This window comes from Schistocerca serialis, chromosome 5 (assembly GCF_023864345.2).
Source record: "Schistocerca serialis cubense isolate TAMUIC-IGC-003099 chromosome 5, iqSchSeri2.2, whole genome shotgun sequence".
NCBI lineage: Eukaryota > Metazoa > Arthropoda > Insecta > Orthoptera > Acrididae > Schistocerca > Schistocerca serialis.
The window spans coordinates 491835864-492079656 of record NC_064642.1 but is presented as its reverse complement, the minus strand read 5'-3'; the positions used below and the strand labels follow the sequence as shown (position 1 = coordinate 492079656).

Sequence of the window (243793 nt, the reverse complement as noted above, 5' to 3'; positions counted from 1 at the left end):
GATATCCAATTTACAGCCCACGATTATTAGACTTTTTGCTTCGAATGACAATTCCTCCTGGGACAACATATAGATTTTCGTCTCATATGGACAGTGCGAAATCAGAGAATATACATCCCTTGTTAAAATGAGCTAGTATTCTTTCATTAATATCAATGATGATGAAAACCGTCAATGCACAGGAAGGTTACACAAAAAAGTGAACTGTATGATTTCGTCCATTCAACATATTTACTTTTAGTTCAATTACAATCACAACATTCTGAAATCCATTGAAATAAAGAACAGACTGCTGTGCATAGACCTGATGAGCTTCTAAATTAATTTTTGTACATTAAATTTGGCAAGTTACATTTCTCCAAATACCTACCTCTCACACACACAGCCATCACACATTAAATACCTGTTCAGTGATGTGTGTTTCAGATTTTTCTCTCCCAACAAAGGGAATTTGCAAATATCCACTGTTAAGAAAGGAAGCAGAAAATCTACTGTTGGCATTTTGCTTTAAAACCACTTTTCATAATGTCTATTATGTTATGTGAATATAATGCAACAACAGAAGTAATTTAAAACATAATACAAGACATTCTACAAAATATGCCTTCTTCTCAATGCTTATTACTTGGCACGTCACAACAAATTTCTCACACTAGCAGGTATGCAAGAAAACAAGTAGCCTTCAAAACACCTGAAATCTGTACAAATAGATCTGAACATTCTCAAACAGAATGAACAAGCGGTGTATATTTAATATTGCTACTAACCTATGTATAATCAATCGAGTTCAAAAATTACAGCATTCTACTATAGCAGTCAGTCATTCAGTATAAACAATAATAAAATTTGCATCCTGTCCCTTATGTCAACACTCTTCCTACAAAAATAATCGAAGGTACAAAATATTGAGTGGTTAACAACTAATAAGCAATGTGCTTTTTGGAAGTTGTACCTTCAACACAATGAGACTCGGAATCACCGTCATCATTCATCTTCCCAGTTATCCTCATGCACACAACTACTTTTTAAATACACTGTCTTCATTAACTGTTTAATTACAGCTTAATACACTTTTAACAAAAGAAGGACTACTAAGCATTATTAACAAAGTTCATTTGGAATGAAAATTATGATTTACTGAAGCATCCAAAAATGGTGAAAATCATTAGTTTCTTCCATAAATTTCTGCGACAGTTGTGATTCATGTAAATAAACCACCAAATTCCTCAATTATACTGGAACTTTTGTCTCCCTACCACATGCTTTTAAAAGCTAGAACTGTTACCCAGGATAGTTTGTAAGCTAACACTTTCAAGGAAGGTAAGCACCCACGTAGAACTGTATATACCAATGTGGTTCAGTGAAGTGAGAGATCAAAATTCCTCAGAACTGTCTTAGATTACAAATATTCATGTTTAAAACAAGAAAATCAATTCATATTAAACAACAGCTAATATTTTTCAATTGGATGGGCCGAAAGTACTACTAGGAAAACAGATGGCAGAAGGGAAATTACAAGGATATAATATAAATTAGTGATTAGAATGCACCATGTGCAATGCAGTCCTTCAACTGTATTGAAATGCTTGTGAAAAAACAAAAACTTTCCTACTACCTTACAGCTAAATCCAGCAAATAAAACATTGTCATGAAAGTCACCACAATCAGAAAAAACATAAAAGATATCGCAGCAAAAAAATCTGAAGCTAGGAATAATTTTTTTAAACTACCATAAAAAAAATAGAGAACAAATGAGTCAAAGAAGCATCAGCCAAGAGGCGCACCACAATTTCTCCTCTTTTACAGCTGTAGTGATGGAAAATACTTTGGTGAAATAGGGAACACATCCATATACATATATATAACAAATTATACTATCCAAAAACATACCTCAATTTATCAGACTCTGGTCACAATGCTAATGGAAATTTATAAAGGTCTAAAGCGAAAAGATGGTAGTAATTTTAATCGCGTGCTCGCGATTAAAACACACACACACACACACACACACACACACACACACACACACACACACACACACAGAGAGAGAGAGAGAGAGAGAGAGAGAGAGAGAGAGAGAGAGAGAGAGAGAGAGAGACCCCTAATGCTGAATGTGATCTGGTGACATAGATCACTTGACTAACATACAAGCACACATACGATCAAACTTGCAATTATTTATGTCATCTCTTGTCAACAAATTTTCTACATTCTTGTTTACAAAACGGATATGGATATTTCTCCCTTTGAGCTTCAGCAAGCATTCATTAGCTTCTTATAGTTAGTACATGGCTTGTTATTCCATACATTTTACCTCATCTCTGACATACATTTTTCTTTTACCAGAATTTTAAGAAAATATAGATTCAACACTTTTAAGACAAATTACACATCTCTTGAAAGGAACATAATGTACAGTATGGACTAGTCAGGACTGGAGTGTATACAAATAATAAGACGAGATGTAAATTGCACTCTTTGATCTGACACACGCATCTAATGTAAACAGATACCACTGTACCATGAATATTTCATTTAAAAAGAAAAAAATATGTATATATATATATATATTTTATAAAATGTGCTAGTCAATTGGACCAAGTCACAAAGCACCTTGAGTAAAAATTTATCATCATATGGACAGTAGCTTACCCACAATTTCCAATATGTCAACATTGACCAACAGCCTTCTCACATCTGATAAATTCGTGGGTGATTTCCATAAAATAAACTGAAGGCACACTTAAGCAAGCCCACACATCTGTGATTTATTTAGGAGACATGTATATTCTATCTCAGAGTCTGAGACAATTTCCTTTGGCTCCAAAGGTGTAATAAACGATTCAGAAATTCTGAATATCAGTAACATAATATGATCACCTTCTACAGTCCGAATATGAACTGCGTGACGGAGCTCAACCTAAGCAATATATGAAGTTTTCAATAAATACTAATAAATATGTTCATGTTCCCAAACTTCTGAAATACTGCTCCTAATATTTACAAGAAATAAGAGCTTGTAAATTGAGTATTTTAAAAATGCCCCACGCACAAGATTCACAAGTGATGCACAGACAATTGCTACATATAACTGATGTCCCTGAATAACACAGTAAATGTTATTTACAGATCGTTAACACTTATTTCCTCAAATGTCATTAGTTCACCTCGAATAATAAATTTTGTAACAAGTCAAATATAACTTTTAAGCAGTTGAATTCAGTCTTTCACATTACAACAAGTAAAATTCACACTGGCAATATCAGACATCCGAATGTGTGCACAAGAAGTAACATACACAACTGGGTGTTATTTTTTTCACATGCAAGACACCTGTGCTGCCACAGAGAGGCTTATCGTCCAAGAGGGGAGCCACCAAAGTTGAAAGATGTAGGGACTGTCTGTTGATTAAAAACATAACCTAGAAAAATAATAAAAAACAATTAGCATCAATAAAATAAACATTCAAAATATTTTGCAGTAACGACAAATACAAGTCACAAGCAACCAGATACGTACAGAAATTCTGCTAAAAAGGCAGCATCAATTACATACACATACAAGTTTACAGAGACATTACCTTTAGGAAGAGTGAGCGAGTGAGTGAGAGAGAGAGAGAGAGAGAGAGAGAGAGAGAGAGAGAGAGTGTGTGTGTGTGTGTGTGTGTGTGTGTGTGTGTATTTATATATTAACATACGGATATCCAAGTGAGTGAAGCATAATGACCCCCATCTTGTTCCATGACTTAGTTACAAGAGCAGTTTTATGATCCATTTGTCATATGATAGAATAGACAAGACTATAGTAGTACATGCAGAGATACAACAACACTGAATCAATAGCATACATTGTTTCTCTAATGAAGGCTACCTACAACGGAGGTAAAAATGATGGAATAATATACAACTTGATCTAACTAACATCTAGAAAGCTGCTATTGAAAGAAGTGAACTTCATTTATGGCAAAAAAAGCTGCAGTCACAGTGGCAGCATGAGGATAACACTGTATTTTACGCGAAACAGTGAGTTACACTCTTGATTCTTCTAAATGATGAAAGATCATCATGACACTTACTAGACACTAATATTAGTAGTTAACTTTCCGACAGCATATTGTCGGAGAAATGGTTTACTATTACGTGCGGGTAATACATAGTACACTGGCATAGCATGTTAGGCAACGAGACAGAGAAACTAAAAAAATAAATAAATTATACACTACATTTTGCCTCAGTTGTGCGATACGACTGAGCGACCGAATATGCTTCATTATTGTGACCGTGAAAGGACTGACTTAAAAGGAAACCCTAGTGAAAGATGCAAATATAGTGGTGCCTAAGAATAATAGTAAGACAATTTTTAAGAAATTTATCAAGACGAAAACTGAGCAATACACTGTTGTCCTTGACAGTGGGTGTCAACAGCTGCCAATAATTTGCAGTGATCAGTCCATCAGTTCAGAGGAACAACACCGGCAGTCTGTACAATCTCCGACTTATGACAGCTTCCCTACGAGACAGCAGCAGTGGCCAAATGTGCCGCCTCGCCACAACCTGCACCTGTTCCAGCTTTGACGGTGCCTTCTAGTTGGTTGACAAAGTGTAAACAGCAATAAGTTATCTCCACATCAGCAGTTCACCACGACAAGATGTGCATCTATATAGCTTGGACGAGCTGTATGTTCGACAAATGACTTGTTTTTCTATTATTTAGAGTGCAGTTGTGTGACAGGAACTCAACACTGAGCAGTTTAACAACAAGTGATTCTTTTAATTTCAAATTACTAGAACAAGTTAGTGATTTGATACTGCAAAAAAACTCAACTAATTTTTGTTACAAGTATATTGTTGAATCTACTGTATGCCTGTACTTCCCAGCAGCTTGGAAGAATTTTCTAACAGAAATATTAAAAAAATGGAAGAGTTATCTAATAGTATTAAAGCCACCAAAGAAGAGGTGCATAATTGCATGAAGCCCAAGGGAAGAGTTGTCTAATGGTATTAAAGCCCAAGGGGAAGCACGGTCTAAAAGTATTAAAACCCAAGGGAAAGAGAGAAAAAGTTTACAAGCAATCATAGCACCTCTACCCATGGAGCTACAAACGGAGAAAATTAAACAATGTAATCTAGTGTGACATGCAGTAAATGTGCAATTTATAGATGTCATTAGGAACCTGAAACAATTAAAAGAATTAACTGAGCAGCAGTTTAACAATATTAATGAGCAAATCTTAGGCACCAAGGTAAAACTGAACACATTAAACGTAATGATTAGCACTCAACCTACTTTTACCAGTTTGGAGGAATAAATAAACAAATCAGTGAAAACACTGATAGGTTAGTCCAGTCAGACTCCAATGCTTGTATTCATATTAGACCTGTATTTAAGAAACAGCCAGTGAATAACAATGAGAGGTGTCCAAATGAATGTACCCAAGTGTGTGGCTATTGTAAATTAGAATATGAAAAGTATTTATTTTATAAGGAAACTTCTCACAAAGACGTAACCTTGGAATGGTGTGTATGTCAAGGAAGGGTGATTAGGAAGGAAGATACTACCAAAGCTATGTTATTTTATGCTGAGGGCACATCATCATAATCATAGCTGACGTGATGTTCCTCACATTATCAGTGGCAGAGCTCGAAAGATAATTTAGTTCACAAGCTGTTATTAACGTCAGTCCCGAGTCCTGGATAAACCATGAAAATCGACTGCATTATGCCACACACAATCAGATTTGGCTGTGGGCAGACAGATGAGACTAAATGTGATCGGCAGACCCTGCACATTAGTGGGAAACGAAGCACTTCAGATTGGGAGGCCAAATCTGTTAGAGATACCTGCAGTTTTGGCCTGTTGTGGAAATCCACTAGTGTAGCCAGCTATTCAGGAGTGACAGACTGCATGTTGATGAAATCAGACTGCAGTGATCAATCCATGCGGCAGGTAATTTGTGCAAATACTGAGAATCAATACTAATGAGAATAGGTAGCAACTCTCCTTAAAGATTATCGCTGAGCCTGAGGCAGGCGCATATAAAAGACAGACAATCATTTTCTCACAACTAAATTTTTTGCATAGCCTTTGTCAGAAAATGAAAGCACGTGCATAGTTTTAGAAGAGCTTTGGTTTTACAAGCCTAATGTGGAACAATTAATTAATCAGTTCAGAGAAGCGTATAGGGAATTCGCATTTACGCCAAACGGTGTTAGGTGTGCTCACCGTTATTTTGATTTTAGGGAGGGAAGGTACTGACCTCTGTGGTACAATTATTAGAGCCTCAATAGTTATCACACAGTCCTTCTCAGACACACAGCCGTAGGCCATCCTAGGAAATGGCCTCACGGGTAGTGAGGTCTCCCTACCAGGGTAAACAAAAGTTTAGGCTTGTTCACAAGTTGGATATTGAGAAGAAGAAATGGCATTGCACATGTAGCTACGAACTATGTTTACATTACCGTTCACAGTGGCTCTCTAGGTTATTTTATGTGTTGGACATTGCAGGATGGCGTACCACCTGCGTCCCGCTGTGGGATATAGAAGAGGAATGTATGAAGATGGTTCCCGTGGTGTACAACAAACCGAAACCCATGAGCATAACACAAATACTAATTCAGAGGCAGATGGGTTCGAAGAAGAAACTTCACAACACGGATCTGACGACGGATGGGACCTGCCGATGTCGCGCCTGCCAGCGTACCTATTCGGAGATGGAGAGTCATCCGCTGCGGTGGCCCCAGTGGGGGCCTCTTTAGAAAGCGACTCCGGGCCACCTAGTATTACCAGTGGCCCGAGTACGCGTTTTCGCGCGCGTGCGCGCACACACACACACACACACACACACACACACACACACACAAAAAAATCACTCAGACACAACCCATGCACTTATGAGCACTGTCCCTGGATGCTGCATCCAGTTTCTCAGAATCAGATCCAAACAAACCACTCCTCACATCTCCTGCCTCTCACCTACAGCTGCTAGGATAGTGGTGACAAGTGGTGGCAGCACTGTCTGCAAACTGAGGTGAGTAATAGGAAGGGGTGAAGCAGTAGTAATGAGGGAGTAGGGAAGCAGTGCACGTGCTCAACTGCACTCAGCCAGCAACAATGCATGACACCTCAGTAAACAAACCATTTCATCTACTGAGACAAAAATGAGATTTATCCAGTGTTTTCTTGATTTTCCCTGATTTTCAGAACCTGTGACAACCCTTACAGCATTGTAGAGAAACTTTAATTGCAGATGTAATAAATGTGGATTGGGGGGGGGGGGGGGGGGGGGGGGGGGGGCAAGCATATGAACTAAATTTTTCGATGACGTAACATCTTACAAGAGGTTTTGCCAAATCAAAAGTAGTCATAATTTTTCTGATAACGAAGTGTGTGTTGCTGCAAATCGTCCAAATTCTAAGCTGGACAAAATTTTCTCAATCTAACAACATCTTGAAAATAAATTTGAAACTTCTTATGTTTTGAACATGACATTATGGTGGACGAAAGTGTACTTTTGTTCAAGGGCCAACTGGGTTGCTACAGCATGCCCTAAGGAAAGGGCAAGGTTTTGAATAAAATTCTACATGCTGTGTGAATTATCTACCAGATACGAGTCTTCTCTGAATATTTACACAGTGAAAGGGACAAAGCTGGATGCAGACTTTACAGATTTCCAGATGTTGTTTTGATACTTGTTAAACCATGCAAAACCACTCCTGAGGCAAGGTTACTGTCTTAATAACATATAGCTTTCACACATCCCCATAGTTGGCAGATTTCCTAATTTTGAAATCCATTGATAGTTATGGAACACTAAAAATGACCCATAAGGAGATGCCACAATCTCTCCAACATAAAAAAATTACGAAAGGGGGAAATTGCAGGTGAAAGATGAGGAAATGTTCTAGCAATGTTTTAAAATATATTAAAGACCACACTATGGATATGGTGGAAACTGAGAAAAAGTCAAAGAAAATAATGAAGCCACAGCTTCTGCTTGACTACAATAAAACACTGGCAGTAAAAGATCGAGCTAAACAGAAAATGGCATTGTATCCAATATCCATAAACCACCGCAAAAACTATTACAAGAAAATCTTTGTCCATTTGCTGGAAATTTTTGTGTGGAATTCCTTCATTTTGGACAGCAAATCCGGAGGAAATAAAGACTCACTGAATTGATGTTGACCTTCTCAGAGAAAATAGTTAGTACAAAGGGAGCATCATTTCTCCTAAGCCAGGCTGACCGGAATGAAAGCCCTACCTTCTTTGGTTGACAGAAAGAAATTTCCCAGAGCTCATCAAGACAATAGCAAAGATGTTTCCAGAATGAGATTTTCACTCTGCAGCGGAGTGTGCGCTGATATGAGACGAGGTACTGGCAGAAGTAAAGCTGTGAGTACCGGGCGTGAGTCGTGCTTCGGTAGCTCAGATGGTAGAGCACTTGCCCGCGAAAGGCAAAGGTCCCGAGTTCGAGTCTCGGTCGGGCACACAGTTTCAATAGCAAGGAACCGCAATCCGACAAAAGTGTGCACAGATTGCTCCAAGAAGTGGAATGTATGTCGGAAACTTGTCAGTAGAGAAACATGATTCTATTGCCCCAGTGCCAGGTCCCCTTATGTGTCACACCATGCTTCAGAATGTATCACACAAAAACGGATTTCTAATACCATTATTGTGTGTTATTGGTGTATGTATGTCTCATCTAATTTGTACTTTTAAATAAAAAAATTTCATCTTTGTAATAAACAATCTGGTGTAGCTAGTATTCACAGAGGTTTTTGATGAGGCCGAGTTATCCCTGGATTCAACTCCACCTACAATATCTCCTTACATTTTCATGATAAACATAGGAATGAGTTGCCAAAGCACTATATTTTCAAGAATATGTAAAATTACGTATGAAAAAATAGGTAAGGTTTTGAAACTTTTGTAGTCAGAACAGGTACATTAGGAGGATAAATACTGTGATTAGGTAATCTCAATCCACTAGATGATCTAACCTTTCTAAAATATTTACTCCGGTAAGCATACAATTACACAGGCCATATTCTATTACCAAAACAAATATTTTTAATGTGCTATTACTATCTCTTCACAGGTTCCCAATGGGGTGTGTTAAGATCACATTTTGGGGCCTGTATGGATGAAACTGGGTTAAGTCCCACACTATGACATCCTAACGTAGTCACCAACATCGTGCTGACTGGGAGCAACTAAGGGAATTGCACTCATTCCTCAAATACATTCAGGCTCAATGCTTGCATTTTGCCTAGGTGTACAATGAGAGGGTGACAGCAAATCAGGCGATAAACATATAATGATATGCCCACAGCTTGTGGTCTAGTTACTAGCGTTGCTACCTCTGGATCATGGGGTCCCGGGTTCGATTCCTGGCTGGGTTAGGGATGTTCTCTGCCCAGGGACTGGGTGTTGTGTTGTCCTTATCACTCCATCATCATCCATGAAAGTGGCTAGACTGGATAGTGTACAGATTGGAAATGCGTACAGGCACTGAGGACCGCGCAGTTGAGTGCCCACAACCCAAATCATCATCATCATCATCATCATCATAATATAATGGTACGGCTATCCACTCAGAAGAACATAGGTGGGAGCTTTCCTAGTAAAAAAAGGAGAGATTACCCTGTCATTTGTAAATAGGTCTAATGGATCAGGTGAAATCAAACCTACAAGGAGAAATTTCTTCAAACTAAGTACGTAGGGAAGGAGGAGGGTACATCGTTTTTTATTGGTGTAGTGTACCTTACAGAAATTGCATGTTAGAGGAAAAGGTTAGATGGACTCAGTAAAGACTATACCGAGGTTAGGTGGACCCACAAAAGGGATGACCTGTACCATGTTAGGGAGATATATTTTTAGAAAAACACTAGCACTGTTAAGATTGTAAATGGCTGAGAAGTATCGTTCCACAGATGGATGCGTCTAAACAGTTCTTGCAGAAGTAAGGAACGGTAGTGATTTATTTCCCATTTGTGAGCAGTTTTCTAAACTAGTAAAGAGTGCAAGACAAATATCAATTTTAAAATAAGATAGTCTACACATTAAGTACTGGAAAGTGGGAACCACATTTCCAAATCACTTCGTACAAAGAATAACAAAATCACTAATCTACTGACATAAAAACCACCAGTACGTAGTAGTAATAATTCGTAGACATATGATGTCCACCTCCCATAACCAAAACTGATCCACTACAATGATTTTTTAAGCATCAAAATAGACAAATGCCACCTTTCTCATTTGAACACACAATTTCTTGTAGTTAAAATCTAGGTCTAAAATTTCTGATGCACATTTTGGCTGTGTTGCAGATGGTATGCTGCATTTTAAGTATAGACATGTGGCTGAAATGGTCAGGCAGCCCAGAACATGCACAACATAATATATGGTTACATTCAATTAATTATTAATAAATTTTTAAGTTGTTCGAAATTTGTGGTTTCCAAGAAAGTAGCAATTCCAGACTGCAGATTCAGAGACATGTCCCTGTCCCAGTTGCCCCTCTCATACTATGCTCAAAAATTTCTCACAATCCATGTTTTGAATGTGGAAACATTGGCACTTTTGACAAAAAACCACCCAATTTGAATACTGCCACTGTTGTCAGAAGTCTGCATATTCAGCGTTGAGATCAGATGCAGTGACAACTTGCACATACTGGTATAGTGATTTGGAAAGAATGACTGTCTTCAGCAGATGTAGATTGTTGGCAGAATCCCCCCACAGTGTCAATGTGACTGTGGCTGCAGCTTAAGTTGTTCAAAATTCAGCCTGATAACAGGATCAAGGCGATATGGAAATCACTGATTACTTTAACCTAATGTCAGACTGGTTAAGTAATACAACAAAAGATTGACATGAAGGAAGCCATTCTAGTACACAGTGCTCATAATTACAACAAGGACACAGGAGGTCAGGTTCACCCTCAGGTAGGCATTATTTGAGAGTAAAGTTTAGCTGCACACAAGGCTAAGTACAAAGGAAGTGCAGAAAGATTGCAGCAATTCTAAAAGGCACCACATGTAGAACATTAGATTGCAAATTTCACCTATTAACAGCAACAGTGTTTGGAGGTAGTTATATTTGGGACAAAAATTCTGCGCTGTGCATCAGAAAGCTCACTCCATTGCAATGTAGTGTTTCTAAATCTACATCTATACCTACATCTACATGCTGCAAACCACTCTAAGGTGCATGGTGGAGGGTACATCCCATGGTACCATTTATAAGGATTTCTTCCTGTTCCATTCATGTCTGAAGTGCAGGAAGAATGATTGATTTAATGCCTCTGTGTGTGCAGTAATTATTCTAATCTTATCCTCATGATCCCTAATGTGAGTGATACATAGGGAGTTGTTGTGTATCTCTAGAATAATCATTTAAAGCCATTTCTTGAAACTTTGTTAACAGGCTTTATCGACATGGATGTAAACTATTTTCAAGTGTCTTCCAGTTCAGTTCTTTCAGTATCTCTGTGACACTCTTCCATGGATTAAACAAACCTGTGACCATTTGTGCTGACCACCTCTGTATACGTTCAACATCCCCTGTTGATCCTATCTGGTATGGGTCCTACACACTAGAGCAATATTCTAGAACTAGTCACATGAGTGATGCGTAAGCAATCTCCTTTGTACACTGATTGCACTTTCCCAGTATTCTACCAATAAACTGAAGTCTTCCACCTGCTTTACCCACAACCGCTTGCTTTTAGTATTTGTATATAGGTGTCTACAGATTTTTAGAGGATCAAATTCGTGACCTTTTCATGACTTTTTCATTACCTCTTTAATTATATTCATGACCTCTCAAAATTATGCTTGGTACAATGACAAAAACACATTTTATAAATGTGAAAGCTGGTTGAAATGAAAGCTGAATGTAATAATTCTTCTATCGCTTAAACTGTGTCAGCATGAATAATGTAATTATGAATGACTGGTAGTATACTATTCGTCAAATGCTATAAAACTCTCACATAGGATGGGGTATGACTATTTTCAGATATACTTACCATTACATCAATTAAAATACAAATTGCTTTAACATTGTAATGTACTGGAAATGTACAATTTTCCTTTAGACAATATAACAGCTTTGAAGAGAAGAAGTTTATGTCACACACTAAACTTCACAGTAAAAGTTTCTTAGCTAAACTTGGAATTTCAACATCCAAAACTTCAGGTGCTTCTTTTGCCTTTTTTATAATCATCCATTTCTTATTTTTGAGCTTTTATTTCTTGAACTGTTCTTTTAAGATTGGCCACTTCATTTTCATTGGATTCCTTTTTTATGGCTTCTACTCTTCTGAATGAAGCATTCTTCACAGCTAGCATTACTGATTTCATTATGTCCACATTCAGTTATTTCTCACTATAACTAATGAGCAGGTATTGAATAGAATTGGGGAGAAGAGGAGCTTGTGGCACAACTTGACTAGAAGAAGGGATCGGTTGGTAGGACATGTTCTAAGACATCGAGGGATCACCAATTTAGTATTGGAGGGCAGCATGGAGGGTAAAAATCGTAGAGGGAGACCAAGATATGAATACACTAAGCAGATTCAGAAGGATGTAGACTGCAGTAGGTACTGGGAGATGAAGAAGCTTGCACAGGATAGAGTGGCATGGAGGGCTGCATCAAACCAGTATCAGGACTGAAGACCACAACAACAACAAGGAAACCACCTAATGAATGTATTACATTGTAAACACTTCTTTCAGCAATGATTAATCTTCTTTTAAGTTTTCAACTGTAGCATTTCCATGAAATTTACGACGTCATGGTTTGCACTCTGCAGTAAGTTCATCAGAAAGTGATCAAGCTTGTCCTCCTATGGATTGAATTGTTTTTCAGAATATTCTCAAAATTTAAAGTGTTCTCTCCTCACTACATCAGATGTTGGTGGACTCTCATGTTTTTTTGACACAAATTCTTCCAACACAATTGTCACTTGAAAATTTCTCAAAGTGGAGCTCTGCATAACTCGGGGTGATAGACATGAGCCACTTCTGACTGTCTTTAATTTCAAAGGACTCTTCTCAGCAATTTTTTGATACAGACTTTGCGAACACTTGTGCACTCATGTTTGAAAATAAGGATATCCTTTCGTGCGTAGTTCTTGCTAGCAGCCGCACTGATTTGCCGATCTTTGTTGCCATCTGTGCAGTGTACTATTAACCAGTGTTGACAGAATAGTAGTCTGCTTTGTCACTGAACTGTACTGTCACTATGTTTTTTGTGCTATTTCCATTGTTTTTCATTATTTAACATGTCACTGCAAACAATGATCTTAATTTCAATACTAAAAAATATTTAACTGACGAGTACATTTACTGCACACATTGCTGCTTTCACGGAAGCTCAAAGCACAAGTGTGTCTTGCCTGCACTGTGTACTTACGGTAAATGTAGGCGGAGCATGTTCGTCCCCCCGCTCCTACACTCTACACCTCTTCCCCCCAGAAAACACTGTGCACTCTACCCCCCCCCCCCCCCCCAACAAATGCCAAATTATAGTATGCACACAGTACTAATATAGTATCGGAAACATTTTGGCTAGTGTAAAATCAATTTCACTCTGATCATCCTTAACACCTTTAAAAGAGATTAAAATTATAACTGTCTTATATGAATTATTAAAAACCTTTAAGGAAATGTCCTGCCAAAAAAGATGCGGATTAAAGGGATTTAAACAGAAGTGGGAGTGGACACAAATAAATGAACAGCTGTTCAAACAAACTCCTCCAGCAACATACAAAATGGCAGCATGGCAGCACAGTGAAGGGCAGAGCTACAATTTACCCTGTTTTAAAGACTATGAAACACTTTTTCCTTCAAAATATTGTCTCCAAAATTCAGGAGCGTCTTGTACTCTAAATTAATATAAAAATGTACAGTATGTGATTTTAAATTCCCACCAGTCTTAAAAATGGTCATATATTCGCTACTGCAGGAAACCTGTGTCTATCTGGCAAAAGTACACCAATGCAACGGACATGAGTTGCAGGGATTAACAACCTTGCTAACACTGTCTGCCTCCCACCCTGCCACCACAAACCCAGAACACTGTCTAACGTACGATGCCTCATTGCCAGTGAACTTGAACTGAAAGCGATTTGTCTTATTGGTAACAGTAGAATAGTTCTGTTAGTAGCTATTTTCGTAATGGGGGGAAAAAAAAGGTATTCAAATGATACAGGCTATAGAATGAGAGAAGATGATATTGTTAAATCTTTCCAGAAATGCGGCATAAATAGTGCTCTCGATGGCAGTGAAGATCATCCTACATAGGGAGAGGACAATGACAACAATGAAGAAGAAGGAGAAAGAGAAGATGAAGATTTTATATGTCAGCTCAGTTTTATAAACTGAAGATTATTATATTTTTTTTTAGTCTGGCATTGCAATCTAATAATAAAAATGGTAAAATGTTATTTTCTTTAAAAAATACTTAATAATTAAGGCGCATAGTCTGTAAAATATGGTATACATCATTTCCATTAGGTGTATACACCACATATGGCTCAATGAAGCCACATCTCCAAATTTCTCACTCTACCCCTGCCACTCAAGGTTGCAAACCTACAGCAGCAGAGGCTCCACTACTCCCTCCTAGAACTGCACCTGACTGATACATAAAACAAAATTCGTGACCATCCACTCAATTTTATTATCGTTTCATTATTTTCATTACCAACTGTTTCATTTTCAATACTTTTTCATGACTTTCATGATCTGTAGACACCCTGGTACAGTACGGAAATGGTATGCTACTTTCTCCACTAGTCTGTGTATCTGCTGTTAGAATTTGCAGCAATCTATGGTGTCCCATCATCAACACACTCTTGCACATGGTGACTGATTGATGATGGGTGCTTTTTGTTACCCAAGATACTCATAATCACCACTAATAAGGTCCCATATGGAAAGATTAAATGTCCCATGTGTCAAGCACAAACAATATGGCCACTATATAATGGGCTGAAATCTTACATCTTGCCCATCCTCTGCTCAACAGTCTCACAAACTGCCAGCAGAAAGTCTGACATCATCTTAGACATGTGAAATGATGAACTATTCCATCCGCAATGGTGACAGGGCTGTTTTCACTCCGGCACAGCAGATTTCTCAAAATTTTAATTTCTCATCGGTGTGAACAGTACAGGTAACTGTAAAATTTACTACTGCGAATTTGCTTTGCAGATGATTAGAAGCATAAAAATTTCACATACCTATGTTCCTATCGGTGGTATCTTTCAAACAAAATCTCTAGTGTAACATTAAAACAAACAACAATGGGTAGTGCTTCAATTTCAACCCTAGTTCTTTCACAGGACACATCACTTGAAATACGATATTAAGTAGATTTCCTCTAGCTACCTGAACTAAAATTAAATTTATTATTTTTTTCAGGGAAAATAATATTTAATAAGTATTTAATCCTCACCTCCACTCTGCTCTATCCTCTTACTCTCGGCTGCTGCCTTCCTCTGGTCTGCTAGAACCATTATTTCCTGGAGAGCCTTCTGTTGTTCAGTTGTCAAATCAGTAGTAAGAATTTGATACCATGTTGGATCACTGGCTTGAATACCTGAAACATTATGAATATAATTTAAAGTAACTGTGCAAAACAGTGGCGAAGGGAAACAACAATGGAAGGCTAGGGTTTAACAACCTGACGACAACATCTTTAGAGTTGGACAAAAGGTCAAATTGCATAATGAAGACAGCAGTGTCCTTTTCAAAATAACCATACTGGCATTTCTGTTAACCAGTGTTAGGAGAAGGAGAGAGACCAGGCAGGGGGGAGGGGGGGTGATTGGGGGGGAATCTCTCAGTGAACTGTTCACATTGACTTGGAAACAACAAGATAAAAATGAACAAATGTGCTACAATTATCTTAATCCAAATCAATGAACCAGTTTTTTCCTTTTATTCTGGTACAGTTTACAGCAAAATTAAATTCTCCTGCCTGGGGTGAGAGATAGTGACATGTTTGTGTAGAACAAAGTAGATCATCACTGCTGATCTCTTATCAGTACCCCTTGTATCTTTGAGTTTCAAATATTTGTAACAAATCTCTTATATATAACAATGAAATTTCCATAAAGAAATACACTCAATCTTTATAGATTTTGATACGCTGAATTCAAATATGACAATTTTTTATCTTTAGCTTCTATTTTCATACTCTATGAGGTTTGTTACATCCTTATTTCTGTTTTTTAAGCTCACGTTTTCCTGTTATATCAGGAATGCCACCGAAGACACACACGAATGCTGTGTTTTATGTAGCTACAAGATACATACACTGTAATGTGATGCAATGACCTTTACCACACCTTCAGGTATTTCAAGAGATGAGTATGTGCTCTGCATGACATTATGTCAGTATTTTGTTTGTAGCTAACACAATTGAGATTGCTTGCTTTCCTGATTTACTGCATACAATCAAAACTGGAGTTATGTCCCACAGATGTGGTAATAACCCCCAACAATTTTTGTTACAAACAATATTGAGATAGGGGGCCAATGGTCGGAAATGCACATTTATCGTGTTAGGGACATACATAATGTGCACAGCGTAACAACAATGTAGCACATAGCAATCATTCAAAGCGATGACCACCAGTCTCAAAGCATGTATTGCAACGACGCACCCATTTCTGCCGCACTCTCTCAAAATATCCTGGGTGTCTGCTGTACACTGGAAAAGGCAGTAGGTGATGAACAGTATACACCCTGACCACCAAACAGTCATACTGTACCCAACCTAGCTCATAACGTGTGTTATGCATCACACTGGTGCAGGATATAGTGGCCGTGAAGCAGCAGAAATGTACAGAGGACACTTTCCCAACAGGCATTATCCTAATTGGAAGAGGTTTATCACTGTGGATACTAACTTACAAGAGACGGGGTCATTCACGCCACAGAGAGCAGGCCAAGGTTCCCGTCAGAGCCATTCCGAACACCAGATTTTGAGAAGACGATGTCAGACGTGTGGCAATAAGCACCTGTCAACTTACCTGTGAACCACACACTTTGAAGGATAAAGTGGAAAGAGTACTAGTGGAGCAGGTATTACACACCATGTGCAGTAGAGATGTGTGCATTGTTGCGATACATGCACTGAACTGGCAGTCATCGCTTTGAACCATAACAAAGTGTGCAAGCACTAGGACCGACAGATTTTGGGATTTTGAGCCCTGTATTCACTTCTGTCAATAGATTATCTATAACAGTGCTATCGTGCTGAACTTCTTACAGTTGGTGTTGTTCACAGATGAGGCCTCATTCACCTGTGATGATGTTTTCAGTGGCTGCAACAGCCATGTCTGGATTGAGGACAATCCTCATGCCACCCATACTGCTGGTCACCAGTCAAAATACGGACACACATTTTCCAAGATCACCAAATATGCCACCTTATTTGCTGCCTCCCAGTTTGTCTGGTCCACGTTACCTAGTGTTCCTGCGAGATGTGCTTCCATAATTATTGGAGACTGTTCTCTGTGAAAGATGTGGTTTCATCATGATAGTGCACCAGCCCACTTTGATTTTAATGTCTGCAGGTACCTGATCAACTCCTACGTACTGTCATGACTAGATTGGAAGGTGAGGTCCTGTCCCATGGTCTGTGCAATCACTGGATCTCACAATTCATTCTCTGGGATTACGTTACGATGTTGGCATACGAAACCCCACAGAAATGGATGAGGACCAACCTGTTAGGTTCCAAGCTGCCTGTCTCCCGCTACAACAGACACCAGAGATTCTCGCGTGTGGCATGTCCCTTTGCCACGCATGCACTGAGACTAGTGGTCGTAACTTTAAGCAATTACCAGGATCTATGTTGTTGTTGTTGTTATGCAGTGTATGCTTGTTATAGATTACTACGTCTGCTTGGTGCCTCTGCTCAAAGGATTTAACAAGAAAAAGAAGAGCACCATACAATACCCTAATATACTAAGTGTGATGCAACCAGTACCTCATGGAGTGGGTCTTCCAGCATCAGATCATCCAGTAGCTTCATGGGAGCCACTTGTAAATCTCAGTTCAATACTGTTATCACCAATATATGAGAAGCTTGGATTGATAAAGCCATCTGTAAATCAGTGAATATGAGCAACTTGCAAGCATTTGAATACTTTCATGGAAAATTCGCTGGATTGGGCACTTAAAACATCAAGCTGGGGTTATTAATTGGTCCATAAATATGTATAAGGCCCCTGGAGACAAGCAGTTTGAGTGTATTCTCAGTCCTGATGAGCTGAACGTGTGGCAATGCCTTCAGAAAGTTACAACATTATTGGTGAGCAATAGAAGGGCTGAAAATTAAGTTGAACTTGTGAATCACTATCTATGCCTAAGATTAACTGAAATGCAAAATGTCACTCAAAATGAACTTCCTTCACATATCAACATTTTTCAGGCAGATTATGGGGCATTTAGTGATGATCACGGTGAGAGGTTTTACCAAAAAATCTCTGTAATGGAACACTGATACAAAGGACGATTCAATGCTTCAATGTTTGCAGACTTCTGCTGGATTTTGTAGAAAGATTCGCAACTTCCCTGTAAGCACAATGTAAAGAGAAAGTGTGTGCTGTACACAAGGTAGCTAAGATTCTGTATGTATGTATGTATACAGTGAAATAGGCAAAACTACAGGGCATGGATCCTAAGGGACACCTTCAGCTATCAGCTGGAACCATCACTATCACAATTAACATTACCATCAAGATGAATTAGATAAAAACTTAATTTCTACAGAGGACCATATAACTCGTAGAAAATAACTTTCCAAGGCTGCTATCCAAAACACACTCCCGTGATGGTGAAAAAATAATTAATTTGCCGAAGACTGAGGGCTCTCATGGATGCGATGGGCTATCTAGCACAATACTAAAGCACAGTGCTGCCTCTTAGCCCAACAATTAATCAAATTTGTAATTTTTGCTTACAGAAGGGTGAGTTTCCTTAATTATGTAAGTATTCAACAGTGAAACCCGCTTTACAAAAAAAGGAGAAAAGGATGACGTTGATAATTTTAGATTTATTTCTATGGAAATGGTGAGGGTAATCTACCATTTTAGTTCACATAATTTGCTGTCAAACATTCAGCTTCTTTTTGGAAGTGGTTTAACAGCTGAAACTTCTATATTCTCCTTTCTCTGGGAGATGCTGGATGGATTAAACAAAAAGGAGCAAACACATTGTGTGTTCTTTGATTTAAGTAAGGCATTTGATTGTTTTGGTCACAAAACACTGCAGAAGTTGGACCATTATGGAATAAGAACAGCAGCTCACAATTGGTTTGTTTCATACTTTAGGAACAGACAACTAAAGGTCATTCCACACAGTAATGAGAACAGGCGTGATACAGAGTATGATTGGGGTAAGGTTATGGGACGGTGCCTCAGGAGTCAGTGTTGAGACCACAAATGTTTACATAGGCAATGTATCGAACAGTGCAATTCAAGACATAAATTTGTGACTTGTAGAGAGAGAGAGAGAGAGAGAGAGAGAGAGAGAGAGAGAGAGAAACTGATGCTAACACACAGCCAGACTCAGTTTTCACAGTTTATTGCACACAGTTCAACTAAAATTGAAATATTGATTTCAAAACTGGGCATGCGATTAGTAAGTCTGAACAATCCAAATACCTGTGTGTTCAAATAGAGAATAAGCTGTCATGGAAAGCCTATATTCAGGGTCTTGTTCAAAAACTGAATGCTGCTATATTTACCATTGGAACAGTATCTGGAATAAGTGATAGTCCAACACAAAAATCAAACTATATAGTTTATTTCATTTGATTATGACGAGTCTTGGAATTTTGACACTGGCCTCTCAGAATAGAAGGAGCAAGCCTTCCTCCGTTTAGACCTGAAATGCAAGGGTAACTGCTAAGAGTCACAGGAAAAAAATAAGCAAATTCCTTTGTTACACTGTTGAATATGCTAGTATATACTCAGCAGCTTATCTGCATAAAACTCTTGTAAATTTTGTTCCGTGACCATGGAGATTTGCTCCTCAATTTAATCCTACACAACTAGACATGTAAAATAAAACAAGGCAGCTATTAACATCCTTATAGATCGTGTGTGGGAGTGGGAGCAACTGCAGCTCAGACAGATGTCAGCGCACATGTGCATCGTTATGGGCACTCAATGGTGAGGTTATCAGCAATCCTACAAATATTAAAAGAAATGAATGTGCACGAAATGACAATTGTCATCACACAGTAAGGAGGAAACCTATAAAATGATGCTCATTCACTCACACCCAATTCACTTGGGTTGACCCACACAATCACTATTCTCATACTTAAAGGCAATGAAGAGATGTTGAAAGGTGCTGGAAGCTGGGACTAATACAGAAGTAAAACAACAGAGAACCTAGAATATAGGCACAGTAGAATGTGACTAGCTGACCGCTTACAAAAAACCTAGGAAAGCTAGTCACTATGCTAACACATTAAGAACATCTGCCTAAAATTTTAGGAAACAAGTTGGACATATCACAAAACCTTTCAACTCTCACCACATAAGTTTGAATGTTACTTAATATAGAGGACACGTCTGTCGGCATATCTGCAGCTGCTCTCTGGTCCATAAATATGAGGTATGTCCACAAAGTAATTTCCATTTGTTTGTATATATATAAAATTTACAGATACAGAAAAAAATATTTATTGTACCAAAATCTACAACTGTTAAACTACTTTTTTACATGAAACTTCCTGAGAGATTAAAACTCAGGACCTTTGCCTTTCATGGGCAAGGGCTCTACCAACTGAGCTACCAAAGCACAACTCACGCCCCGTCCTCACTACTTTTCTTCTGCCAGTACCTTGTATCCTACGTTCCAAATAGCACTCCACAGTCAAGTAGCTTTTCTAGAAAATTAAGTATTTAAAAATTTGTGATTTATAAAACAATAAAATTAAATTTCAGTGCAAGGAGAAAAATGCAAAATTCCCTGAGATTTTATGAAATTCCCAGAGATTTCCCCGATTTTTTTCCAGGTAAAATGTAATTCCCTGAGAATTCCAGAAGAATCACACCCTGATCAAGAAGTCTGAACAGATGAATTCTGCAAGCATTGTTCATCTCACCTGCTACATCGCCGTCGAGATTGTGGATAATTTGGCATCTCATACAGTGAACTCTGGAGGCAACTGAAAATTGAGGACACGAGCCGGGAAAACGACAGAGAATCAATGGAGTCTCCCTGATCCATGGGTAGAACTACATAGTTTTGGTGCTCATTTAAAACGTTGGAAAATATACTAAAAACAGAAGCAGGTGTGCAGATTCACCTGCACTGCACAAAATCTAAAATTATTCTGGGCATCTACGATAATCAGGTTGGCACTCAGTTAAAACCTCAGATTTCAGCCTGTCCTTGCTCCACACCACTCTAACACACACTGCCTTGTTGCCCATGAATAATTGGTAAAGAGGCGTTCCATAGCTGGACAAACAACAGTATGGTATGCTGGTGAATTGGGAGTAGCGAGGAATGCACACAGCTGACACACAATGAGAAGCTGCCGCTGGATGGTAAGTGGCGGATTGGGGTTCATCAGCCTCCGCGCATGGACTGGGGGCTGGTCCTGTAAACACCTGTTGCCCGATGTCCTCATTGCATACAGAATCAGTTATCTTCAGATAAGGAGGCCTCTCTGACCCCCGCTGCAATCACACAAAGGCCCTATAAGCAGATATGCCCTGTCTGTTCCCCAAGACCTGTGGCTAACACACTTCAATATGTTCAGTACATTTAGGGTCTTTGCCTTCAGGTACTTGAAGTGTGTAACCATGACAATTTTGAGACAAAAATACGGCCCAGAAACTTAGGGGTCTTAAAAAAAAAAAGGAGTGGTGTCCGAGATACACAAGTCAGATGAATTAACCTACAACCTCTCCATTTTAAGTTCCAGCTGACAACTCACTGTTGAAATATTGGTGGAAGAGGAGCAGAAGACTGTACAATTGTCCACAAAAAAGGAGCGTTGCTGTGGACATGATACTGTTAATGTCTATAGCTATGGCAAAGAGAGTAATGCTTAAAATGCTGATCTGGGGATCACCATTCTCCTGCACAAAACTATCCAATAGCAAATCACTGACTTTGTACCGAATAATGTGTCTTGAGAGGAAGGACCCAATGAACATGGGGAGATGTTGACGAAAACCCCAATGGTGTAGCTGACTGAGAATATTGTGCCTTCAAGCAGAGTTGTATGCCTCAGTGAAGTAAAAAATTATCCCTACTCAATGCTTGATATGTAGGAAAGTCTGCTGAATATTTGCCTCTAACGGGGTCAGGTTGTCGAATATCCTGAATCCACACTGAGAGCGTCTAAGGAGCCATCTGTCCTCTAATATCCAAACCAGATGATGGTCAACCTTGTGCTCTAGGATCTTTCCTAAACAGCTCATTAAGATGATGTTTTGATAACTACTATGACACATTCAATCCTTTACTGGGTTGAGGGGAGGGGGGATAAAATTGCCATCCACCACAAATCGGAGAATTGGCCTGTCAGCCATATTGAATTAAGACATTGTAAGAGGATTTCCTTGGATACCGTTTGCAAGTGCTGCAGCAAGTTGTAGCATATTTGGTAGCAACTGGACACCATATCAAGAGTGTCAGACAGCACCGAATACAGCTCCCACAAGGAGAATGGGCAGTTATAAGACTCAGAATTGTTGGACCTTAAGTCCACCTAGCCCCTCTCTACAATAACACAGTAGCAGTGGAACACCAGATCATGGCTAGCATTGGCAGTAGTCATTGCAAAATGCTCGGCCGTCATCTGAGCCATGTCTCTGAGCATTCTTTGGAGTCACCCATTTCAATGATGCTGCAATAGGTAACCAACTGTCTTTACCAGAACTCCTCCTGATGGCTTCCCATACTATTGTAGAACAAGTGGAACGGTTGATGGAGTCCAACAATGCTTGCCATAACTTTTCTTGTTCTCTCTCTCCTATGATGTGATGAGTCTAATCAAAAGGCTGCGAGGTTTCCCACTGTTGGGAGGCACTTAAAACGGTTGCAGAGCCGCCAAGGGGCATGTCACCTCTTAAGACAACCAGAGGACTTTGAGATGGAGACGTCAGTGACACTGTAGATAACTGTATGATGTGATCCACCCAAACCTGGATACTGTTGCAGCAGTCGAACACAGTTGGCTGAACAGTGTCTTGTTGACTCTGTTGATCATCATCATGGCTACATCTTTTCAGGGAGAGCTCTATTCAGTAGGGGAATGCAGTCACTGGAATGAAGGTCATCAATGTCTTTCCACTGAACAGTGTGTGCAAGGGCTAGTGAGCAGAAAGGCGGTTAATGGCTGATAAATCACTCAATAGCTGCACAGAAAGGAGTGGAAATAAGCGAGTGTGCCTGTGTTGAGGATGCACAACTTGTGAGAGGTCATGAAGGCCTCCAAAACCTGACCCCCGGGGGCAAGTAGGGGTCAAGTCCCACAATACATGATGGGCACAAGCACAGAGGCATTTCTGTGCTAGGAGTTTCTGTTCCTCCACATGTGTGTGGAACCCATTAATGTACCACTGTACTATGGGAGCCATTTATGAAGGGGGCTGCACTTTCACCCTGTCTTTCTGAAGATGCACAGTCTTGAGGTGAGTTGAGTGCCCTAGGTCACCATTAAGCTCCACAGACCAATCATGAGAGATGTTTCGGGGAGTGATATCAACACTGTGATGCTGCTTATTTCCTGCCTCCACCAGCAGCTGATTTGTTTCCACCTGGGGAGGCTTAAGAGCCACAACCACATAGGTGATAGGGGCAGCACTTGATGGTGGACCAGACTGAACCTTTGGAGGAACAGGGAGTTCCACAATGGAGGCTACTACAGCCTCGGCTGATGTTCTGGAAGGAGTTATGAGCTTTGAAGTAACTCAACTTTCAGGTCTGCTTTGGAGGTGTCCACTAGCTCCCTGCACTTCACAACACCTTTGCTGTTTTTCAGCATGGTGTGGAGTTCAGTTTGAACGGCATATTCCCCGAGGCTTTTGGCTTTCAGTAGGTTTGTCAATTGTCGGGAACTTGAGGTTCCAACCAACAGAGTCCCATTTCGCAATTGCTTAACAGATTTTAATGTACCTGCAATTATTTCTAAACCCTTTTAAATGTAGAAGGTGAGACTTTTTGCAAAGCTTCCCCCTTTCCTTTTACTAATAAAAACACATTCTAACCAGCAGTACGCATTCCGTTACTATAGGTACTAGAATTCTGAAATATTCCTGAGTCTGGAGGACTGGCTACATGAGCCCTCTTGTTTAATTGGGTGTTGGTACCTACCAGCGGCAGCAGCCCATCCATTTGCTGGAAGGAGAAAGAGAGAATTTTAAAGGTTCCATCTCGGTCCCATGAGCAGCTGGGGAAATAAAACTCCACTTAAGAGCCCCGCATGCCTAGATACGCCTTATGCAACTGATGTGTGACAAAATGGCTCTGAGCACTATGCAACTTAACTTCTGAGGTCATCAGTCGCCCAGAACTTAGAACTAATTAAACCTAACTAACCTAAGGACATCACACACATCCATGCCCGAGGCAGGATTCGAACCTGCAACCATAGCAGTCCCGCGGTTCCGGACTGAGCGCCTAGAACCGCTAGAACACCGCGGCCGGCGATGTGTGACAGGTTCCCCAGATGTTACCAGATAATGGCTGTTCCACCTCAATAGCCATGCATCTCATTAGCATGTAGCACGTCTTTATCTGTGTAGTCAAGCTGAGATACCCTCTCCCTATGACACACAACGTTCCTCCACCGTGCAATACAGTGGTCACTGAAGCATCCACATAGTTTACAGTGTCAGAGGTCTGGCAGCGATTACAAGTCCCCAGCTCAGGAATTCCACAGTCACCAAGTAAATGCTGACCACAACACGTTTGTGAATGCTTTGAATCAAAGTTGCAGGAACTTACATATTTATCTGTGCCTTAAACTTTTATAATGTGGTTCAATAAAAGTGCTCTGCAAAACTCTGAAACAAGAGTTAAGACATTAATGCAGTCACCTGACAGAAAACACATCATACAACAAACGTCAAGCTACTGCTGGATAACCAATACGTAGATCACTGAAGACAAAGTCTACAATGTCATGGAACAGTAACGGAGCCTCACATATCAAAACAAACTCTCTCAGCCACTGATTGAATTTATTTAGTATTTAGTTATTCCTTGTCAGACACAATCACATTTTCATCGTATTAGCAGTGTCAACAAAATATAAATGCCTCAGGATTTGCAACTAACAACAATACTAGGAAAAAGACAGATTGATAGTCATTGTAAAGATGAACCATTGCATTGCAGACAGACACAATGAAAAGACCTTTACACATTATAGCTTTTGGCCAAAGCCTTCTTCTAAGTAAAGACACACACACACACACACACACACACACACACACACACACACACACAAAAACACACACACAAAGCAAGCACACTTCATTCGCACATGACAGGACAGGGTTGACAGGTACACCATTGCAAGGCTGTTTGGGAGGGAGAGGAGGAAAAATGAGGAGTGTAAAAGAGAGGAGCAGAGAAGGGGAAAATACCAGTATGTGTGCCAGCAGAGAGCAGCCCACAATAAGGGTGAGGGGTGGCAAACTGTGAGGAGGTGACAGGACAGAGAGGGTGGAAACAGAAGTATGTTACCATAGTTTGTGGCCAGGATGGTTTCAGGAGTGCGGAATGTGTTTTAAGGATAACGCCCATCTGCTCATTTTAGAAAAGCTGGTGGAGGTGGGGAGGATTCAGATGTCTCAGGGTGCGAAGCAGTCATTGAAATCAAGCACTTTATGTTCAGCTACATGTTGTGCCACACGGTGGTTTACATTCCTCTTAGCCACAGCTAGGCACTGGCCATTCATCCTGGTGGACAGCTGGGTGGTAGTCATACCAACATGGACCACAGCTGTCCACCAGGATGAATGGCCACCAAGAAACTGTGACCAAGAGCAAAGAAGACCACCCTGTGGTACAACATGTGGCTGAACGTAACATGCTCAATTCAATAGCTGCTTCTCAACCTGTGCCATCTGGATCCTCCACGCCATCGCCAGCATTTCTAAACTGCGTGGATAGGAGTTACCCTTACAACACATTCTCCTTTCCCAAAATTATTCCAGACTCAACCTACAGTAATGTACTGTCGACACACACTCCACCCAACAGTTTATGGCCCCTCTGTCCTACCACTTCCTTCATTTTCACGTCCCCCGCCCCTACTGTTTGCCACCCTCTGCCTACATACTCTACCATTCTTTCCCCTTCCCTGTTCGTCTCATTTTCCACCCACTGTTCTTTCCCCCACACTGCACCTCCCAACGCCGTGCCTGTCAGTCTTATCAGGACAGCACTCTTCTCTCCCTCCACCCTTATATTGCTATCCCTTCGCCACCCAACACCAGACTGCTACTCACGTAACACTCGTTTTGTCGTCGGAGCTGCTGTTGGTAGCGGTCATGTTTGCATGGGGGTGTGCTTGGTTGTGTGAAAAATATTTCCTTTGCTGAAGAAGGCTTTGGCCAAAAGCTGCAATGTTTAACAGTCTTTTCATTCTGACTGTCTGCAACTTGACGCGTCATCTTTACAGTGAGTAGCAATCTATCCTTTTCCTAATATGGTTTAATGTTCCAACCTGAAGTTTCCAATGTTCAACATGCAACCAAATATTACACAAAAATATGTAACTATTACATTATGAAAAGTAAAGGTGCTACTCACCATATAGCGAAGATGATGAGCTGCAGATAGGCACAACAAAAAGACTGTTGCAAATAAAGCATTGAAGCCTTCACACACCTTTATTATCTTCCCAACCTCGTACAACAACAAATCCCCCATGCTTTATCTTTCCAGTCTCCCACACCTCCCAAGTCCCACCATCTGGCCACAGAGGAGCATTCCCCTTGTAACTCAGTAACACCCGCGACTGGAGCAACTGAATTCTCCACCAGGGTTTCGACTACCATCCTCGTTGTGCTGTGAAATGAGAAACATCCTGCCCACTATCCTTCCCACCCCTCCCACAACGGTATTCTGCCGTCCACCAAACCTACAAAATATACTTGTGTATCCTTACACAACCCCTGCTCTCAACCCCTTACCTCCTCATGGCTCATACCCCTGTAACAGACGTAGATGCAAGACCCTTCCCATACATCCTCCGACCACCACTTACTCCAGTTTGGTCATAAACATCGCCTATCCCATAAAAGGCAGGGCTACCCGTGAACCAGTCATGTGATCTACAAGCTAAGCTACAACCACGGTGCTCCAGCTAAGGTACAACCACTGTGCTGCATTCTATATGGGCATGACAACCAACAAGCTGTTTGCCCGCTTGAACGGCCACTGACAAACTGTGGCCAAAAAACAAGTGGACCACCCTGTAGCTGAACACGCTGCCAAACATGATACCCCTCATCTCAATGACTGTTTCACAGCCTGTGCCATATGGATCCTTCCTACCAACACCTGCTTTTCTGAATTGCACAGGTGGGAACTTTCCCTGCAATACATCCTACGTTCCCATAACCCTCCTGGCCTCAACCTTCATTAGTCACTGTCCTCACTTGTTCAGCCCCTTCCCCCTTCCCATTCCAGCACTACACAGCCATCATTCCGCCATCACACTCAGTTGTTTTACTTCTCTCCTTTTCTGCTACTTCCCCTCCCCTCTGTCTAACCTACAGAACTACACTGGCCGCCATCCCTACCCTACTATCCCTCCCCCTCCCTGCCCCAGCCTCCTCATTACCTCCACCCATCATGCACTGTTACTGTTTCTCACAGTGTGGTTTCAATTGCTTGAGACTGCAGTCTCGCGTGCGTGCGCATGTGTAATTATGACCAAGGCCTTACTCGCCAAAAGCTTTAATTGTGACAGCCTTTTTGTTGTGCCTACCTGTGACTCAGCATCTCCACTATATGATGAGTAGCAATTTTTCTTTTCATAATATTGTTACCTTTCATCTTGGATTTTCCACCATTTGATTTAACAATTAAATTAATCATATTTTTACAGAATCGTTACAATGAAACATGCACTACTAATTTGAGAACAGAGAGGTACCATATTCCTAGATTTATTTGTTACAGTGCCACACAGCACAGTTAACTACATACAGGATGTATACATGGACAAGGAAAAATTCCCGATTTTCCCAGATGTCCCGGTTAAAAACACACTTTTTTTCTATGTCAAGTGACAGAATACTTTCTCTCCTAACTATGAAACTTATCAATTCTTGAAATGATTAACGTTTTATACATCGGCATAGAACTTCCAGGCACAACAATCATTAGTGTCGACACTGGAAAAGTATTAAGACTTAGAGGTGATGTCTAAATATTGTTCTGCATGTTCCTTGCACAAGAAATATATTGCTGCAGGTAAAGGAACAGAACGGCAAGAAGCTATAAAGCTGTTTGTAGCAGAAATTATGCAGGCTCCAGTGGTGGGATGGAAGCTGCAAGTATGAAATTCATTTTCCATAGATCTTTGCAAAAGTATGGAGTAAGATACGTACAGTATTTAGGAGATGGAGACTCTAGTGCTTTCAAGAAAGCCCTATGGAAAAGACTGCACTGTTGAGAAACTGGAGTGCTTAGGCCATATTCAGAAGAGGATGGGTGGACGACTCCGAAGACTTGTTGCAGACAGTAAAGGCAAGCTACCAGAGGATGGGAAGCCACTGGGAGGTAAAAACAGACTAACAAAGAAGAGAATTGACAGCCTACAAGTCTATTATGGTGCTGCAATCAGAAGTAGCCTCACAAGCTTGGACAGTATGAGGAAAGCAGTATGGGCCATTTGGTTCCATTACTTGTTGACAGACACTACACCTCAACATGGCCTCTGTTCTAATGAATGGTGCAAATTTTTGAAAAGTACGGAAAGTGGGGAAGCTTATAACCCATACAAATAACCTTCCTTATGAGGTTTCAATGGCCATTAAACCAAGTTTTAGAGCACTTGCTTCACTAGAACTGCTACAAAAATGTCTGCATGGGAAATCACACAACCCAAATGAAAGTTTCAATGCTCTTATTTGGAAAATATGTCCAAAGACTGTGTTTGTTTCCAATTTGGTGGTGAAGATTTCTGTTTTGGAAGCTGCAGCAGTGTTTAATGATGGGAATGTGGCAAGACTTCACATCCTCAGCAAGCTGGGCTTTACACCTGGAGTCTTCACTGAGCAGATACTGCAGATCATTGATAAGCAAAGAATCGCGAAGGCGGAGACTACAGTCCAGAACAAACACAAAATTGCTAGGCAAAGGAGCAGAGAAGTTTAAAGAGCTGTAGAGGATGATGATGAAGAAATGGAATATGGAAAATGATTTTTCTGCAACTTAAGGTTTTCTGCTTTCAGGAACACATATATCAGAAACTGCCAGAAGGATTGCAATGAAATTTGGCACACCTATTATTTTACTTGGAAGCAATATTTAAGTGGAATACAATTTTAATCAAGATATTATACACAGTTTTGTGGTTGATAATACATTGAAAAGCTTACTTGTAAAAAATGTTCGAAACCAAAATATCACAGAAAATAATAGCATTAATTTACCAAAAAGTTACTGCACTTAATTGTACACCTATTAGTGTAGATTATTTTACCATTAAAAAAATTTGCCAAATTTGCCTCAAAATTATGAAAAAGTGTACCTTAAAATAATAATGCAATGACACACAACATTATAGAATTTATAAAGGGAAACCAGCAGCGAGAATAATGGAAAACATGCTGATGTTTGGAACAGCATTTTATGCAAACAAAAAAATTGTAGATAGTTTAACAGAATTTAGATCTAATTCAGAAAGGATGTCCATGTTAACAGTGAAGTGCAAGAATAAAAGTTACACCCTCATAAACTGTCATGCACCTATAAATGCTGACAACAGAAGAAATCTGGAAGAAGTAAATAAATTCTGAGATCTTTTAGAATCTGAAATTTCTATCATACCTAAAAAGAACGTTAAAATACTTCTTGGTGACTTCAATGCGCAAATTGGGAGGGAAAAGAAATTTAGAACTATAGTAGGTGAATATCCAGCACACTCAAGAACAAACAGAAATGGTGAAAGACTGATCAACATGTGTAAAATGTTCCAGTTAAAACTCATGTCCACAAATTTCAGCAAACTGCCAAGAAAAGCCAAAACCTGGAGACATCCACATCCAAACCTAGGTGAATTTCAACTGGATCACGTAGCCATATCTAAATGGTACATCACGGAAATTATGAATGTTAAAATAGTCAGAAATGGGGAATTCGATTCAGATCATTTTCTCTCTACGATTAAAATAAAATTTCTCCCATCCAAACCAAAAAAGGGGACCAAGAAAGTGATCAGATACAACACCACTACAGCTAATATTACAAAAGAAAATATAGAAAAATTTAGAGAAGAAATTGAGACAAGTAAAGAAGGTGATTGGTGTGAACTCCACATGAAAATAACTCAAGCAGTAGAGAAAACTTTAGCATTAGCCAAGAATAAAAAGACTACCGTATTTACTCCAATCTAAGCCGCACTTTTTTTCCGGTTTTTGAAATCCAAAAAACCACCTGCGGCTTAGAATCGAGTGCAAACTAAGCGGAAGTTCTGAAAAATGTTGGTAGGTGCTGCCACAACTAAGTTCTGTCGTCGAATATATGTAGCGCTACACAGGCATGCTTTGCAGGCACAAAGATAAATACTGGCACCAAAACCTCTGCGTCAGTAAATAAATTTAAAAAAAAGGGTGGAAGATGAGCTTTTTTTCTCCACCCCGAGTTTCGACCACCGCATTTTCATACATTATCCAACAAAGTAAATACAAATTCCGTATTTTTCATCTTCGAATGTAGCAGCATTTCAATGTACTACGAAAATCCGACTGGCAAGACTGTTTGGGATGTTTGTCAATATGGCCAACTCTATGTTCTGAATTTTTTCCTACCTGTGAGAAGAGATGGTTGCTAATAGGAACTTTTCTGTATTGTGAATCACATGCAGTATTCTCTTCACCATAAAAATAATACGAATATAAACATTTTGCCATGTATTGTTTCGTGTTTGCTGCTATCTCATTTAAATCCTGTCTGCCTAATAAACTACGAAGCTTGAGTGAGACAACAGCAAACGCGGAAGAATATACATATCATGCCATGTTTATATTCGTATTATTCTTATGCCTAATAGTGGTACAGTCAGAAATGAAGCACGGCAATTGACTAGATTTTTAGATCAAATCTGACTAATTTCTGTGCAGAATGTAATGTACTTAAGAGGCATCTGCAAAGATTTTCAAACGGAGAAAAATTTTCGCCAAACTCTCGTTCAGAACATCTATCATACGCAGTCTATTATTTGGTTCTTGTTGATCATTATCGAAGAAAGCAGCAGTGTAAGTAACAACAAATAGCAGTCTCTTGCCATTGTTTCGCTAATGAGACTATTCCTCTCTTTTGTTTTTTAATAGTAGGCGGCGGTAGTGTGCACAAAAGCAAGCCATGCCGCGAGCGGCGACAGGTCGTAAACACAAATTATCAGAAGGCGACAAACAATGCATGACACAGTACAGTAATGCATTTTCAGCTTAGAGTGACTTAAAACACCTAAAACAAAGGGAACGGCACTTATCAGATCAAAGAAAAATAAGCAATCTATTCAAACCAGACGGAGCATGTGAAAAAGGAAGGGTACCTGTATAAATACAGACGGAGCGCCTGACGCATAGCAATGGCTACCTGGTACAGCTTAACTGCTAAGCTTACGACTCGAACCAAACTACTGTAGCTGTATCGTCATTCATTCGACCTAAATTGTGTCTCATATTACAATGGACCAACTTTGTTTCGATTTATAGGTGCAGCCTAAAACTTTTCTCTCCCCCTTGAATTTTGAGTCTCAAGTGTGGCTTAGATTCGGGAAATTTTTTTTCTCTTGATTTCGAGTCTCATTTTCCAGGTGCGTCTAAGATTAGAGTGCGGCTTAGATTCGAGTAAATACGGTACATGGTGGAATGAGGAGTGTGAAGAAGCACTAATACAAAGAGCTCAAAAATGGAGATGTTAGAAAAAAAGAGGAAGACCTTTAACAATTCAGACAACAAAGAAAAGAAACATAAAAAATAATCCACAAAATCAAAAGGAACTTTGAAAATCATCAGCTTATTGAAATAGAAGAAAATTTCACCAAAAATAATTCTAGAAATTTTTACCAAACCTTTAAACACACACTTAAAGGATATCAGGCACCAAGTATTTGTTTCAAAGATGAAAATGGCAAAATAGGATTAAATAATAAAGAAAATCGAGAAATTTTAGCAAATTTATTGAAAAGTTGTTAAACTGTCTAGTTCCAACAGATAAATTAGAATTTCCAGTGACATCTCAAAATATAGAGGAAGATTTCCCACCAACAGAGCTAGAAATTCATGAAGCCATCAAAACACTCAAAAAACACTCAAAAACTATAAAGCAAGTGGTGAAGACTCCATTACAACAGAATTATTGAAGTAATCAGAACCAAAAATCATAAAGGATCTACAGCTGCTTTTTGAGAACATTTGGAAAACTGAAAAGATTCCAGTTGAATGGAAAACTGTAATAATCCACCCGCTACATAAAAAGGGAGACAAACAAAATGTCAGTCATTACAGAGGAGTGTCACTTCTGCCAGTGGCATACAAAATATTATCAAAAATTCTCCTCAACAGAGTGGTAGATACTTTGGACAAACAACTAGGAGAATATCAGGGTGGTTTTCGAAAGGGAAGACCCTGTGCAGAACAAATTTTTAACTTAAAGTCAATAATTCGTCATAGAATGTTAACCAGCAAACCGATACTAGTGTCATTTATAGATTTCAAGAAAGCATTTGATTGTAAAGACAGAGAAACAATAGATAAGGTCATTAGAGAATTTGGTGTTAAATCAAAACTAGCAAACATAATTCGTGAAACACTAACAGGTACAGTATCTAAAGTCAAATTTATGGGAGAAGTATCTCAGCCTTTTGAAACAAAAACTGGTGTTAGACAAGGTGATGGTTTATCACCTTTACTGTTTAATTGTGTTCTAGAAAAAATTGTAAGGATCTGGAATTCGGAGCTAAAAAATCACAAAATTGAACCAATAACTCTTGGAAGGAAAACAAATGGAATTAAGGTAAACTGCTTGGCTTTTGTGGATGATTTTGCTATACTTTCAGAAAACCCAACAGAAGCAGTTACTCAAATAAACATTCTGGAAAAATTATTAAACAGAACTGGTCTCAAAATTTCAGCCGAAAAAAAATTCATGACAAATATAAAAAATACATAGAAACACAAATAGGCAAAATAGAGCGAGTAAGTAAATTTAAATATCTTGGAGAAACTATACAACCGAATGGACTAGAAAAATCTGCAATAGATGTAAGAATTAACAAAATGGAAGGAGCATATGGTTTGTCCAAAAATATTTACAACAAGAAATGTATATCTAGAAAAACAAAACTAAAACACTACACCACAGTGGTACGATCAGAATGTTTATATGGATCTGAATGCCTAACTATGAGCTATAAGGTGGACAAACTAGAGGTACTGGAAAGAAGGATTATTGGAAAAATAATAGGTGCAATGAAAACTGCAGATGGTTGGAAAATAAGAAGTAATGAGGAGATCTACAAAAATATAGAGAAAATATCTGAAGTAATGGCCAAATGAAGATTAACCTTTTTTGGACATCTCTACCGAATGGATGGAAATAGACTAACAAAACAAATACTCCTATATTTCTGGAAGAAGAAATCGACAATAGCAATGATTACAGAAGTAAGAAAAGGTCTTGAAAGAAACAATATCAAAGAATCAGAAATAACAGAAAGAAACTGTTTTAAAAACAAAATACTAAATTTGGAATGCTTTCAAAGCAGAAGAAATAAAAAAAATCGGTAAAAACATGGACAGAAGAAAGGAAGATATTTCATGGGGGAGAAAATGAGGAAATACTGGAAAAATAGGAAACAACAACAAAGGAAGAAGAGGAACTGAAGTTGTTAACGTGATCCTAGTTGGTCAATACGATTGTAAAAAAAAATTCAAAATTATCTCACTGCATTAGATAGTTATTAAAAATTCTGATTTTTTTTTTAAAAAAACAGATCTCTATACATAACTGTGCAAAATTTCAATGAGATTGAACAAAAAATGGCAAAGATATGGAATTAGAAAAATATCAGTACAAGACTGCCACCGTCTCCTCTTAATCCTATTTGATACTGACACCATACCGCACAGCAGTACTCTAGCAGAGGATGGAATAGATGGAGAGGCTGTCGAATACAGGAATGTATGTTCTGTGGTCCCCCCTGTCTCCAAAGGCACAAACAGTCTTCTAACCGAGGTTTACATGCAGCATATGCTTGCAATGAAGCTACAGTGAGAATCAAACACTCTGTGATTTAAGAAATTCAACGCGCATTCACACACGTAACATAATTCGTCTTTCACGCAATGAAATTTACTTTGAAAACAACATTTATCAACCACCATTCGCAATATTTTCCCACGACCTGTTAGAATTTGTTTCAGCAGTTGTCAGAGAGCGCCAGAAAACTGTTACTGCACGTGCACTGCTACAATGACGTAGGAAGCCCACATGTTCCTAACTATACAGCATTAAGAGATCTTACATTACGTCGTAAATGGAACAAAACATCAGAGGACACTCCAAGAGCATCAGAATTTTGTAAACCAGACTAAAATGCATAATTTGGCTAAAAGTGCACATTCATATGTCCAGATTCACAAAAAAGTAGGCCCCGACCTGATATTAAGCTTTTCAGTGTGGTTTTCGGGCTGAAAATTTTCTTGGAGTACCAGTACTATATTGTCTCATGTTTGTTTCTTTATTATTGAATAGCACCACACACAGAGATAAAAATGGACACTTGCAATTCAGCAAACAGTTGACACTAGCCACTACTGTGGAATGAAACACTTCGTTTCAAATAAATTGACTGCCTCTGCGGAAAAGATTAATAAAATCCAAATTTCTTTAGCAAATCGACAAAAGTAACTTCAGTGTTCTGCAAGGCTTTACTGACAAAAACCTGGAAGTAAGATAAAATCGGGAAACTAGACCTAGTAAAATATTTTAGCCTTCTATAAGCATGTCAATATTTTTAATTCACTTTCTAGCTCTCAGCCACAGAAATCCGTTTTGTTTTCATTTGATGTGAGAGTTGTAAATGAAGAAGAAACAGGGATCACATGGAGATTACCATCATCTCCAATGCAACAGACTGCTCTGTGCATGCGCAAATCTGGCAGCTGGGTCTTGCCAGAAGAATTTTTCCGACTACTGTCTGGCTGCTTGTTGCTACTGCTGATACAGCTAACAGCCGTACTTCAAGTAATCGCAAGTGGGAGCAGGTACTGCTCATACATGACTTACTGCGTATGCGCAAGAGCCCGTTGGCAACTGCTCAAATGAACCTAATGTAAACCATGTCACGGTCATCGGAAGAAGTTTGTTGTTATGAAGTATTGCATAGTCTTCGTCCTAAAGCCTTTGACACATTTGGGTGTTGGCAAACATTTCTGTGAGCACTGTGTTTTGTTGTTGGAAATGGTGCATTTCCTTTGCAACTTAAGTTTATGTTCATTTTCTTTCTCTTGTTTATGTTTCATTGCTGCAGTATTATTCTGCAGCAGTGGGCTAAAGTAAAACTCTTTGTTAGAGTATCAGTTCTTACCAGTCAAAATTATAAAAATTTAACTGAAAACTAAAACAATGAAAAATACCCAGGTTTTTCCTGAATAAAGACATTCGAGTTTACCTAGGGCATATACACACTGAACTATTATCAGGAGTGTCTCGTAGGAAAGTGAGATGGGTCTCTCTCGGCAGCATGTTCTAAATAATAATAATAATAATAATAATAATAATAAAGAAGTTCACCTCAACACATTCACATCTAACTAAATTGTTTAACAGTTACATTGCAGACCCATACACATTCCCTGATACACTTACACACGGAATAACATATCTGAAACCTAAAGATCAAGCAGACACAGCGAACCCAGCTAAATATCGCCCCATAACATGCCTACCAACAATATACAAAATATTAACTTCAGTCATTAAACAGAAATTAATGACACATACAACACAGAACAAAATTATAAATGAAGAACAAAAAGGCTGTTGCCTATTATTATTATTATTATTATTATAAAGTAAGTTACTGTAGATGAATAGGAAAAAAAAAATCCTGTAATGCTTGAATATAGTATCATTGGTAACACAATAATGTCAAATATGTAGATGCAATGTTGCAAAGAGACATGAAATGGAACAAGCATGTAAAGCCTGTGGTAGGAAGGGGAATGGACACAGTTTATTGGGGGGATTATAGGAAAATGTAGCTGACCTGTAAGAGACTCCTCATAAACGAAATTTGTGTGGCCCCTTCTTGAACACTGCTTGAGTGTTTGGGATCTCCTCCAGCTCACATTCAAAGAAAACAATGAAGCAACTGAAATGAATGCTACATTGATGGTAAGGTTCAATCAACATGTGAGTATTATGAAAAGGCTCTGTGAACTCCAATGTGAATCCCTCGAGGGAAGGTGTTCTTTTCACGAAACATTACTGAGAAAATTTAGGGAACTAGCAACTGTGACTCACTATCCAACAATTCTACTGACACCAATACACATCTCCCATTAGGGCTGCGAAGACGACAAGGGAAATCAGGGCTCATATGGTAGCAAACAGATAGTCATTTTTCCCCTCACAGAAAATGTAATGGGTAGCAGTGGTACAGCATATCCTCCACCCTGCACCCTATAGTATCTTGTAGAATATGCATTTAGATGCAAATGTGTGTGTCTCATGAAGAATAGCCAAGGAAACCAGCATAAAAAAAGTTAGGGATTTATTTCATTTGGAGGTAAACATATACATGCACCCACAATGATAGCTTTCAGAATGAAACTACGGGAAGATGGACAGAATCCCTATTGTGAAAGAATGTTCAAGTGTTCTTAAGAAGGCCTTTTGAATTTTTAAGCGACAAAAGTGAAGACTGATGAACCCGTGATGCATTTGGCCGTAAGAAATTAGTTAATGTTATCAAGCAACAACCTAACACTGCACTCCGAAAAGAAAGGTGTCCTTAATTAAAGAGATATTTGTGTCTACTAAACATTCGCTAATAAGCTTCCATCTAGATAATTTTCTCAATGAATATACTCCACCAACATTGTTATTCAATGTCTGAGCTCATTACTCTATTATCAGTCTACACTAGTTGGACAGAAATAACTCTGCACTAATGCGGTGTGGCTTTTCTCATGGCTGAGAAAGATATAATTTGACATCTAATATTAACAGGCCGCACAGAGTAAGTCTTACTAAAACTGCTTGATAAATGTCAAGTGGCACTAAAGCACTGCCACAATATTGCCATCTACCTCTTGTTAAAGCTTATCTACAGAGAAAGTGGAGTACTCAAAGACAGAATACATCTTTACCTGCAGTGGTCAGCAATAGTGAAACATAACTTGCTGAGCTCAGCAGTTCAATTAACAACTGATGTTTTTCTCAATTATGTCATTACTGCAAACTTCCTTAATACAACAATTTAACTGACACTTTGTAGTGGACCACTGGTAACAGTGTGCATATGATGTTAAGAAACTGGATTGGTGAAACTTAATTACAAAGTCTTGACATCTCAACTAACATGTAATTTAATTAAACTATACCATTTTCTACTAATGGATATACTACTTCATTAAGATAATACGCTATTTTCAAATGTTAAAAATATGATTCAGATTGGTGTTATTCGGATTGACCGCAACATTCAAATCACACTTATGGCCAATATTTTCGCAAAATATCTCTTATTATTATGTAACTGAAGATTAAAAATCATTAAATATCAAGATTTGGTCCTGTAATCAAAAACGCTCTGATGTTGGCTGAAGCTCTGGTAATGTCACAGACTAGGAGTAAGAGAAAAGTATACATGATTTACTGGAGCATTAGCTGAAGTTACTAGGTTTTTACATACTTTTTCTGCAAATAGTTTAGCTATTTAGTGATAGAAAATGCATTTACAACTTTTAAGAACCAATAGAAAATTTTTGTAAATGCTGAAAGTGGAAACCCCACAAAAATTGTTGCATTTATGCTCCACTCACTTAGAGCAGCGATATGGGCAAGGACAAGTAAATGAGTCTGTACCTTATATCTAGATTCTTTATTATCAGTCATGAAATACGACCCAAAGCACAATAAAATTGTTCTTACGTGGTACACAGCAGAAGTGCAACAGGAAGCAGGCGCTCTGTGGCGGAACGGATAGTGTGTGTTACTACGGATACTAAGTTAATGGGTTCGAATCCTGGAGGGGGTCATAAATTTTAAAAAGTTTTACACGAAACATGAAAACAGTGTTGGTAAGAACTCATTGTAGCAGTTGTTTCGATGGTGGGACGTTTTGTATGTAGTTTCACATTAATCTTAGTCTGAGAAATGGACAACTGAGGGTAAATGCAACTACCATGTTTACAAACAATTACCTTTCTTTCGAAACCTTTGCTGGTAGTGAAGCTATCACACACCATACTCCCACAGTACAAAGACGTGTAGGACAATGAGGTCTTTTATGCAGAGAAATATAAAGTATGTACAACATGCAGGTAATACAAACGTAAGGCTTGTGCTGTTTATTAGTATAAGCTAACATGACTCTAATGAAGTGTTATAGCAGGCTTTCAATTTATTCTGTTTTTATAAAAGAACACTGAAATTCGAGAAGAAAAAAAGAGACATGTTATGAGCATAAAATGATATAATTAACCATTTAAGACAACTTACTCTGCATTACTTCCTTAAAAACAATGTACTCGTCTACTTCACAGCTCTCTTCATCAAGTGGAGTAGTGTAGCTTTCAAGTGCAGTCTCTTCATTTGCTTCAAATTCATCATCACTATCAGAGTCATCATCCTGAAAATAAAAAGAACAATGTGCATACGATTAAAATAGAGATTATTCCATACAAGAACAAAGTCTCGGGTAGAATAATCATCCACTGGATGACAAGTCTCTCTCTCTCTCTCTCTCTCTCTCTCTCTCTCTCTCTCTCACACACACACACACACACACACACACACATTTTCAAAATAAGAATTGTAAGGTAATATGGTAAGTTTTCCAGGTTATGTGCAACTGCTTCTACACTGTCATTGATCACTCCTAAAATTTATTTGTTTCTTTCAAATTTAAGTTCGCACTGCAGTACCAGACAGTGTTTGTGCTATCATTGAGATATCAAACAATATGTTTGTTATTACTGTGCAGCATTGCAGAACATACAGATGCACAAAGTGTTTCCAGATTAATGTTTACATTTGACAACGAGATGGTAGTACTTTGTGACCTGTAAATCTAGGGACTGGAAACTTCTTCAAAACAATGCATCTTTTTGTCTGCTTGTCTGCATCACAGCCACTTAGAAAATATTATTAATAATCTCATTTCTTCATGATGTGCCCATATCCCCACTGATGTGTTCAGGTACAACTGACTCCTCACCATTTGCAACTATAAAGAAAAGATAAAACTCTGGAATCTTCTTCATTGGGTTTAGAATTTGGTTGGCACAAAGCTGTATATTCATGTCACCACTCTTTCCAGTATTTGGTAATATTAAAAAGGTTCTTTGAGTGGCTTTAGATCTTTAGTAGAAATGTGTTCTTGTTGGACTCAGTATTCGTAAGAATTTGCAGCTCGAAAGCTTTTCTTCCGAGATCATATTCCATGTCAAAACAAACTAATTTGGGACCAATTTTCTGCTCAACCACAAAGGATTTCAATGAAATTTTATGTGAATTTTCACACATGTCAGTTCTTCACAGCAATACTGGTAAAGATAAAGTCACTTGTTTGACTCCATGCACAACTTTGCACAGAGCAAACATGAATTTCTGGTGACTAAGCCATCATATCTCAGGCAACATTTTGTTGAAAGAAATGAAATTTGACCTCCAAATTTAGCTGATCTCTTAAGAATAATACTGACAAAATTTCGCGAGTCATATTGAGCCAGAAAATTTTATACTAAAACACCGAAAGAGTTGCCAGAAAAAATATCAAACTTTTGTTTCTTATATCTTCAGGACTAACAGTGAAGATGAACATGAAACTTGGCATATAGTAAGCTAACAATCCAAAAGTTCTCAGCTATAAAGTGTTAACGTACCTATTTCCACTACTGAATAAATGAAGTACAAAGTTGATGATTTTGTAAAAAGATAAAAATTTTCAAACTGGGTAAACGCATGCTGAACATGAAACTTAAAAAGCAATAGGTCGGTAGCACAAAGATGTGGAATGCAAAATTCCATTGACTTACTACTTTCCAATGCTCTATAAACTCATCAAACAGGTGACAGTTTTCATGAAAAGGTGAAAATAGGGTATATTTAACACTACTTTTACAAGTACTGTTTTCTATTAAAGTTCATCCAAAACAACATGTTTTAACCCCACCCTCTGAACAGTGGGTTTAATTTCCAACAAGTGCTATTAATGCTACGTAAATTGAAGCAAACTAGCCAGAAAAATCACACTGTGAATAAAACTTTAACATTGGCTTCTTATATCTTGTTGATTAAATGTATAATAAATGTGAAACTGTGGACAACAACACCTTAGTACAATAAGGTTTTCCAATACACAATCTCATTCATGTTCTGTTTTCTAAATTTCTACAAAATCACTTAAAACTTGATTTTCGTAAAAGCTACAAAAATAGATGACATTCAATTTGCTTTTAGAAAATGTGTTTTCCATAACTGATTTCAAACTAATCACAATTGGAAAGAGCATGTTTTCAAGCATTCAGAAAACCAAGTTTGATTTGCAATGTGCACTAACATTACTTGAAAATGATGGCAAACTTGGAGGGGAATGAACTAACAGGATATGTTGTGGCAACCTGTTGCCCTTTTTTTTTTGTTGAAAGTGGTTTTTATTTTTAAATTGACAAGTAATATCACACTATATTGCATTGGTCAATGGTGTCATTGTCACAAACCATTGAAGAACATGAATCATCAACCCCATCACCATAGGGAGCATGACCAGTAGCTGTGCAATATCAGCAACAGGGTGGGTTTCTTCGTCCAGGTCCCCAAGCCTGTAATTTGGTTTCTTAACGTAAGTTCCGTAAGTTCCAAAGTCTTGTCGTGATACCCGTCTACTTACAAAGCCATTTGTTAAATACATTATTTCCAATTCTCAAATTTGTGAGAGTGTCCCACACAGGCAGCAAACAAAAAGTAATATCAATTTCCATTTTAAACTTAACATTGCAACATTACTGACATATCAACAAACACAATGATACACTAATAAAATTTATGCATCCTCAAGGCCAGGGTCTTTCATTTCATTGGTCCCAAAAGTCATGATGCTAGCTGGTTAGCAGAACAACATTTCATTTCCAAGTTCTTTGTTTGTTTAATATTGAGATGTGGCTGAGAGTATTAATTTAGAGAAAATTAGCTGCAGAGAGCAACTAAAAAACGCCGAAAAATGTGAACTGTAGTGTTGGTAAGTTTAAAATCATAACTGATATTACTGGTTGCTTGCTGCCTACATGAGATATTCCCAAAGGTTTAAGAATCTGAGATAAGGTACTTAGCAAATAGCTTTGTAAGCAGACAGTCACCACAACAAAGCTTTGGAACCTAAATTAAGAAATCAAATTACGGGCTTGGGAACCTGGATGAAAAAATCCACCCTGTGGCTGGTATTGCACAGTTATTTAGTGTGGCCTCTATGGCAATGGGGTTGACAATTCATGTTATTGGACTGATAGTGACAATGTCACCATAGACAAATGCAGTACAGTGAGATATTACTTTTCAATTTGACAAAAATCACACGCATCGAAACATGGACAACAAGGTGTTACAATGTAGCCTGTTAGCGCATTCCCCCAAATCTGTCTGTCACTTTCCGTCTTTGATGGTGCACACTGGATATCTAATGTGATTTTCTGATGTCTGTAGACATGCTCTTTCCAAGTGTGATTAGTTTGAAATCAATTATGGAAAACAGATTTCCTAAAAGGAAATTGAATGTGGTCCGTTATTGTAACGTTTATGAAAGTCATGTTTGAATTGATTTTGTAGAAATTTAGAAACTGGCATGTGAACGAGATTCTATACTGGAAAATCTTATGTTACTAAGTTGTTGTGTCCATAGTTTCACACACTCCTGGAAATTGAAATAAGAACACCGTGAATTCATTGTCCCAGGAAGGGGAAACTTTATTGACACATTCCTGGGGTCAGATACATCACATGATCACACTGACAGACCCACAGGCACATAGACACAGGCAACAGAGCATGCACAATGTTGGCACTAGTACAGTGTATATCCACCTTTCGCAGCAATGCAGGCTGCTATTCTCCCATGGAGACGATCGTAGAGAAGCTGGATGTAGTCCTGTGGAACGGCTTGCCATGCCATTTCCACCTGGCGCCTCAGTTGGACCAGCGTTCGTGCTGGACGTGCAGACCGCGTGAGACGACGCTTCATCCAGTCCCAAACATGCTCAATGGGGGACAGATCCGGAGATCTTGCTGGCCAGGATAGTTGACTTACACCTTCTAGAGCATGTTGGGTGGCACGGGATACATGCGGACGTGCATTGTCCTGTTGGAACAGCAAGTTTCCTTGCCGGTCTAGGAATGGTAGAACGATGGGTTCGATGACGGTTTGGATGTACCGTGCACTATTCAGTGTCCCCTTGACGATCACCAGTGGTGTACGGCCAGTGTAGGAGATCGCTCCCCACACCATGATGCCGGGTGTTGGCCCTGTGTGCCTCGGTCGTATGCAGTCCTGATTGTGGCGCTCACCTGCACGGCGCCAAACACGCATACGACCATCATTGGCACCAAGGCAGAAGCGACTCTCATCGCTGAAGATGACACGTCTCCATTCGTCCCTCCATTCACGCCTGTCACGACACCACTGGAGGCGGGCTGCATGATGTTGGGGCGTGAGCGGAAGACGGCCTAACGGTGTGCGGGACCGTAGCCCAGCTTCATGGAGACGGTTGCGAATGGTCCTCGCCGATACCCCAGGAGCAACAGTGTCCCTAATTTGCTGGGAAGTGGCGGTGCGGTCCCCTACGGCACTGCGTAGGATCCTACGGTCTTGGCGTGCATCCGTGCGTCGCTTCGGTTCGGTCCCAGGTCGACGGGCACGTGCACCTTCTGCCGACCACTGGCGACAACATCGATGTACTGTGGAGACCTCACGCCCCATGTGTTGAGCAATTCGGCGGTACGTCCACCCGGCCTCCCGCATGCCCAATATACGCCCTCGCTCAAAGTCCGTCAACTGCACATACGGTTCACGTCCACGCTGTCGCGGCATGCTACCAGTGTTAAAGACTGCGATGGAGCTCCGTATGCCACGGCAAACTGGCTGACACTGACGGCGGCGGTGCACAAATGCTGCGCAGCTAGCGCCATTCGACGGCCAACACCGCGGTTCCTGGTGTGTCCGCTGTGCCGTGCATGTGATCATTGCTTGTACAGCCCTCTCGCAGTGTCTGGAGCAAGTATGGTGGGTCTGACACACCGGTGTCAATGTGTTCTTTTTTCCATTTCCAGGAGTGTATTTATCATGCCTTTAATCAATGACATATAAGAAACCGAAGTTAAAACTTTACTTGCAGTGTGATTTTTCTGGCTGGTTTGCTTCAATTTAACCAGCAACATCAGCCCATGTTGGAAATTAAACCCACTGTTCTGGAGGAGGAGGAGGAGGAGGAGGAGGAGGAGGAGGAGGAGGAGGAGGAGGAGCACTTAAAACACCTTGCTTCAAATGAAACTGGGTTAGAAGCTCTAATAGAAAGCATAATTTGAAAAATAAGTGTCAAATATCCCCTATTTTCACATTTTCATGAAAATCACAATTTTTTCAATGAATTTTTTAATTATTGGAAAATAGCAGTTGAATGAAATTTTGTATACCACATTCTTCTGCTACCGACTTATCGTGTGTTAAGTTTTACGTTCAGCATGCATTTACTCTACGAGATACAAGGGTTCAAAGTTCACATTTGTTTCGTGCTGTGATTTTCACGCCCAACTTTGTTTCAAAGTATCTAGCTCTGTGGGCCGGCATTGGACAATCAAATACACTTTTTTTGGTAGTTAAAACCACGGTCTTTCTAACTAGCGCAGTTCGGAAAGTTTTAAAGAACAGTTTCTGCAAAATCAGGTTGTTGGTACAGTTGCGGTACCTATGTTCACTGGGGAAAAGTGCGAATGTTCATATAAAATTTTAACAAAATCTTATGGTCGAGCTGATGTGGAATGACTTAATAGGAGATGGTCTCACAATGCCGGTAATGACTATCATGGCTTCATTCACACATGTGTCTATCTTCTGTGTATGTGTAAGAAAAGTTAAAGCAGAATGTGTATATGTATACGAGTATGACCACAGAACATCTGTCCACCAGAAAGAATAGTCACCACCAAACTGTAGTCCAGTGCAGAGTTGACCACCCAGTAGCAGAACATACTGCTAACCACAAGATGCTAAATATCAATGGTATCCTTGCAACCCATCCATCAATCCTGTAATTCTTCTGGCCTCACTCTCTACTAAACCATTGCACTCACACCCTCTACCCAACAGTTTCTCTTTCCTCTGTTACTTTGCCAGTTCCCATAACCACATCTTTATCATCATCATCATCATCATCATCTGCTGCTGCACAAACTCACGGACTCTGGTGCTCATGCGTGGCATTGAGATCTCAAGCACCTGCTGCCTCCCTCGGACATGTCAGCCACCGTTCCCCTAACCTCCATCCTGGCTCTTTTTTCTCTCCACCCAACCCACCTAACAACCTCTTACCGCGGCCTACCTACTGAACTGCAGTCCTAGCAACGTGTGTCCAATTGGCACTTGCATATGCACTGTAACTCCAATAGATTTGTACAAAAAGTAGCACAGTTTTCATTCTTTTTTGTGCCAGTCAACAACGCATCACTTCTACTGATGTTTGTGTGTGCTCTTTTCTCCTGCAAGGGCAATATACTCAGCAGCTTAATAAGTGAATTTACAGCAGCATTGCTTAGATTATCAGCTTTTGCATTGCAGTTATTTGGATATATTTTGTGGAAGAGGCTTACTTATGATACAATACATCTCCGTGTAGATAACACTGAACATCATGGCAGAAGTACTTTCCACTGTACCAGTTATTAAGCCTTTTTCCTGTACCATTCATGTGTGAAGTGTGTGTGAACAATAACTCATTAAATGCCTCTGCGCTCAAAGTAAGTAGGTTAATTCTGTCTTTGTGATCCCTATGGAAGTGATACGTAAGGGGCTGTAGTATATTCCTAGATTCTTCAAGTGTTTGACATGCAAATAATATTCTGCATGAGTTTTTTTGTACCCAATCTCCTTTGTAGACTCATTGCATTTCCCAAATACTCTACTAATAAAATTAAATCTGCCATCTGCTTTATGAATGAACCTATGTGGTCATTCCATTTCTTATTCTTGTAAATTTTTATACACAGGTACCTATACGAGTTGACGGATTCCAAGTATACAATGGCCTCTTTTCCTCTTTCCTTTTTTGTGGAGAGTATAATTCTTAACATTCAAAGAAAGTGGTCAATCTCTGCACCAGTTTGAATTCTTACCAATATCTGACTGAACATTCTGTAATAACTCTCCATCTAAGATAAAATGCTCTTCCTTCCTGTCAATACATGCTCAATCCAGTTGGAATTTGCTTTGTATGACTGTACTTTCAATAATAAGCGTATGTGTGGTACTGTGCCAAATCTTTTACAAAGGCAAGAAATACTTGATATTCCTGACTGCCTTGATCCATGGTTTACAGGTGGTCTTCTGAGAAGAGCACGAGTTGGGTTTCACATAACTGTTCAATTGTACTTGAGTTCAGTTATATTTTACGAGGGCAGTTCAATAAGTAATGCAACACATTTTTTTTCTGAAACAGGGGTTGTTTTATTCAGCATTGAAATACCCCAGGTTATACCCCAATCTTTTAGATACACAACACTATTTTTCAACGTAATCTCCATTCAATGCTACGGCCTTACGCCACCTTGAAATGAGGGCCTGTATGCCTGCACGGTACCATTCCACTGGTCGATGTCGGAGCCAACGTCGTACTGCATCAATAACTTCTTCATCATCCGCGTAGTGCCTTCCACGGATTGCGTCCTTCATTGGGCCAAACATATGGAAATCCGACGGTGCGAGATCGGGGCTGTAGGGTGTGCATGAGGAAGAACAGTCCACTGAAGTTTTGTGAGCTCCTCTCGGGTGCGAAGACTTGTGTGAGGTCTTGCGTTGTCATGAAGATGGAGAAGTTCGTTCAGATTTTTGTGCCTACAAACACACTGAAGTCGTTTCTTCAATTTCTGAAGAGTAGCACAATACACTTCAGAGTTGATCGTTTGACCATGGGGAAGGACATCGAGCAGAATAACCCCTTCAGCGTCCCAGAAGACTGTAACCATGACTTTACCGGCTCAGGGTATGGCTTTAAACTTTTTCTTGGTAGGGGAGTGGGTGTGGCGCCACTCCATTGATTGCCGTTTTGTTTCAGGTTCGAAGTGATGAACCCATGTTTCATCGCCTGTAACAATCTTTGACAAGAAATTGTCACCCTCAGCCACATGACGAGCAAGCAATTCCGCACAGATGGTTCTCCTTTGCTCTTTATGGTGTTCGGTTAGACAACGAGGGACCCAGCGGGAACATACCTTTGAATATCCCAACTGGTGTACAATTGTGACAGCACTACCAACAGAGATGTCAAGTTGGGCACTGAGTTGTTTGATGGTGATCCGTCGATCATCTCGAACGAGTGTGTTCGCACGCTCCGCCATTGCAGGAGTCACAGCTGTGCACGGCCGGCCCGCACGCGGGAGATCAGACAGTCTTGCTTGACCTTGCGGCGATGATGACACACGCTTTGCCCAACGACTCACCGTGCTTTTGTCCACTGCCAGATCACCGTAGACATTCTGCAAGCGCCTATGAATATCTGAGATGCCCTGGTTTTCCGCCAAAAGAAACTCGATCACTGCCCGTTGTTTGCAACGCACATCCGTTACAGACGCCATTTTAACAGCTCCGTACAGCGCTGCCACCTGTCGGAAGTCAATGAAACTATACGAGACGAAGCGGGAATGTTTGAAATTATTCCACAAGAAATTTCCGGTTTTTTCAACCAAAATTGGCCGAGAAAAAAAATGTGTTGCATTACTTATTGAACTGCCCTCGTAGTTCAGAATATGACTAGGATTCTACAACAAAAGACATCAAGGATATTGTATGGAAGTTTTGTGGATCACTTCTCCTACCTTTCTCGTATACATGTGTGACCAGTAGGCTATTTTCTTCTAATTGCTGAGGATGTTTTTCTGTCCAAGGAATCTACAGCTATGGTATATTATGGTTAAAGGGAGGATGAACATTGCCACAAATTTGGCATAGAATATGATAGGAATTCCCCAGGGCCCTAGAGCTTTTGCCAATTCTAACAATTTCATCTGGTTTCCAACATCACTGACACTAATTCTATTTCTTCTTTGCAGTACACAAGTTAAATTGAGGCAATATTCCAGGATTTTCCTTTGTAAAGGAACATTTGAAAAGTGAGTTCATTATTTTGGCTATTGTGTTGCTACCCACAGTTTTTAGTTCTTGTCTCGTCCATGACTGCCTGAAAACTTAACTTTTGTGCTACTAGTCACTGCCATGAGCAGAATACCTTCTGATTCCGAGACAGATCTTTTGATAAAACTCTGCTGTAGTAATCACTGAAAGGTTCACATATTGCCCTCTTGACAGCCAAAACTGTTTAATTTAGCACTATACACTTTGTTTAACATCTAATATGCTGTAGTCTCTGTTTTCTCGGAAGTTTCTTTATACTGACTGTACTGTGGATGATCCCTCCATCATGAACTGTTCTGCTAAGCATGTATCTATCTAGTGCATGATCAACTGTTCTTTTAAACTTGAGCTGAAGTACTTCTACATGTTCCTGCCCAGAAATCAATGTTTTAAATTCTTCACTAAGATATAATTATTCCCTTTTATACAGTTTGCTGAAAATATACGTCTTTCTGTTTAGTTTAGTTGAGTGGTACTGAGAGACAGATCAGGACCTTGGCCTTTCAGCACCAGGTGCTGTACCTGAAAATCGTTATTATCGCGACTGACTGCTGGATAATTTTAGTCCCCTTCGATGATTACAGTATGACTGGAGAACTTATGTACAAGAAAACTGAGAGTTAATCCACAGTTTTCGGTCACACCAGGGGCAAGGATCCAACAATAAGTTAATGTCCACATCCAATACAGAGTCTTGCCCAAAAATTTTTGCATCAAGTTCCAATTTCTACTCTGTGGTTGTAAGTTATTCTGCTGCAAAAAATATACCATTCCATTTGCCATTAGTTTATCCTTTCAATATACACTTAAACCTTTCTCAAAAAATCTCACTGTTATCAATTTCAGGTTTCACTCAGATTTCTATACCTTATATTATACAAGCTTACTTTATATTATACAAGCTCCACTTCTTTTTAGGAATGCAACAAACTGTGGTCACATTGCAAATGCTTTGACAGTTAATCATCATGATTTTAATATTCTCACATGTGGGAGGCATTTGCACTGACACTTCCGGGTCCCCCAAGATATTTAGTATCACAGTTATCAACGACTTCTATCCCATCAAATGATAAATGCAATCTCCTGTATGCTTCTTTATTATGAAGTTGCAGTGCTGCTGTTTGTTTTTTCATTAGCGAAATTATTCATGCTATATAGTAACACCATTTGAGAGTGTACGGTGACAATGATATCTTTGTTCTGACAGATTAAAGCAATGTCATCTGCATGCTGTATTTTCTTGGCGTTAGTAGCTGACATTTTGAATAGAATGGGAGACAGGAACGATCTTCGAAGAATACAATCATACAGGGTTGAGTAAACTGGCTAGCTTCTGACACAGACTTACATCACAAATTTCAACATAAAGGCCTTCTCTTCATTATGTATTGTTAGCTCCCATCAGATATGTAAGATGCAGCTGGTTCGATCCATCTCTCAAATCTGAATTCCATAAATGCTTTATTAGTGCTTTCTTTTGTCTTTCTAAATCATACTTCTCAACTGGGGTATTTTATATGTCATATCATCGACAAGATTGAGAATTAACCCTTTCAGTAATTTGTATGTGATTTTGAGTAGGCAGCTATGCGTATATCAAATAACGAAATGACAGTACCTAAGTAAAATGCCAAAGATTACTGTCAGTTAGTAATTCTTAAGACTTGGGTAAATGGACTGACGAAATACCAATCATTCATGATGTTACAAAACTACACACCAATACGCTCAAAATTATTGAAAGGAATCATGTGAAATTACACCAAGATGTAGGAATAATTATACGTTCTAGAGCCACACCACATGTTAGTCTTAGCTACCATATCCCATCTGTGCATTCACAACCACATATGCTATTTCAAGATCAGCGAAAAAACTCCAACACAAAATACACACGGTAACTAAACAGGGTATGACCCATATATTACTGTAAAGAAATCAAGCAGCCAAATGATTAATATATTTTAGCTTATGTGAAGTTAGAAATTTCATGCAAAAATTTCAGTTACTTTGTAACCAAGCTTTTGCAGTTAAATGTGAAAAATAATTTATAAGAACATGAACACAGGTATTATATGAACACAGCAATAAGAGGATTTAGGTCAAAATAAACACATCAAAAAAAGTTTTGCATCACCCCAGTTCCCAGAACTCCTGAAGAAAGACATTGACTGTGGATATTGTACCACAGACACAGTCCCTTTGACTGTTCAGAGATGTCACTAAACCCGTCCAAAAAATGTAAACAACCATACATGAGCAGCCTGTATAGACAGAGGGGGTCCGACAGCCAATCAGTTCCAGTCATTCCACCAGGAAGGAGGTATACGGCTCGTGTTGTTACTTTGTGCTATGAAGGGCTATCAACAATGGAAGTGTCCAGGCATCTCGGAGTGAACCAAAGTGATGTTGTTCGGACATGGAGGAGATACAGACAGGCAGGAACTGTCGACGACATGTCTCGTTCAGGCCACCCAAGGGCTACTGCTGCAGTGGATGACCGCTACCTACGGGTTATGGCTTGCAGGAACCCTGACAGCAACACCACCATGTTGAATAATGCTTTTTGTGCAGCCACAGGACGTTGCGTTACAACTCAAATTGTGCGCAACAAATTGCAAGATGCAAAATTTCACTCCCAACGTAGATGGCGAGGTCCATCTTTGCAACCACGACACCATGCAGTGCGGTACAGATGGGCCCTACAACATGCCAAATGGACTGCTCAGGACTCGCATCACATTCTCTTCACCGATGAGTGTCGCATATGCTTTCAACCAGACAATAATCGTTGACATATTTGGAGGCTAAAGATCAGGCTGAATGCCTTAGACACACTGTCCAGCAAGTGCAGCAAGGTGGAGGATCCCTAATGTTTTGGGGATGGTGTTATATGGGGCCGACGTACAGCGCTGGTGGTCACGGAAGGCGACATAATGGCTGTAAGATTCGTGAATGCCATCCTTCGATCGATAATGCAACCATATCGGCAGAATATTTGAGAGGCATTCGTCTTAATGAGAGGCATTCGTCTTAATGAATGACAATTCGTGCCCCCATCGTACACATCTTGTGAATGACTTCATTCAGGATAACGACATCGCTCAAGTACAGTGGTCAGCAAATTCTCCAGACATGAACCCTATCGAACATGTCTGGGATTGATTGAAAAGAGCTGTTTATGGACAACATGACCCACCAACCACTCTGAGGGATCTATGCCAAATCGCCATTGAGGAGTGGGACAATCTTGACCAACAGTGCTTGTGGATAGTATGCCACAACGAATACAGGCCTGCATCAATGCAAGACGACATGTTACTGGATATTAGAGGTATCTGTGTGTACAGCAATCTGGACCACCAACTCTGAAGGTCTCGATATATGGCGGTACAACATGCAATGTATGGTTTTCACGAGCAATAAAAGGGGGCGGAAATAATGTTTATGTTGATCTCTATTCCAATTTTCTGTACAGGTTCTGGAACTCTCAGAACCGATGTGATGCATTTTTTAAAATTTATTTGATGTGATTATAAGTAATATTATGAACTTATAAACCAACCTTCTCAACAGGCAAGTAGTGAATTCAATTTAGGTGCAAGTTTTCTTATGCAAAATGCACACAGACAAACCAACCACATAACTTGTTAGGATGATCACTTTTTTAACAAAAACATTTGTACTTATTAAAACATGCATTTTAGTGCTAATAATTTTGAAGTGGTCAATATTTTACAAGTAAAAACAATAAAACTATAACTAGGCTTCAGCTTTGAAATTTTAAATATTAGTAAAAGCATCATCATGGCTACCTGAATACTAGTAGTAATAGTGAATGGTGAATTAGCTTTATGTACTTTATCTTCGATGTTTTCCAGATATTCTTGATGAGCTTCATCTATATCATCCTCATCACTTGATAAAATTTCTGAAAACAAAAAAATGCCATGAATGAAATATATAAAACAGGGAATGCACCGCAACATTTCTGTGTTTGTTGCATTTGGAATCTACATGAATCTCACTTATGTGCTTTCATACGCCCTGTGCTCACATTTAAAGGATTGTGACACCCCTAATTTCTGAAACACATTAAATGAGAGCTAATCAAAAACACTGAAACCAACTTTTATTGAAGGGTATGTGAATGGAGCCTGCAACATGTTGTGTCTCCATGCAAGTCAGGGACCTCCTCAGTAAGAGAGAGTGCAATGCCATGTACACAATGAAGGAAATAGCAAAGAAGCTACACAACAATGTGGTACAAAAAGAAGAATTAAGTTCGCAGAATGTAACTCAAGAGATGATAAATGGTAACATCAAAATTGGCAATGAAAAATGTTAAAATCTGCCATCAAATAAAGTGGAGGCACTAACAGCATATACTACATAGTTTCCATTGCAGATGTCTGGAATTCAATTTTGCAACAAAACTTGTGTACGACTCTTGCATTGGATTTCAAATGGTCATCGACAAACATATGTTATATTATGTGTGTGGAGAGTATGTAATCTTCTGTGGTAGAAATACACATAAAGAGTGAGTACCTACTGAATGGTGCTTTGAAACTTGGTCTTACTTTGTGGAAGAAATTTCTGAGAATGTACATCTGAAAGGCAGCACTGTATGGAATTAACTCAGGGCCTTAGGAAAATCTAGGAAGAAAAGCCAGATGTGGACTGGCAAACACACACACACACACACACACACACACACACACACACACACACAGAGAGAGAGAGAGAGAGAGAGAGAGAGAGAGAGAGAGAGAGAGAGAGAGAGAGAGAGAGAGAGAGAGAGGGGGGGGGGGAGAGGGAGGGGGGGGGGGGGGGGGGAAGAGAGAGAGAGAGAGAGAGAGAGAGAGAGAGAGAGAGAGAGAGTGTTACAATTGGGGGCAACTCTACTTTCTCTCAATTTTCATGGGTAGGAGGTATGTGAGGAATACATGATTATCATCTTATAGTACAACACTGTGTGTGATCTATAATACTTTTGGTATTTATTCAACAAGACATGATAATCTACTCTATAGCAATTCATACAAATATAATAAGAACACTATAAAAGTAAATTTCTTGGTACAGCACAGAATATGAACAGTTTTTCCTGTGTATCCTCTAAAAAACACAAATTTCAACTCAAAAGGTTGCAACATCAGACACTGAAATTGTTAGGGAGGAACAATTTACCACATAGGAATTATTTATTCACATATGAAGAAGGTATCTACACACCTACAGAGCCGCTGTAAACGAACAACAACTTCTCAGTAGTAGCAAGAGGAAGGGATCATACATAGCAGATTAAATGACATCCATTCCATCTCTTCAGTTACTCATTCAGGTATGATTCTTTTGTTTATATTCTATTAGAATACTTTCTAGTAATTTTCACACTTTTGGACACATTATCACAAGATTTTCAGATGACATTACTATCCTCACTGGAACTTAGAAAGAACTGCAGGATGTGCTGAATAAAATTAACAGTCTATTAAGCACAGAATATGAACTTGAGAGTAAGTCGGAGTAGACAAAAGTGATGAGTAGCAGAAATGAAATTAGTGATAAAATTAACATCACAATTGGAGAATGAAGTAGATGAAGTGAAGAAACTCTGCTACCTCTGAAGCAAGATAACATATGATAGACAAGGACAACATAAAAGAGCTGACACACACAGGCAAAGAGGGCATTCCTGGCCAAAAGAAGTCTCCTAGTATGAAACATTGGTCTTAATTTGTGGAAGAAATTTCTGAGAATGAACATCTGAAAGGCAGCACTGTATGGAATTGACTCAGGGCCTTAGGAAAAGCTAGGAAGAAAAGCATCTAAGCACTTGAGACGCAATGCTGTAGAAGAATGCTGAAAATTAGGTGGACTGGTAAGAATTAAGGTGGTTATCTGCAGATTCAGGGTGAATAGAAATATGTGGAGAACGTTCTCAAGAACAATGGTTAGCATGACAGAAGATGTGCTTGTATCAGGGAATAATTTTCATCATGATAGAGGGACCTGTAGAGAGTAAAAACTGTAGGGGAAGACCAACACTGAAAAATATCCAACAACTAATGGAGGTGTAAGTGCTACTAGTTAGTGGAAGAGGATGAAACAGGAGGGGATGGAGGCGGTGGAAACCATTCTGATTTTTGATTGATACTCTTCAGCTTTAAAAAATGGACCTGTAACAGACTGACTGCGTAGTTTAAAGATCAAGTCCCGTGACTCACGTGCAAGAGGTTGAGGGTTCGTACCTTGTCAGATTCTTTGAAATATATATTTTTTAAAATCTTCATTGAAATGACTAATCATTATTTTTATTCAACTGATTGGGTTAGACTTATATTTAATATATATTCTTTTGTCACATCATTTTAAATTTCTTCAAATGACTCATTTCTTCTTCCAACTGTGCTTTCTCCACTTGGAAACTTTGTGCAAGCGATTTTAATTATTTTTATGTATTAACTTCGGTTTAATGCTTTCTGTTTCAACATCCCACATTTTTTCCCATGTTACTGACATCATTATTTCCATTCCTCATTTTCATTCACTTCATGTACAATCACTTCTTTTGTTGAAATCGTCGTCTGCTTTACTTGACCAAAGTGAAATAATTATTGGAGATTTGAATGTTTTTATGATGTTAACCACCCAAAAAATGTACATCTTGTAACGAAAAACAAAAACTGTACATCTTGAAACAAAAAATATAACAAAAAAGACATTTTTGACAATTGCACAGTCAATGTAAACAGATTATTTTTCTTTCATTTTTTAACCAATACATTGGCTTTTTACATTGTTTAAATATTACAATAAATAAATAAAAATAATTAAATTCACATGCACAGAGATCAAGTGGAAAAAGCATGGCAGGAAGGAAAAAAGGACAGCAAATTGAAGAAATTAATATGTTTATTAAAATAACATAAATAAATAGAAATAGACATTTAACCCAGTTAGTTGAATAAAGGTAAGGATTAAAATCTTTTTGATAAAGATTTGAAAAGTTTCAAAACACCTGATGAGATTCAAACCCACAACCATTACAATGCAGAAACAGTCAATTAAATTTCCCTTTTATAAAGCTAAAGAGCTGCATGAGAAATTTTGAAACACTCTCTGTCTATTACTTGGAAACAAGTGCCCACCACACTCAATGGTAGCAGAGTTTGATACCTGGGACCTTAACCTATATCACTGTATAGATGACCTTAACCTATATCACTGTATAGATGATTTCAAGAAGTCAATCCCACTGCTGAGGATCTCTCCTTTTAAGCAATGTATGAGGTTTTTGTGACACTGGACAAACTGGAGATCTTCAAATTATGCCACAAATTGAGTGAAGCCTCCAAATAAAATGGAAAATATTGTGGGAAATCCCTAATTAAAAATGTATCTGAAATTGAACAACTCTTCCTCCGCAATACAGAAATGATGCTGAATTGTGGCAACTGATTTCACAAATAAACATCAGTTCATACACACATGGACAGGAAAATTTTGGATAAATGATAACACAAAGTTGGTGGCTTTTAGCAAAATAAAGCAAAATTGGTGATTTTTAAGAAAAACTGCATTAAAAATAGATAACAAGCCTGAGGATGACAGTTCACAAATATTCGTAAATGATAGTTATTGAATGATGTAGAAATCTCTTTTGCCTTCCGGCTGAGGGTCACATATTCCTGTAATCTTAAAATCACAATTCATTTCCTGCATAACCAGCTATGAAATGACGTCAAAAATAGCACCGAACATGGGGTGGGGTGCAAGAAAAGGGGCAACTCAAAATCTGTCAAAAATTTACATCGAATATTGCAAAAAAATAACACCCAACTTGGCAAAATTAACTCATAATTTTTTGGGGGGGTGGGGGTGCAGATGGAAAGTGAAAAAACCATCACCAACATTTTAGAAAATTAACACTGAAAAATGAAAAATATAATACCAAAATCAGCAAAAAACATAGAAAAGTTCGCAGATAAAAAATCACTAAAATTGACAAAAAGAACAGAAATTGCAAAAAATAACACCAGATTTGGCATAAATATAACACCAAATCTAAAAGAAGATAAAAAGTAACACCGAAATGACCAGAAAATAATACCGAAATGGCCAGAAAATAACACTGAATGTGGTCATAAAATAAAACGACTTTCCTGCCCCTGCATACACATAATTGTATCAAAGGAAAATTCAATTGATAAAACTAAAATTACGAGACAATTGCTGGCCATTGCTTTTCTCAAGGAAGTGATATTTATAGCACTGCTGACAGAAAAAAAAAAAGGCATATTACCAAGCTTTCAGAACTAATAGTTCCTTCATTCCACACAGCTCTCTGATCAAGGAACTATTAATTCCACAAGCTAGGTAGTGTATCCCTTTTTATATTACACATTTTGCCTCTTTAAGGTAATAAATGGAAATAAATTTTGTCTAACAACTTATGAATTCATATAAATATAAATAAAGTGGAGTATATTGTCTCATAAATTATCAATTCATATAAATAAATTGTAGTCTAAATAAGTGGTTCATTCAAACTTAAGATGGTAAACAATTACTGAAAAAGACATAATATTTCAATGTAATGAAAAGGAAAATGTTCATGTTAGCACAAAAAGTAATCACCTTGATCAATGTCAGTTTCATCCTCTTCATCTTCTGCTTCCTCTTCACCTTCTTGAGCCTTTGCTGGAACATGGGATGTTTCATTAAACACACAAGCAAAAGTTATGTTTCAAACCTCATTATCTCTCAAGTAGACATTATTGCTTCGTATTACACTAAATATGTGTTTCAGTGTGTGTTTAAAATCCGATACTTTTTTGTTTTTTGCACTTCACAATGTGATTGTGAGTAAGGAGCACATTCAGCCCACAGTAACATTTTCCAGTTTTTTTCTTTAATCATAATTGTGCATCCTGTACATTCCAAACTTCACGTTTTTAATCAATATCACATTGGCAGATAAGCATGCCATCTGCCATATGACGAAACATCTTCCTTGGGGGTAATAGAACAATATGCACACAGCATTACGCAGACTACTTAGACGGAACGTCCAATTAATATTAGCAGCTCTGGTTTCAAATGCTGAGTTTAGCATCTATGAAACCACTGTGGTGATCATATGCCATCCACTTAACATAACTGCAAAGACTGGAGCGGCAGCTGCAGGCGTGAATTCTATACAAACTCTAATGCCAAGGAGCTCAGTTACTAAAAAGGTGATTGAACTAAGATAACAATAGTCACTGATCTGTTGACAACAGAAATTTGCAATTACTTGTTTTTCCACTTCCATCAATGGTCCCAACGGTAAAGAGATCAGACCTAGCTGCTCAACTCTCTAATCAGAATACGCATTCAGGCAAAGTTTTCATTCCCCACGTCAGAACCTGATTTTTCTACACTGCAAACCAAAATGTAGCTCTCTCAGCAACAAATATTTTTATGTACAAGAAAACGTACATTTACAGACAAAGAAAACACAATCATGCCTATCATCATCGGCTAACATGCTACCATCATCCTGAGGATCTTGGAAACTCCAACCAAAGGTAACCTTCAACACAACCACAACCACCACCAGTGGTAAGTAGTCAAACACAGAAAAGGAAGAAATATTATGAAAGTTGCATGTTTTGTCAACTTTGTTTAAATTGTAGAGCAGCACACCTCAGGCAGACATGGCGTTCACAGGAAATCGCTTGTAGTCTCATTATGAAAAAAAAGGTTGCAGTTTATTTAATAACTTGCCTGATCAAGATAAGATAGAGACTGAGCAGTAATGTGGGACCAGCACACTACATCGTTGCTACTCCTGGCGCGAAAGTCAACACGCCATGCTGCCTGGTGCTCGCTAATCTACCCAGAGGCACAATGTGGGACTGGTCGCCAAGAGCAGCACCGCACATGTTGACAAATGTATTAGCACCAGGCTAATTCTCCAAACTACAACTCATATTAAAAGCTGATGCAGCAGCTCAGATACATACTTTATTGCTTCCACTGCTTACTGTCATTCTACCGTACTATGCTATGGTAGTTTGATTGGCTATAACTTTGTTACACTGTTAGTCTGCCCTCTAATATGACTATTATGCTCGTGAATGTTTAGTACTGCACTTGTACTTTTCCAAATATAACTGTTTATTGTTTTACAATATTGAGAGTCAAAACATAATTGGCACCGAAGTCGATCCGACCAGTGTTTGCCGTTAGTGGTTGTCTCAGTAACATTTGCACTGCAACAGCAGACAATGATTCAGACAGCCTCAGCCATGGAGGCATTTACTGCATCAGATCCTGCAGTATCAACTCTAGAGGCAAATGTGCCAGCAGGCTTTGCTCACAAAGCAGCTATCCAAGTGGCAATCCACTTAACCATGACTGTTTCTGCCTTCTGAGGATGGGACACTTATGGACAGCGATTACATCAGCATTTCACCGCCTTTCAGGTGAGTGATACTACTGTCTTTGGCAAAGCTGCATACTTATCACTTATTATGCAAATGCTCTGAAGTCAAATTCTACCAATTCCACAAACAGCCAAGCCGAACCTACCACGCCTGTGGCCGGAACTGCAATGGTAATGCAGGAAATGTTGCTTCACAATTTCTAAAACTAAAAACTGACATACTTATGTTATGACCTGTGATCCAATTATTAGAGCAGCACCCCAATAACAAAGTCAGGCAGAGCACCTAGCAATTTGACAATTCTATTCTGAAAGAAGTGGTTAACCTCAGTCATTCAAAGTTGAGCAAGCAGCAGGCCAACATTCAGACACTTAGGCTGATGGGGGCAGCAGTAACTACAGTACCAGGTAGTCGTTATGGCAGATCAGATGAGGTTGTTGCAGCAGCAGCAGTTCAGCATTGACAATGGTGAGCAGCGTCTAAGCACCAGAGGACGACATGCATTGTGTCTTGACTCAGGAACTGGTGTGCATTCCCATCTTGCACGAACTGTTTTTTCAAACATTCTTGTTATGACTGCCCGGATGGACCGTCACAATGCAGTAGACATGGGTATCTCATTAAATGTATGCAACACATGCACCTTCCATAATCTCTTCGATACGAGCAACCAATAGATATTAACTCAGTGATTTCAGATGTTCAAGCTATAGATGCAGCACCAAGCAAACTTTTCGTAACTCAGCAACAAGCAAATTCCGTAATTGGTATATAAGGGAGCAGCAGCCTCCGCCCTAAATTACCACACTTATTTTCAGCTAGATGCACTGCCCTTAACTCCTACATCAGGCTGGCTCGTCAGCTACAGCAAACAACATATCCCAAATAAAATATCAATTCATAGTGGATAGATATACACAAACATGTTGCAGGTTTACTGATTGGGCATCAATCAGCAAACAGAGCAACAATGTGCAACACAACAAGCTTCATCTAAACACTATTTTTCACAATGCAACACCCACACAGCCGCAGGAACAAATCGATTTGGATTTTGAAGGCCCCTTTTTAGACACCAGGCAACGGCCTTGCCGCAGTGGATACACCAGTTCCCATGAGATCACCGAAGTTAAGCGCTGTCGGGCGTGGCCGGCACTTGGGTGGGTGACCATCCAGCCACCATGCGCTGTTGCCATTTTTTGGGGTGCACTCAGCCTCGTGATGCCAATTGAGGAGCTACTCAACCGAACAGTAGCGGCTCCGGTCAAAGAAAACCATCATAACGACTGGGAGAGTGGTGTGCTGACCACATGCCCCTTCTATCCGCACCCTCAACTGAGGATGACACGGCGGTCGGATGGTCCCGATGGGCCACTTGTGGCCTGAAGATGGAGTGTTTTTTAGACACCAACTGGCTGTGTCTCATTGATGCATATTCAAAATCCACTTACATCACAAACGGCTACTCTACGAACACAGAGACTACAGTAAAGGCACTCTCAATAATCTTCCAAATTGAAGGCCTCCCACACACATTTGTAACAGAAAATGGATCTCACTTCCGAACCTCAAGGTTTGAAAATATTTGTCAGCTGAGTGATGTCCAGCATATCAAATCTCTGCTGTTCCACCCTAAGTCACACTGTAAAGCAGGGTGGCTAATATGCACATTAATGTCAAACAAAAAATACAGTGAATAATTTCCTGTAGAAGAATCTTTGACATTTCTTCTCAGTTCCTACAGGGCCACACCATTCGAGGACAAGAGTCTGACAGAGCTGCCACATAGCTGCATCCCTGCACCCTGCTGATTGTCCTCCTGAAGCATGACCTGTACTGCTCTCGCCAAGCCTCTAGCTGCAGACACATGCAGCTTTGGACAACACGAAAAATGGATCCCAGCTGTCATTACTGAGAAGAAAGGTCACTGAGTCTTCACATTGGATGAAGGCAACAGAATGGTTGCCCATCATCAGAATCGGCTCCACCTCCATAGCATCAGCTGGTGGCTGCCTCCACTTGCTACAACCCATATCTTACACTGTTCTGATTTTCCAATTTCTTCATTGGAATGCCAGTCACAGCTCTTCTTACCTGACCCCCAACATCTTTGTCTTTCACCACAATCTGCAACTCACTCCCAGCTGAAAACTTGTCAGTCCTGTTACTGAACTCTGCCGCAGGTCTACCAGCTGTAGTGCCTCTAGCTGCAGTCCGCTTCATCATTCAACGAAGCCACTGGCCCCACCGATGTTGCCACTACGTAAGTCCCTACAGGTCCATTGCTACAAGTGGCAACCACACTCTCTTGAGCCCGATGTGGACACGGTGCCCGCACCGGCTCCACCGACTTTCACCCAGCCACTGCCCGGGTCACAATGTGGCCGTCACCATTCCGGCCAATTCTGGTCTTAGGCACCAGCATCTGCACACAGTGAGCTCGTCACCTCACCGAGTCAGTCTGCCAACATGGTTATCTTGTACCTGTCAGAGTCCCCCCCCCACCAATCTCCTGACATTCCGCATGGCGCGAGGCCATGCTTCACTGGACAGCTTCCTGCCTCCGTAAGAGGGAAGGACTCCTGTAACCCACTGGGTTACTGCACTTTTTGGCTGGCATTTCCAAGGCATTACCCAGCTGTAGATACCACTGAATCTTCCAGCCACAACTAGACCATAGTTGCTTTACACCTCAGCGATCACAATCTGCGCAACATACGACACTACTGCTCCCACTGATGAAGAGCTCAGCATGGCACAGTGTGCTGAGCCTTGTCAATCCAGCCGGATGCACATTATGTGGCCAGCCTCCAAGAGTGGCACCAGAGACATCAACATGAGTGTACAGTCTCAGGTGCGTGTCCTGGTGCCATGCTAGTGCCACTGCTAATTCTGTGAATTATGGCTCCCATCGAAAGCCAACACAGCAGCTCATAAACAAACTTCATCGCTCAAACTGTTTACAGTCATTCTATTGTACTGCACTTTTATACTCTGATTTGCCATTAATTTGGTTATGCTGTTGTTTGTTACTTAACTATTACACTTATGAACATTTTGTACTGTACTTGAGCTGTTCCAACTACAGTTGTTTATCGTTGTGCAGTGTTATGTTGTATTGAGAGCACCTTGAACAAGCTTATATTGAACAAATTAATCACTGCATTCAACAATGACTTAACCACAAAATTATGCAAATTGCTTCAGTAATATTATATATGAGTCTAGCTTGAGAGTTCTGTCCTGACTATGTTCATAGATCTGACATGGATAAATTCTTACTGGGTATGTTATACAGAAGTTTTGTCACAGTCTCTCTCTATTTGCTTTCTCACCTTGATCAATTACTGAAAATAAGACTCAAAAATCTCAAAAACTTCACTGCTCGTCAGTCGTTCACTTTTGTACAACTTATTGCAAGAACATTATATCATAACTATTCATCTTACAATGTAGAACCCTTTCTACGCATCATGATCATAATTTAACATTTGACACTTAGGAAAGCACAACACATTAATAATACAGTACACGCAGTACAAAAAAATTGATAAGCAATTGGGCAATAGTTGTATTTTTCTGTTTTTTTTTTTCCTTTCTTTTTTCCTGCATGAAAACTTAATAATTGGACCTGCATATATGTATTACATTTTGAAACACCATACCACAGACAAAGCTTTTCTTGTGTTTTGAACTCACCAACATATGCTCTCCTCAGCCCATCAAATAGAAGAATAAGTGAAGGAATTATCTGTGATGCACATTCATTTGGTAATGCTACAGAACGAGCAGCACCTGTCGTGCTCAATAGAGTGCACAATCCCAGAACACACAGCTTCCGGTCATGTAATCTGCAGAAGCAAAAGAAAAGTGTGTTATAATATGTGGGGTACAGGCAAGCTAGAGCAAAGAGAGGTTATCACGACGTATTGAAGATGCACTTTAAATTCCTCATTCGAATAAGACATACATATTTTCAGCATGCCCTACACACATTGTGTATAAAAGCAGACAACTTCAACATCCATCTACATCTATTACTTATAAGACCCCCCACCGCAACTTTTCACTTAATTTAATAGGCAATACTTATCTATTTAATATTATACAAACAAATAAGAAAATTTACCCTAAAAAGCAATCTGTATCGTGTATCCACTGCTTCACAAAGTGGGATGTAATTGATTCAGTTGGTGAAACGACCATTTGAAGTTTCTCCAAAGTTTCAAAAAGAAGTTGTGGATTGTAGTACAGTGCTGCTATCACAACTTGCAAACACATAGTTCGTAATTCAGATGTTTTAACTTCACGAGTCAGCCGCTGAAGCACAAGCTCTACAAAGGATGGTATGCACTGGAGGAAAACAGATAAATAAATTAGTGAAAATAATATTTTTCCATAAGAAATGATTTAAAAATACTACTGCAAGATAGGTAGCAATTCTGTGCGTTTATTCAAAAGAGCACAACTGCTACCTTCATAAATACTCTACATACAAAAAAATAAATTTCAGTTACCAATATTTTTTAAGTCACACATTAAATAAAATTGTGCCCAGCTGGTATTCCTGTGACAGAACTGGTAAATTTCAATTTCAAGGTGGAAATAAAGCACCTACAAAATTTAATACTAATTGCTGTGAGTTGTTATGAACACAAATCTGATCAGAAAAAAAGGTTGTGCTGAAAGAAATTATCAAATAATAAAATATGTGTATCATATTTATCAGTAACATATATTTCTAAACAAGACCTGCAGCTTGTTCATGTGGCTTTGTATATAAGTTTATCCACAAATCACATACAGTGGATGACACAAAACAATTTAGTACATCTATGTCCAATCACATCATTCTCATGGTGCTGTTTTTGATATATGTTATGGATATGGAAATATGGTGAGATTGTATAGGTACAGTGATTACAAATGAACTGCCTTGTTCACCTGACTGCACTTCCACGTCAACTCAGCATACAATGTGTTTACATTGAAATCTAACAGATACTGCCACTTTTTGTTTTCCTCTCATAATTAGTATGAGCCCACTTTAAAAGCGGAAATTGTTTTGTTTTACCAGAAATCAATCGTGCGAACTACATACGTGGAAGCATTTCTACATTAAAAATCTATAACTATTTTATAACTCTCTCTTTAAATGTAGAAGTATACACTCTTTCCTCCAGAAGAAAAAAGTGAGCAGACAATTAATAAGAATGAAAAATTCAAATGAATTCAGACACTGAATACATAAACACCTTCAATGTTTAACAGAAATTCTGATAACAAGAACAATAACCAAAAGGTGCAAGGTAGAAAAGAAGTCAATGCATACCTGATCTATGCGTCCTTTGCACTGCAGAATGATAACTTCAAGCAATTTTGCTGCATGGCATTCAGGATCCTCTCCTGAATCACCTGTCAGAACCTAGAGTCAATGCACACATCAATATCTCATAAACACAGGAAGCAATCTACATGAAAATACGCTAAGTTTCTAAAAGCCTTTTTGTAATTGCAGTGACATATGCAAGATTTTCTAAAGGCACATACAGCAGTGCTATGTCGTCAAATATGAAACATTGAAATTCTGCCCCAAAATGCGAAATTACTTAATCGATGCTATTTCAGAGCAGAATGTATCCAGATGAACTATTTTATCGTAGACAGTTTGAAATAGCTTTATTTTCTGCATATAAATATTGAAAACTTAACCGATTTTCAGTTACTGGTATCGTACATCACCTGGTAAAGCCCAGTTTGGAAAGATAAACTGCCTAAGAACCAGTTTGGAAAATAAAAAGTGTATGAATGCAACGCTGCACCAATGCACTCAGTGATCTGATGCCATGATAAACGTGGGTGGTTGAATGGTCAATTTAAAATACACACTGTGTAATGCAATGCAGTACTCAACTGTGGGACCCAAGATTTCCAAAGAAACATCTATGCTTGTTTGTTAGCTAAAGCTGAAAAAATGGTATAATGCAGACACTTAAGGTGGAAATTTAGGTGCAGATATTTTGAACTGTGGTTGCATTGAATATCACTAGAGGTCGGGCCTGAACTATGTCATTAACAATACCCTGCTTGCCTTTGGCCTATGGCTTTGTTTGTTCTCACATAGGTTGCATGAAAAAAAAAAAAAAGGAGAGAGAGAGAGAGAGAGAGAGATACGAATTTCGCAAAAACTAGATCCTACACTTTCCGGTCCCTACTCATAGATATCCCAATGGCTCTCTGAGTAGGCTATGGCTTATGCCTAATAACTGATGACTCCTGCTCAAACTACGTACTCTCAGATAGAAAAGAAAGCGTCGACTATTGTATATGCTATGAAGAAATTCCATCTTTTTCTCTACAGTACCAAATTCTACCTGGTCACCAATCACGAATCATTGGTTTTCTTATTCAGTCCTACTGCATCATTACCAGATAAAGCATCACATCACATTCAATGTTAGGCTCTTTTCCTTTCGCATTACAACTACGAGATTCATTTCTGCCCTATGAATCAATGTGCAAATGCCGATGCTTTGTCTCGCCTGCTGGCTGGTCACGACCCAGGATCTGATCAGGAGGAATTGCTTTGTTTTGAAATTGATGTCGCGGCACAGCACAAAGTTGATGGTTTTCCTGCGACCAACACAGGGATCGCGAAGGACATAGCTTTGAATCTCGTTTTGCTGAAGGTTGTAACATTCGTACAACATGGTTGGCCAGACTCACCACCTTCTTGTGTCTCTGATCCCCTCCATAATTGTCACATCTTTTGACATATTCTCTTTTTTGGCTAGTGTTCTGCTTTTAGACACGGACCATGCTGCCCCTTGGATAGTGATCTCAGTGCTTCATTCAAAGGTTCTCCGTACATTACATGCAAATCATTGGGGTGTATCACGCACAAAAGTGTTGGCCCGTTGACATGTTTTGGCCCAGTTTGGACAGTGATGGTACATGCCCCGTTGCCTCCTGTTCACACTGTGTGATGCACCAAGCAGCTCCCCGGGCTTCACTGTCTTCTTGGTCGCCACCATTGCATAAATAGGACTGTATGCAAGTGGATTTTGTTGGCCCCTTTCTCAACGCATATTGGCCGTTGGTCACTGACACATATTCTAGTTTCCTGTACATCGTTCATTGAATTTCCACATCCATAACTGCCACCATCTAAAACTTTTCACTCTAAGGCTTGCCCATGATGTTAGTGTCCAATAATTGTCCACAATTTTCGTCGCAAGAGTTTTTGGCATTTTGCGATTTCTGTGGTATCCATCACATCCTTGTCCCACCATTCCATTCACAATCTAACGGTGAGGCGGAATGCCTAGTGCAAATGTTCAAAAGTCAGATTAAAAAGTACATGCTGCCTTAGATCAGTTGCTCTCCTTGTATTGTCTCAAGTCATTTGGCGAGGAGGCTGGTGGAGCTACTCCATGAGCGCCAGTCAACGACACTGCTACACCTCATCAGCATTTCCGATGTTGCCATATGGTTTGACATGGGAAGTCCATGCCCGAAGCACTTCAGACTGTACGCTCCCACTGCAGCATACCAGCTTAGCAAGAGCCCAACAGATGAGTAGGACAGCAAGGGCCTCTCAAGAGTCTGATCTCCCTAAGAGAGAAGGAATGCAGTGATGTGTGTGCGTACTTTCAAAAGGCCATGCGTGCTGCAGTGCTGTCATCCACAGAGGGGCCTCGGGTAGGTGTGTGTGTGTGTGTGTGTGTGTGTGTGTGTGTGTGTGTGTGTGTGTGTGTGTGTGTGTGTGAGAGAGAGAGAGAGAGAGAGAGAGAGAGAGAGAGAGACTGTCAGGGCCCACCATGGGCCCCAGTCTACTTTAGACTAGCTGAGCTACACTCAGCCTCAGTTCTCTATATGTCTTGCTGCAGAATCTTTCTTACATACTGTGTTCCAGATGTTAATGGTACCGTGAAATAAAGTTGCGTTCAGTCTATTTGTCGTGTTGCACTTATATCTAATTACAACAGCAATCAATGACAAGAAATGAAGAGGCTATTTCTGAAACTTCTTATTAGTATTTTAAGTATTCATGTCCTCGAAAATCGAGATTGCATTAACACTTTGCATGCAGCCGATTACGGCGATTGCAAGAATGGGAATAGGCAGTGGATGTAATGTTACATCATGCCAGTTACGACAATTTTCTGAGGTGCTGAAAGTATATTTATAGCTCCCACAAATGTACGAAGTCTGCAAACACCATAAATCCTACTGTGACCCCTAGAGGGCAGTACTGACATCACTGGAAAAATCAAGGTTTCTGAAGCCTCTGTTATTGTTGCTTGCTTTGTAGGTGTTTGCTGGCATTCAAATTGTTTTATGAGTTTTATGTGCAGTGAAGAGGAAGAATGTTTGGTGGAAATGATTTACAAAGTCCTTGCCAAGTCTGTAGATGATGAAAACTAATTACTTGACGATGACTCAAATTACATGTCATCTGCAAATAGTGGTGAGACTATAGACTGTTTTAAGAGTTGAGTTCCGGCATATGTTCATCATATTTTCATGGATTGTGTTGTTACTAATTAATGAAAAGTTGCTCCAGTTTCTTTTTTAGAACTTGATTAAGTTCACATGACCATTTTCAGCCTCTGTATTAGACCATAATCAGGTGTATCAAAATGCAAAATATTGATACAATCGCAAGTTAACTGTGTGTGTCATAATTATAAAAACCGTAAAAGCCAGTATTTAAAAACTGTTAATATGGTTTAGGTTAGAAAGAGTTTTCTGATGTGTTTCACAATTACACTGAATGTTTTTCAGATAAAACAGAAATAGTAAGTTATCAAACAGTAAAAAAGTCAAATAGATTTAAGAAACATTTTGCACCCAATGACAACGAGAAAAATGGGCATGTTATAAAAATGAAAAATATGAAAACTTAATTCAGTATAGTCCCGTTAACACAAACTCGCTTAAGATGAACTCATGGATAAAGGGGAAAAAAAATTAATAATATTGATCCCAGCAGGAATACATTACTTCTTATGGGAAGTTTTATCGGTTAACATAAATTTCAGGTAATGCAAATTACGAGCTCTTTTTCAGTCCCTAGCGTAATTAAATTTCATTGTAACACAAACTTCGAAAGTTACAATTTTTCAAGAGTTAATTTTTTTCCAAAATGATTGCAAGGAAAAAAAGCTAACTACCCATTGCGGACACATTTTTAACGTACTGTACATCAGCGGCCATGATTATCACCTCAATAAGTAGCATGTACAGTACATTTAAATAAATTCAGTAACATTTAGAAAAATTGGCAAAGAGGAAACAGACAGCTTTTATTATACAGGTAAAGCTTAAGATTCTAGATGAAGTGGACCACGGTACAAAGAAAACAGCAACTGTAGAGCAACTGGGAATTCCCAAATCTACATTATCTACGATAATTGAGAGAGAGAAAAACCATCAATGCTGCTGTATCAGGTTCAAGAAACAAGTCTAAACGACTTTGTAGCGCTAAGTATGAAGACACTGCGACATTACGGCTAGAAATGGTTCAATCACGTATGTGCATCCAACATACCTTTAAGTGCCAGAATGATTCAGTCAAAAACAAATGATACTGTCAAAAACACAGGCATTGAAGACTTCAGATGTTCTGCTGGTTGGCTGTATTGGCTCCAAAAGGGACATTCAATTTCATCTATACAAATTTGTGGTGAAGCAAATAAACCTGATAAAGAAAGTGCGAACAGTCGATTGCATGAATACGATCGAATGAGGGAAAAGTACACTTCATGTGATGTGTTCGATATGGCTGAAACTGGGCTTTTCTACAAATTTTTTCCAAGTTCCATCCTGAAGATAAAATGTGATAATTTGTACAGTGGAGCAGACAGCAAACAATGTGTAATTGCTGCCCTTGTATGTAATGCGAATGGCAGCAAGAAGTTTCGTCCTTGGGTCATTAATATACCCGAGAAAGTGTTGTTTTACAAACATAAATGTGGACACCTTACCTTGAATTTACTCTCATCATAAGCAAGGTCTAACTGACTACACATGACTTTACAAGTGCTTAATCCGAACAGTCAAATGGTTGCTCAAGACAGACATGTTCGTCTTCCAGTGGACATATGTACTGCCCATAACATACAGGATATGAATCTAAGCAACATAAAGATCCAGTTATTACCAAATTCAACAAGCTGCCTTCTTCCCTTGGAGCAAGGCATCACTTCTCTCATGAAGAGAGCTTATTGTAAGTGATTTGTAGATGCTGCAATTCGAGCTGCTGAAAACAATACTGCAACCTCAATTTGGAATCTGCTCGACAATAAAAGACATCGCAGCAGCCTGGCACTCTGTGTCGCTACATCATATATAGAAGTGCTTTAACAACAGGGTCTGGAAACGCAGAAACACTGAAGATATCCAATAGTTAGCCTATGCCACTTCACCTGATGAACCGACAGTTCTGCAAGACACTGAACCCTAGGATTGGCTTTTAGCAATTCATTAGTGCATGTGACAGTGTTGCTGTATATGCTTATGCAGAATCTGACATGCCAAAAGCTGTGACCAAGGTGCAAGGAGGGTCATTAGAAAGAAGTGAGGAGGAGGATACAAACAAAATTCCACCAACCTATCAGATGTTTACAGCCTTGGACAGTTCAGAACGATTTACTTCAACATCCCACATCACTGCTGGGTTCATTGTTGTGAAATAACAAGATATTTTTGTTCCCACGAATATCAGTGAACCAGGCTTGAATTTTTTCCAAAAAAGTAATGTAATTTGTGAGTACTTGCACTTTTACACTCACTTTATAGTGTTATAAGTCTTCAGTAATGCAAAGTGATTGATACTGTAATATATTACAAGATACTGTGAAATTTTTAATTTTGTCATATTAAAATTTCATAAATCTGAGGATGGCAGTTCACTAATAAACCAATAGTTATTGAATGTTAAAACTGCAGTTTGACTTCTTATCTCCCCCCATGCCTGAGGTCTATGTACAATCTTGAACTGATGGTTCACTTCCCGTACAACGAACTTTGTGACAACAAAAATATCACTGAAATTTGGTGTAAAAACACCAAATTTGGGAAATAAAAAACACAGAATTTGGCAAAACAACATCAGATCTGATTAAAATGCAACACTGAGTTTGGAAAATAAAATAAAAACCAAAGTTGGCATGGAAATGCCAAACCTGGCAAAAACAACACCACCTTTGATAGAAAACGACACCTAAGAGTGGTAAAACAAGACACCGAATTTAGGAAAAAAAATAACAAATTTGGCAAAAGTATTAACTAATCCGCAAAAAGTAACATTGTATCTGACACAAAATAATATCGATTTTGGTCATAAAACAAACAACTTTTTCTTGTCCTTAACTTTTGATGTGTTTCAGAATTACAACTGCACATTTTTAAAATAAAAGCTGAAGTAATTATTTGGAATTATTAAAAGTGTAAAATACTTGCAAGGTATGACCTTCAACAAGTGAAATTTGAATCATTAGGAACTACTGAGACTAGTACAGTTCGGACCCATCATCAACTGCTTAGAAAAGTTTGTAAACAAACAACTAGCTACAGCTGCGAACTTGCAGAAAATCTTTAAAGGACGTTGTCAATAACTAGGCAGTAGATATCAAATAAACTGGTGCTCCTTAAAATGCATTGCTCATTTAGTGCCTTTCCCTTTACTTTTTTCACGGGAGTACAAGTTTTTTCTCTTCATAAATATCCATAAAGTAGCTCGCTCTTCTTCATTGCATGAAGGATTACAGGATTGTTTTCAATACTGTGCCTTGTGACTATCTTGTGAAATGTGAACTGTGAATGTGGCTTTGTTATTTATGCTGTTTTCTTTTCAATTCCGTGTGTTCCTTATACCACATTTTAAAATTTCTTCCAGTTTGCCTAATGTAACTCACATAACAGGCAGGCAATGAATTTTATACATGCGATCGTTTTAGCGTATGTCACATGCAGTATTAATGTAATGTATCAACCTGTAGCTTCCCAGATGATTTTTTTTGCCACACACTGAGCACACACATTGCATCCAGCAATTTCAGTGAAACAATTCAGTTTTTTATGTAAAAGGTTTCACTTATATTGCACAATAAACATATGCAAATAAATTAAAAAGCTTATTTTTATGGGATGGGGGAATGCCTTTAAATAGGGAACTGCATAAAATGCAACAAAAGCAAAATACCCTGCACTCTAAATTTTACTTTTTGCTAATTTTTTGTTTGTTATATGTGTAGTAACAAAAATGCAAGAAACTAAAAAAATTACACTAGAACTTTTCAGGTTTTTAGATTCCTTTGGAGAAGTTATCTTTGGACTCATTGCAAATTTTTGTAGAGCATTCAAAGCATATTGGCTTCTTGCAATAAAGGCAAACACAAGGCACATTCCTTTTGTTTTCTGGGTTAAAGGTGAAGATGTTTTCAAGTTTTATAATCTTTCTACAATGACTTCTGCTCTTGATTAAACTACACCTAAAACATGGCAAATGGATGCATGATGTTTGCAGTGTACGTCAGTGTTGTTGACTCGCTTTTCCATCTGTGGTGTCACCTATGAGTTTACAAGCTCCTTCCAAAAGTTAAAGAAGCAGAGTCAATGCTGCCTGTGGAGGAGTTGTGAAGGACAAACAAATTCACCCCAATTATGTCCAACATGCAGAAAAACAATGCAACTGGCCACCACTGAGTACATCGCGCAGTTGAATACTTGCACACTTCTCATCTAGGGCATCAACACTACCTTTAGTGCGATTAGATTACGGAATTATTTTTGGCTTATCTGTATCACCAGCTTTACATTCATCATGATGCATAGCTGAAATTAGAATCACAACCCCACCCTTCTTTGGCACAAGTGAAACTTGTCTTAGATCATGCTTGAATGCATACATAGGAGAACCACCTTCCTTGCATCTTACAGGTAAGAAGTCTTTTGGAATTTCTATCTTTTTCCCTAACAAACCTATGTACATTGGTTCTCTTGATTTGAGACTTGTTGCTAACTTGACTGAGCTAAACTAGTTGTCTGCAGTAATATTGTGGTTAGTCTGTTCAGTTGGTTTAGGTAGATCACAACCTGAACTGGTATTTGGAACGGTTTTCCACTGAACTTATATTTTATCCATCTACATCAATTCCTGTGTAAACACATGCATTAAACAGATAAACATATAAACAGTGTAAGCATCAGTAAGACACTCTTTAAGACGTATTTGCCTGGTTTGTACATTTTGAATCTTCATTTACCACAAAATGATATAATATTTATAATAAGAAACTGAAATGTGTTATGCTATTTCTTAAGGCCAATGAGTCCTTTTACAGACACACCTTTATCTAAAAGTAAATATTAGAGAACAAAATTGTGGTGTTTTTAATGAGTACTGCAAAATTCTTAATTTTTTTGGCTCTGGTTCTTCCTCATATTTGAAGCCTATTTTTGAGATATAGAAAGTCTGTCTAGTTTCTTCTTATACCAAGATGCTAGCTTGATTTGCTGTCAATTTTACTTAATCGTACAGCTGATAAAATTTTAGCAAAGTCAAAAAATTACGTACCATTAAATGAACGCTGTACAAACTTAAATTTAAGAGCTCTTTTTCCTTATAAAAATCCATGATTTCACTTCTTATCCAAAGTATTTCATGTTTTCACTCTGTTAAGTGAGCTGCACTTGAGCTTTGTTTTATCCTAACTATGACTTAATTGGCAGTATGAAAAGGGAAGTTGCCACTCACCATATAGCGGAGTTGCTGAGTCGCCGTTAGGCATAACAAAAAGTGTGGCTCCAGTTGCCTGAGACTGCAGTCGTGTGTGTGTGTGTGTGTGTGTGTGTGTGTGTGTGTGTGTGTGTCTTGATGGTGAGTACAGCTTGTCTTGCTCAGTTAGGCTTTCTAATTATTAGTTTTCTGCTTCTGGATAATGCTAATTCCACAACTGCTGTTCAATTAATGAAAAGCCACTCCAGTTGCTGTTTTAGATCTTTAACAAGTTCATACAACCAATTTCTGGATTACCTATGGGATCTCCAGTGGCAAGGGCACAGGCAGATATTTTTGCCAATCACTTGGAAAACAAATTCTTCAGACATCGCCTTTGGGCTTGTACAGTGTACTGCAAACATTATGTTGACAACATTCTCATTTTACTCCGTGGCTCACAACAAGAAGTGATCATTTCGCAAATGTATAAGGGGCATTCAAATGAAACCCGTTCACTAGTAATGGTGACCATTTTACTAACTCAAAAATGCAGTTATACACAGTAAACATACTCAAAAATAGTCACCACAACTGTTTGCACATTTATCCCATTTTGACACTAGCCTGTCGATTCCATCCTTGAAGAAGCTAGTAGGCTGCCGTCTGATCCAGGCCTGGACCCAGTCTCACACTTCATCATCAGTTGTGAATTGATGCCCGCGAATAGCTTGTTTTAGAGGTCCAAATACGTGAAACTAACTTGGTGATAGGTCAGGTCTGTATGATCGATGTTCCAGCATTTCCCACCAGAACTGCTGCAATGTCGTCTTCAGCGCATTGACCGTGCGTAGGCGGGCATTATCATGCAGGAGGATAATGCCACTGGACAACATGCCTTGGTGTTTCAACTTGATGGCTTGTCTAAGGTTCTGTGAAGAGGCTTGATAACGCTGGTCATCATGACCTTACCAGAACTGGTTTGCATGGCCTTTGATTTCTTTGGAGGTGGTGAAACTGCATGTTTCCACTGCCTACTCTGACGCCTGCTTTCAATAAGCGACAGAAAGCTGTATTCCTCCACATGATAACATTGCAGTTGACTCAAAGACAGTGCCATTCACGTATTGCGCTGTTCGGCGGTCGGTTGGTAGGGAACGCACTATGCACAGATTTTTTAAAAGTTCAAGTGTTGATGCATTATGGACTGGGCGATGCCCATGCTAATACCCAGTAAACAACGCATCTTGTCCACAGTGATTCTGCGGTTGTCTAAGACTGAAACATTCACTTTCGCAACCATCTCCGGTGTGATGATGACACGACGAGCCTGTCCCGGATGAGCATCACCTTCCAGTGACTCGCAACCCTCAAAGTATCATTTGTGCCATTCCACAACACTTAGACTGTTCTCACCATACACAGCCTCCATCTGTCGATGAATTTCATAACCTCCAACTCCCTCCACTGCCAAAAATTGAATCACTCCTCCTGCTTACTCGCCTGCATGTACGGTAGTGGACGATAACTTGTGTGACCACCTTCTGTTTGGGATGAAACCACACTGACACTATGCAACACCACACAGTGCGCACACATCTGTCTCTCTACCAATAGATGGCTCCACCATACTCGCAGTTACGTGGTGCCACCTTACGTGTAAGGCAAAGGTAGCTGCACTGACAAAGTTTTTACAGTTGAGCACCAGCAGGACACACAGTAACAATTCCTTAGATCTTTTAATCACCATGAATGAAAACGGACAGGTTTTTGGCATTTATCATAAGCCTCAATCTTCCGTCATTATTCCAGCCATATCATACCATAATGCTCCTTATAAAAAGGCCTTCAGCAATGAACAGACTGCTCAGACTGCCATTACCAGCTACAAAATTTGCGTAGGAATTCGGCAGTGAAATTAGCTAGTCATCTGTTTAAATACTTTAGCACGTAGTCAATGATGCGCCAAGCTATGCTAGAGCCTAAAAAGCTTCTGATGGTTCAAATTTTTTTCAGTGGAGGTCATACCTTTATGCTCGACTGACACCTTGTTCATTGCAAGTGTTTAACAAATTTATTAATCCCAAATAATTCATTTCACCTTTTATTTAAAAATTATAGAATCATAATTTTGAAACATGCAGAATATAATTCTTAAACTAAAGTATGTTAACATTTTTTTATTGTATGTTTTTATAATTACAGCACATCCATTTTTCTCTGGATTTCACTGGGCTCTTTTAAATCCACTTGACCAGTACTGTTATCATTAGACATTGCTTTCAGACAGCAAAACGAAAATTATGTATTATTTCTGCACTTTCACTGTACAAACATAAGCGTTGTGTCTCATCTTCTACTACAAAAAACAAATCTATCTATATGCCCATCATATTATGTATTAACATTTGGCTGTTTCCAATACACTTGATAATGGCCTAATATGAAGGCCAAAATCAGTCATGCGAGTTTAATAAATTTCTAAAAATGCACCTGGAATGGCTTTTCATTAAATGAACAACAGCATCAGCATCATCCAGACATGGATAAACTAATAATTCTTATGAATCATTCCACAGCAGGTAGATCATGAAATGAGCCCGACCATATGACTGCTGTTAATGTAATGTTGGACTCTGCACCTGCCCTGTTTCAAGTTGTGGCACCGCACTATTAGGAATGAAATTTGATTATGTGCATTTGTGGTGTAAACTGGCTATAAAAGATATTTAAACAGAGAACTACACATTTCTACACACTAGTCATACCTTAAAAAAGGAAATAATACACGAGTGTTGAGGAAAAACTATCGATAAAAGGAGGCAGTTAAAACATCTTTCATGAAACAAATAATGGTGACAGATCTTTCACATTTTGTCTGAATAAAGACTATAAATGCAATGAACATCCCTTTCTCTGAGCACTAACCAGCAATTTGTTACATAAATTTATGTAAGTCATATAAAATGAGTGATACGTTAAGGCTATTCAATTCCTTGTCTTCTGTTAATAAAATTTCCAAAATTACTACTGTAAATTGTATCCAAATGCACATGCTATACGGATTTATAACCGTAGAATTACTTACAGCCTTGCACATGTTGTACATTGCAAGCACATAATTTTCATTGGAGAGGAAAGTAGCTGTGTCTACAGTTACGTAATTATGCAGAGCTGGCATCATATCAGTAAAGTAATCAAATCCATCCTTCTGGAAAACCTGAAAAGTACAATACAGCTTGTAAAAAGATAACCAACAATGTCTGTAGGCACCTTGCTACACGTAACATCCAAAAGCTAGTAACATTTTTATGGCAAATATAAAGATTTAAAAAACAGTCAAATCTTGTTTGTTGTAGTAGAAGTGAACAGTTCAAAAGAATTACATATTTCCAACTTCAATTTACCTTAAAGCTCACTGCGACCATAAATTTCAGAAGTACACTAAACAAATTCAATAGAATTACTCATCAGTAGAAAGAATAAATCTACAAGTCTCATCATTTGAGAGTTACTCTTCCAGAAGGTAATACTAACACTAGCAAGCAGAGATATGCAACTCCTAGGGGAGAGGGGGGCAGAGGGGGGAGAGGGGGGATTCAGTTGGACGTGTTACCAAGTCAAGAGGGAAATCTTACTTCTTGGTCAGACGGTGGGACTCCGTCAGGTGGTGGGTGACAGGAGAGGTAAGGCATGGGAGACAGGTTCAGAGGGTAATTTCGGTCTGTGATGGCCTTAGTGATACTCCTGGCATATTTTGAGGGGGACTGCTTGTCACTAACAATGCAAGAACCATAGATGGCTAGGCTGTATGGAAAGTACTTCGTGATATGGAATAGGTGGCAGTTGTCGAAGTGGAGGTTTTGCTGAAGGTGGGTAGGTTTCATATGGATGGAGGTACTGATGTAGTCATCACTGAGGTGGAGGTCGACACTGAGGAAGGTGGCTTTTTGGGTTGAGGAGGGCCAGGTGAAGCAAATGAGGGAGGCATCAAAGTTCTGGACAAATGTGGATAGGGTGTCCTGATCCTTGATCCAGATCAAGAAAATGTCATCAATGAATCTAAACCAGATGTGGGATTTGCGATTCTGGGTGGTTAGAAAGGATTCCATGAGACGGCCCAAGAATAAGTTGGCAGAGGATGGTGCTGTGTAGGTGTCAATTGCCATACTGTGTGTTTGTATGCGATGCCTTCAAAGCCAAAGTAATTGTGAGTGAGGATGTAGTTAGTAGTGACCAGGAAGGAGGTCGTAGGTCTGGAACCCACTGGGCATTGCAAAACAGAGTTCAATAGTGGCAAGGCCATGGACATTAGGGATATTAGTGGAAAGTGAAGAGGCATCAACAGTGACAAGCAGGATACTGTGTGATAAAGGAGTAAGGACCGTGGAGGTAATGGTTGGTGTCTTTAGATGAAAAATGTTGCGGGTAATTGGCTGAAGGTATTGGCCCACAAGAGCACATATTCTCTCAGTGGGGGCACAGTAACTGGTCAAAATGGGACATGCTGGGTCGTTGGGTTTATGAATTTTAGGAGGCATGTAGAAATGCAGGGCAAGGTAGGAGTAATGGGAGGGGGAGTCAGGAGACAGGTTCTGGGATAGGCCTAAGGATCTGAGGAGAGACTGAAGATCCTGTTGGATTTCTGGAATGGGGTCACTGTGGCAGGATTTGTAAGTGGACAAAGTTGGTGGAGTTCTTCCACCAGATAACCCCTGCAGTTCAAAACCACAGTGATGGAGCCTTTGTCAGCAGGTAGGATTATGAGGTCAGGTTCCATTTTTAAAAGTGGATTGCGGTTCTTTCTGTAGATTTAAGGTCAGCTTGCAGGTTGAGAGATTTGGGGAATGATGGTGACATAAGGTTCAAACTTAAATTTTGGTTAAGTTAAAATGGGTAATTTGGGGGCATTGAGAATGAATCACAGTTGGATGGAGAACTGCGTCAGGCAGGGTTCAACATTTGTTATGGGTTGAGTCTGTTAGGGTTGGTAGCAGAAAAGTGTTTCCACTGCAGGGACTGACAGGAGGAGAGAAGGTCTTGAAGTCTGGCACGATTAAATTTGGAAAGGGGCAAAAGGTAAGACCTTGGGAAAGGACTGATACTTCTGTGAGACTAAGGTTTTTGGAGAGGCAATTCAATTCATGACAGTGTTTCGGGTCTGTTTAGGTTCTGGATTCTGTACGGTGGTGGGAGTGAGTTTGTAAGGGTGTGGTAAATGTAGTACGGCTATAAGGTGGAGTTTGACAGCTATGAGGGGATGTGGGAGAGTTTGGAGACTGTTGTAGAGGTGGATAGTGGTAGTGCAAGGTAGGAGGACAGGAACGTTTTTTTTTTTTTTTTTTTTTTTTTTTGAGGTGGCATTGTGCATGCTGCTCTAGTTCCTGGAGAGCAAGAGTTTCAATGTAAGAGAGGGACTAAAGGAACTAGGAACAGCAGGGCAGGAGAATTTTAGCAATAGCCAGTCTAACTGTCCCTGTTTTGGCAAACAGTAAGTTGTTACACTACTAATTCAAATACTGCAAACATTCATTTATCATTTATATGATGTCTGTTCAAAAAATTCTGGAACAATCTTAATTTAATGCCAATAGCGTGTTGGAGCAAAATGCGGTTGGCATCCCTATACATGACGGTGTTTGATGTGTAACTGCTAAAAGTTCATTGTTGTATGTCTGTTAGTTATTGTTTAGTTCTACACTGTGTAGAACATTGTGTCACACAGTTTGCAAATTTCAAGATGGCAGATTTAGAGGAGCAATACATGTGCATTAAATTTTGCATCAAACTCAGGAAAATCTTTACAGACCCCCCACCAAATTATGCAGGAAGGCAACAGTGATGAGTGCTTAATCCATACTCGGTGTTACGAATGGTTCATACAGTTTCAAAAAATTGCCATACAGAAGTTAAACATAACCCTAGTTCAGGACACTCTTCGGTGCCTATCATCATATTCAGGTACAAGATGATCTTAGTGGGGTTGAGAAAAGCCAGCAGCGGCAAGATGATGATGTGATGTGGTGTGAGGTACCGATGATAGGTGGTGTGTTCAGTATGGGTATAATGATAAAGACTGCCTAAATTGTGGTCCTCCCCCACAATTGGCTGCTGCATTCAGAAGTTACGTGCCACAATGACGATCATCTGTTATTAATATGAGACAAACTAAACAGCATACTTACTTGAATTTCAAATTAAAGCACTTCTCAATAGGAAGCTATCATTCCATTATTTCACAAGTGTTAATAACCAGCAGAATAATAAACAACTGCTAAATGAAAAAGCTGACGAAGCACTTCAATGATCTTTGGATAGATAGGTGACCTGTGGATTGCACCTAACTTGAATGGCCGGCGAAGTGGTTTGGCGGTAAGATTAGAGCTGGTTGGGCAGCCTTGGAGGACAGACATGTTGATGGTGTAGCGGGACTTTTAATTTCGCCGCGCTACACACGTTCCCTCAGATATAAATTATACCGTCGCAGCTGTATGAGCGCTCGACAGCAGAGAAAATATATAAGAAAAGGAAAGTACTAAAAATGTAACTCTTTTTGTTTTCCATCCATCTTTTGTCTCTCGAGAGCGGAAGCTTAATGCAGACGTAAAAAATTATTAGCTAGTCTTGGTCTGATAAAGTCGAAAAACCACTTATTGATGTGCAGGCATATTGTGGAAATTTTGTATGAAATTCAGAGGATGGAAGCAGCAACATAAAATACATTGCATTTATTATCAAGACTTTTTGATTTGTATACATTAGCGATTCCTGGACGATTGCAAGATTTCGGAGCAGCTATTACTTTTCACGCAGAAATGAAGTAGGAGATTTTTGAAGACCTGGACACTGCACAAAAGAAGACATGTTAACATGGTAAAGGATGAACTCTTATCTACGCCCTTTCCCCCTGTTAATCACGTTTTGTTATTCTCTGTTTTTTTTCTATTTTTTTCCTCTTCCAAATAATTTTTGTACTGGAAATTGGTTTGACTTTTGCTCAGAAACGCCACAAGGACCACCCCAACAACAGCTTTTCCAAATCAAGAAGTCCGATAACTTTTCTGTAATACAAAGTCCGACTTGCATTTCGTTCTTTCCCTTTTTCACGGTCATTAACGGTCTCTTTTTCTTTTTTTATTAATCACTACACTTGTCGCAGTCTGTGTCAAGACTTTATTAGCAATGTATGGTTATTTGGACATGTAGCCGAGAACAGCATGATAGAAATTATGGAAATATACAGTCCATTATTTTGTTGAAGAGTGGAAATTATTTGTGACTATAAAGTGGAATGTAATTTGTGCAGTTTCTCGTGTTCTGCTAATAAAAAGCGAGTGGCATCCCATATAAAGAAAATAATTGAAAATTTAAATATATTATGTGAATAAGTTCCTCGCTAAGGGTTTCTTACAGCCTCAAGATAATGGATTCATGAACTATGTGCTGTTTTTTGCACAGGGGAAAACACATACAGAAGACTGAAGGTTGGTGAACATTAGTTAGAACGTATGTATTCCACTCAGTGTGGTGGAAGCAAATAGGCACCTCACGTGTAATGCAATCCTAGTACAAATGAGATCCGTGACCTGTCATCTGTGGTAACACAGGGGAGGTATGAAGGAGAGAACTTTTTGAGGGAAAGAGTTTATCACATGCACGTATATATCAACTTCTCCTCCTCTCTTTTTCAACTTGCCTTACAAGGCATCCCAAATGGGGATAAATCTTTGAAGTCAAAGTGCTTTGGAATTGTGAGGCTAGATTTTATCAGCGAGAAAGGTGAACTGTAACCGACCAGTGAAATGTATAAGGATTGTGATATGTGTGAACTGTGAACGGCCAGGGAACTGCAAAACAACTGTGCTAAGTAGGCTTTGTACAGTGTTTGAACTGTTGTTGAATTTTAGTGTAACTATAGTATCTGATGCTGCAAAATCCAATTATCTGTCACGATGAAAGTAGTATCGGGATGAATCAGAAATAGTAAATGCTACAAGAATAAAAGTTAATGTTGCGTGCGCAGCCCATGATTTAATCATCACTTCAACATCCTTAGTTCTATGAGACGGTGCAGCATGCAGAGCAGCTTGAGGCAGCCACAGACAACAGGTGTGGCAGCAGCTGGTGCACTTTACACTACATGGTGTGTTTGCAGTGTCAGCTTGAGCACACCACAATAGCGAAGTTCCAGCCAGCGGTGCAGCCAACAGCTGTGACCATCAGCGGCAGTACGTCGAGGAAGAAAAATAGTGTAAGTGTTGTGCTTGTATACAGCAGTCTAGGATTTGTAATTCGAACATTAGTATTAATGAAATGTATGGCGGAAAGGAAGTAAGATACACTCTCAGAAGTATGGAAGTTCAATCTCACATTAGTAGTGATGATCCAGTGGATCAGATACCAATGTATGTTAGCGCCATCAGACACGAGTTTAACGACTGGCAAATTAAGTCACAAATAACACAAGTATAAACGTAAATTCAAACCTTAGTGACGAATCTGAAATAGTAAATTCAGTAACCAATAATCTCATTGAGAATTCTGAAGTAGCCATGAATGATTTCACTGGGAATGTAAAATTACCTATTAATGGAAGACAATGAAAAGATACATTTTGTGCAAAAAAAAATGACAATGTAAACCAAGAATATGTGGTACCTAATCAAAATGAAACAATTAATTTGAATGACAATAGCAGAGAAAATTACTGATGCTGATGTTACTTATGAGCCAATGTATGAGCTATATATATATATATTAAGTCATGGTATAGCATCAGCCGACACTTCCCCAACTAAGGATGATCAGAATCCGGCATCTATACTAAATTTAATTTTGCAAGAACAAAAGGTTGCTGGAAAGAAAATAGACAAGGGATTAAAAGATAAGGAGGAATTAAGCTAAGCAAGAAAATGAGGAGGAGTTAAAAGAAGTTAAAATGGGAACAGCTCAAATTAACGGTAAGCTCAATGCTTTGGAACAAAAGGTCATGCATCTTGAAGCTAAAACTGAAGGATGTTGCACGAAAATAGATTATGAAACAGAAGAATGGGATAAAAAATTAGAAGTTTGTAAGTCAGAAATAAACCAAACGGTTAACAATGAAATCAAAACATTAAACAAGAATTTGCAGGATCAAAATGGGGTGATAGAAACAACAATTAATGACATTGGCAATGTAAGACAAGAGGAAAGCAAAGCTACCAGAGAATGTCAGGATGAGCATACAATACACTGGAATAATCTACGAAGTATCAAAAAAGACCATGAAATACTTATCATAATATTTCACATGTAGAATCCTCTTGTAAAGGCAACAAAACTGCGGTTCAAGGCAAATTAAGATAAACAGAGCAAAAAGTGCTTCCTGAGACGAAGGACAAAATTGAAAATTAAGTTAAACAAACAGTAGAAATTTGGTTTGAACAAAAAGGTGTTGTAAATGAAAATGACATAGCAAATTACCCTAATGCATATAAAGTCCTTCACTTCTCTAGTAAGGGAACTATACACCCAGTAGCCTTCATTGGACAGTTTGATGGTATCATTCCCGAAAACATGACAGAACAGCAAAAAATCAAATTCGTTGTCAGTAAGTTAGAACGAGAAGCAATATCGTGGGGAACTGGGGTCAGTTACAAATGTAAAACACTATAAAGAATTAGTGCGAGCGTTTTTGAATCAATACTGTTCTACTAGCACACCAAAGTGGTAGAAATGAAATTTTTGAAGGCAGAAGCTTTGCAAATAGTGGTTGTAGAACTATAAAGAATTTTTCCAACATTACTGGGAAAAGACCCAATACTTAACCAGCCCATGAAGAGACTCTAACCTAGTAGGAAATGTTATACTTAAATTCCCAGTATCAGTATAAGACAAGTTAATTGATGTAAATAAAAGTAAAGTTAGTCACCTGGAGCAATCAGACGTGTTGTCCAGCAGCAAACAACTACCGGAGGGCTGGAGAAAGAACATGTGGCGGACAGACCACCTTAATGACAGAGGGCAAACCCAAAACAGAGGTACGAATCGAAATGACGAACGGTGTGACTGGGAGGAAAACGGACAGCCACGTCATAGTCGCAGCCTGGCCAGAAGAGGGGGAGGCACTTTTAAAATAGATTCATATAGAGGAGGTTATTATGGCTAAAACAAAGAATATTATAATAAACAAAATAGGGAACATACTCTGGTAAAAGGAATGACCAAATGAAATGGACCAGAAGTAACATTCTTAGGATATGACAAACAGGATTGAGTAAGCAATGCACTTACAGATGAAGATAAGACAGAAATCAAAGGAAATGTACCAACCAGCAATTGAAATTGAAATACAAAATATGAAAATAATTGTGATCCTAGATTCAGGTACTCTAGTAATTTATACGAAGAAATAAAGAAGGATACAGATGTTCCCAAGTTATCCGTACAAGGATTTAAAGTGGATACAGTGTGTGGCTCTACAAGTAAAATGATAAAGAATCAGTTTCTAATGGCATTTAAAATGCAAAACAGATGATTATGAGTAGATGCCATCACGGTTTCCGGACTGTGCATCAATTTGATTTTGGGGAAAGATTGATTAATTGCTAACAGGCCAATGCTAGATTTTACAGAGGCTGTTATGAGGATACGAGATGAACAGGAGCAACACGTATTTAAATTTAATGAAAATGAGGTTACACAAAATATAGGTAGTGATGTGAGAAGACAGATCATAAGGGAATGATGTACTGGAACTACGAACCAGAAGATAGCATATGTTTGTACGAAGAGGTGGGCCCCGATGAAGATTTAAGTACAGAGGCTACAATGAAGGAAAAAGTCGCAAATAAAGGAAGAAAATGATTCAATGGCGAACTATTGAGTGATCTCCAAGTAATTATTGTGGTTCCCTATAATAGCACCAAGGAAAGATAGCTCAGTATGCATAACTTTGGATGCTAGAGCCTTAAAGTCATCTTGTCACAGATGGATATGGATAGGCCTGGGGCACTAGAGGAGCTTGTATGGAAGTTCAATAGTGGCAAGATACAGTAAAACTTGCTCAAATTGGCACGTGTATAATTCAGAAATCTGCCCAAACCATATAAGTATTTCGGCCCCAATGCGTTAAGTGCACTTTTACATGGTGATTTTTTTTGTATAAAGCGGAACGTGCCAAATGCGGAAACGGAAAGCAAATCTTAGAACATACTTAACAATTCATTGTATAATGCAGAAAACACAGCCTGTACAGTACTATTGTATTACAGTTCATTAGTTATTCACGACTCTACAAGAACGTTACTTTTAACATCTCTGGTAAGCGACGCAAAACCAAGAAAAGAGGTCCAGTGCAGTGCGGTGTTGCTAGCATAGATCTACTACCGTGCTGCTCTGCGCAACAACGAATAATTTATGCTCAGTGTCGGTACAGTGCATCAAAGGAAACTGTTCATTTGTAAGCACTGTGTTTGTCAGCTTTCTCATTTTCCTCGTTATTGATGCACGCTGGCACATACAAGAACATTGTTGCACATCTAGCAGCACACTGCTGCAATGTGCGCAGTGAAAGAGGTGGGTACTGTTACATTAAACGACTGTTTTACACGGCAAGAACATTATTTTCTGCCCGTTTCAGTTGACTAGTAGCATTTTAAGAGATACAGTAACATGACGTCGAACGAACAGTATATGTCATTAACACTTAATGAAAAGATTAATGTAATCGAGGCAAGTGAGAAAGACAAACTCTCTGTGCGTGAAATTATGTTGCGTTTCAAATGCGGTAAAACACAACTTTATGAGACTTTAAGAAACAAGCATAAGATTCAGGATGAAAGGAAACGGGCAGATGTAAAGAAAGGTGAAGAAGACTGGAAATGAAGAAATTAACGAAATAGTGTGGGAATGGTTCGTAAGTGTGTGGGCAAGAATCTTTCCTTTATCTGGACTCATGTTGCAGAGTGAGACTCTGAAAGTCTCTAAAGAGTTTGGAATTATGGAGTTTAAGGCACCCAAAGACTGGCTGGACAGTTTCAAAGCTAGGCACAACATCGTGTGGAATGAAGTGTGTGGAGAAGCTAAGGATGTGCAAGAAAGTGTAGCAACAGAATGGAAGACAATACTGTCCAACTTAATAGTGAATTATGACCTGAAAGACATGTTCAATGTAGATGAAACAGGAATATTTTATTACGCACTGCCTTCAAAATCTCTACCAATTTGAGGTGAAACGTGCAACGGTGGAAAAATGTCCAAGAAAAGATTCACTGAACTGCTGTGTGGAAACATGTTAGGTGAAATGGAGAAGCTACTGGTGATTGTAAAGGCGGCAAAACCACATTGTTTTCAAAATGAGACGTCAGTAAGCTTCCAGTCACTGTAAGCTTCCAGTCACATAGCGAAGCAATAAAAGGTGTGGATGGTGAGTGGTCTTATGGAAGAATGGCTGGGCTCTTTCAATACTAAAATGGAAAAAGGAAATTGCCAAGTTCTCCTTTTCCTAGACAATGTAACCTGCCACCCAATAGTAATGTTATCAAATGTGGAATTGGATTGGTTCCCTCAAAATTCAACCAGCCTCACACAACCCAAGGACCAGGGGGTATATTCAAGTGTCATTATAGGCAATTACTGATGCAGTCTCTTAGTGTTGAAGAAGCAGAAAGTGCAATTGCTCTTGCACAGTCAGTTTCTGTCCTGGATGCAGTAAATTGGATGGCTTGGCAGTAAAGGAAATAAAACCCGAAACTGTCACCAAGTGATTCTTCAACAGAGCGGTTTTTTTTTTTTTTTTTTTTTTTTGGGGGGGGGGGGCGGAAGGTGTCTCAAGGACAAAATGCTTCAGTGGCTGAATTAATGAAAATGTGAAACATTTCATTTAGTGCAGATGATTACAAGTGAGGACTTTCTGTCAACTCGCTCCACTTTCACTTCAGCAACAGGTTTAATAGAAATCCTCAACACAGAGGATGAAGAAGAAGAAACAAAGGAAGAAGAGGAGCAAATTTGTGTCCCTGGAAAAATTAATACGCCTGAAGAAGCCATTGCATGCATAAACAATGTTACGCAATTTGCAGCATACACAAATTCTCCGAACTTGTTGGAACTATTGTACGGTACAAAAAATTGACTAGAAAAAACAATTTTGAACACGAAATTAAAACAAGTTTCCCTCCTTGATATATGGTGAAAAAAGTGAAATAAAGCGAATAAACTTGGGAATAATATGTATGTACACACAATAATAAACAAATTTAAAGTTCGAGTAAAAACATAGAAATGCCTTTTTGTTTATCAATTAGTATAATAGTACAGTGTTCTATTATCCAATATACAGTAAATGAACATTTACTGTGATGGAATGAAGGTGCACTAATACAGTATGTGCATAATTTAAAAAATTTACTGTATTTCATACATGATACCTGACAAAATTTAGGTAGTACAGTGAGTTTTATGTAATCTGGACACTTGTCAAATTTCGAAAATTATTTTAGTCCCAGGCGATTCCGTTATGAGCAAGTTTTACTGTATTAAAAAGTATAGACTTGACCACCTATTAACGAGTATAGACTTGACCACCACTTTCTGGCAGGTTCCATTATTAGAAAACTGTAGATAGTTTACTACGTTTGTTTATGAAGGATGGAGTTACCAATTCAGAATATTGACATTTGGCCTGATCTCGACAGCTGCGTTTATATGTTTCTTAATAAGGTGTTGGGAGAGCAGCTATTGCACTATTACAGTATATATTTATGATATTTTGATTGCTGCCAAAATATGGAAGGAACACAATGACATATTGAGTCAAGTGGTATGTAGCTTTGAGAATAATAATAATAATAATAATATCAGTGTAAATCTGGACAAATCCAAATTTAGGAAAGGGGAAATTAAATTCCTAGGGCATATTACACTGGCTGAAGGTATTAAGCCAGACTCAGAAAAGTTAAATGCTGGAAGAAACTTTCCAAGACCTAAGAACAAAAAGCAGTTGGACACCACCTTCAGTTAAACCGGACTCTATTGCAAATTCACAAACAATCAGGCACTTAATGCGAAAGCCATACTTTAATTAATGAAGAATGTCACGTGGATGTGGACCGAGGAATGCGAACAAGAATTTCAAAAAATAAAAGATGAATTATGTAACAGTATTGTTCTGACACATCCAGACTTAAATGTAGCTTTTTGCATTTTCACTGACAGTTCACAATACGAATTAGGAGCTCATCTTCATCAATTCATAGAAAATGGGGATACAGTGGAAATAGAATCCATTGCTTTTGCCAGTCAAATACCAAACAAATGGGAGATAAAATATTCAGTAACAGAAAAGGAAATGTTAGTACTGGTGTGTGCAATTAAGAGGAGGAAAGTATAAGTGTTTACAGACCACAAGGCACTACTATTCCTGATGGATCGTAGGCTAAGTCATAACAGATGGGCTTTAGTGTTTCTGGAGTATGATTTCACAACAGAATACTTGCCAGGGAAAGCAATACATTGACTGATGCATTATCCAGATTGCCTGTAGGTATGGATAAAGCAGAATAAAGGTCTGTCTAAGAATAAGGTAATTAGCTCCTACATATTACAAAGTCACAGAATATGCTTATACAAAAATCAGTAGAAAATGAACAGTCATTCCATGAATACTGTTCCACTAGTACTTTTTGTAGCAACAATGAAGGAACTATACCTCATCCTGTGGAATGAAGGAACGATTTGGTAAACGAGTGTGCGCATTTTGACTGAACCAAGATTCTCTTAATATATCTGTGAACTGCAATTGTAAGTCTCCTTAGGTAAGATTTAAGGAGCACAGCAGGTGATGCCAGTTAGTGGTGTGATTGTTACCAAACTGGGTCTGTAGTAACAAAGGGTGCAATCAAGCGCAAAGCTCTTCAAGAGTGCGAAGGGTAGTGCCCCAGCTGTATGTAGCTACTGCTGTGACCAAAACAATAACATTGATGAATCACTGTCTTTGTACGATGTAAACATTGACTTTGTTTATTAACACCCTAAATCAAACCAAAACATTATACAAAAGTATTTACATTGCAATAGTATATGAAAACACATTCATTTAAAATTTATTTAAAATTATTAGAAAAGTAATTTAACGCATTTTGGATTGTTTCATGGAACTGTATTGGAGCTGTATGCTGAAGTTGGAAATGGGAGAATGCACTGACAATTGTTGAACTCAACACCATTTGGGGAAGTCTGGAGTTTCACAATGCAAGACCACATCATGGACAACTGAATCACCTGCATGGGTTACTGTTGTGGGCTGCTTTGATATGTTAAAGTAAGAGGTGTGCGTGTAAAGTTCTTCCATCTCCACATATATTTGTAACCATGTGACGTAAACGTCATTACGACGCATTCAAATACAAATAAGTGCAGAACCGCATGGTGCCGATGTAATAGTACGAAGAGTGTAAAGAAGATTTCACTGAACTTAAAGTACTGCAATGCGCCAATAGTAGTGGTATAGCAACTTCTTATTAGACATACTTTATGAATTTAATGAACGGCAATTCTCCAATAATAGTTTAACAGCAGTACAAGAGTTCTTGACTGATACTTGAGTAGGAGACAGTCGACTGCTATAGAGTATTCTAGTAAATGACAGACTGTAAGTTAAAAAAAGACTATCAACAACGTAAAGGTGCAGAATAATGCTACTTTGAAAATCTTTTCTATTAAAGAATTATGCAGTAAGTACAGAGTGTGTAACTAAAAATTAATGATTTTGGGATATAAGGTTAGTGACAAATTTATTGAAGGTAACAATTAGTTTTTCTAATCAGAAAATAATAAAGTCTGTGATTATATAAGTAAATTAATAACCTGAAAAGGAAAAAAGATGAAGTAGATTCAACATTTGAAAAACAACAAGAATTTACCAGTATGGTGGAACGGTATGACCCTTGAGAGATGATAGCTTAAAAATTCATAAAAATTTGAATTGAAATTTGTTTATTTACAAAATTGTTTGGTGTCTGTGAAAACCTCCCAATTGTTGGAAATATCAGGAGGAGGGGGACGTGTAACATTTTTGGCATTGCAGCCACCACATTCAGGTACAAGAAGCTCTTCTTAGAGCAGTTGAGAAGGCAGCAGTGGCGAGATGACAATGTGGTCACAAACTAAACAGCATATTTAATTGCATATCAAAGTATGTAATGTCTGCAGTTTCTCGTGTTCTGCTAATAAAAGGCAAGTGGCATCCCATATAAACAAAGTAACTGAAAATTTAATTATTCACATATATCAGTTCCTCGCTAAGGGTTTCTTACAGCCTTAATACAATGGATTCACGACCTACATGCTGTTTTCTGCGAAGGGGACAACAACTACAGCAGGCAGTAGGTTGGTGAACATTAATTAGAAATTACGCATTCCACTCAGAGCAGTGGAAGCAAATAGGTACCTCACATGTACTACAATCTTAGTATAAATGATACCAGTGACAAGTCACCTGCAGTACCACAGAGGAGGTATGAAAGAGAAGTTTTCAACTTGCCATACATTTCATGAAATCCTGACACAGCATCTCAGAATGCATCGTGTTGCCACCAAGTTCATCCCATGGCTCATGAGTCACGACCAGAAAGACTTTCCCCTAGGAATCTGTAAAGAGCTTTTGGATTGCACAAATGAAAATGAGTCGTTCCTTAAGAGAATCATAACTGGTGATGAGATGTGGGGGTCTATATTTATAATGCTGAGACCATGTTTCAATATCCAAAATGGGTCAGGAAAGGTTTTCCAAATGCAGGAAGGGGGGGGGGGGGGGGGTGAGCCTCATCAGGTCAGGTGAAATGTCAAAGCCTTTTGACAGTTTTCTTTGACTCTGAAGGATTAGTATATCTTGAATTGTGCCACAGGGACAAACTCTTCATTGATGGTACTGTCGGGAAATGTTGCGATTCATGCGAGAATGGCATGAAATGTGGCGAGACATTTCATGGCTCTTTCATCACAATAATGCACCTGCACATTCATTCCTTTGGAGCATGACTATTGGATAAAAAACGAAACCATTATGCTGCCTCATCTGTAATATCTAAGCCTGGCCCACGCAGACATTTTTTTTAATTTCCAAAGTTGAGAACCCCTTTGAAAGGACAAAGATTTGCAACAATAGACGAGATGAAACAAAAATTTCCTGATGGCACTTCATGCGATCCAGCAAGAGATATAACAAGACTGCTTCTGGAAGTGGAAACAGAGCTGGGAGCAGTGTATCAATTGTGGAGGAGAGTATTTGAAAGGAGACCATGGACAATAAGTAGAAGTGTACAAAAATGTTGTGCACAAAGTTCCTGAATTGTGTTTTAAATTATTAATTATAGACTTTTGATTTTCAATGAAGCATTTATAGAACAGCGAATGTTAGTAATTTAGTTACCTGATACATAAGTTCCAACACCTTCCACATGTCTGGTGATATATTCTTGCTTGTGAGATCATAAACCAAAGAAAGAGCTTCTTCATAAAATTCTGCAAGAAATAAAGGAAATTAGTACTAATCACACTGAGTTATGATTAAATAGTACAACATACATTACTGTGACATAGGCATGCAGTGCCTATGAGGACACACGTGCTGCCACTTGAGAGGGGGAGGGAGGGGGTGGAGCGAGAGGGGGAGGGAGGGGGTGGAGCAAGAGGGGGAGGGAGGGGGTGGAGCAAGAGGGGGAGGGAGGGGGTGGAGCAAGAGGGGGAGGGAGGGGGTGGAGCAAGAGGGGGAGGGAGGGGGTGGAGCAAGAGGGGGAGGGAGGGGGTGGAGCAAGAGGGGGAGGGAGGGGGTGGAGCAAGAGGGGGAGGGAGGGGGTGGAGCAAGAGGGGGAGGGAGGGGGTGGAGCAAGAGGGGGAGGGAGGGGGTGGAGCAAGAGGGGGAGGGAGGGGGTGGAGCAAGAGGGGGAGGGAGGGGGTGGAGCAAGAGGGGGAGGGAGGGGGTGGAGCAAGAGGGGGAGGGAGGGGGTGGAGCAAGAGGGGGAGGGAGGGGGTGGAGCAAGAGGGGGAGGGAGGGGGTGGAGCAAGAGGGGGAGGGAGGGGGTGGAGCAAGAGGGGGAGGGAGGGGGCGAGGTGAGATAAGGGGAGGGAGGGTGAGAGGCGAGGGAGGGAGGGGGCCAGGTGAGATAAGGGGAGGGAGTGGATGGGGAGAGGCGAGGGAGTGGATGGGGAGAGGCGAGGGAGTGGATGGGGAGAGGCGAGGGAGGGAGGGGGAGAGGCGAGGGAGGGGGATTGGAGAGGCGAGGGAGGGAGGGAGAGAGGAGAGGGAGGGGGATTGGAGAGGGAGGGGGAGAGGAGACGGAGGGGGAGAGGAGACGGAGGGGGAGAGGAGACGGAGGGGGAGAGGAGACGGAGGGGGAGAGGAGACGGAGGGGGAGAGGAGACGGAGGGGGAGAGGAGACGGAGGGGGAGAGGAGACGGAGGGGGAGAGGAGACGGAGGGGGAGAGGAGACGGGGGGAGGGGGAGAGGAGACGGGGGGAGGGGGAGAGGAGACGGGGGGAGGGGGAGAGGAGACGGGGGGAGGGGGAGAGGAGACGGGGGGAGGGGGAGAGGAGACGGGGGGAGGGGGAGAGGAGACGGGGGGAGGGGGAGAGGAGACGGGGGGAGGGGGAGAGGAGACGGGGGGAGGGGGAGAGGAGACGGGGGGAGGGGGAGAGGAGACGGGGGGAGGGGGAGAGGAGACGGGGGGAGGGGGAGAGGAGACGGGGGGAGGGGGAGAGGAGACGGGGGGAGGGGGAGAGGAGACGGGGGGAGGGGGAGAGGAGACGGGGGGAGGGGGAGAGGAGACGGGGGGAGGGGGAGAGGAGACGGGGGGAGGGGGAGAGGAGACGGGGGGAGGGGGAGAGGAGACGGAGGGAGGGGGAGAGGAGACGGAGGGAGGGGGAGAGGAGACGGAGGGAGGGGGAGAGGAGACGGAGGGAGGGGGAGAGGAGACGGAGGGAGGGGGAGAGGAGAGGGAGGGAGGGGGACAGGAGAGGGAGGGAGGGGGACAGGAGATGGAGGGAGGGGGACAGGAGATGGAGGGAGGGGGACAGGAGATGGAGGGAGGGGGACAGGAGATGGAGGGAGGGGGACAGGAGATGGAGGGAGGGGGACAGGAGATGGAGGGAGGGGGACAGGAGATGGAGGGAGGGGGACAGGAGATGGAGGGAGGGGGACAGGAGATGGAGGGAGGGGGACAGGAGATGGAGGGAGGGGGACAGGAGAGGGAGGGAGGGGGACAGGAGAGGGAGGGAGGGGGACAGGAGAGGGAGGGAGGGGGACAGGAGAGGGAGGGAGGGGGACAGGAGAGGGAGGGATGGAGGGAGGGAGGGGGACAGGAGAGGGAGGGATGGAGGGAGGGAGGGAGGGGGACAGGAGAGGGAGGGATGGAGGGAGGGAGGGGGACAGGAGAGGGAGAGAGTGAGGGGGACAGGAGAGGGAGAGAGTGAGGGGGACAGGAGAGGGAGAGAGTGAGGGGGACAGGAGAGGGAGAGAGTGAGGGGGACGGGGGACAGGAGAGGGAGAGAGTGAGGGGGACAGGAGAGGGAGAGAGTGAGGGGGACAGGAGAGGGAGAGAGGGAGAGAGGGGGACAGGAGAGGGAGGGATGGAGGGAGGGAGGGAGGGAGGGAGGGAGGGAGGCGGACAGGAGAGGGAGGGGGACAGGAGAGCGAGGGGGACAGGATAGGGAGGGAGGGAGGGGGACAGGAGAGGGAGGGAGGGGGGACAGGAGAGAGAGGGAGGGAGGGAGGGGGGAGAGGGACGGGGTCAGCATGCTGTTTTTGTAATAGAGTACTATATACATTATAATTAACAGGTTTAAAAATTTGTCTGTCAATAAAGAAAACTCATCACAATTGTTAATCCCTATACAGAAAACCTCTGATAAAACAGTCTGCTGTTGCCACACAACATCAATAGTTCAAATAACTGAGCACAAGATCAGATTGTACAAAGAAAAGTAATGATACCACGAAACATCATTGCACTCACATCAAGTGGTTTATAGATAGTTACAATGGAAATCGTATACCTGGATAGCTAGAAACAGGTCTGAAACTTGAGCTTGCAAAATATTCCACATTACTTGTAAAAATTGCAAGATATTCGATTTTGGTGAAAGTTATAGTTCAGGTAGCTTGCCATGAACCACATACATGAATATGTCAGTATACAAAGGTTTTCAAACACTGGAAGAAGTTAAACAACATTTTTCTTCAACAAATATAGTGCCAACACACTAGCCGCAGATACTGATATATTACTATGATGCCTCAGCATCACCCACAGCTACAGAAATTTACCGAACACGTATTTAAACATCCACTGTTTAGGGTGAACTGTAGAGCTGTCATACAAAGAAGAACAACAATACTTGAAGGAAGTTGCACTGCATCACAGTGAAATGAAACAACTCTTTAATTTCAACAAGTTGCGTGTCACATCCAAAAAAATGTTTCCAATAGATCTGAGGACTATAGGACTTAACATCTGAGGTCGTCAGTCCCCTAGAACTTAGAACTACTTAAACCTAACTAACCTAAGGACATCCATGCCCGAGGCAGGATGCGAACCTGCGACCGTAGCAGTCGCACGGTTCCGGACTGAGCACTTAGAATCGCTCGGCCACCGTGGCCGGCCACATCCAAACGATGAGCACTTGTAATAACAATGTAGCCGAACAGGAAAAAATGATTGAGACTTTCATACATGTTTTGGTAAAAGATGAAATACAAATGACATCAATTTCCAAGGTCACACTTCCATGACAGTTTATCTGGAAGAAGCAGCCTGCATATCACGTCTCAGTGGTCCAATTTTCAAGCAGGGAGAAGTCTCTGTGCATTCAACAGTAGGGATACTGCAAATGTGTTGAAACATGTTTTACTGAAATGGTACAAGAAATCTCTCAAAATAAAATGCAGCATGTGTCAGTATTAATGTAGAGGTGTCTGTAATTGGGAAACATTGTGTGCACTTAATTGTCATGAGTGAGGTGACAATGAATTTACAAGGATGTCACATGAATAACAAAATCCAAGTGATTCCCTTTTGAATGAACAAAGATATCATAGACTATATACACTGAAGATGGTGAGACAGAAGCTGAATTAATCCAGCTTGCATCAGAAATGAAAGCAGGAAATGTCCATTTTACACTGTCAAAATCTTTGGTACATCTTTTATAAAAGCTAAAAAATGTACACTAACCTTTTTTTATAAAAGATACGATAAAAGTAGCTCAGTACGCTTTCAAAGATTTTATGAAATATCTTTTACAAAAGATACAAGGCAAATCTCTTTTTCTACAGTGTAATACTGGCCAAATATACAGCGAAAGCTTCTAGGGAGACAATGAAAATTATAGAGGCAGATGGCTCTAAGAACGTACCAATAATGCAGATCACGGAGGAAGTAGAACTCGTATATGCACACCATGATTGCTTGAACCAAAGAGTTACCCATTAAGATGAATGACCTAATACTTACTTTTGAAAACAAAAACTGGACAAGATTATAACTTTTAGACGTTACTGAGCTCAACCACTGGTGTTGCTGCCAAAGCTGTAACGACAATTACGTCTGATGAGAGGTTGTCCCCACTATTGCATACAGATCTCCGTTTTCTTTTGTGTTACTCAATTTATCGTTAGATACACAAAACATGAGCAGAACAATACCATCTCACATGTAGTGTTCAGGAAGAGCATTTTCCATTACACGCGTAGAAGAACTCTAGCTTCTTAGGCTGCTAGGAATCAATATTAAGTTTTCAGCAAACTGTGAACAAAGAGTGTGGAACTACTAGGTAAGACAAGACAACGATATACCAATCATTTTTCCTCAATAACACAACACATGAAGCAACAATGCTGAGCATCCACAGACTGAATAGATACAATAATGTGAAAAACTGGAACATTATCACTTCACAAGCAATAGAGGTGACACGATAAATGTATGTATTTTCTGTTCACTGTTTAAAATTCCCTGAACGTATAACAAACAAAATTCCAGATTAATTAGCACACACAAAAGAATAAAAAAGTTATCATAAGAAATCATTCTTACCCATTACACTCTGTGAGAAAATATGCCCTACAACTTGGAGAACAGTTGGCTGCAGTTGTGCCATGATTTCTGGCTGCTCTTCCATTACTGTCAGTAGTGTTTCTATAGTATTCAGCAAACTCATTGCCGTTATTGCCTTCTCGTCAGACCCTTCATCAGTCTCAAGAACTTGGCTGAATGTTGTTGCCTTTTGGTGGGGGAAAAAATTACATATTATAATAACTGAACATTTGGGGTGGAATATACACTAATCAGCCAGATCATTATGACCACCTACCTACTACTGATATAAACCCATCCAGGCGAGTGCAGTGTCACCTGGTGAGAAACAACTGCTAGCCAGACACACAAACAGTGCATGCAGTAGCAGTGAGCTTGTTCTCTTTGTGTAGAATGAGGAAGGTGCACGACCTATTTGAGTTTGACTGAGGACAGATTGTGATGGCCCGCAGGCTTGGCACGAGCAAAATGGCTCTGAGCACTATGCGACTTAACTTCTGAGGTCATCAGTCGCCTAGAACTTAGAACTAACTAAACCTAACCAACCTAAGGACATCACACACATCCATGCCTGAGGTAGGACTCGAACCTGCGACCGTAACGGTCGCTCGGCTCCAGACCGTAGTGCCTAGAACCGCACGGCCACTCCAGCCGGCTTGGCATGAGGATTTCGGAAACTACACAACTGATCAGGTGTTCAGAAGGGGCTGTAGTAAGTGTCTTCAACAGGTGGTGAAACCACATCCAGATGTAGTGGGGTTGGGTGGCTAACCCTCATTACAGATGTTGGTTGTCATAGGGTGGGTAGACTGGTAGAACATGACAGGTGGTGAACTGTGGTGGAGCTAACATCAGACATTAATGCTGGGCAGGGTACAAGTGTATCTGAACACACAGTGCCCTGAACATTCCTAATGAGGGGTCTCTGCAGGTGATGATCCATCCATGTGCCAATGCTAACACAACAACAACTGAGGCTGAAATGGGCATGTGACCATCATCACTAGACATTGGTGCAGCGGTAGAGCATTATGTGGTCTGAAGAATCTTGATACCTCCTTTGTCATGCCAAAGGGAGGGCATGAATCTATCCTCTTCCAGGGGAACAGCTCCTCGGCACCTATACTATGGGACGTAGACAATTTGGCTGTGGCTCAATTGTGCTCTGCGGAACATTTCATGGGTCTTCATGGCTCTAATGGAGCTCGCACAAGGCACCATGATGCCCAAGAGTATGTACACTTGTTCCAGGTTATGTACAGCCCTTCATGATTATTATGTTTCCAGATGGAAGTGGTATTTTCCAAGACAATGCACCATGTCACAGGGCCAGGACTGTGATGGAGTGGTTTTAGAACTACAGTGGTGAGATATGATTAATTTGTTGGCCTCTCAAGTGACCAGATCTGAAGCCAATTGAACACATCTGGGATGTGATTGAATGTGGCATCAGAGCTCATCAACCCTCCCCCAGAATTTATGGGATTTAGGTAACTTGCATGTGCAAATGTGGCACAAACTCCCTCCAATGACCTTCCAATGCCTCACTGCTTCCATACAAAGCCATGGAACCACTGCTGTCCATGGCGAAGGTGGACACACAGGCTATTAGGTAGATGGTCATAATGTTCTAGCTGAACAGTGTAAATAATAATATAATGATAGAAAGGCTATCTATAGTGTTTTGCAACATTCACTTTTAAGCATGTAAAAAAATAGCTCCTTTGACAAAGAAATAAAATTACTGTAGACCATATTTTAGTTAAAAACTGCTGTTTCACAATAAATACCATCAATTCTTTCATAATCCGTGCCTCCAAAATATCTTTTACAGAACTCAAAAAATTTATTCATTGTCGAGAATATTTTATTGTTATAAATATAGCCTTATGTGAATGAGACATTTCACTCTTGTTTGTTTTCTATTATCTGAACACTTTGCAACTGTTTAAAAAGTTAAAATGTAAATATAAAAATATTGTAGTTACTTCTATTGAAGGTTATGGTTAAGTCAATACAAACACAAATCCACTATTGACGTTGTAATGCTTCTGGCAGGATCTGACTACATATGTTTGACATCATCAATATTTCTTTAACTTAATGCAAAAGTAAAAAACTGTTAGTCAATAGAATCAAACCACGATAAAATGATAAATAATTTGCATAGCTGTTTTTCAGAATATGCGAAATTAAATAATAGTAATTTATAATTTTATGTAATCCTCTTTTGTTAGTAAAAAAATAACTTTTTTGAAACACTGTAACACAACAGCTAAATTTCTTCATGTGAGGTTTTTTTTTTTTTTTATTTTTTTTTTTTACAACTCACTAATTCTTGGTAAACTTTGATAGCTTGTAATGGAGCTCATTGTCATACAATTTCATGGACCATCTGCTTCTAAAACATCAAATCTATGTTGGTAAATCCATCATATAGAACATACTGCATATTTATAACCTCCAACAGGAACATGCTCGGCTGCTTGAGTCAAGTAACACTCAAAATTAAGTTCATGTATCAGAGACATAAGCAGGAGATTATGTACATTAAGCAATTAATATAGGCTGTGGTTAAATAATACAAGTTAATTTTATGCATTTTTTTTCTTAATCTAAGGAGCCAATCATATCCTTTGTACACAAAATTACTTTCATGTTCATATAATACACTCTTTGATGGAAAATACGGTACTCCTTTACTGAGCCACAAAAGGTAACTGTCATAACAATAATACCGTGAACTATTTTAACACTTGTCCAACAAACAAAATTATGTGAGTCATCCTTTTCAATGTTCTTAACTTGTTGTCCAAAAGATCAATGATACTGAACAATACTCCATGATCAAAATCAGTATTTAAGTTATCGTGTGTTGTAATGAAAGAGCATCTACTCATGCCCACTGAGGTGGAAAACTGGATCCTAATGGGGCTGGTGTATCTAGCCATTCACACTTAGGTTTTCTATAAACTGCACAACACAAATGGCTATTTCCCATTGCACACAAGTATCATATGTCTGAAGTCATTTTTTTAGCAAATATAACATACTATACCAACCAACATCTTCATGATTATTGCACATGGAAACCATCATCTTCACATGCAAACCTGCCTTCCTTTTTGACAGTTCGGGAAGAAACAAGTTATACAGATTATATTAAACATGACAATATTGTTTCTACAGTCCTAACATAACAGTAAGTAATTTATTTGCGATCTTTTCTTTTCTATGCAGCAAGTAAGAATAGAATTCACAGTGTAAAATGTGTTAAACTATCACTTCACAAAGGATAAGGAATTAAAAAGGTAACAAATGAAATAATTTCCTCTTTTCAGTTATTATGACTGGGATGTACAGCAGTGAAAGTCTGTTTAATTCTCTCATTAGGTCCATAACTGCCTTGATTGTGACACCCACATTCATGCACCAACAAACTACCTACCAAATGTTGACAAATTTCAACAGCAATAGGCATCAGCTGTTCTGTGAAGGTGCACACAACCTTCTGCATAACACTGGTGAGATCATCATTTTCTGTTTCGCGTATTATTCGAAGAAGTTCTAAAGTTATTTGCTTGATCTGAAAAAGAAGTAAAATGTAAATTTTTAAAAATTTGCACAATCAGTATAATGGCCAACTCATATTTATCAGCAGTTGGTAGATTTGTGAATCAAAAGGATTATTATTTCCACAAACTAGCAACACAATGTAAGAAATTTGTCACAATGTTAATTTCCATTTTACAACACTGATATAATTAAAGTAACTGACACTGAACTGGTTATACAGAATATAACTTATTGTAACAGCTATAAATATCCTGAAAGTGATTTGTGTAGCAGCATTATTGCAAAGCTAAAGTTCTTAATGATAGAAGCACACAAAATATCCACATTGTAAATATTGTGCAAAAACAGGTTGTCCAGTAATTGATCATTTTGAAATTATTTCTACACCATCCTTATCTACGTTGCCATCGACACAGGCTGAAGTGAAAAAAATTATTATAAACATTGTGTATTGTTGCAAACAGGAGAGAGTATTGAAAAACGGTGAATTATTACGTAACACTGATAACTGTATAAACGCTCCAAAATGAGAGACAATTACAAATGTTTAAAATGTCATTTGTTGTCTCCTGGTTGAATAATCATATTAAAACAGCCTTGATTTAATTTCATTACTACTCAAGGTTATTGCCACTCCACTCGACAAGAAGGGCTAGCAAACATTCACAAGCTACTGGTTTCCAGAGAAGATTCTGGATTACCCATGGTAAAACCAACAGCTACGTTTAACTTCTTCATTCATAATATTATGTCTGTTTGTCACCATTGAGCAGTCATTCAGCCCCACAGACCTGTTTTGAAACATATCGGTACAAGTCAATACTCTTTGTGACTGTCAGTCTTGTTTTTGACTGCTGCCAACTCAATGATCTAACAGTTGATACAGTAACAATGAAAACAATCAATTATTCACAAAATTATTTAATTGGATAGATAAAAAGTCTACTCACCAAGCGGTTGCAGAACACACATAAAAGATGGTCTTAATTGACAAGCTTTCAGAGCCAGTGGCTCCTCCTCCAGGCAGCAGTGTTGAAGGGAAAGGAAGAGGTGTGAAGGAAAAGAACTGGAGAGGTCTAGGAAAAGTGCTTGCCAATTAAACATCTTTTATATGCGAGTTCTGCCGCTACTTGGTGAGTAGATTTTTTATCTATCCAATTAGTTGATATAGTAAGTGTTACGACAAGCTTAACGTAATTTTGGACTTTTACTGAAGTGGATACGAATGGCTGTATCAAATGCTTTAACGAAACTTATTACATTTGTGTATTTCTAACATAGTAGCTGATCTGCACTTTATGCCAAACTTCGAAGCAATGAATTCTCCTGTCTCTCCCCACCTCTCACACAGTAACACCAATCAGTTTCCTCTCATCCCAAACTTTATGAGTATAAAACAGTTATGAATCAGTGTGTAAATAATGGATCACCTGTAGGTATTATGTGCATAACATTTAGATTCCCCTTTGAATATTCAAATGCTACTACAAATATCATGGGACAGATTAAACTGATAATATATAAATAGGGGTACCATACCGAAAAATTTTTAGTCATGTTTTTTCAACATAAAATTCAACATTTTTTCCAGTTTTGAAAATTCCCAGCTCTTTCCAGGTTTTCAAAATTTCAAGGTTTGTTCGACACCCTGAAAAGGTATTACTACCTATGACAGATACTGAAGAGTTTCCTTGGTGCAGGAGGGATTTATCGTTAAAAGAAATTTGATATTATATAAGAGTGTGAGCGCATTACCTGAGGTTCCACATATTTCTCAGATTTTTCCTGAGCATTTAACAACATCTGTAATGCTATGCCTGCCTCTACCTTGACAGGCAAGTCTTGGTCATTTAATAATGCATTTGTAGTGAGTCTGATTGCTTCAGCGAGAACTGCTTCCTGCTTAAATTTAATTTCACTGAAATAATGGAGAACCCAGCAGGCCTGAAATGATAAATGATGTAATAAATACACAGAAAATGCATATGAAAATGGTTTATGTTTGGGGGGATTAAGAGGCGAAGCATGAAAACCTAGGTTCAAAGCAGAACAAAATAACAAAATCCAAAAGAAAGAAAAAGTGGGTCCATTACTATGTGATATTATCTTGACCCACTCCCCAGTCTTTTGACTTATTTAATAGTAAGAAAGTTACCAACAAAGAAGTCCTGTACAGAATTTTGTTTTAGTATACAATCACCCACAGCAGTTTTTCTTGAACATTTGCTGTAGCCAGCCAAACACAAGAGCAGTAATACTAGTTGTGATAATGACTTTCACTATACAGAAGTTTGGCAACAAACAAACAAATGAATGGTCACACCTGAAAAGGTTTAGTTAAATGAAAATTTGAGTAGTGCAGTTAAAATAATCAACATACTTCAAGGTCTACAGAACAACGGAGTTTGGCATTCAAAATACTTTTGTTATGAACTTTGATGTTTTTTCCCCATTTTATTTGCTCACTTTCAGGAAAACAGTGGTGTTCTCAATGATAATTCAAGTCATGTAAGAGTAAATCCATTTGTTGAGTGCTGAACCCAGACACCACCAAAAGCATCTATGATACTGAAAAAAAAAAATCATTTCTGTACATATTTGCCAAACTTAATTCTGAATCTTTTCAACAATTTTTGAAGCTGCTATTGTTAGAGTACATTAAATATGCCATGGATACTTAGACTTACATGTTTCACAAGTGCTGTAAATAACTTCAGCTGGAAAACATCTTATAAACACTTTGTAGGTTTATTCACTAGTATTAACTGACTTTGTTGTAGCCACAAGCATTGGTGCAGGCAGATGTTTAAAAGGTGGTATGGATGTTTCATTACACAATTTCAATTACTACAGTCATCTCACTGCCCTTTTTTGTGTAAGGGAGATGGGGGACACCACTAAATAAACCAAGTATCCGTTGACAATTCATAAAACTGATTCCCATAACTATATTCTACTTTTTACAGAACAACAATATCACTTGAGAATGGTCCAGGCGGCAGAAACTAGTTGTGAACAAATAAAACTAATACAGCAAAATCGAAAACAACATTTCTTTTACTGTATTTGCAACTTATTTGTACGACTTTACAAAGATTAGGATATGAATAAGAATGAATCTGCTTTAATTTCAATACTTCTTATATTTAAACATGCTTCACTTTCTCTGACTGAAAATATCAGATACTGAGTAACTTATAAGCCAAATCATTTCTAAAGCTGAAATTAGTTACATAATAGTACTTTTATGACGTAAAAGACAGTGTTCTACAGAATTACCCTATTATGTTAAGTTACTATCTTTTATCAACACAACTGAAATCTCTATCTGTTCATCACAAAGCTAAAAGCTTACCCTAGCTCTCATATGGCCACGAGGACTTGCAAATTCTGGAAAAACATACTGACAAAGCATACTATCCATTTCTGTCTTGTACATATTCTTCTTGATAAGAATGTCTGCCAGTGTGCCAACCTGAAAAATAATAAAACAGATTACCAATCTCTGTCACATGTCCTAACAATTCTTAACTGTTAACGATTTGCATCTTACAGCCAAGCACGCTTCATACTTTCTCAAACACATTTAATAGCATCAAAATTAATAGGTCACTTCATATAGCATACCCTTACAATAACATCACATTAAAAACAGGCAAATGAGCTGCAACTGAGTCCAATACTTAGCAACAATGGACTGACTATTTTGTTGAAGGCTGATCCCTTGGCAAGGAAAGTTAGAAACCCACATTACACTTATATTGTGTTTTTAAATAACCCAAATCTTACCGCATTTATGATAAACCTATCATAAAATGGTTATTTCTAAGTTATTCTTTCTGAGTGTTCATTCCTCCCCTTATTTCTACTCCATCTTTCTTAAATTGCACTTTTTGCATTTTTAAAAACCAAACTGAGCATACATTTTTAGTGCTAGTAAGATTAAAGATTAAAAAGTGTGTAAATCTCCCCTCCACCCCCCCCCCCCCCTTTTCTGCTTTTGGAGGAACAGCAATATAGTAAACTACTAATCACTAGGGAAACTGACAACATGCTATCGCTGCAGACAACTGGATAATTATAGTCTTGCTTAGATGTCTTCATAGGAAAATGAACTCCTATAGAAGTTGTATTTAACAAATATATTTAAGATTTTCAGCAGACTTCTCATAAATTATTAAGTTGTCAAGAAGCTCTCTCTCTCTCTCTCTCTCTCTCTCTCTCTCTCTCTCTCTCTCTCTCTCTCTCTCTCTCTCTCTCTCTCTCCCCCCCCCCCTTAACAACACACACTGCCTACAATTGTTATATAAAACTATGCAGAATTATACCTCCCATAAAAATACCCGGAAATGTTAACAACTCATTTACTTCAACTTTTCTTTCACTCCAACTGTGAATCTACCAATCAAGAGGGGAGATTTAATATCTTTTATATCTTGGTCTCACAAAGGAAACATTGGAATTGTTAATTTGGCTTTATTTCTTTCCCTAACACTGTTAAAATCTTGCTAACAGTTCTTTCATTCCAAGCCTACCAAAGAAAATGAAGTGAAACTTTAGTTTGGTTCCAGAAATGTGTGTTTTCTTGGATGTATTATTCTTGATGCATTGGGTGTCTTCCAATTTAACACAAAATAATCACAACAAGCAGCATCTGAAGAAGTGAAAGAGTTTAGTCTCCTAAAGATTCTACCGCCATCACTAAAGCCAGAAATGACTACTGAAAATAGTACAGATCAAGCAAAGCCTTACAAACACAAGGTGTTCTGAATGTAAGACTATATTTTGCTTTACATCAAAAACTTAAGAACTGATTCAAGAAGTTTCGTACTTCATAAATTATTATTTTGTGGTATTTAATAGTCCATAACATAGTTCTTATATTTATAATGTGGATTAACACTTTATCAATAAATAACAGTAACAGTACAAGTTTAAAAAGTCTCGTTCATTTTATGGCATGAAACAGAAGCTGTATTTTGTTAGCAAAATAAAATAACACAGCCATTTTTACCTCTGTCATTTTGTGTCATTAGCAATATAATGCTACAAGTACCTACAAAAGTTTAGTGTTAATATATTACCATCCGTGGTGCCAACCAATGCAGTTAAGGTTGTCTGGTACAATTTACTGCGAAAATTTGGCTTTATGTCCCTTGAGGTTAAACAGTTTCACACTACAGATGAAAAGCTCTCTGGTTTGCAGGCAGATGGTAATATTATTCAAGCACTCAACTTAGGCCAAAAGATTATCACATAAAAAATAAATAAATAAGTAAAATGGAGAAACAGATCCTTACACCGTATTTGAATTTCACATGACAAGAAAAATCAAAACAAATTAACTTATGACTGCATATAATCTAAAAAACATGAAAGATTATATCTCTACCATGTGTAAGGCACCATCTTTCTGTCTCGGATCAGCATTTGGTGATGTCAGTACTTGCATTATGAAATGCATTGTCTTCTGTAACATGTCCTTCCTTTTCTTGCACGCTGTGTGCAAGAGTGTTTGGGCTGCAGTCACAGGTGATACAAAATCTTCAAAAATGTCTGAAGGAAACAAATACAGTATTATTATTATTAACGAAGCATTAAATCTCTGATACATTAGTATAACTCACAAGAAAACGTGTGTGTGTGTGTGTGTGTGTGTGTGTGTGTGTGTGTGTGGGCGCGCGCGGGCAAATTAATAAAGGAATTTTATCCATGGTAGTAAGATCAAGTTCTTTGTTCTATAAATGACGGCAGCAGAGTAACAAATACATGACCCACACAAAAACCACAGTGCATCATATTATTCACTTCAGAAGTACTCACCAAATTTTACTCTGATGTATTCATATGGATCAGTATTCCACAACTCTTCATCAGCTTGTGAATATGACAAGGCAGGAAAAATAACATCCTGAACGATAGCAAACATATGTGGTTTTAGGAACTTCCACGAAAATGCATGACCAATACTAGAAAAAAAGTAAAAACATTATTAAAATGTTGGCAGAATGAAATGTTACATATCTATCAAAAATTATCTTGTAATAAAAATGAATGATAAAAAACAATTTTATTTTCAGCATGTGACTAGGAATTCTTCATAATCTGACACAGATCATCATTTACTATTATGTAACAACTTAATGAAATGCCACAAAAATTACTCATCATTACTGACACATTCCAAGAAACTGTGAAAATCAACTTCTGTGAGGTATATCCACAAGTTTGGAGATGGGATCACTTTTAATTTACATATTTATTAAAACAAATTAGAACTTTAGAATGATCATCTGCACATTTATAAAATTGCAGAAAATATTTCTAGAGAGTAATTCTCTTAAAAAGGGGAGGGCAACATTTATTTTTCCTACGAGAAGCTACCATTTATCAGAAACTTTTTGGTGACTAAAGAGAGCTCTGCAGTTTAATAATCTTCTAAAATGTTTGCATGTCAAGAAGTACCTAAAGTTTTCACACCTGAGCTAAGACAGCAAATGGAAACACACTGCACAAACTTAACAAACCTCTGCAAATAAAGTTCCTAATCAGAAATGTTAAATGAAAAGCCTACAAACATTGCAAAATGTAATAATCTCAATAACACTAAAAAATTGCACTTGATTCCCCAAAGATCCAAGTGTTTAACCATCAATATAAAACCAAACTACTTCAAAATCAGTAAAACGAAAAAACTCTTCACATATTAAGGGAACACACAATTTTTTTTAATTTATCAACTACTTACCCCAAGTTTATGTAATTTAGAGTGAGCTGAACAACTCTTGGAGAGACATATATCTTCCTTCTGTAATGGTCAAGAACTTTCAATAAAACTTCTAGTATACCAGCAGAAAATGTTTTCAAGTACCACTCAGCAAATTCCTTATATTCTTTAGTAACATTTCCTGGGCTCCCATATCTGGAAAAAAAATGAATTCACACAATGTCACCCACAAGTGAAACAATAAACAATGGTAACTGCTAAATGAAAGGTAACACAGTTAACTGCAATACTCCCTTCTATTTCCTAAGAGCTTACATTCCCGTTCAGAAAGTTTTATTACCATGATCACTATAAACTCTTAAAGGGAATAAGTAGAGCAGAACTTACAGTCATCATAACTTGTGATGCTAACAGTAAAACCAAATGTTTTCACTCTTGGTAATACACTTTTATACATGAAATAATTAATAAATTTGGAGAATACTTTTACTGCCCATGGTAAACACAGGGTAGATTTTCTGTTAACACAACATAGTGCTCCCGCATTGATAGCCAAGCACGTTAAAGTGACCATATGGTTCATTCTAGGCATAATAGGGAAGGAATCTGGCACTGAAACTGCACTGGTATTGACGGATGAAAGAATGGAGAACACAGTGCTGCCACTGACCAAGAATTCGTGCAACATTTACATTAATAAAACCACATCAAAGAGATGGTAATTTATTCCATTATTTCACTTACAGGAACATGGGAGAAATTGCCTTCATGTAAGCTACCCTCAGCAGTATTACTCTCTCCTCCAAACTGTAACTCATCTATTATCTTTCTCCCTCTTTTCCCCCACAGATACTAATGCTACGATGATAGAATGTCATGTGTGTGTTCTCTTGCATTCATTTCTTAGCATTTGCCATCCTTTTCGTCTCCCCTTTTACACACACACACACACACACACACACACACACACACACACACACTCTCTCTCTCTCTCTCTCTCTCTCTCTCTCTCTCTCTCTCTCTCTTTTCTTACTATATTATCCAACTGTTCAATACACATCCTTTATTATGTTGTCTAATCATCAAAATATTCTGCTGGGTTATTTGCCTTTAAGTTATTAATGAATTTGTAACATGAAAGAAGATCCCAAGCAGATGTCGGCACAGTTGCCAGCTTTCAACCATGGCTTCAGGCAAAACAATGTCTTCTACAGAGATGTGACACCAATGAGGCATTGTCGTATAGACCTGGACAAAACTGCATTAAGTGATAGAACGGCACGCAAAGTGGCCATGTCAAGCCCAATGCAGTTGTCCGAGATCATCTTTCGTTGTCTCTACTACAGCAATAGCAATTCAGTTTAAAGAGCTGAACGTCATTCAAATAATGGACTCTATATAAAAAAGTGAAAGTTTGTTAGTACATAAAAGGTGACAATAAAAAATAGAACACACTGAAATAATCAAACATTTTTTCAATAACTTGAACAATCGACCTAGCAAGAAACTAAGTCTCTTGAGTGAGTCACTGTCTAATGTAAGTTTAAAAGGTGTTTAATAGTGGCACTGTGACTGTGTGACTTCTGTGACAGAGTGTTCATTTGTGGGAGCTGTGCTTCGTGAATGTGTGTGTTTCCTATTTCAGAAGCAGCCTTTTTGGCCAAAAGCTTAAATGTACGCCGAAGTGACAAAAGTCAGGCAACACGTCCTAATATTGTATTGGACCCCTTTTGGCTGCCGCAGAGCAGCAGCTTGAGATGGCACAGACTCCACACGTTATCATAAGTTCCCAGTAGGAATATTGCGCTGTGCTGCCTCTATAACCATCCATAACTACGAAAGTTTTGGAGGTGCAGGACTGTGCGTGAAACTGACCTCTCGATATGTCCCATAACTGATTGATTGGATTCATATCAGGCAAGCTGGCTGGCCAAATCATTTGCTCGAATTGTCCAGAATCTTGTTCAAACACTAACACTGTGGCCTGGTCACATGGTGCACTATCAGCCAAAAAAATGAAATCCCTGAACGACTGCAAATGGTCTCCAAGTAGCCGAACATAATCATGACCAGTCAATGATCAGTTCGGATGGACCTGAGGATCCGGTCCATTCCATGTTTACACAGCCCACACCATTATGGAGTCACCACCAGCTTGCGAAGTGCCTTGTTGACAACTTGGCTCCATGGCTTCGTGTTGTTTCCACGACACTCAAACACCACCATCAGTTCTCACCAACTGACATTCAGACTCATCTGACAAGGTCACGGTTTTCCAGTCTTCTAGGGTCCAACCAATATGGTCATGAGCCAAAGAAAAGCACTGCAGGCAATGTTGTGGTGTTAAGCGAGGCACTTGCATCTGGCATCTCCTGCCATAGCACAATAATGCCAAATTTTGTTGCACTGTCTTAAATATGTATGTTGCACATCCCACATTGGTTTCTGCAGTTATTTCATGCAGTGTTGCTTGTCTGTTAGCACTGACAAACCTATGCAAATGCTGCCACTCTCAGTCCTCAAGTGAAAGCCATCGGCCAATGCACTGTCTGCAGTGAGAGGTAAAGCGCAAAATTTGGTATTATTGGCATTCTTGGCACTTTGGGTCTAGGAATATTGAATTCCCCAACCATTTCCAAAATGTAATGTGCCATGTGTCTAGCTCCAACTACCATTCCGTGTTCAAAGTGTTAATTCTCATTGTGTGGTCATTACTAAGTTGGAAAGCTTTTCACACAGATCGCTTGAGTACAAATGACAGCTCTGCCAATGCACTGCTCTTTAATACCTTGTGTACACAATACTACCACCAGCTGCATATGTGCATACTGCTATCCAATGAATTTTGTCACCTCAGTGTATAGCAGTCTCTTTGTGCCTCTCTGTGACTCAACGTCTCTTCTATATGGTCAATAGCAACTTATCCTTTTCAAAATACTGGTCTACTATTGCTGCAAGTTCTTTTAACTCCTGTCACATCTGCAACTTAGTTGATATGGTCTCCCACAGCAAAATATCTCCTTACCATCATTTTGCAGAGAGAAAAATGGTGACCTGGATATCCTAGACATGCTTCGCTGTTGGATACATTCCATGGATACTTTGAAATGTTCTCTGCAAATCAGAGTAGTTGAGAACAATCTCTGGATGATCACATCTCATCTGCCTAAGAGTAATGAGGGTTATATGGAATTTGGCATCACAGATATTGAATTCTGCGGGTGGGTTGTGTTGTGTAAGACTCTGTACACAACAGTAAGTAGGAGATTCACTTAACTTTTATTTCTCAAAGCATACAAAGACTTATTACAAATAATACATTAAGAAACAGAATCCCACTCATACAACAGCAAATAGAATGAGGCTTGCTGTACTAAGCACAAACAATGGTGTCATCATGATAAGGCTCCAGGTGCAGTGGGCTATGGTCTGTCACTGACTGTCCTGTACTGCGGTGGCAGAGTGCGCTCATGGTAATGAGCTGCTGGAGAAATGGCTCAGTGAGCCCACTCAATTCCACTAACAATCTTAAAGACACCAGGAGGGTGATATCAACACTCAACACCTGATGCCACAGGCTAATTCTTAGAACACACTCTTTGGAAACAATGCAATAATCAGCTACTTCTCCTTGCTTGAAGTTGTCCGTAAACTACAATTTTGTCACAGTACATGTTTGAAGTACAGTATAATCTACCCTTAATACTTGGCTGCCCCCAAAGTGCTTGGTACATGCCATGCTGAGGGCTGTGTCGTTATTGCCTAATGCATCTACCTACACTAATGTCCTGTGTTTATAGATCTATCTGGGTTGTGGTTGCCCAAGTGGCCTATTTCGTCCTGTGCTAAATATTTCTGGATTGCTTTCTGAAAAGTCTCCTCCTGTCACTCCAAGATTAATCATCGCTCACACTAACAGTATTATATGTGAAAAACTAAGTTTCCAACTTTAGGCTTGTCTCCAAGTTAACAGTTGTTACAAACCCAGAGAGATGTAAAGGTGGCTTTTCCTTGCATAGTTTCTGATCTGGTGTTGGTAACACATTGCTGGAAACAAAGTGCTTCAAGAAACCAGATATAAACGCAAAACTTGGATAACTTTTGGAAAAGGCTTCTCACAGTTCACTGAACTGTATCATCACAGCATTGTTACCTGCTGGCTTTTCTGTTACTAATGTTTACTGAACTGTTACTAACCTGGGTAGAAAATAATCATTTAAAATACACAGGCTGAGAACATGAAAAAGAACTTTATACAATTTTGGTGTCTTCATTATCTCTCTGAAAGATCTTAACAGCATATCAAGGCTGTTAACTAAACCAATACTAAAGTTATATTTTACAGTGCATTACAGGTTCGTAATTTCCTTTGCAGTATTCCTGTTGGCCTTTTCCACCTGAAGCATTTCTGGCATCACACGTGCACACATCACTTTTTTCACACCATTGAATGGCAAGCACTGTATTATGGGACATGCTGAGAAACTGAATATTATTCAATTGTTTAAAAATCAAAAAGACAATTTATTTATGAAAAATTCGCAAATTTATAGATATAGATCAAACACTATTTTTGAATGCAGTCATCTTCGTTCTCAATACACCTGAGAGCCGAGGGACTGCTTTTATCAAGAGTTTCCTGCTGACTTTTCGGTCCATTGTTTGACGGCATTGTGGACTTCATCAGTATGAAATCTTTTTCCATCCATAAACAATTTCAGTGATACAAAAAGGTGAAAATCTGAAGGTGCCAGGTCAAGTGTGACCAAGTTGGTTGATGATCTCTAAATCTAGTTAAGTTTTTTTGTAGCACTAGCTACATGGTACAGTGTAACATGATGTTCTATGGGTAACATGTTACATTTTTATCCTCTAGGTCCATGAAAGATTTTCATGGAGGTTGAAGCCGTTGTCTCAGGTAATGTGGGGCATCCCAGTGCGTGTGCTATCATTTTATGGATGTTCAGGTGAAGTGCAAGTCACGCCAGCTCCAAACATCGCCAATGTGCGATGACGAGTGAACTCTTACACGTAAGGTTGAGCCCTTTTTCTTTAGTCTGATATCACCTTGGAGGCCAAGGAGCAAAGCAGTACATGCAAGAATGTAAATGGGGGGGTGGGGGCGAAGTTTAAAATTGTAATGTTCCTTCCAGGACATTTACAAGGAACTGGTTATGTCATATTATGTGAGCACTCTACTTGTGTTTTCTTCATTCTGTTATTCCCCTAAATGACGTTTCATCACCAATTCTTTGCAGGACTTCCAGCATGGCAGCTTTATCTGACTTGCTGTATCTTCTACAGGCAGCATCATCATGTTGCATTTTTGCTAAATGTTCATCTTACACGGTCATATAACGCTAAGATCCAAATGCTCTTATTAAACGCCTTTTTCCTTAGTTTATATTTATGTTGTTTGAACAAAGCATTGTTCCTTTAGTAATGAAGACTGGCATTGCTTCTCTAATTCTTTGTTTTACATCTTCTTTGCTTCTTCCATTATTAGTTATCTTACTTTCTAAATATTTTTACAACACACTTGTCTGCTTTATTTTATTTCCTCTAATTTTGATGTTTATTTCTTTTGATTCCTTTAAGCATACAATTAGCCGTCTTTGAGCTTTTGGACATTTATTTCATCTGGATCTATCACAGCTACGACTTCTGTATTCTTTGCACTTGTTTGTTGCACATTCTGCATTGATACTGAATAGCGAAGGAAACAGATTGCATCAGTGTCTAATGCCTTTAATAATTCTGGTTTCTTTTGTGCATTTCTGATCTCCACTATCACTCTAATTTAATGATTTTTACACTTTTTGTCAGTTGACAATGAGGAATGCTTTCCTGCACATCCTGCTACAATGGTTACCAATCAACCAATCTCATTTAGGCACTTCTGGGTGTTTCAAACAGGCATATTATACTGCACCTTGATTGCTATTATTATTCTTGACCTGTATTAGGTGCTGTAACTGAAACTTTGCCTCAAAGAGGCTGAGTATAATCATGTAGTAGTAAAATATACAATGCTTACTAAAAAGGAATGATGCAACCAAACTTTGACAACTAGGTAACAAAAGAAGTTGTTCTGAAAAACTAGCTACATGGTGCAGTGTAACATGATGTTCTGTGGGTAACATGTTACATTTTTATCCTCTAGGCCCATGAAAGATTTTCATGAAGGTTGAAGCCGTAGTCTCAATCATCAAACCAGCCGACATAAACCACTTAACAAAAGTTATAGTTTTCATGACAACTGCTTTGTTTACTTTGCCAAACTCTCAACCTTCCTTACTGTCACCTTTAAATCAAACCTAAAACTCTGTTTACACCATAAGTCAATCTGTCACTACAATTTACATTCCAAATAATTATTGTAGTGGCAAAATAAATATCGAATGTTCTGCTCAATCTCTCTTTGCACACATGCGAACAGGATATCATCATCCCAAGTGTAAGCCGATAACCGGAACTGTGACATTCTACCCATCCAAATGCATATAAATATTCACATAACCCAATTAACCTAACATCAGGATAAAAAATTGGACGAAACCTCACTGATGTAGAGAAGGATGATGATGATGATTTTGGACCACATGCGATTTGTTGTTGCTGTTCCACAGGGGCGAGATACAAGTTTAATTTAGTGTCCAAAATACACTTTCTGAAGACTTTTAAACGACTGAGCTTTTCTTGTTACAAATCTCAACAGCTCCTCATCTGCATGGACGCCCTAAATAAGGTTTCAGTAAACGCCACAGCCCAGTGGTCATTCATTTTTCTCTCAGGAATAGATTACTTCCTAGTCTCACGTTGACTTACATCTTAGGATGGAAGCATTAAGATGCAGCAAAAATAAATACACCTCCACTAAATGTGATGAAGTGAAATGTTTCACAAATATTGACAAAACTAGTTAACTCTGAAGTACACATACCATAAGCCGAAAGCTTAGTAATATTTTGAAGTCTTGTTTATGTGCCTATGGAGCACTTAACACATCTAGATATACTCTCTTCCATCTCCCGTGTTCCTCCTGTTTCTGATATGCATATTAAAGATTAAGCTTCAAATCCAATAGGAGCACAAGTATGTAGAGTCCAACTAAAGGCTTAATAATGATTAATTACACAGGCCAATGATGGAAAAACTTTTTTGCTGAAAATACCTTATACTTACTTTTTTAGGATGGGAAATCCAAATATGACAAAAAAACTGTATCACCCACTATTTCTTCACATTTTACAGTTAAATTTATTAAATTAAGTGATTTTTTTAAAGAATTTAACAGCTTTTATATAGTTAAAATAATTTAAAAAGGGAAAGAGGTTGATTCTATTTTTGTGTTATCAGATGGTGTTTTGTTTACTGTCAACCTAACCTCACTCTCCCATTTCCTGTACATGTGCTCAGTACAATGTCAAATCATGGTTGTGAAACCTCTGCTGACAGTTTTTTGTGATATTTGTGGTAAATTTGTGATTAAAAAACACCAAAGAAACATTACAGGCTTTGTGAAAACGGTTTGTCTATCTTACTTTGGACCCAAACTTGGTGATCAAGATAAATCTTGGGCGCCGCATAACGTATGTTATGTGTGTGTTGAAGATCTGAGAAAATGGTCCCAATAGGTGAAAAGAGCCTTTAGATTTGCTGTTCCTATGACATGGAGGGAGCCAGGAAATCATTCTGATGATTGCTACTTTTGCAGTGTTGATATTACTGGCCATAATTCGAAAAACAAGAAGGTAATAAGCTACCCTAACCTTCCATCCACCATCCAACCAGTAGGGCATAGTGTAGATTTGCTGGTTCCTGAACCACCAGATGATTTAAATTCTATTCCAACAGAAGTATTTTCTGATGTACAATCAGATTTAGATGAACCCGATAATGATGAATTCCATTGTAATACAGAAAGTCTAGAGCCCAAATTGTTTACTAATACTGAGCTTAACGATTTGGTTAGGGATATGGGCTTAATTAAAGAAAAAGCTGAATTGTTTGGCTCTAGATTAAAAGAAAAGAACTTATTGGCAGTTGGAACCTGCATATACATGTATACAAAGAGAGAGAGGGGCAATTTTCCAAGCTTTTTCAACAAGAAGGTGATTTAGTGTACTGCTCAGACATTTCCAGTCTGATGAGTTTGGTATTTAATACAAAAAGGAAGACTGCTGGCACTTTATTGATTCATCCAAAACTAGTTTAAAGGCTGTTTTATTACACAGTGGTAACATGTATGCATCTATACCTGTTAGACATTCTGTATATATGAAAGAAAGCTTTGAAAACCTAGAAATAGTGCTAAATAAAATAGGCTATTCAGCTCATGGTTGGATGATATGTGGCGATCTAAAAGTAACATGCATGCTAAGGTCAGCAAGGTGGCTATACCAAATTTCCATGTCTCTTGTGTGAATGGGACAGTAGGGCTAGGGGTGACCACTGATGCAGAAAGAACTGGCCTGTGAGGGAGTCTTTAAAACCTGGTGAGAAGAACATTCTACGCAAAAACCTTGTAGATCCAAAGAACATACTCCCACCACCTCTACATCTAGTTAGGCCTAATGAAATAGTTTGTAAAGGCTTTGCCTGAAGATGGACTATGTTTTAAGTATCACTGGCAAAAGTTTCCACACATTTCAGAAGCTAAACTAAAAGAACGCATCTTTGTCGGACCTGACATTAGAAAATTGAGGTTTGATGTTAACTTTGAATCCACAATGACCTTAAATGAAAAATAAGCGTGGATATCATTCAAGCAAGTCATAATAAAGTTATTAGGACATGAAAGACCACAAATGTGTTTCTATTATAGCTATGATGTTAAAGTAGTTTAAAACTTCAGAATGTTTAATGAGCCTGAAAGTTCACTTTTTGAACAGTCGCCTTGATTACTTCCCGGACAATATGAGAGATGAGGAGTGAGGAGCAAGGAGAGCATTTTCACCAGGACATTAAAAGGATGGAAAAATGCTACTAAGGCCGCTGGAACACCAACATGATGAGGGACTACTGTTGGTCACTTCAGTGAGAAATTCAGCAAGCAACTCATCGTAGAAAAAGCTACACAAGAAACTTCAAGGAAAAAAGAGAAAGAAAATACAAACCAATTCCAGCTGACAAGTGAAACCTCTATTATTGTTTTAACTAGCTTACTGTAAATACAAACCATGCTTATGTTGTAACAAAGCATTTCTTTAATTTCACCGTTTACTGTATAGCATACGATTTCTATACTATATAATAAAAAAGCATATTGCTTGAAAACTGTGGGTGATACAAAAGAACTAAGGCTATATTTGGATTCAGCTCATAAAAATCCATAAAGATCAGCTATCAAAGTAAAAAATGTTTTTTTCCTTGGCATGTGTTATTAGGGGTCTCTGAAATTCACATTTTGCAACAAAAGCAAATACAGAGCAAATTCTACCTCAAAATGCAAAACTGTGAAATTACCTAATAAATGCTAGTTTTTAGCAAACTGTATCCAAATGAGCTATTTTATCAGACACAGATTGAAAGTGTGTGTGTGTGTGTGTGTGTGTGTGTGTGTGTGTGTGTGTGTGTGTGTGTGTGTGTTTTCAGTTACTAGTATTGCCCATCACTTGACAAAACCCAAATTTGGAAAGGTAATCTGCAAAAGAACATGTACGCAAAATAAAAAGTGTATGAATGCGACAACATCTCGATGTGTTGATATTCTGGTACCACGTCAACTGGGGGCAGTTGAATGTCTCCATTAGATACAAGCAGTGTAATGTAGCGTTGGACTCGGTTGTTGGGGCATCTTAGAACAAAGAAACATGTACATTTGTCTGCTGTGCGTAAGATGATATAATGCAGACACTTTTAACATGGCGGTTTTAGGTGGTAAATGTTTTGAACTAAGACTGCATCAAATATCAGTAGGGATTAGATTAGATTAGATTATAGATAGGGATCAGGTCTAACCTATTTCATTTATGACACTGCAAACATTGAAAGCAGAAGCTCAGGTAGGAGAAAGAGTATGGAAAGAAATTTCAGTGGCTGAAATGAAGTTATCCTCCAAATCACATTTAAGTGCCTGGCAGAGAATTCATCAAAACTACTCCATAATACCACTCATTATTCCAATCTTGTACAGCACACAGAAAACACAAAAACCTCTATCTTTCCGTGTGAGTTATGATTTCTCTTTTTATTATGAATATCGTTTCTCCCTATGTAGGTCAGCATCAATAAAATTATTTTCACCTTCGGAGGTGAAAGTTGGTGATCGAAATTTCATGAGAAGATTCTGCCGAAACAAAAGATGTCTGTTTTAATGATGCCCACCACAAATCCTGTATCATTTCAGTGACACACTTTCCCCTGTTTCGCGATAATACAAAATGTGCTGCCCTTCTTTGAACTTTCTCGATGTACTCCGTCAGTCCTATCTGATATGAATCCCACACCACGCAGAAGTATTCTAAAAGAGGATGGACAAGTGTAGTGTAGGCAGCCTCTTTAGTAGGTCTGTTACATTTTCTTTGGTCGTAATTGTAATTCCTAGTTATATGTTGAATTTTTGTCCTTTAGATTTGACTGATTTATCATGTAACTGTGTGTAACTGTGTAATTGATGTTTAACAGATTCCTTTCAGCACTAATGTGGTTGACCTCACATTATTTGTTATTTATGATCAATTGTCAATTTTTGCACCATATAAATATCTTTTATAAATCACTTTGCAATTTGTTTCGATCTTCTGATGACTTTATTTGTCGATAAACGACAGCATCATCTCTAAACAACATAAGACCCACAGACAGGAAATCAAGAATTCAGTCACAGAACTAGAGACCATATTCCATAAGCAGCCAATTTCACTACAAGTCACTTGAGTGGTACAGTATCAAAAGACTTCTAGAAATACAGAATCAATTTGAAATCCCTTGTCAATAGCACTCAACACTTCTTGTGAGTAAAGAGGTAGTTGTGTTTTACAAAAATGATGTTTTCTAAATCCATGTTGACTGTGTCAATAGACCATTCTCTTTAAGGTAATGCATTCAGTTCAAATATAATATATGATCCAAAATCCTACTGCATATCAACATTAATAATATGGGCCTGTAATTTAGTGGATCTCACTGTCTGGTAGAACAATCCATGTTGCTAACATTTCAGTTTAGTAATAGCTAGTGTATTTAATCATAAACTGGGCTGTGCATTGATGGTTGCCAATCCTGAGGAAGCCATATGGTGGTAGAATCATCCATGAGGCACTGAAAACTTAAGCCACACTTACAATTAGTTCGAACAAAGCAAAATCCAGGTTGGAACAGCAACTACTATGGAAAGGATAGATTATTACTCAGCACATGCTGAGTTGCAGACAGGCACAATGAAAAGACTGTTACACATTAAGATTTCAGCCAAAGCCTTCACAAGGAAAAAAAAAAAAAAACAAAAAAAAAACAAGCACATTCACACAAGCAGGAACAGATCTCTCTCTCTCTCTCTCTCTCTCTCTCTCTCTCTCTCTCACACACACACACACACACACACACACACAGACCAACACGTCAAATGGGAGCAACAATCCACAGTGGAGCAGGGGAGGGACAGAAGATGTGGGCAAGGGAGGGGGGAAGAAAATCGTGCTGTCTGGTGGAGCATGCTGGAACCAGAAATGGCAGACAAGGCTGCCTGGTGCATTGTAGGGAGGCAGTGGGGGATGGCGAGAAGGGAAAAAAAGGGAGTGGAAGGGAGAGGAGCAGAGAAGGGAAAGATCGGTGGGTGCATCAACAGAGAGCAGTACACAATGAGGGTGGCGGAAACTGTTGGGCGGATGGTGTGCCGGACTGTTGGTTATGGTATGTTGAGGTCGGGGTGATTTCTGGAGCAGAGAATGTGTTGTAAGGATGGCATCTCTCTCAGTTCATACTACCCTCCAACTGTGGTCTTCCCTCCACCCACATAACCACACCCGGGACCCCTTCCAGGAATTCCTTACTTCCAACTTTACCTCACCATCCTTACCCTGACGTTAAGAAGACGGGGGTAAATATTATGAAAGAAATTGAAGAGAAGATGGCTGATTTTGCCGCACATGTTGCACAGTATTGTTTTTGTCTCCGACCAGGTTGTTAATGTATTAAAGGCTTTGGAAAATCACGAAAGGATTCCTTGTGCTGCTCATTGTATAAACTCAGATACTTTCGATGAAGATAACTTTTTGTTAAATCATGCCCAAAAATCGCATCAACAATAAATACTGCAAAATGCATTGTAAGGTTCATTAAGAAGAGTGGCCCCTCTCGTCTTTGAAATCATCGTTGAAACAAGAGGTCTGCACACGCTCGAACAGCTTGTACACTATGTTGGAATCCTTACACACTCAGTATAACGAAGTTGCTGCTTTGCTGACGGAAAAGGACTCCACTTACAGATTGCAAGGATATCATAATGAGGTTGCAGGAAAAATTGCGCATTTTCTGAGAACATTTAAAGAGGCCACAGATGAATTAGAAGGCGAAAAAGAACCGACAATCCAGTTAGTTTTCTTTGGATTCACAAACTGCAACAAATTTGCAGTGTGAATGACACAGACTGTCAGGTGAGTAATTACTGCAATTAAAAGCACTGTTTCATTATCATACACGATAGATTTGTAATTAACTAGCGTAATTGATGTGTACTAACAGATATGTATTTTTTAAGAGGAGGTACAAAGGATTAAAAATCGAGCCTTGACTTTCGTTTGTGAGAAGACTGATCAGTTCCAGACATGAAATTGCTACGTCTCCTATCCGCGAATATGTTGAAATAGCATTTTACTTTCCAAGAGCTTCATGAATTCAGCTGTGTCACGTACTCGTTCTTGGTAACGTTACTTTTGTATTAAAAGAGAGAGAGACAGAGTGAAATACATTGTGTGTGTGTGTGTGTGTGTGTGTGTGTGTGTGTGTGTGTGTGTGGCAGGGGAGGGGGGAGGGGGGGGGAGGGGGGGGGGGGGGGAGGGAGAGGAAGGGAGGGGGAGGGGAGAGAGAGAGAGAGAGAGAGAGAGAGAGAGAGAGAGAGAGAGAGAGAGAGACGGACGTTGGATTTGTACAGTACAAACAGTACAGTGCAACAAGCCGGGGCGAGACGAGGTGAGACGTCAGCGGTGACCGGTCATGCTCGGATATCCGCGTGTCCGGAATCCAGACAACAGACATGGGGCGAGTACGTGACCGAGCCGAGTCCTGTGGGGCCGGACACGAGCGGCTCGGTCCCCCCGTCAACAGACGAGCCGTGACCAGTCAAACATTGAGCGTTGCAGCACTCTAATCTAGAGGCAGGGAAAATCCCTGACCCTGCCAGAAATCAAACCCATGACCTCTTGTGCGGGAAGCGAGAAAGCTACCGCAAGATCACGAGCTGCGCACACTTGTCTGGCTACTCCACCTATGAACTCTTCCAGACTGATCCAATCCTTGCTTAAAGCCTTAGGCCCTTCCCAGAACCTCTCCCCTGAATCTATCCCCCCCCCCCCTTTCAACCCTACCAAACCCCACACAACCACATTCTAAATGCTACCTGAAATCCAATAACTGAACAATCCTGGATGCCCCACTGAAATAATTTCGGCCCTCACTGACCAACACCTCTAACCTATTGCCTTAAATCTAGCCTCCCACATCAAAGATACCTCTTCCTTCACCGATACTACACAGTCCCATCCCTTTACGTCCTGGATCCCTACTCATCACTGTGGATGCTACTTCCCTACACACCATCATCCCTCATGCTCATGTCTTGTCCCTTTTGAACACTACCTCTCACAATGTCTTTCAGACTCCTAAGCCACTGTCTCATTCCTCACACATCTTACTACCTGTATCCTAGCACACAATTACTCGTTTGTGAGAAAGGTATCCAAATAAATCCGCAGCACAGCCATGGGCTTCCACATGGCGACCTTCTATGCCAACCTTTTTATGGGCCCCTAACCCCTTATCTGATTCAAGTTCATTAATATGTTCATGATCTGGACTAAGGGCTAGGACACCATATCCCCATTCCTTCACAACCACATCTTCTCTCCAGTCCACTACACGTGGTCCTCCTCAGCCTAGCAGAAACCTTCCTGGATGCTTACCACCTACTCTCTGAAGGCTCCATCTACATCTCTGACCACAGTAAACCCACCAACCACACCAGTGTTTTAACAGTTGCCATCCCTTCCACACCAAAAAATCCCTCCAATACAGCCTAGCCACCTGGGGACAGTATCTGCAGTGACGACTGTTCCCTTGCACAGTATACTGAAGGTCTCCAAAAAAATCCTCCCACCACCACCAACACCCAGGAACACCCTCCTTGTCACGTGTCATCATCCTGGACTGGAACAACTGAACTACATCCTTCATGAGGGTTTCGACTACCTATCATTGTGCACTGATATGAGGCACATATTACTGAAGATCTTTTCTCACCACTTCTAAAGCTGTGTTCTATCGGCCACCCAACCTCCTGTAACATTAACATACAGAAACTATGAACTACAGTTACCTTAATGTCCTTGGAAATAGTCACCTCCCATAACAATGCACTGCTTAGCTCTGCCATACATGTCCTGGAAACTTGGCCCGAAAACTTCCTTTAGAACGGTGTTCAAAAGCCATGTCACGTTTTGTTGGATGCCAGGAATATCATCAAATCTCTTTCCTTTCAAAGTGAGTTTGAGTCAAGGGAATAGGAAGAAGCCTGGACGACTGAGATCCAGCGAGTATGGTGGATGTTCAAGTTGCACCACCCCCTTTCCTGCCTGGAACTGTTTGACAATATAGGCTGTGTGTGGACGAGTATTGTCGTGAACAAAAAAACCAGGAGTCTTGTGCGTACTGGGGTCTTACCCTGTGTAAACATTGCATGAAACAGGTCAAAATTTCAACGTTCCCTCAGGTAGAAATTCCTTGTGGATAATGCCTTGACTATCGAAAAAGCTGATCAGCATCACTGATGCATGATTTTTCGTATCTGACATTTTTCTGATGTGGTTATGGTGGAGAATGCCATTCCATGCTTTGCCATTTCGTTTCAGAGTCATACCAGAGACACCATGTTTCATCCTCAGTGACAATACAGTTCAAAAAACTGGTTGTCACATCCATCATTTCAACAAAATCCTGTGAAGCCTCTAAACATGCCTGCCTCTGATCAGCAGTCAAGTGATGTGACAAAAGACGCCAACACATTTTCCTCTTCTCTAGGATATGTCCCCACGGATTTACGGTTCATCTGCAGTTCATCCACTATTATGTGCACAGTTAATCAATGGTCACATGCGCTAAATGTCCTCACTTCCTGAATGTTTTCGTCACTGACAGCAGTCGCTGGCCATCTGCTACAAGGATTGTCAGAAACACTTTCCCAGCCTCCTCGAAAATGGGCGAACCACTCATACACACACTTCATGGACAGTGCTTGATCCCCATAAATACATATCAGCATTGCACGCGTTTCTTTCGGTGTCTTGACAAGCTTAAAACAAAACTTTAAATTGATTCTTTGCTTGTTGTTTGTCCTGTTCTCAGTTCAGAACAAACACACTAAACAAGCACTTCGTCTAATAGGTCTAACATGGAACACACACGATGTTGAACTGAACTACAGTGGGGGCAGGTTGTCAACACTAGTTGCTGCGCAGGTGCAGCATTGTGAGTCGTCAGTGTTGCCCGATCGACAATACTGACTGTCACCGAACTTAGCCAGAGGTTGTACATATAGTAAATCTATGAGAAAACCTAAGCTTTCACACATAATATTGGTCTTTTTGTATGTGTTACACTTTAAGTTATATCAAACACAAATCTGCCAGTAAAATTTTAAATCATTATAAACGTCTGGTATTCTGGGACCAAAATTTTTCTACTTGGCTGGTTCTTAAAGTGTAAAGTTTGCGATTTACGAAATTCATCGCATATTGTCACATGTAACATAATTCATCTTGCGTAAAAGGTAATTTACTTTGAAAGTAACTGTTCAAAACCACCATTTGCAAAGTTTTCCCGTGACCTGTTAGTAATAGTTCATTTCAACAGCACCAGAAGATAGGAATTACTGCGTATGTGCACTAATGATGACATAGGAAGCCCTTGCTTGGTGTCTGCTCTGCTCATAAGCCTTTCATGGCATTTCTGTTTGAAGTTTCATGTGTAGTGAAGCATTGCATGACCATGTGCAACAGTATGGCATGTTATTTGGAGGGGACATACAGAATTATTGTACTTAGCACAACTGTTTTATCATATCTTATCCAGATAAGAAAAGCAGTCTCTAGCACCGGACTGTACAACTCAAAGTACCCTAATATTTTGTTATGTGGTGATTTTAATAGTTTTTTTTTTTATTTGCACTCTGCAATACTGTTATGTACCATCTCCTATCAAATTTACATCTACAGAGCACTGCAACAAAAAGCTAATAAGAAGGAATATAAATTTATTGGAGGGGGGAGGGGGGGGGGGGTACAGTCATTTGTATAGGCCAGACCAGAACTAAGAACAACAAGCTTTTCATGATTTTTCCAAACTGTATAAAAATTAACAAGATTGCCCGTGAAACCATGAAATTTTATAATTGGGAAATTGGGAGTTCATACTGTACTCCACGAGTAAATATAACACCTTGTTGGAAGCTACAATGATAAAATACAGTGTGCTGACAATCTATAATTTACTGAAGAATGGCTTTCTGTAAATTTAAGATGTAAACAAGACAAATTAAGAAACAATGCCAAGGCGAGGAGGTACCAGACAAATATTGAATCATGTCTTGCGGTCGAGAAACATTGTCTTTCACATAAGGAAGATACGTAAAATTCTGCTAAAGCTTTTCAGTGTGGTTTTAAAGAAGCCAATTTTCTTGCAGTAGCATTACTGTATTAACTCATGTTTGGTTCTTTATTATGGCACAATGAATTCAGCGAACAGCTGAAACTATAGCCAACAGTGTAGAATGGAACTTTATTTCAAATAAAATCACTGCCTGTGCAGAAAAGATTAATAAAACCAAATTTCTTTAGCAAACTGACAAGAATAACTTCATTGTTCTACAAAGTGATAAATGCTTTATTGCAAACAATGTGGAAATAAAATAAAAATCAGACAACTGAAACTAATAACATATTCATTTGACACAATAACTAAACGTAAATGCGAGTCACATGGAGGCTACTCCCCATTACAGCTTTGACTGCTCTGCGAAAGCACGAATCTGGCAGCATCTGGCTGCTTGCAGCTACTGCTTATACTTCTCTAACAGAGACACTTCAAGTAGCTAGAAACAGGGTAACACACTGCTCTTCCACACGACTTCAGCTGTGTGCATGGACGTGAGCATGCTGGCAACTTCTCCAACAAACCTATATAATTTAAACAGTTGTGACGCCATGCTCATCGTGAACAGTTTGTTGTTACGAAGCATTGCACAATCTTCATCCTAAAACCTTTGACACTTGTTGGTGTCGGCACACATTTGTTCTCACACTGTCTCTTTTTTTGTTCTAAATGGCACATATTCTTTGCTAATTAAGTTTATATGGGTGTTTTTCTCTCATTTATGTTTTGTTGCTGCAATATTATTCTGCATTAGCAAACTAAACTAAAATTTCTTGTTATTACTAGTCAAAAATTTAACTAAAAAAAAATCCAGGGTTTTCCCCGGTCGAAAAAATTTCAGTTTTTTCCTAGACACCCTCGCTGTCCCAGGGCATGTACACCCCGCTACAAGAGAAACTACTACTGGCAGCAACAAATGCACCACCATCAACTGTATTTAACCTAACCTTTTTTCTGAACACCGTTAGATCCTTCGCAAAAATTTTGGCTGAACTTTTCTCCAGCTTTAGCCAGCTAGTGCCCAAATGATTCAAGCATCAGTGCCTTCTATTAGCAGCTCTGGTGCTTTCCTAACAAAGCTACAACAATTTACCTCTGTTATACCGATGGTTCCTAGATCCATGTTCTTCCAGTGTTCAACCTGCACCCTTTGAGGCTGAAACCCTAAACCCTTTTTTTATTTCCCTGAGATCCTCTAACCTAAAAACTGCCCAGTCCACAGCACACAGCTCCTGCTACCCATGTAGCCACCTCCTGCATTTAATGTTGTTGTTGTTGTGGTCTTCAGTCCTGAGACTGGTTTGATGCAGCTCTCCATGCTACTCTATCCTGTGCAAGCCTTTTCATCTCCCAGTACCTACTGCAACCTATATCCTTCTGAATCTGCTTAGTGTATTCATCTCTTGGTCTCCCTCTACGATTTTTACCCTCCACGCTGCCCTCCAATACTAAATTGGTGATCCCTTGATGCCTCAGAACATGTCCTACCAACCGATCCCTTCTTCTGGTCAAGTTGTGCCACAAACTTCTCTTCTCCCCAATCCTATTCAATACTTCCTCATTAGTTATGTGATCTACCCATCTAATCTTCAGCATTCTTCTGTAGCACCACATTTCGAAAGCTTCTATTCTCTTCTTGTCCAAACTATTTATCGTCCATGTTTCACTTCCATACATGGCTACACTCCATACGAATACTTTCAGAAATGACTTCCTGACACTTAAATCTATACTGGATGTTAACAAATTTCTCTTCTTCAGAAACGCTTTCCTTGCCATTGCCAGCCTACATTTTATATCCTCTCTACTTCGACCATCATCAGTTATTTTGCTCCCCAAATAGCAAAACTCCTTTACTACTTTAAGTGCCTCATTTCCTAATCTAATTCCCTCAGCATCACCCGACTTAGACTACATTCCATTATCCTTGTTTTGCTTTTGTTGATGTTCATCTTATATCCTCCTTTCAAGACATTGTCCATTCCATTCAACTGCTCTTCCAAGTCCTTTGCTGTCTCTGACAGAATTACAATGTCATCGGCGAACCTCAATGTTTTTATTTCTTCCCCATGAATTTTAATACCTACTCCGAATTTTTCTTTTGTTTCCTTTACTGCTTGCTCAATATACAGATTGAACAACATCGGGGAGAGGCTACAACCCTGTCTTACTCCCTTCCCAACCACTGCTTCCCTTTCGTGTCCCTCGACTCTTATAACTGCCATCTGGTTTCTGTACAAATTGTAAATAGCCTTTCGCTCCCTGTATTTTACCCCTGCCACCTTTAGAATTTGAAAGAGAGTATTCCAGTCAACATTGTCAAAAGCTTTCTCTAAGTCTACAAATGCCAGAAACGTAGGTTTGCCTTTCCTTAATCTTTCTTCTAAGATAAGTCGTAAGGTCAGTATTGCCTCACGTGTTCCAGTGTTTCTACGGAATCCAAACTGATCTTCCCCGAGGTTGGCTTCTACTAGTTTTTCCATTCGTCTGTAAAGAATTCGTGTTAGTATTTTGCAGCTGTGACTTATTAAGCTGATAGTTCGGTAATTTTCACATCTGTCAACACCTACTTTCTTTGGGATTGGAATTATTATATTCTTCTTGAAGTCTGAGGGTATTTCGCCTGTTTCATACATCTTGCTCACCAGATGGTAGAGTTTTGTCAGGACTGGCTCTCCCACGGCCGTCAGTAGTTCCAATGGAATATTGTCTACTCCGGGGGCCTTGTTTCGACTCAGGTCTTTCAGTGCTCTCTCAAACTCTTCACGCAGTATCATATCTCCCATTTCATCTTCATTTAATGTATTCCTGACCAATTTAGCGAAACCCAAGATCCCGCCACCCTATGGTGCAAATCTAGAAACCTGCAGGCTACACGATCGCAGAACCGCCTGAGCCTCTGATTCACATTCTCACTTGACTCTGTACCAAAGGTCCTGACCACTATACTGTACGTGGTGAGCTCTGCATGACTGGCAGCCTTTAGCAATTCAGACAGCCACTTGAAAATAAAGAGAATTTCTTCCAATCTACAAAGTGACACACATCATCGGTACTGACTTGAGCCACCACCTGCAGTATGACTCCATCCAGTAGGCACAGAGGCCCTCTTCCCCTTCTTGGCAGCCGTCTTCCAAGGGGCCCCATAATTCGCATTAACACTGGAGCTCTGAACTATCAATTAACTGTAACTGTCCACATCTTGTAGGCTGAGAGGTTTCCTCTGAAACAGGACAAATGACTGCATCTGGCTGAAGGACTGTCAGCCACAGGCAGCACCTGGAACCTGATTGTCAGACGAACTGTAGGGGCCTTAAATTCGCCCCCCACCCACACCCCAAGGCAACCTCCCACTCGACCACAAATGATGGGTCAACCTTAATGTGAGCAGTTACTGGGCTAGACACTGGTACGAACCGACCAGCGGACTCGTGGGTCAAATTGGATGTTCACTGGATCCCCACAGCTGGTCCATAACAGTTTACCCACACACTGCAGCCTCAAACTGTGTAACCGAAGCCAAAACAGCCTGGAGCAGAGAGCAAAATGTCATCAACTCAGCTCGAATCCGCACACAATAATTACAGTCCCCATTCGTACTAAAGGTGATGGAAAACTACACCACACACTGACAAAAATGCAAGAACTGTGTCTAGTAAATTAGAATAACACACAGAAATTCAAAAACTAAACTACCAAAGAACACAGGTAAATAATTTGCTCCTGGTTAGGAACTTGTAAAATTTCACAAAATTGGTTTCTTTGCAACAAAGTCAACAACACAAGAACCGTGTTGAGTAAAGTAACACACATAAGTTCTGAACTCATGTCCCCAAATCCTCAGTGCACACTCCTCCCTGCCAATGTACCAACTGATCTTTTCCTTTTGTCTGCTGCTCTACTTTCCACTCCATTCCCCCCCCCCCCCCCCCTTCCTTGTCTCCCCTACAGCTTTTCAACACTGCACCAGGTAGTGGGAGGTAGCAGACAATTTAAAATTACTTATTTACAAAATATAAATATGTTTTGACGAGGAAAAAATCCTACTTTACTCAGCCAGACAGTAGCCTAAAAATTATATAAAACATCTGTAACTGAAAATTTTATTTCTTGTCTGCATCTGTAGTCCCAGTACACTCTGCAGGCAGCACTGTTTCTTCTTCCCCCATCCGTACCCTGATCTCTCTCCCCATTTCCTGCCGTTTGACGTATTTCAGTTTGTCAAGCCTAAGCAACCAGAGATAGCAATTGTACGTGAGGTGTGCTTGCTTCTGTGAATGTGTATGTTTTCTTTTCCGATGAGGGCTTTGGTTGAAAGGTTAATGTGTAACAGTCTTTTCGTTGTGCCTGTCTCCTGTTCAACGTGTCCTCTTTAAGGTGAGTAGCAATCTATCCTTTCTGTAATTATACAAACAGTTTGGGTAGCTATGAATCTGAATAAAGAGGAAGTGGCTCATTAGTAATGAAGGTCAATGTAATAAATCGATTCAAGTGAAAATGCTATTTCCCAAGTGTATTTACAGACCATTTATATCAGATAAGGTCATTCTAACTTCATTTAAACTTCTAGCACGCATAACCTTATACCTGTTGTTAATTGGACGATAATGACAGTCTTGCATGCAGACGAATACTTTTCCATGTATTAATTTTTATATAGTCATCTAGCAAATACGATTTATACATTAGAACTATCAATTAATTCACCCTTCAACATACATTTTTGTGAGGAGATCAGTCCCCAATATTTGACCACTTTCACACACGTACACAACTTAAGAACAGAAAATGAATGCTGGAACATAGACTAACTTCACTGATAACTACCCAATATGAGCAAGAACTTTATTGCATTAATGATGTCTCACCTCTCAAACATCCTGTGCAGTATATGCAGCGCCCATTTCTTTGCCTTCCACCACGGTAAGTCAACTCTATCGTCTTCATCCACAGCATTTGTTTGTTCTGGTACAGGTCTATCGACAACAGCTCGACAAATTTCCATCCACTGTGAGAACACTTCCCGAGAAATCAGTTCCAATGGAAGAGAATACTGAAACAAAAAATTTCGGTGTATTTTAAGAAGTACATAGAATATGTACCACCACTCATCAGAATTCTCACTGATATATACTCATACACTTCTGTGTAAATTAGTCTATGTACAAACCTGAGTCAATGCAAAATATATCTTAAGAATCTGTTTTTGCAGTAATACAGACTGTTCTGACTGATCAGGAAGTAATCTTACGCACAACTGGTATATCATTGGGAATAACAAATTCATTGCTTCATTTAAAGGGCCTCTTTCTTCACGTTTCTTATACCTGTGGGATGTAATAGGCCATGTTTATTAGTATTAACATGCAACAATTGTTAGAACAGTATATTTTCTTATCACTTACTCAAGGAAATAACTTACTCAAAAATTTTCACCAACTGATACAAGCAGAGAAGGGCTCCAGACCAACCAGATGCATCAGGATTTTGAAGATATATACTGATTTTGTCAACTATTTGTGTCCACCTTCCAGGAAAGTCGTGTTTTACAATATTACTCACACAAACAGCTAACTGTACTCTGAAAAATAGCAAGAATTCAAAATGAGAAGCAATATGGAAATGTTAATGGCAAAACAAATTTAGGTAGCTAATATTCAGAACACAGAGTATTTGCTTCTTTCTCACAGACTAACATGCACTAGCCAATACATTTTATAAAAATCTGGTAGTTAATGAAACTGTGTGAGAAGGACTATTATTAATTTAATATAAACCATATGTTTGGAAACTTACACTCTGCAATGGAGTGTGTAGTACTCTAAAGCTTACTGTCAGGTTTAAAGTTAAAGAGTCACATTTTCCTTTTGGGTTACAATTTGTACTTGCGTAGCTCTCAATTCCCCTAAAAAGGTGAGGGTCTTGTTTCGAGTGCAAGTCAGCAGATAATTCAGCACTACTTATTTACAAAAGACAAATGTTTTCATGATGAGAAAAAAATGTTCATTAATCAGCCAGACAGTAGCATAAAAATTATAAAAAAAATTTAACCGAAAGTTTTATTTCCTCTCAAGTTCTAAAAAAACATTGTCATATGTTCAATCACAAAAAAACATGGTGCACTCACTATTGGGATATGTTATCTGTTGCAAACTGTGCAAATGTGACACAGTACATGATGCCGATAATTTTGACTGCTTCTGAAATGCTTAACTTACTTTTTTTTTTTTTTTTAAATAGCCCAATGATTGCGATTGTGTATCAGAGTACTATATAAGATACCTACACTATGTGATCGAAAGTATCTAGCCACCCCCAAAAATATACGTTTCTCATATTATTAAACAATGGAAAATCCAGGATGGAATGTAACAATATTAGAGAAGGAAAGTTGCTACTCATCATATAGCGGATGATGCTGAGTCGCGATAGGCACAGCAAAACGATTCACACAATTATAGCTTTCGGCCATTAGGCTTCTATCAGCAAAACAAACACACACACACACGTGCAAACACAACTTGCACACATGTCTGCAGTCTCAGATAACTGAAACCACACTGCGAGCAGCAGCACCAGTGCATGATGGGAGTGGGGTAAGGAGGAGGCTGGGGTGGGGAGGGGGAGGGATAGTATGGTGGGGGTGGTAGACAGTGAAGTGCTGCAGTTTAGATGGAGGGCAGGAGAGACGATGGGAAGGGGAGGGGGGGGGGGGGGAAGTAACGGAAAGAAGAGAAACTTCCCTTTCTGCTACTTCCCCCCCCCCCCCCCCCCCCCCACCTTCTCTCCAGCCCTCCATCTAAACTGCAGCACTTCACTGTCTACCACCTCCACGATACTATCTCTCCCCCTCCCCACCCCAGCCTCCTCCTTACCCCACTCCCACCATGCACCGGTGCTGCTGCTCGCAGTGTGGTTTCAGTTATCTGAAACTGCAGACATATGTGCAAGTTGCACTTGTGTGTGTGTGTGTGTGTGTGTGTGTGTGTGTGTGTGTGTGTGTGTGTACTGCTGACAAAGGCCTTAATGGCCACAAGCTTTAATTATGTTTTTCATATTAGATGCATTGTGCTGCCAAGTACTCAGTATCAGCGACCTCAGTAGTCATTAAGACACTGTGAGAGCAGAATGTGGCGGAACTCGCGGACTTCGAACCTGTTCAGGTGATTGGATTTCACTTGTGTCATATGTCTGTATGCGAGATTTCCACACTCCGAAACATCCCAAGGTCCACAGTTTCTGATGTGATAGCGAAGTGGAAATGTGAAGAGACACGTACAGCAAAAGAGCGCAAAGGCCGACCTCGTCTTTTGACAGACAGAGACTGCAGACAGTTGAAGAGGGTCATAATGATTAATAGGCATTACTTTCAATAGTTGTATGTTTCTCACATGGACATGTTTCAGAATTTCCAAATTACATAATGCCAGGCGTTAACTGTAATTCACAAACTGCTGAATTCCCTTTTTACTCAAAAAACAAACCAAAATTTGTATTACACTGTGCTAAATCCTGATGGGAAAAGGACAAATGAATTGACACTGTACTAAACGGTAATTCAATGTAAAAAAACAGGGCACTCTTAAAATGGGATATTCATACCAGGGCACTCAAGCAATTTCAAGCATGGAAATGTTTGGGGTGGGGGTGGGGGGGAGGAGATGGGGGAAATGCAACTTGCCAAAGCCAATGGTACCTGTGTAAGAGTTCAAGAAGCACATACTGCTGTGTCCAATAATAGCTGAACAAAATATACTCAAAATACATTAAACATATTCACAGTTGTGAATATGGGCAACCATCAGCTGTATAAATGGAATGACGACAATCAAAATTTGTGCTGGACCAGAACTCGAACCCAGATTTCCCACTTATCGCTAGCAGTTTCCTTACCATTCGGCTATATGACCATGACTCATGGCCAGACCCATACTTCCACATGTCATTAACCATGTGCCTGTTTCTTTGGGCACGCATGCACTGCCAACACCAGGCGAGCGACTATCAAGTAAAATGTCTCCCCTGTACGGAACTGTACATAATGGATGTACAAGTACAGGATGTAGAGACAATGGTTGGTGCATTATGGAAGTTTGGGCCTGGACTTGAGACGTGCTCAGGTAGCCAAATGAAGAACAAAATCTGGGTCTGAGTCCCCGTCCAGCACAAATTTTGATTGTCATCATTCCATTTCTACAGCTGATGGTTGCCCATATTCACAACTGCGAATATGTTAAATTTATTTCATGATGGCTGAGTCGCAGCAGTGCCTGTTGCTTCAGACATGCATGCATGTCTGAAGGAACTTTGCACCATATTTGTGAATAACACAGGCACTGCAATGTCATATATTTCAAAATGTCTAATCAGTCTTTGGTGCATACATACCCTAACAGTATTCTAAACTTTACTTACGTCCAGAACCTGAAATGTCACCAAATTTGGCTTACTGACAGCAAGATTATATACTGATTGGTGCCTGCCACATTAACAACATGAGTGGTTCACAAGAGGTGGTGGGAGTGGGAGAAGGGAGAGTGCAGCCAAGGAGGGTGGGAGGGACAGAGGGATGATTCTTCTTCCTTTCTACTTCAATGTTTACACTACTATTTGTTCCATTTTCACAGATGAATTGAGTCAAGATGGTAGCTACATCTGACTTATTTCCAATTCACACTAAAAAACAAAAGATTGTGGCCAATCTTCCAGTAAACGAAAAACAGAAGCAGTTCAGTACTGCATTAGTAAACTCAAAACTTATTTAAGTGCAAACCTTATGATGTCCGGTGCATGAACCACAGCATCAACTATGGCATCCCTGATCATGGCTCTATCCTGTTCATGTATGCTAAATGGTAATGGCTGTCCAGGTTCTACTTCTCGGTCTGCCCAATTCTGTGTGACAAGATTCTTTAAATATATTACACCTGTTGAAAAACACAAAAAAGGACATTTAGATTAGCATCTTTGAATATATTACACCTATTGAAAAAAAAGAACATTTATATTAGTTTATGTTTATAACTGGACAATATAAAAAAGCACAGAACTTCAGCTCTGAACCAGCAATGACAGATCAACTTCTATTATCACTCAATTTCTCTTCACTATCCACACAGAACAATGTCTGATAAATGAAATTACATAAATTACATAACTACTGCACAAATATAATTTTGACACATCTGACACACAGAGGTGCCAGGGTTTCAATAATTTTAGTGAAGAGCATCCACCGTATATGAACAGTGGCAAAACAATTTTGTGCAAAAAAAAAAAAAAAAAAAAAAAAAAAAAAAAAAAATTGCTTGATCTGTTCTTGACCTCAAAAATTTGATTTTGCTTTACAATTTTGAAATTCCTCCAAACAATAGGAGAAAATAATTTTTTCTGATGGGGATGGTAGAAGGAGAACGGTGTTATGTACACAAAGTATGAATTAACAGGCTGTCTATAATTATATATCATGAATGTGTTGATAATTTGCTGCAGAATTAATTTTAACATTTTTAATGAGTAGTGAATCGTCAATAGATATTTTTTGTTGGAAGACAGACATTATTACATATGAAGTGCATGCAAAGAAAATGGAGACCATGGATAAATGAAAGGAATATTTTAATTATAGTTTATGGGTAGTGTTACAACAATACACAAATGCCCATGATAATCACTGCAGTGTGTATGAAAGGAATGCAAAAACCTCCTAGTTATACATACTGTCTTGTGCTATCTTCTTCTGGGTGACCTGAGGACCTAAAATTATAGTGTTAAGACTGAAAAACACAAGACTCACATAGGGATGTGGTGCTATATGGAAAATATTTCAGGATTTGTCATCCCAATTTTGCGCCAGGCTCTCAATAACATCATGAAGTTCACTAATGTGAGCACTCTACACAGCTTTGTTTGAGTTCCAATCAAGATGTTTGGGTAAAGAGGAATATTCAATTATAGTTTTGGCTTTGACCAGCAACATACTTTTAGTAGCTGTTGTGATGTCACCTTTTGGTGCATATTTTTACAATTTGGTTGTGAGTTGCGAAGCCAACAAATGTGGTAGCAAAAAACCTTGTTGTGGTGACAAGCTGATCTGTAGCATCGCCATTTGAAAAAAAATTACCATTGTTACCACATTATAGTGGCCATGTTGTTCACGACATATGTTTCCTTAGTCAATGGTCAAAGCCAATGACTAGTACTGAATATACATCTGTATCCAGATGTTTGTGGATTAGTAAGAATATCAGAATTATCTTAACATGAATTTTCTTGGAATGTTATGTACTTAGCGACACGTTTAAGTGTAATTATATTATGATACACACACTATCAGAAGTTTTTGCTACCATTTAACACACAGTATCACCTTATCAAAAATAATGACTGATAAATCTCTCACTGCACTGATGAAACCAGTAAAATATGACTTGGCAACATGGGTCACTAATAAGAACTGAAAGCTATACAGAGGGCTGAAGAATGAGATGTCAGACTAGAAATGCACCTTCTAGGTGTATACTAGAACACAGAATCAGACAACTTTCGCAAAAACACAGGGGAACATTGCCCATAGATTATATGCAGGCTCAAATGTTATGAGGAAGCTGCTATAAATCATGATTAAGGCTGCAGTTACAGTGGAATGGCACTGAGTGACCAGATCTGCCCAGTGATCAGATCAGAGCAGTACTGGTAAAGCAAATACATGCTGCCGCATGTAAGTGATTATAAAATTGTCTGTAGAAGAGCAGTGCAAGAAGTGAGTTGCATAGGGCAGCACTGAAGAAATCAAATATGTTTGTTCACAGAGTTACAATCAGAATTGTTTAATAATTGCAACTGCATTTGGGCAGTGCTGGAGGCATTCACTTATTGCTACAGACAGCAATGTCAGCTATGATCTTACTGTATTGTTGTGGGGGGAAGGGGGGCGGGGTGGCTTCACAGATGACTTCATATCATTCCTTTTTACTCTACTTCCTTTCATGGGATCTGCAGAGCAAGAATCATCAAAACAGATTACATTTTGTATATACTATGAGATTAGGTGGGGGAATATTACTCACTGCTGAATCGACTTACACTTTATTAATATCTTATTCATTTTACTGGATTGAAGTGACTGTCAGTAACGAAGTTCAAAGTAACATAGTTGACAAACACATGAAAAATAATATTTTATTCCTGGTGAGAAAATGTGTGTGATGTGGACAGCTCCACTTGCCACTCTATTGAAGTTCCATCTTGTTTCTTAAATACTTTGTTAACAATGCTGGATTTCTACTGCACACTGCTCCAACATTCAGAGTTCAAACATTGTTGTGGAAGAGCACACATACATTTCACAATTTTACCCAGAACATTACAAGAAATTTTCTATTGTCTTCTGAAGCATTTACACTTAGCCCTCACTTATTCCAAAAGCATGTTATATTGTTTGTTATGCTCTAGACAGTTTCCTGTTTAAAAATTATCTCTCTGAATCCAAAAGAAGTTGGCTATAAGGTCTTAGGATCTGCTTTAACAATGAATATGGTTATCTTCAACAAATATAACTGACATACATGGGAGTGATGAGCATATTAAGCCTCTCTCCTTGAATCGAGAGAAATACACTTTCAGATTGAAATGTACATCACTTTATCACCATTCTCTCATCCATCAATTATAATGAACCTCCTCTACCTGCAAATGCTTGTCCTACAAGTGAATAAAAATGTTTATAGTTAGGAAACATTACGTCAGAATTCCATGGGCATTTTAGATGAATGCTTTTTCTTTTTTTCCCCACGGCTTTTGTGCTTAGAAATGAACTTAGTCCAAGGAGATTGTAGTCTGGGTCCCACTTGCTATGAAACATAGTCAAATGTAGCAAGTATTAGTGAAACATAGTGGGTATTATCAATCCTGGACATACATGTAACCTTTAGTGCCAACTATGAACACACAATTTTTCTGCCTCTTAATACTAAATGGGTGGCTAGACCATCTACTCAATCAGATCTTTTACAAAAATATATCTAAAAACAAAGATGATGTAACTTACCAAACGAAAGCGTTGGTATGTTGATAGACACACAAACACACACACACACACACACACACACACACACACACACACACACAAAATTCAAGCTTTCGCAACCAACAGTTGCTTCATCAGGAAAGAGGGAAGGAGAGGGAAAGACGAAAGGATGTGGGTTTCAAGGGAGGGGGTAAGGAGTCATTCCAATCCCGGGAGCGGAAAGACTTCCCTTAGGGGGAAAAAAGGACAGGTATACACTTGCGCGCGCGCGCATATCCGTACGCACATATACAGACACAAGCAGACGTGTGTGTGTGTGTGTGTGTGTGTGTGTGTGTGTGTGTGTGTGTGTGTGTGTGTGAGTGAGTGAGTGAGTGAGTGTGAGCGCGCGCGCGAGCAAGTGTATACCTGTCCTTTTTTCCCCCCTAAGGTAAGTCTTTCTGCTCCTGGGATTGGAATGACTCCTTACCCCCTCCCTTAAAACCTACATCCTTTCGTCTTTCCCTCTCCTTCCCTCTTTCCTTATGAAGCAACCGTGGGTTGCGAAAGCTTGAATTTTGTGTGTGTGTTTGTGTGTCTATCAACATACCAACGCTTTTGTTTGGTAAGTTACATCATCTTTGTTTTTAGATATATTTTTCCCACGTGGAATGTTTCCCTCTATTATATTCAGATCTTTTACAAATGTTGATTTATGTGGTAAAATCTACAATACGGTTTTTCAAGTACATACATCTACGAGTTTTAGATAGTGACATCTTTCAACACACCAAGGAACCAAGGAGACTGACTTCCCAGTGAGGCAATACAGGTTATCTTCAGATTTGTTTACTTCAATTCTCATCTCCAGTACCTCTTGTTGGAAAATTGTTATTCCAGGATACATGGTGCAGAGGTGTTGAATGGGATGAGATGCTGTTCATGATATCTGTCACTTTGATATCAGTACTAACTTCACTGTTCCTAATACAAATTCCATACTGACTAGCAGCTTCTGCAAAGCACACAACTGAGTTAATGCCTACTGCAATGTTTTGGAGAGCATTTGGAGCAGCTTCACATGCTCAAACAATAATCTAAGACTTTATTATTGTTCACTTAGCCTTTAACAAAAACAGACTTGCACCTGTCCAGAAGCTAGTTCTGCTATGGCTCAAATTACTGTACTGTTTGTGCACAGCAGCATTCTGTGGATATACAAGGGTACACTGAAAAATAATGCCTCTGGATTTCTTATGTGAAAACACTTTAAGCTTTTAAAATAAAACAAATGTTACTATCATTCTACATCTTTATTCTTCATGTCTACATATTTGCAGTCCTCAGTCACTAGCAGTCTCCGACTGTAGCATATTAACATGGTGGTGTGTAGCGTAATTATACTGTGCTTGAGAAACAGCATGCTGAAATCGAATTTCAAATTCAAAGGGTTTGTCGACACATGAAGTACCCTCTCCTTCAGCATGACAAAGTTGGGCCACACAAGAGCACTGTGACATCTGCAACAATCTGACGATTTGGGTTCACTATCATTGATCACCCTCCACAGATTCCCGACTTGGTCCCATGCAATTTTCATTTGTTTCCAAAACTTACAGAGCATCTTCAAAGACTTCATTTTGATAGTGATGAAGCAGTGAAAGCTGAGATGAGGTTGTGGCTCCATCAACAAATTAAAACATTCTACATTAACAATATCAACAAACTGCTCTCTCATTGGGAGAAATGTGTTAGTTATCAGGACATCTTTGTAGAAAAATAAATAGGTAGACACGAAGAATAAAGAAGTGAAACATTAATAATGTTTATGTTTTAAAGCTTTAATAGCTTGACACTCACAAAATATGGAGGCATTACTTTTCTGCACGCCTTCATCACCACAGTACTTTGAATTATCCAAACCAACGGGAGACATTTATAAGCAAATGAGATACAGAAACCCACTTGTACACAACCCCAAAGCAATGGAGACATGGCCTGGAACAGGCTAATCCAGTAGACCTTCTCACATGAGGACTCAGATAATCAAATACACTTCGTTTCACTCATGAGCTATAGGCATTCCATTAATTATCAGCCAAGGCTGAAAGAATAAAGAATAGTACACTCAACTTCTTATTTTATAAGGGTGTGTTTATGCTGCCATCTCACAGCTCACCACCAATGCCTGGCAATTATGAATACGCCCACTAAGTCTTACTGGTCCATTTAACTTACACTTTCATTGCTCACTATGACACACACCAGGCAATGATATCAATATGGTCTGTGTTTTGCACCATGGTCATATCCACATATGAAACTTGGGTCACGATTGACTGCTTCAAGGTCACTTCAGAGCGACATGTTTGACTCTGCTAACTATGTGAACAGTTGCAGAGTAATTACCACTGGCAAGCAACGAGGCTGCAGCATATATCTAACAAAGTTCCCAGCAAGCAGCAAGATGCACTCTGCCAGCAGTGAGCAGTGAAGTGCCAGCAGCAAGCCTGCAACATAAATGTATCCATAAGACCGGAGGATGCTAGCCCAATGCCAGCAATCTTCAAGAGCAGCAGCATCCGTTGCTCCAAGGTGGCACCTGTCGCTTCACGACTCTGCTTATTCAATAAGTACACATTTGACTAAACCAGCCTCATGTTAGGCAGTACTAACAGAACTTCGAAGAGTGTTGTAGATCTTGCATACCTGCCGAATTATCAAAAAGGTCTAGCACTCCTGTCTTCATTGCAAACACAAGTCAGGGGATCATAGAACAGAAAGTCTCCCACCAGCTGATCAAGTACACTACTCAAGGCCTTTTCTGTTACTACTAAAGATTTGTATGTTCTCTCAATATTAAGAAGGCACTACTGTAGAAAAGGCTTTTATAGCTCTTCTTGTGCTACTGCATATGTGGCTTAATTTGGATTGTGCTCCAACATAAGCACGAGCACTTTTCAGATGGCTCTTTGGAGGCTTGCACATAGACATGGAATTCCTTCAAATTATTTACATCAAAACTGTAAACTATTTCACACTACTAATGACAAACTGAATTGTAGAATGTATTATCAACCTCAAAGGCCTATTATTTTATCAATGACTGCATGACATGAAAGTTCATCATACCACCTGGCAGTTAACAAGGATGATGATGATGATGATGGGTACTGTCAAGCGATGATTATGGACCGTACTGCGATAACCAAGGTTAACTGAAGAGCAGCTCACTATGCCCCCCCCCCCCCCCCAACTAATATCAGTACCGTAACACACAGCAGATCAATTTCTCAAGGAGACAATGGTGAACCTTCAATGCCAGCACACTTTCTTGTCAAAGAGCTCCACAGTATGCCCCCACAAGAATTCAGACTGTGTCACAAGTTACCAGAAAACTTCAAAGAATAAACATCCCTCAATAATGAGGAGTTCCCACCATCCAGGCAATATGGTCCTAGTTCAAGGAGGACAAATACACCATTCTTTGAGCAAAGGACAGGTAGAGCGCATATTTTCATGAAGAGAAAACACGGTAAAAACAGCTGTTCTACAGGTGCTATAGTCTGATATAAACTAAATGTTACATGAAGGGTAGTGGGCTGCACAGCTACTGCCACCACGGAGCCCGGCAAAGTTGGGCTCCCATTGTGCTTCCACTTCCAATGCACAGCACTGCCTGAAGCATTGTGCCAGCCAGTCCTCAGCCAGTAATTGTAACAAGAGATTTGGGTGACTTTCAGCTTTGTGGAGCTTACAATGTGTGATGAAAGTAGTTTAAAGAGGGACAGATCAACTTTCAAAAGGTATCAGCCATGGCATGGTTATAAGTAGTCTACAGCATGAATACATGTGTTCCAAGATGGAGTAGTTAGAGAGAGAGAGAGAGAGAGAGAGAGAGAGAGAGAGAGAGAGAGAGAGTCAGACAAATGATACCATCAGTGGCAGTTCCAACCAGCAAAGAGAGAGAGAGAGAGAGAGAGAAAGAGAGAGAGAGAGAGAGAGAGAGAGAGAGAGAGAGAGAAGAGTGTGTGTGTGTGTGTGTGTGTGTGTGTGTGTGTAAGGGGGGGGGGGGGGGGAGAGAGAGATTGCAGCACATGCTGGAAATTCAAAGGGTTTCATTTCTAATTGTCTGCTCTTATTCACTTTAAAAATTACCTACAACTAACACGAAGAAACGAACTGCAATACTTTTGCAAAATGGTTCGCAGACACTGTGCTTTAAAAGCTTGACGAAAAAGTCTGTAATTGACATGGATAACGCTCTGTATCATTCAGTTATACATGACATGCACCCACAAAGGCAATAAAGGAAAATAACATTGTTTCCTGGCTAGAGAAACTTGAGAAATGGTTTGACAGTAATTTGAAAGGGTTTAAAGTGCTCGGATTGCCTCCTTACCATTGCCACTTCAATGCGATAGAACTGATTTGGTCTCAGGTTAATCATCATACTGTAGCAGAAAATAAAAAGTTTGCATTCACCGCAGTGTAATAGAAGAACACAACTAAAAAAGTAACACCAGAAAACTAACAGAAGGTAGTGTATTATGTGAAAGGATTCATACAGAAAGAACAGAGCAATGAAAATGTGTCACAAAGGTGCGTCAATAACTGTCAGCATGAGCAGCGACACAGATAGTTCCACTGAATAATCCTGAATTAAGCAGCAAGTGAATAATTTACTTTAACGAATGTCTTACTTATATTCTTTTTGTTTGTGACTATTTCCATCAATCTCTCTTTCCTGTTGTGAGACTAAGAAATACTGGTCAGCCACCCTCTATCAGCACCAGTAGTAGTAGTTCCTTGTATAAAGACCAAAACATTATTTCACATATGTAACAGCTTTCAAGAATGCAAAATGTACAAAGTAAACTTTTCTTGATATGAAAATTTCTCGTTTCAAAAATAAATGTTTACAAAAATTTTAAAAGTTTTGTTGTGAACAAGATATTTTAGTAATCAAAGAAAAGAAGTATGGCTATGTGAGCATTAGTTTTTGAGATAAACATGATAAGTTTGAAGCTGTTTACGAACGGGGAAATTTAATGTTTCAAAAAATTAACATAATCTTTCCCTAATTAAAATTAATAACTGATTTTTTACATACCTAGACACACTACAGAGGTCCATGTTGTATGTGAATTTGATATTTTTTTTATTTGACTCTTAAGGAAGATAGAGACTTTAAAACGACTTTCTATCACTGCGGAGAGCGATTAACTGTGGCAGCTGCCTGAGGAAAGTATCTGAGACCACAACACCACAACTTTGGAGCTTAAATGTCAAGCGACAATTAGTTTGAATCAGCCTACACAGACACCAAATAAGACATCCTGCTCAAATGCTCGAAACTTGGAGGGGAACAGAATGGAGAGGATTTGATGACGTATTGACGATTGTGATTTCTGCGTATAAGGATGAAGATGTTCCTCTGAAATATACGGAATAAGAGGAGCCACCTTCATTAAGCAGGTATAGATATACAGATGTCACTATATGATAGAGCTCCCTTGATTAGTGATAGTTCAGCTGCAATTTCACTCATGGTCATAGAATGATTCTGATAGATGTCATCCACAACACAATCATGGCAGAAATGCTAACAATGCATACCTGTCAGAACATTGGCATATTTTTGATGATTTCACATCACGCTGAATAATGGTACCCTTTGACTGATTAATTGAAAGGAGTTATGGGACGAAACAGCGAGGTCATCAGTCTCGCGATTCCGAAGTGAGTCACAGAAGAAAGACGGTCTGCTAAAAGTGGACAGATCCAGTCAGGGGAGTCAAATTATAAAATAAACATCATTAAACACACACAGTAAAGGCATGAAAGGTGAGACCAAACATAAAAGCTGGAAAAAAGCGGGGCAGTCATGGGGTCACAGACCAAGAAGACTAAAAGAAATCCCAACCACAACCAACCTGCCCCAAGACTAAAGTAGAACCTTGTATCTGAAAATAAAAATCACTTTCATGGAGGAAACCAAGCACCAGTTCAACCATCCTTGGATCATCTGCTAATATTAAATTTAAGGAATCGGGTAGACTATGCTTAACATGAAGGGCCAAAAGAAGGGGACATTCCACCAATATGTGAAATATTGTCAGTCTGTCTCCACAATCACATTGTAGGGTGAGTCGTTACATAGGAGGAAACAAGGGGTGAGCCAGGTATGACCAATGCATAAAAGGCATAAAACAGTGGACTCCTTCTAAGAGGAGCGGAAGGAAGAGCGCCAAACTGCAGTAGACTCCTTGATTGTGAGGAGTTTATTACTGTGAGCAGTAGCACTCCAGATGGCATTCCACTTTTGGGAAGAGAGATTTGATGTAGATTTGCGTATCTGCAGCTGGAATCATAAAAGGAAATGGGGTAAGTATCTGCTTCTCTAGCCGAACGGTCAGCCAGTTCATTCCCTGGGATGCCCACATGACTTGGGACCCAGAGAAAGAAGAATGAACAGGTGGCACGCTTAAGCGCAGAAAGAAGGTTATGGGCAACAGAGACCAAAGGGTGACGAGAGTAGCATCGGTTGATAGCCTGCAGGCTGCTCACGGAGTCTGAACCTATTAAAACACTGTGGAGGGAGGCCTGAGAAACTAAAAGGAGGGCCCTGTGAATGGCTACAAGCTCTGCTGTGAACATACTACATGATCCTGGCAATAAATGGTGTTCAAAACCAGTAGGAAACGTGAAAGTTAAGGGTTTTTTTGTTGGGGGGGGGGGGGGGGGTTGCAGGGGGGGGGGGGGGGTTTAGGGCACAAAACATCTAAGGTCATAAGCGCCCAACGCGAAAGCGTACTCCACCTTATCGATTGTCTTCCACCCTTCAGTGTAGAAGATGGTGGCACCCTGGAACTCTGCAAGGATGGCAAATACAAGGTGTCGGTAAACCACAAAAGTGACAGATCTTAGGACTCTGGTATAGATCTGCCCTAATCCGTGGTCTAGGCAGCATCCAGCATCTCCTGAATCTGAGGGGCGCTGAGTAAAGTGCCAACTCAAACCTGGAAGAGCCAGTGAGATAAGAACTCACGAATAAAAATCTGAAGGGGACCACGAAGCCCCAGTCATGGGTGGTAACTAAAATGTGATGATACCCAGCCATGTCATACGCCTTATGTAGGTCAAAGAAGACTGTGACAAAGTGCCAACAGTGAGTACAAGCCTGTCGGATGGCTGATTCCAATCTGAGTAAATAGTCAGTTGGAGAGTGCCCTGCCTTGCAGCCACACTGATATGGGGACAAAAGGCCCCGAGATTGGAGTACCCGACATAATCTGACGCTGACCATCCTTTCGAGCAGTTTACAAAGTACATTCGTCAGGATAATTGGGCAGTAGCTGTCTAGAGACATTGGGTTTTTCCCGGGGTAAGGACGGGGATAACTATACTGTTTTGCCATTGTGACAAAAAAGCACCTGCGAGCCAAATGCAGTTTGAAGACACAGAGAAGCTGTTGTCTCTGGGGAACGTCCAAGTGTTGGATCACCTGGTTGTGGATGGAATCTGGACCTGGGGCTGTCTCTCATGAAGAGCTATGAGCCTGCACCAATTCCCATTCAGTGAAGGGTGCATTATAGTGCTCAACGTGGTGCGGGATAAACAGAGCAGGGTCTGTTCAACTCTGCGTTTCTGCTGGATAAGGTGGTAGGGTAGTAAGAGGACAAAGATGGCATCGCAAAGTGTGTCGCGAGGTGTTCTGCGAGGACCAATGGATCGGTGCACAGAGCACCTTGGAGGTTCAGACCCTGGATGGTCAACTGTCGCTGGTGGCCCAGAAGGCTATGGAGCTCTAACCAAACCTAGGGTGAAAAGGCATACATCCCCAGGGAGGAAACATAGCACTCCCAGCATTCCTTTTTACTCCGCTTAATAAGGTAACAAGCTTTAGCATGGAGATACTTAAAAGTGAGGAGACCGGTCTGTAACAGGTGTCGCTTAAATCACTACAGAGCCTGGTGGCGGTCCTGGACAGTGACTGCGACATCCTTGGTCCGCCAGGGTACTGGTTGATGATGAGGGAGACCTGTGGATGGGGAGACAGCAGTGCCAGCAGCATGAAGAATAGTGGCAGAGATGCCTCGCACAACTACATCAATGGAATTTGAGAGGGAGGTGTCAAAGTTCACAGCAGATGTGTATGAAGGCCAATTGGCCCAACAGAATGCCCAACATGGGCGCCTGTCTGCCGAGCATCAGCAGCAGAGCAATAGAATCACAGGAAAGTGGTCACTGTCGCAAAGGTCATCATGGGATGACCAATGTAGGAAAGTCACGAGAGCAGGGGAGGAGATTGTGAGATCGACAGCACAGAAGGTGCCATGAGTGGCAATGAAGTGGGTAGGAGAACCGTAATTGAGGAGGCACAAATTGAGGTCCCTGATAAGTTGGTCAATTAGAATACCCCTACTTGGTGGAGTGACACTCCCCACAGTGGATGTTAAGCGTTGAAGTCCCCAAGGAGGAGAAATGGAGGTGGGAGTTGCTGGATTAAGTAAGACAGTGTAACATGTGTAACAAAGAAGTGAGCTACTTGGAAGGAGGTAGACGTTGCAAATGGTAATTTCCGGAGTCATTTACACTCGAACCACTATCGCTTCCAAGTTGGTACATAGGGGATCCAGTCACTAATGACATATGAGCGAACCAAAATGCAGACCCCCACCAGATGCTACTCCAGGGCCAGCACGGTTCTGGCAGAATGCCCGATAACCACGTAATATTGGAGAGTTGTTGTCACAGAAATGCATTTCTTTAAGAACAAGACAGAATTCAGACTAGGAGGAGACAAGATGTTGCATTTCTGGTAAGTGATTACAGTATCCATTGCCATTCCACTGGATGATCATGTGGCGAGAGTCCAAGGTAGACGTGAAGAAACCAAGGAGGTGGTCAGGGCACTATCAATAGTCGTCATGGAAAAGGATGGGGTGACATCCATAAATAAGATGTCATACTGAGGTTCCAAGGGGGCGGAGACGGCACCTCTGGGGGCACTTTGTCTTGGGATTTATGTTTCTTCTTCTTCTGCAAAATCTGGAGCTGAAAGAGAGCAGGCGAATTTGAGGTGCACTGATGGTGTGCCTCGTGGTGGTAAAGAGTCTTCTGGCCTGAGGGATGCTGGGGAGAGGGTTCCTGGAAGAGGGAAGGCCAGGGAGGTGGAGCGACTCCCTGATGGGAGATCGTGGGAACTGCAGGGGAGGGGGAGGGAGAAAGGGGCAGAGCTGAGGTAAGGACAAGGGAGGAGGAGGAAATGAAGTAACAGGCAAAAGTTGAAGATAGTGATGACAGATGGAGTCTCTTATACATTTGGCGAGCCTCAGCATAAGACAGGCGATCCAGGGACTTGTATTCTTGAACCTTCTTTTCTATCCTGTAAGCCGGGCAACCCGGTGAGCGAGGGGAGTGGCAGTCAGCACAACTGACACACACAGGTGGCAGAACACAGGGGCTTCCCTCAGAGTGGGTGGCCACAGTCACAACACAAAGGGTCTGCCATCAGCAGGAAGACATGCCCAAAATGCAAGCACCGAAAGCACCACATAGGTGGAGGGACGTACGGCTTCATATCACATCTATACCACACAAACCTTGACCTTCTCTGGGAGGGTATCCCCCTCAAAAGCCAAAATGAAGGTGCCAGTATCAGCATGGTTGTCTTTGCGACCCTTCTGCATACGTCAAACAAATAAACACCACACCTCTCCAGATTAGCCCGTAGTTCCTCATCAGTTTGCAGGATGAGGTCCCTATGAAAAATTACTGCCTGGATCATATTCAGAAATTGGTGAGGAGTCATAGACACCATGGAGAGCTGTGGATTAGGTGGCAGAAGCTTTGATCAGCAGGGAGCTCGACAGCATCTTACTAAGACTCCACTTCACCAAACTTGCCCTCAACGTTTCCACGAAAAACACTGGATTTGTGGTGGTGAATGTGTCCCCATCCACCTTCGTACAGACAAGGTAAAGGGGAAAGAGTTTCACTCAAAGACGGCGAGCCTTGCCCTCCTCCCATGGTGTAGACAGGGAAGAGAAGATTGCTGGTCATACGAAGCAGCATTCAATGATCCTTCATCATTCGAAGAGACAGCCGTTTGAGAACGGCCAGATTTTTGCAGTTTGATACATTTCATGCGCCAAGCATCCGCCCTGATACCACCCACTCTGACCAGGGTCTCTCCCCATGGGTGCCACCCAGCCACAGCAACAGCCGTCTGGCACGACGGCCTTTGCCGGGAGTTCTGATGCTCCAAGAAGATAAGCAACCACTCCTTGGTATACATGGGGAGCGAACAGCTCAGGTATCAGTAGTGTGATTCCTGTGTTGTCAGGGGGCTCAGCCATATGGGTACTTAACAGCCCTACCACACAGACTGGCTACACGTTCTGGTGACCTAGAAGGGTGGAAGGGGGCTACAGTGGGGAAGGGAGAGGGGAAGGAAGGGGGGCAGAGGAATCCACACCGTGGATGCTAGGGAGGGAGTTTTTCCCCATATGGCTCACATAAGAAACAGGAAATTTTGAAGTGGAGGTCAAATCTCGAGTTAGTACCTAAATGCCAAAAAGAATGAACGAACCAGCAAAAGGAACAAAATTGCAACCAATACAGGAAACCAGGTGGGTGGCCAGGTCAACAGGAATCAGAACACAGAGAGAGGAAGGAGGGACAATGGGGAAGGAGTGAAAATAGGGAGGGAGGGCAGGGTGAACGAAGTGCAGCCAGGGCATGATGAATTGGCTGCAGTAGCTCAGAACCCCATGTGCCCCACACACGAACTCACAAAAGAACTGTTAGCCCCCTGGGGGTGGGGTGTTACCCTTGGAGAAATAGTGTGCAATGTACTCATCTCTGTAAACCATCACCATTCTGTGATAACTGCAGTATAAATCAAATAAAAGCTCTATCCTGATCTGGATATACAGTCGAGCCTGGACCCTTCTCATCACTGAAGAAACTGGAGCAAAGCCAGTCATAATATGCAGAACAGAAAAATATCATGCATTTTAAAAGCAAGTGTATAAATCACCTCAAATAGCTACTGAGCTTTTACATTAAAATTTTTTAAATATATTTTTCTACATGTGAACATAACTTACAAACTTTCTTAAATGTATAGCAAATCTAAACTTCTCGAAAAACATGTTTTATCACATGTGTATCGAATTTTATTATTAATAAAATAAAAGCTGCCTGTTTCATCTCTGCACATCTGTGAAATCAAAATCTGTTGCTGGATAACACTCAGTATCTGCAACTTCAACCTGTGACTGTAACACATGGTTCAACAGTGACAATCCGAATTTCGGTCAAATGAACTGTTTAATCATTTGAAGCGAACACGCATGCACCCGCCCACAAAAAACACACAAATTCTGAGTTGCCAACAACAGTAACCATTTGTACTCTGTTACAATCACTTGTATTAACTTTGCCGGAGCAAAGTAAACTTGTGCCAGGAATGTAATGAAGAAGACATTCAACAATTGACGAGTGTCATTGAAGCAGATATCCAAGGCATCTAATAACAGAGGATAGCAAAATCTTTAATCTCAACACTCGTACAACTGACACTGCCAATATCCCATCAACCAGTGGTTCAGAAAAGAAGATTAAAATATATACCTGCTGCTTCTGAAGAATTTACATCTTAGATACTGCCTTGGGAAAGTTTGAAGTTCAATACAAGCAACTAGTAGCAAATATACACCCTGAGAAAAGAGTGTAACTTAGTTGCTCATAATTGGGTAGGCTCGCATAGACACCACAATCAAGGATTTTTTTCAAGTATTAATTCTATATGTATGTTCTGTACATGCAAAATGCATATGTATTACTTGTGTTAACTATGCTGTACTACATACATTCCTACTATACGTGCCTTTGTAATAACGAAAGAGATTCACATTATTATAAGTATGTAGTTTTTGTCGGCAAACTGGTAAATAATAATAACATACAGCTCAATTATCTAAATAAAACATTTTTCTGAACACATCCATGTCCCCCAATTGGCTTGTGTAATCAACTCAGATCCTCTTATGTACTATCCACAGATCAGCTGAGACATTGGGTCAAGCCTGTCTCATTCTTCAACAACAGCCCTCCTAAGATCATACAACGAACTTCCAAGTTTCAACTAGCTTCAAGCCAACTAAATCATGTAAATGCCTGCAGATCTACACCCACATTTACACTCTGCGAACTGCTGTGAAGTGTATGGCAGAGGGTACATTCCACTGCATCAGTTATTAGGGCCTTTTCCAGTTTCTTTCACATATGAAGTGGGAAGAAAGATTGTTTAAATGCATTCTTGCATTCTGTAACTAATCTAAACTTGTCTTCATGATCCCTATGGGAATAATATGTAAGGTGTTTTAGTATATTCCAAGTCATCATTTAAAGCTAGTTGTTGAAACTTTGGTTAGTTGACTTCCTTCGGACAGTTTATGTCTATCTTCAAGAGTCTGCGAGTTCAGTTCTTTCAACATATCTGTGACTCTCCCATGGATTAAACAAACCTGTGACTGTTCATGCTGCCCTTATTCGTGTAAGTTCAATATACCCTGTTAGTCCTATTAGCAAAGAGTCCCATACAATTGAGCTATATTCTAGAATGGGGCACAAGTGATATGTAAATAATTTCCTTTGTAGACTGACCAAATTTCTCCAAATTCTACCAATAACGCAAAATATGCCACCTTCTTTACCAGCGACTGAGCCTAAGTGATTGTTCCATTTCATGTCCCAACTAAATGTTACACAATTATTTGTACAAATTCACCAATTGCAACTATGATCCACTGATGTTTTGTTCATAGGATACTATCTGTTTTGTTTCATTAAGTGCACAATTTCACATTTCTGAACACATAAAGCAAGTTGCCAATCTTTGCACCACTTTGAAATCTTATCAAGGCCTGACTGCACGTTTACACAACTTTATTTAAACTGAACTTTGTTGTAGATAACTGCATCACCTGTGAAAAGTCTGACATTACTATTAATGTCTGCAAGTTCATTAATATACAACATGAACAGCAAGAGAGTCAACACACTTCCCTGGGGTACACTCGAAGTCACTTCTATACTGTTGATGACTCTCCATCCATGCTGTGTCCTCCCTACCACACTCTTCAATCCAGTCACAAATTTTACTTGATACCCCATAGAATCGCTTGAGTAAAGTGCGAGCTAGGTTTCGCATGATCTGTTTTCAAAATCCATGCAGCTTGGCATGATGAAGGTCATTCTGTTTGAGGTACACATTATGTTTTGAACTCTGAATATGTTCTAAGATTCTACCATAAATTGATATCAAAGATATTAGACAGTAGGCACAGTTTTTTGTTTTTGTCCAAGGAAATTACAAGACATTGTAGGGGCTAATTCAGCTGTAAATTGGGTACAGAATCCGATAGGAATGATCACTGTATGATTAGGGAACTTATGTACAAGCAAACAGGTTCTCTAAAGTTTTCGGTTACATCATGAGGTGAGTCTGGTGCCCACTCTTGACACTGAGTCGTGACCAGACAGTCTCACATCCAGCTTCAATTTCTATCTTGGTGGATTTGAGTTTCTTGTCTACCGTGACAAATACACCACCTCCAATTCTTCATCCTTTCGATATATGCTCAAATATTCCACAGATATCTTGCTACTGTCAATTTCAGGTTTTAACCCTTCCACTGATGTGGGCATGTATACACATCCTGCTATGCCATTCTACAGGTGCTGTGGACATGTATGTGCACTGTAGCCACCTGAAAGATCGCGGGAGGTGCACATTGGCACGGCGCGTCACGGACGGTAGTTGCTGCAAGTAGAGTCCCGTCCACCAGAGGGCACACGAGAATTCGGACGTGATCTCTGCCGGCATAACAACAACAACAACTCCGGCAGCACGACGGGCCGGGCCCAGTCAGTTCACATCGGGCAGGTCTAGCAGACAGTTCCCGGCCTACACTAGGTGAAGTGCGACGGAAACGTGAATCGTGTTACTACACAATTGGCGACGAGTAGGGCCGTTCTTTCACGTGTTGCGTCGTCGTTCCGGTTTCGCAGCTTCTCCACGGCATGGAGGATTTGGTGCGGGTTTTGGTTGCGCAGCAGACGGAGCTCATGGCCACCATGAAACAAGTGCTTCCGGCGATGCTCTCCACGCAGTCTGCTCCGGCGCAGTTCCCTCCTCCCTTTCCCCCGTATGACGAGACGGCGGTGGATTGGGACGCAAATGAACATTGCCTTCGGCAGCATTTCCAGGCGTTTCATGTTGCCGATGCGGAGGTATGTCGTGCTCTCTTCTTGTCTTGGATACCTCCCTCGCTGTATCACAATTTGCGGCAGCTAGCGCCACTGCAGGAACCCTCGTCCTTGTCTTTTGACGCATTGTGTTCATTGCTGTCTTCATATTATCGCCGCCGCATGCATATTGTGGCGGCTAGGGTCGAGTTCTATCAATGCAAGAAACAGCCCTATCAGTCTTACCGGGCGTGGGCAGCTACCCTGCACGGTCTTAGTCGCAAGTGTCATTTTGTCACGGAGCAGTCGCGAGAGACGTATGCCCACGTTATGGTACGCGACATCATTGTTCGTTCGGCCCCTGATAGGGAGGTCTGGCAACGGGCCCTGCAGTTAGAAGACCCTTCCCTCGAGGAAGTCCTGTCCATTGCTCAATCGTATGAAGTCTCTCACGCAGCAGGTCAACAGCTGGAAGCATGGTGCGACGTCGCGGAAGTTCAGGGCGGCGCGGCCGCGTCCACTGTGTCCGGGGTAGACGACGTGCGAGCGGTACAATCCGGCCGTTACGGCCGCTCCCGCACGGCGCGTAAACAAAATTCTGGCCGCCGGCCCCTGTTGCCGTCCTGTGCGTCGTGCTATATACATCATGATCGGTCAGAGTGCCCCAGCGTTGGGCCGTTTGTCGCAAATGTAATAAAAAAGGTCACATTGCTAAAGTTTGCCGCTCAGCCTCAAAAGAATCGAAGGAAGCAGGTGCAGAGGACATGGACGTTGACATTCAGGAAGTTTCATCGGGCCAGGATCCCGACGCATCAGCACGCAAACTCTTTGTCGAGGTGTCGGTTTGGTCGCGCTGGTTACAACTGCAAGTAGATACGGGTGCGGCAGTTTCGTTGTTGAATGCACAAACTTATTCCGACCTTGGATCGCCCCCGTTGGCACCAGTTTACCGGCATCTACGCGGTTATGGTAAACAGTTCATTCCCCTGTTGGGTCAATTCACTATCGACGTGACTTACAAATCAGTCACTCGGCCTATTACTTTTATTGTTGTCAGTGATGCGAGCTCCGCTAACCTTTTTGGCCTGGATGCCTTTCAAGCTTTCGGTTTTTCTATCGCTGACACCATACAGTTGGTCTCCGAAGACGTTCCCTATCAATCATTGGAATCTTTGATCTCAGACTTTCCAGATATTTTTGAGGAGGGCCTGGGGCGTGTTTCAGATTTTGAAGCTCACTTAACGTTGAAGGCGTCGGCTCGCCCGCGTTTTCTACGCGCGAGGCAGATCCCCTTGGCTCTCCGCCCTCAAGTAAAGGAAGAGCTAGACCGGCTGACAGCCCTAGGGGTCGTTCTTCCCATTTCTTCCAGTGAGTGGGCTTCGCCCCTCGTTATTGTAAGGAAGACCTCGGGAAAATTACGTCTTTGTGGCGATTTCAAGGCCATCATTAATTCACAATTGGTGGTGGACACCTATTCTTTGCCTCGTGCTGATGAATTGTTCTCTGCTGTGGCAGGAGGCCAATATTTTTCGAAAATCGATCTGTCGGAGGCTTATCATCAGATACCCCTTGATGAGGACTCCAAACGGCTGGCGGTCGTCAACACTCCGTTTGGCCTATACCAATACCAGCGGTTGGCCTTTGGAATATCCAGTGCCCCGGCGATATTCCAGCGTTATCTTGAGCATGTCACGTCGACAATCCCTCATTGTATTAATTACCTGGATGACATAATTGTCACAGGCCGCAGCACGAAGGAACACTTGCACAATCTTCGCACCCTCTTTCTCAAATTCAGGTCTGTGGGCTTGCGTTGCAACCTGCATAAGTCAACCTTCTTCCAACCGTCCATTGAGTATATGGGCTACACCATATCTCGGCACGGCATCCAGCCACTAGGAAGTTTGGTCCAAGGTATCGTCAACCTTCCTCGGCCCGCTTCACTGAAAGAGTTACAAGCTTTTTTAGGCAAGATAGCCTATTACCACCGGTTCATTCCCAGGGCTTCCACTATAGCCCACCCCCTGTACTGCCTTCTGCACAAGAGTGTTCCTTCTGATTGGTCGCCTGCATGCGAGCGAGCGTTCACCTCGTTGAAGGGCCTCCTCACGTCAGCCCCTTGTTTGGCTACTTTTGATCCCCATAAGCAGTTGGTCCTGGCTACAGACGCTTCGCAGTATGGGGTGGGGGCGGTCCTGGCCCATTGCAACGCAGATGGTTCCGAGCAACCACTGGCGTTTGCATCTAAAACGCTTAGTCCCGCGCAGGCCCATTACTCCCAGGTGGAAAAAGAGGCTTTGGCCATTGTCTATGCTGTTACCAAGTTTCACCCTTTCTTGTATGGCACGAAGTTTCAGTTAATCACTGACCATAAGCCGTTAATATCGTTATTTGGCCCCGCCTCTCAGATTCCGGATAGGGCGGCCCACAGACTACAGCGCTGGGCCTTGTTCCTCTCTAAGTACCATTATGACATTCATTTTCGCCCTACAGGACAGCATGCCAACGCCGACGCTCTTTCCCGTCTTCCGGTGGGCCCGGATCCTACGTTCGATCGAGAGGAGATTATGTGTTTTCATTTGGATGTGGTGTCCCGCCATGCGGTTGATGGCTTCCCGATCACTAGTTCTCGAGTCGCCAGGGAAACGGCGGCTGACCCGGTTCTCCGGCAAGTAGTTCGCCTCATTCAGCAGGGGTGGTCTTCCCGCCCTCCGGGCCGGGCCTCGGACCCTCTTCGTAATTATTTTTTTCTACGAGGCCGCCTCTCGGTCTTGGAAGGAGTTCTCCTTCTGGCTACCGATGATACAGCTCCTCGCGTGGTTGTTCCTGCAGGTTTACGAAGGGAGATCCTCACATTATTACATGCGGGGCACTGGGGTGTTTCCCGTACTAAAACCTTGGCTCGCAGACATGTGTACTGGCCCGGTATTGACAGAGAAATTGAGCACTTGGTGGCCGCCTGTTCCCAGTGTGCGAGCTAACAAGCATCTCCCAGGGCAGCGTTCTCTTCATGGCCGCCGGCAACCCAAGCATGGGAACGTGTTCACATCGATTATGCGGACCCTTTTCTCAATGGCTTTTGGCTCATTGTCATTGATGCTTATTCCCTATTCCCATATGTGGTTCGCTGCTCCTCAACCACTTCAGAAGTTGCAATCCAGGCACTAGCAAAAATCTTTTCTGTGGAAGGTCTGCCAATCACCCTGGTCTCGGACAATGGACCGCAGTTTATTTCGCAGACCTTCCAGGATTTTTGTAGGCGCTTCGGTATTCGGCACGTTTGCTCTCCCCCCTTCCATCCACAATCGAATGGGGAAGCCGAGCACATGGTGCGCACATTTAAGACGCAGATGAAAAAGTATGTGCACGAATTTCCTGCGGAGGAAGCATTGACGTTTTTCTTGACGGCATACCGGACCACACCAATGGGAGAATGCAGCCCCGCAGAGCTCCTCCATGGGCGTCAACCTAGGACTCTGCTGCACCTCCTCCGGCCAGTGCCTGGCTTTCCACTGGGTATGTCAGTCTGGGCCCGTGGGTTTGGTCGCAATCCACGTTGGATACCGGCGGTGGTCCTGCGCCGACATGGCCGCCGGCTCTATACCTTGCAGGCAGGGGACCGGGTGGTACGTCGTCACCAAAATCAGCTACGTCCACGTTCGGGCACCCACCCTCCAACCTCTTGGATACCGGCTTCCCCATTGCCAGCGGCTGTGTTGGTTTCACAGGGGACGTTACCTCCTCTCCCTGCTGTGACTCTGCCGCACTGCGATGGTTCTCAGCCTTGGCAGCCTCCAGTAGCTCCAGCACCGGCATCACCATCGTTCGAGATGCCACAGCGAGAGCCGGCCCCCCTAGCAGGCCCGGTTTCTCAGGAGGCTGGTTCACCGGGGGTCGTCCCTTCCCCTTCGTCCCCGCCACTGGGTCTTGCCCCTCCCGAGGTGGAACAGGATCCGGCGTTCGACAGCTTGTCGCCCGTTCTGTCCCGGGCTCCGGTTGTGGGACGACGGGGGCCTCTTCGTGTGGGTCACTTCCAGCCGTATTCGAAGGTTCCGGCTCGAGGGTTGGCAGGTCCCCTCGACTCCGGCCATCCAATGGATGTGGAGGTCATCGCTCCGGCCCGACGCTTCACCTTCCGACGCAGTGGATCACAGTGGCTGCACCCCCCAAAGGAGGAGGAGTGCTGTAGCCACCTGAAAGATCGCGGGAGGCGCACATTGGCACGGTGGGTCACGGACAGTAGTTGCTGCAAGTAGAGGCCTGTCCACCAGAGGGCACGCGAGAATTCGGACGCGACCTCTGCCGGCATAACAACAACAATAACAACAACTCCGGCAGCACGGGCCAGGCCCGTCAGTTCACATCGGGCAGGTCTAGCAGACAGTTCCTGGCCTACACTAGGTGAAGTGCGACGGAAACATGAATCGTGTTACTACATGCACGCTGCTTGGTTTTTGCTACAGCGCTATGGACATCTGTATGCATCCTGGGCCGCAGACTTGTCACTGTTGCGGACAGTGACTATATATGTTTCCGAGTATTTATCATACAACATATGTGCCTCACTGAGTGCTATCATTTGCAAAAGACCTCATTTCAGTATCTTGAACTATTTATGACATAGCCTATTGTTATGACCACATGATTGTGTCCTTTTGATACAAAACCCAATAATTTGAGAAATAAATGAGATACACTTCTGTCCTACATTTTAAATAAAATTTTGATATATTACCTACTGCTAAGTATGAGGTAAAAATCAATCATACACGAAGTTTACACAATGTGTTTTTACCTCTAGCACATATTTAAAAATTCATGCAATGTTAAACTTTTCAATGCAGCAGAGTAAGTATGACAGGTAACGAAAAGAAATTCAGTTTTTTATTGAGTGAAGATATCAGACAATAAGACGTGTAAAAATCAATTTTTTCACCTAATAGTTTTCAAAAAGTCAGATGGTAAGTACTTCACATCGCCAGAAACATTACCTCTGTACAGGCGCCAGCATCTGGCAAGCAGTACTGCCATAACAAAAGCTGGCCCAGCGAGGAATACAGAGAGCACATCTGTAGCTGTGGAAGATTTAACCAGCTTTCTGCACCTAGTATTATGTAAGGGTAAATGCATCTTAGGAATGCCTCAAACTCTATCACTTTGTTGTGAATGCTTCGGCAATTAACCAATATGATTTTAATGCTCTCACCAGTGGGGGGCGGGGGTACTCCTTTGAATCTTGCACTGATACTTCTGCGTTTCCTACAGCAATCATTAACTGGACTGGATGGAGAGTTACCTAATCTAAGAAAACCTTGTGTACATCACACGCACAGTCAGCTACATGGGTAGCCACCTCTGATGTATGGTGCTCACCTGACCTATGTAATCAGTAAATAAATGTGCGAATTGTATGGATTTTTCAACTTAGCTGATTTTGCACGCCCTTTTACACTAATGCACCAGAACTGTAGCTTCAGCATATTTCACAAAAATTATGTAAAATGTAGAGCACAACAAATTCTCATCTGCTTGGGACAGCAAACAATTGAATTTGATTGAATTCGGTCCCCTGGAGGGGGGTGTTTAGAGATAGGCATGATTTGCTCTCTGTTGGTCTGGTCGTTGTTGTTGTCGGTGGTGGTGGTGGTGGTGGTGGTGGTGGTGGTCGATGGGGGCTAAACATCAAGGTCATCAGTCCCCTGTTCCAGACAGACATACTTGTAAAAGGCCTATACAGTAAAAGCATAACCTCTGCACCCAGAGGGAGGGAACACCAAGGGGTACAGAGCTAAAATGAACACTGCAATAACACAAAATAGAGGACACTTAAAAGGAGCAGAGCAAATAGTTGAGGAGGGTAAAACAGACTACAGTGGTTGATGGATCAGGTAAAAGGTCAACCACTCACCTACAAACGAAGAACCTCCAGCTGGAAAGCGTTTATCAAGGTACCAACACAACTTGTTACCATAAAAGACACTATTTTGGTATCCACGTCACAATTAAAAGTCCCTGGAGTGGGTGTAGCCTGAGAAATCATGCGAGAGCGCCCACACTAGAGTGAGTGATAAAACCCAGCTGCATGGATAAAACGTAAAACTGAGTCAACTAGAGAGGCATTGTCACCTAGAATTAAAGGAAGAGCAGCTGGTAAATTAAAGGATTGCTGCAAGGGGGCTAAAAGGGGGCAGTCCATCAGAAGATGGACCACTGTCAGCCCTGCATCACAGCGACACTTGGACGGGTTCTCATGGTGAAGGAGATAGCTGTGGGTCAACTGCGTATGTCCAATTCGGAGACGGCAGAGAACAACTGAGTCCCTATGCGGGCTCCTCAAGGACAAGTTCCATATGGCTGTGGACGACTTTACCATGTGGAGCTTATTTGGCATGTTCAAGACAGACCATTCAGAGCTCTGGACATCGTGGACCTTGCGATGTGGGGTTAACCGGAGGTCTCTTTCCACGAGACCAAGCTCCATGGGTGGCGAAGAGGTGGCCTGCTTGGCCAACCGATCGACACATTCGTTTCCTGGAATGCCAATGTGGCCCGGGGTCCACACAAACGTCGCTGAACGACCCCACTTGGCGAGAGCAAAAATAGCATCTTGAATACCGCGCACCAAAGGGTGCCGAGAAAAACACTGGTCGAGTACTTGCAATTCACTCAGGGAATCACTGCATATGATAAATGACTCCCCAGGACAGGAGGAAAGGTGAGCTAGTGCACGATAAAGAGCAACCAGCTCCACAGTGAAAACATTGCTCCCACAAGGCAGGGAATGCTGCTCAACGTAGTTGCCGTGGATGAAAGCAAACCCAGTGCGACCGTCGACCATAGAACCATCGGTGTAGACTACATCTGCATCGCGAAATGAGGCAAGAAGAGCCATGAATTTTTGAAGACAAATTCAAGCAAAGCCACAAGCGAGGGAGGGACCAAGGAGGGGTATAAGAAGAGGGCCAGAAGAATGGAGGAGGGGAAAGGACTTGAGTGACGAGAGAAGGGAACGAACGCAGACCGCAATCAGGAGACCCGACCTAGACCGCCGTCGTGGGGAGGGGAGTGCAGAAGATGAAAAAAGGAGCCTGCGGTTTGGGTGGTCGGGCGAGGCATGGGTGCGGGCGATGTATGACACAAGCAACTGTTGTCGGCAGAATCGTAGGGGAGGGATTCCAGCTTCTACAAGAAGGCTAGTCACCGGACTAGTGTGGAAGGCACCTGTCCCCAGTCTGACGCCACAATGGAGAATCGGGTCGAGCATCTGCAACGTTGAAGGTGCTGCTGAGTCATACACCACAGTCCCGTAGCCGAGACGGGACTGGACTAAGGCCTTATAGAGGTGTACGAGGGTTGTTCGTGCAGCCCCCCAAATGGTGTGTCTGAGGCAGCAAAGGATGTTGAGGTGCCGCCAGCACCGTTGCTTAAGCTCGTGAAGATGAGGTGTCCAAGTGAGCTGAGCATCAAACAGTATGCCAAGGAAGCGATGCGTCTCCTCAATACGAAGGAGTTCATTGGCAAGGTAGAGCTCTGGATGGAGATGGACCGTTTGACGATGACAGAAATGCATCACTAGGGGCTTAGAGACAGAGAACTGTAAACCATGGTTGGATGCCCAAAAATGTGCCTTACGGATAGCTCCCTGCAGCCGTCATTCAGCGACACTGATGCTTGGGGAACTGTAATAAAGACAAAAGTCATCGGCATATAGAGAGGAACAGACCGACGAGCCCACCACAGCCGCAAGACCATTAATCGTCACCAAAAAGAGAGGAACACTGAGAACCGAGCCCTGTGGAACATCATTCTCCTGAATATGAGCTGAGCTAAAATAAGTGCTAACTCTAACCCGAATGGAGCAATTGGAGAGAAAATTCCATAGAAAAACCGGAGGTGGACCCCGTAAGCCCCATTCGTGCAGCTTAGCAAGGATATGATGGCGCCAGGTGGTATCTTACGCCTTCCGAATATCAAAGAAAACAGCAACTAGATGATCTCGCCGAGTAAAAGCTGTACGAATAGCTGACTCTAGCGAGACTAAATTGTCAATCGCTGAGCGGTCCTGACGGAAGACCCCCTGTTGCTGAGCCAGGCGGCCCCGAGCATCGAGGATCCACATGAGCCGCCGACTCACCATCCGCTCCAGGATAGGGCGATACCTATCAACCACCAGCAGATCTACACCAGGTTTCAACACCGGGATGGTAGCGCTATCCTGCCAACGAGTTGGGAAAACGCCCTCCGTCCAGATGCGGTTAAACAGGGCGAGTAATTCACCCTGACAGTGAGCTGAGAGATGGAGAAGAAACTGGTTGTGAATTCGGTCTGGACCTGGAGAGGTATCAGGGCGAGCTGTAAGGGCACTTTGGAACTCCCATTCACTAAACAGGGCGCTGTATTGTTCCCAACAGTGCGCGCGAAACGACAACTGCGTACGCTCAACCTGCTCTTTAATGGCACGGAATTCTACGCTGTAGCCTGCTGTCGTGGAAATACGAGCGAAGAACCCTGCAATGGCGATTGGGTCAGTACAAAGTGTACCCCGAAGAGAAAGGCAAGGGACAGTCGCATGAGGGCGAAAGCCAAAAAATGCGCCGAACCCGCGACCACACCTGAGATGGGGAGGTGCAAGAACCTATCGTGGCAACATATCATTCCCAGCAGTCCTGTTTGCTCTGCCGGATTAACTGCCGAGCCCGGGCCCGCAGCCATTTAAAGGCAACCAGATTCTCTATGGAAGGACGAAGCTGGTGTTGTTACAGGGCTTGCCGGCAGTCCCGGATAGCTTCTGCAATCTCTGGTGTCCACGGGACCGACTTACGCCTTAGGGCACTCGAAGAACAGGGGACAGTTGCCTCGGCAGCAGAAACAATGGCCATAGTGACCTCGTCCACTGCCAAATCAATGTCACCTGGAAGAGGAGTAATGGCCATAGTAGCTGAGGTGTAGGCTGCCCAATCAGCTCCACGAAGAGACCATCGTGGCAGCTGGTCAGGGGGTTGGGATTGAAGAAGAGAAACCAGGATAGGAAAGTGGTCGCTACCACAGAGGTCATCGTGGACCCTCCAACTGAGGAATGGAAGAAGACTTGGGCTACTAAGAGAAAGGTCAATGGCCGAGTATGTGCCATGAGTCAAGCTAAAATATGTGGGAGCACCAGTGTTAAGGAGGCAAATGTCCTACCCTGGCCCGAGATCTGGGCCCCACCCCATAAAGGGTGGTGGGCATTAAAGTCTCGCAAAAGGAGAAATGGCGGGGGGAGCTGGGCGAACAAGGCAGCGAGGTCAGCAAGAGGGACAACCTCATCCGGGGGAAGGTAGAGGGAACAGATGGTAAGCTCCATTCCTGCCCGGATTCTAACAGCCACAGCCTCGAGAGCCATGTGAAGTGGCACTGGGGCACTAGGAACAGTGGCAAGAACATAAACACAGACACCGCCAGACACCCTGTCATATTCTAAGCGGTTCTTATAGTAACCCCAGTAGCCACAGAGGGAGGGGGTCTGCCGAACAGGAAACCAGGTTTCCTGTAGGGCCAGACAAGTGGCAGGGAAGCGACATAAAAGCTGTTTCAACTCAGCAAGGTGGTGGAAAAAACCACGGCAATTCCATTGAAAGATAATGGTATCTGACTGAAGACATGAAAGAACTTGGGGGGAATAGGTCACGCCTTAGAAGCGCTCGCCACCACCGACTGCGAAGTAGCCTGATCAACTTCCACAGGAGCTGCGGATCGAGCAACATCTAGCTCCTGAGTAGACGCTAGATGCCCCACATCATCTTCAGGTGCAGCGGTGAACCCCTTTTCTATCTCTATGTCCTTCTCCTTTTGCTTTTTCTTCTTTTTGGTAGGGTCCCGTTTGTCCCTTGGTTTATGAGGCTGGGTGGGCTATTCCGACCCACTCTCATGAACCGAGGAAGACCTGGAAGCCCTTCGGCCCTCATGCGATGGCTTTTTCAGCCACTGGCTGATATCTGGAGGGGCAGTAACTGTGGTAGGGAGGGCACCAAGCGATCCCTTCCGCACGAGGGGAGCCAGAGGAGGCGGGCACTTCTCCGGCTCAGAGGTAGGGACTACAGTCCCCAGAGAAGGAGGGGTTGTTGCTCCCGATGAAAACAGGGCAGCAACGGAAGAGGGTGTTCCCCCAACTACCACGGGGGCAGGAATAGACAGCCGGGCTGGAGGGCCCACAAAAAGCGGCTGAGCTTGGGGGCTCATCGCCAGGGATGGCGACATCAAAGCTGCTGCAGCATACGTCAATGAAATGCACACAGGGTGAACTCTGTCGTACTTGCCTTTAGCCTCTGTGTAAGTGAGCCTGTCCAAAGTCTTATACTCCATAATTTTCCGTTCCTTTTGATAAACCGCGCAGTATGATGAGCAAGGTGGATGTTTCTGCCTGCAGTTGACACAAACAGGGGGCGGCAAACATGGGACGTTAGGGTGGGAGGCACGCTCACAATCCCGACAGGTAGGGTTGGTGTCACATCTCGATGACATATGTCCAAACCTCCAGCACTTAAAGGAGGGCATGGAAGGAGGGACGTAAGGCTTAACATCACATCGATATATTATCACCTCGACCTTCTCGGGCAGGGTGTCGCCCTCGAAAGCCAAGATGAAGGCGCCGGTGGCGACGCTACTATCTTTAGGTCCCCTGAAGACACGTCGTACAAAGTGGACACAGCGGCATTCCAGATTTGCACGGAGCTCGTCGTCAGACTGCAACAACAGGTCACGATGAAAAATAAGTCCCTGAACCATATTGACGCTCTTATGAGGCGTAATAGAGACTGCAACATCACCGAGCTCGTCACAAGCAAGCAATGCCCGTGACATTTTATTTTATTTTATTTTATTTTTTTAGGGCGCAAAACTGCTACAGTCATTAGTGCCCAGTCTGTGACTTAGGAAAAGGCAGAAATGGGAACGAAACTCAAAAAATTGTAGAAACTAAAAATAGAAGGAAAGCTTAAAAAAACACTATAGAAGGGGGTTGTTGTCCCCAAAAAGAGCTTCAAATGACTGACGTCATCTCACTGGCACTAATAAACTCGAGAACGCGATCGGCTGAGCGCGTGTCATCTGCTAAAATGGAAGATATATCAGGCGACAGCTGTAGATGGACACGTAATGGAGTAAAACAGGGGCACTCAAGTAAAAGGTGTCTTACCATCCACAGCTGAGAGCAGTGGGTACGGAGTGGGGGAGGATCACCACTTAAAAGATGTCGATGGCTAAAAAGACAGTGCCCTATCTGGAGTCTAGTTAAAATTACCTCCTCCCGACGACGCGTTCGGGAGGAAGAGGTCCAAGCACAGGGAAGAGCTTTCACGTCCCGCAATTTACTACTGGGAAGTGTCGACCAATGTGCGTGCCATAAAAGAGTAACACGACGACATAAAACACTCCGTAGATCGGCGAATAGCTGGCTGAAGAAGAGAGACTGCAGCCTTGGCCGCTATATCGACCGCCTCATTTCCACAGATACCAACGTGTCCTGGGATCCAGAGCAACGCCACAGAGACGCCCCCCAAGTGGAAGCAAGTGGAGGCAGTCCTGAAACCAGTGGACCAGAGGGTGGACAGGGTACAGAGCTTGGAGACTGAGGAGAGAGCTGAGAGAATCTGAACAGATAACATACTGTATCTGCTGATGGTGACGGATGTATTGGACAGCCTGGAGAACAGCGTAAAGCTCCACATTATAAACCAAACACTGGTCGGGAAGCCAAAATCGATTTGGGGTGTTGCCAACAATATAGGCACTCCCTACACCTAATGATGGTTTCGAGCCATCAGTGTAAATAAATGTGGCTTCCTTCATTTGTGCACATAGAGCAGCAAATGCCCAACGATAAACAAGTGAAGGAGTACCATCCTTGGGAAACTGACAAAGGTCATGGAGCAGGCAGGTCCGGGGACGGAGCCAAGGCGGTGCTGTACCTCAAGTTGTCAAGAAGGTTTTAGGAAAGCGGAAGGAAAGAGAATGGAGCAGTTGACGGAAGCGAACTCCCAGTAGTAGTAGGGAGGAAGGGCGCCCTGCATACCCTACATCCAAGGAGGCGTCGAAAAAAATGTCTTGGGCCGGATTAGCAGGCATGGAAGACAGATGACTAGCATAACGACTCAGAAGGACTGCTCGCCGATTGGACAGCGGAGGTTCAGCAGCTTAAAGGCTTTCCACAGGGCTGGTGTAAAAAGCTCCAGACACTAAATGTAATCCACGGTGGTGGATAGAGTCGAGACGCCGAAGAATAGACGGCCGAGCAGAGGAGTAAACTATGCTTCCATAGTCCAATTTCGAGCGCACTAAGGTGCGATAGAGGCGGAGAAGGACTACTCTGTCTGCTCCCCAGGAGGTACCATTCAGGACTTGCAGGGTGTTGAGGGATCGCAGGCAGCGAGCCGAAAGATAGGAAACGTGGGAGGACCAGCAAAGATTTCTGTCAAACATAAGACCCAAGAATTTAGGTACGTCCGAAAACGGAAGGTTGACAGGTCCTAGATGTGAGGAAGGTGGAAGAAACTCCTTACGATGCCAAAAATTAACACACACAGTCTTACCAGGAGAAAAGCAGCAGCCGGTTTCGATGCTCCAAGAGTGGAGGCGATCGAGACATTCTTGAAGACGTCATTCGAGAAGGCTGGTCTATTGAGAGCTGTAGCAGATTGCAAAATTGTCCACAAAGAGGGAGCCTGAAACATCGGGAAGGAGACAGTCCATAATTGGATTTATGGCAATGGCAAACAGTACAACACTTACCACGGAGCCCTGGGGTACTCCGTTTTCTTGGGATAAAGTACGGGAGAGAGTGGTGTTCACCCACACTCTAAATGTGCGCTCTGCCATAAATTCGCGAAGAAAAAGGGGCAGCCGACCTCGAAAGCCCCAAGAGAACAGTGTGCGGAGGATGCCTGTCCTCCAACAGGTATTGTATGCCCTCTCCAGATCAAAAAATATTGCTACTGTTTGGCGTTCCGGAGAAAATTGTTCATAATATAAGTGGAGAGAGCAACAAGATGGTCAACTGCAGAACGATGCTTTTGGAAACCGCATTGGGCAGGTGTTAAAAGACTGCGGGACTCCAGCCACCAAGCTAAACGGCAATTCACCATACGCTCCAAAACCTCACATACACTACTCGTGAGAGAAATGGGGCGATAGCTAGAGTGGAGATGTTTGTCCTTTCCAGGTTCCGGAACAGGAACTACGATAGCTTTCCGCCATCGTCTGGGAAAAGTACTGACAGTCCAAATTCGATTATACAGGCGAAGGAGTAACGCAGACTATGGGTTGATAAATGCAGCAACATTTGGATGTGGATACCATCCGATCCTAGGGCGGAGGAGTGAGAAGAAAAGAGTGCATGTTGGAGTTCCTGCATGGAGAAAACACTATTATAGCTTTCGCGATTTTGAGAGGAGAAAGCAAGAGGTTGCACTTCCACTGTACGTTTCTTCGGGAGAAACGCTGGTGGGTAATTTGAAGAGCTTGAAATCTCAGCAAAGTGTTGACCCAATGAGTTAGAAAATGCGACGGGGTCCACTAACGTATCATGCGCGACAGTGAGCCCAGAGACCGGGGAGAAGCTAGGTGCGCCAGATAACCGTCGAATCCGACTCCAAACTTCCGAGGAGGGAGTGAAGGTGTTAAATGAGCTAGTAAAGAAGTTCCAGCTTGCCTTCTTGCTATCGCGGATGACGCGACGGCATCGCGCTCGGAACTGCTTATAGCGGATACTGTTGGCCAAAGTAGGATGGTGGCGGAAAACGCGAAGAGCATGTTGCCGCTCATGTATTGCATCACGGCGTGCCTCGTTCCACCAAGGAACTGGGGGGCACCGGGGCAATTCGGAGGTGCGTGGTATTGAACGTTCCGCAGCTGTAAGAATAACATCTGTATTATGTGTGACCTAATCGTCGACGCTAGGAAAGTGACGGTCATCGAATGTCGCTAGAGACGAAAAAAGTGTCCAATCGGCTTGGGCAATCTTCCAGCGTCGCGGGCGCATATATGGCAGTTGAGGCTGCAGTCTAAGGACACATGGAAAGTGGTCACTCGAGTGTGTATCAAGGGCGAACCAAAGCAGTCGTGGGTGCACAGGTTTGTTTCCTGAATACAGAAGATGACCGGTGAGTAGGATCGTAAGAGGATCGACAATTCATCCCGATTGGGTCGAATGCCGCGGATATTCCAGTGGATAATGGACATAGCGTGAACAGAAAATGAGGAATGTGACTAAGGTTGCCGTCAACTCAACGACTGCTCAGAGCTGGCCGATCTGACGACCGTGGCACTAAAGGTGAGATCAGAAGACTGTGTGGCCACCTCCTTTGTTGGTCGAGGAGAGGCAAGGACAGTGCTGTATTTTCCTGTCTGAAGCACTGTGGGCTTTCGACTGGCGAATAATTTTCGAGCAGCAAAGGTCGACACCTTTTCCTTCACTCTGATTTCCTGAATGAGCTTTTCGTCTTTAAAAATGGGGCAATCACGAGAGGAAGCAGCGTGGTCACCCATACAGTTTGATGCAACGAGGGGATGGAGGTGGATAAGCACCCTCATGGGCATCCTTGCCACGCATAACACATTTGGCCGGATTGGAAAAGGACTGGCTGGTGTGATTGAACCGCTGACACCGATAGCAACGTCTAGGGTTTGGGACGTAAGGGCGAACGGAAATTATCTCATAGCCTGCTTTGATTTTGGATGGGAGTTGAACTTTGTCAAATATCAAGGAGACAGTGCGGGTTGGAATGATGTTCGTGTCAACCCTTTTCATAACCCTATGAACAGCCGTTACGCCCTGGTCAGACAGGTAGTGCTGAATTTCTTCATCAGACAATGCATCGAGGGAGCATGTATAAACGACTCCACGCGAGGAATTTAAAGTACGGTGCGGTCCCACCCTGACAGGGAAGGTGTGTAGTAGTGAGGTACGCAGCAATTTTTGTGCCTGGAGGGCACTGACTGTTTCTAACAACAGGGTGCCATTCCGTAATCTGGAACAAGACTTTACAGGACCTGCAATTGCGTCGACACCTTTCTGAATAATGAAAGGGTTGACCGTGGAGAAGTCGTGACCGTTGTCAGATCGAGAAACAACAAGGAACTCTGGCAACGATGGAAGGACTGTCTGTGGTTGAGACTCACTGAACTTACGCTTGTGAGCAGACATAGTAGAAGATGAGGAAACCATTGCGGAAGTATCCCCTGTGATTATCGGCGTCTCCGATGGTGCGCTCCTTCCTTGTGGGGGCCCTCTCTGAGGGCACTCCCTCTTAGGTGATTGTTCACACCTCAGGTCACACCTCCCGAGAAATGGATGGAGGGACCAATCGGCACTTTTGGCAGGTATCAGTTCGGGTAATCACCCCTCCCTGTGCCTGGCCGTTACCAGGGGGTATGTACGTGTCCTACCTGTCTACCCGGGGCGGGGAATTACGCGTTACCCTGTCACCGGCTACGCATGTAAATGCGTGGGTCGGCCTTCAGACACGCACAAGGAGGAAAAAAGAGAAAGGGAAAGGAAAGAAGATAGGTCTCAAACACCGCAGCGGAGAAAAGGGTAAAGAGAGGAGGTAAGGAAAAGAGAAGGACAAAGGAAGGATGGATACTTGCAAGCAGAGAAAGCGAAGAATGTGTTACATTTCCTAGCGTCTGTCTCCGGACATAGGCACAAAACATACTCCCAGAGGGGAGAAAGGGAAGGAAACAGGTGGAGGTGACGGGGGGGGGGGGGGGGGGGGGGGGGGGGGGGGGGCAAAAATGGGGGATGGGGAAGGATGCAGAAAGGGAAGGTATGCAGCCTGGGAAGGAAGGAAGGCCACATTAGCTCGGGGTCCCGTGCTCGCTACGCACGTATCCACAAAAAGAGTTGAGGACCCCCTGGGGGGGCCTGTGACTGTGCTGTGGATGCTGTCTGTATGAGGACTGCTCCAGACCTCATTTTAGACATGCCCTCAACTTCTCCAAACTTGTCCTCTAAATTTTCCACAAAAAACTGTGGCTTTGTGGTCAGAAAGGTTTCCCCATCTGTTCGGCTGCAAACCAGAAATCGAGGAGAATACGTCGCACCAGGTAATTTAGACCGTGGTTCCTCCCCTAGTGTGGGCAGGGAAGGGAACGAACGGGGGTCATACTTTAAAGCATTGAACTTTCCTTTCTTAGAGACTCGTGCTTGTGCACTATTCGTATTTCTTTTCATGGTGGTCCCACGAGCAGCTAGGGAGAGATATGTCCACCCAGACAGAGCCCTGCTTGCCTGGGTAAGCCTAATACAACCGGGGGGGCGGCAGGTTCCCCAGAGGTCGCCCGCTAGCAACTACCTCAACAGCCATGCGTCTTCTCGGCGCGCAGCACACCTTGAGATTGAGGTTTTTTTTATAGAGGTTTATACCATCCTCGTGACCCAGGCAGTTAAGCCAAGATCCCCGGGCTCTGTACCGTAGAACGTTCCACCGTCGCGCCTTACAGTGGTCGCTGAAGCACGCTCAGAGCTTACGGTATTGAGGAATGGTGGCACTTCCCAGTCCCCGGCTCAGGGACCCTGGTGTCGCCAAGTCTGTACCCAGCAACTAAATGCTGAGCCCCCTGAGAGGTGGACAACAGGTAGGAGGATTTTGTTCCAATGCTGCACAGCCCTCAAATTTACCTTCACCCCCTATTTATGCAGTAGCGATGAGAGATGTCAAGACAGTTGTACATACCAGCTCGAAACATGACTGACCCTTTTCCCGTTAAACAAAAAACTGTGCATACGAGACATTAACTGGTCCTAACTGTCTACACACACTTTTACGACAGTCATGAGACATTATACAAAGAATGCACATTGCAGTGAAGAGGGCCCCCACCACATTAATCAAACTTTCAATACAGGTGTTGCCTCTGTGCTACGTCTGTGAGCTATGGTGCTTGGAGGTTTGTACTGCCATTCTTAATGGACACACAGAAGCCAAATGGCCCTGTGCAGACAGCTGTGCACTGTCAGGATTGACACAGTCATCCCAGATGCCTCAAAAAGACTACACAGTTTTGTTACATTCTCCTTGGGATACCTACTAGCTATAAGTAGATTCCAGGTGGTGGTGTTGAACATAGACAACTACTACAAGGCAGGCCTTCAATGTTTTATGTCTTGTGATAATGTATGAATGATCAAATGATGAAGCTGTGGTGTACACCAATTAAGCAGGCGATATTCTATTCTGCAACTTCTTCTCACCATAAAATGACAATGCTTGCCTGGTCTAAGCTTGAAATTATCCTTCGAGGCTTGTTAGTATGAAAAGGGAATATCAGCTACATTATCCCATTCACAACTGGGGACATAGCAGCTCTACTGAAGTGGACTGAGAATCCAAACTTACTTTCACCTCCATTACACAGATTGCCTACAGTCGAAACTATGTAGGACAGAAGAGTGGTGCATTTTTTTTGTGGTTTATTATAAATTACTGTTTGTGGGCAAAAGCAGAGACTACACATTTTAAAAAAGCAAATTACATGTCATTATTTCATGTGAAATGTAAAAAAAAAGTCATTAAACTGTGCTCCAACAATATTCGAACTTGCACATTCTGCAGCAAAGACTTTTAGCTACAATTCATTCTAACTTTAAAGATATTTCAGATTTCACCATTAGAATGACAATGAAAAACAGATTCATTGAACACTTACCAGCTTGGCGCACGGGCATATCAACATCAGACAACATCACTACTTGTAGAAGCGAAGGTGCAAAACCAATTATTTTATGTATCTGAAACACAAAGAAGTAGAAAATTAAGATTTGCAACCATCAATATAAAAAGAAATGCCAAAGAACTCAAGTTATGAAATTTTCAATTAATAATATCTTTAAGTTCACTTTCTTATATTATTTCTTCCATGTAAGGGTTAAACACAGGAAAAATTATCTTACTCTCCACTCTAGCAAGCACAATCTCTTCCCTATCTGTAATGCACAAACAATGTGGACTTTGATAAAAGGTTTCTCCAGTTTTGATATCATATGGTAACTGTTTCACTGCAGATAATATGAGAAGGGACTGAGCATTCAGTTTTAAGCAACCAGATTATGAAAAATTGTGGCTAAAAAAGATAGCAGGGTAAGCTAAAAGCATCAGAAGCTAATCAAAACAAAAACATAGAATGACGTTAACAACATTTACGACAGAAGTGCACTTACAAATCATCGACAATAAAACCAAACAACCACAAACACATTAAATATATACAGAGGGTCCAACATCAACTTTCGAGCTTTTTGTGCAATACGTAGGCACTAAATGAAAATGAAAAGTCCTTCAAAAATCAGAAAGTACACAAGATGCAGCAACAGTTATCACAAATTCACATGTGTTCTGCATATGGAGAAAGTTGGTAACCTTCGCAAAATAAAAATGCAGTATCATTCTAAAAAAATAGTATATTCTCATCAAGTACATGCCTAACAGATAGAAACATGTAAATATCAGAGTCTTCAGTGATGTAATTGTTAAGATTGCAGAGTAATTCAAAATAATTTAATTTGTAATCATGTTTTGTACTAGTACCAAATAATCTTCAGAACACAGTTTAGATTAGATTCAGTTTTCATTCCATAGACCCAAAAAATGAGATGATTCTCAGGGGTGTAGAATATGTCAGAAAGTATGACATAAAAACAAAACATTTCAATATAATACTTACTACCCCGATCATTTGTCAGGAGATAGTCGAAAATAAGCCAATAAAGTGCAGTAAACTGGGACAGCTAATATTTACAGAATTAAGACACTGTCAGAATGAAACATTGTTATCCACTATTAATAAAGTTATCATACGCAAAAATACCTAATCTTGACTGTTGTGAAAAAGAGTTGTCAAAATTGAAATCTAACAGATATTTTTACTTAAGCTGACTTAACAGTCTCTGTTAAGATATTCATCTATGGAGTAGGAGGAGTTGCCTATCAAAAAGTCTTTCAAACTCTGTTTAAACTGTGCTTTATCTGAAACCAAGTTTTTGATGGTTGCTGGCAATTTATTAAAAATGTGTGTTCCTGAATATTGGACCCCTTTTTGGACCAAGGTAAGGGATTTTAGGCCTTTATGTAGATTGTTCTTATTCCTAGTATTGATACTGTGTACTGAGCTATTGGTTGGAAATAGAGATGCAACAAATTTCATTAAGAATAAATATACTAAGAAGCAGTGGTTACAATACAAAGTTCCCAGAAACCGGTTTCTACACGACATTCTTGAATTTATGCCACAAATGATTCTTATCACATGCTTTTGCACCCTACAAACTTTTGCTCTGTTTGATGAGTTGCCCCAGAATATGATCCCATACGACATAATAGAATGGAAGTAAGCAAAGTACGCAAGTTTTCTTATATTTATATCTCCTACATCTGACATCATTCTTACACCAAGTACAGACTTATTTAAGCGCTTAAGCAATTCTGTGGTATGCTCTTCCCAACTGAATTTATTATCACGTTGTAATCCCAGAAATTTAACACTGTCAACCTCTTCGATCTGCATGTCTTCATATGTTATACTCATGCTGGAAGGAAATCTCTTACAAGTTCTGAACTGCATATAGGGGTGAAGTGGGGTAAGTGTAACCACGTTTTGGCATAGTTCAACTTTGACACCAAATTGCCAACTTGTTATTGAAGATATAATTTTCAAATTTTTCATGCTTAAAGTTTTAACTTATTGACTTTCAAACAATATACATTTTGTTTCTGAAGAAAGAAATTATATGGTCAATTAATTGTTTTCAAAATTTTGTGTTGCGAGGTTACACTTGCCCCATGGTTCGGGGCAAGTGTAACCCCGCATTGTTGTACCCATACAGACCTTTGTAAAAGAGACTTGGGGTAAGTGACCTGATTACCCAATTTTTACTAAACCTGAGGATTTTTAAATTATTAAAATATCTTAAATTTAACTCAAGATATGAACTTTTTAGCACACGCCTCTTTGTATATTATGAAATACACAGAAAATGTTAGCTAAACTAAAAAATAAGTGTTAGCCTAAACCATAAAACACTGAAACAGAATGTTTCATAGATGATTTATTTTTGTTTTAGGCCAGTAATATATTAGTTTAAATTCTACAAAAGTAATATTTTTTCTTTAGTAGGCAATTTAACAAAAATAATAAAATATCTAGTATCAAGAGAAAAGAAAAATTCACTTTATAAGTTCACTTTCTATTATTTTTCATGGTAATTGAACTCAAGTTGTTGGCAATTTGTGTTTAACGCTAAACTGCCCTAATTCAACTTATTATATTCACACTTATGCCGTAACTTATTTAGTCACTGAATCTTGTATGAATAAAATGTAACACCAAATGTCAGGTCTCCCCTGCGACTCAAAGTAGGCTCAGGCAGCACTGGAATGACGTCAGAGGATGGAACTTCCGTCTCATCTCTTCTATCAGGCCAGTAGAATGTGGTGCCTTGCTTTGTCTTATTTTTGCATCTGAGGAAAATCACTTCTGGATCTCCTAAATCACTAATTTTGGTAACATGGCCAATAAAATGAACCTTCTTACATTTTGTTGCAAAAGCTACCAGAACATAGTTTCCAACTGTAATTTTATCTTTGACTTCAAAAAAGTTTGCCTCTTTTTCTTCTTCACAGTTTGTCATTTCTTTCCTGAGATCATCCAGTGTTGTTATGGTCCCATTTTCTTCATCACCACTTATTAAAGATAGGCCTCCTTCAGTTTCACTTTCTTCACTTGTTGATTCAACTTCCAGTCTTTTTTTTCTTGTTACCCACATGAGCAATCAGGGATTTTTTTCCACAACATTCCCAAATGCCATTTCGGATAAAGTAACAGCACTTTGTTTGGAAGACTTACTTTTCATTACCAAGCCCTTTTCTATGTCGATAATGCTCTTTCGTTTTGCTTTCTCCTTATTATTCTTGTTTTCTTTGAAATCTCTTTCTTTATAGATGGCATCTTGAAAAGTGATAACTTCAGCTCCTGGTGCAATTCTTTCCTTCTTTGTTTTACCAGTGGGACTACACTATCGGACTGTGTCATATTTTATAAAAGGAAACGTGGTTTAAAAATATAGTAGACTTAAATAAAAAATAAAATATATCTCACACAAACTCCATATGTACAGGAAGGCCAGTTTAGTTGATCTAGTGTGATAGAAAAAACAAGGTTACGGCTTAAATAAATAAATCTGTTCCGGTAAGTTTGTTTGGGGCAAGTGTAACCCCCCCCCCTGGTTACACTTGCCCCAACCTGTTGGTTACACTTGCCCCTTATAGGAAAAAGTTGGGGTAAGTGTAACCATGCCTGGCATATCAAGAGCTGTATAAGCAGAGTAAAATGAATCTCATATTTGAAATTGTCATGCAAAAGTTAGTTTGTAACCAAAAAATTGTGCAGTTATCTTTAAAACTGCAAGAATGACAGACTACCAAATTCTGAGCATGTCACTTACTCACAGAGTGAAAATGTAGACGTCAATTCAAGTCCAAAAATTAATTACCAATTTATGTCAGATTTGACAACTTATGGTTAAATATAACAAAGAAAGGAGTAAATTAATATGTGTGATAGGTCAGAGGTAAAAATACAGCTTCTTTAAGGCACCATAAGCCATGGTTACATTAACCCCATGGTTACACTTACCCCACTTCACCCTAGTGGGTCTTCTCAAAATTTAATGACAAAGAATTGGCTGCCAGGGAAAATTTTATTAATACACACAAGAAAAAGCAATGGACCCAAAATGGAACCTTGAGGAACACCACATGTAATTAATTCCCAGTCAGATGAAGACGTCCAAAAATTAATTACCAATTTATGTCAGATTTGACAACTTATGGTTAAATATAACAAAGAAAGGAGTAAATTAATATGTGTGATAGGTCAGAGGTAAAAATACAGCTTCTTTAAGGCACCATAAGCCGTGGTTACATTAACCCCATGGTTACACTTACCCCACTTCACCCTAGTGGGTCTTCTCAAAATTTAATGACAAAGAATTGGCTGCCAGGGAAAATTTTATTAATACACACAAGAAAAAGCAATGGACCCAAAATGGAACCTTGAGGAACACCACATGTAATTAATTCCCAGTCAGATGAAGACAGACTGCTTACTGCACAGGTATTTCGCAACGACACCCTTTGTTTCCTGTTAGATAAGACTCGAACCATTCACAGCATTTCCGGTAACACCATAATACTCTAATTTACTTAGGGGTTTGCTGTGGTTCACACAGTCAAACGCTTTTGACAGATCACAGAAAATGCCAGTAGCCTGTAGTTAATTAACTAATGAATTAAGTTTTCTCACTAAGTGTAAATAGCTTTCTCTATATCAGAACACTTCAGAAATCCAAACTGTGACTTGGACAATATATCATTTGCAGTCAGATGCTTAAGGAGATTGCTTGAACACAACCTTTTCAAATGTTTTTGAGAAAGTTGGCAAAAGAGAAATTGGTCGATAGTTTGATGGTATCTCTTTACCCCCTTCTTGTAAAGAGGCTTAACTTCAGCATATTTTAGCCAGTCTGGAAATGTTCCACTGATAAGAGATTGATTGCACAAATAGCTTACGATAGAACTTCACTTGCATTATCACTCTTTGATTAACTTTGTTGATATGTTCATACCCACTGGAATACTTAGATTTTAAGGATTTTATTATGGATGCTACTTCTTTGGGAGATGTGAGTGTCATTTCCATTTTACTGAAATTATTTTTAAAGACTGGTCTCAGATACTCCATTGCACTGTTCACCGAACCTGGTAACCCCAAGCTGTCAGTAACAGAAATAAAGCAATTGCTTAAGAGGTTTGCAACATTAACTGTACTTGTCACCAAAGTTTCATTTATTTTTAGAGCTATATGTTCCTCTTCCTTTTTGGCCTCACCTTTCTCTGTCTTCACAATATCCCAGTTTTTATTTTGTTACCTGATGTAATTATCTTTTTCTCATAATAAAGCTTCTTCGAATTCTGGATGACTTGCTTCAATATTTTGCAGTATTCATTGTAATGCATTACAATTCTAACCTCAGAGCTGTTCCTAGATAGTAGATAGAGTCTCCCTTTTGTTCCACATGATATCTTTATTCCTTGTGTAACCCACAGTTTATTTTTTGACTTGTGTGTGAGTTGAGTTACCTTTAGGGGAAAACAATTCTCAAAAGTGGAGGAAACTCTATTAACGAATGCTTTGTATTTTCCATTTGAGTCACATGTATTGTAAACAACTATCCAGTCCATGTCTTTGAGCAATTTCCTGAATCTCTCAAGTTCTTACTTATTACCCTCCTGCACTCAAGATTTAATAGATTCTTTCATCCTTACAAGTTTCAACATTTAACACAAGATGCTGCATGTCATGATCAGATAGCCTATTTACTATTGGTTTTGTGATATAACTTATTCCCTAAATTTGTCTACAAAGATATTATCAATAGCAGCCTCAGAGCATTTACATATCCTAGTAGCGAAGTTCACAGTACGAACTAAATTGAATGATAGTGTTACTGACTGCAATAATTGTTCACTGACAAAGCTTTTCAATAAATCCACATTAAAATCTCCAGCAACCACTATTTCCTTGTTTTTTGCTATGTGGTGGGACAGCAGGGCTTCCAGATTTTTTATGAAGAGGTTAAAATGTCCTGAAGGAGATCTGTAATACCTATTATAAAGGACTTATGAAATAATACTACTGTTGCACAAGCTTCTAAGTGCTGCTCTGAGCAAAATTTATTCGGTTCGGTTGTTTGAGGGAGGAGACCAAACAGCGAGATCATCGGTCTCATCGGATCAGGGAAGGAAGTCGACCGTGCCCTTTCAAAGGAACCATCCCGGCATTTGCCTGGAGCAATTTAGGGAAATCACGGAAAACCTAAATCAGGATGGCTGGATGCAGGATTGCGAGAACGCTATCGCAAGACCACAAGCTGCGGATTGTCCCTAACAGACAGAGGTTTTTTCCTCAAATCCTGCCCTGAAATGAGATCCACCCTTCATGAAATCCTCCCCACTCCACCAAAAGTGTCTTTCCGCCGTCCACCTAACCTTCGTAACCTCTTGGTTCATCCCTATGAAATCCCCAAACCATCTTCCCTACCCTCTGGCTCCTACCCTTGTAACCGTCCCCGATGTAAAACCTGTCCCATGCACCCTCCCACCACCACCTACTCCAGTCCTGTAACCCGGAAGGTGTACACAATCGAAGACAGAGCCCCGTGTGAAAGCACCCACGTGATTTACCAACTGACCTGCCTACACTGTGAAGCCTTCTATGTGGGAATGACCAGCAACAAACTGTCCACTCGCATGAACGGACACAGGCAGGTGTGTTTGTTGGTAATGAGCATCACTCTGTGGCTAAACATGCCTTGGTGCACGGCCAGCACATCTTGGCACAGTGTTACACAGTCCGGGTTATCTGGATACTTCCCACTGACACCAACCTATCAGAACTCCGGAGATGGGAACTTGCCTTCAATATATCCTCTCTTCCTGTTACCCACCTGGCCTCAACCTCCGCTAATTTCAAGTTGCCGCCTCTCGTACATTACTTGTCACTAAACAACATCTTTGCCTCTGTTCTTCCGCCTCGACTGACATCTTTGCCCAAACTCTTTGCCTTTACATATGTCTGCTTGTGCCTGTATATGTGCGGATGGATGTGTGTGCGCGCACGTGTGCGAGAGAGAGAGAGAGAGAGAGAGAGAGAGAGAGAGAGAGAGAGAGAGAGAGAGAGAGAGAGTATACCTGTCCCTTTTTCCCCCTAAGGTAAGTCTTTCCGCTCCCAGGATTGGAATGACTTCTTACCCTCTCCCTTAAAACCCACATCCTTTCGTGTTTCCCTCTCCTTCCGTCTTTCCTGATGAAGCAACCGTGGGTTGCGAAAGCTCGATATTTGTGTGTTTTTTATTGTGTCTATCTACTAGCACTTTGGTAAGTCACAGCATCTTTTTTAATATATTTTCCCATGTGGAATGTTTCTTTCTATTATATAAATATAAACAAATTTAGACACCCACCCCCATACAAAACGATATAAAAAACAGACATCACAAAACTCCCCAAATACCACTAAACACAATATCATCTGGAATCGGACATTTCCCTTGACCTATATAGCTCAACACCAGCTCCCGATCTCAAATTGGGATCGAACACTTCCCTTGACCTGTTATCCTTACGATATCTCCACGTACAGCCACCCTGGTCCGAGACACCGGAACTTTAAGTAAGCCTCATTTCTTCATGACATACTAAACACTTCATCCAAAAATCCGAATAGTGAATAAATTTTATTAGAGACAATGCACTGTCCCCCATCATAGCCGACAACTGAAAACTGTTGACTGTCAGTCATATCCATACCTACCAAAGACATAAAAAAAAGCAATTTACCAAAATTCACACACGAGGCCACACCCGCAAACTAAACCAAAAACATCACCTAACACACCACCAGAGCGCACCATCGATCGCATCAAAACGACACCTACAAACACACCACTCTCACAAACTAAATTCCGCGCCGTCGTGATGTCACACACCACAACAGCCTTATGTCACGGGTCAAAACCGACGGGTGGGATCGTACGCTTCGGTCGACCCGATAAGTAATTGTTTTTTTGGGTCTATTTCTCTCAAGTCGTTTTGTGTATTTATTGTGCATTGAATGTGTTTTAATTTACGGAGGGTCGTTTGACTTCTAAATTTTTGAAGTGTTGTGGTTTTGTTTTTCGTAGTTGCAGGTGTTGGTTTTTTAGTATCAATAGTTATTGCTGATCTACAAGGGAAATGACCGATTCCAATTTTCGTAGTATTATATGTAGGTATTGGTGTTTTGGTATCGTCAACTGTGCTTAAGGGAAATTTCTGATTCCAATTATCATAATTTCTGCTGTGGGCGTTAGTGTTTTGGTATAATCAGCTGCTGTTGATCTATATAGGTCAGGGGAAGTGTCCAATTCCTGTAGATTTTGTGTACATTTTCGTCATTTTGTGTATTTTGGGATTGTGGTGTATTTAATTTTTACTGTTATACTTAGCTTGTCCCCTCCCTAAAAGCCCCAGTTTCCCGCAGTTGTCCCATTAGTTTGATTGTATTCTTGGAGGGACATGTTATTGTCTTATTTATATGTATTTTCATGTTTGTTGCCATGTGTGTGTAGTGACATCATAGACATCATATTATATTGGAGATGCTTAGAATAGTCATTTCCGCCATATTGATGACGTCATGGGTCAAAGCAGACAGGTGGAATCTGACACTTCCATAATCCCCTCACCTACATACATAGATCGCAAGCCACAACATGGTGCACAACAAAGGGTATTCTATACCACTGTTAGTCATCCTCTTTACTGCTCCACTTGCAAATGGCGTGAGCAAAAAACAACTTTCTACATGCTTCTGTACACAACCCGATTTGTCTTCTCCTGTTTTGTCTTAATGGTCCACAAGATACATATGCCAGTGACAGTAGGATGGTTCTGCAGTATGTCACACATTCTGGTTAAAGTTTCTCAATAACGTTTAATGAAAGGAATGCTCTACCTGCTGTCAAAAAATCTAATTTTCAATGGAAACAAACTGTAATATATTGCACCTACCCCATCTGTGACATAACTATTTCCATTCAGTTTCATGGTTTTGTTTAATCTATTTCACTCAAAAAATATTACACAGTCAATTAAGGGCTCACTTAAGAAATTATATCTCTGCTGCCATCTCATTTTCAGTTGTCTTAATATAACTGAGAATTGCAGACTCAGATGTAATTTGTCTTCTGATGAATGTTGTACTAAGCAAACACAGAGAGAAGCACATGCTCAATCTTGTCGTACAGTTTTGCTATGGTGAGTTTCACATTATGCTTCTTTAGTGTATGCTCTGTTAATAACTATCTGCGAAATTGTCCATCCCTTATAACTACTGTTTATATTTTTTGTAAGGACCCTTAATTTCTTTACAAACGATCTTCAATAGGCTACAGGTAGAGATAACGTTTCCTTGAGATTCAAAAGCTACTTATCAAATTTTGAATTGTTATTTAACCAATAACTAACCAACTTACAACATTAGCAGACACACATCTGGCTCAAATATTTTTCTGGTGTACAAACGTTCATGAAATAGGAAAACAACTAGTTGTCATTCAATAGATATAATATAGCATTTTCTACTGAAGAGCGAACATTTGTCTGTTGTGGGATGAGTCAACGTGTCGTACGTATCTACTTATCTGTGTCATATATAAATTTGACTCTTTCACATTATAGGCAGCAGTTCTGATATTCTACAATGCCGTTTTTCTAGCTACACAGAGAACAGCCTATGACATAAGTGGTAAAGCCGATGTTTCTTTTAAAACACGAATTTTTAATTCATTCTGAGGAGGTACTGTGACAAATTATATTATGTGTGTACCATGGATCCCACAGGGTGAGATGAGGGAAGTAAAAATATTTCAAGTACATAAATTTAAGCATAATATAGTGAATTGGCTTCACACTGTTATATAACAGTGCTAATTATAATTATTACATAAATTAAAACATTAAATTTGGGAGTTTCTGTGAAGATACTTTTTAATGGTGTAGGACTAACACCACCAAATTGTCTTCTGTTCATATGATGGCTTCCATAAGATTGAGGCTAAGCAGTACACAGGATCACCACCATAGTCTGTCGATTCCTGGGGTGGTTCCAAAGCACTCTGTGGACTATACATTGTCCTATGGGTACCTTACGATCTTTTGAAGAGTCCACAATAATTCAAATTTTCTAATGTGAGAACAACGTTGATATTACTGGGAACTCATGTTTCAACGTATTCAGTCACATTGTTATTGCAATACTGATTGTGATTTAAATGACTCTGTGTGCAGTATAATCAAGAATTGTGAGGAAATTACAAAGAAAACTGCATTTACTTTCATAGATAAAGGGTTTTAATGCCAAAGTTCCATGACAACATCCCATTCACTCTGCTTGCTCGATTTACTCACTATTTTGTGAGCATATACTCTTTCCATTCATGATAGTCACATAATGAAGCATCTGTGTGGTTGGCTTCAGAACAACGAATTCAGCCTAGACTTTCTTGTCCATCAATGCTGACAGAATCAAGTTTAAATCAACAAAACTACAAAAACTTTTAAACAGTTTACAGGTATGTTGCCTTCATTTCACAACAAATCTCTGACAAACGGGCTGAAGATGATATCAGCAAATAACTAGCCACTTGAGAGTCAATACTTTGATAAAGAATGACATTACAGTGTAAAATAAATCCACTTGTATGAGGTACATTGTGCAAAGAGTAATAATAATAGTTTACTAGCTTGCAGTGGACCAGTGGATTGTTTTCAAAGTTCATCAAATGGTAAAACTGTTCAAACCACCTCAAGTGAGTCACATAATACAAGATACTTCGAAAGTATTTACCTATAAAGAAATCTACATGGTGTCCTTGACACAGCAGTATCTCTCTTAGAGGACCTACCACTGGAAATGACAAGCAGCCTCTTTAAGAAGCATGCTGCTAGAATTTTTATCTCCTTTTACCAAATAAGTAAAAGCAGCAACAGATGTAATACGATTTTAAAAAATAGCCACTCTTATTTTATTCACATTTAGTAACATACAAGTAGACATGATATTGCAATACACTACGAATTTATATGCAACATCAAATTATCGATTAAAACAACAGACTGCCTTCGAACAAATTTTCGGTATTAGTTGTATTTGGCAATCACTGAAAGACACATATCACAAAAGGATCTTTTCCTTAGCTCTGTTAAAATTACTATACAAAATAGTATCTGCAGTCACACGACTTTAATACAATTTTCTATTACAAGACAACGAACAAGCAAAAGACTGTGGAAGTGTCCGCACGACTTTAAGAAAAATCACGCGCGACATAAAGAAATCAAGACACGCCGCCCAGACAAGCACGCGTAAAACACGTTCTTCATACCTTTACAAGTGTACCATTACTCTATAAACAACAACTACTTTGCTAACTTACTGCAACTTTCACGATTTAAATCTACAACGGGGGCAATCACAAAATATCGAAAAAACAATACAACACAAAAAATCAACATAAATAGGGGAAAAAATAGTATAGTGGAACGACTGTATGTTAGCAACCAACACTACCAAACCAAGTTTTCTTTCTTTTGTTATTATTACGACAACGCTATAATGTAGATTACTTGCTACTAGGAGCAACTTGTAAAACATTTTTTATTAGGAGCAGGACGGCGCAACGTTGTAGGAAAACACATGTTTTACAGTACCTGGGCAAGTTGTTCTTCAGCCTGCTGCCTCTGATTTGGATCTATAGTCGCTCTCAAAACGTCCGTCAATTTGCGAGTATCCATCGTTACAAGTAATACGAACGCAGTAAATCCAGATTTTCAAAATTAATGTTGCACTGTTAATTTCACCCGGCGCATGCACCTTTACTCTTTGGTCACGTGATGACTTGGTTTAATATGGCGACTAAGAATGTGACTACAGAGATGGTGGGGATGAATGAATCATCACGGAGATTACTAACACCTCTACTGTTTTCAAAACTTTGACAACAAGGAACCAGAATGTGCTCAAAGATATATATGGAGCTGAAGACCTCAGCTGATCGACCGAAGCCCAAAACCCTTCACTGACTAAAAAAATACCACCATCGTAGTGATGATAATGTGTTTCAGGCGAATCATAGCTTTGTCTTTACCGACCAATTAGGCAGAGATTTACAAATAGAAGATACCAATAACATCACATAGGTTAGCTGTTATTCGTAAGCAAATAAAAAACATGACTTCTATTTTCCTAACTCAAGAATCCGTCGTTTTTCAATATATATATATTTTTTAAATCATGAGGTAAATGTTTCTCAAGTAGTTTTTTGCTGCAATGATGGCGTCAGTTTACTGGAAAGAAGGAAACAAAATTAAGAAGATTTTATGACTTTTTCAAAACGAGGACGGTAGAAATAGAGGCAAAATCGAACGAGGAAAGAGTGAAAATTGACTATGCCTATTCCCAAGGAACCATCTCACCATACGAATTCATTTAATAAGTTATATGTAGACAGTTTAAAGAAAATATATCAGATTTTTAGTGTAGATCGTTGTCAACATGCAACGACCCTTCTTCACAAATTTTTCCACAAGTAACATCTGCACAGACACATCGTACACAGTGTTGCCAATTTAGCGACTTTGTCGCTAGAAATGGCGACTTTTGCCTTCGTCTTAGGGACAAAAATTATTTAGCGAATTATCTGGCGACTTTTGAAGTACAAATCAAAACTCTTCTGGGCCAGTATTTTCATTAACAAAACTAATATTTTAACTATAGAATGGGTACTACACTAACTTTGTTCTAGATTTACTAAGTTAAATTAAGTTCTTAGCAGATTATGTAGCATTGTTCAGCATTTAGTAAACCTGAATGTGGGGATTACCTACAGAGTAAGAAAACCGTGACTAAAGAAGAATTCATTATTCATGACCCACTAACCTGTTATCGTCGATAGCGTATCGATCTATAATTCTTCAAGTTTTGAACTCCCTTTATTTTTCGAATTGACAAAAAAACATACGTAATATTAAGTATAATACAATACATTTCTGTCAAGCAACCTCTAATTTTTCGAAATGTTAACTCGCAGTCAAATTATTACCACGTGCACAGTGGTAACGCAAGAACAATTCGGTGGGGGTATTATTACGTTATAAACAATGAACAATAGGACTGATATCGAGTTACCGAGTGAGTAGATTGTTTCATGACCTCTAGTTTGTCTGAGTTTTAATGTATTTTCAGTGACTATAAATTGGTGAAACATAATGGATTTACCGCAGAAGAAGAAGCAGTACACCAAAAACGTCGGGATGCGTGGGAAGCAGAACCTGAATTCAATGGGTGGCTGAAACCAGTCGTTGGAGACTTATCCAAGGCAAGATGTCAAGTACGTGCAACAGAGTTTTATGCTAAATTGTGTGATATTAGAAAGCATTCGAAAACTATTAAGCATAAACAAAAAATTGATTTAAAAAAAACACAAACCACCTTACCTGTGAAAATTGTTCGGAAAACTACAGATAGAATAGCAAGCAGAGAGGAAGGCGCCCTTTCTTTATTTATTGCCGAACATTGTTCTATTTTAGCTGTAGATCATTTAGGAATACTGTGCAAGAAGGTGTTTTCCAGTGACGAGGGCGCTAAAAGCATGCAATTACATGGTATAAAGTGCATTAACATTATAACTGAAGTTTTGGCTTCATATTTTACACAATCATTGGTTGAAGATATAGGTAACCAAAAATACAGTGTACTAATAGATGAATCCACAGATGTATCAATATCTAAAATGCTAGGTATCATTATACAGTACTATAGTGTAAACAACCAAACCATTAGATCAGCATTTCTCAAACTCGCTGTAGTAGAAACTGCAGATGCAAGAAATCTGGCCGCTGTTCTTGTGAATTCTTTGAAAGATCTCAAATTTCCAATCGCTAATATGGTAGGAATTGGCACAGATAATGCTTCTGCAATGATTGGAATAAACAATGGGCTTTTCGAACAACTCAAGAGAGAATATGGTTTGAAGCATTTGGTATTGATCTGTGGCATTTGTCACTCTCTTCAGCTTGCAGTTTCGCACGCCTCAGTGAATACCATACCTAGAAACATAGAGATTCTTGTACGGTAAGCCTACAATTGGTTCTCCATTTCACCCAAAAGACAAGAGGAATATAAGAAGGTTTATGAGACAATAAATTGTGGAAAACAGCCACTAAAAGTTCTGAAGGTCTGTACAACACGTTGGCTTTCAATTGAACCAGCAATACGAAGAATTCTGGAGCAGTGGTAAGAACTAAAGCTATATTTTCACTTGCCATGGTTCAAGACAATTGTTACACTGCCGATCTTTTGTACAAGACGTATTGTGACGACTCAGGTCATCTTTACATGTTTTCCCTTAAACATGCTTTAAAAGACGTACAAATAGCAATAAAAGCTTTTGAAGGAGAAGACAATGACCTCACTGAATTACTAGTTACACTTGTATTTCTCTTGCAGTCACTCAGACAAAACATAGTTTTTCCAACTGTTGATTTGTTGACAACACCAGTTGCAAGCGAATGTATGCACGCAAATCCGAACCTTGGCTTTATGTTTGAACAGAAATTGTCTGAGTCAAGTTTGTCTGAAGAAAATAAAGTTTATTTGAAGAAGAGATACATTCAGTTTAGTCTGAAACTCATAAAAGATATTGAACAAAGACTGCCAAGTAACGTTACGATCCTGAAAAAAATGTCAATGCTGAATGTTGAAGAAACACTAAAAGTGAATGAAAATGATGCTGTAGCGGATGTAGCCAAAGAATTGGGTTTTAGTGGCGATTTCATAGACGGTATGCTGCAAGAATGGCATAATATCAACTTCATTAGGTGGAATAACACTACTAACACTGTTAGATTTTTGAGTGAGGTTTTGCAGTATAAAAATGCCTTTTTCTTTGATTTCACAGCTAGAAATGACTGTTCTATGCCTACCACATTCAAATGCAGACGTGGAAATAATATTCACTTCTATGAACATTATAAAAACTAAACAACGTAACAGATTATCGTTAAAGACAATTAATGCTTTGATCATATTGAGAGACCAGCTGAAGAAACAAAATAAGGACTGAGCATCTTTTGACATACCGTCACACGTATTGGAGCTTATTGGATCGAACGAAAGTTATTCTTTTGCGACAAAACCAGTCGAACTGCAACATCATCTTTTGAGCGACGTCCAACCCTCTACATCAACTACAGTTCTGTCAGAGCATGAAACAAAAGAGTTATTCGATCTTCTGAGTGACGACGATGAATAGCTCACATACCGGGGTGTATATATTTTGCAGCTTAATTTGAGTTCTTGCTTTCTTTTGTTACAAATGTAGTTGTATATTTCTAGTACATTTGACTACTGTGATTGAAACAACAATTTATGTGTTGCGTCAATTATGATAACATGTTTCACTAAACTTTAGCTTATTTTATATGTATGTTGTTGCAAATTTTCAGTACACCCCTAGTAAAATCAGTTTTAGCAACTTTCTAGCGACTTTTGATATTGAATCTAGCGACTCGGGTTTTTTAGAGTTGGCAACACTGATCGTACATGCTTTGTTCAGTATGGTGTTTCTGGTCTTTGCACCCACAGTGAAATCTAAAATGGTTGATACGCATCCGTACTTTGGGAGATTATAGCAGTCGAGGTAAAGGCCTGCCCAAAGGCAACAATCTGTGTGCACACATAACATCTGCTCAGATAGATCCTTGCATGTGCATAGGAGATTTGCGCAGATAAGAGATGTGCGCAAAGTTGGAGGTTTGGGCGAAATAGCTCAAATCTGTGGGTTCAAATCACATCTTCGCAGACAAGCTGGAACGTATGGACAGATCGCAGCAAATCTGGAGCTAATATGTGTTTCAGTTTTTTCACTCAGTTGTTTCTCATCTGAGTGTGTAGAGTGAATTTTAGAATGGCAGATACACATCCGCGTTCTAGATAGCTCATTGACGAATTAATCGAAATGTATAGGAGTCATACATGTTTGTGGGAAATTAAAAGCAGGGAATACAGCGATAGGGATTAGAGGGCTACTGCTTGTAATTCTTTAACAGATAAATTACAAGCAGTGGTTGACCTTACGGGAAACAAGAAAACGGCACGTAATAAAAAGTAGTTGCAGACTGTTTATAGCATAAAGTTAAGCAACATAACGAAATCTATTCGATCTACTGCAAGGCGACTACTAGTATACTTTCGCTTAGTACTGCCCAATATCATACTCTAAATAATGGGAGCTGTGACAGGGGGGTAAAAATAGTAGGCATTATTTATTCTAAGAAAAAGTGTGGTCAGAATATTGTGTTACGATGATAGCAGTAGATCGTGACAGGGCCTTACTACCCTTATTTTACTCCTTAACGTAATATGTGGTTCATTACAAGAGTGATTTAGAGGTGAACTGTAGATTTCGCTACCTCAATACCAGAAGTAAAACTTTCCAGATATACTATGAATGCCTGTGTAGAGTTCAGAAAGGAATTTTATGTTTTGGTGCAAATGTTGCAGGGAATTAAAAATCTCGACTTACAATATGGTGTCTAACTTGCGGGAATTGCGGTACAGTACTTTACTTGCCCTCACGAAATCATCCTTAAGGACAGCGTAAATAGTTCACTTGTGTTGAGTATGATTTCAGTCAATGCTTGTTTTGAAACTGCAGTAGCAAATGTTAGATGTTTGCAGCTCCTATTGCCAAGAACCTTAACGTCACCTCTTCCACTTATGTGGAGAAATTCCTCTCCTCACACAAGATTTTCCGCATTATACTAGGAGTTATGAGTGTCAAACGATAATTACACGTTTCTAAAACCTTTCTCAAATAATTACGCCAGTTGTCGAGTTCGCCCTGCAACTCGTGAAATTGATTTATGTTCGAATACTGGATTTCCTTAGCAGCCACCATGGACACCAGTTTGATTTGTTTTCCTGTTTCTGGCATTTTGTTTGCTATTTATTTCTTGTAACACAAGTTGCGAACACAGATGGCCATAGAACTTCATCAGTTCGTGAAAACATTACACAAACTTTGAGATTACTGTACGAGAGTGCTATCGCTTGGCCCTCAAATTTGTTTTCTGCACCGACAGATGGTGGACAAGCAATAGGTTCATTTATTACCACAGCACATTATTCGCCTGTCTAGACTGGATAGACTGTGTCAGTGTTTCAAGATTAAGACTACACAATACAAAAACAAATTACCATACATATGCATAATAATACAGAACAAATTTACTTGAGTACAGCAAAACACTTAATGACATATATAGTGAGAAATTTTAAAAAAGTATATTTTCACTTAATTTGATATGGCAGTGCATTGTTCAGAAAGTCCAATCTTCTCTTTCACTGTCAAAGGAATAATTTAAACTGTATGGTGGTTTTTGGCATTGGTTTCGCTACATGTTTCGTTGAAATGTCTCCAAGTCCAAGGACTGCATTTCAGTATTTAAATGGCTGAAAATTTTAATGGCCACTATTGGAAAACTGTCCTGTGGCAGAGAGAGTCGACAGCTTCGGATATCTACGTGTTCTTTATTACATGTGTTATAATTGTGGATATCACTCTTGTTGGTGAATGTTTCATGATTTTCTTTCATGTACATGAAAGAGGAGAAGACACATTGACTGAAAATTGTCATAACTCCTAGATGAATGAAGATAGGTTTATTATAGTCCAGTTTCCTGCTTGATATTATGATCTTTATATTGTAGGTTTTCTTCTTCTTCTCCTTCTTTATTTTTTAGTAATAGCAGCAGCAGCAGCAGCAGTAGTAGTAGTAGTAGTTTCTTGCAGCCTGTGGAATGGACTTATAGTAATGGGCCATTGCTGATTTGGCTGTGGAACAGCGAATAATATAATTTCAGCAGATACTGATCAGTTCTCATATGCTTTAGTTTCCTCAGGAGGTATATGACTCGTGACAGTTTGTCACATACATGTGCAATGTGTTCTTGACAAACGAGTTTACCACCCACCATGAACTCCAGAAACTTCACAATTCCTGCACTTTTTAGGCATTCTATGACACTGAGAATACAAACCAATTTTGACGTTTTTTCTTCATTTACTTTCATATTGTTTATAACAAATCATTCCTTTGTAGAGACAAACTAAGCATCTATTTCTTCTCGAGCCTTGCTGGCATCAATGCCTTTCGAGGACAGAGTTGTGACATCTGCAAATTGTAAGTACTGTCCATTAGAACTTTAATCATTTATAAATACTTGGAACAGGTGAAACGCCTTACTAAGGTTGCAAGGTGTCAGTGCTACAGATTCTTTGTTCTCAAAATTATACTTTAGCCTAGTAACCAAATCTAGTACTGCTGTTGCTGTGGATTTGTCGTTCTGGAAATCATGCTGTGTACCTGTGAAGAGTTCATTAATTTCAAAGAAATTTGATATTTGGCCTTTCATTTCAGTATCAATCACTTAAGTGAAGACTGGAATAATTGAGATTGGTCTGAAGCTTGCTACCGTGGCTGGGTATCGCTTTTTATAAACTGGAACTGTCTGTGAAAGTTTCAGGAAGTCTGTAAATCATCCAGCAGTAAAACACTTTTTAATTACCAGAGTTAATGGTTCACCAGTTTCAAAGACATTTTCCTTGAGAACAATAGTAGACATTATATCCTGACTATCAGAAGATTTAACGACCTTAAGTGTATAATTTTTTTGGTATTTCCCTCCAGTTCCTCGTGGTGCATTTTTTCTCATTTATTACAGTGGCTGCAGGGTCTATATCGAGGCCTGGGATTGTACTTATAGTGTTTACCATAACGTCGATAAAATAACTATGAACATTATCTGGACTACACATACTTAAGGGAGAGGCGGTATACTTCTTGTGTTCAATGATCAGGTCTCAGGCTGCCTTGCATGAGTTGTGAGCGCCTTCATAGAACACTTTCTTTGCACTACGATCTGTTGCTCTTTTGTTGTGATCATGTGATATCATTTATGATGCATTTTAATTTTTTCAGTTCATCAGTATGCCACTTTTTTCTTTCGCACTGTGACTGTGCTGTGACATGCTCATAGGACACTTTTTGGTCTTCTGTGGATGGATATAGTAAAATTTGGCTTTGATGATTTGGAGAAAATCTTTAAATGCATCAGTCGCTGCCATTTCGTGCAATCCAAGCTACAACTCCACTGTAGATATTGCTGTCTGAATATTATAGCCTTTTTTTGAACACATAATGATAATGCCAGACACTAGTTGCTTGGTTTTTATGTCTTTTTATATATAGTTCTGTAAATAATGCACAGTGCTCAGGGATCATTCGATCAACTACAGTCATCTCATAGTCCCAAGTATTTAGATTTGTGATCAAAATATAGTTCTTTAACTAATGCACAGTGCTCAGGGATCATTGCCAAGGCAGACATCATCTGGTGTTGGTAGATGGTTCCTTATAAAAAGCCCATAACTGGCTACTGTGTACATAAATTCTCTCTTTTTGGAGCTTTCATCACTAAAGAGTTCACTGAAAACACAACACAATGCAATTTTAAGTTTCAAGCACATTAAGTAGCTCAGGCAAAATTCCATTTTGCTGAGTATTTTTTAAAGTTACCATTTGGAGAATGGTATACTGAGACAACAATTATATTTAGCTCTAATAACTGCAATGCAGCCAACTCAAAATCTAGGTCCACAGAGTATATTTTTAAATGAATTTCTTTACCACTGAATTTTCTGTTGGTGTATTTATATACATCAGCAAAGGAGGCAGTTGTTCTGTATCATGCACTTGCCAAGTTTAAGTAATAAATACACTCATGTGAACATCCCACATCTGCAGTGATCTTTTGTTCCACAAATATTTGCCCATATTATCTGCACAGACAGATGGTTGTGTGTGGACAGACCTTGGGAAATCAGCTGCTTATCTTTCTTTAATTGAGAAAAAGAGTGCAGTTGACCCTATGACAACCAGGAAAACTGTAATTAAAAAAAATGTTGTGGACTTGAAATGAATATTCTCTCAGTATTGTCCTATAGAGTAATCTTTTGTGGCAATGTAGGTATGAGTAATGTAGTAATAAAAATATTCATTCTACAGAAGAGTGCAGTCAGAACATTGTGCTAAGTTGATAAAGAAACATCTTGCAGCAGTATATTCAGAGACACAGGGATTCTCATATTTGTGTGTCAATACATTCACTCTCTAATGGAATATGTGCTTCATACAAAGAGTGAAGTAAAGATAAACTGTATAGTTACTAGCAAAATTTTATAACTTTTCAATAGACTCACTGTATAGAAATCAGAATGGAATTTTATACTCTTGTGCAAAAATTTATAACAAGTTGCTGGTAGAGTAGGGGTGAGCAAATGAAAATCTGCATATACTCAGAAACAAAGTAAAAGATAGATATTTACTTGTAAATAATAGATTTATGCTATCAGTCATCCTTTCTAAATTTTATTGGCAGATCTAGATTTCAGCTATAAACTAGCCATTCTCAATACACCATCATTTTTTATCAATGCATCTAATGCCTGTTGGCCAGGCTTCACCTACAGTTCATTGAATACTGCATATAATGAACTGTGGATCAAGCGCGACCTACAGGCATTACATGTATTGATCGAAAATGATAGTGGATTGGGAAAGGCTAGTTTCTAGCTGAAATGTAGATCTGCAAATAAAATTTGAAAAGGACGACTGATAGCTGAAATCTATTATTTACAAGTCGATATAACAATTGCTGAGTGGAAGAGCCTTCTGAATGGAAGCTAACCTGATGAAAAGATACATACTTCAGAGACCACACGTGTAATTTCTTATAATATATGGAATGAAAAAAGCATCTAAAAATGTAAAAATATTATTTGTGTATTATTGGTAAACTGTCACAATTGACAAATTACACACCATAATTAAGATACTTCATTTGTCTTAATAAAATCCTTTTTCAGGGCTGTATATGAATATACTTGGTGTCTCTCCAAGGAATTGGCAGCTGCATTCTGTGTTGCATTTTGGTAGAATTTGCAATTTATTTTTTTGTGACGTTTAGCTGGAGTCAGCCCACACAAATATTGTTCATCACATATCTCATATGACGGTAAATGTCAGTTTGTTTCCCATTATAAGCAATGTGACTTTTTTAAGTGAAATTTTTCGTGCAATTCGACAGAGAGCTCCCACATTAGTCTAGTGCGACATTCCTTTTATCAATGTGTATTAAACGGGACAATAAGACCTGAAGAATAATGAGTACTCCAACAGTGACAGCAGCATCTTGGTTCACATTGACTACTACCATCATGCAGAAGCATTGCTTAGCCACTGTTATAGTTGTAGTAATAGTAGTAGTAGTAATAGGATTATGCCACCAAAAATCTCTTTTTACAAGGATATAGGACATGTCAAAGTGTTTACAAGTTTAGACAAATTTAAAATAAGATAATTCGTATACACATACATTCACAGACTTCTAGTTAGAGACAATCATTAGATTTTCCCCTGGTAGGCAATACTTTTTTTACAAATAACTTATTAAATAATGTAATGCCATACTGTTCACTCACATCTCACTATCAGTTACTGCACACACAATACACACATTGTTTCATAACACTTCACTCGCCATGCAAACAAACACACACACAACCACTGGTGATCTCTGGGCCCCTTTGTGTATTGCAACTTAACATTTGCTATCCTGAAAAACTGAGTCAGCATCCCTCCATAATGAGTGAGATAATGAGTGAGATACTGAGCTCAGAGAGAGGCAGAGGTGTTAGTATTGTGCTATGCATAGCTTGGGTTAAGTTTTTCCAGAAAAGGAAAAAAGAAGAAAAACAGAAAGAAAAACATTGTGTGAAGGTGTTATGTGGAATTTTGGGTGTTATATAATCACTGTTATGATTTATTTGTATAACTTTTTTTACCAAACCACTACTCTGTTTTATCTAAGCATTCCTTCAATGTATAAACTGTACTGCATAGCAGGTACATTTTAGCAGCCTTTTTAAATAAGTGAATTTCTGCAATTTCTTTAATCTCTTTTGTTAACTTATTGTAAAGTTTTTTTCCTTGGTAGAAAACGCTGTTTTGAGTAGTATGTTTATTTTTCTTGGTAAATATAAGTTGAGTCTAGCACTTGTTCCATAGTCATGGACAGAGCTGTTTGTGCAGTAATTACAAATGTTATTTTTGATGTGTGCAACAGACTGATAAATGTATTCACATGGAGCAGTTAAAATCCCCAGAGTTATGAACAGGTCTTTACAATCAGCTTGACTACTATTTTTGGTTATTATTCTCATGGCTCTTTTCTGGAGTTTGAAAATTGTGTTCATATTTTGTGCATTTGTTCCCCAAAAAAGAATGCCATAGCTAAGAATTGAGTGTGGGCAGAGGCCATTGTTGGCAACCAGAATAAAATAATAATTGGATCCTTTTACCAAACTCCCTGTTCAGATGATACTGTTGCTGAAGGGTTAAAAGAAAACTTGAGTTTGATTTCAAACACGTACCCGACTCATACCCTAATAGTTGGTGGTGACTTCAATTTACCCTCGATATGTTGACGAAAATACATGTTTAATTCCGGAGGTACGCAAAAAATATCATCCGAAATTGTGCAAAACACATTCTCCGAAAATTATTTCGAGCAGTTAGTTCATGAGCCCACACGAATAGTAAACGGTTGTGAAAACACATTTGACCTCTTAGCAACAAATAATCCTGAGTTAATAACCAGCATCAAAACCGATATAGGGATTAGTGAACACAGGGTTGTCGTAGCGAGATTGAATATTGTAATCCCCAAATCCTCGAAAAATAAGCGAAAAATACACCTATTCAAAAAAGCTGAAAAAAATTCACTTGATGCTTTCCTAATAGACAGTCTCCACTCACTCGAAATTAATAATATAAGTGTAGACCAGATGTGGCTTCAATTCAAAGAAATAGTATCGGCAGCAATTGAGAGGTTTATAGCAAATAAACTAACAAACGACGGAGCTGATCGTCCTTGGTACACAAAATGGATTAGAACACTGTTGCAGAAACAATGAAAAAAACATGCCAAATTTAAACAGACGCAAAATCTCCTAGATTGGCGTCCTTTTACAGAAGCTCGAAATTTAGCGCAGACTTCAATCCGAGTTGCTGGTAATAGTTTCCACAACGAAACCTTGTCTCAAAACCTGGTAGAAAATCTAAAGAAATTCTGGTCGAATGTGAGGTATGCTAGCAGCAAGGCACAATCAACGCCTTCTCTGCACAATAGCAGTGGAGATATTATCGAAGACAGTGCTGCCAAAGCAGAGTTACTAAACACAGCCTTCCGAAATGCCTACACAAAAGAAGACGAGGTAAATATTCCAGAATTCGAAACTAGAACAGCTGCCAATCTGAGTAACGTTGCAGTAAATATCCTCAGAGTAGTGAAGCAACTTAAATCACTTAAGAAAAGCAAGTCTTCTGGTCCAGACTGTATACCAATTAGGTTCCTTTCGGAGTATGCTGTTGCATCAGCTCCATACTTAACAATCATATACAACCGTTCGCTCAACGAAAGATCAGTACCCAAAGACTGGAAAGTTGCACAGGTCACACCAATATTCAAGAAAGGTAGTAGGAGTAATCCACTAAATTGCAGGTCAATATCGTTAACGTCGATATGCAGCAGGAGTCTGGAACATATATTGTGTTTGAACATTATGAATTACCTCGAAGGAAACGGTCTATTGACACACAGTCAACATGGGTTTAGAAAACATCGTTCTTGTGAAACACAAATAGCTCTTTATTCACATGAAGTACTGAGTGCTGTTGGCAAGGGATTTCAGATCGATTCCGTATTACTGTATTTCTGGAAGGCTTTTGACACTGTACCACACAAGTGGCTCATAGTAAAATTGTATGCTTATGGAATATCGTCTCAGTTGTGCGACTGGATTTGCGATTTCCTGTCAGAGAGGTCACAGTTCGTAGAAATTGATAGAAAGTCATTGAGTAAAACAGAAGAGATTTCAGGCGTTCCCCAAGGTAGTGTTATAGGCCCTCTGCTGTTCCTTATCTATATAAACGATTTGGGAGACAATCTGAGCAGCTATCTTCGGTTGTTTGCAGATGACGCTGTCGTTTATCGACTAATAAAGTCATTAGAAGATCAAAACAAACTGCAAAACGATTTTGAAGAAATATCTGAATGGTACGAAAAGTGGCAGTTGACCCTAAATAACGAAAAGTGTGAGGTCATCCACATGAGTGCGAAAAGGAACTCGGAAACTTCGGTTACACAACAAATCAGTCTAATCTAAAAGCCGTAAATTCAACTAAATACCTAGATATTATAATTACGAACAACTTAAATTGGGAAGAACACATAGAAAATGTTGCAGGGAAGGCTAACCAAAGGCTGGGTTTTATTGGCAGGACACTTAGAAAATGTAACAGAGCTACTTGTCTGTCCTCTTTTAGAATACTGCTGCCCAGTGTGGGATCCTTACCAGGTAGGACTGATGTAGTACATCGAAAAAGTACCACACGTTTAGTATTATCGCGAAATATGAGAGAGAGTGTCACAGAAATGATACAGGATTTGGGCTGGAAATCATTAAAAGAAAGGCCTTTTTCGTTGTGTCAGAATCTTCTCATGAAATTCCAATAACCAACTTTCTCCTCCAAATGCGAAAATATTTTGTTGACACCTACCTACATAGGGCGGAACGATCACCACGATAAAATAAGCGAAATCAGAGCTTGTATGGAAAGATATAGGTGTTTATTCTTTCCACATGGTATACGAGATTTTAATAATAGAGAATTGTGAAGGTGGTTCGATGAACTCTCTGCCAGGTACTTAAATGTGATTTGCAGAGTATCGATGTAGATGTAGATGTAGATTGGCCCTAACAATCAGAGCTGTGCATTGCGCCACATTTAGCTGCCGAGCCAGGCTGCGGCCGACCAGTCCGTCCTGTTGCTCGCACAGCAGGTAGTCGAGCTTAAGCGTACCAGCAACAGAATTCACTAGCTCAGTTCATTAGCTACCCAGCCAAGCCCAGGTGTCAACAAGGCTGTGTGCAACTGGGAAACAGGCAGTGCTGGGAAGCTGGGATTGACTGGCTAACATGTGCAGAATGCGGAATTGCTTTCTGAATCATCTGCACTCCTTTGAGACTCCTGAAGGTTTGATATGCTAGGAGCAAATGTGTTCTTGGTCCTTTACGAGACTGGAATAATAGAGAATTGTGAAGGTGGTTCGATGAACCCTCTGCCAGGCACTTAAATGTGATTTGCAGAGTATCCATGTAGATGCAGATGTAGATGTAAGAATTGAGTGTACATATGAATAGTATGTAATTAAAAGTCACTGCATGTTACACTCTGATGATAGGATTCTAAGGACATAACACGCTGATGACATTATGTTTGCAAGTACCTTTGTGTGTTCACACCACTTCAACTGAGAATCAATGTTCATTCCTAGAAATTCTGCATTTGTTACACAGTCTATAGAGCTGCCATCTACATTTAATTTAACATTGTCACTTTCCCTCTTCAAACTGAAATTCATGGCATTAATTTTCTTTATGTTCAATGCAAAAGGTGGGAATGCAAAAAGGTTGGAATTTAAGGAGATGGGACCTGGATAAACTGAAAGAACCAGAGGTTGTACACAGTTTCAGGGAGAGCATAAGGGAACAATTGACAGGAATGGGGGAAAGAAATACAGTAGAAGAAGAATGGGTAGCTTTGAGGGATGAAGTAGTGAAGGCAGCAGAGGATCAAGTAGGTAAAAAGACGAGGGCTAGTAGAAATCTTTGGGTAACAGAAGAAATATTGAATTTAATTGATGAAAGGAGAAAATATAAAAATGCAGTAAATGAAGCAGGCAAAAAGGAATACAAACGTCTCAAAAATGAGATCGACAGGAAGTGCAAAATGGCTAAGCAGGGATGTCTAGAGGACAAATGTAAGGATGTAGAGGCCTATCTCACTAGGGGTAAGATAGATACTGCCTACAGGAAAATTAAAGAGACCTTTGGAGATAAGAGAAAGACTTGTCTGAATATCAAGAGCTCAGATGGAAACCCAGTTCTAAGCAAAGAAGGGAAAGCAGAAAGGTGGAAGGAGTATATAGAGGGTCTATACAAGGGCGATGTACTTGAGGACAATATTATGGAAATGGAAGAGGATGTAGATGAAGATGAAATGGGAGATATGATACTGCGTGAAGAGTTTAACAGAGCACTGAAAGACCTGAGTCGAAACAAGGCCCCCGGAGCAGACAATATTCCATTGGAACTACGGACGGCCTTGGGAGAGCCAGTCCTGACAAAACTCTACCATCTGGTGAGCAAGATGTATGAAACAGGCGAAATACCCTCAGACATCAAGAAGAATATAATAATTCCAATCCCAATGAAAGCAGGTGTTGACAGATGTGAAAATTACCGAACTATCAGTTTAATAAGTCACAGCTATAAAATACTAACACGAATTCTTTACAGACGAATGGAAACTCTAGTAGAAGCCAACCTCAGGGAAGATCAGTTTGGATTCCGTAGAAACAATGGAACACGTGAGGCAATACTGACCTTACGTCTTATCTTAGAAGAAAGATTAAGGAAAGGCAAACCTACGTCTCTAGGATTTGTAGACTTAGAGAAAGCTTTTGACAATGTTGACTGGAATACTCTCTTTCAAATTCTAAAGGTGGCAGGGGTAAAATACAGGGAGCGAAAGGCTATTTACAATTTTTACAGAAACCAGATGGCAGTTATAAGAGTCGAGGGACATGAAAGGGAAGCAGTGGTTGGGAAGGGAGTAAGACAGGGTTGTAGCCTCTCCCCGATGTTGTTCAATCTGTATATTGAGCAAGCAGTAAAGGAAACAAAAGAAAAATTCGGAGTAGGTATTAAAATTCATGGAGAAGAAATAAAAACTTTGGGGTTCGCCGATGACATTGTAATTCTGTCAGAGACAGCAAAGGACTTGGAAGAGCAGTTGAATGGAATGGACAGTGTCTTGAAACGAGGATATAAGATGAACATCAACAAAAGCAAAACAAGGATAATGGAATGTAGTCTAATTAAGTCGGGTGATGCTGAGGGAATTAGATTAGGAAATGAGACACTTAAAGTAGTAAAGAAGTTTTGCTATTTGGGGAGCAAAATAACTGATGATGGTCGAAGTAGAGAGGATATAAAATGTAGACTGGCAATGGCAAGGAAAGCGTTTCTGAAGAAAAGAAATTTGTTAACATCGAGTATTGATTTAAGTGTCAGGAAGTCATTTCTGAAAGTATTTGTATGGAGTGTAGCCATGTATGGAAGTGAAACATGGACGATAAATAGTTTGGACAAGAAGAGAATAGAAGCTTTTGAAAAGTGGTGCTACAGAAGAATGCTGAAGATTAGATGGGTAGATCACATAATTAATGAGGAAGTATTGAATAGGATTGGGGAGAAGACTTGACTAGAAGAAGGGATCGGTTGGTAGGACATGCTCTGATGCATCAAGGGATCACCAATTTAGTATTGGAGGGCAGCGTGGAGGGTAAAAATCGTAGAGGGAGACCAAGAGATGAATACACTAAGCAGACTCAGAAGGATGTAGGTTGCAGTAGGTACTGGGAGATGAAAAAGCTTGCACAGGATAGAGTAGCATGGAGAGCTGCATCAAACCAGTCTCAGGACTGAAGACCACAACAACAACAACAACATGTTCAATGTCACTTTATTGCTTATTGACTAATCGCAAACTCCTTGAGAATTTAATTTGATTTCTCTGCAAGGAGTTCTCTTGTTTTCTCATCTGTGAAGAGAATTTTTTCTTCATGAGTCACACTACTGGGAAAGTCATTGACTTATATCAGGAATAGTATTGGTCCTAATAGGCTGCCTTGCGGAACCCCTATATTAATGTATTTTGGTTCTGATGAGTGTTTTATTGAATGTTTAGATCTTTTTAAAGTTTGTGTTGCCTCTGCTCTTTGTACTCTATTGGCTAGCTATGATCGAAACTAGTCATTAGCTACCCCTCTTATTCTTTATGCTTCTAATTTATTTAATAGAATCTTGTGGTCAGCTGTATCGAAGGCCTTTAAAAGGTCTAAAAATATGCCTGTGATACTCATCTTTGTCAAGAGCATCAAGTACAACTTTTGTGAATTCTACTATGGCTGACTCCGTATGTTTGTCACTTCAGAAAGCAAACTGTGATTCGCTTAAAAGATAGTATTTATTCAGCTAATTCATTAATCTGTCTTTCATAATTGCTTCTATTAGTTTTGAGAATGGTAACAGCAGGGAAATGGGCTGGTAATTTTCTGTCTTTTGCATTACCTATCTTAAGCAAAGATACAACTCTTGCCTGTTTTAACTGCTCTGGAAATGTCCCTGATGTGAAGGATTCATTTATTATATGTGTATTATATTTGTTAAGGGGCAGTTAAGGGGCTGTTAAGGGGCCTTATATAATCTCTATGCACTGTTTCAGTACACACATTGGTACTTCATCTAAGCCTACTGACTTATTATTTTTTAGTTTTTGAACAGTTTTCATTCTCTGTGGTTGGAAGTAACATCATTGTATTTAGTGCAACATTATTTATAGGTGTTATATTTGTTTTGAGGAATTCTTGCTGTAACTTCTCTGCAATACTTGAAAAATGCCCGTTTATATAGTTTGCTAAGTGTTGTGGATCATTTATTACCTTATCCCCCTTCCTTAACAGTATGTTATTCTGCATTTGTTTGCCTCTCCCCATTTCCTTTTTTATAACACCCCAGACTGCTTCGCTTTTATTCTCTGCATTATATACTATTTTCTCATTAAATGACTTTTCTGCAGCAATCAGCACCTTCCTATAGATCTTTTTGTATCTGTGATAGAAATTTAAGTATTCTTGGTCATTACAACTCTTTTTCATGGAATTGAGGTATTTAAGTCTTTGGGAGGACTTATTAATACCTACTATTATCCATCTGTCTTTGTGAGATGTTGATACAGACATGTGTACTTTTGGAAATGCCTTATCAAAGTTCAATTTAAACAATGTGCAGAATTTAGAGAATTTCATATTCACGTTCGTTTCCTTATACACTTCATTCCAGCTTGTTTTTTGCTCGTTCATTTGAAAAATCTTTTGTTGTGATTTCTAATCGATGTCATTTGTAGACTTGTAATTTAGGAAATGATTCGATGCCTGATTTTACTGTTGTTAATTGACAGAAATGGTTTGATAGTCCAAGATCTTTTAGAGCAACATCACATTTTTCCTTGTCCATATCTGTGGCCACATGATCAATTAATGATTCAGTCATTGTAGTAACCCTTGTTGCACTATTGACCAATAGGGTCATGCCAAAACTTTGAAGGATATTTATGAGGGTGCTGCTGGAGTCATTTATGATATTAGTGTTGACGTTAATGCCCCCACACAGAATTATGCTGACCTTTGTACTTGAAACTTTATCTATAACTTGTGTTAATTTACTGAAAAAGTGTCTACACTAGCACTGGGAGACCTATACATACACAAAATGATTAATTTCTTGGTGATATCAAGCTCTGTTACTGTTAGCTGATATTTAAAAGTGCTTGTCTTCACTTACTGTACTGAGGTCATGTCTTGATTTGAGCTGTGTTCCTTTTCTGATATAAATGCATGATCCTCCACCTCTTGAAGCAGTTATGCAGTAAGAGTTTGCCGTTTCATACAATGATAATACTATATATTGGATTTCTGTGTCTCTACACCAGTGCTCAGTAATTCAAACTACCATGTAGTTCAAAGATTGGAGCTCAACTTCTAATAGTCTTATTTTATTTTTTATTGATTGCATGTTTTGATGGAGGATTGTTAAGTCTGTGAAATGCCTCATTTTTTCTTTCAAATGGTTTGTTTTTCTTTGTGACATCAGCTATGTGTGATATTTGGAGTGTTAAAATCTGTCTTGTGAGTGATTATTTCAGTATTTTTTAAACTGCTGGAGCTCCTATTTAGGCAGGGGAACCTGTTGTTTGGATTTATCCTAAAAAAGACTTACTTTTCCTACCCATGATAACAGGTATTGGACCATATGTGGCCTGGGATCCACCCCCTATAGTTTCATGAATCAGCTGTACCAATGTTCCCTTCCCAGTCCTGTTTAGGTGCAGGCCATGGCTAGTGAAACCCTGTTGTTAATCCCAACGGGCACCAGAGAAACATGAGCAAAATTGGCTGCCCTCAGAGCCATCCCTAACCCCACATTGGTTCACCTCACAGCACCATCAAGATGTGGTTAATCATGACGCCAGAACAGCTCAACAAAGTGTACATTGGTGTACCTATGTCATAGCCCCATCCCTGTCCAAATTGTTTTCTGCCCCACCCACTATCACTACATGGTCCTCTTTTGTAAAGATGACATACAGATCCTAAGTCCTTTTCACATGACGTAGCTCTGCATTTGGCATGAAGATACTGGTGGCCTGTTACACTGCCCCTAAACTTCCCTTTAACTGAGGGCCTACACATCGCCCATCGCTACTACCTAACAGCAACTCTTTTTCATCTTCCCAACACTTTGTACATTCCTAGGCTTCTTGGCGTCGGTTTAAGTGTGCTGCACATTTCCTGTTTCTCGTTCTACCTGAGGCTCTCCTCCGCTTAACTCTGGTAGTGGTACATACCTGTTTTTGGTGTTGATGATAAAACTGTCAGATCGCGTTCTCTTTCTTCTTATCCTCCTACCGGCTGCCAGTACTCCCTATCTCTCTTGATCCTTATCAGTTTCTTCCTTGCTTCCTCCAATTGTGCCTGAAGGGCACGGATTTTCCTTTCCTGTTCCCCAATCAAAACGTTCCTATTGCATACTCTGCAGTTCCAGGAGAGAGCCTCTTCTGTTCTCCCAACATTCTCCGCATTGCATTCCCCCCTGTGAAAATATTTCCTACAATACTGGCAACGAATCCCTCTACTCACTACCCTATAACAGCTCCCACATTTCTCACTCAAGGTGGGTTTCTAAAGAATAATTAAGTTTAAAGAATGTTTTAAATTTGTCAAGGACTCGAGACTGACTGTATGTGCGGTTGTTGATGTTTTTGCACTGATTTAGAGGTACAATGACAGAAGAATGAATTAGTAACTACTTTGCTTTTAGAGAATTTACGTTATGAAGCGTGTTTGGTTAGGTTTTTAAACGTTTATAACTCGGAAAATTTAGGCCTTGATCGCGTCTATCGAACTGAGTTCTTTGAGTGGACGAAGAAAATATCTGTGATCTCACTATCTTCATGAGTCTACATGTTTACTGTTTCTGCTAATACGTATCAATAAAGCAAACAATGAATTAGACTAATTTGGGATCACTCTGTCGGATGAGCACGTAAAATTCCACTTTAAAATAATTTTGCTCGTAATTCGAAACAAACCGATGCTTTCCGTTGTCATAGGGCGTTGTGTGGACGATGTGATGAGCATTAATTGGTTGGGATATCTCCAGCTACATATTACAAAAACGAAATTGCAAATATCTGCCGAAACACCAGAGAAAAGCTTCTGAAGGCTCGTAGCAGAGACACCAGGTATAGCTTCACATGCATCGTCTATTATTTCACTCAATGCTTAACATTCTTGTCGAGAATTTTATATCGTAACTTTTTCCTGTTTGCCAGAATCGCAATTTCACTATCAATCGCTCATACTTGTATTCTCCTATATTACACGAGGAGCGGAAATAGGTACTTGTGTGTCCCCGCATCCATTCGCAAATAATTTCGCCAGTTGATAGGTTCGCCATGTACATAACTCATAAAGCAGATTCAACATATGGAAATTACCATCGCTAAAGAAGCCACTGTCTAGGCTATTTAGATCGTTCTTTCCACTTCTGATACTTTATCATTTTCTAAGGCTAGTAGAGAATGTAGATCATGGTCGAATTTCCTGTATTATTGTTTCATTAACTGCAATATCCTTTGAGAGAGGGTAACTGCTTGCCTCTGACAGTTCTTTCCTAGGCCGACAGGTGGCAGGACAGAAGTGGCATGTGGACATGTGCCCCAGGAAAATGTGTTTGCAACTTTTTTGCTGATGTCGTATGTTAGTGACCTTGCAGACAATATCAATAGCAATCTCACATTTGTTGTATATGATGCAGTTATCTGTAACAAAGTCTTCTTTGAAACAACCTGCATGAATATGCAGTCAGATCTTAATAAGATTTCAAAGTGGTACAAATAGTGGCATTTGCTTTAAATGTTAGTAAGTATAATATTGTGCCCTTCACAAAACGAAAATATGTATGAGTCACGTCTGGAAGCAGTCAACGAATACAAATATTTGGATGTAGCACTTCGTAGAGATGCGAAATGGAATGGTTACCTAGGTACAGTTGTGTTTAAAACAGCTTGAAGACTTCGGTTTGTTGGTACAATATTGGGGAAATGCAATCAGTCTACAAGTACAAAAGGGACTACTTAAAGATCATGCATGCAATCTATTCTAGAACATTACTCAAGTGTTTGTGACTCACACAGGAAAGAACTAACAGGGGATAATCAATCTATATAGAGAAGGACAGCACAAATGACCACTAGTTTATTTGACCCATGGGAGCGTGTTACTGAAATGCTGAAGAAACTGATCTGGGAGACTGGTGAAGATAAACTTTCTGGGGAGAAAGCCTACTTACAAAGTTTCATGAAGCAGTTCTAGGAATATACAGCCCTGTACATATCGCTCCTGTAGGGTTCGTCAAGACAAAATTACATTAGTAACAGCACATATAAAGGCTTTCAAACGGTCATTCTTCCTGTATTGGAAGCATGAATGGAACAGGAAAAAAACATAATAATTGGTATAATGCAATGCACCTTCTGCCATTAACTTCACAGTAGTTTTTCGAATATAGATGTAGATGTAGAAGTACAGATTTAGGGCGATTTATTGCATGCACAGATTTCGTACATATATTTGTGCAAACCGATTGTTGTATGTGATTTAGTATGGGCAGAGGTCATTGTTGGCAACCGGAATAAAATAATAGTTGGATCCTTTTACCGACCTCTCTATTCAGTTGGTACAGTTGCTGAAAGGTTCAAAGAAAACTTGAGTTTGATTTCAAACACGTACCCAACTCAGACCATAATAGTTGGTGGTGACTTTAATTTACCCTCGATATGTTGGCGAAAATACATGTTTAATTCCGGAGGTACACATGAAATATCATCCGAAATTCTGCTAAACGCATTATCTGAAAATTATTTCTACATCTACATCTACATACATACTCCGCAATCCACCATTCGGTGCATGGCGGAGGGTACCTCGTACCACAACTAGCATCTTCTCTCTCTGTTCAACTCCCATACAGAACGACGGAAAAATGACTGCCAATATGCCTCTGAACGAGCCCTAATCTCTCTTATCTTATCTTTGTGGTCTTTCCGCGAAATATAAGTTGGCGGCAGTAAAATTGTACTGCAGTCAGCCTCAAATGCTGGTTCTCTATATTTCCTCAGTAGCGATTCACGAAAAGAACGCCGTCTTTGCTTCAGAGACTCCCACCCGAGTTTCTGAAGCATTACCGTAACACTTGCATGATGATCAAACCTACCAGTAACAAATCTAGCAGCCCACCTCTGAATTGCGCCTATGTCCTCCCTCAATCCTACCTGATAGGGATCCAAAACGCTCGAGCAGTACTCAAGAATAGATCGTATTAGTGTTTTATAAGTGGTCTCCTTTACAGATGAACCACATCTTCCCAAAATTCTACCAATGAACCGAAGACGACTGTCCGCCTTCCCTGCCATTACATGCTTGTCCCACTTCATATCGCTCTGCAATGCTACGACCAAATATTTAATCGGCGTGACTGTGTCAAGCGCTACACTACTAATGGAGTATTCAAACATTACGGGATTCTTTTTCCTATTCATCTGCATTAATTTACATTTATCTATATTTAGAGTTAGCTGCCATTCTTTACACCAATCACAAAACCTGTCCAAGTCATCTTGTATCCCCCTACAGTCACTCAACGACGACACCTTCCCGTATACCACAGCATCATCAGCAAACAGCCGCACATTGCTATCCACCCTATTCAAAAGACCATTTATGTAGATAGAAAACAACAGCGGACCTACAACACTTCCCTGGGGCACTCCAGATCATACCCTCACCTCCGATGAACACTCACCATCGAGGACAACGTACTGGGTTCTATTACTTAAGAAGTCTTCGAGCCACTTACATATTTGGGAACCAATCCCATATGCTCGTACCTTAGTTAGGAGTCTGCAGTGGGGCACCGAGTCAAACGATTTCCTGAAGTCAAGAAATATGGCAACCATCTGATACCCTTCATCCATGGTTCGCAAGATATCATGTGAAAAAAGGGCGAGTTGCGTTTCGCAGGAGCGATGCTTTCTAAAGCCGTGCTGATGGATGGACAGCAACTTCTCTGTCTCAAGGAAATTCATTATATTCGAACTGAGAATATGTTCGAGAATCCTGCAACAAACCGATGTTAAGGATATTGGTCTGTAATTTTGAGGATCCGTCCTTCTGCCCTTCTTATATACAGGCGTCACCTGCGCTTTTTTCCAGTCGCTCGGGACTTTACGTTGGGCAAGAGATTCGCAATAAATGCAAGTTAAGTAAGGAGCCAATGCAGTAGAATACTCTTTGTAAAACCGATTTGGAATCCCATCAGGACTGGCGATTTATTTATTTTCAACCCATTCAGCTGCTTCAGAACCCCGGGGATTTCTATCACTATGTCCTCCATACGGGAATCTACGAGACGCAAACGGCGGTATGTTTGTACGATCATTTCTCAAATGCTAAATTTAAAATTTCAGCTTTCATTTTTCTGTCTTCCGTTGCTAGGCCAGACTGACCAGTGAGTGACTGGATGGAAGCCTTCGGCCCGCTTACCGATTTTACGTAAGACCAGAATTTCCTTGGGTTTTCAGCAAGATCTTTTGCTAAGGTATGACGGTGGTAGTGGTTGTATGCTTCGCGCATCGCTCTTTTTAAAACAGCACGACTCTCTACTAATTTTTGCCTGTCCTCATTCTCCCGATCTTTCTTGTACCGCGAGTGCAACTGTCTTTGCTTCCTGAGCATTCTCCGAATTGTGCTGTTAAACCACGGTGGGTCTTTTCCGTCCGTAACCCACTTTTTCGGCACATACTTCTCCAATGCTTGATTTACAATGTGTTTAAAATTTGCCCATAGTTCTTCCACGTCCATCGTACCGGAAGTAAATGAAGTCGATTCATTTACTAAGTGGGATGCTAACAACTGTTTATCTGCTCTTTCTAGTAAGAATACTCTCCTAGCCCTCTTGACCGACTTTTTAACTTTCGTAACCATAGTCGTAATGACGACATCATGATCACTAATCCCTGTCTCAACACTGACACTGTCGATGAGGTCTGATCTGTTCGTGGCTACCAGATCTAAAATATTTCCATTACACGTTGGCTGTCGATTTAGCTGCTCAAGACAGTTTTCGGATAATGTGTTCAAAAGTAATTCACACGACGGCTTGTCTGTTCCACCTGTAATGAATCCACAGACTTCCCAGTCTATACTAGGTAGGTTGAAGTCGCCTCCGACTAATATAGCACGATCCGGTTACTTCTGTGATATAGAGTGTAGACTCCCTTTGAATGAGTCTAGAATTGTCATGATGGAACCTGGTGGCCGGTAATAACACCCAACAATAAACTTTATTTCTCCTAGCCCTGTTAAACGTGTCCAGATAACTTCACAATCACACTCTACTTCGACCTCAGTAGGCACAATATTTTTGTCAACTGCAATGAAGACACCACCTCCTATGGTGTCTAATCTGTCTTTCTGATGCACGTTCCAACCCTCACTAAATATTTCAGAACTTCCTATCTCAGGGTTCAGCCAGGTCTCAGTCCCGAGAATAATTTGCGCGCCACACGCTTCCTGGAGGGCAGTAAATTCAGGAACTTTATTCTGAACACTCTGAAAATTTACTGCTAATATCTTGATAGCTGAAGTGTCTTTACACTGAGCGCGTCCTACTGCCTAAAAAACCCCCATGTGCACACTACAAGTACTCTGCTACCCGAGTAGCCGCTTCCTTTGTGTAGTGCACCCCTGACCTATCTAGGGGCGTCCTACAATTCCCCACCCAATAGCGCAACTCTAGAAATATGCAGCCAAGACCATCACAGAGTCGACGAAGCCTCTGGTTGAGACCCTCCACTTGGCTCCAAACCAAAGGACTCCAATCCACTCTGGGAACGATGCTGCAAATAGAGAGCTCTGCTTGCACCCTGCGTGCGAGGCCAGCAGTCTTCACCAAATCCGCCAGCTGCCTGTTCAAACTGAGGATCGCCTCAGAACCCAAACGACAGACATAACTGGTGCCGACATGAGCAACTACTTGCAGACGACTGCACCCCGTACGCTCGATAGCCGCAGGCAAGGCCGCCTCCACATCTTGGATGAGGCTCCCCGGCAGACAAACCAAGTGCACTTTGGAATTCTGTCCAGCCCTGTACGCCATTTCTCTAAGGGGCTCCATCACCCGCCTAACGTTGGAGCTTCCAGTAACCAGTAAGACTTTGCCCCCATGTGCCTGCTCGGACACTGCTGAAGGAACGGACACCTGCCCCCTGTCAGGATGAACAGGCGAGGCCAGCCAGCCAGCCTCCACATTGACCCTCCGCCTCGAGCGATGTGAACGCGTTGCAGTCCTCCACTCACCCTGAGGTGAGGGTGGCCCCAACGCGCCGGGTACGCTGGAAGGTGCCTGGGTGCTGAGTCAGCGGACGCAGCAAGGGACACCTGGGGTGTCCGGAAGGCTTTTGACACTGTACCACACAAGTGGCTCATAGTAAAATTGCATGCTTATGGAATATCTTCTCAGTTATGCGACTTGATCTGTAATTTCCCGTCAGAGAGGTCACAGTTCGTAGAAATTGATGGAAAGTCATCGAGTAAAACAGAAGTGATTTCAGGCGTTCCCCAAGGTAGTGCTATAGGCCCTTTGCTGTTCCTTACCTATATAAACGATTTGGGAGACAATCTGAGCAGCTATCTTCGGTTGTTTGCAGATGACGCTGTCGTTTATCGACTAATAAAGTCATCAGAAGATCAAAACAAACTGCAAAACGATTTAGAAGAAATATCTGAATGGTGCGAAAAGTGTCAGTTGACCATAAATAACGAAAAGTGTGAGGTCATCCACATGAGTTCTAAAAGGAACCCGTTAAACTTCGGTTACCAGATAAATCAGCCTAATCTAAAAGCCGCAAATCCAACTAAATTACAATTACGAACAAGTTACATTGAAAGGAACACACAGTAAATGTTGTGAGGAAGACTAACCAAAGACTGCGTTTTATTGGCAGGTCACTTAGAAAATGTAACTTTCTCCTCCAAATGCGAAAATATTTTGTTGACACCGACCTACATAGGGAGGAACGATCACCACAATAAAATAAGGGAAATCAGAGCTTGTACAGAAATATATAGGCATTTATTCTTTCCACATGCTATACGAAATTTTAATAACAGAGAATTGTGAAGGTGGTTCGATGAACGCTGTGCCAGGCACTTAAATGTGATTTCCAGAGTATCCATGTAGATGTAGATTGGCCCTAACAATCAGAGCTGTGCATTGCGCCACATTTAGCTGCCGAGCCAGGCTGCGGCCGACCAGTCCGTCCTGTTGCTCGCACAGCAGGTAGTCGAGCTTAAGCGTACCAGCAACAGAATTCACTAGCTCAGTTCATTAGCTACCCAGCCAAGCCCAGGTGTCAACAAGGCTGTGTGCAACTGGGAAACAGGCAGCGCTGGGAAGCTGGGATTGACTGGCTACACATGTGCGGAGTGCAGAATTGCTTTCTGAATCATCTGCACTCCTTTGAGACTCATGAAAGTTTGATATGCTAGGAACATGGCGTTCTCGGTCCTTTACAAAGAAAAACAGCACGCAATGTAAAATGAGGGATATAACACAAAGAAAGTACTTACTGTAACATGGAGGTGACTGAATACAATGCAAATAGTTTAAAATCCCAGTGCTTTCATAAAGCATTACATTTCACCTGTACCACATCAGAAGGGCTGATGAAGCTTTCACACAATGACTGGGTCTGGTATGCAATATTAAAGTATTTTACTCTTTTCCATTAATGTAAATGTTTTTGGTAAGGAACTGACTGGCTCAACCTTTCCTTGGAATTCTTTGAGGGGGATCTGCCTGCTCTGCATGTGACATAACATTGAAACCAGGAACCACAGAAGGTAAAGACAGTTTGAAATTACTTACACTGTGAAGTTTGTTTCTGGATTAATTGTTTATGTACATATTAGGTGGAAAAGCCTTTTTGCACTGATATGTGAATGAGACAGTTAATAAATTTGTTACCGATTTAGTTGATAGCATTCAAAACTCTGTCATTGAGCTTAACCAGGAACTTTCCAGTTTTCAGTAACTTACTCACTGGAAGTTCCCAGAAGCTGCTCATTTCAATTTGCACTTCACATGGATACCAAAATTATTGTCTTTTCGAAGGGACTGCAAATCCAGTTATTATTGCTAGATAGAGCAGGAAAATAATGTTTGAAAATTACTCAAATCCATTCAAATGTTCCTTAGTTTTATTCTTGATATTTTCATCTGAAGTAAAATGAATTTCTACTAGGAAATCGTGAAGGGTATCAAAGCACTCTGTTTAATTGGAATTTAGACAGATTTCCCAAACTGCAAGGCTTTTCATTAATGGTCTTGCACATTACACAGATTTGTATCTGGTCCTTGAAATAGTAAATTTCAACTGTTGATTTTTAACAAAATTTCTGTGAAATAAGCAACAGTTGGAAGCCAGACTTCGACTAGGCAAAGGTGTGTCTGGTAAGAAACAGATAAACGTCATACTGTGTGAGAAAATTTGTGCTGTGATATAACCATCTAACATCCATGTTAGTTAATAAAAAGTTTTTAATACTTATGTCAGTATTACAAAAATTTGCTACTTAGCAGAATCATTTATATAATTGACTATTTTGACTGTATCGTAAGGTACAGAGGTTTCTCACATGCACCTATCAATGAGTTGATATAATAATTACAAGTAACAGTGGAGATTTGAGTACCCACCTTGTTGCTGATATTACAGCCATCAGTTATTTTAATATAAGACTGGAGGTAAAGTATTATGTCAGTTGATACTGTGCAAAGTAAAAATACACTTGCAGATGGGCCACAGAGATTTAGTTTCATACCCGCAACAGTATGGTGCCTAACGGGTGAGTGATTTGATGAACAGGTGAGCTGCCTCGGCGCCCAGGTGGATTCGAGTCCTAACAGGGCACCTCATGGCTGGGCGGGCCCCGGTGCAGCTCGCCTGCTGACTGGGCAGCATGAGTCAGGCTCCCCAGCAGTTAAGGCTATGGTCCCTGTGGGCCACGCAGGTTCGGTTCACACCTCTGTTAACAAGTCTGGCCCACAGCTTACCAAGTTTACAAATGAAGGGCTGTATAAGGAAAAAGTTGACAATGCTGTTATATTACATTAAACACACAAAAGTAAAGGGGCAGCAAAAAGTTATATATTTTATTGAGAGTGTTCACAGACTAAAGCCTTCAGTTTTCAGTCCAGACATGTGCAAATGATTTATATTTAACTCTGTATATGTATCCCACAAGTCATGAGCACTTTCTGCTGTTGAGGGACTGTGCTATCAGATGTTGTGGGACTGTGCTATGAGACGTTTCTACGAAATGTTATAAAGCGTGCAAACACGAAAATATATTCGCTATTATTACTAAAATTTTCCCTTCATAATCTTTATGTTTAAATGAATGAAAAAGAGATTTCATGAAACCTGAAACAAACTGTCTTTTAAAAATCCAGAGAAAAGTATTTAAAGGCTTTCCTTCATATTTCAAACAATAAAGATTTTTATATATTTGTGTCAGAGAGAGTAAGTACCAATATTTCATTCCTTATGGGAGACATTGAAAAGCAACAGAGATGAACAGCTTTCCAATAATATCACCAATACACACTAGTAAATTACAGGTGAAATTTTGAGGCACCTTTTATTGTAGATGAGATGTATTTATACTAATCTGCCTCTATCTCCACCTACCTCGTTTTCAACTATACGTTAAATCGTAATTTTGTTTGCTTCTTTGCAGGAAACTGGCGCCGTCATTGGAGCAAAAAACGACTTAAGAAACATTTATCTCTTTAATTTTTTTAGAACGTATTCTCTGTAACTGAAAATTAGCGAATTCTTCAGTTATGAAAATAGAATTCATCTTTTTTAGATTGTTTACGAATAACATCTAACCTACGTGATGTTACTGGTATCTTCTATCTGTGATTCACCTGAAACAGATTATCATCACTATGAACGTTTGAAGATCTAATGGAATGTTTTTAGTCAGTAATGGGTTTTGTGATTCGATCAATCAGCTGAGATCTTCAACTCTATACGTATCTTTGAGCACATTCAAATTCCTTGTTGTTAAAGTTTTGAAAACCGTAAAGTTGTTAGTAGTCTCTGTAATGAATCATTCATAGAAAAAGAACTAAACCATGGTATGGTGCGATTGATTGCTAAGGTATTGTCGTTCCAGTGCAGTATTTTCCCCTGTTCGCATTAGTTTCTTATATTGTACAGTTTTTGAGATATTTTGTGATTTTCCCATGTCGTAGATTTAAATTGTAATGGTTGCAGTAAGTTAGCACAGTATAGGTCCAGTAGCAAGCAGTTAACTAATTCCATTTGGAGTAATGTCAAACATTCTTCGTTAACATGCAATGCTGAATTGGTTTTGCATTAACCTAATAGTGTTGTGGAGATACGGACACCTGCAACCATTGCTAGCTAACGAGGACTAGAGAATCTGTGACTTCATCGAAGACAGCATTGCGTTCTGAGCTGTATCTGTGAATGGACATGCTTCTTGTTCAGTGCTTTCCAGTAAATTGTGTTTCTATAGTTTCCCTCCCGTCTCATTACTGTTATGTTCCTACCGCCTAGTAGAGAATTCTACCAAAGTAGTGACCCTCGGTACAACCATGACTCACATTACGTGAATTTTCATCACAAAGGACGTATTACTCATTAACAATGCAGCCATCTTTTGTTGGATTCTTTGTGAACTCTCTGGATCATAAAACGACCAGAATGGTTACAATTAATGCTGACACCATACGAAACAGAACCGCTGGGGAAATTGTTGCCCTTGCTGATAGGTTATTTATGGTATTACAGTACCAGCACTATATCAGCCAGAAAGTCACAGCACCCTCACAACAGTCTACAGTTTGGCAACTCACCCCACGTGGCGAAAAGCGCCAAGTACAGTCGAATTCCACTGATGGTGATTTCACCGCCGCTGCACAGAAGCAGACTGCACATGGTACCAACACTACAAAGACCACGGCAGACGATTCAAGGTTACTAGTCTGCTGGTATCTCAACTAGTTTGGCAAAACCGTACAAAAATGCTGCACCCCCAAGCTATTTCTCAAATTGCAAGTTTCAGCCTTTGTTGGCATGCTGGCTCTCATGTACACTTCAGGTTGCGACCAACTGTTACAAGTGTCGCAAACACACACTTCCTTGCATGCTTATCGAGGATTATACATCCTCAATCTCAACTCTGGCAGACACTTCCATGTCGACACCAGTTCTGATATCAGCTTCATACCGTGTGTGACACTTCGATGGCCAACAGCATGCAGTCACTCCACCTGCATGGAAGCAACAATTCCACAATGAGAGTGTATGGATCCAAGACATGTTGTTTACACATCTCAAGTCAACACCAACCCACATGTACATTTGATGTCATCAAATGTGTGCTGGGCATCGATTTCCTTCGTTATTTCCAATTCTCATCTGACATCACAGCCACTTCACTCATACAACATGATATCGGAGAACGCAAACCAGGCCTTTTCAAACTGACCATACCTCCACCCCTCAATCCAGCACACTCCCTGCCTTGCAACTCGACAACACTTCTATGTACGCCGAAACACTCTGCCAGTGTGTCATGATGGCACAGGAACTTCTTGTAACCCATTAGTACTGCGACAACTGCCATGCCAATATCAGTGCGCTCTGCACAGAAAATGCTTCCCTACTCCAACAAATCTACAACACTTCAACTGCTCGTTGCATTAGTATGTGAACAGCTGTAGTGTACTTTACTTATGTATGGCACCAACCATCAAGTGGACACACCCATGTACATGCTCACACCATCTGACTGTCACTCACTGTCAATACCGCACAACACAAAGTTTAATACTGCACTATTTGCTTCCCCTCATGCCACCTCGCACACTGCCTCTACTTCATTCTTCAAACCCCTATACCTCATACTATCAAAACTAGAGCATGCACAGTCCAGTACAGTACTGCGCGCCAAATCTTAACAACCAGTGGTCCACAAGTGCAGCATAAAGAATTTTGACTAGCACCAGCTACGTTGTGCACTGCTAGAAAAGTGATTGATAATACGATGCAGGCTCACAATGTTCATCTGTTGGATAGCCTGTGGGCATTGGCTATGAAATTAGTACCAGAAAAAGGCTGCACTCTTCATCTCTGTGGCAACTAAAGAGCCCTCAACACCCATACAGGGCATGACAGCTACCCAGTACCAAACATACAAGACTTTACTCATGCACTGGCAAGCGCATCCATCTTTAGTGTAGTTTATCGTAAACACGACTATTTACAAATTCCTATGCTAACCAACGATATCGCGAAAATGGCAATTATCACACACTTCAGCCTTTATGAGTACCTTTTCTTGCCTTGCAGGTTGAAAAGCGCTGCAGTCTTGGCAGCGAATTATTAGCAAGCTCCCCTTCCACGTTAGCATTTCTATACATATCTCGATGACATACTTATTTTTTCTGCCACCCTGAAGAACACAAGATACACCTCGAGTGAGCTCTCAGAACCTTACAGAACTGCAGTACGTTGGTCAATCATAACGAATTTCAAATTTCAACTACGTCAAAAATAAGTCACTTTCCTTGGACTCTCAATCAGTGTGACTTATCAATACCACTGATACCAAACAGTGCAGATGCAGTATGACAGCTTCCTCTGCCACTTTCCAGGACTCTGACATTTCCTCACAGTTTCAAATTTCTACCAGCACCACGTGCCACAAGCAGTTGCCTTACAAGTACTGCTCGCAGATGTGTTATCAGCTCACAACACAAATGGAAGCATGAAGCTTGAATGGACCAAAGACGTGTTAAAAGCTTTAAGTTGTACAAAAGAATGTCTCGCTAGTACAGTCACTTTCGCACTTCCTATTCCAGATGCTCAACTGACTGCTACCACTGACGACATGAGTGACACTTCTATAGGTGCAGTGTTATGACAGTTGCTGGGTTGAGGAGTGCACTTCTCTGGTTTTCATCTTGCAAACTGACAGCACCCCAATCCCAATGGTTTTCAGTAGGCAGGTAACTCATCGCACTTTACAAGGCAGTTAGGTACTGCACAAGACATTGAAGGTCAGAATATCATTCTAGTGATGGGCCACAAATGACTTGTTGACATTATAGAACAGCCAGAGGAAGTCACCCCCACAACATTTTCGACTCCTGGATTTTATCTCCAGTACTCCGACATGGTGCACACATCATCATTGTCGATTACCTGTCGAAGGTTAATATACATCTCCCTCTGCTTGGACCATGAGCAGCTAGCTGCCCTGCCACAGACTGAACTATTATGGAGCAATGCCACCAGCCTTAAAATTGAAATATTCACCATTCCATCCTGTGTGATGACTTTCTCAACAAAATTCGACCACCTGTACCATTACTAATGCGATGTTAAATCTTTAAATCCTAAGGAATATCAAACCAGCTGTGTGGCTGGATTCAAGAGTTTTTAGCAAACAGAATACAGCATGTTGTTCTCAATGGAGAGACGTCCACAGACGTTAAAGTAACTTCTGGCGTGCCACAGGGGAGTGTTATGGGACCATTGCTTTTCACAATGTATATAAATGACCTAGTAGATAGTGTCGGAAGTTCCATGCGGCTTTTCGAGGATGATGCTGTAGTATACAGAGAAGTTGCAGCATTAGAAAATTGTAGCGAAATGCAGGAAGATCTGCAGCAGATAGGCACTTGGTACACAGAGTGGCAACTGACCCTTAACATAGACAAATGTAATGTATTGCGAATACATAGAAAGAAGGATCCTTTATTGTATGATAATGTGATAGTGGAACAAACACTGGTAGCGGTTACTTCTGTAAAATATCTGGGAGTATGCGTGTGGTACGATGTGAAGTGGAATGATCATATAAAATTAATTGTTGGTAAGGCGGGTATCAGGTTGAGATTCATTGGGAGAGTCCTTAGAAAATGTAGTCCATCAACAAAGGAGGTGGCTTACAAAACACTCGTTCGACCTATACTTGAGTATTGCTCATCAGTGTGTGATCCGTACCAGATCGGGTTGACGGAGGAGATAGAGAAGATCCAAATAAGAGCGGCGCGTTTCGTCACAGGGTTATTTGGTAAGCGTGATAGCATTACGGAGATGTTAAGATAACTCAAGTGGCAGACTCTGCAAGAGAGGCGCTCTGCATCGCTGTGTAGCTTGCTGTCCAGGTTTCGAGATGGTGCGTTTCTGAATGGGGTATTGAATATATTGCTTCCCCCTACTTATACCTCCCGAGGACATATCGAATGTAAAATTAGAGAGATTCGAGCGCTCACGGAGGCTTTCCGGCAGTCGCTCTTCCCCCGGACAATATGCGACTGGAACAGGAAAGGGAGGTAATGACAGTGGCACGTAAAGTGCCCTCTGCCACACACCGTGGGGTGGCTTGCGGAGTATAAATGTAGATTTAGAACTGCCACACAGACGGCCACATGCAAAGCAACACCACCTCTCGCCAACCAGCTCAATGTCACCACTTTCGACCCTGATGATGTATGCACTAAATTCTTGGACAATGGCTTAACTGTAACCAACCTTAACAATGAACGACCTCTGAACAGGTTGACAGGAACAGACTTTTTCCTTTACAGACGACATTGATGACGCTACCATCTTGACTGGTGTCAAGGTATGGCGTCCTCACTGTTACATGTCCTAGGACTTCTAGTCCACAAACAACTAATTTGCACACACTGCACAACATGTCGGATGCATCAGCATGGGAGACCACACCCCCAATGCCTCCTTTGTCTCTTGTGCATTCGCCAACATCTAGGTGTGGGCCCATCCAATGAAACCTTCAACATCTGCAAGTGTACCACCTGTTTGGCATAAGCACCATTCCCAACTCCAAACACCTACCACTGAGAAATGGTCTGACTGTGCCCCACATCAGTGCCAGCATCACTCACAATAAAGCCAACTACGATCCAGAACTGATTGACCATATCTCGCATTCGCACCAGCTACAACGCAGTCGATATCGCGCAGCTACGCCAAAGAACGCCATACTCTACCCACCTCTGTACCAACCATCCCATCACTCAATTTCCCCACAAATGTCCTCCCTCCAGTGTTACACACTGTAAGGGGGGGGATTTGAAAATATTGATATCCATGACCACTGCTAGCGAACAAGGACTACAATGCGTTCTGAACTGTATCTGTGAATGGACTTGTATTGTGCTTGTCAATAAATTTCGTTTCTATGTCATCGATAATGTCTCAGTAATGGTATATTCCTAAAAGCTTGTAGTGAGTTGTACCAAAGTCTTATCGATTTCCTTAGTAATTTTAGAGTTATATCCACAAATTTCGTAAAAGAAATATACTGCACAGAGGAACACAGCATCTAGGAACGAACCACAACAATTACACAATGGAATTGCACAGGATGCAAGCACAGAATACAAGGTGTCACCAAATTTGCTCTCTGATTGATCATTGCTATGGGCTGTTCTGAAAACCTCTAGCTGTAAGTCACTTTGTTATTCTGATCCAGGTATAAGTGTTATTATTAGCGATTTATCTCAAGATCAAGTATTGCTATTCAGGCTTCTGTTTCTTTCCTATTACAAATAAAATTACTTTGTTCACCCTAGCCCTTTTTACATGCTATTAGTGTTATCAAATATAATAATTAAGTAAATGTCAATAAGAACAACAGAATAATACAGAAGACATACACTGAGTGGTTAGGTAAATGATGATAACAATCGATAATAACATTGGTTGCAAGATAAATTATTTATATAATTATAGAATGATACAGACAATAAATAATTAAACGTTTAAGTAAATTACAATAAGCACATGACAGCAACAATACATCAAAAATGTTGTATTAATAATTGTATATTTGAAGTAAGTAACTTTTTGATGGTATTTCATTTTATTGGTCTAGATTCAGTAGTTCACATATAATCAGCAGAATCTGAACTACAGTACAAAAATATTTTCATAATATTTATTATTGTGTATAGTGTATTGTAAGTACATGGTTTTCTATTTTATCATAATGTGTCCTGGCTTATATGCACTTTTTAAAGCATACGTCAAACGTATTGCACTCACTAATTTGTCATAATATAGAACAATCCTCTAACTTTGCGCATTAGGGTATTTATAAGCTAAAATGTGATAACTAAGAACACTTATATTGGACCAATTGCACGAAATTTTTAAAAAAGTCTCAAAGAGCACCAGAATCTGACTGACTCAAACCAATATTCATTTAGTACACAATTTAAAGAACAAAACCACATGGATAATGACATGACCCAATGCCTTTCAGTCCTGTATACTGCTAAAAGAATTTTTAAAATATTTTCACATATGTAACAAAACATCCTGATATTTTTTGAGACAAGTGGACAGATCAAAACACACAAAAAATATTGAAAATTTCACAAATATTCTTTAGTACACACCACATTTCTTTATTCCATTAACAGGGGTGCTACAAATTAGAAGTAACATTAAACTGTGTCTATGGAATATAACAAATAACGATCTTTTTATGTCAAGCAACTGCCACTAAAGACATATATATATATATATATGTCTTTAGTGGCAGTTGCTTATATATATATATATATATATATATATATATATATATATATATATATATATATATATATATACATACATACATGTCTTTAGTGGCAGTTGCTTGACATAAAAAGATCGTTATTTGTTATATATATATATATATATATATATATATATATATATATATATATATATATATATATGATGGCTGAAAGCAAGGGGAAACTACAAGTGTATTTTTCCTGAGGGCATGCAGCTATACTGTGTGATTAAGTGATGATGGTATTCTCTTGTGTAAAATATTTCTGAGGTAAAATAGTTTCCCTTTTGGATCTCCAGGTGGGGACTACACCAGGTGATATTGTTATCCAAGGGAACAAAACTGGCATTCTACAGATCAGAGTGTAGAATTTCAGATCCTTTAATTGGGCACATAGGTTAGAAAATTTAAAAAGGAAAATTGATGGGTTAAAATTATATATAGTGAGAATTAGTGAAGTTTGGTGGCGGGAGGAACAATATTTCTGTACAGGTGAATACAAGGGTATAAGTACAAAATCAAACAGAGGTAATTCAGAATTAGGTTTAATAATGAATAAAATACTAGGAACGCAGTTGAGCTACTATGGACAGAATAATTAATACATTATTGTAGCCAAGATACACACAAAGCCCACACCCTTTACAGTGGTACAAGTTTGTGTGCCAACTAGCTCTGCAGATAATGAGGAGAACTGGGAAATGTATCGTGAAATAAAATAAATTATTCAGATAGTTAAGTGAGACAAAATTTAATAGTCATGGGGGACTGGAATTCGATAGTAGGAAAAGGTAGAGAAGGGAAAGTAGTAAGTGAATATGGACTGGGGAAAGGAATGAAAGAGGAGCCGACTGGTGAAAGAGGAGCCGACTGGTAGAATTTTGCACAGAGCATAATTTAATCACAGTTAACATTTGGTTTAAGAATCATAGAAGAAGGTTGTACATGTGGAAGAGACCTGGAGACACAGAGAGGTTTAAGAATGATTATATAATGGTAAGGCAGAGATTTTGGAACCAGGTTTAAAATTGTAAGACGTTTCCAGGGGCAGATGTTAACTCTGACCACAATTTATTGGTTATGAACTCTTGATTAAAACTGAAGAAATTGCAACAAGACACCAATTTGAGGAGATGGGACCTGGATGAACTGAAAGAACCAGAGGTTGTGGAAAGTTTCAGAGGGTGCATTAGGGAACGATAGACAAGAACAGGGGACAGAAATACATTAGGAAAAAATGAGTATCTTTGAGAGATGGAATAGTGAAGGCAGAGAAAAGATGGCGACCAAAAGATGAATAAAGTAAGCGGATTCAGAAGAACATAGGTTGCAGTAGTTACTCAGAGATGAAGAGGCTTGCAAATAATAGACTAGCATTGAGAGCTACATCAATCCAATCTTTGCAATGAAGACCACAACAACAACATATATAATCATATTGTTATGTGACTAAAACGAAAGATTGTCTTTGGCATATGCTAAAAATTATGAGTTGTAAATCAAATCACATTATGATAATACAAAAACCACTTACTTATAATTAAATGTAAACTATAAATAGCTTACTATAAGAAATATTTATTGTTGAAATATAGTTTCTGCTGAGGATGTATGAACTCCTGAAACATGTCCAATAAAAAGAAGTACCATAAAAAAAGAACTTACCTCAGCTATATCATTATTTACATGACATATCTGCTGTTTTGTTATTGTCGTGTGTTGTTGTTGAGGTCTTCAGTCCTGAGACTGGTTTGATGCAGCTCTCCATGCTACTCTATCCTGTGCAAGCTTCTTCATCTCCCAGTACTTACTGCAGCCTACATCCTTCTGAATCTGCTTAGTGTATTCATCTCTTGGTCTCCCTCTACAATCTGTACCCTCCACACTGCCCTCCAATGCTAAATTTGTAATCCCTTGATGCCTCAGAACATGTCCTACCAACTGGTCCCTTCTTCTTGTCAAGTTGTGCCACAAACTCCTCCCCAATTCAATTCGATACCTCCTCATTAGTTATGTGATCTACCCATCTAATCTTCAGCATTCTTCTGTAGCATCACATGTCGAAAGATTCTATTCTCTTCTCGTCCAAACTATTTATCGTCCATGTTTCACTTCCATACATGGCTACACTCCATACAAATACTTTCAGAAACGACTTCCTGACACTTAAATCTATACTCGATGGTAACAAATTTCTCTTCTTCAGAAACGCTTTCCTTGCCATTGCCAGTCTACATTTTGTATCTTCTCTACTTCGACCATCACCAGTTATTTTGCTCCGCAAATAGCAAAACTCCTTTACTGCTTTAAGTGTTTCATTTGCTAATCTAATTCCCTCAGCATCACCCGACTTAATTCGACTACATTCCATTATCCTCGTTTTGCTTTTGTTGATGTTCATCTTATATCCTCGTTTCAAGGCACTGTCCATTCTATTCAACTGCTCTTCCAGGTCCTTTCCTGTCTCTGACAGAATTACGATGTCATCGGCAAACCTCTAAGTTTTTATTTCTTCTCCATGGATTTTAATACCTACTCCAAATTTTTCTTTTGTTTCCTTTACTGCTTGCTCAATATACAGGTTGAATAACATCAGGGAGAGGCTACAACCCTGTCTCACTCACTTACCAACCACCACTTCCCTTTCATGCCCCTCAACTCTTATAACTGCCATCTGGTTTCTGTACAATTTGTAAATAGCCTTTCGCTTCCTGTATTTTACCCCTGCGACCTTTAGAATTTGAAAGAGAGTATTCCAGTCAACATTGTCAAAAGCTTTCTCTAAGTCTACAAATGCTAGAAACGTAGATTTACCTTTCCTTAATCTAGTTTCTAAGATAAGTCGTAAGATCAGTATTGCCTCACGTGTTCCAACATTTCTATGGAATCCAAATTGATCTTCCTCGAGGTCGGCTTCTACCAGTTTTTCCATTCGTTTGTAAAGAATTCGCGTTAGTATTTTGCAGCTGTGACTTATTAAACTGATAGTTCGGTAATTTTCACATCTGTCAACACCTGCTTTCTTTGGGATTGGCATTATTATATTCTTCTTGAAGTCTCAGGGTATTTCTCCTGTCTCATACATCGTGCTCACCAGAAGGTAGAGTTTTGTCAGCACTGGGTCTCCCAAGGCCGTCAGTAGTTGTCTACTCCAGGGGCCTTGTTTCGACTCAGGTCTTTCAGTGCTCTGTCAAACTCTTCACGCAGTATCGTATCTCCCATTTCATCTTCATCTACATCCTCTTCCATTTCCATAATATTGTCCTCAAGTACATCTCCCTTGTATAGACCATCTACGAGGGGGGACCCAAAAGAAACCGGATTGTTGTCATAAAAAAATTATTGATGAACCTTTTTACAAAATTATTTCAGTCACCTTCAAAATACTCTCCATTACATGTGATGCTCTTGTCAAGTCTCTTTTCCCACTGTTGGAAGCATGTTTGGAATTCTTCATGTTTGATATTGTCCAGTGCCTTTTGCGAAGCTGTTTTTACCGCCTCCACATCGTCATAACGCTCCCCTTTTAGCGTTTATTTCATACATAGAAATAGGAAAAGTCGCATGGGGCTAGGTCCGGCGAATACAGAGCGTGGGGAACGACAGACCACCTCTGAGATGCCAGATAGTGGGTCACTCGTAAGACCGTGTGTGCTGGAGCGTTGTCGTGATGCAGAAACCAGTCACCTGATCGCCAAAGTTCCTGGCGTTTCCTCCTCACATCCTCTCGCAGACGCCTTAAAACATCGAAGTAAAAGTGCTGGTTAACTGTTTGGCCAGGGGTACGAATTCCCGATGCACAGTTCTACGAACATCAAAATCATCGTCTTCACATTTCACCTCACTTGCCGTGCTTTTTTTGGTCTGGGAGAGTTGGGAGTCCTCCACTGGCTTGACGCGTGCTTGGTTTCTGTGTCATACCTGTAACACCAACTCTGCTCCCCTGTAATGACTTTGTTCAAGAAGTTTGGATCACGTACAATCTCTGTTTTAAAGTCCTGACACACATTCATGCGGATGGTTTTTTGCTCCTGTGTGAGAAGGCGCGGAACAAATATAGCAGCAACTCGTCTCACGTGCAAATCCTCATTCAAAATACGCTGGCACGAGCTCCAACTGATTCCTGTCTCTGTTGAAATTTTGTCGATCGTTTGGCGACGATTCTCGTTGATCTTTTGGCGGACCTTTTCAATGTTCTTCTCATTTCGCGATGTTGAATGGCGTCCAGAATGAGCTTGGTCTGCAACACACAGCTCACCACGTTTAAAGCGCCCAAACCACTCGAAAACCTGTGTGCGGCTCAAAGCGTCCTCCTGGAAAGCTTCCTGAAGCATTTGGTGTGTCTCCGTTGTAGTTTTCTTAAGCAGGAAACAAAATTTCACACACACTCTTTGTTCTTTCAAAGTTGCCATAACGACTTCGCACAGGTAACCCGCCAACAGTCAGAGAAACACAATACCACACTTGCACGTTCAGCTCTATACTGACGTCGTCTGCTCAGCTGTTTCATGAAGGTCTCTACTAACACCATCTAGCGTGAGAACCCTGCAATACGGCTACGAGTGGCAGTGCCCTCGGAGTCCGTTTTCTTTTGGGTCCCCCCTCGTATGTACTCCTTCCACCTTTCTGCTTTTCCTTCTTTGCTTAGAACTGGGTTTCCATCTGAGGTCTTGATATTCATACAAGTGGTTCTCTTTTCTCCAAAGGTCTCTTTAATTTTCCTGTAGGCAGTATCTATCTAACCCCTAGTGAGATAAGCCTCTACAGCCTTACATTTATCCTCTAGCCATCCCTACTTAGCCATTTTGCACTTCCTGTCGATCTCAGTTTTGAGACGGTTGTAGTCCTTTTTGGCTGCTTCATTAACTGAACTTTTATATTTTCTCCTTTCATCAATTAAATTCAATATATCTTCTGCTACCCAAGGATTTCTACTAGCTCTCGTCTTTTTACCTACTTGATCCTCTGCTGCCTTCGCTACTTCATCCCTCAGAGCTACCCATTCTTCTTCTACTGTATTTCTTTCTCCCATTCCTGTCAATTGTTCCATTATGCTCTCCCTGAAACTCTGTACAACCTCTGGTTTAGTTAGTTTATCCAAATCCTTTTTGGCTGCTTCATTTACTGCATTTTTATATTTTCTCCTTTCATCAATTAAATTCAATATTTCTTCTGTTACCCAAGGATTTCAACTAGCTCTCGTCTTTTTACCTACTTGATCCTCTGCTGCCTTCGCTACTTCATCCCTCAGAGCTACCCATTCTTCTTCTACTGTATTTCTTTCTCACATTCCTGTCAATTGTTCCCTTATGCTCTCCCTGAAACTCTGTACAACCTCTGGTTTAGTTAGTTTATCCAGGTCCCATCTCCTTAAATTCCTGCCTTTTTGCAGTTTCTTCAGTTTTAATCTACAGTTCATAACCAATAGATTGTGGTTAGAGTCCACATCTGCCCCTGGAAATGTCTTACAATTTAAAACCTGGTTCCTAAATCTCTGTCTTACCATTATATAATCTATCTGAAACCTGTCAGTATCTCCAGGCTTCTTCCATGTATACAACCTTCTTTTATGATTCTTGAACCAAGTGTTAGCTATGATTAAGTTATGCTCTGTGCAAAATTCTACCAGACGGCTTCCTCTTTCATTTCTTACTCCCAATCCATATTCACTTACTATGTTTCCTTCTCTCCCTTTTCCTACTCTCGAATTCCAGTCACCCATGACTATTAAATTTTCGTGTCCCTTCATTACCTGAATAATTTCTTTTATGTCATCATACATTTCATCGATTTCTTCATCATCTGCAGAGCTAGTTGGCATATAAACTTGTACTACTGTAGTAGGCATGGGCTTCGTGTCTATCTTGGTCACAATAATGCCTTCACTATGCTGTCTGTAGTAGCTTACCCGCACTCCATTATTGAACCTACTCCTGCATTACCCCTATTTGATTTTGTATTTATAGCCCTGTATTCACCTGACCAAAAGTCTTGTTCCTCCTGCCACTGAACTTCACTAATTCCCACTATATCTAACTTTAACCTATCAATTTCCCTTCTTAAATTTTCTAACCTACCTGCCCAATTAAGGCATCTGACATTCCACGCTCCGATCCATAGAATGCCAGTTTTCTTTCTCCTGATAATGACGTCGTCTTGAGTAGTCCCCACCTGGAGATCCGAATGGGGCACTATTTTACTTCCAGAATATTTTACCCAAGAGGACACCATTATCATTCAACCATACAGTAAAGCCGCATGCCTTCGGGAAATATTGCGTCTGTAGTGTCCCCTTGCTTTTTTAATTTACCTAAATATTAATTGTTTACTGTCTATATCATTCTTATAGTTATATAACCCATTTATCTTGTAAACAGTGTTAATATTTATTGTTGGCATCATTTATCTAAACATACAGTGAATCTATCTTGTATGATTTTATTGTTCTAATGACATTTACTTAATTACTATGTTTGATAACAATAATTGCATGTAACAAATTCAAGGGTGAATAAACTAGTTGTATTTTTAAAAAGAAATAATTCTAGATTTACATTTATTATGAAAGGTGGTTGTCCTGTTTGTTACTTCGATTTTCAGGAAGTTTTGCCATAAGTGTGAATGAAGTTGTAAAAGTACTCAACTTCTGTTGAATTGATATAATCATTTTCAATGTAAAATTTTGTTTGAGATGATGGATGTTGGCCAGAGAGGTTACTTCGTTTGAAGAGTGTGTTGCAGTTGTGTGTGATGGATAGCCTGGCTACTTACTTGGTTTGAAAGTGATGGAAGCTGACCAGCTGTGTTGTGGAGGCAACTTTTTTCAAAAATTGATTTTGTAATAACATGTTTTGAGGAAAGACATTGATAAGATTGTATTAGTAGAAAAACGAAAAAAAAACAAATTTCACGGTAATCTAGTTTTTTTATGTATGTTAGTAAGTATGTAGTTTCTTATTGTTAGAACATTGTTTATGGTTGAACTTTGCAGCAGAAATTTTATCATGCAATGCAAGGTCTTTGTCTTATAGTTGAAACAAATGTCAAGGAATGCGATTGTACACGGGAAAGTAATTAAGAAATTTTTGCTAACTTGTCTAGGTGTGAGAACTTTATGAAAAGGTATGTTGTTGTCATGGCTTAGTGAAGCATAGTTAAACATAGAATCTTTGTTCTCTTTTATCAGCCGCTAAGATTAGTTCCATATTTTCATTTACTTTCAATACTGTTTGGACACATGCACTGCACATTTTCAATTGTTTACTGAGAAGCATTTTATGAAAATTAGTAAGATACCATCTTGCACTGGACATCACAAGTATGGCGAATGAAATTTGATTTTTAGCAGTCTAATCATTATCCTAGTAATGATAGTTTACAGAGCAGACAAGAATTCCGTGCACACAGGTATGCCAATAAGTTTAATTACCATCAAAATTCAAGTCCTCTGAAAGATACAGTGATTGTCAGAATATATTTGTAAAAATAATATCACATCAGTTAAGAGTGTGAGTTTTCAAGCAGTTTTTTCAGAAAGTCAGATGGGTTAAATTTTTTATTGATTTCCTCTGTAATTACAATAATAGTTCAGCTACAGTAATTGTTTGCAAGGCTAAAGAAAAGATAAGCAATATTCAGGACCAACGTTTTTATTTGAATCATTTTAGTTTTGCAGTCAGATGGCATATGCACATTTCATTCAAAATGGATTGCTTTCTCACAGGTGAAACGTTTGATGTATCAGCTAGTCTGGATTTCACATCGTGTAGTGTGAGATGCACATATTCCCATTCAATATTAAATTGTTACGTGGTACTGTTGCCCTGTACTGAGCTTTACGTATTTCAATATCAAAATAAGTTTTACACATTTATCTGATATCAACGTGATACAAACATGAGTTTAAGTAGAACATTAAACTTTCACCTTACGACTGGGCCAGGATATGTCATTACCCGGTTATCTGCTGATTTCTGTCGTCAGATAAAGTTTTGATATGCAATAATATACATAATAAAATTTCAATTATAGGCTTTGAATTAGCCATTATTTTCAACATTTGTAATGCAACAACTGAAGTAACTATACACTGTATGCCATTACAGAAACACAATTTATTTTGCTTATTTATTATCGGACAACACTATAGGTAAATTTTCTGGAGAGCATTTAGAGTTTGCTTGTGCAGGAAAACAACTGTTGTGTATTCCTGAAACTTGGAACACTGCTTGTATGAAACGTGTTTTATTCTCAATCGTGATCTTTTCAAGTACTACATAGCATTTTATGCTTTTGTGATGTTAAGCTCTGCTTAGTCTAAGAGATTTTGCTATTGATCTTTGCTATTGCTAATGATATTGAAGTGTTATATAGTTAGACAGACAGTGGTTTTCTATGGTAATTGCTACTTTGTGTCCTACACTGAATTGTAGGTATTTCATTCCACAGTGATATTATCAGAAGTTTGGATTTGAATTTGTTCACTAAATTCTGTCACTAATAGCTTAAATATTTTTCAGTTTTCATTAATGATAAGCAGTTTGTAGTAGCTATCTGTGTTGTGTGGATCTTCCATGTGTGAGAGATTTCCTTTTTGTTTGCTGTGTTACTGTAATTGCATAAAAATATCAGAGGATAGGTGAAATGATAGAACGACAGCTGATGTAACTTTTGATGGTTCTGTAGACAGAGAAGTGACAAATGAACAGGGGTCCTCTCACAAAACAGATTTTACTGAAATAGATAGGACAATGCCTGACAGGATTGATCACAATAATTTTTCGGTATCAAACGTGGACAAGCAAGTACAGTGGGCGTTTCTGCTTTGGGAACTGAGTCTCTACGGTGTAATGTGCGCAACAGTCAGGTTTGTAGTAAATGATTTAAGTTTTGCACCTACAGCTGCTAATCAGACTAAGTCAGCCTCTACTCCGACCAGTAATAGTGCAAAAGATAAGGATAATGATCTTAGCAGATACTATTTCTAGAGTTCAAAATCGCTGAGGAAGACAAGAAAAGTCTTAAAAAAGAGATTGAAGAAAAGTTGGGGGATATTGCCAGCAATCTAGAACAGAATAATAAAAAATTTACAGAGAAACTTATGGCCGATGTACATAAGGAAACTAAACAGGTTAACCAAGATGTAAGTGAGTATTTTAACCCTGTGATAAACAATGTAAAGTCAAGGGTCGATTACATTGAAAGGGCAGAAATTGTACAGTTAAAACAGCAGGACAGGCAGTTTGAAATTTACGAGGGCAGTTCAATAAGTAATGCAACACATATTTTTTCTCGGTCAATTTTGGTTGAAAAAACCGGAAATTTCTTGTGGAATATTTTCAAACATTCCCGCTTCGTCTCGTATAGTTTCATTGACTTCCGACAGGTGGCAGCGCTGTACGGAGCTGTTAAAATGGCGTCTGTAACGGATGTGCATTGCAAACAATGGGCAGTGATTGAGTTTCTTTTGGCGGAAAACCAGGGCATCTCAGATATTCATAGGTGCTTGCAGAATGTCTACGGTGATCTGGCAGTGGACAAAAGCACGGTGAGTCGTTGGGCAAAGCGTGTGTCATCATCGCCGCAAGGTCAAGCAAGACTGTCTGATCTCCCGCGTTCGGGCCGGCCGTTCACAGCTGTGACTCCTGCAATGGCGGAGCGTGCGAACATACTCGTTCGAGATGATCAACGGATCACCATCAAACAACTCAGTGCTCAACTTGACATCTCTGTTGGTAGTGCTGTCACAATTGTTCACCAGTTGGGATATTCAAAGGTTTGTTCCCGCTGGGTCCCTCGTTGTCTAACCGAACACCATAAAGAGCAAAGGAGAACCATCTGTGCGGAATTGCTTGCTCGTCATGTGGCTGAGGGTGACAATTTCTTGTCAAAGATTGTTACAGGCGATGAAACATGGGTTCATCACTTCGAACCTGAAACAAAATGGCAATCAATGGAGTGGCGCCACACCCACTCCCCTACCAAGAAAAAGTTTAAAGCCATACCCTCAGCCGGTAAAGTCATGGTTACAGTCTTCTGGGACGCTGAAGGGGTTATTCTGCTCGATGTCCTTCCCCATGGTCAAACGATCAACTCTGAAGTGTATTGTGCTACTCTTCAGAAATTGAAGAAACGACTTCAGTGTGTTTGTAGGCACAAAAATCTGAACGAACTTCTCCTTCTTCATGACAACGCAAGACCTCACACAAGTCTTCGCACCCGAGAGGAGCTCACAAAACTTCAGTGGACTGTTCTTCCTCATGCACCCTACAGCCCCGATCTCGCACCGTCGGATTTCCATATGTTTGGCCCAATGAAGGACGCAATCCGTGGGAGGCACTACACGGATGATGAAGAAGTTATTGATGCAGTACGACGTTGGCTCCGACATCGACCAGTGGAATGGTACCGTGCGGGCATACAGGCCCTCATTTCAAGGTGGCGTAAGGCCGTAGCATTGAATGGAGATTACGTTGAAAAATAGTGTTGTGTAGCTAAAAGATTGGGGAATAACCTGGTGTATTTCCATGCTGAATAAAACAACCCCTGTTTCAGAAAAAAAATGTGTTGCATTACTTATTGAACAGCTCTCGTAGATACAAAGTCTGAAGAGTATGCATTGCTTAACACTAAAGAGACAGAATTTGATACCCAAGAACAGTTGAATACAGTTACCAAACAGGTAGACGAAATTTCTACAGAACCGTGGCATAACTGACTAGCAAAGCAGACAAAAATTCTGATGTTTCACAGACTGTTTCCTTTGTAGAGTCGGAAAAATATCTTTCCCTTTATCATTTTAAACAGGGACCATCAATCAACAGCACAAATATGACATAAAGATACTTGATTGTCTATTATCCACGCTCTGAACGGAGAATCAGTCATGGGCATCATGGTGCCAATTGTCATACTTCGCATCTTAAAACTTCTGACGAAATTTCTGGTTCATGACATGTATGAGAACTGATACATGGAAGCAGTGCATTATGCAGACAAGACAGCACAGATACTAACACAGCGCAAAACATAATTTTCTCTAACTAGAATGATTTGTTTGATTACAAACATTTCTTCACTGTTCGAAAGTTTAAGGTTTTTCGAAATTCTGCCAATAACGTGCACCACAGAGAGTGGCTCCAAAAATTCCAATATTATCTTCCACCTTCACAGCTGACTGGCATAAACTTGAATGTACATGTCTGAACCAGCCACAAGAATGAGAGCAATCGCACAATAATGCCAAACAGAAGGTGAATTTTATCATGCATTCATGCCAGCATACTGGTCTGAAGCAAGACAAGACAGAGTTAATAACAGTATCATTATGCAAAAGAATTTTGTGAACAATCAGTTTTGTCTAGTTCAGCAGACTACTTTCAGCATACATTGTGCAAGAATTGCTTCTTATCGAATCTGCACAGTCCCTCTGAATTAATAAGAATTTGTTGGACTACACTACTGACACTGATTATTTTGGCAGGACGCTGTGAAGATGACATTGAAGCTTTTCAAAATTCACTGAAAGAATTTGCAATTGAGAATGTGGAGTTTTATTGGCTAAGCAGATACAGAGGCAGTAACAGACAGGATTTTCACTCTCAGTGTAACAGATCAGGTGAAGGATATTCTGCAAATAGTAACCACTGCTATGAAGAGAATAATCAATTTCCTAGTAGCCATGATCACAAATATTCAAACACTTGGCATTCAAGAGACCAGTCATACAACTGCAACAATTTCCAAGATAGATGCAGAGGTCGTGGTTTTAGGAACCAAAGACACCAACAATGATCTTAACTGATATTGGTATAATGAAAGAAATAACAGTAATTGGTATGAAAGAGGAAATGTTATTTCAAATCACACAACTGTCATTACAACCAAACACGAGATGCATGATCATAATAGTTATTATGAAAGAAATAATCAGGAGAGGTGCAATTGTGAAAACATTAGTCCTGAACGATGTACTGAAGTAGTTGAGATTTGACCAGATAATCCTCATGGTAATGTTAGATATGACAGGCCATTATAGGGATGACTGATGGCACTTGCAGCAAATGACTAGTTTGTTGATATGGAGTATTCCTTCTTTCAAACCATAAAAATCATACATTGTGAACCCATTAGTGAAGAAAATGAACAGTGTGAGCCTATTAATAATCAAAATGAGGGACAAATGTTAGGTGAAATCGACTATAGTTTTGTTAATATAGAGACTATTGAGGACCAAACACTAAACGTAGGGGAAATCAGTGTTTTTGACTTGATAACTAATTGCATACGTTGGTCAGGTGATGATAACGAATGTGAACTAGATGTACATCCACAAGCAGTAGGGAAAACATTTTGTGACGTGGATTCAGAAGAGGGACGAATACATTTTGTCCAGTTTGACGATATTAGAGACACCTAGTTGGAAAAGAAAGCAGACAATCAGAACACCTTAATCCATCCTATAGTATCAGTTTCTGTTGGAAAAATTTCTTTTTCATCAGTATTAGACTCAGGTAGTCCTATTTCAGTTGTCAGTGAGGTAGCCTTCAGTAAATGTCAAGAATTAACTATTTGTCCAATATTTCCACTGTAACAAACCAAAATTAAGGGTGTTATTACTGGTAAAACTGTAGAGCTTAAGAAACAAACATGTACAGATTTTGTTTGCCAAGATAATCAATTGCCTGACAACTTCTTAATTGTGCCCCTTCTTACTACGCAAATTATATTAGGTGTTGGTTTCTTGACACAGTACAAATCTATTCTAAGCTTTTATAATACTAAGACTAAAACTGAAGTCGATGGCAAGTTAGTCTATTTGCTATGTGAGGATAGGATTGCAGAGAAGGAAGAAGACATAAACCATTTGAAATTTTTGTCTTCGTCATAATTTCAACCTGCCACTGAAGATACTAGTCATAAATCAAATACTTCTCAGGAGATGCAACAGTCTTTTGCTATCCCTGAAGTTATACATGAAAAAGTACACAGTGTAGAGGATCCTTCTCAAGTAGATAGGCAAGAGTTATTCGATATATTGCAGTCACATTCCACAGTCCTTGTCAACTAACCTGGTACCATACGAAATTTCCTGTATGAATTTAGAATCAAGGATCATACAATATTTTTTGTTCCATCTTATGCTGTCTCATTGGTATACAGGAAAAGAGTAAAGAATGAGATCCAATCCATTTTAGCTCAAGATACCATTAAACCTGTCATGTTTTTTTACATCAGTCCACTTCATGTTGTTGAAAAAAGGTAGGTCAATATGTTTGGTGTTACATTCCAGACAAATAACTACCATTATTCTTCCTGAAACAGATTGTCTCCAGATATTGTTAGAACTGTTACAGATATTTAACAGTGAAAGATGTTATCCACTTTAGATTTGGCGCACAGCTTTGGAAAGGACAGCTGCATCCTGCTTGCAGGAAATATACAGCTTTTTTGCTTTGGTACTTGTTACCAGTTTTGTAAATTGCCCTTTGGACTTAACATTTCGTTCTCAGTCATTATTCGTGGGTTAAACTCTATCCTTCCTGAATGCTTGAAGGAAAGAATTACCACCAATGTTGATGATATCCTCATTTCGGAAAAGTTTTGGTTAGAGCATAAAAGTCTTCTTAATTCACTGCTACAAGTATTTAACGAGTTTGATATCACAGTTAATTTGGAAAAATACGGTTTGGCGAATCTCAAACTTCTTGGTCATAACTGTGGCAATAATTTTTAAGTTTATTAAAAGACCTGCTCCCTGGCCGTTAGCTAGCGATAACTCGTGTGACAGTGATAAAAAATAACGAGGGCAGAGATGATTATTAATGAGCAATCCAGCATGCACTAATTATTTATTAGCTGTCTGTCTGTTTTGGGACCTGAAAGAGACCAGACACATATGATGACTTGTGTAAAAATGTATTCATGTCATGTATTATTAACCTTGTGAGTGTATAACATAAAGATTGTGTGTGAAAATATATTTGGGACAGTGTTAAAAAGTTGTTTGAATATTTGTTCATTAGTCTATGAAAGTACATCATAACATATGTTTGGATGATTGTGAGGACCTGCAAGGACAGCAGTAATAATGGAGGGAAACACCAACATGTCACCACAGTGTTGAACAGGTATAACAAATAATTTGAAGAAGGGACATAAGAACATTTTCAATTTTATATATATGTATTTATAAGGAAATCTCATTGTGCAGTTCTTTTCTTCATTAACTACAGTGACTGTCTGGGCAGCGAAACCCCTCCTTTATCCTGTAACATACTCAGAAAAATCTTAAAAAATCATTTAACCATTAAAATACTATTTCCTTTATCATTTCTAAAGCCTTTTCCCATAATTTTACACATCACATCTAATGAAGGAATTTAACATGATCCACAAAAGTTGGAAGTTACTGCAAAAATACCTGTACCTACAACTCACAGGGTTTGTAGGACTCATTAATTTCTACCGTCACTTCAAGAATTTGAAAGACTTGACCAGTCCCATGTTGCATGAGATGATTGCTAAGAATATTGGGTGGCACTGGGACAAGGTCGCTCAGGATGAAGCATACACTTCTTGCTGCACCTATATTATATCATCCAAATATGTGACATGGCTTTTGTATTTCTACTTACAGCTCCAAATTTGGATATGGGACGCGCGTTTTTCAAGAATTTGAGGAAAATGATGTCATTATCCAAATGCATTTGTCAGTCACATCTTATCTAAATTAGAATGTAATTACTTTGTAGGCGAAATGGAAGCATTGGCTGTGGTTTAGGCGTTTGTTAAATTCCGCTACTTCTTGTATATCAGGCATACTAAGGTTTATACTGATCACTGTGCCCTTCAGTTTCTGATGGCTGCTAAGTTAAATCATAATCGATTTAAGCGCTGGGCCTTAACTTTCCAGGAGTTCCTTTTTACCATTGGTTATATTATCGGGAACACAAAGTGTAGAAGCTGACACTCTGTCTTGTTCACCTGTCTTCTCAAAGTTTCTGATGAAGGTTGTCAGGAAAATAACTTTGGTATTATATAGATTCAGAAAGCTGCACTTGAGCATTAAATTTCATTAACTCTTGATGAAGTCTGTAAGGAACAAGATAAAGATCCTATACTGAGGGGATTCAAAGAGAAATGGAATGACAGACACAATGTAACTGTTAGACAATTTTGTCTGATGTGGAACAATATTCTTCTCAAATGTAGGAGTCCTAATAGTGAACTACGAGTGATATATATTCCTGATGACTTCGTGAACAAACTGGTGTAGTACATACACCTTAGTTACGCCCATTTTGTGGTCCAAAAAATTTTTACAAGTTATGTGAGACAAGTTATTTTCACAATATGGAGAAAAACATTCGTATTCTGCTTTCAGAAAGTAAACTATGTCAAAAGGCAAAATCTCCAACTATATCCCACTCTGCTCCACTATTTCCTGTAATCCCTACTTAGTTAAGACAACTTGCAGCTGCCAATTTATTTGGACCCTTTCTAGAATAAACAACGGTTACTCTATTGTTTTTATGGAGGTTGCACTTACATCGGAATTTGTATCATTTACACTACTATGTAGAAGAACAGCAAAGTCGGTATCTGCAGCATTTGATAAGCACTTTTTGAAGGAAGTTGATCACATAGACAAAATAATATATCACAATGGACCTCAGTTCTGGTCCCACAATTTGATACGTACATTATGTCATAGGATAATTAAAGTTGTCTTTATCTCCTTGTATAATGCATCTTGAAACCATTGTGAACGCCTAATGAAGGAGCTTGGGAAACTCTGCAGATTGTATTGTCACTGCAATCACAATACTTGGGATAGATATCTTTCTTTGTTTCAGAATGTACTGAATAAGTTACCAATTATTCTACATCTTGCCCCAACTCCCTTCTGGTGCTAAAGAATAAGTGGACACCTGACTAAGCCAGCTAAATTGTACCATAACCCAAACAGAGACACCTGAAGAATCATGAAGTGATTGATATAGCCTTAGCCAACAGTCAGAACCCTGCGGAAAACAGGAAGAAGTTGATACGACATGTAATTATCAAGGAATTGTATGTAGTTGAAAAGGTCTTGGTGGATTCTCAACATCTTTCTCACAAGGAAAAATTACTCAATCATAAATTCTTTCACCTATACTATCGACTATTTTGCATATGTCACATTGTTCACGAAAATGCTGTGAAGTGGAAACTCTGAGGACACGTAAATCACAAGGTGTTCATCTTGTATCTAATGTCAAAGTATTTAATTAGTAATGCCGGTAGAGGATCCATCCCTCTATGATGGATACATCATCTGGAGACTGATACATCCTCGAGCTTGGTCTTACTTTCCTTTCTTTTAATTCATGGTGCACTCAACATCTTCTGCTGGTCTATTTGGGTAGTAAGTGTAAATAATTCTCTCCTGGAATACTAGTGTCAGTATAGTCAAGTAAGTTTTGAGGCTGGTTGACACCCCACTATAATTAATTATTTTCCTAACTGGTGATATATGTAATTCCTTAAGTACTTCTGATAAATTGTGAATGATGTTTTAGATGTTTACTGTATTGATGCCATTTTGAGATGTTTGAAAATATGTGTACGAAGCTAATAATCTTCAATTATTGACTACTGGTAATACAGAGATGTTAATTGATAATTCTAGTGGATATGCATACTATGAGAAACTGAACATAGTGTAAAGAATGACAGAGGAAGGTAATAGTACGGCATTTACGATAAAAATACTGAGATTAAAAGGTAAGAAATCATGTGCTTATGATGCAGTTGATTTTGTGTGCTGTAATAAGATGTTGATCTCATGTGACAACGTAAATGGTACTTATAGCGAACAGTAATTGAAGAATAATATGTACTGAATTGTGATGTGTATTTAGATGGAGAGATTTCTTTTATTTCAGTAGCGATGATGTATGTGGATGTTTTTGTGGATTATTATTCCATGTACCAATGAGGGATAAAAGAAGATTTTTGTCTCAGTAATGATGGTGTATGTGGTTTAAAACTAACTTTACAGGTACACTGTGTAGCAGTGGAAGCAAGACTCATAATACATTTAATATAAACGTGTTTTGTTCAAAACTGTGCTATGTATGTATGACTCTATGAGGAGTTTACTCAACAGATAATAGAGCTACTTAATGGCTGAAATCTGATCTTTGAATTTTCAGGAACTTGCAGCTTGTTTACGAAAATATAATTAACACATCACTCTCTTATTACTAGGAATGACAATGGTTTGAAGTCGTAATGATACCAGTGAATTTGACAAATGCTAAAATGGTCTTACACCTGAGGTTATTGCTCTGATGGTATAAGATGTTGACTGATACATGACTGACATTAATTCTACTCTAATCAGGTGTATATAAAATAATTATCTATTTTGGTAATCACCACATTTACCCCTAATGTTAATGCACTTGAGATATGTGGTAGTTACCATTCTGCCCAGATAGACGATGTATGGAACTTAAGAAACTGGATCCAACTCTTTTCATTTATGTGAGGTACTTTAAAAATCGAGAAATGTATTTAAGATTGACGTTTGATACAAGATTGGTGATTAACTGTTTACTTGTTTAAGCAACTGGTTGAAACGGTACCAGAACTTTACTGACAAGCCTTATATGTAATTTATATGATGCCCATGTTGTAAGAATATCATTTCTACTGTATGTACATCAGTGAAGGATTTTTTAATAATGCACATGTACAGGAAAATGTATGTAAATAGTTATCAAATCCCTTTGTAAATTGTTTCATATATTCTGGACATGCATGGGAGATGATCTTAGTTAACACGCACACACAAAGCTTAATTGAAGTGATAATACTAAGTTGCACATAATACCGTGTCTCATATTATGAAAGGTGGACCAATGGAAACACTGCTCATTGTGGCAATTCTACAGCAATTTTATAGCTCTTCAAATTCTGGATTGTCAGAGGAGAATGTGATAAGACACTTCACCCTGTCTGAGTCTGCCTGGATAACATATCATTTTGAGTTCTGTGAGTTGTCAGTGGGGAAAATGAAGGCAATGCACTATGCTCCCTGAGCCTGCCCCAGAAATATTTTGATGCTATCATTTTGCTGCAACTGTGAAGAGTGTGTCTTTGTGACAAAACAGTGGTGCATGTGACATTTTGCTGTGATATTTTTCCCATCCCATTGCATGTCGTTGTCCTCATAGATTTTCTCAATAATATTGAACAGTCAATTCTAAGCATTCTCATACCATACTGTATATGTATGTATCTTTCTTGCTTTATTTGAAATGACTAGTATATACATTTGTTTTGTACCATGTTGCATAAAATGTGTGTATCTATCTTCCTTTGTTGCAACTGACAGAAGTCCTTACTTGTTCTCATAGGTTTCTGTTAAACATTTGTACAGCTAATTGCAATTACTTTGTATCTCATTGTAAAACTGTATGTATTAATGCCAATGTATTTGACTGAAGTAGATTACTGATTTTTCATGGCAAGCATCTTATTATGCCAAATCTTCTGTATCATGTCAAGTATGGAAAATGAGTCATTGCTGGAAACTTTGGAAGTCTCTTTGTACATATGTGTAATTCCTTATATTTCAACTTATGTATCATATACTTGTATCACTTTGTAGCTGTTCGCTGATATTTTGTATATGTCCTTGCGCACTCCAGGTATTTGTAAGCAGACATTTTGTACTATGTTTTTGTAATTGTTTCTTTTGCAGAATTTTTTTGAGTGCATCTTGCTATTGAATTAGCAGAAAGCACTCTACAGCATTAGGGGCAGAATGATAAAAGGAGGCTGTGCTATTTGCCACTTCGATTTTATGGAAGTTTTGGCTATAAGTGTGAATGAAATTTCGAATTTGGCAAATGTACTCAACTTCTGTAGTATTAGTATAATCATATTCTGTGTAAGACTGTGTTTGAGACCATAAATATTCGTCACAGTGGTTATTTCATTTGAAGGATGTGTTGTGGTTTTGTGTGTTGGACAGTCTGGCAAAGTACTTGGTTTGGAAGTTACTGAAGCTGATCTGTCGTGTAGTGGAGGCAGCATTATTTAAGAAGCGATTTTGTAATAATACGTTTCAAGAAAAGGTATTGATAAGTCTGACCTAGTAGCAAAATTATAAAACAAACTTTTAAAGAAATACACTTTTTTTATCTATATTAGTAACTGTAGTTTTTTATTGTCTGAACATTGTGTATTGCTAAAGATTGCTGTATAAATTTTATCAAGCAATCCATGGTGTTGTCTTATAGGTGAAACAAGCGTCAAGGACGGCGATTGTACACAGGAAAGTTATTAAGAAATATTTGCAAACATGTATAGGTGTGAGAAGTTTATGAAAATATGTATTGTTGCCATGGCTTAATGAGGTATAGTTAAATATAGGACCTTTGTTCCCTTTTATCAGCGATTAAGATTAGTTCCCCACTTTTATTTACTGTCTTGACTGTTAGCATACCTGTACAGCACATCGTGAGAAGACTTTGTAAATTTTTTAAAATTTATTTTGGACCAATGTCAACTGATTACAATTTTTTTATTCCAGTATTCTGTATAAGTCAGAGCCTTATTTATTAGTGTTAGATATTATTGCCTGTTATTATTATCTACACGATTTTTTTCTAAATTCCGACAAGAGAACAATGTTACATACATAAACTATAGATAAAAACCATTTTCTATTGCAATACATAGAAGAAATTTACAGTTTGTGAGACAGTCTGCAGATCTGAGATTGATATATTTACAGTTAGTGACCCAAAAAAAAAATGGCTCTGAGCACTATGGGGCTTAACAGCTGAGGTCATCAGTCTCCTAGAACTTAGAACTACTTAAACCTAACTAACCTAAGGACATCACACACATCCATACCCGAGGCAGGATTCGAACTTGCGACCGTAGCAGTCGCTCCGTTCCAGACTGTAGCGCCTAGAACCACTCGGCCAGTTTGAGACCCAGTTTAAGATATTTGATTCATATATTTTTCGAAAAAGGGTCTCCATCATATGAGCATACTAAATCTAGAAACTCATCTATTTAATAGACAGGATTGTATAGGAGCTATAATTTTAATTTCTTTTTTAGTTCTGTAATGTGCTATTTGTAGATATTAAGGTGAAAGTAGTTCAGTACTTTCATACCTGCATAGTGAGGACTTTCCTCATATAGTGTGGTTCTATGAGAGATATTGTGGGGTCTTTCTGGTTGGGCATTTCATTATTAAATGTTTTGTTTCTGTTTTCTGTCATAATCATTATCTTACTGTAAGTGCATATAGGTTATGAACAGTTAGTATTTTAAGTTATTTAAACAAATTTGTTTCCCATAATTCTAAGTGCCTTGTTCTGTAGGATGAGTATTCTTTTCATATTACCTTTACTGCTAGATCCACATACCACTATCGTATAGCTTGGATGGGATTCAAATAGTTCAAAATATATTTGCCTCTTAGTGGTAATGTTACAGAAAGGTGTCACTTTTCTTAGGGCATATGTGCTAGTAGATAGCATCCTGCAGGTATCATTTTGCAAGTGTCATTTATGTGATCAGACCAATTTAACTTTGCATCAAATGCCAGACCAAGAAAATTGGTCAAGTATTCTTTTTTAAGGTATTCATCACCCATTAAAATTTGGTTTTCATGAGTTTTTTGCGTCCCAAGGTAAAATTCACTATAAACTGATTTATTTGTATTTAATTATAGTTTGTTTTCATTAAAATACTGCAGAATTATGCCTAATGCAATATTCGATTCCTCCTCAAGTTGCAAATGGCATATTAATGTGGCATCATCTGCATATAAGATAGCTGTAGTGGGGTTTGTTATAGTCTGAATATTGTAACATAAATAATGAAAAGAATTGGTCCTAATATTGACCCCTGTGGAATACCAAAATTAATGTCAGTGGTGTTTGATGTGTATGCTCTGTCTCTAGTGCCAATAGACATAATCTACTTCCCATTTGTCAAACAGGACCTAATTAGATTATCAGCTGTGCTTTGAATGCCGTAGTTCCTCAGTTTGTTCAGCAATATGCTCATATCAATGCAGTCAAATGCTTTTTGTTAGTCTAGGAAGATCCCACATACATGTTATTTTTGTCTATTGCTTGAGTGGTTTCTTTGATTAAGTGGGATGCTGCTGTAAAGTTGGATGACCCCTTGACAAACTTATACTGCCCTTACAGATCACTATTTGGCTTACCAGGAAGTAACAGAGTCTTATGTATATTATTTTCTCAAAGATTTTGAATATTATTGGAAGAACAAATATGTGTCGAAAGTTTTCTGTTAGATTTATTTTTCCTATTTAAAAATAGGTACAACTCAAACGATTTTCAACTCATCTGGTTTCCACTAAAAAATCATATAGATGGGGTGGAGATGCGGGCTTCCATCTGCTGCCTGAAGTTTTTTAGTTGACAGTGCTGGTTTTGCTAGTGTTGGAGTTGGTTCTTCTGCTGTTGTGGATGGTTCTGCTGTTGTTAATGATTGTTCTGTTGCTCTTGCTGTTGATTTGTTGCTGGTATTAGGGCTGGCTCTGCAATTGATGGAGCTGTTACCACATTTGTTGTTGTTAATGTAACTGTTACTGATGTTTTCACTACCTTTGGTGGAGATACTGCTGCAAGAGTTGGTTCTGCCACTTTTGATTCTGCTGCTGCTGGTATCAGAGCTGGTTCTGCTGTTGATGGAGCTGATCTGTTTTTTTTTTCTTGTTGCTGCTGTAATTGTTTCTGCTGATTTTGCTATTTTTGGTGGAAACACTTCTGTATGTGTAAGCTTTAAAATTAGTGGAGGTAAGGTGCTAATAAAAATTTGCTCTTCTTCGCATAGGATTTCTGGCTCTGCTTCTTTGGTTTCTTTAATGGAAGGAGTATTTGCTGAGTGTCTGTGCTTCGAAGAAATGAGATCATGTCTATATGGAATGCTAGTAACAATCACATTTATGAAAATTGGTATGATACTGTCTTGCATTGAACATCACACGTATGGCAAATGAAATTTGATAGTTAACAGTCTCATCAATGTGCCTGTACATTTAATTATCATCAAAACTCACGTCCACTGTAAAATACAGTGGTTGTCAGAATGTATTTGTGAAAATAATATCATATCAAGTGTGAGGCTTAATATTAGTAGAAGATTTCAGTACAGTGCTATCTTCTGAATATTCAAGCAGTTTTAACAGAAAGGCAGATGCATTAAATTTTATATTTATTTCCTCTGCAATTACAATAACGGTAAAGATTAGCAACATTCAGGACCAACATTTTTATCTGAGACATTTTGCTCTGTAGTCAGATTGAACATGTAAATTTAATTGGAAATGGATTGCTCTCCCACAGATGAATTGTTTGATGTACCAGCTAGTCTGGATTTCACATCGTGTAGAGTGAGCTGCACAAATTTCTGTATTAAATTTTCACTTGGTTGTGTTGCCCTGGATTGAGATGTACGTATTCTGATTAAGAAATTCGTTGCTAGCGCACTTGAGCAGATGTAATTTCGATGGACTGCTCTCACACACTGCCTGCGATATATAAGGTATAAGAGAATCTCAGACCAGAGAGCAGTGTTGTATGCAGTAAGAGCAGTGTCGGTAGTAGTAGGACTAAGTAGTTGCTAGTGAGCAGTCGTGTGTATGAAGTTGGCTGGGCCGGTCGTGGGGAGCGATGGCGGAGCCTGAGGGATATAATATAAGGTAAAAGCAGCCTCGGGCATATGTACTATTGTTATGTCAAGCCCCATGTAAATGTTTTTAAAAATCTCTTAATAATAATCTTTCTTATAAAAAATTAACTTTTGATAATCATTCATCTCAATTTAAAGAACTTGCTAATTTCTCCAATCCATGGTCATCCCGATTATTGCGAAGAAAAATCAGTTGTTTCTTTTTATATATGACAAATCTATCGGCCAGCATTGCACAGTGCTGAGCCAGAAAAATTTCTTATAGGAGCAGATATATACGCGTTATCCGGCGACCTTACTGAGGTAACAATTTTCAATTTATCCAGAATGATCCTTCAGGGCCATGACGCAGACCTGCTGACGTCCAAAATTCACCAGTTTAAATTCACAGTCAATTATTGAAAGGTTATAAGTGAGCCACAATTTTTTTTATTGACAGATAAGTCACATTATATTATTGATAGGTTATGCAATTTATTTATTGGGAGGTTACGATAAATGTCAATTTTATAGTTATATTTTTTACTGTTGGGAGATTTCGGAACTTTTCTGTTGGGAGGTTACACTTGGTGACCCTGCCAGGATCGTATTTTTGTGAATTTCTGAGAAGTAGTCAGTTATATATCTGCTCTTATTTACTTAATGTTTAGTTTGCATCTGGCACAACGCATTTACAAATTTGTCACTTCTTCTTTCACAGATCATCGGCAATTTATTGCTCTTTGTTGTTATTGTATTTGTTTTTATTTTTGCTTTGTTTTTATTTGATTTTGTGCTTGTTGTTGACTTGTGAAAATGCCGCGAAAAACTGCTAACAGTACATCGCGATCCATAATGAGTGAAAAAGCCGACTTGAATAATTTGACTGACAATACTAGCGACACTCAGTGTCTTAGTGATAATCCTCCAGTTACAGATAATCAGTGCGTAACGACCACTAGTAATGATTCTAATCTAAATGATGAGCAAACAAATTCAGTTGTGTCCACTGTAAATTTAACGACAATTGATGACGCGGCACATTCCGTTACAATGAATGCTGCCCAGTTTGATGCACCCGATTTGCAAAATTTACACAGTGAACAGATAAATGTTTCTAACGAAGGTGAACAATATACACAAAACACATCAAATTTATTTGATTCCGATGTAGTGACCAACCGTGCACATCTGATTAGCAAACCTTTTCATGAATCAGACAATGATGAAATGGTTACACAAAATGTGACACATGCAGATACACCATCACACAGTACAGAAAATAGAGTCGCTAATTTTGCCTGGGACCAAGTTGTGGCATTATTACTACAACTCAATGAAAAACACGACAACCAATTCAAACAACTTAATGAATCGTACAAACGACTTGATGAAAATCTCAAACAGTGGAATGAAAAACTAGACATTAATTTCAAACAACTTAATGAAAAACTAGACAACAGTTATAAACAACTTAATGAATCGAACAAACAATTTAATGAAAGTTTCAAACAGTCAAATGAAAAACACTACAACCTCCATGAACAGAACAAACAACTTAGTGAACAGATTACACCCATTGCCGTGCAACGTCATGATACTAAAGAACAATTATGTGAGGAAATTAAGGCTTGTGCTAGAAACAGTAGTGAAGAAATTAGATATGTTGCATATGAATTAAGTAATACACATGTAGTCACAACGAAATTACTTAGAGATGAAATAAGTGCAGTCGCTAAACAATGTTCTGAAAACGCAACACAGTTACGCGACGAGTTTAAATTAATGTCAGCAGAACTTTTATGCACTCTGGACGCGAAAGTCGGTAAGAAATTTGAACAAAAGAACAGCCAAATTGACGAACGTTTTAAAGTGACAGAAATGAAAAATGCTTCAGTCTCTAACACGTCTCAGGATACGCCACTTTCCGAACATTTCTCACACTCACACAGCCAGTATAATTTAGGTAATTTACAGAGAGTACGTGACTTAGATTCCGAACAATCGCAGAAACACATATTATCATACAATCCTGAGCCTGCTCAGACATTCAGAGACGATAATTTGGATTATAAGCACTTTCTATCCTCGAGAAAATTTATGGTATTTAAGAATGACAGAACACAGATACACTCTTTGGACTGGATACAACAATTCGGTTTTGAATTTTCACCGGCATTGCCTGTAATGCAGAAACTAAAATTTATTTTCAGTGCGTAAGAGACTTCAGGGGATTCGTTACATTCCGATGAGTATGTGCTGTGGCGTGCACAGGGCCCCGAGCCGTAGTAGTGCTATTGCATCTTTAGTTTTCTGCACTGCAGCCTCCTCTTCTACTATTGTTTATATCTATCAAAACAGGTCTTCAACTATCGATCTATCTAGGATTAAGAAAGAGTAAAGAAAACCTGATATGACAAGCTTTACCGAAAGTGACAGTTTTCACTAGACACTCCAGGAATGACAACAACCATAACTTTGATAACAGACAAAAATTTAATTATCAGTATCATCAAAATTATCAGCAACAGCAAACACATTTTGGCAACAATACAGGCTTTTCTCCACAACAGCAACAAAACCAGCCGGTTAGCATACCTAACCAACAATATAGTCTGCAAAGTCAACCAAGCTTTAATGTTTCGCCGCCTACACGTATAGCATCCGCTCCTCCAAATAGTATTGCAGAGCAACACGGAAATCACTACGTACAGAAAACACACTATTTCAACTCCTATCGCAATGCGCCGTATAACAACGATTATTATGACAGACGTAAAAGTAAAGAGCACAGTTTTCAGCGTACGTTTAATAACAGTCGGTCTTACCAGCTGCATAATCAACCACAACAGATTATCATGAATGAACCAGACAGTCGGTATCATCCCGAACCTAATACGTCAGGACGAAATAACATAACAGTACAAATAGTTGAAATACCACAGCATCCTCCCGCAAATAACAGCACGTCAGAAAGAATTCGACTAGATACAGTACAGGCTGCATCTTCCAGCAACGTAAACAATACTTTTGACACACATTATTACTTTTGACGACATCCAAGACACACTTTTGCATAAAAAACCAGTTATTCAAAAAACCATTTCCCACCCTGTCACTGAAGTAAAGATTGGATCATCCACATTTTCAGTAGTAATCGATTCTGGATCACCTATGTCAGTTATAAATGAAGAAACTGTCAATGAATGCAACAAAGAGAATACCTATCCCGCGTTACCACTAGGCAAAACTGAAGTAAAAGGAGCAGTATCTGGTAAAGGAGTAGATATAAAATTACAGACACATTTATCATTTTGTATTGCAGGTAATACGTTCCACTCAAAGTTTTGTATTATTCCCTTATTGACAACAGACGTTATTTTAGGTACGAATTTTGTGGTACAACATGACTTTCAAATTTCCTATTTAATGTTAAAGAATGAAAAGGTACAATTGACATTAGAATTTCAGCACGCTTTAGCTGCAGAAGAACAAGCAAGTAATCGAACAGAGGTTATTTCTTCATCACGTAACACAGACTGGCATTCCACATTGTTTACAGATACGTACGTACACAACTATAATACACCAGACGAAGCCGACTATGACGTTATGCAAATGATTTCTCATAAAGTAAAACAAAGCAGTGCAAATACAGACGACGAACGTACGCAACTACGCAAAATTCTTCTACAGCAAGCTCCAGTTTTTGACAACATCCCTGGTACTATGTCCGGTTTCATGTATAAATTTCAAGTTAAACAGCACGACACATTTAAAGCTAAACATTATCCTATTCCTTATATTCGCAGAGAACAAGTTAAGAAAGAATTACAAGCTATGCTAGACCAAGGAATCATTGAACCGGCAGTTAGTCCGTACATAAACCCGCTCCATATTGTTAAGAAAAAGGATGGCTCACTTCGCCTCGTACTTGATTCACGTCATGTCAACGACATTATTTATTAATGAAACAGATTGCCCACAGACACTAGAAGAACTTCTACAGAAATTTCATGGTACTGCTATTTATTCCACATTAGATTTGAAATCGGGATTTTGGCAAATTCAGCTCCATCCGAACTGCAGAAAGTACACAGCATTTCTCTGTTTTGGTGATTGTTATCAATTTTGCAAATTACCGTTTGGCTTAACAATTTCTTCAGCAGTATTAATTTGCGGTTTCAATAGTATACTTCCGACAGAACTGAAAGACAGAATCACAACGTATGTAGACGAGATTCTTATTGCAGAAGCTAACTGGTCTGAACACAATCTGATTCTGGAACAACTGTTGCAAACTTTTCGTGCACAGGGACTCACAGTTAATTTTAGCAAATCACACATCGGCAAAACTTCTATAACATTTCTTGGACATGTAATTTCAGCAGAAGGCATTGCGCCTGACCCGGAAAAATTTCAAGCTTTATGTGACATTATTGCTCCAACGACGAAGAAACAACTATGCAGCTTTCTGGAATTAATTAACTTTTTCCGTAAATTTATTCATTACTCTGCTTTAGACAGCCCTAGATTATGCCACTTGACGGGTAAAAACGCTATTTTGTCCTGGGATAGCCAAGCACAGTCTGAATTTGTTAATCTGAAACAAGCTTTGTTAAATGCACCACTTTTATCGCACCCAGATCCTACCAGAAATTTTTCCATTGCCTCCGACAGTTCTAACACCGGTTTAGGCGTACATATTTTTCAGGAAATTGAAGAAGATGGTACTACAGTAATTAAAAACATCGCTTTTGCAAGTCGCATTCTGTCACCTGCTGAACGCAATTATTCTGTCACAGAACTTGAAACATTATGTGTTGTATGGGCATTTACAAGATTTAGGCATTTTCTTTATGGAAGACATACTACTGTTTACACAGATCATAGATCTATACAGTTTTTATTTTCAGCTAAATTTACACATGACAGGTTAAGCGGATGGAAACTTTATTTAGAGGAATTTAATTTTACAATTGTTCACATTCCCGGTACACAAAATATTGTAGCAGACGCACTATCCCGTTCTCTCAGCAACAATCAGCAGGACATCACAACCAACTTCTGCCAAGCAAATTTTAGTGTCATGTATATTCAACAAATTTCATTTGAAAATTTCATTTCGACGTCATTACGAGACATGGCACAAGACCAGAGCAAACACAACGTATGGAAAGAAATTAAACACCTTTGGCAAGATAGGAATAACGTTACCATTAGAAACCATTATACTGTACGCAAGAACATTCTGTTTCGACGCTCTCACCCTGACAGTAACAACTGATTATTATGTATTCCTGACGAACTTGTTAACAAACTAATTTGGTATACTCATTTAAGTTACGCACAGTATGGAGCCAGAAAATGTTTTCTTATACTGAGACAGAACTGTTATTTTGCCAACATGGAGAAACGTGCTCGACGAGTTTTAGCGTCATGTAAAATCTGCCAGAAAGCTAAATCAAACACGACTTCACATATTCCTCCGTTACATCCCATTGTACCCGTTAAATTGACACATGGCCGCTGTAGACATTTTTGGTCCAATTCCCAGATCTAATAGAGGTTTTTGTTAGATCTTTGTCGCTGTTGAACTCACTTCGAAATTTGTTACCTTCACTCCGTTATGCAAAGCTACTGCTAAAAGTATTTTGAATGCATTTGTGAAACATTTTTTATTTCGTGTCGGGCATGTACTGAAAGTAATTTCCGACAATGGACTACAATTTCGATCTGCAATATGGACACATATGTTACGAGCTAGAAACATTTCTCCGATCTATATATCCAGGTATCACGAATCTTCGAACCCTTCTGAACGACTGATGAAAGAAATTGGTAAATTATGTAGAATATACTGCCATAAAAGACACATTGATTGGGACATATACATACACTCATTCCAGGATGTAATTAACTCCATACCAAATGAATCTACTATGCTATCTCCGACTGTTGTATTGAAAAATGTTGAACCACCTAACAAAATTAAAGAATTAGTATCCTTTCCTACATCTCGTCGACTACGCCACCATGAAATAATTGGCATTGCGGTCAACAACATCAAACGTGCCGCAGAGCACCGGAGAAGACAGCAAAAACAGGTGTGTACGCGCCATGATTTTCACATTGGGCAGAAGATATTAGTATGCACACATTATTTATCCAACAGAGGAAAAAGTAGATGCAGTAAATTTGAGCTTCTATACGCAGGTCCATCTAGAATACAAAGCATTCCTCACCCCAACGTAGTACATGTCGAAACTTTGAGAACCAGAAAAAGCAAAGGCAATCACCATGGTTCCAATATTAAACCCTTTATTGAATGAACATATTTTATGATTTATCACACTGTAACGCCATTTCCTGATATTTATATGACCACTTACGCAATTATATTTATGTGACTATTTATTGATGATGATCGTATTTTTTCTTGGCAAGTGCACGGGAAGGTAAAGTTAGCAGGTCGCTTTTCTTGTCGTTGCACATCAGACTGTGCACATTTTCCATTTTTTTGTGTATGTATGATTGTTTTCCTATCGAAAGTAGAATTTTTCTCTGTATGCACTATGAAATGTTTAAGATGTAACAAACACCAGTTGATATTGACATTTTTGCCTTATGATATCTTAACATCTTGACTATTCTACATTTTTTGCTACTACAGTATGATACTGTGTGTACATTTTTTGCACTTGAAAACTGTCTATGTTTTTGACATAATACGCTTCCTGTCATGCTATGCTGTATGCTTAGTTATATCACTAGAAACAAGTTTTTATTTAATGAGTATATGATTTAAATGCAAGATATTAATCCATATTCATCATTTTCAGAAAGCAATAATGTGTAAAAGAAATAAATTATACAACCACAGTGGTTTACTATGAAATGGAAATTTTACCATATACCGTGTCATGAAGAGTAAATGGATCAGAATTAACAAGCATTAACAAGAATATACTATGCACACTATATAATAGCAGTCTTAACTAATTATTTTTCTTTCAGAATACGAGACGATTGATGCAAGCTGTCAGACAGAACTACACATGTTAATTTTAGTGATCAAATATACTGGAAGTAAGAAACTTTGTACTATGAATAGTTGTATGAAGTAAATGGTAATATGAATATGAATAATGAAGTGTCTATTCTTTGCAGAAGATGATGAATATTTATATGAAGAATATGGTAATATGAATAATGAAGTTTTTCTTTGCAGATGATGATGATGATGAAGTTATGGTAATATGAATAATGAAGTTTTTCTTTGCAGATGATGATAATGATGAGGTTTATACATTTTCTATTAGTTAACAAATGCTACGTAGTTATTTAAGTATTTGTTGCAGTTCTTTTTGACAGTATGTCTTATGTCACATAGTATAATGACTGAATGTTTTGGGAAGACAGCAAGAGTACATACATATTAAGCACATGTTTCATTGCCTGTTACTTCGAAGCTCACTACTTTTCAGCATAATATGCATTTCTTCTTTCAGCTCAATAATCTATTTTGTATTTTTTTCAGGAGAAGCTTTTCATTATATTAATATGCTATAAACACTTAGTTATGAAACTTGTTCTAATACTTGCATTTTTTACCCATTTGTGTATATCATTCATGAATATGATCACATATACTCTACTTGTTTCATAACCTTGCTGCAGTTGACTTATGACAAATGACGTTATTAATCGTTATTTGCAGCAATAAGTCAAAAGCAAATATTTTCAGGCCCCAGCTTATGACTATAGATCCCGAAGCAATACATTGTTAGCACCAAAAAATTATTACCAGTCCCAACTATTACCAGTATACAACTAAATAATGTTATCAGTTTAAGATATACTTCTAGTCCTAAATATGATGGAAATTTTTCTGATGTATTAATTCCCTTATGTGTATGTATTATCGGACTACAGATCTTGAGTAATAGTTACAATGTGTAACATTTTAAATATGTCTTATGTCACTTTCATGATATCATATATAAACACTAGTAGCTAGAAGCTACATGCAATAACTCATGTTTTGAATGATGACTTCTGAATAATGCACAATAAATGCCTTGTAACTGGCCAATGATGCCAATAATTACTGCAATTAGATGACTTAGGAATAATGTTCTGTACTAATTACTGTAATGAGATGTCTTACACATAAATGCTTTGTCGGTAATTTCTGTAAATAATATTTTGTTATACTCTATAACTGCAATGCCAATGATTACAGTAATGAGATGACATGATGCCAATAATTACTGTAATGAGATGAGTTATGAATGTGCTATGCCATTAATTACTGTAATTAGATGACTTATGAATAATGTTCTGTAATAATTACTGTAATAAGATGACTTATGCGGAAATGCTATACCAATGATCACTGTAATGGGATGACTTATGCATAAATGCTGTGCCAATAATTACTGTAATGAGACAACATGATGTCAAAAATTACTGTAATGAGATGAGTTATGAATGATTTTTTGTAATACTGCATAAATGGTATGCCAATGATTATTATAATGAGATGACTTATGCATAAATGCTATGCCAATATACTATAATGAGATGAGTTATGAATGATGTTTTGTTATACTTTATAAATGCTATGCCAATAATTACTGTAATGTGATGATTTATGCATAAATGCTATGCCAATAATTACTGTAATGAGATAACTTAAGCCTAAATGAATGCCAATGATTACTGTTATAAGATGACTTATGCATAAATGCTATGCCAATAGTTACTGTAATT

General features: G+C 39.8%; 1 protein-coding gene and 1 pseudogene across 2 annotated transcripts; one reads left to right on the top strand and one right to left on the bottom strand.

Moving 5' to 3' along the window:
• Positions 1-212: 212 nt before the first annotated feature.
• LOC126482360 (importin-7) lies at positions 213-177093 on the bottom strand. Of its 2 annotated transcripts, none has more exons than XM_050106440.1 (23): positions 176887-177093; positions 165230-165311; positions 130052-130205; positions 126701-126859; positions 126449-126605; positions 126147-126331; positions 104434-104607; positions 103509-103654; positions 103078-103241; positions 101041-101160; positions 99441-99629; positions 97558-97695; positions 94110-94296; positions 89450-89541; positions 75125-75256; positions 63646-63738; positions 62443-62666; positions 62013-62164; positions 56521-56583; positions 51690-51805; positions 38979-39108; positions 15469-15612; positions 213-3421 (listed from the first exon to the last, which is right to left on the bottom strand). In XM_050106440.1, the coding sequence occupies exons 1-23, from the start codon at positions 176968-176970 to the stop codon at positions 3354-3356; spliced, it is 3153 nt and encodes a 1050-aa protein (XP_049962397.1). In that variant the 5' UTR covers positions 176971-177093; the 3' UTR covers positions 213-3353. The 2 variants fall into 2 exon arrangements, with proteins under 2 accessions (XP_049962397.1, XP_049962399.1); XM_050106442.1 differs by having other exon boundaries at positions 51735-51805.
• Positions 59392-59508, top strand: LOC126482460 (5S ribosomal RNA; annotated as a pseudogene).
• Positions 177094-243793: the final 66700 nt, after the last annotated feature.

What these genes read in the sequence shown, in the direction of transcription:
- LOC126482360 (XM_050106440.1), bottom strand. Translation starts at nt 176,970, where the DNA reads ATGGATACTCGCAAATTGACGGACGTTTTGAGAGCGACTATAGATCCA. An exon ending in CATGCACCGGACATCATAAG is followed by an intron (nt 126,860 to 130,051) that starts GTTTGCACTTAA and finishes GCTATTTTTCAG; the next exon opens with AGTACAGTTAGCTGTTTGTG. An exon ending in GTGGCCATATGAGAGCTAGG is followed by an intron (nt 99,630 to 101,040) that starts GTAAGCTTTTAG and finishes TTATCATTTCAG; the next exon opens with GCCTGCTGGGTTCTCCATTA.